At 39.8% G+C, this 268,057-nt stretch overlaps 6 protein-coding genes across 7 annotated transcripts; 4 read left to right on the forward strand and 2 right to left on the reverse strand.

The window, feature by feature from the left end:
- Nucleotides 1-164: 164 nt before the first annotated feature.
- DUSP11 (dual specificity phosphatase 11) lies at nt 165-13,751 on the forward strand (the record flags this gene model as incomplete). The annotated part of the gene is made up of 9 exons (XM_084235893.1): nt 165-265; nt 1,592-1,667; nt 4,367-4,498; nt 5,411-5,534; nt 8,509-8,569; nt 11,319-11,365; nt 11,633-11,708; nt 11,919-12,104; nt 13,556-13,751. 9 exons carry the CDS (start codon nt 165-167, stop codon nt 13,749-13,751), a joined length of 999 nt encoding a protein of 332 aa, XP_084092019.1.
- A 9,141-nt stretch (nt 13,752-22,892) lies between these two features.
- Nucleotides 22,893-26,804, forward strand: TPRKB (TP53RK binding protein; the record flags this gene model as incomplete). Of its 2 annotated transcripts, none has more annotated exons than XM_084234602.1 (4): nt 22,893-23,033; nt 23,959-24,081; nt 25,754-25,930; nt 26,718-26,804. In XM_084234602.1, the coding sequence occupies 4 exons, from the start codon at nt 22,893-22,895 to the stop codon at nt 26,802-26,804; spliced, it is 528 nt and encodes a 175-aa protein (XP_084090728.1). The 2 variants fall into 2 exon arrangements, with proteins under 2 accessions (XP_084090728.1, XP_084090729.1); XM_084234603.1 differs by having other exon boundaries at nt 22,893-22,934.
- Nucleotides 26,805-37,322: 10,518 nt separating this feature from the next.
- On the forward strand, nt 37,323-38,054 carry LOC311171777 (N-acetyltransferase 8-like; the record flags this gene model as incomplete). The annotated part of the gene is made up of 1 exon (XM_084234835.1): nt 37,323-38,054. The coding sequence occupies one exon, from the start codon at nt 37,323-37,325 to the stop codon at nt 38,052-38,054; it is 732 nt and encodes a 243-aa protein (XP_084090961.1).
- A 16,936-nt stretch (nt 38,055-54,990) lies between these two features.
- Nucleotides 54,991-60,684, forward strand: LOC311171778 (N-acetyltransferase family 8 member 2-like; the record flags this gene model as incomplete). The annotated part of the gene is given in 6 exon segments (XM_084234836.1): nt 54,991-55,455; nt 55,457-55,676; nt 55,680-55,827; nt 57,523-57,662; nt 58,660-58,765; nt 60,272-60,684. Coding segments are annotated over 6 exon segments (1,353 nt in total). The 5' UTR covers nt 54,991-55,129.
- Nucleotides 60,685-70,226: 9,542 nt separating this feature from the next.
- On the reverse strand, nt 70,227-207,907 carry ALMS1 (ALMS1 centrosome and basal body associated protein; the record flags this gene model as incomplete). Its single annotated transcript, XM_084234837.1, is given in 24 exon segments — nt 70,227-70,271; nt 71,237-71,336; nt 73,060-73,123; nt 74,080-74,263; nt 74,947-75,176; nt 75,470-75,673; nt 83,490-83,610; nt 101,736-102,869; nt 108,681-108,862; nt 110,705-110,842; nt 115,444-115,614; nt 119,322-119,447; nt 122,689-122,933; nt 136,089-137,926; nt 152,949-153,088; nt 153,985-161,172; nt 171,811-171,970; nt 174,653-174,799; nt 174,906-176,994; nt 178,095-178,212; nt 182,379-182,574; nt 194,288-194,419; nt 206,760-206,819; nt 207,590-207,907. Coding segments are annotated over 24 exon segments (15,330 nt in total).
- Nucleotides 207,908-259,687: 51,780 nt separating this feature from the next.
- On the reverse strand, nt 259,688-260,580 carry LOC311171682 (ER membrane protein complex subunit 2-like; the record flags this gene model as incomplete). Its single annotated transcript, XM_084234706.1, is given in 2 exon segments — nt 259,688-260,241; nt 260,244-260,580. Coding segments are annotated over 2 exon segments (891 nt in total).
- Between the last annotated feature and the right edge of the window lie 7,477 nt (nt 260,581-268,057).

The following is a 268,057-nucleotide window of genomic DNA, read 5'->3' on the forward strand; positions in this document are numbered from 1 at the left end:
CTCAGGTGGACGGCTCCGCGACGTCATCACTACGGGCGGCGGGGCATGCGCAATAGCAAGGAGCCGGGAGCTGCGTAGTCCTTCCGGGCCGGGATCTTGTTCTGGCCGCAGGGCTGGGGGCTTTGGTACTCTTGGCGTTGGGTGGGCGGCATTTGAGGACACACATGAGCCAGTGGCATTATGCCCGGGACGGCTGGGGTCAGGGACGCGTCTTTTCTGGACGTTCCTCAGCCAAGAAAAAGGGCGGAAACCGCATCCCCGAAAGGTAAATATGCCTTGGCCCTTGGCGTGGCCCTTCCTGCTCCTACCTAGGGGCCTGGGCTTCCACTGTGGTCTCAGCCTCTGTCGCTGTTGCCGCCGCCCGCTTGGCCGGTCTGCCTTTTGCTAGGAGGCTTTGAGCCTTCGCTGCTCCGCCCATGGAGCTGAAGGGAACAGTCGGAGTTCTGATTTCTCGTTTTAAAACTTAAGTGTTCCTCGGGTAAAACACAGGACTGCCTTTTAAGTGGAACCGGACACCCCATAGTTACCAAAATGGAGTCCCTCTCCACTCAAGATGTGTTGATTTGGCACAGAATATGTCAGTTACAAGACCTAGGTTTGAGTGAAAAATCCAGTACCGCCGAACTTTTCACCGAGAGCGTTATATTTTCAGGAATCGTACATACTGTTGCTTCCTAACCAGTCTTGTTTGAAAGAACTTCCTCTGTACGTTCAAATCATCAATTTTGAGACTTTGCTCATATGCAGGGAACCCCTTTTTTACTCCTTGAGGCTTTCCTTTCCTCTCTTACTTCATAAGTCCCCTTCATTTTATGTTCTGAATTTCTGTTGACTCTGTCAGCAGCTCTCCAGCTATATCCTAAAGAATTTGCCTGATCTTTGCAGTTGGGTCCTAACTAATGTGCATATATCTATTCTTGTTTCCTTCCAATACATTGTTCACACAAGAAATCTTTTAATAGGTGAGTTGGAACATTGCTCAAAAATAATGTTTTAAGAATAAAAACAAACTCTTTACCATGCCCTGTAAGATTCTGCATGGTTTGGATCCTCTCTGCTTCTCCAGCCCCACCACTTGTGCCACCTTTGCCCTCACTATCTGCATGTCAGATAAAATGAGTTAATTGTAATCAATTCTAACTCATACTACAGAAGTCAGCTCAAACAGTACTTTTCACTGTAGCTCATCATTATTACGTGAAGTTCACTTCCTTTTCTATCAGACTCTCTTAAAATATGAACTTAAAGTTCCCTCGATTGAATTTGAAGGCATCTGTAGTAAACTGACACTACTAAAAATGTACTGTGAAGTGAAAGGATTTAATTTGAACTACTTCAGTAAACATCTATATATTGATGGAACTTTTGTGTTCAGAGCTAAGTTTTATCAGCTACAGAAGTTCACGACATCTCTGGTTTTAATATGCCTAATTTGTGGAAACCTGTAAGTTAATTAGGTGGGGTTGAATACCTGAAGCAGTAAAATGCAAGGTGGACATGTTGTGTGGGCTGTACTTTGCATTTTAAAGGGCCTTCATTCCATGCTATATTTTATTCTAATGTGAAATTTGAATAACAAATATGTTAATAGGTGGAAAGACTATCTCCCAATTGGTCAGCGGATGTCTGGGACTCGTTTCATTGCTTTCAAAGTTCCTTTGAAAAAGGTAAGGAAAATTCTGAATTCATCATGTAGAACACCTCAGTCTTGTCACATTCCATTTTCCCTGTTTATACCAAATACTTTTAACATTCCCTTTATTATTTTAAAATGAAATTTTTAGTCAATACTTCCATACTCAATTTTAAAGGAAAAAAAATATGTAATACTCTGTTACATAAAGAATAAATAATTCTAATAAAGTAAAATATATTTCAATATGAAATATATGCTATACTAGAAATAGTTATGTAGAACGTGAATGCAAGAACTGCAAAAGCAGACTGAGCTAGTTTGGGTTATATTCACTTAGAGGCAGAAATTTCCATAATAGTAAACAATTCTTACTAGATTTCCAAATACAGTTTTCTCTTGACTGATAAAATGATTACTATCCTGGAAAATTCAGTGTATATTAAAACTGTGTCAAAAAACCCTTTGCGTTTATTTGTGAAATGGAGTTAGGTTCTAAGGCTTTGATAATCATGATTTTTTTTTTTCCACTTATGTGAATATTGACTAGGACATTCAAAAGTCATTCAAGTTGTAAGCTATGTGTAGGCCGATTCTGGGTTAGGCAAGAGGCCTAGAATCTCTGACCTCCACCCCCTGAATGCCAGCAAGACCCGTTCACTCCCATCCTCATAACCAAAAAAATGCCCTGGATCAGTAAAGTGAGGATTTCCACACAGAAACTCTGAATATTGTGTGTTTGTTTGAACTATGAAAGAAACAGGTGGGGGACTCATATGACAGATATAAAAATGGTGATAAGAGAGCCCATGACTCATTAAACTGCCCAGCATAGCATGAATTAGTACCCACTTTGAATGTATTTAAAATTCATTTAATTTGTGACTCATAGATGTCAGAGTTCTCTTTTTACCTGCTATGTCTTCTGCGTCTCTGGACTTAAACACTGCTCATGTCGTAAAGATAAACGTGGTTCTTATTCACATCTACCAGTACCAAGCATTGTGTTTGACATATAATAAACACTTAACAAAATTTTGCTGAATGAATGGACTGTCCACTCACATTTATAGTTACTGTTAATTTTCTCCTAAATTCCTTTCCTTTTCTGCCATTGTCCTAACTCAGGGCTCTACTTTGTGACACTGAAGTGGTTTCAGGAGGTTCTACAGGGTTCCTGCACAGCCTCTTGCCAGAAAGTACATCAGCAAGAGAGAAAACAGGAAGACTTTGGTTTCCTTTCCTCTGTATAACCACATCATTCCTGTATGATGTCATTTTGAAAGGCCTCTTGTGATATTGTGTACTCAAGTTATTAAGTTTTGGGATTGTTTAAGGCACCATAAAGGGGATTACAAAGCTGTGTCATTGTTACCACTGCAGTCCATGTTCATGCATTAAAGTTAGGGAAATGAATTACCTTGGTGTGACAGTGAAATGTGGCATTGGTTTCCTTTGTGTTTCATGGAAGTCACCCAAGAAAAAAAATGCCTCAATATTTGACAGTCGGGCCTCCCTGGTGGCGCAAGGGATTAAGACACAACCTGTGAAGTTGTCCGCAGCCACTGTAGCACGAGTTCAATCCCTGGCCAGGGAGTTACCCACTTGGTGCAGCAGACCTCTCCTGACTCACCTGTGGCTCCCCTCAGCAGTGTATTTCAGTAGATCTGCCTGTTCTGTTCCCCACTCTGTCTCTGGTGAATCCTCTCACCCCCACACCTCTGGCCTGTCCCCCAGTTCTTGTATACATACATAAATCTTTTTAAAAAAATAGTTGACAGTCACTTCTCAAGCACACACTGGAATATAAAATAGAGAAAAGCTGAGTGTCAAATAAATGCCATGGCAAGAAATACCTAGGAATTCAAAAGAAGGGGAAATGATGATAGTTACTTCCTACAGGGAAGTAGACTTCCTACAGGGCTTGTGACTTAGTTATTTAAGGTTAGTGATAGTTCAAATGGCTGGTCTTGATAATTGATCCATCAGGTACACATCTGCAAGAAACTGACTGGAGAGATTTTGTGCCTTGTTGAATTAATGTACTTTTCAAAACTTCTACAGTAGTACCTGTAATGCACAACATATATCTCTCAAAATTCCTAAGTTAATTTATAAATTCAACATCTCCAATGGGAATTTTCCAAGTTAGGCTCATTCTAAAACCCATATAGAAAAACAAACTTAAGGAGCTAGGAAAATTCGGAAAATTTAAACTTAAATATCTAGCCCTACAGATATTAACCCATATTAAAAGAGTTGCTGCGTAGAACAGAGCAAATAAAGAAGCCAAATATAGAAATGAGTATTTAGGAATAAAAGCCATACTTAATATATATATACATACTTGAATATTATTTATAAGTTCCTATTTGTAGGGCCTCCACTTGGAGCTGGAGATCAAGGATGGACAAAATTGATGTGGCCTCTGCCTTCTGTGCCATTAAGTCTGGTTAGGAAACCAGCATGAAACAAACAGATAAATACATGAAATATATTCTGCATTGGAGCTTTTAATGGGAATGGTGTTTACAATCTAAGAGGTAGAGGTGTTATTTAGGCTGCTATATGGAGCTTATTTTTTCTTCTCCAATCTCTCTGGAGGAAAGGATTGTAATATAGCTTGTAAATTCCACAAGAGTGGAAAACTTTCCTTTGAATCTCGTTGTATGTTAACATCACAGGGCTTGCATAATATAAACGTGTATGCTCTTACCTCATTCTCTGTGACAGAGTTTTGAAGAGAAGCTTGCCCCAGAAGAACGTTTTTCCCCCTTGGATCTTTTTAACAAAATCCAAGAACAGAATGAAGAACTTGGACTGATTATTGATTTAACATATACGCATCGCTATTATGAACCAGAGGTAAATAGAACTCTTAGTTGAAAAGTCTTCTTTTTTTCTGATATTGTTATAATTCACAGTAATTCAGTAGTTATATTCTGCTAGATTGAAGCCTGGCTTCTTACGGGTTATTTTTCAAAAACGGAACCAAATGGTTTCCTTAATTATATTTAATTTTTCATTGTTGTTTCAACATCACATTAAAGATATGAATTAAGCTATAATGTTTGATAATAGTCCTTTTGACAAGACCCTAATAATATCTGACACTTTTTTTTGTTGTTGTTGTCATTTGTCTGAGGAAAAAATATTTCACACTCATCTTGTACATTTCCTGTCCCAGAACTGGGAATCAGCCATTTCCTCAAAGAGCTTTTGACGGGAATGATATTTACAATCAGTGCTAGAGGCATTCACTCCTACTTCCTACCATGCTGACATTGTTACTAAGCTTAGAAACTAAGAGCTAGGTACTTATTTTAATATAAAATATGTTATATGTTCATACTGATTCTTTAAATTCGCAATCATAGGATTTTCACTTAATCTCTTCTTTTACTATTATCTTATTTTTCCCACCCACACAGTGCCTGAAATTTGCTATATCTCACAATTCAAATACAAGTTTTTCTGACTATTCACAGTTGCCTTATGGCCTTTGAATTATAGAATACTAATATAACTATATAATTTTTAGTTATATATGCATTCATTCATTCACATGAACTTTGCTTTGATTTTTATGTGTCTGTTGACAATCTGAAGTTTTAATGAAAATCAAGTGATACTTCCTACTTGAAGCAAATAATTCATCTGAATTGCACACCTACTAAGTATAATGATCTCTTGGTTTATATTCTGGCTCCTTTAATGGATTTTTAATTATTTTCCTACAAATGAAATAATATATATTTTCATGGTTTTGTTTTATAGGACTTACCAGAAACTATTACTTATTTAAAAATTTTTACAGTTGGACATCAGGTGCCTGATGATGACACTATTTCAAAATTCAAAAATGCCGTTAATAGGTTTTTGAAAGAAAATAAAGATAACGGTGAGGTGTTTTTTTTTTCCTTATCTGAACTTTGGTATACATTTTGAATGGAGTTAGCAATTTTTAATATTTTAAATATTTTTTAATATTTAATATTTTAATATTTTTAATCTGACATTAGGTCTATGGTATTTGAAAATGTTAATGTATGTATGTCAGATAATCCTAATAGGGTTAGGCATTGTTCCTTTATATGTTTGTAAATAATTTAGTTTGGAAAGTGATTTTAGTGAAAATGCCAATTGAACTAGCGCAGATTTTTTTTTTTTTGAAACTTGAATGAAAAATAAATAATAAAAAAGTTACTTTGTCCTATTATTATTAGTTACTAAGAGGCAAGAGATGGAAGTTAAAAATCTCAGGGTCTTAGAGTATATAAAAGAGAACAAAAGGCAAAGGTTAAGAGTGAGACAAGTTCCTAGAAACAAAACAAAATAGAGTGGACCGGTGGAGTTGCATCCTCAAAATATATATTTAAGGTATTTCTGCTTCTTTTCCACTTTGGGTATAAGTAAGGAAGGATGCTACCAGCTCTTACTCTTCAGATAGGAAAAAATTCAAAAGGCTGGTGTTTTCTTATTCCTGCTTTAAAATCTACCTTGGGCCTCCCTGGTGAACCAGCCTCTGCAGCGCGGGTTCAATCCCAGCCGGCCGGCGAGAATCCCACCTGGCGCAGCGGAACTCCCCTATCTTGCCCGCTGCTCCCCTCAGCAGTGTATTTTGTCAGTCTGCCTATTCTGTTCCCCGCTCTGTCTCTGGTGACTCCTCTCACCCTCCCGTGCATCTGTTCTATACCCCGGTTCTTGTATAAAAATAAATTAATCTTTAAAAAAAATAAAAATAAAAAAAATAAAATCTACCTATGTTGAGAATAAATCTTAATAGCTTCTGAATTTTAAGGATCCAGTTAACCTTCTGGTATGCAGATATCAGAAAGAATATGGTATATGCCATATTTTAAGACTAAGGACTGTTTTGTCTTTAGACAGCCACTGACCCACAGGACAAAGGGCTCATTTTGCCTGCTTTCTAAATTTAGCTTGAGGAATGTGTTCTTTACTAAATCTGACAGGTAGCAGATAGTCCATGTATTATATGTGTACATATATACACATATATAGTAATATGTCTGTTAATGTATATTTATATGCATATGTGTATATGTGTAATATATTTTACTACAAAAGGGTTGTGTGAAAAGATATAGAACTTACATGTTCATTTTAAACATTGAGCAATATGTTCATTTATATAACATAAAGTTAAAGGTACTGTTCTAAGAAGTAGGAACAAAATGAAGTTCTTGCCCTTCCATCTTTACATTTTAGTGGGAGAGGGGGAAAAATAAACAAGTATGTGGACTGTCTGGTAGTGATAATTGCTTCAGAGAATAACCAAACAGGATAAAGAAATGAGAGAATGTGGTAGGTCATCAGGGAAGTCCTCTCTATTGAGATGGACCTTATTTGAGCAGAACCTTAGAGGAAGTGAGAGACCAAGCCATTTGGATATGGTGCTACGGGAGAGTGTTCTAGAGCAGCAGGAACAGCAGGTGTAAATTCCCTGAGGTACGACTATGCCCAGCATGTTTGAGGAATAGTAAGGAGGCCATTTTTTTTGGTCTGGGTGAGCAAATTCAGTCACAGTAAGGTAGAAAAAGGAATCAGAGAGGTTGGCAATAGGTCATATCATGGAGATCCTTGTAAATTATAGTTTATTTTATTTTTTTTAAAGATTTGTTTATTTATTTATTTATTATTTATACAAGCATTGGGTACAGTCAGAAGCGGCGCGGGAGGGCGAGAGAATTCACCAGAGCCAGAGCGGGGAGCAGAGCAGGCAGAAGGACCGAAGTACACTGCTGAGGGGAGAAGCGGGCGGCAGGAGAGGTCTGCACGCCATGTGGGACCCTCCTCCGGTGGCCGGGGAGCAGCCGGGGATTGAACCAGCGCTGCAGAGGCTGCGGGCAGCTTTGCAACCCAGCGCTCAACCGCTGCGCCACCGGGGAGGCCCGTAAATTATAGTTTAGATCATTGTGGACTTATAAGTCAGTTGGAAAGACAGATTGATATCTATTTATAGAGTTCTAAATGCTGTGCTTCAAGAGTGGACTTAATTCTATGCTAACTGAAGATTTTTAAGCCAGAGAACAACCCAGCCTAGTTTAAGATAACGTCTTCCATATGGAGGATCAACTGAAATAGAAGAGATTAACAATAGGGAGGTAGTAATCAAGGCAAGAGATGGGGTATGTCTTCTTACCAGACACCCATTAGTTACAGGTAGATTTTGTGGAGATCAAATACATGTTTTTTAAAAGTTCCTCATACAGTTTTTTAAAAATGAACTGACAAATTCTATGGCATAGTTAGAAATATGTTAGACTTGATTTGTCTTTGTTCTATTTACCTGCTGTGTAGCTTGGGCTTACATCTCCAAATCTTGCTTTTTTATTGTAAGATACACTGTTATTTACCCAGGCACTTCACAGGACACATGAGAGACTGGAAGCACTCTGGGAACTTAGGAGTATTATAGAAATTAATTCTTTTTAATACTCAGTTTTAAAAGTGTAGGCTTTCCATTTGTTTCATTAGGAAACAAATTTCATAGTTTTTATAGCCGGTTTCCTTTAACTCCCTTTTTCTATATTTAAATCTATTAAATGTATTAATGGGCATTCTATGTTAAGACAAGTCAGTTTCTCTCAATGCAATTTTAGCTGTTAGTTCCTGGTCCCGCTTCTCTGCTTTACACTATTGGGTCTTATGGGGAGTTATACAAAATTTTCCAGAGATAATGAAATTTTATTTTATATTAAATAATTCTGTATATATGTTATTTTAAAAAACAGCTCTCTTAGAGTTATTTTCAGGGTAGTGGTAGTATAGTAACTAGTGTTACTCTTCAGAAAATTGTATAGCTTTTAGTGTTTCTACTTCATTTACTTAACTCTATGTTCCCTGTTTTATAGACAAACTTATTGGTGTCCATTGTACCCATGGTTTAAACAGGACTGGCTACCTCATCTGCAGGTGAGTTGCCAACCCTAAGCGACAGACCTTATTTAAATTGTTTTGCCTTTTTACAATAGTAATGTAAATTAGTTGCAAAATGCAATCAATATAGAAAAGTATGAAGTAGGAAGCAAATCTCTTCATACTACCCACTCAGAGATTACCACCATTAATAATTTAGTGTCTACTTTTTCAGACTTTAAAAATGTAGACACAAGCATGATATATAGAGATATATAGATATATATATAATTTAATGGTAGACATTCTATTTTATAACTTAATATATAGTGGACTTCTTTCAAACAAAGAATGTTTGTTTCATTCTTTTTTAAAAGTTGCATTGTTCCTTTGCTTATTAATAAGTATAAAAGTTAGAAGGTTTGATCTTGAAAGACAGTGAAGTAATGAACTTTATTGTATGACCATGTTTGAATACATACTTGGCAGTCTCAGAGAGAATTTCACTCAGAATGGAATTTCTGAATCAAAGGGTATATATTCTTACGATTTTTTTTTAAAAAAGAGTTATTTTTATACAGGAACTGGGGTACAGGCCAGAGCCACCGGAGGGTGAGAGGATTCACCAGAGACGGAGCAGAACAGGCAGATTGACGAAATACACTGCTGAGGGGAGCACTGGGCGAGACAGGAGAGGTCTGCCACGCATGTGGGACCCTTGCTGGCCGGCTGAGATTGAACCCGTGCTGCAGAGGCTGCGGACAGCTTCACAGTACGGCGCTCAACCACCTGTGCCACCAGGGAGGCCCCATATTTTTATGATTTTTATGGATTTTCTACACGGTACTGATTCATATTTATTCATTCAGAAAATATTTATTGAGCATCTGTTATGTGTTAGCACTATATTGGGTGCTAGCAGACAGACTTGTGAATACTATCAGTCAAGAAAGGAAATAGAGTGCCTCCCTGGTGGCGCGAGGGGTTAAGATACAACCTAAGAAGCAGTCCGCAGCCTCTGCAGCACCAGTTCGATCCCTGGCCGGCCAGGGAGCAACCCACATGGCGCAGCAGACCTCTCCTGACTCGCTCCCTGCTCCCCTTAGCAGTATACATCAGCCAATCTGCCTGTTCTGTCCCCACCCTGTCTCTGGCGAATCCTCTCACCTCCCACACTTCTGGCCTGTACCCCAGCTCTTGTATGCATAAATAAATCTTTTAAAAAAAAGAGAAAGAGAAATAGATAAAATTTAAGAATTACACAAATGCATTTAGAATTACAACTCTGAGAAATCCCAAGAAAGAAAGAGCCAGTAGTATGTGTGTAAATTAATAGACAGGCTTTGACCTCATTGTGGAAATTAGAGGTTTCTGTGGGGTTATTTGAGCTGATATTAACTAGTTATATACATTGAGGGGCTGGGGGTGGGGGGGCTTGGAATTCTGGACATTAGGGAGAGCCAAGACCTTATAGTAGGAAAGCATATGTTATACTGGAGGACCTTGCCAGGGAGCCTGGACCATGGTGAGAATATGGCATTAAAATGGAGCTAGAGGGCCTCCCCGGTGGCGCAGCTGTTGAGCCCTGGGCTGCGAAGCTGCCCGCAGCCTCTGCAGCGCCAGTTCGATCCCCGGCTGCCGGGCGAGGGTCCCACATGGCGCGCAGACCTCTCCTGCCTCCCGCTGCTCCCCTCAGCAGTGTACTTCATCACTCTGCCTGTTCTACTCTCCACTCTGGCTCTGGTGAATTCTCTCACCCTCCCACGCTTCTGACTGTACCCAGTGCTTGTATAAATAAATAAATAAATCTTTAAAAAAAAAATGGAGCTAGAAGTATGGGTAGGAGTAATATCATGCTGGCCTATGTTTAAGGTCTTAGACTTTATCTTAATGGTGCAACAGAGCACCATTAAGCTTTTTTGTTTAGTGTGAGTGTGTAGAAAATAATCAAATTTGCATTTTCAACCTATTGTTTTGGAGAGTACATTGTAGGGGGAAAGAGTAGAGAGGTAAGTTAAGAGACTTGTAAAAATTGAGGCATAATGGTGGCTTGGACCAGGCTGTGATGGTTATTTTGGTGGAATGATTGGAACATATTCTAGATTATTTAGGTAATATCATTGTTAGGATAATGGTGATGGGTTGAAGATGAGAGTAAGGAAGAAATGGCCAACAGTAGTAATATATTAGTATTTTTCCAATTTTCCTTTGCTATTTGTTGGTTCCTGATAAATATTCTGCTATATTAAATGTCCTGTTTTAGTGTACAAAGCACTTTGATCAGAAATGAATGTTGTATCTTATCTGATACCTTTTTAACATCTATCAATTTGGTTCTGTATTTTCTTTTTCACATGTTAATTGAATTATATTAATATAAATAATTACATTGGGCCTCCCCGGTGGCGCAGTGGTTGAGCGCTGGGTTGCGAAGCTGCCCGCAGCCTCTGCGGCGCCAGTTTGATCCCTGGCTGCTCCCCGGCCACCGGAGGAGGGTCCCACATGGCGCGCAGACCTCTCCTGCCGCCCGCTGCGCCCCTCAGCAGTGTACTTCGGTCCTTCTGCCTGCTCTGCTCCCCGCTCTGGCTCTGGCGGATTCTCTCACCCTCCCACACTTCTGACTGTACCCAGTGCATGTATAAACAAAACAAACAAACAAATAAATTAAAAAAAAAATTGTTGGAGTAGATGTTCTGATATTTTCTGAGGATTTTTAAATCTGTATTTGCAAGTAAGATTGGATCTTTTTGAAAAAACTTGATTTATAGGATATGTATAAATGACTCAAATTATGTTGTTTCATTAGATATTTGATTGATGTAGAAGGCATGAGGCCAGATGATGCAATTGAATGTAAGTATGAGAGTTTGTCAATATTTTTCCCTTTTATCAAAGTTGAAGGTGGAATTATAAATAAATTTCTCAAATTTTGAAAAAAAGCTTGTTTTTACTTTTTTGAATATAAAATAATCTTTTGCCAGAAGTTTGTAAAAGTACATATATGAAAATAGTGAGCTATCACAGCCTGAATAATTAGTCCAATGGTTTTTAGCTTTGATCTGCTTTCTCTAGGAAAGGTTTGCTTTTTGCAGTATTTCTAATAGTTCATCCACTCCTCAGTATTCAATAGGTGCCGGGGACATTGCTTAGAAAGACAAAACTACATTGAAGACCTTCAAAATGGTCCTATCAGAAAGTAAGTTGCATTGTAGATGTGAGATTTGTGGTTAGGGGGAATCTTTTTTATATATTTAAGTTGAATATATCTATTCTTGTAACTTGTTTAATTGCTGGGGATGCCTAAATGGAATATGGAGAGAATGAGATTGTTACTTTCATGGACTAAATGTAGTCACTAAATTGTTAAATTTGGAAACCAATAATATGTGGAAACATTCTCTTTGAGGAATCGCAATTCCAGAAGATCCAAATCAAGTGGCTTTGAAGACTCAACACATATGATAGAAACAGTCCACACCAGTCATAAGTCTGGTAAACGAGGATCTAGGAATCACCTGCATCGGAACCATGGTTACACAGTAACTCCTCAGCATTTCCACACCCATACCCAAAGTTTGCAGCAGTCAGTAAGGTATCTCTTCTTTTTTCTAGAATAGAAACAGAAATTAATACTATAAATTAATATTATAAAATAAATGTAACAAACTAATATACATATAATACACATAAATACAGCTTTATAAGTTAGTGCAAAATACATGATGATAATTATGAGGTCATCACATTTTCTTGGTGATCAACATCAACTAAGAAGTATCATCTGCTCTGTATTTTGCATTTAGGGCTGAAAAATCAAATATAGGATGGGAAATATGTGACTTTTCAAAGGCAATTGGGAACAGATTTAGAAAAATTTGATTCTAAACTCATTTTAAGCCAATAATTTGATAAGACTACCAAAAAGCATTTTGCATTCTTAAGCTACAGTTTTCAGAATAAGAAAGGTTGCCATATTCAGCTATGTAGTAAAGGGTTTGAGAAATATGTCAAATGATTGACTGAATATAGTGCTTTCTATATTTTGAAGTATTTCCTTAGTCTTCACATGAAATTAATAAGTATGTGCATTTATATGGACAATTAAAGTTGTGTTCCAAAAGGTCTATACCAATTTTAAGTGCCACTGTCTACACAAGCAATTTCTTTGAAATATGTGCATTTTTGAAAAATGGCAGCATGTTTTTGAAAGTGTTTAAAATAATGCTAATGTATTTTAGTAACTCATGTAATGGTCATAAACAGTCCTCAGAAGTACTACCATTAACATTTCCATCTGACTGTTGAAAAACAGAAATTTAGAAAGCTGAGTATCTTACCTAAGAGCACACAGCAAAGAATGGCAGAGCCAGGCTGCAAATCTGGGTCCAGTCTGACAACCACTGTACTAGACTGCCTTATCAAAAACTAGTTGCTAAATAGGCAAAGAATTGTTATTTTTACTGTACTGAGGTTGTTCCCATTTCTAAATGAAAATATTTTGTGATATATCTCTTAAAATTTTGCGCAAATTTCTTTAATGGGATATACTGTTCCCTATAATTTGTATTTATTTCTACAACAACCCATGAAACTGGAAGGTATTATTAGCTCCATTTTTTTTAAAGATTTATTTATTTATACAAGAACTGGGGTACAGGTCAGAGGCACAGGAGAGTGAGAGAATTCACCAAAGACAGAGCAGGGAACAGAACAGGCAGATGGACTGAAAACACAGCTGAGGGGAGCAGCGGGCGAGTCAGGAGAGGTCTGCCATGCCATGTGGGCATCTCCCAGCTGGGAATCGAACCTGCGCTGCAGAGGCTGTGGACAGCTTCACAGTGCTGCGTTCAACTCACTGCACCACCGGGGAGGGCCCCTTTTAGCTCCATTTTTAGAAAGAACTAAGAAATCCAAAGATTAAGCAGTTTATTTGCTAAGGTCACATAGATAGAAAACAGTAGCATGAGAATATCTAATATTTTATGAAGCTTATATTATCTATTTTCTTATGATTAATAATAGTTTATTTTTGTTTTGTTTAAGACAATTTCCATGGAATCAGAACGTTTACCAGAGTGGCTATGTTCCTCCTCCTCCTGGTCCCCCTGGAGAGGACTTCTCACATAACAGATACTCTTGGAATGTAAAGCCAAATACCAGTCAAGCAGTCCAGAATACAAGTTGCCCTTACAGTTACTATAGACTACCCTATCCAGCCTATTATGGATGGACTGAGTGACAGTCTTGGAAATCTGTCTGGAACTGAACAGGACTGAAGACAGTTGGAGTGACTTTTTGTAAGATCAGGTTTATAATCTGTAATTGTTCCCTTATGTGTTAAAGCTTAAATAAAAATTATATTGGTACTTAACTTCTTTGCTGACAAATTTACAGTAGTTGCAACAGTGAAGGAGATGTCTACTATTGTAGTCTTAAATTTTTTTAAAGGAAGATGATATTTTAGAACTGATAGTTATAAAGAACTTCCCTTGTAAATTATTTTTCAGAGTTCTATCTTCCTTTTCTATATATCGCCTTCTGAATAGACTTGTGACATGAATGAGTGTATATATAGAAATTTGTATTGTTTTTGTCATATTTTGTTGTTTACCCAATCATTAACAGTATCTTTTCCCTCAACTATTTAAAATTTTTATTAAAATCTTCCTAGGAGACAATATCTTTAAAGCCTAATCGCTTTTTGTTTTTTTGTGATATTTCTTTCCTTTATCAATCAGTCTATTGTGGGATTTGACCAACTTCTTTTAACTGAATTGCCAGATAGGCAATTTAACACATGGATAATGAATAAACTTTTAAGACTTGATTGTCAACTGGACAAGAGAGACAGACTAATAAACCAGAACACTGGATGATAATTACCTGAAAAGGTAATTAGCTGCTGGGTAGAATTATTTAGTAAAACTTGAAAACTTTTATATACAATAAAGGTTGCTTGTTAAACAGCACATTTAAAGCCTGGGATATTTGGAAAGACTTCTGGGCTCCTATGTTACTGCTTCTCTGTTGAATGTAACCTGCTGAAATATTTCCCTTCTTGCATCTCATAGTAGAGTGGTGCCTTGATTTTGACTTTTTCTCAATTTTCCCTTCTGCAGGTATACCTTGAACACGTATGTTTCAGTATGCTAGAACTTGGGAAATGTTTGTTACATTTCATTGCAGAAGTCAGAAACCTTTGTTTGCTCAAAGAGGTTTGCTACCATCTTGACACATTGATAGATATTTGTGGAATACTTGAGCAGCTTGGCTTCATTTTCTAAAGCCTATAATTTTGAGGATTTCTATCTCAGAATGTCTGTTAATACATGTGATATTTATTTTCTCTTTTGTATATGAACAACATGTGGAATCTGACCCAAGGAAGTACTCTTAACTCAGTCACTCCCTGGTTTGTATCTAGCTCACTCATGCTGCAACCCTTCATCCAAGTGATGACTCATGATATCTTTCCCTGCCTGCTAAAGGCAGTCTTGTGGAATTGTTCCCTGGGATATATCACAGGTTCACTTGGAAAGAAATTGGGCAAGACAACTGATGCAGCAACAAAGAACAAGCAGAGGTAGGACGGGGATCCTGCTGTCCAATGGTTTCTAAGGAATTCCTTGGCAAGCAGTTTCTAAGGAAGATACCACCAGCAGAAGTGCCATCATAGAAGCACTGCCATCTTGAAAACGTCTTTGAAGCATTCTTTTCATTTATTGTTGAAATTCCTGATGTTTATGGAGACAAAATTTAGGTTTAGGTATCTTTTCATAACATTTTCCACATTATAGAACTTTTTCCAGGACTCACTGAGCTCATTTTAAATATAGGCTGAGCCTTCAGCTCAGAAAACTACTTATTTTATATGTCTGAATGATTCTAACTGTTGTAGTCTTTGGCTCAGAAACATCAAATATGCATATATTAAAACTCCAAATCTGTCCCATCTACTGCTTCCTGCTCATCAGTTTCATGTCTCTTCATTTTGTCATGTTTTGTTAGGCTCCTCAACTGTTTTCTGACCACTCATTTAAAATTCTGCAATATCTGTTCCGTTCTTTTATGACTTCGAATGTAGCTTTAAATTCCACTATTACACTTTAATTTTCTTAAATTACTATACTTTATTTGGTTTTCTTTACTGCAATAAATCTTTTCAAAACCAGCTCTTTTCCTGGATATTGGATACTATGTCCCTCTATTTTGACCTGTAAAATATTTTCACAGACTCCCCCATTGGGTGTTTTCTGTTTACATATCCTTGAGAGAGGAATGGTCTCTCCCAACCCGTTTTTACCTAAATAGAATGGGAGTATTCTCCTTGCATCTCATAGTCCAGCTGCTTACTCTTAGAAATCTCTTAAATGAAGCTGGAAAAATTTTATTTTTATTTAACTTTATTGTACCAGTTCACTGAAACAGCAAATACATGCCATGGGTTGCTCCTTCATTCCAAGCAGCAGAAATCATTGTGAGAGCAGTAGACTTACTGTCTGTCCTTACTATTATAATCTATTTGCGTCATCAACTATGTTCTCTCTCCTCTCATCCTGTTTGTTGATGCGTGTCTCTTAGGTTGGAGGTGCTGTTGAAATATCCAAAGATATTTGTCCATCTTTCCATACTTAAGATTGAAGCACTCAAAGCTAATGAAAGCTCTGGTCATGCCACGGTGTTCTTATAAAAAGGTTGCTTTTTGTTTACTTTCCCCCATTTAGGTTTCATTTCTCCTTTCTGACCATTACCATCTTCGAAATCTTTAATACTATCTGTTATATACCAATTGTTATCTCTCCCATTCTCATTAGTTTTTAACCTTTAAAAATTCCTTTACTGTCAATTTTGGTGGGTTTTGTGTGGAGTAGAGATGCAGGCCTGAGTTCTGTACAGCCAATGTAACAATACTCTACTTGCCAGTAAAATTGGATTTGGGGTTTATCTTCAGTTCAGTAAACTTTATTTTTAATGCATCATGTCCCAGGAATGTAGGCCATCAAATACCCTAAGTCATAATTTGATCCTCCATTGTCAACCACAACACCTACACTATGAAAAGAGATCCTACCCAGGATCCTCTCTGAACCACCTTTCTGATCTAACAACTGCCCTAGAATTACGTCCTGAAAACAAACTCATTGGAGTTATTCCCCTCTTGGAAATCTTAAATGGCTTATGACTTTCAAATCCATTTCTGGCTCTTTGTCAAAGCCTTCTGCCTTCTATGATCTGAGTCCCCTGAAGCACACTTCATTCCTCAGTGTGCCAGCCATTTGCTGAGTATATGGTGGTGTGCATTATTATGCCTGCCACTGTGACTTTCAGGTTGCTCCCTTGGCTGTAATGGTTCTCTTGCAGTCTCTGTGAGCAAATAATTTTCATTCTTATAGCGCCATCACAGTAAACCCCTCAATCCCCACTGAATTAGTCCTTTTCCTACAGGATACCTTGTTTCACTATTTAGCATTTATTTCATTTACATCTACAGTAATATAAAACAGATTCTAAACAAGTCTCAGCCCCCTTTTGTGAAAGCACCATCTTCCCCTGGACCACATTCCCCCTTTTTGCCTTGCCAGCAAACCTCACTGCATTCCCTAGGCTATTTGGAGCTCAGGTTAAACTCTGGGTCTGCCTGGCCCTTATGCCCAAGCCCTCTCTCTTCTCAGCCATCCCTCCACTTTAGAATTGATGGAAGAGTGACACTACAGGCATGGGTTCTGGCTTTCTGAGCTGGCCATTGACGGGTAAGATGATCAGACCTATGGAGGAATCTGTTTCCATGGGAGGAGTCTCAATGAATGGAATACAGAAGACAGGAGGTAGCCAGGCAGATGTATTTCCCTCCTTTCTCCCTGATGTGAATTATTCTCAGGAGTGATTTTTTTCCTTTCAAGCCTTCAGAAGTCCATCCTGCTGAGTGAACTCATGCCAGACATCCTGTGTGTCTTTCAGGCTCATTGTGAAGCCTGCCAGTGAGGTCACCCATTACTCAGGTGGCTCTGCATCTTTTATTGCTGTACTTTCCTGTTTCTTCACCTAGTGTTTCTACTCATTGCTAATAAAATGCCAGCACTTTAATCCTTACCCCAGGCTCTGCTTTCTAGAGGACTTAGGCTGAGACACTTAAGTATTTGTTAACCAAATCTAATAGTCACAGCTTTTAATTCATTCAGGTAGGCAGAGGAGAATGGACTTAGCAGAGGTCTTCCAACTCTTTTCACTTTTTTTTTTTTAAATAGAGGCATGTTTTTATTTATTTTATTTGTTTGTTTATACATGCACTGGGTACAGTCAGAAGCGTGGGAGGGTGAGAGAATTCACCAGCTCCAGAGCGGGGAGCAGAGCAGGCAGAAGGACCGAAGCACACTGCTGAGGGGAGCAGCGGACGGCAGGAGAGGTCTGTGCGCCATGCGGGACCCTCCTCCGGTGGCAGGGGAGCAGCCAGGGATCGAACCGGCGCCGCAGAGGCCGCGGGCAGCTTTGCAACCCAGTGCTCAACCGCTGCGCCACCGGGGAGGCCCAACAACTCTTTTCACTTTGAGAGCCTATAAAAATGTATAACTTTTAAGGAATACAGCAATCATTTACATCTAAGCTAACAATTTATTAAGTATGGGTCTCATTTTCATATACGTGGAATAGATTTTGAAGTTTGGGTGTCTCCCATGACCCATTTATTCAGATAACACTTCTGAAGCTAGAGTCACTTTAACAGGTGGTAGCAGTTATGTGTATTTATGTGAGTCTACATATTGCTGAGAACAAGCCTGATGTTATTATAAAACTTCTTATTTAGCTTTTATAATCTCAGATCTCTTGAATTGGTGCATAATGATCTCCCTCTGCAGCTGTAGGTACAAGGATCATCTTTACTTCTGAGATGACTTTTTTTTTTAAATTAATTTATTTATTTATACAAGCACTGGGTACAGTCAGAAGCGCGGGAGGGTGAGAGAATTCACCAGAGCCAGAACGGGGAGCAGAGCAGGCAGAAGGACTGAAGTACACTGCTGAGGGGAGCAGCGGGGGGCAGGAGAGGTCTGCCATGTGGGACCCTCCTCTGGTGGCCGGGGAGCAGCCAGGGAACGAACTGGCGCTGCAGAGGCCGCGGGCAGCTTTGCAACCCAGTGCTCAACCGCTGTGCCACTGGGGAGGCCCTCTGAGATGACTTTTTAAGAAACAGTAAAATTAATCCTTAGTGTACAATTCTATCCGTTTTGACAAGCATATTCAGCTTTAATGACCATCAAATTGAGAGCAGTTTCGTTCCCCTGCCTACCCAATTTTCTTGACATTCTGTGGTAATGTTTCAATAGTGTTTACATGTGTACAGTAAGTAAAGTTTAATTTTTAAGAAACTGCCAAACTCTTTTCCAAAGTGGCTGTACTATTTATATACAGACCAGCAATGACCATTCCAGTTAGTCCACATTTGACAATACTTGATAGTCTTTTAAATTTCAGTCATATGGGTGTGTAGTAGTAGCTCGTTTCATTTGCATTTCCCTGATGACTAATGTTGAGATTCTTTTCATAGGTTTTTTGGCCTTTCATAAATCTCTGAAATGTTTGTTGAAATGTGTCACCTATTAATAAATACATTGTTTCTCATTGAGTTGTAGTTCTTTAAAATCTGGATACGAGTCCTGTTAGAATATGTAAAAATTGTTTTCATATATATTCCGTGTTCAAGCCACACATTTTTCTGTTTATTTTTTGCTCTTCCTTAACTAGGCTAAGGTTTCTCTCGGGACCTTTGTACTCTTTGTTGCCTGGAATGCTCGCTCTCCAGTTACCCATAGCGCTTGCTTTCTACAACTCTTCCAGTCACTGTTTAAATGCACCTCCCTCCCCACCCTCCCGCCTCTTTTTTAAAGATTTATACAAGAACTGGGATACAGGGCAGAGGTGTGGGAGGGTGACAGGATTCACCAGAAACAGCAGGGAGCAGAACAGGCAGACGACCAAAAACACTGCTGAGGGGAGCAGTGGGTGAGACAGGAGAGGTCTGCCCTGCCATGTGGGTCTCACTGGTCAGCCAGGAATCGAACCCGCGCTGCAGAGGCTGTGGACAGCTTCACAGCGCTGCTCTCAACCCCCTGCGCCACCAGGGACTCCCTAAATGGCCCCTTTTGATGAGATCTTTCTTGACCATCCTATTTAAAACAGGATGTCCACCACTTGGCATTCCCCCCTTTTCTATTTATTTTTTCTCCATAGCACATATATACCCAAAGGCTGTATTTGTATTGTTTTTGTAAAGAAAAGTATTGACCATGGTGAGTCCTAACTGTAAAAAATGCAGAAAATAATTCTGTAGCCTATTTAGGGGATTACCTCCTCTTTTGGAGGCTGATACATTCAGGCATGACCCAAGTTAGGGTTAAGTTAGGGCAAGTTAGGGTTAAGATGCAGCTTCAGGGACAGTGCAGGTTGGGACTTTGTGAAAGTTAGAGGCTTCTGACATAAGGGCAGAGAAATCCAGGGGGCTGATGACAGTAAATTCTAAGAGACGCTAACCGAAACATACTCCAGAGATGACGTCACAAAGTTTAGGAGCACTAAATAAGTATAGCAAGACCTGAGAGAGTAAGACCTTGGAGAGGGGAGGTAAAAGGAGAAACTGATCTGGGAGGAGTAGAGCAACTAAAAGAAAGAGCCAATCAAAGTAGGATGATGAGCTTTTGGATTAGAGGAAAAAAGATTTAAACATCCCCTAGAAATGGGCCCATAACGGCTTCTTTGCCCCTCCCAGGTACAGCACACCTGGGAGTCCTTGCTTTCTTCCTTTAAACTGTTTTTTACTTTCTTGAATAAAGTTTGCTTCTCTCTGCTTATCTGAAATTCTGCGAATTTCTTTTTACGGCTTCCCGGGACAAGAACCTGTGGCGGCCTAAGGGCTAAATTAACGGCGCACACCAGCTTCATGAAGATGAAGAAAGGGTTGACAAAGCACGGTCACCTACCAAGTGCCCGCGGGAAAACGCCGCGTGCCAGGAGATCCCAAGGACCGCACTGAGAGCGAGAAGGGAAGTGTCTCATCTTTGCCGGAAAGGAACTGTTGAATCTCAAGCATTGGAGAGATATATAGGGCTCATCTCGGTCACACTTAGGGCTGCACAGAAGACGCAAAGCGGGACAAGGAGACAGTCAGCACGCGCGCCAGCCCTCAGCTCCCGCCCCCGGCCCACGGCTCCTTTTCACATCCACCGCCGGAAGTGACGGCGGGGAGGTCCTGCTCCCCTTCCCGCCCGCTGACCTGACTCCTGCTGAGAGAAATAAACAGCTGAGGGGCGGGCCGGACCGCAGCCCGGAGTTTACGTCCTGAGGAGATTGAAAAAGACTCCGCGACCCCAAGCCCGCCTAGCTGGAAACAGGCTCCGGGCGGTGAAGCCCCTACCGCCGAGCTTCCGGAAGTTGAGGGGTTTGTTTCCGAGGGGAAGCTCTTCAGAGACGGACCGGCGACGCGACGGTGCGGGCTCCCGGCTCGCGAGCTGGCTGGGCGGGGCGGGGCTGGGCCGCGTGGTGCTGAGCGGGGAGAGCTGCAGGTGAGGGGTCGGGAGGCCAGCCCCTGGCGATGTCTGTGGTTCCCTCCGTCCTTGTTCCCCAGCGCCTACGGAAGCCGGGTTCTGGAAGTAGACCAGGGAAATGAGTCTGTTCTACGTGTATTGTAAGGTTTAGTAGGGTACCTGACACCGAGGAGCGCCGGACTCGCCAGTGTTGTGGCGAGGCTTACGAGGGACCTAGTGCAGGGCCTCTGCGCTTGTCAGCAGAAGAGGCAAGCAAGCCCCACATCATGGAGTGGAGCGCCTTAACGTAAAGCTGTGACTTAGAAAAGCAGCGAAAGGACAAGATCAGATTTACATTTTGAAAGGTTCCTTTGCCGATGAATTATCGGAGGCAGGAATTGTAAGGAGACCACGTTTAAGAGCCTCTGTTGCAGATGAGAGGTTGTGGCACTGGGTAGGGAGAGAAGTGGTCAGTCAAAATGATATTTAGGAGGTGAAGTTCATAAGAATTTATGGGTTAGATATGGGATTTACGTAAGAGATTGATATCCAACTATGAGTTTCTGGCGAAATTATATAAAAACATTTTTTACTTTTGTTAAAGGTCTTTTCTCCCATTGTAAGAACCAAAACCGCAAAGTTTTTTTCTTCCCTGGTTGTGTACTCATATTTTGTGTACTCAGTACACACTCAAAAATATTTTGTGCAAAGGACAGTAAAAACTACCTATAATTCTACCCCAAATGGCCATATTTTGGTATATATCCTTAATGTTTTCTGTATCTTTTTATATAATTAAGAACCTATTCATTATCTTTCTGTGTCCTTTTTTCCCCTCATTGGACACTATCAGGACAATGAAGATTGACCTGCTGTGTGCCAGGACATTGCTCATTTATTTCCCCTGATTATAACAGAGCAATTTAGGTGTGATTCTCCCCAGTCAGAGATGACTAGCTTTTTGGTGTATATTCCTTTCAGTATCTGTGCGCTTTTTAAAAACCCGACGATTTGACCACATTTTATGTTTTCCTTTTCAATTAGATGTTTTTACCTAACGTTATTTATTGCTATTTTCATACATCCTTACCTACTTTTCAAGACTACAGTTTTTAATGGTTTTTTAGTCACAACCAATACTGGCTAGATAGGTGGTTTTCAACATTTTACTGTTAGAGTGGGACAGGGACATCTTATTGTATTATAAGTTCTTGGAATTCCAATAATCTTTAGAAAGTCCTACAAGTAGAACCAGCCACCTAAATGGATAAAATGAGCCTATCATATTGCCTCACCTAAATATCTTAGGTCTTTGTATTCTGTCCTTGTCAAACTTTCATATAAGAAAGGGCCAATATTAATTGGTTATTTATTGTGTCGTCTCTGTTTAAATGCCATGTGTGAATGAATATCTGAGTCAAAGGTCATACTTTCTTCTATAAAACTCTTTTCTTCTGTAATACTTGTGTCTAGGTCCTGCTAAAATATAAATAAAATGTGGAGCTTGGAAAGCTTAAAAGCCTAAATTGGAGTGAGGTTTCATTATTACTGTAAGTAAGCCATGGTCTAAAAAATTCCAGAAATCCCACTCCTAGTTCTCTGTTGGGGAAGCTCTCTGTCAACCATGCATCAGAGCCTGCACACAAGCAGGGGACCAGGCACCAGCCTTGATCCTTTCCTAGGAGTGGCAAAGAAAGCAGCCACTTGGGATGAGGTTTTCTGGTTTGACACTTCTGCCATTTTATTATTAGTTATTTTAATTTTTTGTTAGCGAGCATATTTGTTAATGAATTATAGCATTAACTTTGAATCAAAATAAGTCTGTCTTTCTGGTTTTGTGCAGTAGAATCCTGCTTATCTATGAAATGCAGTTAACTCATCAGCTGGACCTATTTCCCGGATGCAGGGTGACCCTTCTGTTATTTAAAGATGTGAAAAATGCTGGCGATTTGAGAAAAAGGGCCATGGAAGGTGCCATTGATGGTTCATTAATAAACCCTACAATGGTAAGTACAAAGGGAGGATGAATAAGCTATAGGGGGCATTTAAGAATGTTAATTTTTCATAATATTATTGGTTAGCCTAAAATTGCCATCAGATAATTCGTTCTTGTCTATAAACAGTGGAATGAAGTCAGATTTGTTCAACCTTGAATTTAACAGTGAATAGAAATGAAAGTACCTAGCCCTCCCTGAGGAAATATGAGAGGTTGTGGTCTGACTCTGACATAATGGCATATGCCTACATCTCCACCTTTTGATCTGAACTAGAAAATCCTTGCAGAGAAGGTGTAAGAGCACCCACTGGGATCACATTCCAGGACATAGTCCTAGCTCTGCTACTTATGTCTTTGTGCCAGTGGTAGCCAACTTTCATAGACAGTGCCTAGAACTGTTATAAATGCCTTACATATTCTAACTCAATCTTCACAACAACCCTGTAAAAAGTGCTATGATTATCTGCATCTAACAGATAAAATCCTAAATAATTTGCCCAAGTAAGTTCGGTGGTGAGTAGCAGGGCTGAGACTCAAACCAAGATATTATTTGCATTAGTTTCGTCATCCATTACATGTGAATAATTAAACCAAGTTCATATGGTAGATTTGAGAATTAAATAATAAAGGTAAAATGTTTAGATCATGGCCTTTTCCATAATATTAGACCTTGATAAACATTATTTAAATTTTTTTTTACCATTAAATTTCTTGCAACTTTAAAATTCTGTGATTTTTCTGAATACCCAGGCCTTTGAGATAGTATTTTGGGGGGTGGGGGGGAGAAAGAGGGAGAGAGAGTAATTTTGAAAATGTAGACCATAGAATTATGGTGGAGTAAAACAGTCTTACACTGGAATTACCATGAGGTAGGACATGCATCTTCAGAATGCTCCACATTTCCTATGTGTAATTCTTTTTGTTCTCTTTGGTAGATTGTCGATCCATTTCAGATACTTGTGGCAGCAAATAAAGCAGTTCACCTCTACAAACTGGGAAAAATGAAAACAAGAACTCTTTCTACTGAAATTATTTTCAACCTTTCCCCAAATAACAATGTAATTGATACAGAATTACTTACTTTATTTCTATTGATCTTGTCATGGTAGCATGTGTGTTCCTGTGTTGGGTTGGAGGCCAAATTCTTGTAAGTTTGTTATTGGTGACAAACCAAAATCGTGAAGAAAGCTCTAGGTAGAGTTGAGGTTTTTAGCACTGCCTTTTACTAGGCAAACAAATAAGCTTTGGAGTCAGTTTACAATATGAATAAACAAAAATACAGCCAGGTTAAGTGAGGATAATTAAATGATGTGTCTTTCTTGTCATATAGAATGAAGAAGGCATTCTTTGCTTCAATGATATTTTAGCCTAATGATATCTAAGTATCTTAAGTAATAAAGAATTAGGCATAGGTATTTGTGTGTTATCATGTGCATTTTTCACTTTCCTATAAACTCCTTGAGGATAGATTTCATGTCTTTTCCATATACCAGAATTCTGCCTGGTACCTAGAACAGCCCTTAACACATGGCTCACTCACATTCCCTGTGAATAGGAAGAGTTTGTTGTTTGTAGTTTGATAACTTTGATAGTAATATCAAAGTTGAGCTAATGATATTCTATATGTGGCACATAAGAAAAAAATAACTGGGGCCTCCCTGGTGGCGCAAGGGGTTGAGTCTCAGCACTATGAAGCTATCCACAGGCACTGCAGCACGATATCCAGCCAAGGAGCTGGCCCACATGGCGCTGCTACCACTCCTGTCTCGCCTGCTGCTCCCCTCAGCAGTGTATTTCAGTAGCTCCACCTGTTCTGCTCCCCACTCTGTCTCTGGTGAATCCTCTCACCCCCTATCCCCCGCACCTCTGGCCTACACCCCAGCTCTTGTATGCATAAATAAATAAATCTTTAAAAAAAAAAAGAAAAAAATTTTTTCTGATGGTTTTACTGTTACTATTACTATCAATTACTGTTACTGAAACTATTACTATCAATTACTGTTAATGACACTACCAAGTACTAGTGTCAAGAGAAAAATTAGGTGTTCATAAAGTTTATAAAATGCACAGTAATAGAATTTAGTACCTGAAAAAATTTTACCAGATAATTATTATTCCTCTGAGATCATTTGAAATAATTCAAGAAACAATCTTGAGCTTTTCCAACTTCCCATTATAGTTTGAAGAACAGAAAAAACAAGTATGTTCTTGAGGAAGACAGATGAACAAGACAGAAGTTCAAATGCCCTAAACTAAATGAGATAATAGGAATAATGAAACCTAATGAAACAGTGAAAAAATTCATTCTGTGGGAATTGAGGGTACAGTGGGGCATGACATTTGAACTGAACTTGAAGGATGAAGGCAGTAAAGGCAGAGGACAAAGTATGAGCACAGGCCAAAAAAGTGTCACATGTGACAGGATGGGCACACAGTCCCTACTGGCTGGGATGGCGGGAGCATGTGACTTGGTCACTTGGGGCCTGTGGGAATGGGTGTTAGTGTGCCATGTCAACAAATCTCATCCTTAGGATTTTGGTACAGCTTTGAGCAGGAAGTATTCTAGAGTCAGAACTGGTAGATGTTAAGAGGGAATGGTTGAAAAGAAAAGTCGTAGGCTGAGAGAACTGTTTGGATGTGAGAAATAAGATCCTGACCAGGGAAGAAAGCAAATGGAGAGATGTTTCAGAAACAAGAACTACCAATTCATTGTCTTTATTTTCCCCTTAGATTTCAGAGGCTTTGAAAAAATTTGGTATCTCAGCAAATGATACTTCAATTCTAATCGTTTATGTTGAAGAGGGAGAAAAGCAGATAAATCAAGAATACCTTATCTCTCAGGTAGAAGGTCATCAAGTTTCTCTGAACAGTCTTCCTGAAATAACAAATATTACAGACGTCAAAAAGGTTTGTAAATCACTATTTTTAGAAAGTGTGATAGATGAGGACAGTCAATGTTTTGTTTTGATCACCAGTGCTCCTTTTTAAACTTTATAAAAGGTTAACATAATTTAAAGAAAAGTATAGATCCAAGTTTATGTGAAAATAATTATAAACTTAGTTAATAAAAGCATTCGTCACTTTAATGAAGAATAGATACCTTTAAATGTGAAACTTTAAAAGTACATTTAAAATGTAAAATAAGGGCCTCCTCTGGTGGCACAGCAGTTGAGCGCTGGACTGTGAAGCTGCCCACAGTCTGCAGCACCGGTAGGATCCCTGGCCACCGCCGAGGATCCCACATGGCGTGACAGATCTCTTCCTGCCGCGCCCGCTGCTCCCCTCAGCAGTGTATTTCGTCGGTCTGCCTGTTCTGTTCCCCACTCTGGCTCTGGTGAATTCTCTCACCCTTCCATGCTTCTGACTGTACCCAGTGCTTGTATAAATAAATAAATAAATGTTTAAAAAATAATAATAAAGTAAAATATAAAATAAATATAGTATGAAGTTAATGTCTAGATATGTGTTAAAAACACATTTGGTTTCTATGGTTAGAGTTGTCACCATAACTGCAATTTAAAGGGAACTTTTGACATATGTGATGAATTCCCATCCACTCTGTATATTTTAATCACAGTTGTAATTTTATACCATTTTGCCAGTAATTGGATGATAAATGATTATACTTATACACGTTTGCATAAAGAAGTTAGTAATTTGTATATACTAACATGTCATAATTTGTCTTTTACAGATATATAAATTATCTTCACAAGAAGAAAGTATCGGGACATTACTGGATGGTATCATTTGTAGAATGTCAACAAAAGATGTTTTATGAAATAACAGAAATGTCAACAAAAATTTTCAGCATAAAAAATTTGATTTCCCTTTCCTGATTATAAAGTTAATACAGACATCTCTGTTATAAAGATATCATCATAAATGAGTAGAAAGTTGAAGCTTCCCTGTGATCGGTGTTCAGACTCAGATCTGTGCTCGTAATGGCTCTATCACACTGTCTTTCTGTGCCATTACTATAATATGTTCTTTTCATCAGTGTGTAACATTGCTTATGCTTTTAATTGCTTTAAAATGTTCAGTTTTGCAAATTTGTACATTTCCACTTCTTGAGGATAGCCTCCGTAGCGTAGAATTATTAGGGAAGAGGTTATGAACTTAAAGGATTTTAATATTGGGAGTCTTTGCACATGCCACGCTTGGCAGCATTGCTTTTATTTTTTATTTATTTGTTTTTAAAGATTTATTTATTTATTTATTTATACAAGCACTGGGTACAGTCAGAAGCGTGGGAGGGTGAGAGAATTCACCAGAGCCAGAGCGGGGATCAGAACAGCCAGACTGATGAAATACACTGCCAAGGGGAGCAGCAGGTGGCAGGAGAGGTCTGCGCACTTTGTGGGACCCTCGTCGGTGGCCGGGTTTCGAGCCGGCACTGCAGAGGCTGCAGGCAGCTTCGCAACCCAGCGCTCAACCACTGCGCCACTAGGGAGGCCCAACAGCAGTATTGCTTTTAACAGACATTGCCGTTTTGAGAAGTTGGACTGTATGTTAGAAAAAGTGGTTTTAAAGGTGTTATTTCTCTAACTGTATTTGTTTTCAACTCCTTTGACCCTTTGGGTCAAGAAGAAATAAAAGACAAAGTAATACCATTTCTTAGGAAAGAAAAATTAGCAGAAGTTCTACAAGACTTATGAAACTCTTTTTGAGCCAATTTGGAATAATGTTCTTTTTTTTTAATTTTTTTAATTAATTAGTTTTTGTTTACATCATTGTTCATTTTTAAACAATATTTGCTTCCCCCCACCCCCTCAGGTGTAGTCCTCATAGAGTTGCCTTCACCAATGCACCCGTGCATCATCACCTCAGTCCCCTGTGCTCCTCCTTCCCTCCCTTGCATCCCTCTCCCTCCTCCTCCCCTGCAGTATGTCTCTGATTTATAATTGTCTGTTTTTGCTTTGTTGTGTTTTGTACTGTTAATATTTTTTTACATTGAGTCTTATTTGGTTCCCCTATATTCCTGCTATAAGTGAAACCATTGATATTTTTCTTTTTCCTTCTGGCTTATTTCACTGAGCATAATTCCTTCCAGCTCCATCCACGTTGCTGTGAATGGCATGAGTTTATCTCTTTTGATTGCTGAATAATATTCCATTGTGTATATACACCACATCTTCTTGATCCAGTCATCTATTTTGGGGCATTTGGGTTTCCAGGTTTTGCCTATTGTAAATAGTGCTGCAATAAACATAGGTGTACAGATGCTCTTTTGAATCAATGTTTTGTGTCCTTTGGGTAGATCCCTAGGAGTGTAATTGCCAGGTCATATGGTAGTTCCATTTTTAGTAGACTGAGGAACCTCCAGACAGCTTTCCATAGTGGTTGGACCAGTTTGCACTCCCACCAGCAATGTAGGAGAGTTCCTTTTTCACCACATCCTCCCCAACATTTGTTGTTGCTTGTTTTTTTTTTTTTTGGTATGTCCCAGTCTTACTGGTGTAAGGTGATATCTCAATGTGGTTTTGATTTGCATTTCCCTGATGATAAGGGATGTTGAACATTTTTTCATGTGCCTGTTGGCCATTTGTATTTCCTCTTTGGAGAAATGTCTTTTAAGTTCTTCTGCCCATTTTTTGACTGGATTGTTTGTTTTTGTTGAGTCATGTGAGTTCTTTGTAAATCTTTGTTATCAGTCCCTTATCAGTTGAATGGAGTTCAAAGATTTTTTCCCAATCAGTGGGGTGTCTTTCTGTTTTGGTTAATGTACAGAAGCTTTTCAGTTTGATGTAATCCCAGGTGTTTATCTTTTCCTTGACTATCTTTGCTTTGGGTGATGAATTGTTAAAGATGTTATTGCGATGTATGTCTTGTAGTGTTTTACCTATATTTTCTTCTATATATTTTATGGTTTCAGGTCTTATGTCCAGTTCTCATCCATTTTGAGTTGATTTTTGTGCATGGTAAGAGGTAGTGGTCTAGTTTCATTTTTTTGCATGTGGTGGTCCAGTTTTCCCAGCACCATTTATTGAACAAACTGTCTGTGTTCCATTGCATATTCTTTGCTCCTTTGTCAAAGATTAGTTGTCCATGTAAGTGTGGCTTTATTTCTGAGCTCTCTATTCAGTTCCATTGGTCTGTGTGTCTGTTTTTGTTCCAATACCAAACTGTTTTAATTATTATGGCTTTATAGTATAGCTTGAAGTTTGGAAGTGTGATACTGTAACAGGGTGGTCCCAGGAAAGGGGGAGGTTCCCTGCCCCACCCAAGGGAGGGTGGAGCTGAGCAGGAAGAGGAGAAGCTGCAGAAGAGACTGAGGAAGGAGGCAGGATGGAGCCTAGAGACACGTGAAGAAACTGCGCTTGTCTTTTGGTCGTGGACGGGGTGACACAGATGTGGGTGAGACCCATGGGGAGGTGACAATGGCAGCTTTTATTTTGATGTTGATTTTGCTCTTTTCCTTCCGGGCTTGTCTGGTAGTTTCTGACCCTTTTCTGTGGGTCCCCACTGGAAGATGCTTTGGACTTGTGGCAGGCTTTGGGGCCTTGCTCTGGGCCAATCCCATATGGATGGACTTTTACCCACGAGGGGACGGGTAACTGGATGCTTCATTTAGAAACTAGATTCTTTGCCTTACCTGTATTGTTTCCTAGTTTTATTAAAGTTCCTTCCCATTAAAGTCTCCTATGTTTTGTGTTGATGCGGCGGATGGCAGAACCCATTTAGAATAGGCAGGTTTGCGGGGTTTGGACTGCCCCTCTCCCTGTCCTATAACAATACCTCCTTTCTCCTTTGTTTTCTTCAATTGGGCTTTGGCTATTTGTGGCTTGGAATAATGTTCTTTACCTAAACCAGATCGCTCCATGGCCTAAATAACCCCCCAGCAAAAGCAGCCCATATTAGAGGTTTTGTGGTGCTAGCAGAAAAGGGGATGTGGTCTTGGTAAGCCCCATGAATTTGACTCTTTAATCAAGGGTACAGATTAAAGCAAAATGCCAGCTCTCTCCTGATTTACCCTGTGGTAACATTGAGGAAGGCTCTATTGCCCAGGTGATCTTTATTGTTCCCTACCTCCCCAGCCTTGGGAGCGATCATGGTTTTAAGTAATTATAGCAGAAGAGTCTTTAACAACCCTTCATTCCATTATCCCCCACATACACTCAAAAGTACAGGACAACTCGTAAGTCCTGAGCTGTATTTTAGGTGCCCCGTGACCCATAGCCTTTGTTTTGGGGCTTTGCAGCTGTCTGCTGTCTGCTTTCTGCTTTTCCCTTCCTATGATCCTGGCTCAGTTTTACTAACTATAGTACCTCTCTGCACTCACATTACTATTTTTTTTTAAAAAGATTTATTTATTAATGCATAGAAGAGCTGGGACATAAGCCAGAGGTGAGGGAGGTGAGAGGATTCACCAGAGACAGAGTGGGAAACAGAACAGGCAGATTGACTAAAGTACACTGCTGAGGGGAGCATTGGGCGAGTCCGGAGAGGTCTCCTGCGCCATGTGGGTAGCTCCCTGGCTGGGGATCGAACTCATGCTGCAGTGGCTATGGACAGCTTCATAGGTTGCATATTAACCCCTGGTGCCACCAGGGAGGCCCTCACATCACTATTGAGTAAAGCATAACCTGCTTTGGTCTCAGAATGAGTACAGTTTGTATTCATATTTGCACTTTCTTGATGTTTTCATAATCTCTTCCAATTTTCCTCTCCAAATCACTGTCCCCCTACTCTTCTCTCCATTCTGGGGGTTAACCTATATGTGCACAGCAAGTGGTTTCCCTTCTCCTTGGCTTCTGCTGGTATTTAGCCAGTGTGTGAGGAAGGGGTAGCTAGCAAGAGGTTGATGGGAGAAGAGTGAGACCAGAGTATTTACTGTTCCAGTTCCCTGGACCCCTCAGAACAGCCCACTCTGCTCAACCCCTGGCTCTGGTTCCACTCACCTTCCTCCTGCCTTGTTTCAGGCCTCTGGGCAATAATGCCATTCCTTGCTCCCCTTTACCCAGCTACACTTTCATAATTATTGTCTCTATAATGTCTACTTGAGTTACTCTAATTGAGTGTTGGGACCAGATCCTTTCTTCCTCAGAATTTGTTAAAAGTTTGCTAAGGAATATTTCTCTAGGGCCTTCCTGGTGGCGCAAGGAGTTAAGCGCCGTGCTATGAAGCAGTCCACAGCCTCTGCAGCACGAGTTTGATCCCTGGCCAGCCGGAGAGCTACCCACATGGCAAGGCAGGACTCTCCTGTCTCACCCACTGCTCTCCTCAGCAGTGTGTTTCGGTCAATCTGTCTGTTCTGCTCCCCACTCTGTCTCTGGTGGGTCTTCTCACCCCCTGCATCTCTGGCCTGTGCCCCAGCTCTTGTATGCATGGATAAATAAATATTAAAAAAAAATATTTCTCTAGAGCAGGCCAATTACCCTAGACTTTCCGAACATCTTACCAAGGATGACCTATCTTTCTACATTATTTCTGTTGCCATTGTTTCTTAGTTCTCAGTGGAAGTCCAGGGCACTGACATGAAATTGGGTTACTGGGAACCCTGAGGAGAAGTCAGGGAATATGACCCCTTAAGTTATTCCAGAAACTTAAGTTAAACGTCCTGAATTATTTTTCTTACTGAGATTTCCAAAACATAATGCCTGTATACCTTCTATCTCATTGGTCCTTCCTGGACTGGGCTGGTCCTTAGGCGAGTGGTCTTCATAGATGGTAAGCATTTGTCTACATGTGCTCTCAAGTCCCACAACTCTTGGAACAATGATTCCAAACATATAACCTATTATAGTCAGTTTCCTATGGGTAATAGAAAGTTGAGTAAAATCACAGTACTTGACACTGTTAATATCTAGTTTAATTAACAATTACTTGTTAAGCAAATAACAGCAATAAGTACTTAGAAGTGCGATGCTTTATGGGGTGGGGGGACATACAAGGTCCATCTGGTTGGGAGAGGTCAGAAATCTTGGTGGTGAAGGTAGCACTAAATTGGATCTTGAAAAATGAACAGTCTTAGTCACATAGTGGAACTCGGCCAAGTATGGCCTGACCATTGGCAATAAGATGGATGATGGGGTTTAAGGAATGAATCTTAGCCCATCAGACAGAGCTGGTTCTCCGCAAATGGTGCTTTACACTAATTTATAATGCACCAAATACTTGTCAGACAACTGTCCACGGAGTCAGCAGGTGATACTGAAAAAAGCAAAAACATGCAGGCCTAGGAGTCAGAACTGCTTGCACTTGAGTTCTCACTCAACTACACCCTGAGAGGCCTTGGGTAAGCTATCTCAGCTTTTCTGGGCTTTAGTTTTCTGATCGTGAATGGGGATACTAATATCAACCTTGTAGTTTGGGCTATTGTGAATATAAAATAGTACAGCATAGGAAAATCTCGCTATCACAGTGCCAAACATTTCATTTCTCTGAATGATTCTGGTGGAGCTAGCCCCTATATATGCCAGGCAACAGTGCTAAGGCAGATAAAGGAAAATAGACTCACTGCTGGTGGGAAAGTGAAACGGTAAAGTCATTGGACAACAGTTTGGCAGCTCTCAAAAATGTAAAACAATTGCCATGTGACCCAGCAATTCCTCTTTCAGGAATATACCTCAAAGAAATGAAAACAGTGTTAAAACTGCTTGTACAGGAATGTTCAAACAGCAATATTCACAATAGCCACTAGGTGGCGCATCCCACATGCCTGTTGCGTGTTGGTAAGTGTGTAGGCACACAATGGAATATCAATCAGCCACAAAAAGCAACATGCTACAACATGGGTGAACTTTGACATGTTATGTGACAATATAAAGTGAAAGAAGCAGAACCTGAAAGCACACATACTGCATGACTCCATTTAAATGAGACATTCAGGGGCCTCCCTGGTGGTACAAGGGGTTAACATGCAACCTATGAAGCTATCCACAGCCACTGCAGCACAAGTTTGATCCCTGGCCAGGGAGCTACCCACATGGCACAGCAGACCTCTCCTGGCTTGCCCGCTGCTCCCCTCAGCAGTGTATTTCGGTCAATCTACCTTTTCTGTTCCCCACTCTGGTGAATCCTCTCATCACCACCTCTCCCCACACCTCTGGCCTGTACCCCAGTTCTTGTATGCATAAATAAATAAATCTTAAAAAAAATAAATGAGACATTAAGGATAGACAAAACCATGGAAAGCAATCAGTGGTTGCCAGGAGCTGGGGGTAGGAGGGGAAATGGAGTTATGGTTTAATGTGTAAGGAGTTTCCTTTTGGGATGATGAAAAGTGCCACTGGGTTGCACACATTAAAATTGTTAACTGAAAGACTAGAATAGAATAACACACCTGCTTGACCTTTAGGAGTTCATAGGCATTACTGGGTCCCTGTAGACCCACAGTCACCTGGAGCAGAGCCAGGAGCTTCCCAAGCCACAGTTTCATCATCTGAAAGCAGGGCCAAGAGCTTGGAGTGGGCTAAGTCCTCCAGACTTCATCTTTTACATAGAGAATCACTGATAATTCCACTATTTAGAACATGCTGCCAACATTTTGTGAAACCACTCAGAACTTTTACCTCTGCATTGCTTGTGTATGTGTACATTATGTTAAATTATGTTTTCTAAAAAAGAATGAAGCCGTATGTATCAAATTACCTTTTTGGTACTATATGTTGGCAATTTTTAAATATCAATAAATACTTATAATCATTATTCATGACAGTGTGGAAGGATGAATAAAGGTTGACTGTAAACTGAGGCCACAGAGTTTTGAGGAAGCCACAGAAGTCCATTGAGAATACAGAGGAAAGGGTAGGACAGAGCACAGAGCTCTTCTTATGCTTCACCTGGACTATTAGATTTCTGACTGGTTAATATTAGACTCTTTAGGACACTCCACTGAACTTTGGAGCCCTCTGTTCTTTTTTGATTCCTAGTTTAAATTCCAAAACAGGGCCTTCTTGGTGGCCTAGGGGCTAATTCCAAAACAGGGCCTCTCAGTGCTATCCCCACTACAGCCTAAATTTAACCCCCAACCAGGAGCTAACCCACATGGCGCAGCAGACCTCTCCTGACTCGTCCGCTGCTCCCCTTAGCAGTGTATTTCTGTAAATTCACCTGTTCTGCTTCCACTTTGTCTCAGGTGAATCCTCTCCCCATCCCCCTACTTCTGGCCACCCCAGTTCTACACACACACACACACACACACACACACACACAGAAAGTTAAGGTTTAAAAAACAAATTTTTCAAAACATTGTAGTGTTTAAAGGAAATATTAAAATGTCCTGAAAATAATGTAACAAATACCCATGGATTCACTACACAGTCTTCATGTTAGATAGAAACCGTCCTGGTGGTGTAGTTTGGTTGTATGCAAAAGATCCAGGATCTGCGCAGTCCCCATCCACCATCCACCATTCTGTCTGGTTTCAGATTAGGAAGACTGCAGGATGGCACCATGATTGGGGGTACTCATGATTGACACCTCGAGTCTGGTCTCCCTAGGTCTTAATAGATACTCATACCAAAAATCTGACCATCATCTGGGACCCCTTTCTTGTCCTCATTCTAAATGTGACTAGCTGCTGCCATATCTGCTCTCCATCACACCTGCACCTGGGCCAGGTCTCACCATTTCATCAGACATTCAATCCAAACTACCACTTTCTCCCGTGGGAACTCTCCTAGCCCAGGTGGCTCATTTCTCAATAGAACAAAGCAGAAGCTTTGATCACAGATGCCACCATAGGATGCACAGACTAGTGGGCAGCACTGCCTGGAACAAATAGGAAGTAGGTGACTTTTCTTTGGTCAGATTAAACTGTTTACCAGGACTCACATTTTACGATTGAATAAAGTTAGATTTTAGTACACACTAGCTCCTTGCACAGCTGAGCATTACAGTGAGCACTCTGTGTATGTGACTTAGAGGTCCCACTTTTGCTATACTAGCTTCTGAGGGTGTAGGGATATCCACTTCCATTCCTGTCCTCCTGTCCATTCTCTAAATGTACCCAGAGTAATATACACCCAAGCTGACAAACACACATTCGAAACACCATCAAAAACACCTCCAACCTTAACTATTCCTCCCATCGAACAGCATATTGAAGGCCAGCTGTGGTTCTAGGAATAGAGTCCAAACTCCTTGGTCTGGACCACAGGCCCTGTGTGCCAGGGTTCTGCTACCCTCACCACGCCTCCCTCCGCAGACAAGTTACCATCAATCCTGAAAGCCTTGTCCTTGTCCTGCCTCAGGGAATTCAGTCCTCTGGTCCCTCAGCCTGAAATCCTACCCCTTACTCTGCCTAGCTCAGGCTGCCTCCCCTCTAGTCTCTGCCTCACATCCCCCCAGAGGCTCACATCACACTCACTTGGATGCAGGCGTTTACATGGCACCTGGCCCCAAACAAGCACAAAAATGTCACACACATGAGCTGGATTCTGATGGTCATACTTGCCTCAAAGGACTATGAGAAAATAGAGCTAGGGCCTGAGATGGTCTGGGGGAGGACATGTGGGGAGGGGTTCAAGGAAATTTCTGGAAGGTGCCCCTTCTTAACATATCAATTCCAGGAGAAGGGACTTGTCTGTTTCTTCTGCACTTGTCTGTCTTACTGCTGCTACATCTCAGTAAAAAAATTTTCACACTTGCTCAGGCACAGGTGTGACAAAGGCCAGAACCCACAGTTCAGGCACAGTCCAGGCACCCATGGCTGAGCATCAGTGGAGCTTGTCCTGAAAGTGACCCCTGTACAAGAGCTGCATCCTACTGTGGTGGGAGGGTGGATGGATGGATGGATGTGTGGGGGGAATGGTTGGACAGCATGGTGAGGTAAGTGCAGGGAGTAAAAATGATCAGGGCCTTCCTCGGTGGCACAGGCGGTTGAGTGCAGTGCTGTTAAGCTGTCCCCAGCCTCTGCAGCACTGGTTTGATTCCGGCTAGCCAGTGAGGGTCCCACATGGCGCGGCAGACCTCCCCTGTCTCGCCGCTGCTCCCCTCAGCAGTGTATTTCGTCAGTCTGCCTGTTCTGTTCCTCGCTCTGTCTCTGGTGAATCCTCTCACACTCTGCGCATCTGGCCTGTACCCCAGTTCTTGTATGTATGTATGTATGTATGTATAAATAAATAGATAGATAGATAGATAGATAAATAAATAAATAAATAAATCTTAAAAAAAAAAGATCAAATGGCTTAGACCAGGTCCAGCCAAGGCAGAAGCCCAGCTGTGAAGTCCTCATGTGCCAGGCAGAGTCATGGACTCTGACCTCAAATGGCAGAGCACAGGGTGAGCGAGGCATTCCAGCAGCGTGTGGAGAAGCTGAGGTGGAAAGCAGGGGCACAGGGGTAGGTGGGACATGCTTCAAGGGGTGAACTCCCATGGGAGCAGGGGTGAGGGCTGTCCACAAGGGCCAGGCCCCTGAGCTGTTCCAGACCCTGTCTTTTCCCCTCCAGACAACTCCCTGGTGACCACAGAGGAGAATGGAGTGTGGGCTCTCTGCTCTGCCTAACCCAGCTCCTTGACCCTGGGGTTTATGATTATCAAATATCTGAGTCAGCCAATGAGGCTGTGCTCAGAGCCTGGTCCCCAGAGGTGGAGCTGGCCTTAAACAGTCTCTGCTGTATACCGGTTGGAGGTTTTAAAGGGAAGAGGTCAGAATCTAGGCTGAGGCCACCCTGGACAGACAAGTCTTCGCGGTAGCAGGTGAGAAGACATGGGTAGAGGGACAGTGCTAGGAGGTGGCAAGACCCAGCACCTTCTCATCAAGTCTGGGTCATTTCAGGTGTTGGGCTATTAAACCAGTTTGGCAGTCTCAAAATTTGCATTCAAGGACAAGAGACCTTTGCTGAAACTTGTGCTTGGAAACACAGGATTCTTGAAATGGATGAGGAAGAGGGATTAGAGGGAGGGCACAACTGGTCCGGCTGAGCCCAATGGACATTAAGCCAGAGCCAATGAAAGGGGAGAGAAGATGGGTGGGAGGGCACTTGACAGACTGCAGCTTAGGTATCTGATTAACTTCTTAGCACTAGCCACGATGGCAAGTATTTATTATACCCTGTTGTTTAGGTGAAGAAACAGAGCACAGAGAGGTTAATTCACTTGTCCAAGGTCACACAGCCAGAAAGGGACAGAGCCAGGATGAAATAACTGTCTTCTGGCCCAACACCTCCAGGCTCTGTGGCCTACTTCTTCCTGGGCAACAAAGAGAGAAAATCTTAAGTGGGGATCTCTCTTGTTCTGGTAGGTGGGAGTGAAGGGGGCACTCACCCAGCTTCCTCTCTTTCCCAGGGCCGTTGGGCTGGTGTGAAAGGACTCCAAGAAGCTCTCGTGGACTCAGATTCATATATAAGCCATCATGACACTTTTTCCTCCTTATAACATCCGCAAATACCAGGACAGGGATCGAAAGTGGGTCCTAAGATTGTACAATGTATCTGTAGCAGAGTATCCCCCCAGAACCTTCTGCCACATGCTGAAGCTTCCCCGAATAGTCCTGCTCCTGCTTGGGGTGCCTTTTGTTGTATTCCTGGTCACCGGCACCTGGCTCCTGGCCCTCCTGGCCAACGTTTCTCTCCTTGCTGCCCTGCGGTTCTTTGCCAAATACCCCTGGACTGAATTTGAAGTCATGTCTTTGCGCACAGACATGTCTGATATCACCAAATCCTATTTCAGTGAGCATGGTTCCTGCTTCTGGGTGGCTGAATGTGAGGGGCAGGTGGTGGGCATGGTGGGTGCTCTGCCCGTGAAGGACCCTGCCCTGAGGAAGGAGCAGCTGGAGTTGCTTCACCTTTGTGTGGCCTTGGGGCACCGAGGCCGCGGGATAGCCAAAGCCCTGGTCAGGACTGTCCTCCAGTTTGGGCAGGACCAGGGCTACAGTGCAGTCATCCTCAGCACCAGCTCGCTGCAGTACTCTGCTCTGGCCCTCTACCAGCGCATGGGCTTCCAGAAGACACACCACTACTTCTTCTCCTTGTGCTGGAGGATAGTTGCTGTACATTTCATTCAATTCATCTACCACCTTCCCTGTGCTCAGGTCTCCAAGGAGATGAAGCAAGGTGGGGCCTGTGACCCGCTCATAGTGGATTAGTCAGGAGAGGATCAGCTCTGCTGCAGTAACAAGCAAGCTTGAAATTGCGTGGCTCACAATAAAAGCTGATTGCTGGTTCATGTCAGAGCCCTAAGTCATGCTGGTGTCTGCTTCACTGGGTCCTTGTGGGTTAACAGTGTTTTGTGTATCTAGTGCTACAACATATTACATACAACAGCAGCCACATAATAAGAGGAACTTTTCATTTTCTTGTGAGGCTGTGGTCAACAATCTAGTGTGCACAAACAAACATGGCTGCACAGCTCTTTTGGTCTGACTGGCCTTGTTCACATGTTGTGGAATGGTTTGGGGGGCAGGGAGATGGGGCTTATGTTCCAGCAGGCTAGGTCAGGCTTGCTTTGAAGGTAGTTGCAGAAGAACAAAAGTGAAGAAGAAACAAGATGAAGCTTTTCCATTCTCTGTAGGTGACATACCTGCTAACATCCATGAGATGGATGGGAGTGGAGAGAGGGGACCCTGCCTTTAGAGAGGGTCACATGACAAAAGGAGCATGAGGAGTGTGAGAAAGACCGGGGACAATGAGGCCATCAATCTGCTCTGGGACCAAGGTGTCTGCTGCAGGGGAAGAAGGAACCCAGGGACAGAGTGGAGATACACTGGGCTAGACCTACAGAGGCACAGGCACATCCCACTGGCCAGATGTCAGTGCCTGGACCCCAACATGCCTAAAGTGAGACTGGGAGTGTGGGCATCCAGGAAGAGGAAATGGGATTGGCCAGTTTCCCTGACCTGCCAGAGCTGGGACCAGTCTCTGTCCCCAAATGCTTCTGGACTCCAGATGTTCAGGAGACTCTGGCCTGACCACGTCATCCCTCAAGGCTCTGATACAAACGCAGATGGGGTTGGTAGCTGTGTCGTGTATGCCTCATTGTGAGCCCTTCCCTACCTGCTAGCACTGGAACTGGGTGTGCCCCCATAAGGCCTGGAGCCTTTACTGGGTCCCCCAGCCACAGGCTTGGTCCGAGGATGAACTGAGCCCTCTCTGCGCCAGCATGCTCCATCCCTTTGAGGGACCAAGGAAGTCCTGGGTCCCTCTCAGCCTGGCTCACGTGACCCTGCAGTTTTGCCACCCTTTCTACTCTGGCAGTGTCCTCTGCTCACAGATGAACTCGTCTGAAGGGTCAGCAGGTCACAGGCCCAACCCTGTCCTGCCAAATGGATTTGTACAGGCGTGTTGCACCTCGGTGGAGACCTGTCAGTCTTATCGACGGGACTCAGCTCTCTCTTTCCTCCATTTCAGCCTCTTTTCTCCCTGCTGCTGTCACTCACAGTGCCTTTTGCCTAGCCACCAACATATCCGGGCCCGCTGCCTTTTCCCCTTCAGCTGTGCCCTCAGAAAACTCAGCCATGCACAAGACCTCTTCAACTGACCTAATCTGCCATTTCATCAAGCCCAGCCTCCTGAGTTGTGACTGCAGTTTCCTTTTCTTTTTTTTTTAAAGAGGCATGTATTTTATTCATTCATTTATTTATTTGTTTGTTTCTTTGTTTATACATGCACTGGGTACAGTCAGAAGCGCGGGAGGGTGAGAGAACTCACCAGAGCCGGAGCGGGGAGCAGAGCAGGCAGAAGGACCGAAGTACACTGCTGAGGGAAGCAGCGGGCGGCAGGAGAGGTCTGCGCGCCATGTGGGACCCTCCTCCGGTGGCCGGGGAGCAGCCGGGGATTGAACTGGTGTCGCAGAGGCCGAGGGCAGCTTCGCAATCCAGCGCTCAACCGCTGCGCCACCGGGGAGGCCCTGCTGTTTCCTTTTGAATGGTGGAGTTCGGCTGCCTCCCCAGTGTGCTCCTGCCTCTCTTGCTGCCCCTCTGGTTTTCCTGGGCCCTGTCAGCTGGCCCCCAGGAGGAGATCCCAACAGGCACTGGCCTGCGCCTGCACCATGGGACACCTACAGAGGTTAATTGAGAGGACGCTTTGAGAGGTTAATTGAACAACAGTTACAACGTGGTGTTTTTAATTCTAGAGAAACCTGGCCCATGCCCACCAGGGCTGTACATGCCAGAGAACTGCTTTCTTCCTCCTGATCTCAGTGATCTTTGCAACCCCGTGTCCCACCTCAGCTGGAAAGTAGAGGAGCTGACAAACACCGGAGGGGTGGCAGAGGTAGGAGGAGAAAACTGAAGGCAGAGGGAGAGCAGGGACTAAGGCTGAGGCAGAAAGAGCCTTGTTTGATAGAAAGAAGCAAAAAAGGGCCCAGGGTTGGGGCTTGAGTGCAGGGCATTGGAGCAGGTGATGGACAAGGCCGAGGCTGGTTCTGAATGTTCAGGAGCAGTAGCCTTGCTCTCTGGGATGCCTCCAGCTTGAGTGGGTGCTGCTCCAATGCCCAGCATGACCCTACTGGGCACAGGTGTTAGCCTGTCCACACAGCCCCTCCTGAGGTTAAGGAGCACTGATGTTTGACACTTCCTGGTGACTCTTAAGTCAAACTGATGCCAATGAGCCTGGACTTTGGCTGAGAGAGGATGTTGATGGCTGTGTGTGTGTGTGTGTGTGTGTGTGCATGCGTACCTGTGTGAGAACGTGGGGAAAGCGTTGGGAAATGAGTGGACTGAAAAAATACTTTTTCTGTACTGGTGTGTGTGCTGTGGCCCCTCCAGGCCCGTGGTAATGAAGACAGAAGTGAGAAGGGCCTCCAGGAGCTATGCACACATCCACATTTCTGGTTTGTATAGGACCCTTTGGGCAGAGTAGGGTACTGACAGTTTCAGTAAGTAGGAAGGAGGGAGGACGTGGTCCAGCTATTTCAGAGGTCAGTGCTTGGACCCAGAAAAAACACCTAGAATGCTGACTCTTAGCTGGCCTGCTCCTCTCTTCAGTTAATAAGTGATTTGTTACATTTGAAGCATGAGGTCTCATTTTGAATTGGTAAAAATTTAAAGTCATTAAGTTGCACTGGTTCAAGCAGTGAATTTGTTATTCTGTTGTTTATCTGTGAGCACACCTGTGCTGCACACACGGCAGGGCACTTGTGGGCCTGTGGGTGCACACCAGGGCCTGTGACTCCTCCCTCTGCTGCTTCCTCTTCCTCCTGTTCTTATTTTCACAAATTAAAATGTATACAACTTGAGATTAGCCATATAAGTATTTTTAAGAGTACAGTTCAGCAGCACTAACTACATTCACAGTGTGTAACCATCGCCTCTAACTACTTCCATAACAGGCCAAATTGAAACTCTCTACCCATTAAGCAGTACCTCCCAATCCCCCCTCTCCTCTGCCTGCAGACTTCACTCCACTGCCTTCTCCGTGACTTGCCTATTCCAGGTCCCTCAAATGAGTGGAGCCATGTGACACCTGTCCTGCTGTTTTTAATCCTTTTTCACCTTTAACTTTCCATTACTGTCCTTAAATTCTTACCACATCTGATTTTTATCTATTCTATTTACATTTGTCTAATTAAAGATGGCTTTTATGATTGATTTGTTCTACTAATCTTAGCGCCTCTGAACCCCATAATTTCCTTAGCTGGTGTCCTAGCTTTGGCATGTATCCTGCCAGGCCCCTCCTGGGATGCTTCCTCTATTCCTGTTACTTGCTATGACTTTGCCTGTCCCAGAAGCTTGATCAGGATTAGAAACCTTTGACTTCGAGTATCATCACTTTATGGAAACCCTTGCCGTCCCTTCCACAACTTTGGACACCACTCAGACACCAGCGCTGACCTGGATCAAATCTGAATATACTAACTTCCTGGGGGTAAACATTACACATTAGACTGTTTATTATGGAACTCAGCTCTCTGGATAATTTGTTTAGCTGTTTTCCTTACTATCAGAGCCTTCCTGGTACAGCAACTGAGCCCATCTGAGGAGCAACAACAAACATGTGGCTTTTCTCCTGGAGCCCCTCCGCTGTATTCATGAGATCCCCTGTGGTAGTAGGGAGTGATGGTTCACTCCTTGTGAGAGGCCCTTTACCTGCCCTCTAGTCTCTTTGAGGTTCTTGGGACCCTCCAATAGATCTGACTTCTTCAAGGTTTTTTTTCTTTCTTTTTTTTTTTAATGAAAAAATATCTTGCATGACGGGAGACAGAGATTCAAAACCCCTTAGGCATTTAGAGCACCCTTGCTTTGGCTGGACATAGCCTCCTGACACAGGCGGATTCTGGGTCTCGTCTCTCCTCTTTCACTGGCAGCATTTCTCTAATCCACAGTCAACTGGAAGTTTTCCTCCTGCAGTTTCTCCCACAAATGTCCTTGTGGCTACCAGCTTCTTCTCAGGCTTCCCTTAGGGAACTGTGGAATAGTGCTGTCACCTGACAGACCACCCCTTCCCCCCAATAAATTGGAATTAAACAATGGATTTTTTTAAGATTTATTTATTTATGCATACAAGAATTGGAGAATGGGCCAGAGGTGTGTGGGGTGAGAAGATTCACCAGAGACAGAGGGGGGAGCAGAACAGGCAGATTTACTGAAATACACTGCTGAGGGGAGCAGAGGGTGAGACAGGAGAGGTCTGCTGTGCTATGTGGGTAGTTCCTTGGCTGGCAGGGGACTGAATTTGTGCTGCAGTGGCTGACTATAGCTTGGTAGTGCTGTTTTTAACTCCTGCATCAACAGGGAGGCCCAATTATGGATTTTTTAAAATGTATGTCTCAAATGTAGCATGGGACAGACTTACACTAAAAAATTGTTCAGTAGATCTGCCTTTTCTACTCCCCACTCTGTCTCTGGTCAATCCTCTCACCACCCCCCACCCCCATGCCATACCTCTGGCCTGTACTTCAGTTCTTGCATGCATGAATAAACAAAATCTTTTAAAAAATTGTTCATTTGAAATTCAAACGCACCTGTTAGTCCTGTATGTTTATTTGCTACATCTGGTAGCCCTACTGTGCATACTACTCAGAATACCAAAGTTGGGTCTGGTTCATAGGCTGCCACCTTCTCCTCAGAGTCTGGAAGGGAGGAGTATGGACCAGGTTCTTTCTCTCCCTTTTCCTCTGGGCTCTGCTGATAAACACCAGGCTGGGTTGTCTTGTTCATTTACTTACCATTGGCAAGGTCACTCAAAAAGGAATTACGAGGGAGGCGATGTAACTGTGATCTAGGCAGACCTCAGCACTTGCACGCTGACTGAACTCCCTGCAGTTGGAGAGGTTCAGTGGGCTGGGGTTGGCGCATGTCAGAGATTTCTACAAGGTGAGTATGAGTTCTAGCTTGTCAAAGCCTTGGGGTTGGCCTAGTTTGCCGGGACAAAGCATGTGCAGGTGTTTGTGAGACACATGCACACATGAGGCCTGCATGGAGCTGTTTTCAACCATTCCCAAGAAGATAAGCCTTGGTGGAGTGACTACTAGTGCTGGAGACCCCTAAAGCATAAAGTGCTGAGACAAGGAAAACATCAGGGTCATGGCTGGAAGACTGGGCATGGCTGGAAGACTGGTCAGCACAGGTCAGAAGACTAGAGCATGGACTGATCAGGATCTTCTTTCTTGTGTCAGCAAAACTATGACTGGGGGACAAACTAGATTAGAAAAGAAACAGAATAACCTGATAATGCAGAACCTTGGAGGTGAATGTGTACCCGGACAAGGCTAAATGCTAAGAGAATGATTCATTGTCTACTAAATAGGAGGGGATGGGGGCTGTTGGTATCAATAAAAATGAGTTGCTTGAACATGGAATGAGAGGCCTTGTGTCCCCTGGGTCCCACTTCTCTTAAACTCTACTTTGTGCCTATCATTTCTTTATTCCTCGCTTCATTCAGATTCCTCTCTCAACCCTGTTCACTGGAGCTGGACTCCTGTAAGGAGCACCCAAATAGGGACCTGAGGTAGGATAAGATCTGCCCACCTGAGTGGGGGAAACATGTGGGGAAAAGAAAAAAGAAATGCAGCCAATTGAACAGCCAAAGGGGAGCCTTCCCTGGAGTAAGGGAAGTCTTCAGAACTGTCAGGGTAACAATGGGACAAAATGAGAATGTCTAACAGCCTGGTAAAAGGCCTGCAGACCTGGTCTGTAATGTTTTCACTTCAGTCTTTCCTATCTTCTTTTTTCCTTCTTTATCAGCTTGGTAAAAGGCCCAGAGTCTGTGAAATTTTCAGTTGAACCTGTCTATTTTCTCTTAAAAACCTGATTAATAATCTCACTCCCCCTCCTGAGCTGCCACCACAGTATGGGTATGGCTGAGACCCAAAAGCGAGACTACTGTCTCCAGTAGATCTTGAGCCACTCATAGAAAAATGTTTCATGAAAAACAATTGGAGGGAGAAATGTTTCTAGCTTCTCCTGTTAATCATTTGAGGAGGAAGCATTTGTTCTTTTTAAGAAAATTAAATAAGATATTTCTAAAAATGTTATTCAAAGTTCATTTACAACTGTTAAAGTTGTAGGAAATGGATATAATATGACCATATGAGATGAAAAGGTTTTTATTAAAACAGTATCAATCCACTGTGGCAGGCTGGTGGGGGCTGCCCCTGGTCTCAGTGAGCAGCTGCCTGGACTTTTTCTCCAGTGGGAGATCATTGGGATCATTGGGATGCCTCTATTGCCTTCCTGCTGTGGGGGACTGGACTCTCCTTTTGTCCACCTTGAGATACTATTCTGGCCTGTTCTATAGGTTAAAAAATTCTATTTCCCTCTGTCTCCTACAAAATGCTTATTGGTTGAATAAAAACTTAAATTTGCTTATTGGGCCTGTGAAAGTTCGAGTTTCTTGTTAAAACTAATTAGCCTAATAAAAATATAAAGTGAAAATACAACTTTCTTGAGCTAAATTCTAAACCTCAGATTTTGATGAAAGTCTAAAAATGGTAAACTGTAAAAATCTACCTCTTCTCCTGTCCTCCAAAAATAGCGTTCCTTTTTGTCTTAAAAATATGCTTGTTCAGTGAGATAAAACAGTAACAATTTAAAGCCAAAGGATCATTTCTTAAAAATATGAACTCAAAAATATGTTCTTATCCTCAAAAGTTAATAAAAATTGCTTGACTTTATAGTTGATGTGGTCGTGAGCCCTAGGTTTTTAGTAATAATTAAAATTAGACACTTGAGCCTCCCCCATGGTGCACTGGGTTGAGTGCCACGCTGTGAAGCTGTCTGCAGTCTCTGCAGTGTGGGTTCGATCCTGGCTGGCCAGCAAGAATCCCACATGGCGAGGCAGACCTCTCCTGTCACGCCTACTGCTCCCCTCAGCAGTGTATTTTGGTCCTCTGCCTGTTCTGCTCCCCACTCTGTCTCTGGTGAATCCACTCATCCTCCCGCGCCTGTGGCCTGTACCCCAGCTTGTATAAAAATAAATTAATAAATCTTTAAAAAAAAGATTAGACACTTATTCTATGTAAAGATTTTAGCTTCTATCTCAGTAAGAGCCTTCTTAATATGAAAGTGTATTAGAAAACTTGGTAAATGAGAGTATCAAATTTAAAGTAAAATCTAAGGTATTTCAAAAACTAGGTTGTTTGAGGTGTTTTATGGAGCCTCTTTTACAATTTAAAAGGAAATTTTTTCTGGTCTTAAAAAACTAATGGGGCCTCCCCGGTGGCGCAGCGGTTGAACGCTGGGTTGCAAAGCTGCCCGCAGCCTCTGCTGCGCCGGTTCGATCCCGGCTGCTCCCCGGCCACCAGAGGGGGGTCCCACATGGCGCGCAGACCTCTCCTGCCGCCCGCTGCTCCCCTCAGCAGTGTACTTCGGTCCTTCTGCCTGCTCTATTCCCCGCTCTGGCTCTGGTGAATTCTCTCACCCTCCCGCGCTTCTGATTGTACCCAGTGCTTGTATGTATGTATGTATAAATCAATCAATAAATCTTAAAAAAAAAAACTAATGTAAATTTTCTGTGTGCAACTTCTTTATTTATTTTTTTTAAAAAAGATGTATTTATTTATTTTATTTATACAAGCACTGGGTACAGTCAGAAGCGTGGGAGGGTGAGAGAATTCACCAGAGCCAGAGCGGGGAGCAGAGCAGGCAGAAGGACCGAAGCACACTGCTGAGGGGAGCAAGGGGCGGCAGGAGAGGTCTGTGTGCCATGTAGGACCCTCCTCCGGTGGCCGGGGAGCAGCCGGGGATTGAACCGGCGCTGCAGAGGTTGCGGGCAGCTTCGCAACCCAGCGCTCAACCGCTGCGCCACCGGGGAGGCCCTGTGCAACTTCTTTAAAGCCAAAGAGTCACTCTTAAAAATACAAATTTAGGATATGGTTGATCTAAAGGAGTTGTTAAAGAACTGAAATTAAATCAATAACAGATTTCTCAGTGTCTTCACAAATATTAATAAAATAACTATCCCTTAAAATTAGTACACATGGCCAAAATTTTAAATGACTCTCGAGATCTCTGTGTCCTTTTTTTTTTCTTTTAACCTCTGGAGGACTAATTATAAATGGTGCCTACATATATTCTAACAAAAATAAAATTTTGAGATTGTGATACAGGATTTTTGGTAAAAAAGAACTAGTTCAAATGTAATGATACAATTCAAAGCATGCATGGCTTAAAGTTATAATGTTGAGTATTAATACTTCACTGTTTAAATGTGTTTATTTCAAAAGAAATTTCTCGTATAAAAGGTACTTTTGTCTTTCCTACTGAGTCATGTGTATATGGAAAATTTTCATAGAATTAATATGTCTCTCTGATTTTTCTTTTTCTTTTTAAGATTTATTTATGTATACAAGAACTGGGGTACAGGCCAAAGGTGTGGGGGGTGAGAAGATTCACCAGAGACAGAGTGGGGCACAGGACAGGCAGATTGACTGAAGTACACTGCCAAGGGGAGCAGCGGGAGAGTCAGGAGAGGTCTGCTGTGCCATGTGGTTATCTCCCTGGCCGGGGATGGAACTGGTGCTGCAGTGGCTGTGGATAGCTTCATATGTTGTGTCTTAACCCCTTCTGCCACCAGGAAGGCCCTCTCTGATTTTTCTTGTTTTTATTAATCTGCCTAATGCTTCTTTGATTATTAGCCATCCTAGAAAAACCTTGGTATTTGCCACTGCTTCATTAACAACCCTGCATATTAAAATTCCAGTCCTAACAGAAACTAAAGCTACAACTAAACTTTCAGGTTTACTTTTTACTCCTTTTAATAAAAAAGTCAAAATTTTAATGTCATATTACCTAGTGTGTTTATGTTTGTCATCTAGTCCAAAGAAATGATAGTATAACAGTATTATAATGTCTTACTGCAAACAAAAATTGTAATAATCCTAAATAAAAGTAAAATGAGCTGTGTCTAAAAAGAAACAATGTATTACTAAAAACAAAAGATGTGATAATCCTAAATAGATTTGTAAAGTGAGATGTTTTGTTAAAAAAAAAGGTATTAAAAATAAATATTTTAAAGGTCCTAAAAGTAAAGTAAAAAGTGTTAAAGCAAATGTTAAAAGTTTAAAAGAGAAATTTTAAGAAAGCACAGGAAAGTGTTGAAGGTCTGAAAAAAAATTAAAAAAAAATTTTGTATACTGAAATGATTTGTTACAAAAATTTTTTAGTTACCTTAGTGTTTTGGGAACACATGATGTAAAATAATTTTTGGTTTATAGTAACTAATTTGTAATCTAATGAGTTGTTTTAAAACATGTACTTATAAGGTCGTATTGGGTATAATCTTATCTTTTGTCTGGTTAATGATGTCGGGTAAATAATGTCTTTAAAGTGTCAAAAAATTGGGCCTTCCCGATGGCGCAGCAGTTAAACGCTGGGTTGCAAAGCTGCCCGCAGCCTCTGCAGCGCCATTTTGATCCCCGGCTGCTCACAGACTATGGGAGGAGGGTCCCACATGGCGCGCAGACCTCTCCTGCCGCCCGCTGCTCCCCTCAGCAGTGTACTTCGGTCCTTCTGCCTGTTCTGGTGAACTCTCTCCCCCTCCCGCACTTGTGACTATACCCAGTGCTTGTATAAATAAACAAATAAACAAATAAATAAAAATAGATCTTTAAAAAAATTATTAAGGTTTTTGGAAAAAAAATTAAAGGTTATGGTTTGAGTGTCAACGTTACACTTAGGGCCGGCACTTTTATAGAGATTAAACATGATTGCTGTTGCTGTCTTCTGATTTATGGCAAAGCTTCCCAAAAATCTAAATAAAAGTAAAAATTTGGTAGTCTGTCATTTGGTTAATCAAAGGAAATTTTGTAGAACCTCAGTAGAGACATTTCACACTGAGACACTTCACAATCTTTATCCCTTTCCTTCTGGGAAAGGCATTACATAAATTTGTCCTACTTAGTTTACCTGGTAAAGTAAAACTAAAAGGGAAGCATTTGGTTTTCTAAAACTTATATAAAACCTTTCAGTACCTGATAGATATACAAATTGTCAATTTTGATTGTTTTCTTGCAATATTATAGACTTCAGTGGTTTAATATCTGAAAAAAAATTGTTTCTGAGAAAAAGTTGCTAGGAAAAAACCCTCAACCGATTCCAATTAATGAAACTTTTGACATTGGAAATTTCCTACAAAGGACTGAATAGACTGTTCGTGATAAACCTGATTTTTAATAAGTGTTGTTTAAAATAATACTGGTGATTTTTTTTTTTTGCATCTGTTTTGACTCAAACAAAGTTTTCTTGTTTTGACTAATGAGGATCTTCAGCAGTGTTACATTTTTCAGCAAAGCTGACCTGTGTTTACATTTTTTCCCCCTTGATACCAACATAGTATAAAATAGCGGCAGTAATTTTTACTACTTATGGCAGAGTCTATTTTTACATAAATTTAATAGGAAATTTTGTCTGCTTAAACTAGAGACTTGGAAATGTGTTTCATTTTGTGGCTTTGATTGGAATTCTTTCAGAAAGTTGAATTTGACCTGAACCAAGAAGAGAAAACCTGCTGCTTTGTAGGGTTCCAGAGCCCTCCAAAGACGGTGGGGAAGCTTGCCTCCACACAGAAAAAGAACAACCAGGAATGGACAACCCAGAAAAACAAAAAGTCCTGGTAACCTCGAGAAGAGGAAATCCCAGGTGGAAACCAACTTTGTTCCTGAAAACTACACAGACTAGATGTCAAGAGTTCATTCTGATCCTATATGGAGTATTCCAACAAAGTCAGCTAAAATTGCTGCTTGGTTATCCTGCCTTGCAATTTTATGCAAAAATAGGTAAATTGGTCTGCAAGTAGATTTAGTCTGCAAATATTTTGCTGTACTGTTGTATAAAATTGGGATCAAGGTGGAAAAAACTTATTTTTAGATAAGTGAAACCAGTCATAAGATTTTTTTCTTTTTTCTTCTTTCTTCCTGTAATTTGATATATTTGCTGCTTTGTTTTGGCTAATGCCTCCTGATGCTTTTTTTTTTTTTTCTTTTGGCATGGACTAGCTAATTTCCAGTAATGCAGGACCATCATACTAGACATTCATGGACAATACTGGCAACCGACTGTTATTCTCTAACATATACTAAAACCCTGAGATCAGTGCTTAAAATACAAAAAGGGGGAGTCTAGAGGATAACTGGCTCCCATAGGTATTTATATGCAAAATTTTATTTACTTTTAAATTCTTAAATTGCAATTGTTTTAACCTAAAAACTGTAACGACATCTCATTCCTAATTTTTCTGGCATCATGGCAACAGAACAACATTTTATCCCAGCAGAACCAAGTGTTAGGCCCTTTGTTGTATATCACCATCCATTGTGAGGACCAACTTGGCTGGGATCTTAAAACATTTAACAAGGGGGAGAGGGTATTTTTCTGTTTTATTACTTACAGGACCACTTTGGATTCCAGAAAAAAGAACCAGCCTTATTCCAGGGCTCCAGCCATTAGCGATCCAACCACCACCTGGGATGCCACCTATGCAGGTCAAAAGGAGAAAAGAGCATCCCTTCCCATCGACTGTGCAGTACTCCAGAATGTCAGATTGAGACTTGATGCCCTTGAGGCAGTTGTATGCTGACTTGATGAACATCAACAAGCCCTATGGACACCACCAATTCTATTGTGTTTTGTTGTGATACTGTTCTATGCAACTCCTATTCCAGTGTCATGGACCTTAGGGACAAACTATAACAACGACAGTAAAATGGTTAGATCAGCTAAAAATTGTACAGACCCAATTGTCTTTGCCCTGTGAATGGAATTATACATCAATTTGTGTAACTCTATTTGTATATAATCATACTAATGCTGCATGAAGACATATTAAGCTACATTTACAAGGAAATGTAAATATATCTGAACTAATGTAATGCTTGCAACCTAATATACAGGCTGCATTTGCTAAACACTTATCAGTAATAAGAGGAAAAGATGTTGTAAAATTCAATGATGGGGGATTAGCCAATTTAAATCCATTGAATTATGTAAAACCTTTGGGAATTATCTTAATGTTAATTGTACTAATTCTTATTTTTGCATATATGTTACTTTGTATAGTTTTCAACAAATGGGAGTGAAAACAACTGAATGCTGCCACCATATTCACTGTCAAGGCTGCATTAAAAAACAAAAATGGGGGAAATGTTGGAGACCCCTAGGCATAAAATGCTGAGAAAAGGAAAATACCAGGGTCGTGGCTGGGAGACTGGGCATGGCTAAAGACTGGACATGGCTGGAAGACTGGTCAGCATGGGTCGGAAGACTGGTGTGTGGACTGATCAGGATGTTCTTTCTTGCATCAGCAAAACTATGTCTGGGGGACAAATTAGATTAGAAAAGAAACAGAATAACCTGAAACATGAATCATTTTTGACAAGAAACTATTTCATCCCCAACCCTATGCCCTCAAAAGGTATCCACTCCTCCGAGCCTCCTTCCTTCCTTCCATCAAGTCATGTATCTACCATCCCACCCAACTGCCATCTAGCTAGCTAGCTAGCTGATCTTATAATCATGTCCCTTATAATCATTATAACAATGTTAACTTTGACTTTTAAAAACCTATAAAGATGGTATCATACAATGTATTTTTTCATCTGCTTTTTCTACTCACCATCATTTCTAAGATTCATTCAGCTTTATCTGCATGTCATGAATATCCTTCTGAATATACTCTCATTTCTCTTGTCAAGGGACTTCTGGTTGTTTCCCTTCCTTTACTATCATTTCTTGTGAACCTTCCTGGGTTGATTGCTGGTGTACACTTTTACTCCATGTGTACTTAGATGTGGTGGGTACAGAGAGAATGCCAATCCTCAAACAAATGTGTGAATTCCATTTGATCCACATTCTTGTCAACACTTGGAAGGTCAGACGTAAAAATGTCTGCTAGTCCAGTGAGAGGTAAAAAGGTAATTTTTGTTCTGCTAATAATGTACATTTCCTATTTCACAATAAATCTAGGAAATTCTAATATTTTTACGTCAGTTGTATTTTTTCCATGAAATTGTCTGCGCAAGGATGTCTTCAGCCCATTTTTCTATAGATTATCTTCTCAAAAAATATGACTCCCAGGAGTACTTTATTTTGCCTAAGAATTCCTATGGTACATGTGCTGTAATGATCTCCAGTTTTGTGCCTTGTATTCTGAAATTATGAAAGCAAATTATCACACTTATCAGTTGATAAATGTATTGATCCATTTCTTTTATGATCCAGCTCATTAAGTTCTTAGAGATACTCTTGTGTATTCTAAAAGATTTAATGCTTTGTTTTCATAATTTAAGTCTACCTTTTAAGTTTTTATACCTATCAGAATTATGTATATATGGACCTGTATTAAAGAGGCAGAGTTGGTGGGCCTCCCCGGTGGTGCAGCGGTTGAGCGCTGGGTTGCGAAGCCGCCCGCAGCCTCTGCGTCACCGGTTCGATCCCCGGCTGCTCCCCGGCCACCGGAGGAGGGTCCCGCATGGCGCGCAGACCTCTCCTGTCTTGCCAGCTGCTCTCCTCAGCTGCCGGGGACCAGCCTCCGGCAAAACGTCGTGTCAGGGGTTCCTGAAAGGATGAGACGGCCTAGGCGAAAACGAAAGAACTGAAACTTAAGGGCTGAGGGGAAGGGAATGAGGAGACACCGACACTTGGTGAGGTGTTAGTATCTTCTGCCGAGAGACTCAGCAGGTCTTTATTTATTCATTATTAGTAGTAATAATAAGAAAATACATTCTCATGTGTAAAGCATAAACAATTAGTGTATTATGTTTCCCATAGACTACTGGCTCCTACAGGTCTCAGCTAGACAGCAGCTTTCAAGGTTAATAGATAATAAACCAGACCTAACATTAAAACTACTTATTTTTTTCTTTTTTTCATCTAGACAATTATTTAAAACAGTGAATAACCGCCAGTGCATCCCTATCAGCTAAAGCCTAAGCATCAAAGGACTATTCTATTCACATGGCCTTCAGCCGGAGACCAGCTGCTGTTCAGCTATCAGAACTTTTTTCTACCTAGAAATTCCTTAACTCAAATAGCTTCATATTAAAAACTTTCCCAAGAAACTTCAAGAGAAAACAAAATAGAAGGACCTACTATAATTATTGTATTGTAATGCTTGTCAGGCATGCTCAATAAGTTGTCTTCCATTGTCAAGTAGGCCAAATCGTTTAATAATTAGTTTCTAATTTTCCGTGCCGTTTATTTGCAATATACTGATGCATATAATATAGTGCCTAATGTACTTTTTTGGGAAATTTTTTTTTCTTATTTATGACCAAGAACAAAAAGTGAAGGAAGGTTAGATCTTCAACCTCACGGTGTGAGGCACAAGGAATCTTCAGCCCCACGGTGTGAGGCCCTTTGGGCTTCGCTGCTTGCCAGTGTCTTATTTGGCTGGGGCATCAAAGCTTCCTGCAGCACCCAGCAGTGTATTTTAGTCAGCTTGCCTGTTCTGTTCCCCACTCTGTCTTTGGTGAATCCTCCCATCCTACCACACATCTGGCCTGTACCCTGGTTCTTGTATAAATTTAAAAAAATTAAAAAAAAAAAGAGGCAGAGTTGTTTGGATTTGTGATGTGAAGGAGTAGCCATTATACATTGCCCTGTAAACTAACTTCACCTTTTTACTTGGCCATGGTCTCTCTCTGAACTGTTCAATTTAGACTTGTTGTAAACTAGCCACCAGGAGGAACAGACCTATGCAAGCTTCCCATTCCCCAGCTCCCAAAGTGGCTGGTCAGCACTGGAGGTCCATTAGTAGTGCTGTTTATTTATTTTGCTGTTACACAGCACACACACAGACATATCCCACTGCTGACAAAAATGCTATAAACCATGGTAATGTTCCTCCCCATTTAACAGCATATTGAAGGCCAGCTGCGACTCTTGGAATAGAGTCCAAACTCCTCGATCTGGACCACAGGCCCTGTGTGCCAGGGTTCTGCTACCCTCACCACGCCTCCCTCCGCAGACAAGTTACCATCAGTCCTGAAAGCCTTGTCCTTGTCCTGCCTCAGGGAATTCAGTCCTCTGGTCCCTCAGCCTGAAATCCTACCCCTTACTCTGCCTAGCTCAGGCTGCCTCCCCTCTAGTCTCTGCCTCACATCCCCCCAGAGGCTCACATCACACTCACTTGGATGCAGGCGTTTACATGGTGCCTGGCCCCAAACAAGCACATAAATATCACACACACGAGCTGGATTCTGATAGTGATACTTGCCTCAAAGAACTATAAGAAAACAGAGCTAGGGACTGAGATGGTCTGGGGGAGGACATATAGGGAGGGGTTCAAGGAAATTTCTGGAAGATGCCCCTTCCTAACATATCAATTCCAGGAGAAGGGACTTGTCTGTTTCTTCTGCACTTGTCTGTCTTACTGCTGCTACATCTCAGTAAAAAAATTTTTCACAATTGCTCAGGCACAGGTGTGACAAAGGTCAGAATCCACAGTAGCAGCACACAGTCCAGGCACCTGTGGCTGAACATCAGGGAGATTGTCTTGAAAGGGACCCCTGTACAAGAGCTACATCCTACTGGGTGGAGGGAGGGCTGATGGATGGATGAGGGGTGTAAGAAAGTGCAGGGAATAAAAATGATCAAATGACTTAGACCAAGTCTCATGTGCCCAGGTAGGGTTGTGGACTCTGACCTGGGATGGCGGAGCACAGGGTGAGGGAGACATTTCAGCAGCTGTGTGGAGGTGCTGAGATGGAAAGCAGGGAACACGAGCTAGGTGGGACATGCTCCAGGGCTGAACTCCCATGGGAGCAGGGATGAGGGCTGTCCATACAGGCCACTCCTGAGCTGTTTCAGACCTTGTCTTTTCTCCTCCAGATAACTCTCTGGTGAACACAGGGGGAAATGGCATGGGCTCTCTGCTCTGCCTACCCCAGCTCCTCATTCCTGGGGTTTATCATTAACAAATGTCTGAGTCAGCCAATGAGGTTGCGCTAAGAGCCTGGTACCCAGAGGTGAAGCTGGCCTTGGACAGTCTCTACTGGATGCCGGCTGGAGGCTGAGGGCAGAGTCTAGGCTGAGGCCACCCTGGACAGTCAAGGCTCATGGTAGCAGGTGAGAGAACATGGGTGGAAGGACAGTGCTAGGAGATGGTGGGACCCCACAAATCCCCTGACCCTCAAGTCTGGGCTATTTCAGGTATTTGGCTCTTAAGTCAACTCGGCAGCCTAAAAATTCATCCCAGGGGAATGGACTTTTGCTGAAATGTATGCTTGGGAACACAGGACTCCTGCAATGGATGTTCCCTGGGAGAGGGAGTAGAGGGAGGACACAGCTGGTCTGGCTGTCCCCAATGGAAAATAAGCTGAGAGCTGTAAAAGGGGAGAGAGGATGGGTGGGAGGGCACTTGACAGACTGCAGCTTAGGCAGCTTATTAACTTCTCAGCACTAGCCAAGATGGCAAGTGTTTATATAAGTTTTCATATAAGTTTTCTATAAGTTTTCTGTAAGTTTTTATATAAGTTCTTCACGTGTTGTTCAGGTGAAGAAACAGGAGCTCAGAGAGGTTAATGGACTTGCCTAGAGCACACACCAGAAATGGACAGAGCCAGGATGAAATAACTGTCTTCTGGCCCAACACCTCCAGGCTCTGTGGCCTACTTCCTCTTGGGCAAAAGAGCCAGAGAGTGAAAACCTGAAGTAGGGTCTCACTTGTTCTGGTAAGTGGGAGCGATGTGGGCACTCACCTGGCTTCCTCTTTTTCCCAGGGCTGTTGGGCTGCTACGCCGGGACTCCAAGCATCTCTTGTGGACTCAGATTAATGTACAAAGCCATCCATGGCTCCTTTTCCCCCTTGTAACGTCCGCAAATACCAGGACAGGGATCAAAAGAGGGTCTTGGAGCTGTTCTCCCAGGGGATGCAAGAACATGCCCCAAACAACTTCTGCCACATGCTGAAGCTTCCCCGAATAGTCCTGCTCCTGCTTGGGGTGCCTTTTGTTGTATTCCTGGTCAGCGGCACCTGGCTCCTGGCCCTCCTGGCCAACGTTTCTCTCCTTGCTGCCCTGCGGTTCTTTGCCAAATACCCCTGGACTGAATTTGAAGTCATGTCTTTGCGCACAGACATGTCTGATATCACCAAATCCTACTTCAGTGAGCATGGCTTGCTTCTGGGTGGCTGAATGTGAGGGGCAGGTGGTGGGCATGGTGGGTGCTCTGCCCGTGAAGGACCCTGCCCTGAGGAAGGAGCGGCTGGAGTTGCTTCACCTTTGTGTGGCTTTGGGGCACCGAGGCCGCAGGATAGCCAAAGCCCTGGTCAGGACTGTCCTCCAGTTTGGGCAGGACCAGGGCTACAGTGCAGTCGTCCTCAGCACCAGCTCGCTGTAGTACTCTGCTCTGGCCCCCTACCAGCGCATGGGCTTCCAGAAGACACACCACTACTTCTTCTCCTTGTGCTGGAGGATAATTGCTGTACATTCAATTCAATTCATCTACCACCTTCCCTGTGCTCAGGTCTCCAAGGAGATGAAGCAAGGTGGAGCCTGTGACCCGCTCATAGTGGATTAGTCAGGAGAGGATCAGCTCTGCTGCAGTAACAAGCAAGCTTGAAATTGTGTGACTCACAATAAAAGCTGATTGCTGGTTCATGTCAGAGCCCTAAGTCATGCTGGTGTCTGCTTCACTGGGTCCTTGTGGGTTAACAGTGTTTTGTGTATCTAGTGCTACAACATATTACATACAACAGCAGCCACATAATAAGAGGAACTTTTCATTTTCTTGTGAGGCTGTGGTCAACAATCTAGTGTGCACAAACAAACATGGCTGCACAGCTCTTTTGGTCTGACTGGCCTTGTTCACATGTTGTGGAATGGTTTGGGGGGCAGGGAGATGGGGCTTACTTATGTTCCAGCAGGCTAGGTCAGGCTTGCTTTGAAGGTAGTTGCAGAAGAACAGAAGTGAAGAAGAAACAAGATGAAGCTTTTCCATTCTCTGTAGGTGACATACCTGCTAACATCCATGAGATGGATGGGAGTGGAGAGAGGGGACCCTGCCTTTAGAGAGGGTCACATGACAAAAGGAGCATGAGGAGTGTGAGAAAGACCGGGGACAATGAGGCCATCAATCTGCTCTGGGACCAAGGTGTCTGCTGCAGGGGAAGAAGGAACCCAGGGACAGAGTGGAGATACACTGGGCTAGACCTACAGAGGCACAGGCACATCCCACTGGCCAGATGTCAGTGCCTGGACCCCAACATGCCTAAAGTGAGACTGGGAGTGTGGGCATCCAGGAAGAGGAAATGGGATTGGCCAGTTTCCCTGACCTGCCAGAGCTGGGACCAGCCTCTGTCCCCAAATGCTTCTGGACTCCAGATGTTCAGGAGACTCTGGCCTGACCACATCATCCCTCAAGGCTCTGATACAAATGCAGATGGGGTTTGTTAGCTATGTTGTGTATGCCCCATTGTGAGCCCTTCCCTACCTGCTAGCACTGGAACTGGGTGTGCCCCCATAAGGCCTGGAGCCTTTACTGGGTCCCCCAGCCACAGGCTTGGTCCGAGGATGAACTGAGCCTTCTCTGCGCCAGCATGCTCCATCCCTTTGAGGGACCAAGGAAGTCCTGGGTCCCTCTCAGCCTGGCTCACGTGACCCTGCAGTTTTGCCACCCTTTCTACTCTGGCAGTGTCCTCTGCTCACAGATGAACTCGTCTGAAGGGTCAGCAGGTCACAGGCCCAACCCTGTCCTGCCAAATGGATTTGTACAGGCGTGTTGCACTCGGTGGAGACCTATCAGTCTTGTCCACGGGACTCAGCTCTCTCTTTCCTCCGTTTCAGCCTCTTTTCTCCCTGCCGCTGTCACTCACAGTGCCTTCTGCCTAGCCACCAACATATCCGGGCCCGCTGCCTTTTCCCCTTCAGCTGTGCCCTCAGAAAACTCAGCCATGCACAAGACCTCTTCAACTGACCTAATCTGCCATTTCATCAAGCCCACTGCCTCCTGAGTTGTGACTGCATTTCCTTTTGAATGGTGGAGTTCGGCTGCCTCTCCAGTGTGCTCCTGCCTCTCTTGCTGCCCCTCTGGTTTTCCTGGGCCCTGTCAGCTGGCCCCCAGGAGGAGATCCCAACAGGCACTGGCCTGCGCCTGCACCATGGGACACCTACAGAGGTTAATTGAGAGGACGCTTTGAGAGGTTAATTGAACAACAGTTACAATGTGGTGTTTTTAATTCTAGAGAAACCTGGCCCATGCCCACCAGGGCTGTACATGCCAGAGAACTGCTTTCTTCCTCCTGATCTCAGTGATCTTTGCAACCCCGTGTCCCACCTCAGCTGGAAAGTAGAGGAGCTGACAAACACCGGAGGGGTGGCAGAGGTAGGAGGAGAAAACTGCAGGCAGAGGGAGAGCAGGGACTAAGACTGATGCAGAAAGAGCCTTGCTTGATAGAAAGGAGCAAAAAAGGGCCCAGGGTTGGGGCTTGAGTGCAGGGCATTGGAGCAGGTGATGGACAAGGCTGAGGCTGGTTCTGAATGTTCAGGAGCAGTAGCCTTGCTCTCTGGGATGCCTCCAGCTTGAGTGGGTGCTGCTCCAATGCCCAGCATGACCCTACTGGGCACAGGAGGTAGCCTGTCCACACAGCCCCTCCTGAGGTTAAGGAGCACTGATGTTTGACACTTCCTGGTGACTCTTAAGTCAAACTGATGCCAATGAGCCTGGACTTTGGCTGAGAGAGGATGTTGATGGCTGTGTGTGTGTGTGTGTGTGTGCATGCGTACCTGTGTGAGAATGTGGGGAAAGCCTTGGGAAATGGTGGACTGAAAAAATACTTTTTCTGTACTGGGGTGTGTGCTGTGGCCCCTCCAGGCCCATGGTAATGAAGACAGATGTGAGAAGGGCCTCTCGGAGCTACATAGAGGTCCACATTTCTGGTTTGTATAGGACCCTTTGGGCAGAGTAGGGTACTGACAGTTTCAGTAAGTAGGAAGGAGGGAGGATATGGTCCAGCTATTTCAGAGGTCAGTGCTTGGACCCAGAAAAAGACACCTAGAATGCTGACTCTTAGCTGGCCTGCTCCTCTCTTCAGTTAATAAGTGATTTGTTACATTTGAAGCATGAGGTCTCATTTTAAATTTGGTAAAAATTTAAAGTCATTAAGTTGCTCTGGTTCAAGCAGTGAATTTGTAATTCTGTTGTGGGTGCACGCAGGGGCCTGTGACTCCTCCCTCTGCTCCTTCCTCTTCCTATTTTACAAATTAAAATGTATACAACTTGAGATTAGCCATGTCAGTAATTTTTAAGAGTACAGTTCAGCAGCACTAACTACATCACAGTGTGTAACCATCGCCTCTAACTACTCATACTTTTCCAACAGGCCAAACAGAAACTCTATACCCATTATGACATGTCTGGGTGTCTACCAACTGAGTGTCAACACAAGGAGCTGCATCATACTGGGTTGACGGAAGGGTGGCCAGACGGTTGGGCAGCCTAGATGTAAGTGCAGGGAATGAAAATTGTCTAATGACTAAGACCATTTCGGGCCAGGCAGGGCAGAAGCCCAGTTGTGAAGGCCTCATGTGCCCAGGCTGTGGTCGTGGACTCTGACTGGGATGGCAGAGCACTCCTCCATACCAGCAGCTGTGTGGACGTGCTGAGGTGGAAGGCAGGGAACAAGGGCTAGGTGGGACATGCTCTAGACTCAACACCCATGGGTGCAGGGGTGAGGGCTGTCCTTAAGGGCCAGGCCCCTGTGCTGTTCCAGACCCTGCCTCTCCTCCTCCAGACAACTCCCTAGTGACCACAGAGGGGAATGGAGTCTGGGCTCTCTGCTCTGCCTAACCCAGCTCCTCATTCCTAGGGTTTAGAATGAACAAATAAAACAGCAGCCTGCAAATGAGATTGTGATCAGAGCCTGGTCCCCAGAGGTGGAGCTGGCATTGGACAGTCTCTGCTGGATGTAAGTTGGGGCATAGGGCAGAGGCCAGGCTGAGGCCACCCTAGACACAAGATTCGCTGGTAACAGGTGAGAAGACATGGGTGGAAGGACAGTGCTAGGAGGTGGCTGGACCCCACACAATCTTTGGGCCCTCAAGTCTGGGCTATTTCAGGTATTTAGCTCTTAAGTCAACTCGGCAGCCTAAAAATTCATCCCAGGGGAATGGACTTTTGCTGAAATGTATGCTTGGGAACACAGGACTCCTGCAATGGATGTTCCCTGGGAGAGGGAGTAGAGGGAGGACACAGCTGGTCTGGCTGTTCCCAATGGAAAATAAGCTGAGAGCTGTAAAAGGGGAGAGAGGATGGGTGGGAGGGCACTTGACAGACTGCAGCTTAGGCAGCTTAGTTACTTCTCAGCACTAGCCAAGATGGCAAGTTTTTATATAAGTTCTTCACGTGTTCAGGTGAAGAAACAGGAGCTCAGAGAAGTTAATGGACTTGCCTAAGGGCACACACCAGAAATGGACAGAGCCAGGATGAAATAACTGTCTTCTGGCCCAACACCTCCAGGCTCTGTGGCCTACTTCCTCTTGGGCAAAAGAGCCAGAGAGTGAAAACCTGAAGTAGGGTCTCACTTGTTCTGGTAAGTGGGAGCGATGTGGGCACTCACCTGGCTTCCTCTTTTTCCCAGGGCTGTTGGGCTGCTACGCCGGGACTCCAAGCATCTCTTGTGGACTCAGATTAATGTACAAAGCCATCCATGGCTCCTTTTCCTCCTTATAACATACACAAACACAGGATAAGGATTGAAAAAGGGTCTTGGGCTGTTCTTTCAGGGGATGTGAGAATATGCCCCCACCACCTTCTATCACTTGTGAAGCTTCCCTGAATAGTCCTGCTCCTGCTTGGGGTGCCTTTTGTTGTATTCCTGGTCACCGGCACCTGGCTCCTGGCCCTCCTGGCCAACCTTTCTCTTCCCGGCCCTGTGATTCTTTGCCAAACACCCCTGGACTGAATTTGAAGTCATGTCTTTGCTCCTACTTCAGTGAGCATGGCTTGCTTCTGGGTGGCTGAATGTGAGGGGCAGGTGGTGGGCATGGTGGGTGCTCTGCCCGTGAAGGACCCTGCCCTGAGGAAGGAGCGGCTGGAGTTGCTTCACCTTTGTGTGGCTTTGGGGCACCGAGGCCGCAGGATAGCCAAAGCCCTGGTCAGGACTGTCCTCCAGTTTGGGCAGGACCAGGGCTACAGTGCAGTCGTCCTCAGCACCAGCTCGCTGCAGTACTCTGCTCTGGCCCTCTACCAGCGCATGGGCTTCCAGAAGACACACCACTACTTCTTCTCCTTGTGCTGGAGGATAATTGCTGTACATTCAATTCAATTCATCTACCACCTTCCCTGTGCTCAGGTCTCCAAGGAGATGAAGCAGGGTGGGGCATGTGACCTGCTCATAGTGGATTAGTCAGGAGAGGATCAGCTCTGCTGCAGTAACAAGCAAGCTTGAAATTGTGTGACTCACAATAAAAGCTGATTGCTGGTTCATGTCAGAGCCCTAAGTCGTGCTGGTGTCTGCTTCACTGGGTCCTTGAGTGTTAGCACTATTTTGTGTATCTAGTGTTAACTTACATACAAAAGCAACCAGAAAATAAGAGGAAACATTTCATTTTCTTGTGAGGCTATGGTCAGCAATTTAGTGTGCACAAACATGGCTGTGCAGCTCTTTTGGTCTGACTGGCCTTGTTCACATGTTGTGGCATGGTTTGTGGGGCAGGGAGATGGGGCTTATGTTCCAGCAGGCTAGGTCAGGCTTGCTTTGAAGGTCATTGCAGAGGAACAAAAGTGAAGAAACAAGATAAAGCTTTTCCATTCTCTGTAGGTGTCATATCTGCTGCTAACATTCTAGAGATGGATGGGTGTGGAGAGAGTGGACCCTGCCTTTAGAGAGGGTCACATGGCAAAGAACATGAGGAGTGTGAGAAAGACTGGGACAATGAGGGCCATCAGTCTGCTCTAGCACCAAGGTATCTCCTGCAGGGGAAGAATGAACCCAGGACAGAGTGGAGATACACTGGGAGAGGCAGCAACATCCCACTGGCCAGATGTCAGTGCCTGGACCCCAACATGCCTAAAGTGAGACTGGGAGTTTGGGCATCCAGGAAGAGGAAATGGGATTGGCCAGTTTCCCTGACCTGCCAGAGCTGGGACCAGCCTCTGTCCCCAAATGCTTCTGGACTCCAGATGTTCAGGAGACTCTGGCCTGACCACATCATCCCTCAAGGCTCTGATACAAATGCAGATGGGGTTGGTAGCTGTGTCGTGTATGCCCCATTGTGAGCCCTTCCCTACCTGCTAGCACTGGAACTGGGTGTGCCCCCATAAGGCCTGGAGCCTTTCACTGGGTCCCCTAGCCAGAGGCTCGGTCCTAGGACGAGTGAACCTTCCCAGCACCAGTATGCTGCATCCCTCCGAGGAACCAAGGAAGTCCCGAGTCCCTCTAGCCTGGCTCACGTGATACGGCAGTTTTGGGATAGTCTGTACTCTGGCAGTGTCCTCTGCTCAGATTAACTTGTCAGCAAGTCATAGGCCCTACCATGTCCTGCCAAATGGATTTGTACAGCCGTGTTGTACTTCAGTGGAGACCTGCCAGCCACGTCCACGGGGAGGACACATCCATGTTTTGCTGGGCCTTAACCCTCTCCTTAGTCCATTTGGCCTCCTTCACCTCTGTCCACTGTCACCCACAGTGCCATCTCCTTGGACCACTAATTTCTCCAGGCCTGCTGCCCTTTCACTTGGCCCTCAGAAAACTGAGCCATGCACATCACCTCTTAACTGCCCTATTCTGTGATATCAAGTCTCTTCCTCCTGAGTTGTGACTTTTGTTTTCTTATTAATGGTGCAGTCTCAGCTGCCTTCCCAGCATGGCATGCAGAGGTAGTCTCCAGCCTCTCCTGCAGCCCCACGGCTCCCCTGAGCCCTGTCAGCTGGCCCCTGAGGAGTTCCATAGGGCACTGAGCTGTGGCTGTGCCAAGTGTGGCCCACAGTGGTCGTTATCCTTTGAGAGGTTTATTGAACAATAATTACATGGTGTTATTTTAGACAATTCTGGCTAAATCCTTGAGGGGCGTACATTCGGTGCGGCTGAGAGGCCAAGGAATGCATGTACAGACTCAATGTGACATGTGTCCTGAAGGGTCATACTGGGGCTAGGACCTGAGAAGGGTACCCAAGCTACTCATGGTGGAGGCTTTCTAGAGCAGCAGGACTGCTGTGTCTGAATATTCAGAAGCAGCCTTGGTGCTTGTCCATCATCTGCTCTACTCCAATCCCCAATCACACTGTGCTTTTTCTACTTTCAGTTAACTAAAACTCTCTGCTCTGAGGCCTTAGTTCTTCTCTCCCTCAGTCCACCCATCCTATTTGTTAGCTCCTTTAGTTTTCAGCTGAGGTGGGATCACTGGGTTGCAAAACTTTCTTGTGAGCTGGGAGGAAGCAGTTTATCTCACTTTATATGGCAGTTATTGCTATTTAGTCCCTGCTACTTATTAGTCCCTGCTACTTAACTTAGGATCCATCTTGCAGTCAGGTATTTCCTGGAATTGACCTAAGTAAAGGAAAATACAAGGCTTTTGTGCTCTAAAGGTTATATAAGTATATTAGGATTAATCCTTGAGCATTACCTCTAAATGCAGCACGACAGCAGCCTCTCTCGAGTCTCTGCTCTGCCCCTGGCTGAGAAGTCTACTCTCCAACGTTTGGCATCCACAGTGAGGGTACTGATGAGCTCAGATGCCAAACCCATCTGGCTAGTTACTCCTTTCCTCATCTACCCCATCAAGTTCAAATCACGGCCAACAGAGTTTGAGCAGCTCTTTCCTGAAGGATTCAGAGGCCCAAAGCCACACTAGTGAATGTGTCTGCTTGTGCACTGGAGGGAGGGAGTCTGGATCAAGAAAGGAGCCAGGGGTAACTGGAAGCAAATCTGGGGCTTCAGCTCATCACCAGATAGGATAGGTGACAAATTTTATATGAGATCTAAGACCAAAATGCGAAAAGTCCAAAATAGTTATGAAGACAGTGTAGGATGGCTACAAGAGGTTTTGGGGGAGAAGGAGAAATGGGTGTGATGAGCTAATTAGGTTTTCTTTTGAGGTGATGAAAGTGTTCTGAATTGATATAGGACGTGGTAGCACAACTTTGTAAATGTACTAAATGCCACTGAATAGTAAACTTACAATGGTTTATATTGTATTATCCAAAATTCAACTATATACAAATTAAAAGGGAAAAAAGAGTTTAGATGAGTCAGTAAGGCAAAAGGAGCATAAAAGGTTTAGAGAGCAAAGATGTGAAAAGATTTTTTACTGAGAGCTTCTGTCTTACAATGGGTGTGTTCTTGCCTAGTTAAGGAGGCAAAGAGGTGTCACTTTAACCCCAATTCTAGGAGAGGGCCTCAGGAACCTCTATGCCCCTTCCTGCTGTAAGCAGGAGCACTGATGTTTTTTTTTTTTTTTTTTTATAGAGGCATGCTTTATTTATTTGTTTTGCTGGTTTTGTTTGTTTTGTTTTTGTTTATACATGCACTGGGCACAGTCAGAAGTGCGGGAGGGTGAGAGAATTCACCAGAGCCAGAGCGGGGAGCAGAGCAGGCAGAAGGACCGAAGTACACTGCTGAGGGGAGCAGCGGGCGGCAGGAGAGGTCTGCGCGCCATGTGGGACCCTCCTCTGGTGGCCGGGGAGCAGCCGGGGATCGAACCGGCGCCGCAGAGGCCGCGCGCAGTTTCGCAACCCAGCGCTCAACCGCTGCGCCACCGGGGAGGCCCCAAGCACTGATGTTTTTTGACACCTAAGTCACATTGATGCCCGTGGGCTTGGAACTTTGGCCAATAGGATGTTGATGGCTGTGTGTGGTTGTGTGGTGGCATGTGTGTTAGAGAGATAACCAAGGGGAGGCCAGGGAGGAAAAAGTGCTTTTTCCTGAGTTGGGCATGTGGGTCTGGGTCCTGTGGGTCTGTGGGAATGAAGTACAGTCAGGAAACAAAAGGCAAAGTCCAGATTTTTGATACTTGTGGAATCCCCCCTAGACAAGTTAGGAGAGATTGTTTTTCATAATTCAGAAGACCCTACCTGTGTTAAAGAGTGAGCGTTCTATGGATTCGTGATGTGAAGGAGCAGCCCTTACATATACCCTTCTGCACTCATTTCTACCTTTATACTTTGTGGTTCTCAGTTGTCCAGGCTTAGGCCTATCTGCAGACTAGCCACCAGGAGAGCCATGTCCCTCACGCACCCTTTCCAACCTAGCTTCCAAAGTGGTTAATCATTATTTCAAGTCTATCAGTATTCTGTGATGTTACATAGTAAAATTATGACTCCTTATTCTTCCCTGGTTTTTGTTTGTATTTGCCTTAGAAATGATATTGCTTTTTTCAGGTTGTTTAGTTTTCTTTTCTTTTCTTAAAAATTTATTTATTTATACGAGCACTGGGTACAGTCAGAAGCGCGGGAGGGTGAGAAAATTCACCAGAGCCAGAGCGGGGAGCAGAGCAGGCAGAAGGACCGAAGTACACTGCTGAGGGGAGCAGCGGGCGGCAGGAGACGTCTGCGCGCCATGTGGCACCCTCCTCCGGTGGCTGGGGAGCAGCCGGGGATCAAACCGGCGCTGCAGAGGCTGCGGGCAGCTTCGCAACCCAGCGCTCAACCGCTGCGCCACCGGGGAGGCCCAGGGTTGTTTAGTTTTCTATGTAATTTCTACTTCAACCTAAAATCTATCAGATATTTAAGTGACACCGGGTATGTTGGGTAACATGTAATATCTCCCTGAAGTATTTCCCAGAGTCTGTGGTGTGCAATCTAAACTGATCACTTTGTATGGGCCATTAACAAATTCTTATTGAGTCAAACATTTGACACACATGTCCTAAGCCCTGGCAAAATAAGTGAATAAAATTAGTTATGATCTGCCCTTGTAGAGCTTACTACCTACTGGGAGTTTCAGCAACCATGAGCTTTCTCTTCCTACTTATTTTTTTGGGTCTCAAGTTGACACCTGCCTGTTTGTCATAAGAGTGCCAGGTATGTGTGTGTGTGTTTCCTAAATATGAGAGACCGGCTCCCCAATTTCCTCCCTGTCCAAAGCTGTCAGCCTGTAAGTAAGGGGCAGTGGAACCTTTATAAGCACTTTCCCACCTTTTATTAATTTGTCCCTGTCGTAGGAAATGAAGCTAGAATAGGCATCTTTTTAGTCTAGGCCCACTTGTTTCTTGTGGACTAAGTCCCATCTGGACTTAGATTCTAACATGACATTGCCTTGTGGGGGGAACAATGGTGAGGATGATGTATATCATGATAATAATGGGTCAGGTAATGTAGCGATATGTGAATCTGGCTATGCCTCCTTCAATATAGCTGAACCTCAAGCCCCATGCAGAAGCCTAGAATGCTGGGCTGACCTGTGAAGAGGTCTCTATTTTTTATGAGTCCAGAATGGAGTCTGCAAAAATACTCAAAGTAAAGGCACATGGGGGTAGGAGTGGGAGTTTACTCCATTGCCTAAGGCTGGGCTACTGGGTACTTTTTCCAGGCAAGTAAAGCTCTCTGAAAAACAGGCAGGTGAGAAGCTACAGACAAGAGAGAGAGAGAGAGAGATAGAAGCCCACATCTATGAACTTGTGACTGTTACCTCCTTAAAATGTAGCATAGTCAGACCTGGAAAATGAATCAGCCTTGGGGGTAGTGGTAGAGTTTCCTTAGATCAGGATCTTCATCTTGGGGAGTTGCAAGAGGAAAAGAAAAATACAGATGAGCCAAGAGTGCCTCCTAAAGGCCAATAAAGTCAGTTTTAGATTTTGATTGTATTCTGCCTCAACCTCACACATGAGTAGTGAGAAACTGGGAAAGGGTTATAGGTGAGGGTTCACAGTCAGTAAAAACAAAACTAAATTGTAGGTTAAAATTACTCAACTTCCAAACAGGTAAATATGACGACTATGTCAACAGTTCAACTTGGCCTAACTTTTTTTTTTTTTAAATGTTACTTGTTTTATTTTATTTTAATTTTTAAAAAATATTTTATTTATTTATTTATACCAGCACTAGGTACAGTTAGAGGCAAGGGAAGGTGAGAGAATTCACCAGAGCCAGAGCAGAGAGTAGAACAGCCAGAGTGACGAAGTACACTGCTGAGGGGAGCAGCGGGAGGCAGGAAGGGTCTGTGCGCCATGTGGGACCCTCGCCTGGCAGGTGGGGATCGAACTGGCGCTGCAGAGGCTGCGGACAGCTTCTCAGCCCAGTGCTCAACTGCTGCACCATGGGGAAGGCCCCAGGCCTAACCTCTTAATGACTGGCTATAATAATACATTGTAATTTATAGTTAAAACAGTCTGTCTTCATACACTTCCTCCCCACAAACACCATGTGCTGATGGTCACAGGAGGCCTTTTCTGGGAGTGGCAGAAACAGAAGCTGCCCTCAGGGAAGAAGAGTGGCTAAGGAGGCTAGAGCCAAACCTTCAGGAGAAAAGAGGGTGACAGTTTCTCAGGTTAGCTGTAAACCAAGTATAGGAAAGAAACAATTCAAGTGTGAATATCCAGGACAGATCAAAACCAAGGGGAATGGTTCAGTTTGAGCCTGGGCTTCTTGCACCTGTGCAAGAACCAAAAAACAAAACAAAGTAAGACAAGAGGCTCAAGGTTCAGCCAGGCATAGGGCGAAATCCCTTCTGGAGCAAGGTCTTGCATGGGGGTTGGGGTTTATGTGACTGGAGGGTGGCAGCTGAGCATCTGGATGGACTCAGGAGTGGAGGATGGACTCAGGTAGCAAGGAAGGCTGACTCTTTGGCTTCTGGGAGGTGTTCATCCTGGCTCATCCTGGACTGATGTGGGCAGAATGGAGAACCATCTTGAGTTCTGGGACAAAGTAAGTTCTAGGAGAGGCTAGGTAGGCCCAAGATGGGCTTGATTTTGTACCCTGACCACACCTGGGTTGATTACCTGGGGAAATACTATTATAATGTAAAAATAAGTCTTTTAGGTTTTCTGTTTAAATAAACCTAACAGAGGTGCTAGCACGGTCTTTCCAGGGCATCTGTAGTAGCAGTCCCAAGGAGTGTGTTCAGATTGGGGCTACAAGGCATTTACTCTGCCAATGTGCCTTCTTGGAGATCACATCCATGCTTGATGTTTAGAACACGGTTCCCTCCAAACACTGACAGGCTTTGCAGGGGAAAAATGGGGGCCACTGCCAAATTGTTGGAGCCTGCCTGGTAGGACAATACAAATGCTTAAAAGCTCAGTGTTCATGGAGGTCTCTCAAGAGAGGGTAAAGTAGGTAGCTCCCACATCTGATACTGCCTGGGTCACACTGAGAACGCACTGACCTGGGGGATTTTGAAATCTCCTCACAGTGCTTCTATGATGTGCCAGCTGCCCATTGCAGTTTTCCAGGCCATGAAACTAAATGTCTCGGGAAGGTGTCTGGGTGACACAACCCTCGGCTTAAAGAGAATCACACATTATTTCTAATCAGATTCCATCCTATCCTGATTTCCTTGCAGACCCAGGTTTCTAGACAATTTTATTTAAAAAAAAATTTTTTTTTTAAAAAGTCAAACTACATTTTTTTTTTTTTTTTATAGAGGCATGTTTTATTTATTTATTTATTTGGTTGGTTGGTTGGTTTATACAAGCACTGGGTACAGTCAGAAGTGCGGGAGGGCGAGAGAACTCACCAGAGCCAGAGTGGGGAGCAGAACAGGCAGAAGGACCGAAGTACACTGCTGAGGGGAGCAGCGGGCGGCAGGAGAGGTCTGCGTGCTATGTGGGACCCTCCTCCGGTGGCCGGGGAGCAGCCGGGGATCGAACGGCGCCGCAGAGGCCGCAGGGAGATTCGCAACCCAGAGCTCAACTGCTGCGCCACCGGGGAGGCCCTATTTAAAAAAATTTTTTTTAATTTTTTTTTTTATTTATACAAGAGCCAGGGTATAGGCCAGATGCGTGGGAGGGTGAGAGGATTCACCAGAGACAGAGCAGGGATCAGAATAGGCAGACTGACAAAATACACTGCTGAGGGGAGCAGCGGGCGAGACAGGAGAGGTCAGCTTGCCATGTGGGTTGCTCAGAGGCCGGCGGGGATCGAACTGGCACTGCAGAGGCTGTGGACAGCTTCACAGTGCTGTGCTCAACCACCTGTGCCACCAGGGAGGCCCAGACAATTTTGTTTATATGAGTAATAACTTCCAACAAAACATGTAGACAGCAATATTATTTGAGGCCCTCCCTGGTGGCATAAGGGGTTAAGATGCCGCAGCCTCTGCAGCATGAGTTCAATCCCTGGCCAGGAAGATACCCACACGGTGCAGCAGACCTCACCTGACTCACCCACTGCTTTCCTCAGCAGTGTATTTCAGTCAGTCTGCCTGTTCTGTTCCCCACTCTGTCTCTGGTGAATTTTCTCAACCACCCCCAACCTCTGGCCTGTACCCCAGTTCTTCTATGCATAAATAAATAAATCTTTAAAAAAAAAATTATTTGAGAGCTTAAAGTGGACTTTGAGGTATTAATCCTCTCATTTTACTGGTAAACTGACCTGAAATGGTTAATTACCTTTGCCTAGCAAGAAGGGAAGAACTAAAAGTAGACATCATGGATCATGGTTCTTTTCTCTGAGCCTTCTTAATAGTTGCCTCCTGGATCAGAAAGTTTGCCTCACTGGCACCATTTGAAAGCACTAAGCTGCGCTTGGTGACAAGGCCTGCTCTTTGATATGGCCTTCTGGGGAGGGAACTGGTCCCTCTTACCTTTCTAGGGCTTCCCTGAACTTAAAGTGAGGCTGCTTAGTACTTTCCCCTCCTCAGCTTTGGCCCTCTAGCAGTATTCCAAGTCACGAAAATAAATCCCGTTACAGTCTAATCTGGGCTCTGGATTAAGTACTTTAAGTGCATTATCACATTTACTAATTCATGCTTTTCAGAAAGTCCAGATTATAAACACTACTTCTATGTTTGATATTAAATGACCTGAGGTGTCAAATCCTAAAAACAAGAGAGTGGGTACAAAATCCACCGAAGAAGGCTGGTAGACTTTTCCCTCCACTACAAAGCAAGTCCCTGGAGTAGCTGGAATGAGGTTAAGAGGCAACTCTGGATCCAAGGTATGTGTGGGTCTGCCAGGAGTCTCTGAGCATGCCTGATGTGTACTCTAACTAGACACCCTCTCCACAAAACCCACAATGGGGCTCTCACCATGTCATGCTGTGTTTCTAAAGAAAGGCCACAGTTTATTCTCATAGCCCACTTTCTTTGATAAATGCTTTCAGATAAGGCTCCTGACCAACCATACGGAGAACTGCATAGCTGTCTGCACATCTCCAGGTGGGAAAAGAAATGACCCTCTGCTACTTGCTTTACTACAAACCAATCAGAAGTTATTTATTTTTGGGCCTCCCCTGGTGGTGTAGTGGTTGAGCACTGAGCTGCGAAGCTGCTGCAGCCTCTGCAGCGCCGGTTTGATACCTGGCCCCCAGTGAGGGTCCCACATGGCACGCAGACTTCTCCTGCCACCCGCTGCTCCCCTCAGCAGTGTAAGTTGGTCCTTCTGCCTGTTCTGCTCTCCGCTCTGGTTCTGGTGAATCCTCTCACCCTCCTGCACTTCTGACTGTACCCAGTGCTTATATAAATAAATAAATCTTAAAAAAAAAATAGCTATTTATTTTCTAAAAGTATAAAAACAAATGCAAAAAGGGATGTATTCTTAGTTAGAATTAAGAGATGATATCACTATCATCATAACAAACATACCTGAGGGCGCAGTCACTGTGGAGAAAGTACTGCTCCCAAACCATTGATAATCTTAATTACCACTCTGCCCCACACTGTGCAGAAGATGACTTCTAAATTACACATGGACAAAGATTAAGTTTTATTAAGCCAGATTCATAAAAGTAAGGATTGTGCTTCTCTATGTTGATAAAATATAATTCCAAGGCTCTGAGGAAAATAATCTTAGGTCAGTCCCAGGGAACTTTTCTCCCCAAGAGCTGATTGGTCACTTTCTGTGGAAGAAAACAAAGACAGGAAAGAAGTTAGATACCCTCACCATCACAGTCAGACAGCCTCTCCTGACCCCAGACATGACACTGAAGAGACCAGTGTAGTTCTACCCAATCCTGTTGATTTTCCTCAGCTATAGAAACTATGGTAACTATAGAAAAAATACTTTCTGAATATTTAGGAAGGATGATTTACAATCAATATCTATTATTTCTATAAAGACACAGATACTCTATAATCTCGCTAGACTAAGGCAGCCATCAATACACAAATACACAAGCACAATGAAAGGCCTGGCCTTGTGATGGGAACAAACCACAATGGCCTGAGGTTTGGTTTGGAACAGTTCTCTAATCCCACATCAGTCTGGTATGAACTTGTGTTTTTGGTTTCTAACTTTTTGAGTCCTCTGGGGGCAGAGTGAGAGGGTTGGGAATGAAACAGGAACAATGAAGGATATGGCTCTTCAGTACAGTAGCCAGTCTGGTTTCTTAGAGAATTAATGGGTAGCAAGTCCTATGGCCCATGAAGTTCTAAAGCTTATAGCACCCAGATTCCACTGGGGCAGGAAATAGTGGCAGCTTTGAGACTCTGATTCCCCAAGATCCAAACTCTTATGCCATTCTTGGATATTTTCCAGTTTGCTTTAAAAGTTCTAGAGATACATGATTTACCCATAAAGGGGACATCCCACCATAATACCTAAACTGCCCCCTAAGTATGAAATTTTCTTTCAACCCAACTGTATGCGTTGATGGTGTTTTTTTTAGATTTGCCTTTTTCAAATTTCAGATTTTAAATCTTACATCTGCCGTTATTTTCCAAATTTCAGCAGTGGCGCAATGCATTACAAGCTTAAATTCCCCCCCAAATGTGGTTAATTTAAACAGTTTAGATGTGTTTCTCGCAAATTTCTCCTTCCCCTGATAAAATGATCAGTCTCCTTCTATACTGACGATGGACTGACCTTTTTATATAGCTGGGCTCGTAGTCGGTATGACTTATATTCCGATCTCCTCTTTTCCTCTTCTCTCTTTTTCTGGACTTCTGGAAGCTGCTCATAAATTCTTAGATGCAATCCCAGTGGAAAGACAAAGAAGTGAGGTTAGCAGACTACAGAGGCACCTGGTCTCTTACTACCACTTCCTAGCTCTATTGCTCTCAAGGCTTTCAGACCCTCTCAGACAGGCCCTGGGTTCCAGAGTGGATCACAGCTTCATGGAGAAGAGGGGAGCAGGTAGAAAACAGATGGGGTGAATGTGAGGAGGCTGTGGGAAGGCCTTGCAGCCATGTGAAGACCCTGGGCTCTGTCCTCTCAGGGACTGAGCACCACTGATTTTAAGTAGAGAGGAATATGATCAATTATGCATTTGCTAAATACATTCCAATTTGAAATAATCTAAATTTGCAGCAAAAGAAGAGTGAAACAGATTATGAAATATACTGGAATTATTACAAAGTATAAAAAAGATGATTCCAAGAATTTTTAATAATATGGGAAAATTCTCACAATATAATAAACAAAATAAAATAGGCTATAAACCTATATATATATATATAGTACAAACAACAATTTGGAGAAAATATGTGTTAGTAAAAGTCTCCATAAAAAAAACTCCCACTGTTACCAGAAATAGGACTAGTGGTAGGTATACTTAGATGGAATGATTACGAGTGATATTTTTCTATTTTCCAAAGTTTTCTATACTCTGAAAAAAAAAAATCACTGAAAACAATGGAGAGGTTCTGTGGAAAACAGATTAGAGAAGATAAAGAAAAGAAGTGGGAGGCCAGTTCACATCAAAGCCCTGAGAGGGGCCCCGGGCAATCAAGAAACCAAGTCTCTATTTTATATACAGTGGAGATAATCACTAGTGGAGAAAATACAAAAGTGAAGTCAGACAGGAGACCAAAGATAGATAAACGCGTTTTTTAAGAGTCACTATTGATCAAAACCATAATCAGATAGCACCTCACGCCTGTTAGAATGGCTATTATCAAAATGTTAGGTAATAGGTAGAGAAAGGGAACCACTGAGGACTATTGGTGTGAATATAAATTGTTATAGTCACTATAGAAAACAAGGTTCCTCAAAAAATTAAAAATAGAACTATCATATGATCTAGTAATACCAGTTCTTGGAGATAACTGCACCCCCATACACATTGTTCATACCAACCTGACCTGAAACTGTTAATCAACAGATGAATGGATAAAGAAAATGTCACACACACACTGTTCAGGCATTAAAAAAAAAAAAAAACCAACCAAGAAATTCTGCATTTGCAACAACATAGATGAACCTTGGGGACATAATACTAAGTGAAATAAATCAGATAGAAAGATAAGAGAGTACGATCTCACTTACACATGGAATCTAAAAACATCAAGCTCAGACACACACAGAGCAAATGGGTGTGTGTGTGTGTGTGTGTGTGTGTGTGTAGGTGAAGTGTGGGGTAATGTGGAGACGTTGGTTAAAGGGTACCAACTTTCAGTGGTGAGATGAACAAGTTCCAGGGATTGAATTAATGCTCAACATGGTGACTATAGTTAACAGTATTATATTGTTGGACACTTGAGAGCATGCAAACTAGTGGGGATTCTCTGTGTCATTAGCAGTTTTTTCTTTCCTTTTTTTTTAGTACTATCAGTGAGAAACTTCTTTCACAACTGGTTTTCTCATGTCTTCACTTGAGCATAACGCTTATATTCTAGTGGTAAGTCAGTGTTCCTGACCATTTGGTATGCCTCACACTTTGATAACTACACTTAGGCTTTTGGCCTTACCGTTTAGACCTCTGAATCATTTCCTTCTTTCCAACAGGCCTGTTCTTCTGGGCAGCCAGGAAGCCTAAACATGAAAAAAAAAGGCTTTCAGTGGACAGTGACTTGATAAAGAATGTGTTTCTCAAAAGCTGTAAGAAGGAGCCCTCACCCTAAGCTGACAGTGCTGGGCAGTGAGCAGTGGATAAGGCCAAGGCCGCGGTTAGGCTATGGCAACTGTGACTGCAGCATAAGGTGGAGACACAACACTGTAGCACAGACTGGACAGTCTGAATCAAAACACTGACTAGTTTTTAGTAAGGTTGCTATGAAAGCACTATGTGGAACTTTATACAATTTTCACAGCTTCCATATATTATTGCATTGAGATTTTTTTTTTTTGCATTGAGACATTATACTTAGTATAATTAGTTTAGAACACAGGTTTGGAGTCAGTCTACCTGGCTTCAAATCCCAGATTAGGTGTATAATCTTGGCAAGGTATTTTAGTCTCTTTTTGCTTCACTTTTCATCAATAAAATTGGGATATTAGAAGTATCTACCTTGGTGAGGTGTCATAAGCATTAAATGAGAAAAGGTTATCTGGGATAACACAAGGGCTATGTAAGTGCTGTTATTGCTGTTATTATTATTTATTATGATTATTTACGGCCACCCTGTGAGGTAGGCAAGCTTGGAATCAGCTAATCTTTAAAGAAAAGCACACTATATTTTAGAACTAACTTGTTCACGGGCATAGAGCTGGTTTATAAAAACACCATTCTCACTGTACACTTCCTTTTTTAATAAAAGATGAACTGATAGGACAAGAGTAATGGTCTTGTCTGGATCACAAAATGCTGAAAGCTAAATCTGGCAGGTTCTGCCATCTAAGGTGACCAAAAATCACTTTCTGTTCATGTAACTGGCCTCACTTTGAGCAGTGCTCCATAACATGCAGCAGATCTTGCTCCTTCTTCCCAGTAAGAAGAAAGTGAACAGAGTTACCTCTTTTATTTTTTTTTATTTTTTTTTTAGAGTTACCTCTTTTAGAGAGTGGGTTCATGGGATCCCGGTAGCCTTGCCATTCTCTCACAGTGTTGAACAGTGCCTCCCTCTCACTCTGTAACATGTTTTGCAACTTCCTTTCTTGAACTATTAACTTCAGGCGCTTTATGCGCTCCCCAGAGCGAGAGATGAAATCAGGTCTGTGTAGCCAAAGTGATTCCTGATGAAGAAAAAAGGGCCCCCGGCCTCACATTAAAGATGCAGTCTGTTCTCTCAAGATTTAGAAAAGTATCATCTCAACAGATTTGGAGAACCTGTTTCTAAAGCACAGAAAATATGCAGAGTTGAAGAAGAATCTAAAACTTTTTGTGGGTGAGAGTTCCAGTACGGAAATCAGAGGTACCAAATAAAGGCCTTTAGAATAAGCCAAGAACTAAGATCATGGCAAATAAAACTCTTCCAAATGTTGTTGGGATAGAGCTTGGCCCATAAATTTTCCTTCAAACAAAATATCATTACATAACATTTCTTTTAGCTCCCAAAAGACATACAAAGAAGAAACAGGGTTTACTTTTAAACCCTGCGTTAAGCAAAATGGAGGAAATTTTAAAAAGGTTGACATCATGCTTCCAGAGCATTCCACATCCTAGTAAGCAACAACACACCATCCTTCCTATTCTTGCCTTGTCTCCAGATACTGAGGGTGAGGTGCAATTTAGAATGACTAATAGTAAAGCAGTCTTTGACTAATGATGAGAGTGAGTACAGGCAAGCTGTGGATGTGCTAGAAACAAGGGTTACATTACTACACTTTAGAAGGTCAAGTCACAGACTTAACTTCTTTGTGTATCTCTTTTCTTCCTCCTTAAACACAAGGCTAAATTTAATTCAGTCTCATTGTACCTGTAAGGTTGCTCTCACAAAGGGCGTTGGTAGATCCCTGCCTGGCCCTCCTAGTGGCCTGTGGCTGTCCATGCACTGTTCCTGCCAGTTCTGTTCTCGTAGTGGCTCCCTCCAAGGTTTAGTGCTGGTTATTGGTGCAAACCAGGAGATACCAGGGCCATAAAACTTGGGCAGGTTTTCCTTCTTAGAACCAGATTTCACATTTTCCACAGGAACAAACCAGGAAACCCCTATAGGAAATATTTTTAAAGAAAGAGTAACGATCTTTCAGTTTTCATAATCCAATTAGTTCTCGCCAGAGACATATGCATAATATAGGTTCTCAAGGGACACAGCTATCAGAGGCCACCAGGATGCCCTGGAGTCTGTCTAACCTCAGGTATGACTGTGTAAATGTAGTGCTAGATATTTTAAAATTTGTCAGGGTGGTGCCAAGGGGTAAAATAGAGTCATTTAGAAACCAAGACTCTTAGCATTGTAAGATTCATTTGTTTCACTGTTATAAACGGAATCAGAAACTGACCTTCACAGCACCTCTGCTTGTTCTTCCTTGACTTTCTGTCCCCGAGGTAATTGGTAAGAAACATTTTCTCTTCTATTTTATCTTCTAACCAAGAAGTCACATCACTGTCCTCTTCTACTCTAGCCTCGCTAGAACCTGGAGTTGGGAAGGTCATCCCTACATCTCGAGTGTGTTTTTTGACACCATTTACAATCTCCAAGTTACCTGAGGGAAAGATTGCAGATATCTCTAGGCACAGTCTTAATATTTAGTTGACAAGTACATTCAAATCAATAAATGGATACTTTTAAAAAAAGATTTCTTTTCTTTATTTATGCATACAAGAGCTGGGGTGTAGGCCAGAGATGTTCATGTGTGTGAGTGTGGGGGTGGTGGTGGTGAGAGGATTCACCAGAGACAGAGTGGGGAACAGAAAGGCAGATCTACTGAAATATACTGCTGAGGGGTGCAGTGGGCCACACAGGAGAGGTCTGCTGTGCCATGTGGGTAGCTCCCTAGCCAGGGATCAAATTCACGCCATCGCAGTTGGTGAGCCTTTTAACCCCTGCACCACCGTGGCCCAGTAAATAGTTACTTTTTAAAGACTGCGAAACGTACTCCTGTGAGGGGTGGAGGAAGGGAGAAGGAAAGGAAGGACAGAGAGGAAGAGAGGGATAGAGGGGGGTAAAAGAGGGAGTCTTTATTTCTAAATTGGTTTAAATGTTAGAGGGAAAGAACTACTAATATGGATTCAGTGGATTAAGGATTTCAGTTGTGATCCAAGTAAGAAATGCAATAAATGCTTACGGTCCTAAAGGTGACTACCCAGGTAAGAAAAGGCTGACATACTTGAAGGGAAAAAAATCAAGGGGGCACAGGGTAGAAATTATTTTTGTTTTATAAAATCAGAGTAAGGCATAAAGCAGACAGCCTCTATCTATTCCTGATCTCTATTCACTTAGTTTATAATCCCATGATTCCAGGGAACATTTTTTGCACAGTTAAGCTATTCTCTTTATTTTTCAAATACATGTAATAGCATGTTAGACACCGTTTTGTACCTTGTTTTTTGCATATCTTGGTGATCTTTCTATATTAGTAGAGCAAGATCTCCCTCGTCCTATACAGAAATCCATTATATGAATGTATAAGAATTTAACCATTTTGTTTAGTGAACATCTAAGTTGACTGTAATTTTCTGCTATTATAAACAGTACTTCAGTGGTTAATTCCGTACACTTACCAGTTTGCTCACATGCACAGTAATAGCTAAAGGATAAATTCCTTAAATGAAAATGCTGAATCAACCCCCAAATTGCCTGTCATAGGGACTGTACTTCTAATTTACACCTGCACTAACATGTATTAGAGTATCTATTTCCTTACACACTTACCAACAAACTATCAAAACATAGATTTTTGCCATTTTGAAAGGTGATAAATAGCATTTAAGTATAATTTTCATTTTCATTTCTTTTATCTTGTGAGTGGTTTAGTACCATAAGTGTTCAGAGTCATTTATATTTCAGTGGAAATGTTTAAATCAAGTCATTCAGATTAAAAAAAGTTAATATGGAGGAAAAGCGGCAGGTCCCAGTGAGAACTGGGACACGGAAGATAAACGGAGGACTCCAGCAAACTGCCCGAAGAAGAAAGTGGCCATAAAAGAGGACCAGAAGGGAGGAAAGCGCAGAACCCTGCTCCCCTCCCCCGCCCACAAAGTCGGCACTCTCCGACCGGCAGAGAGGAGGGAAACAACAAACCAAAACGGCCAACAAGAACAAAGGACGCAGCAAGCGGGACTGTGAGTGGAAAGGAACTATTTCAGCCACCACACCCTGTCAACGGGAGCTGTGGAGAATCCTGCAGGATCCGCCGCGGAGGTGAGCTCCAGGCACCATTAAAGAGAGCCCCCCCCCCCCCCGCCAGGAGGAGGCCAGCACCAGCACACAGCCCCTGGCCGCTTGGTAAGCTTGCCCGAAAAGCAGCGCGCTGGAAAAGCAGACGCGGATTGGGATCGGGATTGCACAGAAAAGCAGCGCGGATCGGAATCGGGAGCGCGCTGAAAAGCAGTGCAGTTGAAAAGCAAATGCGGATCCAGATCGGATCGCAGCTGCCCAGGTCCCTGGGCCTGCGACCTAGGCTTGCGGGGAGATGCACGGAGGCCCTCCTTGAGTGAGCAGGAACCAGGCGCCCAGGCACGGGAGCGGGATTCAAAAGGCGCCATTCCCGCGCCACTGATCTGGGCTACAGCCCGCGTCCTGGAACTGAGGGCTTTGGAACTGAGACCCGGGGCACGAAATTAGGGGCGTGGGTTCCCCACGATGGTGGGGCACAAGGCAGACACAGCACCCCAAAGCCGTTGAGGTGTACCCTACCATCCCCGCTCTGCTCCCTGTCCCACGGGGTGGAAAATCAGCTCCCCAAGGGCTCTAGGAGAGATCTCTGGCGCCACCTAGCGACTTGAAGCCAGCAGAGGCTCCTGAAGGAGCCAGTGGCCAGCTGGGGAGTTAGCCCACGCCGGGCCCCTTCCGACCAGTAGTCTGAGCCCACAGGGGGAGCGAGCACCCACAGCCGGGGCAGACCAGGCGCGCAGAAGAGTGTGCCTGAGACCGGACGCGCAGGGAGTGTGTCCCACAACACCATTTTAGAACAGGGACATTTCTTCAGTAAAGACTACCTGCAGAAGGCTTCCTCAGGAGCCAGAGGTGAGCGGGGGAAGTTCGCCCACGCCAGACCCCCTCTGGCCTGCAGTCCAAGCCCAGAGGGGGAGCAGGAACCCACCGCCGGGGCAGACCAGGTGCACAGGGGAGTGTGTCCCCACATCGGCATTTTAGAACAGGGACCTTTCTCCAGTAAAGACTGCTTGAAACTGACAGATGACTCCTGGAGGAACCAGAGGGGAGCAGAGAAGCCCACCCAAGATGCCGGCCAGTCCCAACAACACAGTGTCCCAACGCATACGGCAAATTAGAAAACAGACAGTAGGGAGAAGAACCACACGCAACCTAGCAACTCTCCAGAGAAAAAGCACACCACAAAAAGAAAACCAGCCCCCAGATTGCAACGACAGTAACTTGGAAGAACTTCTGAGCCTTCCAGAAAGAGAATTTAAAATTGCTGTGATTAAAAAACTGACAAGTCATAAAGGAAAACAATGATAAGGGAAAAATAATCAACGATCAGAAGAATGAAATTGAGTCCCTAAAGAGGGAAGTAAAAGAAATGCAGGAGATCAAAGAATTAATGGAAGAACTAAAGAATTCTGGGAAAAGCAATGAAAGCAGAATTGATGAAATGGAAGAACGAATAAGTACTCTTGAAGACACAGAAATAAAAAGAACCAAAACAGAAAAGGAAAGAGAAGTACGAAGGAAAAAGAATGAAGAAAGACTTTGGGAACTATCTGACTCCATGAGGAAAGGAAATATAAGAGTTATAGGAATACCAGAAGGAGAGGAGAGAGAAGTAGGAACAGAGAAAATATTCAAAGAGATAATTGAAGAGAACTTCCCAAATGTGAAGAAGGAGCTGAAAATTGATATACAAGAAGCAAGAAGAACACCAAACTTCCACGACGAAAGGAAAAATACAGCAAGACACATAATAGTAAAGCTCCCAAGAATCCAGGACAAGGAAAAAATAATGAAGCTGGCAAGAGGGAAGAAACAGATAACATTCAAAGGAAAGCCAATCAGGCTGACATCAGACTTCTCCGAAGAAACGCTACGGGCAAGGAGAGAGTGGAGGGACATAGTCAACAGACTCCAAGAAAACAGATGCCAACCAAGAATACTCTATCCCGCAAAGCTCTCCTTTCTCTTTGAAGAAAGAATATGGACCTTCCCAGACAAACAGAAACTCCAGAATTTCATTACAACTAAACCCCCACTCCAAAAAATACTACAAGGAGTCCTAAAGCCAGAACCTCAGAGGGACGAATAACAATGAAAGAAGGCCAAAAAAAAAAAAGTTATTAAAAGAATAAATAAATAAAATCAAAGGAAAGACAAACACAATGGCAAATACAGATGTTAACATATCAATATTAACTCTAAATGTAAATGGACTAAACTCTTCAATAAAAAGACACAGAGTTGCAGCCTGGATTAAGAAACAAAACCCAACCTTTTGCTGTCTCCAGGAAACACATTTAGCTACAAAAGATAAAAATAGGCTCAAAGTTTAAGGATGGAAAACAATCCTACAAGCAAATGGACCAAAAAAGAAAGCAGGAACAGCTATACTTATATCAGATAAAACAGATTTCAAACTCAAAAAGATAAAAAGAGACCGCAATGGTCACTACATTATGATCAAGGGGACAATACTTCAAGAAGAAATAACACTCATTAACATATACTCACCAAACGAAGGAGCACCAAAATATATCAGACAACTGTTGTCCTTTCTGAAAACAGACATCAGAGAAAACACATACGTAGTGGGAGACTTCAACACACCACTATCAACAATGGATAGATCAACGAGACAAAAAATAAGTAAAGAAACCAAAGCTCTAAATAAGGACCTAGAGCAATTGGGCTTAACAGACATCTATAGAACACTAAACCCCCAAAAAACGGAGTACACATTTTTCTCAAGCGCACACGGATCATTCTCCAGGATCGATCACACACTGGGGCACAAGACAAACATCAACAGATACACCAAGATTGAAATCATATCAACCATCTTTTCTGACCATGAAGGCATCAAACTAGAAATAAACCATAAAAAGAAGGCAAGGAACTTTCCTACCTCATGGAGATTAAAAACCACACTACTGGAAGACCACTGGACTAATGAGGAGATCAAAGAAGAAATTAAAAAATTTTTTGAATTGAACGACAAGGAGGATACCAATATCCTAAATGTATGGGATGCAGCAAAAGCAGTAATAAGAGGAAAATATATAGCAATAGAAGCTCACATCAAGAAACAAGAAAGAACTCAAAGAAACAACCTAATCTCGAAGCTCAAAGATCTAGAAAAAGAACAACAAAAAAACCCCAAAACCAGTAGAAGAAAAGAAATAATAAAAACCAAAGCAGAAATAAATGAAATTGAAACTAAAAAAACAATCCAAAAGATCAATGAAACCAAGAGCTGGTTCTTTGAAAAAATCAATAAAATAGACAAACCCCTAGCCAGGCTCACAAAGGAAAAAAGGGAGAAAGCACAAATAAACAGGATCATCAATGAAAGAGGAGAAATCACAACGGACACAGCAGAAATCAAAAGAATAATCAGTAACTACTATGAACAGTTATATGGAAACAAGTTTAACAATCTAGAGGAGATGGACAAATTCCTACAACTCTACAATCACCCAAAGCTAGATAAAGAAGAAATAGAACACCTAAACAGACCAATTACAATTAGCGAAATTGAAATGGTAATCAAAAACCTCCCCAAAAACAAAAGCCCAGGACCTGATGGATTTACAAATGAATTCTACCAAACATTCAGAGACGAATTAGTGCCTATCCTTCACAAACTCTTCCAAAAAATTGAGAAGGAAGGGACAATACCAAACACGTTCTATGAAGCCAACATTACACTAATACCAAAACCGAACAAGGACAACACAAAAAAGGAAAACTACAGGCCAATCTCCCTAATGAACACTGATGCAAAAATCCTCAATAAAATTTTAGCTATCAGAATCCAACAATGTATCCATAAGATAATTCACCACGACCAAGTAGGATTCATTCCAGGGACACAAGGATGGTTTAACATCTGAAAATCAATCAACGTTATCCAACATATCAACAAAAAGAAATATAAAAACCATATGATAATATCAATACATGCTGAGAAAGCTTTCGACAAAGTGCAACACCCATTCACGATAAAAGCCCTTGAAATTCTTGGGATACAAGGAACATACCTCAACATCATAAAGGCCATCTATGACAAGCCAACAGCCAGTATCATTCTCAATGGTGAAAAGCTGAAAGCAATTCCATTAAGATCTGGAACAAGACAAGGATGTCCACTCTCACCACTGCTTTTCAATATAATACTGGAAGTCCTAGCCAGGGCAATAAGACAAGAGAAAGACATCCAAGGAATCCAAATAGGAAAAGAAGAAGTCAAACTATCACTATTTGCAGACGATATGATATTATACATAGAGAACCCCAAAAACTCCACAGAAAAACTAATTCAACTCATCAGTTCAGTAAAGTGGCAGGATACAAAATCAACACGCAAAAGTCAGTAGCCTTCCTATACACAAACAATAAATCTGAAGAAGAAGAAATCAAAAAAACCATCCCTTTTGTTATTGAAACAAAAAAAATCAAATATTTGGGAATAAATCTAACAAAAGAGGTAAAGGACCTATACAAAGAAAACTATAAAACACTGTTAAAAGAAATAGAAGACACAAAGAAATGGAAAGACATCCCCTGCTCATGGATTGGAAGAATAAACATTATTAAAATGGCCATCCTTCCAAAAGCAATATACACATTCAATGTTATTCCAATCAAAATTTCAATGTCATTCTTCAAAGAAACAGAACAATTATTGATGAAATTCATATGGAATCACAAAAAACCCCGAATAGCCAAAGCTCTCCTGAAAAAAAAAGAAGGGAATGGAGGCATCACACTCCCAGACTTCAAACTATACTACAAAGCCATAATCATCAAAACTGCATGGTATTGGAACAAGAACAGACATACAGACCAATGGAATCGAATAGAAAATCCAGAGATAAACCCACAGATTTATGGTCAATTAATCTTCGACAAAGGAGCAAAGAATATGCATTGGAGCAAAGAAAGTTTGTTCAATAAATGGTGCTGGGAAAACTGGGTTGCTACATGCAAAAGAATGAAGCTTGACTGCTGCCTCACACCATACACAAAAACCAACTCAAAATGGATTAAAGAACTAGACATAAGACCAGAAACCATAAAATACATAGAAGGGAATATAGGCGAAACACTACGTGATATTCACATCAAAGACATCTTTACAGACACATCACCCAAAGCAGTGATAGTGAAGGCAAAGATAAACAGCTGGGACTACATCAAATTAAAGAGCTTCTGCACAGCAAAAGAGACAATAACAAAAACAAAGAGAAACCCCACCGACTGGGAGAACATTTTTGCACACAACACTAATGATAAAGGACTGATCACAAAAATCTGCAAAGAGCTGATGAGACTCAACAACAACAAAGAAAATAATCCAGTCAAAAAATGGGCAGAAGAGCTAAAAAGAAACTTCTCTGAAGAGGAAATGCAAATGGCCAACAGGCATATGAAAAAATGTTCAACATCACTTGTCATCAGGGAAATGCAAATCAAAACTACCATGAGATACCATCTTACACCAGTGAGAATGGCACATATTAAAAAAACTAGCAACAACAAATGTTGGCGAGGGTGTGGAGAAAAAGGAACTCTTCTGCACTGTTGGTGGGAGTGCAAACTGGTCCAACCACTGTGGAAAGCTGTGTGGAGATTTCTGGACCTACTAAACATAGAGCTTCCATATGATCCAGCAATTCCACTCCTAGGTATTTACCCAAAGGACACAGAAACATCAATTCCAAAGAACACCTGCACCCCTATGTTTATAGCAGCACTGTTTACAATAGCTATGATTTGGAAACAACCCAAATGCCCAAAAATAGATGACTGGATCAAGAAGATGTGGTACATATATACCATGGAATATTACTCAGCATTCAAAAAAGATAAACACATGCAATTTGCAGCAACATGGATGGCGCTGGAAGGGATCATGCTCAGCGAAATAAGCCAAAAAGAAAAAGAAAAATACCGGATGGTCTCACTCATAGCAGGAATCTAGAAAACTTAAATAAGGGACCAGGAAAATGAATAACTATAAGAAAGTGAAAATCAAAATCAACAAAAAACTATGAACCAGAGACACTTTTAGGGGGGCGGGGGCGGGAGGGGAGGGATTGGGGTCAGAATGGGGGGGCTGCAATTGTATGGGGAATATAACAATAAAATTTATTATCTAAAAAAAAAAAAATCAAGTCATTCACCTGCTTGTACTCCTTTGTTTAACATTTGTACATTTTTCTTGTTGCAAAAAGTAGAGCTCAAGCTCCAGAAACTACTGGTAGGAGATGAAATAGAGTCAGAAGAAATCACATGGTTAGAGACCTGAAAAACAAAAGAGAAAACCCTGTTATCATTACCTGCAATCAATGACATAGTTACTTACAGGATAAGAAAACATACAAGTCACCAAGAGTCCTTTCTAATCCAAATGAGATTAAGTTGCCAAGAAACTTGTGACAAGCATATCAGCATGCTACCACATAATTTGTGATAGAAGGGATAAAGGTCTGAGCTCTTTCAAGAAGGTAAGACAAAAAGTGCCGCGGACCAGCACAGCAGTAGACAACGAGGCCGTCTCAGGGTTGAGAGAAGTGTGCAGGGTGGTCAGGGCGTCGGCGAAAGAAATGACAAACAGACACACTTCAAGAGAGTGAAAATCTGAGTGTAATTTTCTTTGAGTTGGTGACCAGTATATATATGTTTTTCTAAAGGCATAGGAATGGCGAACATCAGTGAAGAAATCAGCTTGCTTATAGGTTTAGCTTATCATTGACAGGGCACTGATTTACATCTGGACCCAGGCGCATTCCTAAGTAGTTAGGCTATTCATTTTTCTTTTTATTTTATGTGATTACTTTTTTGTTTTAATTACTCACTACCACTAAATTACTATTAATTAGCACGGATGAGTTTTACTATTCACAATGTTTTTATCATTAAGATTAATGCTAACAAGGCTAAGCATATAACAGAGAAATTATTAAGCTAACAGTTCTATTAATACACAAAGTTTAGTAATGTTTCATTTGAATTAGCCTAGTTATTAGATTTCGTATGTTCTTTTTTAATTAGCAACCAATGACCTTTTTAGACAGAGAAAGAGAAAAGATTTTAGAAAGAGAAAAGATTTTAGAGAGACAGTTGTAGTAAAATAAAGTTTGTGGGCTTTGAGAAGGCGAGATAAGGTTCCATGCGGTCAGCATTTCTGTAGTGGCTCCTGGGGGTCGTTATCTTTCAACAGGCGTTAGTCTTATCTATGTTTTCAGGGGGTTTTGCTGTTCTCCCCCTGCACGCTGGTTCCTTGCCCAGCCGGACCTAAGGACCATGGCGAAAGCCATTAGCCCTAAAGGTCACTGCAGGGGGAGGTGCAGCAAAAAAGGCTGGGTATATTCATAAAACCTGAAAAAATCTGAAGAGGATGCTAGCCTATGATTAGCCTGGTGGGTATTTAGAATAAATGCTGATTTAACATCTACATACATTTTTGAAGGGAGAGAAAGAGGGCTGGGTTAACTAAACAGTGATGGGTTGCAGAGTGCTCTCCAATAAGGTCAGACTCAGTTACTTATACAAAAAATACCATGAGAAGTCCTATCTGTAGAGTATTGCAAAAAAGCATTAAAGACCCCCAAAAGGACTTTTAAATTATAGACAGATCCAAGTAGAAGAATGAAAGGCAAGTTCATGGATTGAAGTTGATATTGGAACATTAGTGTATAACAAAAAAGGTTATCAAAATATAGTTGAATAAAATACAAAACAGTATTTCTTTTTTTTTTTCCCTGTTTGCTATCCTTTATTGAAGGATCCCACACCCTCATGGGACCCTGGCCACACCAGAAACCAGAAAGGTCCCCCAAATATAGTAGGAGGAGTGAAGGGGAGGGGAATGACTCACAATCCCACCACACTGTAAACAGAAACCCACTATAGACAGACAGACAGACAGACAGGGGTGGGGAGGAGAACTTGCCTCACTCTTGGTTCTTTCCCCTTTGCCTCCACTTCAAAAGAAAGTCAAACACTGGCTACGTAGCACCCCCCCCCCCACATCCATAGCAGGGTTTTTGGGACCCCCTCTGCAAGGGGTGGCCCTGTAAAACAGTATTTCTTAAACTTTTTTTTTTTGAGGCATTTTATTTATTTGTTTGTTTGTTTTGTTTATGCATGCACTGGGTACAGTTAGAAGCGCAGGAGGGTGAGAGAATTCACCAGAGCCAGAGCAGGGAGCAGAGCAGGCAGAAGGACCAAAGTACACTGCTGAGGGGAGCAGCAGGTGGCAGGAGAGGTCTGCGCGCGCCATGTGGGACCCTCCTCCGGTGGCCGGGGAGCAGCTGGGGATCGAACCGGCACTGCAGAGGCGGCGGGCAGCTTTGCAACCCAGCGCTCAACCACTGCGCCACAGGGGAGGCCCTCTTAAACTTGTTAATCATAAAAATATCATGGGGGAGAAGCCCTGACCCAGAACAATGAATTAGAATCTCTTGGGAAGGAGTCTAAGCACCTATATTTTGAATAAATGCCAGGTGATTTTATCTATTTAAGCAAGTTGATAGAAGTGAATTGAAGCCCAAATCAAGAAAGGAAATTGAGAGTATCTGCTCCCCTGAACTATTAATAAGTAACCTATATTCCAGGGCCTTTAGGAAACTTGCAGCAGAATCCTGGAGGAGAGGAGCCATATTAGGGGGGTTGAGTCAGGAAATGTTTTAATTTTCAAAAAGATAACTGTGGATTTGCAAACTAGTAGGCTTAACAGTGATCCCTAAAATTCTGGAATGGATAATTTGTAAGCATTTGGAGGTCAAAGAAATGATTATTAAACTTCAGCCAGAGCTCAGTAAGGCAGGCAGAACAAGCCTTGCCAAGATATAGTAGCATTTACTATGCACCAACTGCCTGCCAGTCACTTGGTTTGCTATGGCTATTCCTTCACTTTTTATATAGCAATTTCTTAAAGATATGGAAAGCAGGAGATTGCCCATACAATGCACACCTGGGCCCAACTGGCTGTCAAACAATAACAGGAATAATGCGACAAATCAAAGGACAACTGTAAAGCCCTGCATATTAGGCAGAAGAAATGGTAGTAACTTTGATGCAACAGAAAATGCTCGGTATATAAGGCGGCAGAAAATACAATGAGATACCACTTCACAAACACTATAATAAAAAGATGGACAACATTAGGTGTTGACAAGGAGGCAGAGAAACTGGAACCTTACCTTATTTCTAGTGGGAATTAAAACACTTTGGAAAACAGTCATTTTTAAAAGAAATTAAACACAAACTTATGACTCAGTAATTCCACTTCTAGGCATATAACCAGAGAAAGGAAAAAAAAGTCGACATGAAGATGTTGACACAAATGTTCAAAACCTGGTAAATGGATTAACAAAATGTTGTATGTCCACACAGTAGACTACTAATCAGCAGCAAAAAGAAACTGATACATATATATTACTATATGCATGAAACTGGAAAATATCACATTAAGCAAGAGAAGTCAGATACAAAATACTACCTATCATCCTATTTATATGTAGAAAACAAATTGAGGTTGTCAGGGGCTGGAACTATAGATTGATTGCAAACAGGTAAATGGGACATTTTGGGGTTAGCAGTAATGTTCTAAACTGAATTATGGGGATTAGACAACTCTAAGTTTACTGAAAATAACTGAGTTGTCACTTTGGAGGAGTTTTTTTTTTTTTTTTTTTTGTGGGACCCTCGCCGGAGGTCGGGGGAAATGAACCAGTGCTGCAGAGGCACCAGGGGTGGCTCTGGAGGAATTTTTTGTTATGTAAATTACACTTCAGTAAAGCCATTTGAACATCTATATAAAGATATGTAAGAACTACTAACAATGAATGACTCTGCAAGGAGAGATGGGTGCCTTGGTAACAGGAATGGGAAGGACAGTCTTTATCAAATATTCTTTTATACATTTAAAATTTTATACCATCTGATTACATTACCAGTTTAAGAGGTAAGAATAAACAAAACAAAAATTGGAGGGAATGGTCTTGATGAAGTTTATTTTATAATCACAAGCATTTTCTTGGTCACAGTGGTCAAGACTCCAACTCAGATTTGTTTTAAAATAAAATGTTGGAGGGGCATTACTTGAGGTATCCTAGGGGGTTTCTGGAGTCAAATAAGGAGCTAAATATGCAGACTTTGGGAGGCTGTGTATCAGGACTCTGGGAGAAAAAAATACAAGGAAGAGTGTGGCAAACAAAGTTTAATGGCTCTGGTGAGTTCTGCAGGAGTAAAACATGTTAGGCTATAAATAGTTTAACCACAAAAGGGCACGTGACAAATCTGTTGTCAACATGCTCTCACCATCTGAAGCACAACTTGCTTAAAGGGCATATTTAAAATCAGGATACTGACAAATTAAATAGACTCAGGAAAGCTGCTAACTTGGGAAAGGAGAGTAGAAAGCAAGACTTGTGAGGAATGACCTGTATGGAAAGGTTCATATTGAAAACGCGAGAGAAAATATTTCAGAGAAATAGGGAGTCAAGAGGTAGAAGACAAGCCCTATTTTCTGTGCCTTCAGAGAGCAGAACTGGAACAGTCAGGACAATGGAACAGTTGGGAGTGAAAACCTTTGCTAATTGTAGTCTTGAACAGTAAGCTGACCAGGAGCAGATGTGGTGGGACTGCTGTAGCAGGGGCTGGACCACCTGGTGGCACAAATGTAGTATTGGTTCCTTCCAAGCCCAAGGCTGTGCACCATCTGCATTTCCAAGTACACAAACAGTGAGTGTATGCACTGCTGGGTGTGAAAAACTACATGTTTACATCTGGTTATAGGAAGAGTTTTGTGTTCTCATTTCTAGCTCAAATCTTTTTTTTTTTTTTAATAGAGGCATGTTTTTATTTGTTTTTGTTTATACATGCACTGGGTACAGTCAGAAGCGCGGGAGGGTGAGAGAATTCACCAGAGCCAGAGCGGGGAGCAGAGCAGGCAGAAGGACCTAAGTACACTGCTGAGGGGAGCAGTGGGCGGCAGGAGAGGTCTGTGCGCCATGTGGGACCCTCCTCCGGTGGCTGGGGAGCAGCCGGGGATCGAACCGGCGCTGCAGAGGCCGCGGGCAGCTTCGCAACCCAGCGCTCAACCGCTGCGCCACCGGGGAGGCCCTCTAGTTCAAATCTTTTTGATTAATTCCTGCCTATAAAAAGCTAACCATTTAAAAAAAAAATCAAAGTCTAAAAGTAAATTCCTTTATAGTTAACTCTCTAGAAGGTTAAAATCAAAAAAGACAGTCAAAAATGTATTTTTTAGGATGTGGAAATTGGAACCCTCATATACTGTTGGTGTGAATGCAAAATGAATACTTTGGAAAACAGTTGATCAGTTTCTCAAATAGTCAAACACAGAGTTACCATATGATCCACCACTATACGCTTCTAGGTAAATACACAAAAGAAATGAAAACATGTCCACACAAAAACTTGTATATATTCACATCATTGCTGGTAATAGCCAAAAAGTGGCAGAAAATTCAAATGTTCATTACCTGACAAACAGAAAAATGTGGTATTCATACAATGGATTATTATTTGGCCATAGAAAATAATGAACAAATGAACTGCATCAGAACAAAGTCAATAACCCCTGAAATATGAACAGACAATTACAGTATATGACAGCAGCAACTATCCAGCAGAAATGGGTAGGGAAACTTTAACTGAACTGTGTTTGCAATGTAACTCACAAGAGTTAAGGGCACCTGCCACAAGAAGCCCCTCTTACAGTTGTTGATCCAGGGGCACATAGTCACACTGGGTAGTCTGGAGACCTGGGACAGCACTAGAGAAGGGGGTGCACAGAGCTGGTGTTCAGGACAGAGGATGCACTATTCAAGAACTACAGGAGCTGGGGTGCAGAGTGGTGATTACTGGTTTGAGCCTGAGGCTCCTGTTATAGAACAGCTGGAGCGAGTTAGGTCAGATCACATGTGACTCCTCATAGATGAGACTATTATTTGTAGCCTAAAGGTGATATAGCCTGAAGGCTGGGAGCCTGCTACTCCAGCACCAGGGCCATAACTGAGACAACGGAATGCTTTCACTACTCATTTTAGAACCTGGATCTTAACAACACAAGCAAGCACACAAGGGTAAGGATGTGTACTGGAAAGCAAAGAGAACAACTCTGGCCAGTGGCCCTGTCTCAATACAATCCATACCTACTTGCATCTAGTGCTCAAATAGCCTACAGGTGGAGGCTGGTATGTGACTATTCAAGACACTTAGGCTGAGGAGCTGGCCTTAATGGATCCCAACTGACTACTGACTATAGTACCTTCAGAACAGTAACAAGTTTGATACCTGACACTTGCTGGAGGTGACCTTTCAATGCCTACTGTCCAGGTCCCTTTCTACATATTACCTCCTGCTAGTGCCAGTTGTTGGCCACCTGAATAGGTGCAAAGGTAGCAATTTGAAAGTTCATCCCTATTATAACCTATAAAAATTAAAATTAAGAGACAGAAGAACATATGAATGAAAAAAACAAAACAAAAAACCAAACAAAAAACCCTCAGGTCTCAATCCAGAAGAATTGTAGTATATGTCTGAAGAGGTATTAAAGGTAACAGAACAATGCTTGCTAAAATAAAATAAAAGGATGACAGAGAACTGGAAAAGGACCCCAAAAATATGAACTAATGGATCTAAAAAGTACTAAATGGAATTAAGAAATACAGTGGAGGGCCTCCCCTGGTGGCACAGCGGTTGAGCGCTGGGCTGCGAGGCTGCCCACAGCCTCTGCAGCGCAGGTTCGTTCCCCGGCCGCCAGTGAGGGTCCCACAAAAAAAAAAAAAAAAAAAAAAAATTAAAAAAAAATAATAAAATACAGTGGAGGGCCTCAATAGCAGATAAATGTAAGTAACAGAGAGGACTAGTGAGTTCAAAGGCACAATTTTGGAAAACACAAGTAGTAGAGCTCTTTGGGGTAAGCCAAAGAGAAATAACATCTGTATCATGAGGATCCTGAAAGGGAAAGAAAAAGAGACAGTCACAGAAAATGCACTGGATGAATAACTGCCTTCTGATCCAAAAGGGCCAAAGAGTTCCAAGCAAAACAATGACAGACTCGCTCCAAGATGTTATAAAAAGCTACTGAACGTCAATGACAAGGACAGCACATTAAAAGCATAGAGGGAAAGGACAATAACCTATAAGGGTTTTAGACTTGCCTGTGGCTCTTTCAATAGAAATCCTACTGGCAATAAGGGAATGTGAGTAGATATTTAAAGTACTTAAAGATTTCCAGCCTACAATATTTTACATTGTAAGACTGACATTCAAGACAGAAGGAAAGGTAAGAAACTTCCCTGAAATGCAAAATCTGAAAGATTTATCAATACCAATCCACACATGAAAGAGGTGCCAAAGGGATTGTTATGAAGCAACAGCACAATAGATACAGAGAATGTAGGAGCTAGTGAATAACAAAGTGGCCCATCAAAGCAAGTCTGCAATCAGATCATACAATGGGCCACATAAACGGTCCATCATATGCCAAGCTCTGGAGAACCTTCAAACAAAAATCAATAGAACACATAAAAACAACAGAAATGGAATCCAAACAAAACAAAAAAGATGAAAACCTAAAACAATGACAACAACAAAATGGCAATGAGTATTAATGTTTTGATAATCACCTGAGTTCACCAGTTAAGAGCAGCTAAATGGATTTCAAAACAGTCTAGTCCGCTAAGACTGTGTTATAGGAAATCCATCTTACCAAAAACACAAGCACAGACTTAAAGGCTGGAAGAAAATCCTACAAAATAGATTTCCAATTTAAAAAATATGTTAAGAGCTAGAACAAGCATTACATTATAATTAAAGATCTAATACAACAAGAAGTTAACACTCAAATATATATATATATGCACCAAATGATGAAGCACCAAGATACATAAGATAATTAACAGGGAAAGAAACTAACAGAACTAAAGAGAGATATTGACAACACCACAATACTAGGGGATTTTAACACTCCACTAAGAACTATGAACAGATTAACGAGACAGATTAACAAGGAAACAATAGCCTTAAAATGAGAAGGTAAAATAAGGTCAACAGATCTATTGAACAATCTACTCAAAAATCATTGCATACACATTTTCCCCCCAAGTGCACAGGGCACAAAACTACAAAAATTAAAATCATACTAAGTACTTTCTGCCCATAATGCCATAAAGCTAGAAATCAACTACAAAAAAAGAAAAATTGAACACAAGATCAAATAAAATGCTGCTTAACAAATGATGGCTAAAACAGGAAATTAAAACAGAAATAAAAAAAAAAAACCCTTGATACTAATGAAAACAAGAACACAAGCAACCAGAATCTACGGAACACAGCACCTGCAATCTTTTTTTTTTTTTTTTAAGATTTATTTTTATTTATGCATACAAGAACTGGGCTGTAGGCTAGAGGTGCAGGGTGTGGGGCGGTGAGATAATTTACCAGCAACAGAGTGGGAAGCAGAACAGGCACATCTACTGAAATACACTGCTGAAGGGAGCAGCAGGTGAACAGCAGGTTAGACAGGAGAGGTCTGCTGCGCTGTGTAGATTAGCTTCCTGGCTGGGGATCAAACTCACGCATGGTGCTGGCAATAGCTTGACAGCACTGACACTTTAACCCTGCACCACCAGGAAGGCCAGCATATGCAATCTTTAGAAAAAAGGTAATTGCCATATGGCTCACATGAAGAGAACATTTAGATGGCAGATGAGAAAGTAAAATGCTTATAAAATAATACTTCTTTATAAATGTGAGGTTTTTGAGGTTAAGAAGGGTCATGAGGATATAAAGTAGGGCTATTGGGAAAAATGGGAAGTAAGGTTCAGGCAGGGGCTGGGGAGCAGCAGCATGATTGAAGGGGAAAGCAAAGGAGGAGGGAGGGAGCAGAGAGGAGGAAGAAAAAATAACAAAATGAGAAGGAAAACTGAAATGTGGAAATGGTTGCATACTCTGAATATACTAAAAATAACTAAACTTTTTAATTTAAGTAAATTTTGTGGTATATGAAAGATCTTGAGTTGTAAAAATGTGTTTATTTACATATGCAAACTGAAATACATGTGGAATATAAAGACTAATTTGGAGAAAAAAGTTGCTTTATGCCCTGTAATTCTGCATCTACTGTATCACCAAATCACAGAGGTAAGAATTGTAGGTGACCTGCAGGTAACCAATGGCATCATTTTCATATAAATAAACAGCAGTCCTAACAACAACGTGGGCACTGGATGCTGTAGGTAAAATAAGGCACTACACACACTCTATAGCTAGAACCAAATGTACACTGCCAGAATCACACACTTACGCCACAACAATAATCATAATGTACAGGCCTGCACTTTGTCTGACAAATTGTTATGAAGTTCTGTCGACATGGGACAGAACATCATTTTGCTAAATACATTGACAGATGCCATTGGGTAAACAACACAACTTTCTTAGTCCACAGGAGCCTCAGACATCTCTAAAGATCTCATCCATTCCTCAGGGCCGAGGCTCAGGACCAAACAGTTCTTTGCATTGGGTCTTACACATAAAGATTTATGTGACAAGTCAACTGACACTATCATCTACCATGGTTTTTCTGTTGCACAGTCTAAAAAAGGATACATATTGTCTGGCTACTTCTGCTTTAATTTCTATTATTATGACAGCAAACTTACCATTTGCTGATACTTTATTTCACACTGAGAAAAGAGTGCTTCCATTTCAAAAGTGTTTCAATTTTTTTTGCAATCTTTTTTACTTTAAAATCTAGGTGATTTTATTTTGAGAGAAACTATCAGATAAATTCAGAAAAAAAATTTCAAATACTTTTCAGGTAGAAACTGAGCGTAGAAAAGCATATCCAACCTAGGAAAACAGCCATGTTTCTTACATGACCATATAGTTATTCTTCATATAGGAAGAATGCTGTTGGTGATCTTCTTCCAGCCATGTGTCTTGCTGGGAGATGTTTTTCTTTCAGAAAAAGGGGTTTATACTAATTCATTTATAGTATAAATGTCTGGCTCAATGTCCCATGTCTGGCTCAAGTTTAGGGCCAGACATACACATCAACAGAGTCAAAATTAGAAATTTAGTTTGTGGCACCAAAGGTCAGTCTTTTCTTGTAAAAAGCTTTTAGATATGTGCAGATCAAACTGGCAACTGCAGTTTCAATTAAAAAAAAAAACTTATTAGTAAAAGGTGACACAATCACAGTGTTAAAAAATAACAATTTAATACAAATTTTACTCCTAGAAACAAGATTAAAGCATACTAAAGCAGGAACTTAATCTGGTCATTTATTTCTGCAAATATGGTAGATTAGAACCATGGAAAAATCCCCCCCAGCAAATGAAAATGCATTGTGTTTACCTATGTTTCTTCAGGAAACTTCTTTTGGTACCTGAATAAATATAGCTTGCAGAGATGAAACAATTCTGGATGATAACAAAGGTCAATGTATGACCATGACACTGGATAGGTAAAATGTAAATTCTGGTCACTAGAAGTGAGGTCAAGAAACTTTAGGGGATAGTAAAGTTTCCCAGGTGATTGCAGGGTTTGGGTTAGAAAAAAAGAAAATGAACTTAAGAATTGAAGTCACCAATTAACATATGGGAAAAACCAGGAGCTTAATAAATGATCATGAAAGCCTTGTAGAGGGTGGTAGAGCTAGAAGAGCAAATTCCCAAAGAATTTTTTATCAGGCTTGAAAAACTATGGTTTGGAAGTGGCCTTCTAATTTTTTTTCTTTGCATTTTCTTAAATGTTTTTCCTTTTGGCTTTAATGAGGATTATGATCACCTTTATATAGGATGCTTCTAAAAACTTTAATGCACTCGCCATACACTTTGTTGATTAGATGTATCTATGTCTATCGAGATATTTTCACTTGGGGTTTTAATTTCAAGTTTAACAAACGCAACTACTTCATAATTTGGGCAGAATGTTTCTTCTTTAGCTCTCTCCACATGATAGTGTTTTCACATATTATTTCATTTGTTTTGGATAGACATTTCAAAAGATACTTGGGCTTTTACCAAGTCCATTTGATTGGAGTCCACCTTAACAAAATATTGAATTTTTCGAATAATTTATGAGTATTACTTATTTTAAAATCTCTATTGATGGTCAGCTAAACACTTGGATGTAAAATTATATCTACACACAATGATAATCCCTGACACCTAATATTTAAAAAAAAATGCAATTTAAAACTATGAGTTTTTCCACAAAGTAGCAAATATTAAAAAGACTGATACTACACATAGTTAGGAAGGGAATGAAGAAACACATACTTTTTGGTGGCAACACATATTTGTCCAAAATTCTGGAGGGTACTTTATTAAAATCTTCTATATCTTATCTATGTCAAAATTTGAGAAAATTAAAGTACCCCACTCTTCTGTTTTGTTATATTCTGTAATGTAATCATATCTGGACAAATAAGTAACAAATGCATTCTGGCTGAAAGCTCAGCAGTAATTTTCTGAGTCTCAAGGTTCTCCTTCCTTGTAACTTTCAGAGTGGGATGAGGGTAGATTCTCAAGACAAGTAACATTTAACTAAAAAAGAAAACCCTACTTTCCCATGGTATAGAAATGTGTATTTCTAATCTTCTGGCAAAAATCAGAACTTATTGGTAGAGAAATGCAGGAATTTTCATACAATGCAGGTAGGAATATTGACTTGAAAGCAATTTGGTTCTAGTATAGGAAATTACATATATATGTATCATCTAGGACCCAAGAGTTCCATTTCTGGAGATAAATGCCAAATAGAGTATAATGTAGCACTTAAGGTTATATGAACAAGGAATTAAGTGCACTGCCACATTTTGTGGTACTGGAGAGTTTACAGCAATTTGGAAGTCTATTGTAGGGAAAGTATGTAAGTAAAATGGTAGATGTATTCAAGGAATAGCATGCAGTAACTAGAAACATGAATTAGAAGTATAGTAGTATAGATGGAGCACATTTAATTCAATGCTCACATTTAAAAGAAAATTTTACTTAGAGTGAAATATTTTAAATCCACACCTCTCCCCCTTTTTCCACATTGTGAATTTCAACCTAGCAATTACTACAAATGTAGTTGAAGGCACAAATACGTTTTAGCAATTTTGAAGTTGAATTGCACACAAATGAAATAAAATTATCATAAAAAAATGAAAAAAATTGGGCCTCCCCTGGTGTCGCAGCGGTTGAGCACTGGGCTGCGGTTGAGCACTGGGCTGCGAAGCTGCCCGCAGCTTCTGTAGCACCGGTTCGATCCCCGGCCCCCGGAGAGGGTCCCACATGGTGAGCAGACCTCTCCTGCCGCGCCCACTGCTCCCCTCAGCAGTGTATTTCGTCCGTCCGCCTGTTCTGTTCCCCACTCTGGCTCTGGTGAATTCTCTCACCCTCCTGCACTTCCGACTGTACCCACTGCTTGTATAAATAAATAAATATTAAAAAAAAATCTTTAAAAAGAAAAAATTTATTTTGGCATAGAAACTGTATAACACTTCTCTAATTCTATTTTTTCACTCTACTGTCAGTGATGACTAAATTGGAAGTTCACAATGGTACTCTGGCAGAAATGAAAATGAGAAGCTTGAGAATTCTTTTCCATCTTCTGTGTTTCATCTGTTTGACTTACCTCCTTTCCAAATAAATGTTAAACAAAAAGAACTACTATGGTATCTAATTTGATAATACATGCCTCAAAAAATTAAACATAAGAAAATTAAAAAAAATCTATAATCTTCTAATTTTAAAATAATTTGTTAAAATAATTTGTTCATTATATACACTTGGACTTATTATATATATATTTTATATATGTATTTCTACCTTGCTTTCAATCTCTTAAATATAATAATAAAGTTTATCCTTTTGGTTCCAAGACACATGCTCTTGATTATTGTTTCTCTTTTATGTGAGTGTGACAGTAAAACCTATTTTATAAAGAGATAGGGAACACTGGTAAACATTTTAACTGAACATTACTAAAGCCCCATTTTATTCCCACGATTATGGAGGTTTCTTTGGTAGTCTGTACTTACCATTAGCCCAATTCCTGAAAACAAGTGCAACAGGAAATAATGAGAGGTCCAAACTACAGAGAAATCATTCACCTTTTCTCCCTCCATAAACCAAAACTAATAAACTTGACTTTTCTTCTTTTGTACTGATGTTTAGTATAAACTCTTCCCACCTCTGACCCCAAAACACAACCAAAGAAAAATGTTGGGGAAGGGAAGGAGAAAGAAAGGGTTGTTGGGGGGGAGGGGCAGGCAGAAACAAAAATAGCAAGGACATGAGAGAAAGGGAGAAGGGGAGAAGTAAACACAAAGCAGAGAAGGGGAGCCAAGATCCAGAGTCTAGGTTGAGTATGGAGAGAGCACAAATGCAGAGTGAGTAGGCGGGTGCAGCAAGAAAGAGAGAAGAGAGAAGACAGAATGCAAAGCTAGAGAGACAGAAATATGAATTACATAGATGGAGAGGACTACATAGACACAGCAGTAGAGGCACAGAAAGAATGAGTCAAAAAAGAGTAAGAATCATCACAGAAAGGCGGGGGGAGACAAGCAGGTAGCTGCAGTTATTCCCTTATATTGACTTTTTAAATCTTCAAATGTACAAAGATTGTAAAAAAAAAAAAAAAAAGTCTAAATCATACATATTCAGAGAAGAAAAGCATTAACAAATCTAAGGAAACCTAGGCTAAAGATAAGACATGCAGGGCCTCCCTGGTGGCGCAGCAGTTGAGCGCTGGGTTGCAAAGCTGCCCGCCGCCTCTGCGGCGCCGGTTCGATCCCAGCTGCTCCCCGGCCACCGGAGGAGGGTCCCACATGGTGCGTGGACCTCTCCTGCCGCCCACTGCTCCCCTCAGCAGTGTACTTCGGTCCTTCTGCCTGCTCTGCTCCCCGCTCTGGCTCTGGTGAATTCTCTCACCCTCCCGCACTTCTGACTGTACCCAGTGCTTGTATAAATGAATAAATAAATCTTTAAAAAATAAATAAAGATAAGACATGCAGTTCAAAGAGAAGAACTATAAACATAAGTCAATAAACACAAAAGTAAAGAAAGCATATGTGGTTAAAGGAATGTGAATCAGAAAAGATAATCATATTTCTGGCCTAGCTGACAGGCAAGTAATAACAAGAATTCTATTGGTAGGTACTGGTCAAACCATTATTATATGTCACTCACGAATAAGGAGAGCAACTTAACAGTGTGGATTAAACATTTTTAACATGCACACCTGGCAACCCAGAAATTCCATATTAAGAAATGTACCTCAAGGAAATAGAAAGCTTACTCATTAAAGTGCAAATTATGATAAAGTAAAACTCAATTTTATCATCTGTCATTAGGGAACTAATTGATAAATTCTGTACTTATATAATAGAACCCATAAAGCTATTAAAAACTACATAAATTCGTATTCATTGACAGATGCCAATGACATATTAAATGTAGTTTAAAACATATATATATAGTATGATTTCACTGTTTTTGACTATCATTTCTCCTCTTCATATGAGTGTGATGGTAAAGACTGATAAAATCAGTCTGTTTTATTAAAATGTAAGAAATACCGGTAAACATTTACTTGACCATTAATAAAGCTCTCATTTTATTCTCTCATGGAGGTCTCTTTGTTATATAGCTACATTAGAATAGGGACCTAATGAAACAGTTCATTCCCAAATAAACAGTATGTGTGTGAATCACAAATATGGAAGATCTCCAAGGTTTCTATATTTTCTGATTTTTTAATATTTTTACCTTTGCTCAGTTAAAAAATGTATTTTCTGATAAAACATTTGGTAATAAAGAGAAGGGTAAACTATAAAATGGTAAGACCCATCAACAAAGGCTATCCTGACAGGTAAGTCTTCCACAACCTGTAATAAGCAAAAACAAGCATGGTTCCAAAAAGGGAGTGGGGTGGGGGGGTTGGGGGGACAGGGAGGTATAAGCAGGTAGCTGCAGTTATTCTTTTAGAAATCAAATATTCCCAAATAATCAAATCAGTTATTCCCAAGAAATCAAATATAAAAGAGAAAGAAAAAACACTAAGAAAATAGTATGGATTTTCAAAAACATGATATCCCAGAGACAGGCTTAGTGAATCTTTTTTTCCCCATAACTGATACAAACAAATAGGAACAAAAAGTAAAGAGAATATTTAAGAATGCAAGTCCTGAGGGGAAAGAGAAATACAAGCCATACAATTAGACTTCATGTTCAAGTTCTGGGAAGGAGATTCAACCAATTCTTCTAAACAACCAATAACACAGCCATGGATTGTTCAAGCAAGTTAGTTGTGGGCAAATAAGTAGTTTTCACAGAACTGTTCAGAAATAAGGACAGGTAATCTGAAAACAGAAAAGGATTTACATATTTTTATTTCGTGGAAGAAAGGAAAGAAGAAGGGAAGGAGAATTCACTTGAGAATATTTACCCATTTTGGCCAATAAATAACTGTACTTTAACTCTAGAGAAAATAAAAAAGAGCAGACTTAGATCCACAATAAGCTAAGAAAACAGAATTTAGAAGGCAACTGCCAAAACTGACACAATTCATGGAAAAATTAATGAAAATCTGCTGTTTTTAGGGAACCAAGGACAAGCACCAAAGAAGAAAACTGAGAACAAAAATAATTGCATTATACCACTTCAAAATTAATTTATGTAACAGAAAACAGAAATCTCACCAAAAAATAAAGAAAACTACATCAAAAACAATGGTTACAAATTTAAAAGTCTTCTGATATGCAAAGAAAAAGATGCAGAAAATGAAAATAAATGCTAGGAGAGGAAAACATAGAATAGAGATGTAATATTTGGTTAAGTGGTGCTGTCCTCATCTCTCACTCCCAAGATAAAAGGTTGAAAGGAAAAGAAAAACAAATATTCCTGGATATAATTAAAGCAAATTTTTGCTGAAATGGAAATAAATTAGAATATGCTTGGTATCAGAAAACACAAAACCCGCATGCAGCAAAACTGAAAGGAATGATGGGGAAAACAGACAATCAATAGTAGTAGTTGAAGACAGCTACACGACTCTTTCAAAACAGCTGCAGCAACTAGACAATAAGTAAACAGAAGGCCTGAGGAAGACTACAAACCAACGATACCTAACAAATTTAAATATATATATATATATATATAAAACTCCAACTGACAACAAAAGAATAAACATTATTCTCAAGCACACATGTTCTTCAGGAAAGACCATATGTTAGGTTATAGAAGTCACAACACTCTCATAAGGACTGAAAGCATACAAAGTATATTCTCTGACCACAGTGGAATAAAATTGTAAATCAACAACAGAAGGAAAACTGGAAATTTTTTTAAAAGTGGAAACTAAGCAATACATTGGAATCTAAAACGATCCCAGTGGGAATGTAAGACCGTGCAGTCATTTTGGAAAACACTGGCAGTTATTCAAAAGGTAAAGAAAAGAGTTGCGGCGCCTCCCTGGTGGCGCAGCGGTTGAGCGCTGGGTTGCAAAGCTGCCCGCAGCTTCTGCAGCGCCAGTTCGATCCCTGGCTGCTCCCCGGCCATAGGAGGAGGGTCCCACATGGCGCGCAGACCTCTCCTGCCGCCCGCTGCTCCCCTCAGCAGTGTACCTCGGGTCTTCTGCCTGCTCTGCTCCCCGCTCTGGCTCTGGTGAATTCTCTCACCCTCCCGCGCTTCTGACTGTACCCAGTGCATGTATAAACAAAACAAACGAACAAACAAATAAATAAAACATGCCTCTATTAAAAAAAAAAGTATGCTAAAGAGAAAGAAGGCTGACATGAAGATCAAATATTGTATGATTTCATGAAATAACCAGAAAAGGCAAATTCGTGGAGACAGAAAGTAGATTAATGGTTGTTAGTGGGAAGGTGAAATAGTGATGCAAATGGGTATGAGCTTTCTACTGGGATGATGAGAAAAAGGTCTAGAACTAGAATGGTGGTAACAGTTACAAAATATTTGACTGTACTCAGTACCACTGAATTGTGTACTTTTAAATGATTAAAATTGTAAACTTTACCCTTTTATGTCTTACTATGCATATGCAACAACCTCGGCCAGGTTCCTTTTCCCCAGGGTTCCCTATGGAACAAAAATCTTAATCTGGGTATTCCTAATTCTTCAGTTATTTTTAAAATAAGTCATATCATACTATCTATATATGTAATCACTGTCATTTAATATCTAAAACAAATTCTGAGAAATATTTATGGTAAATTGTCTCCTTCCCTTTAGACTAAAAATCTTCAGGTATTCCTTGATCACGCAGTCCTACTGACAAAGTACTTTTCAGTACAAATTATCAAAGTAGGTATTTATTTGTAAAGCATATATTACTACTGTACTCATAAAAAGCATATGCAAAAACAAACTTTTTAAGAGGCTGAGAAAAAATGAATTCTAATAATTTTCTATACTACAATAAATCATCCTGTAAACACCTCTTTTTGGAGAGCACTTTGTAGCTACCCTAAATTTTGTTTTTGGGTTAAAGTAATAGTCTACATTTGTTGACCCCTTGAGATCTGTCTTTACTGAACCCCCTAAAATTAAACCATATTAACCTTACAGGTGTTACTGAACCTCTCTTAAAGATGTTATTGAGGCCTTTGTTACATTATGGTGCCTTCTCTATAAGAACAGATGAAATTTTTAAGACTTAGTACCAGAAATATTTATGATGCTTCTGAAAAAAAAAAAAACAAAAAACAAAAAACCCCGAAACTTTTCTATATTCTACACTCATGCAATTAATCTCAACATTCTAGCAAGACTAACTCCTAGAAAAAGGGAATCTTGTAGCTTACTTTTAGCAACTATATCCACAGGTATATTTCTCTCTCCTCTAGTTTCTACTTATTTTACCCTCACAATTCTTCACTTAAACTTATTTTTTAAAATCATGTTGTAGCTCACCACTTTCTGACTTCAATTTAATTTTTTATCATCCCAGTTCTTCCTTTACTTAAACAAATTATATCATTTGTGCGTGTGTGTGTTTGTGTCTATGTCTAAAAGCACCATAAAATTTCTTGAAAGACAGGGAGGAATAAACAAGAACAAAAGAACCCATGCAATATTGTTCAGAATGGAGGTCATTCTAAACTTGCAGCTCCCCTGTGCCGCGGTTAGACTTTGCAGATTATGAAGCATTCAGCAGCAAAGCCCTTCATCCAAAGGATAATGCGCAAATGAGTGTTGATGAAAAGAATGACAACTCACAATAGCAATGTACTACACTTTCTCACTCTTTTCCAGTTGGTAAGAAATGTTATAGTGAGGGAAGGGCAATTGGCTTTTTTTTCACCTGTGGGCAAAGCTTAACTAAAAAGTCCATGAAAAAGGCAGTCACATTGCCAGATGGAATTTGTAGCCATGTACCTGGATGTGTTTCCTTCTGGTGTGCTCAGAGGTCATCTGGGGATGACCTATATTCAATGCTCTCTTGTTCCTGCTCCGCTTCTCAAGGTATCTCCTCTGATGGTCAGTAATGCTGCTGTATAATTTAATTTGCCTGGGTGACAGACAAACTCTTTCATGGCCAAAAGCTTGAATCAATCGGGCAGTGTCAATGGTGGAAATAGAGCTGCTCCTTTCATATGTCACTTCTTTATCTGTTTGAGTCAATATATCTGAATCCACAGAAGTGGTAGGGGAAAGGATGTTGGTGGGAGTATCTGTAAGCAAATCACTCTCCTCTGAAGGCCTAGAATCTGAAGAAGTGTTGTTTATATAATGACACCCTGGCTGTTTTCTCAGAATATATTTATCAAATTTTATTTGCTCAATTTTAATCTGATTAGATCTCCCCATTTGATGAGCAGGAAACACTTTGTTTTTTTTAAGATCGCCTGTATTTTTATGGCATTTCTCTATGCTTTTATACCGCTTTTTTTTCTGAAGCTTGTTTTTCTGCTGTTGCTGTTTACCACTCCATTCCTTAACATCTTGTTCCCCTTTGCTATCATCCTGTGTGCTTTCTACGGCCTGAAGAGAGTGGGTAATGGGATTCTGAAGAAGTTTAGCCAAACGATCAAGTCGCTCCACCAAGGATAATTCTTTCTTGTCAGTGAACTCAGAAGGCTTCTGTTGCCTCTGTCGCTCCTGATACTTGTTCCAGAGTTCATTCAAGCTTGCAGTGTGTTGAGTTGTTTGCTCTGGGGTGACCTTATGATACCTTTTTGGATCATTAATTTTCTGGTCAACTTTTGGATATTCTCTAGTCTGGTCATTTACTGCTTCTTTGTTTTCCAAGTTCACATTGATACTGAGGCTCTCTATTTTGGGATAATCTGCCTTACTCTTTTCTGCATTTTGAAAAGGGGGAGGAGGATAAGTGTGTTCTTGGTATTTGTCTGGATGATGTTGAAAGAAATCTTTCCAAGAATGTTTCATGAAAACACTCCTTCCTAAAGACTCATGAAAAAAATCTTGATCATTGGACAGGTGTACTGGATGATGAAAGTAAAATTTGGCTGACCTGAAGACAGAATGGGTAGTGTTTTCAAATCCAGATCCTAAAAAGGAAGGGAAAGAGAGACTGTGAAATACTTTAAAATATTTTCATTCCCTTTGGAAATACTATTCATCCTTAATTATATAAATGGAGACCAAAGACTAATAGAAAGAACAGTATATCTAAAGCATCAGAAAATTCACTGCCTGACCAGAAGATGCCATGGCTTGTGCTTAGTGGCTATAGTACATGGTAAGTTTAAGAGACGTGATCAAAAGACCTAGATTCAGGCTGGGCTCTGTGTGACCTCAAGGAAGGCACTTTAATTCTCTGGCTTGTGAGGTTTAGGGAATGATGGTTATGTGCTGTACATCTGGTTTTTGTTTCCTGTTAATTTAATCTGGTTGGTTGAAAAACTGAGAGATAGGTATTGCCAACCCAAGACTACATTTTCTTTATTGATAACTGGGTGGGATTAAAAAAAAATCTTTACATGTTTCAGAGACCATAAAATTCCTTTCTGTGAGCCACCTTTATATTCCTCCCATTTAAAAAACTGTGATAGAGCCTCCCCTGGTGGCGCAGTGGTTGAGCGCTGGACTGCGAAGCTGCCCGTAGCCTCTGCAGCGCCGGTTCAATCCCCGGCTGCCGGGCGAGAGTCCCACATGGCGCGCAGACCTCTCCTGTTGCCCACTGCTCCCCTCAGCAGTGTATTTCTCAGTCTGCCTGTTCTGTTCCCCGCTCTGGCTCTGGTGAATTCTCTCACCCTCCTGAGCTTCTGACTGTACACAGTGCTTGTATAAATAAATAAATAAATCTTAAAAAAAAAAAAAACTGTGATAAAATACATCAACATAAAACTTATCATTTTTTTCTTTTGACAGTCATTCTATATCAAGAAGCATTTTTCAATGTAATGTCTGAAAATCCTAAATCCTAATTGTAAACACTAATATGGAATCAATACACATATTTGAAGTTGTTAGTCATGGGTAGAAACAAAGATACACATGCCAGAAAAGTAACACTTGTAACTATGGAATCATTTTCACCCATGCTATAAACTGGCAACCAGTTATCTGCGTTTGAATTTCTAAGGTGATTTACCTAGGATATAGTAGGATATACAGAATCTGCTTTTAGTATAAAAAGATACTCAAACTTCCCAAAGAAAAGTACTTAATTTCAACTTATCCCATTATTGGTGATACTGACTTAGATTACTTGGTTAAGATGATGGCCAGAGTTCTCCACTGTAAAGATTAACTTTACCCTTTGATAATTGATGAGTAATGTGGGAAGATAATTTTGAGGCTGTGTAAATCTCCTGCCCCCCAATAAATTTTTGCTCAATGGTTTTATCATCATTCACTGATGATTCTTGTTTAAATCTATTATTTCTATGATGCTTTATATGAAGGCTGTCTATTTTTCCTTTGATGTTTAATTAGCATAGTATTGTAAAGAGCAATCTCCTTTTCTTATATCTATCTATGTAACTATCTATCCATCCATCTATCTATACCTAATCTCACTCTTTCCTATCTACTTTAATGTCAGTATATGACTGCATGAATTTTAAAAATTTTTTATAGTATCTCATATTTACAGAAAAACTGTGAAGATAGTAGTTTTCCTATAGTCCATATCCAGTTTCCTACATTATTAATACTTTACATAAATAAGGTACAGTTATGACATTTAATAAACCAATAAAGATACATTATTAACCAAAGTACATACTTCATCAGATTTCCTTTATTTTTATCTCCTTTTTCTGTTCCAGAATTCCATTTAGCATACTACATTACATTTAGTTGTCATTTCTCCTTAGGTTAGTCTGGACCATAACAGTTTCCCAGAAGTTTTGAGAAGTACTAGTCAGATGTTTTGTAGAATCTTTCTCATTTAAGTTTTTCTGATGCTTTTCTCATGATTAGAATAAGGTTATAGATTTCAGAGAGGAAGACTTTAAAGTGCCATTCTCATCATATATTGAGGGCATAAGTCATTAAACATAATTTGTCATGTTGATGTTGACCTAACTATAGGGTTGAGGTAGTGTTTATCAAGGTTCTTCACGCTAAAGTTACTCATTTTCTTCTTCCTACTATGTAGTCTTTGGAAGGAAATCACTATGCATAATCCACTATTAAAAGTAGGAATTAAACTCTGTCTCCTTAAGAATAGAGTATTTATACACAATATTTGGAATTCCATACAAAAAGGTGTTTATTTACTTATTAGCTTTTTTTTTTAAATATCAGTATGGACTCTTAGATATTTATACTTCAGTTTTAATTCAACACTACTATATTACTCAAATTGCTTCAATTTCCAATTTTAGTCATTTCTACTTAGCTCTTGTGTCCCTTTGACATACTCCCCATTCAATGTTTTTCCTCCCTTACTTTCTAGCACTGTAAGATGCTCTAGGTTGGCAGAGGATTGAGGGTGCTTTGGTGGTAGGTGTGGTGACACAAATCTGAATGGGTATGATCCTATGCTTCTGAATCACATACAGAGTCATAACCAATTTAGCTCAATAATAACAATTTGACAAAGATGCTCTATATTCATGTTCTATATTTCATGCTCTGATCCTAGAATCAGTCTGGTTTTTGATATTGAGTATTTTGGACCAATTTTTCCTGTATTCTCATGTTTTATTTTCTGAGATTTTTCTCATGTTTATATTCTAATCCTTAAAAAAAAATAAAAAAATATATTCGAATCCTTGACTGATATTTTTATTTCTGATATATTTTAAGGGCTCACTTAGCTACCATACACAGGTCACTATTTAATTTCCCCAGACAGGCATTGTCCCTTCTATTCTTAATCCTCTCACAGTGAAATTATTGCATAGCTTCCTAAGGAAGCTCTTCCTTAGGATTTGGAAGTAGACGCACAGTAGACTTCCATAAAAGGCGGGAGCTTATAAAACTGTGTCAGTGAACAGAGCCTGACTTTATTTCGAACACACCATCCATACTAAATGCAGCCTGGGGATGAGATATCTGGTGAGTTCTTTGTGCAGAAGTCTATTGAAGTTACCTTAGTCTATCAGTTTATTCCCTATGCTGATGATTACATGTATTTGTGAACAGGGCAAAAGAATAATTGAATTATACACTTTAAAAAAGGGTGACGTATATGCTACGTGCATTATATATCAACAATGCTGTCTGAAAAAAAAATCTATGGGCATTTGGAAAGATATTTTTTAAAGGGTTTTTTTTTTTGTTGTTTTTTGTTTTTTTTAACTGAACTACATTGCTAAAGGGTACCAGGAGTGGGCAAGACAAGAGAGGTCTGCTGTGCCATCTATGAGTTAGCTCCCTTGTAACATGTATTTCTTGATTTATCAGTTTTAAAGATGAAATTTGCCTACTTACACTTCCTTTAACTTCCCTTCTCTGTCGCCTTACTAGTTTTTTCCCTTTTCTTCTTGCTTTTTCTGTGTAGGTACCTGTAGAATTTGTCCTTTTTCACCACCGTATGTTTTGGTGTTGATTATTACATAGAAATTCCCCTAGGACTTGGTGTCCCTTTAAATTACACATTGTTTTCCTTACATATTATTGTAAGGAAATTACAATACATACAATTACATACACCAACATATATGCTAGTGTTGGATTTTTACTATCAGTCCTTAGTTTTTTTTTCTAGTTGTTTTTATCTCCACCTCGTAGTTGATACAAGTTTCCCCTTCTCTTGTTTCTGGGATCCCCTAAGTCTTTCTTTACACCTTATTACCTCACCTTTATTTTCAATACATTTAAAGTCTTCTATTATTGTTCAGAAGTATAAAATATTTAGAAAAATTTTCAAGAATATGCTTTCACTGATTATATTTCCATCTCCCCCTAACTATGTCTCCTATACTAAACAAAGCAACTGTATTTTTAATTTTACAATCTTTTTGTATGTAAGAAATTACATATTTTATGTGTCCAGTTTTTTTTAAATAATTTTTTAAAATGTACAGTTCAGTAGCATTTAGTGTATTCATAATGGTATGCAAAAGATACTATGGTGTACACAGTATATGTCTTTTTATGATTGGCATACCTTACTAAGAACAATGTCTTTGAGGTTCACCTATGTTGCATGTGATGTATTTCTTTTTTTAATATTTTATTATTTGTATATAACAAATGTTTTTATCCATTCTTCTACTGATGGACATTTGGGTTATTTCCATATTGTGGCTATTGTGAATAATGCTGCAATGAACATGAACATGCAGATATGAGATCCAGCTCTACATTTTTTTGGATATATAGACAGAAGTGGGATTACTGGATTACATAGTAATTCTATTTTTTAATTTTTGAGGACCTTCCTTATTTTTCATATGACTATCCTACTTGGTACAAATTGGTATGTCATGATTTTGGTTTGTATTTTTAATGATAAGTGATCTTGAACATCTCTTCATATGCTTATTGGCCATTTATATATCTTCTTTGGAGAACTGTCTTTTCAAGTCCTTTGCCTCCATTTTAACTGAGTTTCTTTGTTGTTGTCAAGTTACAGAATTTTCAGATATAATCTGAATATTAACTATCAGTTCAATTTTCAAGTATTTTCCCCATCCCATAGGTTTCTTTTTCACTCTGTTGATGAAAAATGAAAAGTTTAATGAAAAGTTTTAAATTTCGATGTAGTAAAATTAATTTTTGCTTATGTTGTTTGGTGTCAAATCCAGTGTCATGAAGCATTACACTGTTTTCTTCTAAGAGTTTTATAATTTTAGTAGCTCTTATATGTTTGGATACGTGATCTATTTGAGCTAATTTTTGTATTGGCAAAAGGTAAGAATCCAACTTCATTCTTTTAAATGTGTATATCCAGTTTTCCAACACTAATTGTTGAAGAGTCCCCACTGTGTAATCTAGGTGTCCTTGTGGAAAAGCATTTATCTTAAAATTTCTTGATATGATCAACTGCACCTAAACTATGTATTTTCAAAATACATATATGGATGGATTAAGCTCCTTGACTCCTTTCTCTCTATCTGGTTACTATTCTATTTTTCTCTAAGAGGTAGAGTTTGACAGGTAGATAGTAATGGCTTGTTTCTTAAATGCTCTTCTTTTATGTTAATAAAAGGAGGCAATAATAAACATAAATAGATTAGAGGGTAGGCTTTTTAAAAAAGTTTTACTGGGGATTTTCTGTCTTTCTCAGAGTATTCTGGAATGCCTACAGTTTCAGATTCTCCTATTTCAGTACTAAGACATGATGCTCATTTCTAATACTATCAGCTTTAGGTATATATTTTTAATCCTGTTTCTTAGTTTTCCTAAAAGCAGCATATTTATGTTAGGAGTTGATGCCTCAACTCCGTCCGGGGTTCCCAAAGGCCACACGGAGCCAGAGATGCAAAAGCAAAAAGGCTTTATTGCTAGCTTAAGCTAGGGCCCAACTCTGCCTGGAGTACTGACACAGCAGTCTCACCAGGTTGAGAGAGGGACCCCCTTCCAGAGCAACCAGCTATTTTTGTACTTTGTTGACAGGATTCGGGGACTTTTCACACCTGGGACAGGGTCAACCTTGATGGGATAGCTCTCATGGTGCCAGCTAGGTTTCGTTTACCCTTGGCTTGTGGTTTTTGCCCCGAAACGAAACTAGCTGTGCCCTTTTGAGATGGCAGTTATTTCTCAAAATGGCTGCAGTCTTGCTCATCTTACATTTACAAGTTAGTTTGTATATCCATAAAGTAACACTGAAGTTATTTGCATAAGAAACATACCAAAATTGATTTTTATCTAAATCATTAGGCTATAGTCTCATCAGAATGAAATGGCAACACACAGAATCAGGCCTGCATGTGGGCTCTCTCTCAAAACACACACACACACTCCATTACCTGCAATATCTATCTGCAAGGATTCTTTATTTTCTGACCAGGCTTCCTTCGTAACTGGCCTCTTACTCTGGACCTCCTCTATTTGTTTAATTTCTTCAGTGTCTGGTAAATTTTCGATTTTTGTGTCTGGTAGTTGAGCTGAGCTCCCTGTAGCAGCAGCATCACTGGAACCTAAAAAAGGGAAATTAACACAGTATCCAGAAAGGAAGTTGACAAAAATATTTAAAATAACTCTTAAGCATCTATTATGTGTAAGGTATTGTTACAGATGTTAAAGAAAATAAAAAGATCAATCAGAAATGTGTTCAGAAATTATAGATCTAAAGTGGAGTTAAAAAACAAACAACAACAAAAAAAGGGACCTCCCTGGTGGCACAAGAGGTTAAGCACCACACTATGAAGCAATCCGCAGCCTCTGCAGCATGAGTTCGATCCCCGTTCGGCGAGGGAGCTACACGTAAGGAGAGGCAGTGCTCTCCTGACTCGCCCACTGCTCCCCTCAGCAGTGTATTTCAGTCAATCTGCCTGTTCTGTTCCTGCATCTCTGGCCTGTACCCAAGCTCTTGTATGCATAAATAAATAAAATCTTTTTTTAAAAAATGTGCAAAAACATATTTCATGCAAGGTAAAAACAATTACAAGAAAAAGAGCTAAAAAAGTTTAAGTTCTCAGAGCAAGAGAAAGTACTTCCAGCTGGGAGAATCAATGGAGAACTCTGAATTAAGTACAGCTGATAGGAGTATTTAAAGATATCTGAGGTGGGTTCCACACTGAGATGGAAAGAGAAAGACATTTTAACAAAGGTCACGACATAAAATAAGACTGGAGTCAGGAAAGCAACTGAACATCTATGACATGAGGCCTGTATATGGTTTATTTGATTATTGAATCTGTAAGGAATAAAAGTGAAAAGTAAAATTTTAAGTTTCAGGGTCAATTCTGTTCTAAAAGACTATGCTAAAAGAGTTTAGATCTTATTTTTAAGGATAACGAAAACATTTTGAATATAAGGCTAACACAATCACAATTGTTTCTGGAATATTCATTTAGAAATAGCAAAAAGGAAGGGTAAAATTTTGAAGTGTTGTCCAAGACACAATATGACATGAAAACAAAGAGAAGTCTCTAATTATGCTTTCAAAATATTTCCAATTATAATTGTGAGAGAGACTGCCTGCTAGCTTTTGAAATCCATTTTCCTTTTCTTCTAAAACACACTGACTTATTAGCAAGGCATAAGGTTCCTAGAGTAAAGATTATATTTTCTAACCTCCCCAGCAATGTAGACTGGAGTAACCATGTAAGTTTGCCCAATTGGATGGAAGGAGAATGGTACATGAAACTTCCAAGAATAACTTAAAAGAAAGGATATGATTTTCTTTCCCCTTTCTTCCTTTCTGCTGGCTGGAATATGGACCTGAGGCTACAGCATGAGAATGGAAGCTGAAAATGCTGGAACAGTAGGAGAGAATGAGCTTTGTTCTTTGATACTCTGTGATACCACATCAACACTGGATGTCTACCTCTGGATTTTTACAAGGAAGAGAAATAAATTCCTGTTTTTAAAGGCAATGTTATTTTGTTTACATCTCTTAGAGCCAAAACTAACCCTAATTTAAATCCACCATTAGAGACATTAATCAGCACAGTTCCACTGAAGTAACTGGATGGGTAATTAAGAAGGAAATAAGCTGAATTCCTAATGAACAACAAGTATTAGAGTCAGCATCTTAATACACTGAGATTTTTTATCAGTAGTTTTTTTAAGTTTATAATGTGAATTTTTGACAATGAGGTTAATTTGTGTACTATATTCACAAAGTTCTCCAGAAATATATCATAGGGCTTTAAAGATACTAATTTTACATGACAATATATACCACAAAATGCAGCTAATATACCATTTGAAACACGAGCAAGCTAAAGAGTTTAAAGAAAGTAAGAGGATACTTTTCTGTTGATACTAATTAGATGGCTACAAGAAAATAACAATAGATAATCTAGCTTAGTTACCTGCAGTGTCTTTCTGCAAGGATTCTTTCTCTTCAGAACGTGCACCCACAGTCACTGCCCAATTACTGTGAATTTCCTCTTCACCATTTTTATCTAAGAGCCTCTCATCCTTAGTGAAGATAACTTGAACTTCAGCATCTGTAACAATGACATCATTTGCTCCCACAGAGAAGGAGAAGATAACAAACACAATCACGAAGAAACCCCTACCCATTCCCCAAACCTTTTTATATATTATGAAATAAGTTCCTCTTAGGTCCCACTATATGAAAGCTGTGACAGTTGTGGTGGGTTTACAACACAAATTGGAAAGTTCTGCATATTGCTCTTCATATGACAATGGTTTAAATAAAATGCCACTTTAAATAATATCTGGTTTTTGATGGTATTATGCAAGAGTTTTTTAAAAAGTCTAAGAACAAGTGTCTTTTTTCAAAGTAAAAAGGTAAATTTAAACTCTTTCAAGTTCTTTGGCACTAAAGTTTTTGTGACTTATTATGAACCCAATTTTGTTACTTCATATAATAATCCTAGAGACACACCTGTATCATCTAGATTTTATACATAGCAATCAGAATATTAAAAATCTTCTGAAGTTATATCCTCTTAAACTTGTCTAATTTTTCTATTTTCTTTGGTCTGGAATTCTACTTTGTCAATACTTACATTGCTCACTAGTATTCATTTAGTTAGTATTTGTTAAATATATATAACTTTCTAAAATCTTACTTTTTGGAGGAAAGGACAAATTATAATTTAATCAAAGTCTCATACACATATGTAAAACTTTTTTGTAAGTCAAATAATTTCATGAGGATTATTACAAAAGTCAGCAGTTCCCTTATCTACTTCCTTCCAACTACCCATTTTCTAAAGGCCACCAACTCATTTAGCCACTCCTTCCAGTGTCAACAGAAGCAGCTCATATCTTCTAGTATTAACTGGTATAATAATATACTTTATTATACTGCTGTATTCTTTTTAGTTCCAGAAAAAAACTGATTTTCTTCTTATCAATATAGATCACTGTTTTTACAAAAACCTTCCAATCAAAGACAAATCCTCTCATCCTATCTTCTGAGCAGTGTCAGCTATTAATGTTCAATGTTGATATATTATTATGTAAATAGCAGCCATAGTGATTAAATCAATATACAGTTAAAGTTCAGTATTTAATATGATTGTTATTTAATTACTATTCAGTTAAGTCAATTAATATCCTACAATCACATGTATTTTCTTTTATAAATTTCTGAATTTCCTGAAGAGTTTATGATGGCCTTGTTTAATTTTTGTTAAGTTTCTATATACCAATCCCTACTTCTTCCTTATAAATAGAACTGAAAATCTCTTTTAAATATAGTCAACTAGGGCCTCCCCGGTGGCGCAGCCGGGGGAGGGTCCCACATGGCGCGCAGACCTCTCCTGCCGCCCGCTGCTCTCCTCAGCAGTGTACTTCAGTCCTTCTGCTTGCTCTGCTGCAGGCTCTGGCTCTGGCGAGTTCTCTCACCCTCCCGCGCTTCTGACTGTACCCAGTGCTTGTATAAATAAATAAATAATAAAAAAATAAATAAATCTTTTAAAAAAAATAAAAAAATAAAAAATAAATATAGTCAACTATATGAGGCAGGTTAACAATTTGACATTTTTCTTACAGTTCTCAGTCTGAACTTCTAGATCTCTGTACCAATGCCTCAATGGGAATTCCTTTCCCTTCTTCTCCTTTGCTAGCCATTTCCTCCATCTTATGTTTTCCTTAAAAAAAAAAAAAAATTAAATCTACTCCCTTGTTTTATTTTTTCATTTTTTTTTTAAATTTAACTTGTGATTTTTTTTTTTAAAGATTTATTTATTTATACAAGCACTAGGTACAGTCAGAAGCACGGGAGGGTGAGAGAATTCACCAGAGCCAGAGCGGAGAGCAGAGCAGGCAGACTGACGAAGTACACTGCTGAGGGGAGCAGCGGGCATGGCAGGAGAGGTCTGCGCGCCATGTGGGACCCTTGCCTAGCGGCCGGGGATTGAACCGGATGGGCAGAGGCTGCAGGCAGCTTCGCAGCTCAGGGCTCAACCGCTGCGCTACCAGGGGAGGCCCTACTCCCTTGTTTTAGTGAAATAATTTTCCCTCAAAATTTTAAGGCATTAATATTTTGGTTTCTAGCTCCATCTATTGCTTTTGAAAAATCTGATGATAAAACTGATTTTCACTTATTTATATGTGACTTGTGTTTTCTATTTGGAAGATTTTAGAATCTTTTGTTCCAAGGTTTTGAAATTTCAAGATCATGTGACTCAGTGTGGATTTTCCATATATGTGATCATTCCTTGTAATAAGAAAATTCATATCCTTCAATTTTGGGATATGTTCCATAGTAATCCTTTGATTCCTTAATTTTTATCTTTTCTATTGTCTTGATACAACACCTGTTTTTTGATGTTGAACAAAATTTGGAGCAATTTTTCCTGTATTCTCATGTTTTATTTTTTAAGATTTTCTTATCTTACATTCTAATCCTAAATATTTTTATTTCTTATATATTTTAAGGGCTCTTAGATATTAAAACACAGGTTACTATTTAATTTCCCCAGACAGGAATTCTCCCTTCTATTCTTTTTTCTTTTTTAAAGATTTATTTATTTATTTATACAAGCACTGGGTATAGTCAGAAGCAAAGGAGGGTGAGAGAATTCACCAGAGCCAGAGCGGGGAACAGAACAGGCAGACTGACGAAAAACACTGCTCAGGGGAGCAGCGGGCGCATCAGGAGAGGTCTGTGTGCCATGTGGGACCCTCACCAGCTGGCCAAGAATAGAACTGGAACTGCAGAGGCTGTGGGCAGCTTCCCAGACCAGAGTTCAACTGCTGCGCCACCGGGGAGTCCCTCCCTTCTATTCTTAATCCTCTCACAGTGAAATTATTGCAGAGTCATAAAATAAGCCAAGAGGAAGCTCTTCTTTAGGATTTGGAAGTAGACGCACAGTAACAGTGGACCTCCATAATAGGAGGGAGGTTATGAAACTGTGTCAATTAACAAAGCCCAACTTTATTTCAAACACACCACCCATACCAAATGCAGCCTGGGGAGGAGATATCTGGTGAGTTCTTTGTGCAGACTTCTATTGAAGTTACCTTAGTCTATCAGTTTGTTCCCTTCCCATTTTTCCATATTAACTTCCTTCTCAAGTGTCTGACAGAGAGTTCACCTATGTCATCAAATTGTCACTAGTATACAGCAAGTAACAAGCTGTAAGGGATTCCCTAGCACATGGGGGTTTTCCCTATGTGAAGTACATTTTGTAAAAAATCTTCATTCATATTTACTTGGCAACCTTAGCATTAGCTGATAAATGTGCTTCTTTTTGCTCATTGCAAAATTTATTTACAAGCAGATTTCAAAAAACTTTTGAGTGCAACAAAGTTATTTAGAAGATAACTTTTAGTTAGTAGTCTTTAATTAGTCTTAACTTCGTAGTCTTTCGTAGTCATTTTCCTCCTGAAGATATTACTGTCATCACATGAAATTAGTGACACAATGCAGAAACTGGCACATAGAGGTAACAGTTTGAAAACTGCCCTAGGATTAGTAGCACCTATTTGACTAATACCTAGTTACAGAAATAAAAAACAACTGTAAATGCAACAAAATGAAACAGGCAATTACGCATATAGAATTTTCTATGGAATTTTCACATCATAAATACTATCATATATAAAAATGTCAGTGATACAAAGGAAAACATCAAATGAATACCAAAAGACTAAAAATTTTTATAAAAAAAGGGGTCATATATGGGATAAGGTTAAAATGTAAATATACATAATGATCAGAGAGATAAGGTAGATGAATGGACAAATTTGTTTTGAGAATTTCAGAGACTGAAACAAACAGAATATATGCCTTCCTTATAAAGGACAATCACACATCAGGGGCAGTTGATTACTGTCATGGGGAAATAAATGCTAACTGAGTACAACCAGATAGTCTGATTTTTCCAGAGCCCAAAGTCTTATTTTTTTTTTTCTTTTATAGAGGCATGTTTTATTTATTTATTTGTTTGTTTGTTCATTTGTTTCGTTTATACATGCACTGGGTACAGTCAGAAGCGCGGGAGGGTGAGAGAATTCACCAGAGCCAGAGCAGGGAGCAGAGCAGGCAGAAGGACCGAGGTACACTGCTGAGGGGAGCAGTGGGCGGCAGGAGAGGTCTGCGCGCCATGTGGGATCCTCCTCCGGTGGCCGGGGAGCAGCCGGGGATCGAACCGGCGCCGCAGTGGCTGCGGGCAGCTTCGCAACCCAGCGCTCAACTGCTGCGCCACCAGGGAGGCCCAAAGTCTTATTTTTAAATGTTGACAGCAAAGAAATAAATAAACACAATGAGTTATATGCTTTCCTGCAGAATCTAACCTATGAGATATTCGTTTGCAGTATGACAGATAAATTCATAAAGCAATTAATCAAGATTTTCTATGGACTTTAGTCTTCAAAACACACTTGAATGTATATTATTTCCTTTTAAAAAGTTGCAACCTATTTCATTTCCATAGTGAAATATTTTTTAATTTTTTAAAATTTCGTGGTACAATTTAAAAGATTTTATAAATATTTTAACTTCTTGTATATACCCAATAGGTGAGAGAAAAACTTGGATAACAAAGCAGAAAAATGATAAAGACTAGGCAATATTCTCATTTAGGATCAACAGGAAAGTCACAAAATACACAAAGTCAAAACAGTTTACCTGTATTATCTTTCTGAAAGGGTTTTTTCCTCACTGATAAGGCTGCCTTGCTCACTGCCCGCTTGCTATAGATCCCCTCTTTATGTTTAATGTTAACAGTGACTGCCAGGTCATCATCCCGTGTGCCTAGCACCTGAGCAGGAAAGTCTGGAGCAACGGCATCATTGGATCCTACAGAAAAATGGGGAATTGGTACAATGAACAGAAATATACATGTAAAATCGAACAACAGCAAAACTTTACCTCTATCTGTTGTAGGGTTATCAGAAGATGTCCATCAAAACTGAAACTTGATGTGTACAATAAATTGCAACAAAACAAAATAAGCAGATGACATGAGAGATGACATAGGAAGATAAACTTCTAACTCAGGAAGGTTGTCAGAGGAAGGAGAAAACAGATTGTACCCTTGGAAAATTCAGACAGGAAGAAACATACTGTAGGCAGAAGTAACAGCAAAGTAAAGGAGGTAGGAAAACAAAGAGTATATGAGAATAGACACTGTCATGGTCAGGCTGGATTATAGAATATATTCAAGAGAGTGGTAAGAGATAGTGCTAAGTAACTATCAGAGACAAAATTTAGCAAGGAATGCAATTCCAAGTTAAAGAGTATAAATTTTATTGTACATTAAGTCAAGATCATTAAAGATTTTTTAATAGAGGGAAAATAGAGCCTCCCTGGTGGCGCAGGTGGTTGAGCACAGCACTGTGAAGCTGTCCGCAGCCTCTGCAATGCCAGTTTGATCTCCACCGGCCGCGGAGCAACCCACATGGTGCGGCAGACCTCTCCTGCCTCGCCCGCTGCTCCCCTCAAGAGTGTATTTCAGTTAGTCTGCCTGTTCTGTTCCCCGCTCTGTCTCTGGTGAATCCTCTCACCCTCCTGCATACCTGGCCTGTACCCCGGTACTTGTATAAATAAATAAATCTTTAAAAAAAAATAAAAATAAAGGGAAAATATAATCAGCTAAATTTTAGGAAGATCAATCTGAAGATAATTCAAGGAGGAAAAGAACAGAAAAATGACATAACGAATTATTAATGATCCAATGAAAAAATTTTATTTTCTTTAAAAAACATTCTAATATTACTACAGACACTAGTTTGCTACAGACCCTACAAATAGTAATTTGTCCATCTCACTTACAAGAGGCAAAAGAACATCTCTGGACATATGGGTTTGTCATAACTGTAGAATTATCTTTCTTCTTCTAGTCTAGGATTCTGTACTTTACGCATTTTCTAAGTACCTAAAATGTACATGGCAGTAAGAAATGGCTTTATCCCAGTCTTTTTTAAAGATTTATTTATACAAGAACTGGAGTATAGGCCAGATGCATAGGAAGGTGAGAGGGTTCACTAGAGACAGAGTGGAGAACAGAACAGGCAGACTGACGAAATACACTCCTGAGGGGAGCAGCGGGCACGACAGAAGAGGTCTGCCATGCCATGTGGGACCCTTGCCGGCCAGCCGGGATTGAACCGGCGCTGCAGAGACTGCGGACAGCTTCACAGCGCTGCACTCAACCACCTGCGCCAGCAGGGGAGGCCTGGGATTATCCTAGTCTTATCAGTACTATGTAAATATAAGTCATGAAGGGTTTTTCTGTACAGACTGCAAGGATTCTACTAAGCCTCTAGGTCAAATATACATATTATATTGGACTCTTCTCAGCTTCTGTGGCATAAATTTCTCTTATTTGCTTACTACTTTCTGGTAAATGTTTAATATTCTTTCTTCCAGCAATTCTCTCAATGCTGGAGTTACTCAAGGGGATAGAAAGAACTGGATTCTCTTCTTAGGTAAACTTATCAATTACCAATGTATGGAACGGGCAAATGCTAATGAATCAATAAACATGTATCTCTTGCTCGGGCGTGTGAGCTTCAGATTCCGGCATTCAGGATGGTTAGCCTTAAATATGTTTTTTGGTGGAAATTAGAAGAAGACACCCTTTGCTATATGAGCTAAGAAAAGATAGTTTTCTATTCTCAACTCCCTCACTCTCAGATTATTAATAAATGGAGGATGTGACTAACTACAATTTCAAATATACATAGCTACCATATTTATTCTTTTATTGATGCCTTTGGTATATTATTTACAGAGAAAATACTTCTCAGAATAAAGTGCAGCACCATGAGTCACTTTCTCCTTCCAACACCCATCATTGTCTGATTCTTCTCGAAGAAGAGAATTAGTCTCCAACTAGAATGACGACTAAGGGATGTGAGTGGTTAACAGGACACTTAAAGACACCTGACCTGATTTCTATTGATACAAACATTCTGTCTTCAGAATTAAGAGACGTGAAAGTGAGAGAGGTATCAAGATTTTCCTATCTACAGTTAAGTGAGATTGCTTTATTTCTGGTAGACTAAGCACGTTTTTAAAATCATATCCTTGCAGGTAGTAAAAATGTCTTCGTAGTTTCTGAGTATAGGTTTAACAATAAATCCTAACATTTGATATTATGAGCATTTTTTGTGGTACTTTTTCAATAAGAAATTAGGAGTAGTTATACCAAGGGCTTTATACTCAGTTACCACTAGATACTAGCTTGGTCCTCTTAATAGTATCAAAAAAAATTTTGCCTAAGAGACAACTTCTTTCTGTGCAATTTCTATACAAACAAAGGTATCTATTGACAAATCATGAAAAAGGAAAAAGGTGCATCTAAACTGAACCATGGCATCTCCTCAATTCAAAATGTCATCTTATCAGTCAAATACCATACCCTATAAACTCGGTATTTTTACTGAATCCCCACAGGAAACATTTACTGATTTCTTCCAGAGGGCGTTATTTGTTTTCAAAATCTGCAATTTATCTACGGTGATCTCACTAGAGTACTATAGGATATTAAAAAATTCTAGGGAAACAACTGTGATAATTGATAACTGGTATATCCTATATAAAACTACTAGAGCTAAGGTAGTTTAAAGTTTCAAAGAGATTGCTATACTCTTTTCAACACTGGTTTTTCTTTGCAAAGCTTGATTTTTGACAGTTTCTCTGTAGGAGTGGGAAATGAACAGTAGCTGTATCCAATTTCATGTCAATGTTGGAGAAACTGTTTCAACTTTGCATAGCTCAGTAATAAGTGGTTATTTGTGAACAAAGTAAAGTATTTCCTTTAAAAATCAAAACCAAAAAGACCTAACGTTTTTATTAACTTGTTAGCTCAAAACAATTAAGTATTCATCATAATAACTTGTATATTTATATGCATTTCACACAATGATGAAGGGGGAAAATCACTGAGACACTGAAGACAGTGTGAACAGAGAAAATCTAGAGACATTTGTGTTAGATGGAGTCTACTAACCCAGATAAACAGTAACTGTCCAATAGAATTTTCTTTTCTTTTTTTTTTAAAGGAAAGATTTTGTTTTTAAAGATTTATTTATTCATGCACACAAGAACCAGGGTACAGGCCAGATGCGCAGGAAGGTGAGAGGATTCACCAGAGACAGAGTAGGGAACAGAACAGGCAGAATGACTGAAATACACTGCTGAGGGGAGCAGGTGGCGAGACAGGAGAGGTCTGCCTTGCCATGTGGGATTCCCCCGGCCAGGATCGAACCGGCGGTGCAGAGGCTGCGGACAGCTTCACAGCACTATGCTCAACTGCCTGTGCCAACAGGGAAGGCCCCCAATAGAATTTTCTTTATCAAATATTTAGTAAATGCCTAAATGTGTGTCATAATCTGACCAAGTAACTCATGTATCCAAACCAGAGATTGAAGCATGAAAAGCGTATTTCACTGCAAGATAAAATAGCATTGAGCTTTCCAATGTCATCCCAGAATTAACCAGCCAATGCACAGGTAAAATTGAAAAAGAAAAATTTTTTAAATAATTTTTCTGCATAATACCTGAGTGGGAGCTCTCAATGGTGGTGTCTGATTTGGAATCCAGAGATGGAGGAATCTGGCTTAATTGGGGAACATAGTACATCTTTGTATCCCCAGAAGGTTTATATGGCAACAGTGACGGCTGGGCTAAGGAGATAAAGATGAGAACAACTGATAAGAAATCACTTATTAATTCATCAAACAAACATTGAATACCTTCAATATTACCACGCAATGTTCAAAATTCTTAGAATACATCAGTGAACTAAACAGAAAAGTACCTATGCTTTCAAGAAAAAACTATTGTAGCATTCTAGGGGAGAAGCATTCTAGGGGAGAAACATAAATTATCTAGTATTCTAATAAATCAGGGATATGAAAGAAACAATGTGAAATTGCTAAGGGAAATTATGAGTATTGGGGAAATTGAGACAGTATGATGTTTAAATGGGGTGGTTTGGGTAGGTTTCACTATTTTTAGCAATCTAAAATTGCATATAGATTACTCTAAAAGTATAAGCATATTATGTTATATTGAATCCAAACTCGGTCATTGTTGATCCCCACTACTGGGTCTAGCCAGGGAGAAGTTGGCTTATGTCAAGAGAACAAAACAATGTTTGGAGGAGAGAATAATTTAAACAACAGAAAAGAGTGCCATAGTCTCCACTTCTATTTGGTCATTGCTGTAGTCATTATTGCTAAAATACTGATTTATTAATTTTCTTCCTCCATTAGTGTATATAAAGCTTGATAGTAATGGTTAAATTTACCATTTAGTTTAAAAGTTGCAGAAAATGAACAACTGGGCAGAATTACAAAGGACCTAGAGAAGAATGGCTATCATTTAGAGATGGAGAATTCGAGACAGTAGTGACTTTTTGAATCATCAGTTACTTTATGTTTGGATACAACAGTCCTAAGGTTACTTTGGTCAGCCTGCCTTTGGGGGAAGAAGCAACAAAGTAATAAATAATGGTTACTTCTGGAAAAGATACTAAGCATAGGAAAGGGTTAAAGAAGAAAGTTCAACTATAAAATTTGCTTCTCCAAAAATATTGCAACATATTACTGATAAGGGATAAATATTCAAGATATGTTCATTATCATTTCTAATAAGAGAGATGCTGATTAAATCTGTAATAAGAGGCCATATGGTGAGAAAGGGACATATTAGAAAGATCGCAACAAGTATGGGTAAGGATGAAGAGAAAAAGGAACCCTATTAGACTGTTGAGAATGTGAATTGGTGCAAATTTTATGGAGAGCTATCTAGGTTTACCTTAAAAAACTAAAAATGGCAATACATATTGACTGGCAATCCCATTCTTGGGCATATACCCACAGAATTTGAAACCATCAACAAACAACCCAAATATTTCACAGTGTTCACAACAGCATTATTTACAACAGCTTAAGATATGGAGCAGCCCAAAAGTCCATTGACAGATGGCTGGATCTAGAAGATGTGGTATATACACAACATGGAGGAATATATAGCCACAAGAAAGTATGAAATGCAGCTATTTTAAACAAAATGGAGGGAAGTAAGAGAATCATGTGCAGCAAAGTTAAGTCAGAAAGATAAAAACAAGTACTGGACATTTACAAATTCAATAACATAAAACACTTTCAAACTCCAGTGGACATCAATAAACATCCTAAAGGTAAGGGCTGGAGAGGAAAAAGAATAAGGGGATACAAAAGATGGAGGTAGGGGAAAAAAATGTTAAAAGATATTAGTAAAAATATTTTCTTCAAATTGAATATATAAGCATATAGCATTACAATGAATTTTAATTCAGAGTAGTGGGAAAATAGTCATATGTGTAACATTATTTTTTTGTACTTTAAAACATTTTCATATGAAAAAAATTGCACTTTTGAATCCACAATATTAATAATGTATTATTAAGCAAATAATTAATCCTTTAAAAGGAATCCTTTTCCTCAAGTACCTATAAGCAAAGGTAAAACCTTTACTAACATAAATTACGGCCTTTTATAGATTGATCCATTTGATGTGAGTGGAGATTTCAGATACACCTTCACAGTTATGTTTCCCTAATTGTGCTTCTGCCAGAACAACAACATATCCCAGGGTAGCTACTGTACCATTAACCTGGGTCTCAGATTGCATCATATGGAATAAATCCAAGCCATTTCCGCAGACTGGAACAAGCTAGGCAAACTCTAATTGACCCACAAGCTTTCAGTGAGAAAAGCAAGTATTTTCAGTTATAAAATACTGAGATTTTTTTAGGTTATTAATTATATGATAACACTGTAGTAAAAGATTACTGATAAAGGTGCTCTTTGTGATATTAAACTATAATTTGGGGGGCATACTCTTATTTCACAATAAAGATGTATAAGAAGTATAACCATATTAATATATATACTTATGCAAATTAAATTCAGTGCTATTTAAATACCAAACCATACAATTTTCCTTATCATTTAGGCAAATCCCATCTATATCTACATGTTAATAGTTTTTGCATAAGTAAAATATTAAATATATTTTGAATAGATTTATACAACCATTAAATACTTAAAAATTAGCAATTTAAAGTTTTCACCTTCATTTGGCAGAAAAAGGAAACTTAATCATTAACTATGCTGTTATTGGTCTGAAAAAGAAAATAACTTACTCTAATTTTAAAGGTTACACAAGCACTATTGAAATATCACTGTCTCTATAGTATACACACTCTAATATAGTTATGGCAGAGACTTAGAGCTGTTTATCAAAATCCATTTCTTCTATATCCTGGAAAACACAGGTAAACTATGTCTAATCAATGATTTTCAGACACTTCCAGGCCTAGCCCATAAAAACCTCCCACATATACTCCTCCATTGCTTTTTGTTCCTACCAGTTAACTGTGCCAATGAATACAAGGTAAGGTCATCATGAGTTCCATGTTTTAAAGACAGCAGGTCATTGTCAACCTGGGTCCCTGGTCATTGTCATAAACAATAAATAAACTGATATTGTGTTTGTACTATTATGAATTTTGCTATTTAGTTATACTTACTATAACACAAGATGCCAATAGTTTACCTACCACCTAAAATTGGAATTGTCATTTTTAAGCTTTTATGATCTACTTGCATTCATATAACAAGTATCACGACATGAAAGTATGCCAATTCCAAGCAGAATGAGTTCCATATATGGTGTTCACTCCACTAGAAATTAAGATTAAAACAAATAATATTCTCTTCATAGTTATGTAAATAATGTGTGTATGTGTGTATAATCACATGTATCTTAATACTTAAAAATTAGAATTCTGACAAGGAAGATACAAGTGACAATTTTCTAAGATAATTACACCAAAAAGTTGGTAATACGACCTAAAATGCAATGACATTTTCTTACCATCTGGGCCACGAGAAACAGAAATCTGTTGGATTGAAGATGAGGAAGCAAGTTTGATGGGAACTTTGCTGAGCATCTTCTGGGTTTTAGGCTCTGGAATTGCATGTGCAAGATCTGTATCATTAATAAATATCTCAGAGGAAAGCAAAGTTTTATCTGGACTTTCTGTTGTTATCTGAGTGACTGCATCAGACGATAATTTTCCAGAAAAGGTTGAAAACGGTGTCTTAATCTCCTCTGAAGGTCTAAACAAAATAGACAAAAGGAAATAGCAGGTCATATCCCTGACTTATCAAATATCATAGTCTTTTTCCAAAATATTCAAGGAATATTTAAGTAATTTCAAGGAGTATTTTGTGTAGACACATCAATCTCAAATGGTTCTTTCTGTTAAACTTCATTTTCTTATATACTTTTTATTTGTGATTATGCATGAGCTTACTTTTATTTTAAAAGCTTTTAATTTCAATTCAGAATGCTATTAAGGAATTTAGCTGTATAAAAGATACTCTTCAGTTGATGTGAAATATGTGCATTTCTTCTTAAAAATTTGCTAGAAGTTCACTATAAATTAGAGTATACAAACATAAACAAAACCCAACACCTTCCTTCAAGGAGTTTCTGTTTTGGGGCAGGGGCAACAGTTTTTTAAGGTTGCAGTTAAATATTAAGATTATAAAACATTCATATCAAAACAGAATGGAATAAACAAATGATTGAATAAATAATAGGAAGAGAGACAAATCCTGCCTACTGAGGAATTTCAAAAAATATGTGTATGTTCTGTAACCTTAGGATGTAAAGTTTAAATTCTCCCACCCCACTTGAGTATGGGCAGGACTTAGGGGCTGCATTCCAAACAGCAGAGAAAAAGGAGAAATAGGAAGAGTAACTTTGCAATGGAGAAACCTGGCAAACACAAACATGACAATCCCAGTGACGCTGATTCCCTTCATCAGTGATACGATACATATATTGCATAATCTCTGCTGTGATGTGAGAAGATACTTTGCTTCTGTGATATTCTTTACTAAAATCCACAACTCCAGTCTAATCATGAAAAAAAAAAAAAAAAAAAAAAACATCAGCCAAAACAAGACTGAGGGATCTTCTACAGAATACCTAACCAGAACTTCTCAACATTGCTAAAATCATGAAAAACAAGGAAGGAATGAAGAATTGTCTAATCCAGAGAAGACTAGTAACTAACTGACATGATAGCTCATTAAAAGGAATGTGATACATTGGACTGGGTCCTGAAACAAAATGGTCATTAATGGAAAAAATAGTGAAATCCACATAATAGCTAACAGTAATGTCAAATGTTGATTTCTCAATTTTTGACAAATGTACCATGGTAATGTAAAATGTAGAAAGTAGGGAAAACTGGGAGAGGAGTATAATATGTTTGCATCTTTTCTGTAAATCTAAAATTGTTCAAGAAATGTTATTTTTTTTTAAATGGAGTAATTCAGGATTTTATTATATTGTATTAATATTGATATAACAAAAACAGAAGAACTTCTAGATTATGCCCTATCTGTTATTCACTAACTGAAAATGGCAATTATGAGAAAGAAAATAGGCCATTTTCTCTTAGGAATACAGGGGCAAAAATCCTAAACAAAATATTGGAAACCAAATGTTATATGGGCACAAGAGTATTCTGTGGGCTTCCTTGCTTTATAACAAATACACACAAGTAATGTTTGTGTGAATCCTACCAAGATCATTTATTCCAGAAATACAGGTAAGCATTCAAAAATCAATGTGCTTCACCACATAAATAAAATAAAGGCACATGACCATGTCAATATAATCAGATGATGCATCTGATAAAATTCAGTAATTATGAGTAAAAACTCATAACAAAGGGAAAACTACCATATTTATAGTGAAATATGGAGAATGCTCACTGTAAGATTAGGTACAAAATAAGAATGCCAACTCTTACCATGCCTATTTTTTATGGCACTAGCAGGAGGGCAGGAAAATGAGTCATAAGGATAATAAAGGAAGAAATAATTCTGTCATTTTTTATATTTGATATTAGGCACATAGACAACCCAAAACAATCTGATAGCTTACTAGATTATAATTAAGTTTTTAGAAAAGTTGCTAGATGATATCAAATTTCTAAAAATCCACATTTTTCAGTGTCAGAAAAGTGGTAAAATTAAAAGTAAAAAGATATGCCATACACAGTCATCGAGTATCTAGTCATAAGTATACAAAAGACGTAAGAACTCTAAGTGGAAAACTATTAATAGAGAGAACATACAGGTAATTTCTCTCACAGATATAAATTATCCATAGAAAGAAACTAAAGATGACTTCCACTTCCAGGCAGGATGTAATAGATTGCCACAAGCCACCATACCTATTGCAACAAGCAAACAAAATGGGATACATTACAAAACCATAGTTAACAGTATCAACTAAGATACTAGAGAGGGGCATTTTGGAGCTTCTGGGAGGGGCCTGTTATAAGCACACATACAACACTGCAAAAGAAAAATCATTGGATCTTTGATGAACCCATGGGTTGGTATGATGGAAAGAAATCTAGCAGAATGCCGAGTTCACTTCTCCCAGAGGATATTTCCCAGTGTTAGGTTGGTATGGGAGGGTGGGGAATTGAGTCAGAAAAGCAAAGTGAAATCTCCATCATAATTATGGCACTAATAAACGACCAAGTCCCTAGACAGAGGGATCTCTGACAAACAAACAATTAGGTCTTCTCCGCAAGGTATCTGTCAGATTTTGAACTTGCATAAGGCTGGAGGCTAAACAACTAACGTCTGAGGGAGAGAATTTTCAATGGTAAGGAATTAGAGACTTATCAGACTCCCAATACAAAAACAGAAGTGCCACCTTCTAGGAGGTAGAACGGAGAAACAGTAATGTCATTTGCAATTTTTGAGTGCGTCTGAGATAATTTTTCACTGAGAAAGTTTAAAATAACAAATGGGTAGCTGCTCTTCCCTTACATTTGCCATATTACAAATCTGTGCAGAATGAGAGTCTGTAGAGGTGAACTCGAACATCTCAAAGAGTGAACTATGTTACCATATTTAATACCAAAGAATCAAAGACCTGTCAGGCATAAAACAAAACTCCAGAGAGGTCACACATCAGGAAAAATCATAAGTAGACTGAGTCAACCAAAGCGCTAACCGAGATCTGACTCAGTAAAATACCTGAAATGAATGAAGTAATTAACCACTCTATCTGATTAATAGAGAAACAGGCAAATCCTCTCTGGCTAATGGTAATAACATGCTCACTCTCTGTGATTTTTGTATTTACAATGTCCAGCACACAATCAGTAAAACTTGTAAGGCAGAAAAAAAGTAACTAAAAATCGAGAGAAAACAGATAGAAATGGATTTATAAAGGATTCTATACATTCTATTTATATGGGATACTAGAATTAGCAAAGGACTTTAAAATGACTGTTACTTTAATAGGAATAAAAGATGGGGGCAGTAGATTAAAATGTAGAGAATCAAATACAGGCAAATAAAATATAAGAGAACTGATCATCAACAGACCTGAGGAAATACTAAGAGAAATTTTAGTAAAATAATCCAACATAGCACAGTCCTAATCCAAAATAATAGAGCACTTAAAGTGAGTGTGTAATAAATACATACATATATAAACATGTCTTTTTTATACACATATGCTTATGTGTTATACAGTTATATAGTATTATATAGTTATATAGTGTTATAGTGTTATATGTGTTATATAGTTCATATATACACATATACGAAGTAGAATAAATCAACAATTTCTGGTGGACATTTTATGAATATGTAGGACATTTATGAATATGTATGACAATAAAAGCATAAACATCAGTAGCAGGTAAATGGAGTTAAACTGTTGTGAAACTCTACCACGTTCAAAAAGTGGGAAGAATACTAATTGTAGAGATGAGGAAGTATATTATAATCTTTAGCATAAATACTGAAAGTGATAGAAAAAATGTAGTATCAAATATGATATCCAATTTTTTACCCAATATTAATTTCCTCCAATATTATAATATCCGATACAGGAGGCAAATCAACAGAGCCAATAATATGAATAAAAAGTAAATGATTAAAATAATGAAGGACAAACATGATAAACAGGAATAAGCAAAATGGCAGAATTAAAAATTAAATAAAACATAATAAAGGTAAATAGCAAAAATAAAACAAAAATTTTAAAGTTTAAAAAGTTAAAACCAACCATCTCAAAGATTATATAAAATGAGCTTAATATCCCAATTGAAAGATAAAAAATAAGACCCACCTATATGCTATTCACAAGAGATGGTTTAAATAAGGTCACTGAAAGCACAAGAACTAAAAAAATGACATACCAATCAAACATTAATCAAAGATAGGCTATTACGACTCTTTCCCCTCCTCTTGCCTTTTAATTCTTCTCTCTTTTTTTTTAAAGATTTATTTTTTTTATTTATTTATACAAGCACTGGGTACAGTCAGAAGCACGGGAGGGTGAGAGAATTCGCCAGAGCCAGAGCGGGGAGCAGAACAGGCAGGAGGACCGAAGTACACTGCTGAGGGGATCAGCAGGCGCGGCAGGAGAGGTCTGCGTGCCATGTGGGACACTCGTCGGTGGCCGGGGATCAAACCAGCGCTGCAGAGGCTGCGGGCAGCTTGGCAACCCAGCATTCAACCGCTGCACCACCGGGGAGGCCCTAATTCTTCTCTTTCTTTTATCTTTCCCTCGTGAACAATCAAATCTTAAAACAGAACACAAGCTGGGCATCTATAGGGGGTGACCCAGAATAAGATAAAGCCAAAGTGAAGCGGGTACCACCCATGTAAAAGAGTAGCCTAATGAGGGCTATCGGAATCCAAGAAGGGCAAGCAAGAGAATGTCTGTGGAGGTGTGGCCTGGTGTGCAATATCAGAACCTGATCAGGAGTAGCAGATTCAGCTTGGCATGTGAAATTAAAGAGCCCAAATAGATGAGGAAGGTGTCTCTATAGTCGGGTAGCCTGACATGGATCGGCAGAGCAGAAGGAAAGTACAGGAAATATCTTCATAGACAGGCAATCTGGGTTGGGAAGTCAGATCTCCTGTGGGAGGAGGAGAGGGTCATCCAAGAGCTAGGGGGTGATCATTTTGGTGGGTGTACCCAGAGAAAACACAGGGTGGGAAGGACATCTACCACACAGTCTGAAGGGAAGCAGTCTTACCTGAGATGTCAGAGTCAAGGAAAAGAGAGTGTCCATATAGAATAGTCTGGCATCTTGAGTCAGATCCTGAATATGATAAAGGCACCCAAGGAGATGGGAGGCCCAATTGTGAGGTAGCAAAAGCCTAAGCAGGATGAGGAAGATGACCACACAGGAAAGTAATCTAGTGTGGAGCATCAGAGCCTAAGTGGGGTAGCAAAGATGTCCACATGAATGGGATGAGCATTCTGATAGGGAGAGATAAGAAAACAAGTTGGGGAGAGGTTATATATGCCGAGGGGTAATCCAGCATGGAGTATCGAGCTTAAGCAGGGTGAGTAGGGCATCTACATGAAAGGTAATCTGAATGGAGACTCATAATCCAAGTAGTGAGAGCCATCCTAGCTAGAATCAGGATGATAGGAGAGATAGGAGATTAGTTACACAAAGGGTGATTGATCAAATAAGTAAATATATAAAGCATAGTGGAAATAAGGTACTTATACATACAAAAAAAGAGGAAAATGTAGAATGAAACTCAATTAGAAATGCAAATATTGGTATAAGCTTATGATTTTTTATATGGAAAGATGCAGAAATAAACATAAATGAGTATGTGTTTATGCATGTACATATATCCACTGAGAGGGCTGAGAAGAGTATAATGTGTACACCTAGTGCTAAAATCTTGGTTTCTAAATATCACCTCCCACTGAAAGAAACCAGCCTCCTGGGAAAAATGGGGGAGAAAATGTCTAAGATGACCCTGGGAAATCTTATGACAAAAAGCAAAGAAATGCTCAAAAGGTATAATAGGGACATGTAAAAAGGATATAGAAGCTAGCTTGAAGGGGATGTCATTGGCCACCAAATCAGTGACATTTTTGAGCATGAAAACAAATTACAGCACTAACATTATGTACAATATATTTAGCACCCAAACCAAGAATCACACTTCTAGGCATTTATCATAGAACAGAGTTTCTCAGCCTTGGCATTAGTGATATTTTTTTTTTAAATAATTCTTTTGTGGACTGTCCCATGTATTCTAGGATATTCAGCAGCAACCTGATGCCAACAGCAAACTCTTCACTACTTAATCAAAAACGTTTTCAGATACTGTTAAAATGCCCTTGAGGGACCAAAGCCACTCCTGGTTGAGACCCACAACCCTAGGTTGATAAAAACCTTATGTTCATGTAAAAATAAGCACATGATTGTTCACATCTGCTTTATTAGTAATAGCCGAAAGCTAGAAATAACCCAAATATCCTTCAAAAGGCAAATGATAAACAAACTGAAATATCCATTCAACGGAATACTACTTAACAATAAAAAGAAATAACTGCTTACACATAGAACAACATAAACATATCTCTAGGTCACTGCACTGAGGTAAAAGAGCTAATCTCAAAGGCTATGTGCTGTACGATTCCATTAATACAAAGCCTCAAAGTAACAAAACCATACAGTAGGATAGCTTAACACTGGTTTCCGGGGCTTAAAAATGGGTAGGGGGAGGTGTATGAACAAAGGACATTCTTTGTAATTCTCTATCTTGATTATGGTGATAGGTGAATCTATAAAGTGATTAAACATCATGAAGAATTTATATTCAAAGAAACTGGGTACATGAAGAAACTGATAAAATCTGATTAAGGTCTGTTAACTGTTTTATGCCAATGTCAATTTGCTGGTTTTGATAACATATTACAGCTATGTAAGATATTACTAATAGGTAAGCTGGAATTCTCTGTACTGTTCTTGTAACCTCTTGTGAGTCAATGCATCTTTAAATGCAAAGTTTAAAAAAAAAAGTGACAAATCATAACCTAGTGTATGATATAAGAAAGTATGATATTGGGCCTCCCCGGTGGCGCAGCGGTTGAGCGCTGGGTTGCGAAGCTGCCCGCGCGCGGCCTCTGCGGCGCCGGTTCGATCCCCGGCTGCTCCCCAGCCACCGGAAGAGGGTCCCACATGGCGCGCAGACCTCTCCTGCCACCCGCTGCTCCCCTCAGCAGTGTACTTCGGTCCTTCTGCCTGCTCTGCTCCCCGCTCTGGCTCTGGTGAATTCTCTCACCCTCCTGCGCTTCTGACTGTACCCAGTGCATGTATAAACAAACAAATAAATAAATAAAAAGTAAATGGTCTTTAAGCTTGGTCATGAAAGTCAAGGAAAAGAGTGCAGAACTGTTACAAACTGAAGAAAATGAAAGAATCAGGACAACTAAACGTAACAAGTGATTTTGAACTGCTTCTTTTTGTTATTAAAAAAAAAAACTTATTGGAACAACTGGAAAAAAAACATGAAGTTTCTGGAATGGACTGATATTAATTTCCTTATTTTCATGGCTTTATTGTGGTTATGAAAGAGTATGTTCTTTTTTTTTAACTTAAAAATAACATCTTTATTGAAGTATAAGTCAACCCAATGTGACCTGTCTTAAGTGTGTAAATAAATGCATACAGTTGTGTAACCACCACTGAAATCATGATTTAGAACATATCTATGACTCCCCAGAATCCTTCATGCACGCTTGCATTTAAGCTCCTGACCACTTCAACACCCTGACAATGACTGATATTTTTTTTTCTTTTTTTGGGAATAGGTCATTTTATTACAAGTTTGCTTTTATGCCTTGATGGTTTTTTTTAATGTTTTATTTCATATAATTCTTACATCATTTTTCATTTTTGCACCATGTATGCATTTTCATTTTGGTTATATTCCCCATACACTTGCACCCCCCCTTATTTTGACCCTAATCCTTCCTCTCCTGGTGGGCCCCCCCACGCAGTGTGTCTCTGGTTTATAGTTGCTTGTTGATTTTGAATTTTACTTTGTATTAATTAGTCTTTATGAAAGAATATGTTCTTTTTATAGAAAATGATATAGTGAAGGAACAACAGGTCAACAACTTACAAATAAATGACTAAGGAAAAACAGGAGAAAGTCTCAGATGTTGATTAAATAAGCACATGAATTCAATAAAAATGAAGAAATCAAAGTAATTCTTAACCAACTAAACCAGATATATACAGACTATTAGTACTCAGCAACTGCAGAACACACACTCCTTTCACTCGCATTATGTCAAGATAAAGATGTACCAGATCACCAAGCAATTCTATAATACTTTAATATACTGAAATCATTTAGAAAATAATCTCCAATGACCACAGTGGAATTAACAATCACAAAGTTCCCATCTAATTAGAAATTAGGAAACACATCTTTATATAGCCAATGGAACAAAGAAGCAAATATAACATGAATGAGAAAATATTTTTCACAAAAATGAAAAACTACATAAAAATCTGGTAAAAGTATCTATTTTCAGAAAAAATTTAAAAAGACCATCAAATTAAAATCTAAAAAGAAGAAATAAAACTGACAAAATATAAACCACACGCTAGAGGTTCAACAAAACCACAATTATTAAAACCTTAGAAATATGAATAAATAATAAGAGAAAATACAAATTACCAATATCAGATATTAAAAAAAAAAAGTCATTGGAGATACAGAACTGGAAAGGATAACAGAATAACTTATTTTTTTAAAGATTTATTTATACATACAAGAACTGGGGTGTAGACCAGACATACAGGGGGTGAGAGGATTCACCAAGGACAGAGTGGGGAGCAAAATAGGTGGATCCATTGAAATATACTGCTGAGGGGAGCAGCCGTGAGACAGGAGAGGTCTGTTGCACCATGAGGGTCAGCTCCCTGGCGAGGACTTGAACTCAGGCCACAGTGGCTGGCAATAGCTTGCTAGTGCTGAGGCTTTAACCCCTGTGCCACTAGGGAGGCCCCTGCCTATATTTTGACAACTCAAAACAAATTCACAAAATTTCTTGAAAAATACTGCCAAAACTAACATCAAAAAAAAGGGGGAAGAAAATCTGCAGTCACATCAAATAAAGAAACTAAATATATAAGAAAACCCAGACCAGATGGCCTCATTGATGAACTATGCCAAACATCTAATAAAGAATACCAATCTTACACAAAATTTGCTTATACCAAAATTGGACATAACTTTCACAAACAAAATTACAGATGAGTTACCCCATATATAAAAAAAGAAAAATCCTAAAGAAAATATTACATATATTTATCTAGCAATAAAGGATAATATACAAGTTAAGAAATGCATATAGTAAATTCTACAACCACCACTGTAATAGACACCCAAACTCATATTTTTATGTTTTACTACAGACTTCTTTTAAAACAACCTCACTTTTGGTGTCACATCTAAATAGGCTGATAACAAAATCTGAATATGAATGCCTCCTTTTCTGGCACCCACACAAGGGATCTTTTCTCTGGTTCTACTTTTAAAACACTAAGTCCAAACCACTCCCCCTCTGCTTTGCCCAAGCCAGCCTGGACCTGCCTTTGCTCAACTTGCTCTTCCTAGAAGTCCTGTGTGTTAGCAATAAATTTCATCTCAAATTCTCTTGTTTCAACATAGGAACCAAATTTTGAGTTGGGATCCCATCCCACTTCTGTTTAGAAAAATGGAAGAAGAAAACAAATTTGATTTTTAGGCAAAGTGAATGAATAAGAAATTAACTTGTTAGCATTTGCAAGTTGGCTTGGCAACAATATCTCTCTATATAAGGAAACAATATATCTATATATACCATAATATCACTAAACAAAAAATACTTAGGAATAAATTTGACAAAATTTACCATGACTTGCACACACTGAAAATAAAAACATGCTAGTGAGAAACATTAAATATGAGGAAAAAATGTTCATGCATGTGAAGACTCCACATAATTAAGAAATCAATCAGTCTCAGGATGAATTTATGGACTCAATACTGAAAAAAAGTCCCAGGAGGCTTTTTGGGAAGAAATTTAGAAGCTTATTGTAAAATTTTATGGAAATGCAGATGAGTTAAAATAGGTAAAATAATGTTGAAAAGAACACAAAATATTAGCAAATCAAAGTCAACAACACATTAAAGAAGTCATGCACCTTGATTTAGTGGGATTTATATGTGTAATACAAAGATGGTTCAACATGTGCAAATCAGTTAGTGAGATACATAATATTAGTAGAATGAAAGATTAAAAAAATCTCAAAAGATGCAGAAAAAAATACAAAAACCTTTTATAATAAAAACTCAAAAAATTGGTTATAGAATGACTATAATTCAGCCTAATCAGGCCATGTATAACAACGCCTCAGAAGATGAATAATTTCTGGGGCTCTGAAGAATAGCGTTATGGTAATAGTTTATGAGCTTCAATTCCTAAATATTCTCACCATAAAAAAAATAATGGTAATTATATGACATGATGGCGGTGTTAGCTAATGTTATGATAGTAATTATTTTGCAATATAAAGGTGCATCAAAACTTCACTTTGTAAATCTGAAATTTATATAACATATCAATTATCTCAAAAAAGCTAAAAATTTTTTTTTAAGGAAACGAAAGTACTTTGGAGAAATGGTTATTTACAGGGCTGAGGCAGGGCACAGGAGCCAAAAGCACCTGTTTTCAATAGCTAAAACTGAAACAATTTAAGTAGCCTATGTGTATATGTAGTTTTCATTGCTTATTAGTTTGTTTACAAACTAAAGCAACAGAACAACAAATGTAGAGGCAACAGAAACCTCAATCACTTAATGAAAGGAGGAGGGAGTGGAAAGTAACAATGTGGCCCATCAGAACAGTTAACAGACCATATCACGCAAATAGCCCCTCATGTACCAACCTCAGTAACCCTCAAATAAAAATTATTAGAAATAACATATAAGACAATGGAAATGAAACGTAAACAAAACATAAAAAGTCCTCAAAAATTAAAAAGAAAAGACAAACCTAAGAAAACAAAAACATTAAAAAATAGCAGTTAGCACTTATGTCTCAATAATCACTTTAAACTTCACCAATCAAAAGATGTAGAAAGACTGAAGATTTCAAAACAAACTTCTGCCTTCTGCTGTTTACAAGAAACATCTTACCAAAGACAAGAGTTAAAAAGAGGCTGGAAGATAGTTATATACAAAGCAAATGGCAGTGAGAGAGGAGAAAAGAGGAGAGGGAAAGGGAAGGGTGAGGTGGGAGGGGAGGGGGAGGGAAGTGGAAGGGTGGGGGAGGGAAGGGTGAAGTGGGAGAAGAGGAAAAGGAGGGAGAGGAGGAGGGTTGAGGGAAAGAAGAAGAAAGGGAAGAGAAGGCTATACTTCAATCTGATAAAAACAGACCTTCAATTAAGAAAGTTAGAGAGGCAGATACTATATTATGATTACAGGTTTAAGACAACAAGAGAAAATAACACATAAACACATTATGCATGAGACGATGGAGCACTGAGACACATAAGACAATAACAACTAAAGAGGTATTGACAACAATACAATAATACCAGGGAAATTTAATACACTATGTACAACAGTAGACAGATCAACAAGACAAAGTATAAAGAAGACTTTATCACTCTTTCAATTTCCATGCTTGTGATTTTCTTTTTCAAGTCATCTGTTTCTTCCTTAAAAAATGAAATCACAAGCATGGAAAGTGAAAGGGTAATAAATTCTTCTGAAAAACAAAAGCCCAAGTGTCCAGATAACCTTACAAATGAATTTTATCAAACCTTTAAGAAAGAATTAAGGCCCATCTTGCTCAAATTGTTTTTAAAAATACAACACTTAGTGGTCATGTGATTTGGAGCAAAATGTTTAATTTCCCCAAATCTTAGGTTTTATAAATCTGTAACTCTAATAAGTATATTGAGTATAAAATGACATAGGCATCCACTACAATGTCTGGTACATTCTAAACAAATGGCATTACCATTAATTCATATTTATTTCTTCTCATTCAAGGAATTTAGCCCCAAAACTTGGCATTTTATGACTGGGAAATTAAGTATTGTATATAAACTTGTCAATTCTAACATTAAAAAAAAAGTATTTTTTGTATCAATACCCCCTATTGGTAACACTAAAACCAGATTGGTCTTCTGTTTTTCCCCCAATGCAATTCTCAATAACTTCTAAAGCTATGTGGAATCTTTCAGCATTCCAACTATTTTTCTTCTACCTTCTCACAGCATCTCCCACGTGAGTGTCAAAGATATAAAAAGGCTTGCCCAAGATGACAGTTTGTAGAAGAGCTGGAAACAAGCTTCAAGATTTGAGGATACAGTGGTACATGGTGAACAAACTTTGATCTGATTAAATAGACTACATTTGAATGTCCATTCTGCTGCTTATAAAAAGAACTACTTGAGACAAGAAGCACTATCAGTGTCTCACTTTACCAGAGAGTTTGAAAGGATACCACCCACTTACCTTGTGTTGTTAACATGAATATTAAATGACATAACATAGGAAAGTGCCTCACATCATGACTACCACATGTGCACGTTGAATAAACATTTTTCCCTTCCTCCTTTCCAAGCCCAGTGTTCTCTACTGGGAAGAGGTACAAACATTAAGGTAGAAACATTAAATACACAGGGTAATCATGTTTAGCCATATTGTAGAGACTTGCATTTAATATAATATGAAATTGACAAAATCTTGAAATTGGATTTAATAGTAAAAAGCTAATGCATCTATCCCTGAGCTGGATTTCCTTTGCTACAATACACTATAAAATGGAGCATCACATTGGAGTACGACAGTAATGTTGATACGAATTACTGGTAATGTTAATCTTGATAAATTGGCTTAAGAGATGTCTGCTGGAATCCTCTACTAGGAAGCAATTTTTTTTATTGTTGCAGAAATCATAAAATAAAGAGGGAGAGAGTGAGAGTGGGGGGGGGCAGGGAAAGAAAGCAAGGGCGAAGACAGAGTGAGAATGAGAGAAAGGACTAGAACAAGAGCATGCGTGCATCCCTACTCAAAGCCTGGTCTTCAGCGCAGATATCTCCAACATAGCAAATAAGGAATTAGTAAATTGTACCACTGGAAGATCAAAAATTCTTTTAAAAGTAGCTCAACATTTTAAAATACTGCAGTCAGGTCTTGTCAAAAGCTCTTTGAAAGACTATACCACTTTCACATGTTCTCTCTTACTTAGGTATTTATATATCCCTTGATTAGTCAGATACAACCTCCCCTAAGAAAAAAATATATTGCCTTTCCCCCAAAACTTACATTTGCTTAAAAAAAACCCTTTATCACAAATCCCATCAGCTTGCTTGTTAGCACAATGAGACTTACTGATCTGCAGATACTGGAGTCCCTTCTGGATTGGAATATCTTTCCAAGTCTGAATTGTTCACTTGTGTTTGCCTTGAGGTTACTAACTGGCTATTCTCAGAAGGTATGATTTTCAAATCCTGAATGTAATTATCTGGAAGAGGAGACTGTACAACTTCCAAGTCCGGTGAAGATTTAGGTCCTAGAAATTCTTGATCCTGTGCTATCGGTTTACTGGTCAATAATTTGGAGGTTGGTTCCAATGATCTTGAAGATATAGTTTGCAGGTCAGAGTTAAACTCACTATTCATCCTTGTTTTAGAAGCAGGATCCAATGACTGAAATGTCTTATCTAAGGTTCCACTATCCAACTTGGAAGGAGCCTTGGGACCAAGAGTTATACGAACACAAGAAATTGCTTTTCTATTTGAAGGTGGAGTAGATGTAGATGTTACTACCGTATACTGATTTGAGGTTGGCTGGGAGACCACATTATTGGAGCTGGGTTCAACATTTATCATATTACTAATGTGTGATTTATGTTTATGTTGATTCTTCTTTTCTACTACACAATCCTCATCTTGAGGAAGGGAGGAAGGGTGTTTTCTTATGTGGTAATCTTTATTTGGGGCTTTGCTTTGTTCAAAGAGCTTACGTTGCTCAAGAAAAATGGAACAAGGAGTTCCTGAAGCTATACTATCCTGACCTTGAGGGATTGGTGATTCATTTTCTCTCATCTGATGCTCTACATGTGGGGCTTGTTCAAAGAAGTCTCGTTTTTCAAGAAAAATGTGACAAGGAAGGTTTGGAGCTAAATAATCCTGATGCTGAGGAGGGGGAGAATGTTTTCCCACATGATGATCTGTAGGTGGGAATTTGCATTGTTCAAAGAGCTCCCGCTGTTCAAGGAAAATGTGCGAAGGTAAATCTGGAGTTATAGTTATATTCTTCTCTTTTATGGAGGGTGTGGAACTTGGCCTGTCCAAATTAATGGGGGTATTGTTATCAGAAAAATGAACTTCCTTAAAATTGTGAGAATCTGCATGGGTACTGGGCTCAAAATGACTGCCTTTGAAATGTGATCTTTCTAAGAGTTTTTCTTCTTGGTGAGAAAGTTCAACAGGTAATTTTTGGTTTTGCCTACTACTTTCTGCTAAAATAGTCACAGTTTTATCTGGTGAATGACCCAAAATTTTAAACGATGAAGGAGAACAGGTTCTCTGTTTTAGATCTCTAGGAATATTTTGCTCTTCAGTGAAATGAGAATTAAATACCCCCATAGATGCTCCAGTACATTGGCTACCTTCAGTAACACCAACCTTAAAAACAGAGGAATCTGAAATGCATTTAGAATGTCGGTGAGATGAGAAAGTGATGGAGGTAGTAAACTTTTTCATGGATTCTGGGGGCGGCATTTGTGATGAAGAACGTGATGGAAAATGACACTCCATTTCTTCAGATGGCAGCACACAAGCAGGATCTACTAATTCTGACAGCCAAGGGTCCATCTTCTCATGGAAAGGCATCTGAAGACCCTTGCTAATGTTGAAGTCATCAGCTGTAAAGTTTTCAAATGGGGAATGACTTTGAAACTGCAAGGAATTCCACACTTTGAAATGGGGGTTGTTCTGGTCTAGTGATTTGCAAAGATTTATGTGCCTGCTTCTCCATGATGATGGGCTCCGTTGTCCTCTGATCATTTCTGAGGGTTCAGCAGATCTGAAAACACAAGGGTGAGTATCCAACTGTGGTTGTTCAGCAGTTAGAGTCCTGAAACATCCTTTCTCATGGCTCTCAATTATAATGTGACTACACACAGCTCCTGGTTTGCATCCTATTCCCTGTGGACTCCGTAAACCCTAAAAGATAAAAATAAATTCTTTTTACAGTACTACAAATAATTATGTAACAGTTTTATAACCAGGCTACGATTTGACCATGAAAGTCATGTTGATCTTTTACAACAAAAAAAGTAAAAAAAAATAATAAAAAGTCAGGTAAAGAACAGACATTTATATATAGAATAAAATGGCTCATAATTAAGACCATAAAGTTAACTTCTCCTAAAAATTTTTCACTTAAGTAATGAAAGCAAAAACTACTGTTGTCTCCCAGCATACCTTTGTTATTTTATTTTAGTAATGCAGATCCCTTTCTCACATGACCAACAAACTGGAGACATTTGCAGTTACTTTTGCAGCTACTGTGATTGTATGATGAGGCTTACAGCAATAGGACATGTGCAAAAGTAGTTAAGTACAATTTCTGCTTTCTTTATTTAAAATACCAAGATGACCTCAAAAAGCAGAGTTCCCTTTCCTATCCTGGACTATCACATGAAAGAAAAGCAAAATCCTATTTTACTTAAGACATTGTGTTTTGTGGTCTCTTTGTTACATAAGCTTAGCATATACCTTAATACTTTACAACTAAGAATAGGAGAAAGAACTAGTACTTCTTCCTGGTATACAGAAGGATCAGTGCCTAAAACCAACATAAATATAAAATTTGAGATTTGTTTTACAATTAAAGTCATAATTTGGCATTCTCTTTAATCTAGCCACATTTGATTCCCTATATAAGTATTTTAAATTATGCTGCCACTTCCCATACAATGAAGTAGATTTACTTTTCCATGTTCCACCTGCTACATAAAACTAAAAATCCTGAACATTATTTATAAAACAAACATTTTGATGTAGAACAGGTAGACTGGTTAAGCATCTTGGGACCTGAGAAATGACATGGTGTGAGATTCCTGGATTTTCTTTTTACTTCATACATTTCACAGTTGGAGCTAAAGAAGCCAGCCGCCGAGGAACAAAGACACAGACAAAAGTTCTAACAAAAACCTTATGTCATTACCTAAAAAAAGCTAATGTGAAGTCTAGTAAAACAGAAAACTTTTAGACAATAACTGTTCAATTCAAGTCAAACCACATAAAAAACCTATGGCCTCACCCACCCACACCCACCAGTGAGGGTAAAGTTAGGAGCCTAGACTTCCACTGTTAATAAGGCATCCTCAATATTTAAGCCAAGGTGCTGCACAGATAGCCAAGCAGGAGTCCAGGACTTATTTTCTTCCCTGCACGGCTACCCTTGTGAAGTCAGTAGTGACCACCTGGGGAAACTGGATTTTCATACCCTCTCTGCAGTAATGAAATATTCCTTTCTTTCCCAATTATAAACTGGAAGAAAAGACTTACAAATGTCATATACAGTAAAAGGACTGTATAGACATATATAAAGAACACTAAAACCAATAGTAAAAAAAAAAAAAAAAATCCACTCAGAAAAGTCACCATAAAACATAAGACATTTCACTAAAATAGGACAGAAACGGGAAATAAGTGCATGAGAAGATGTTCAACATTAACTATTAAAGATTCAAATTAAAACCACAGGGCCTCCCCAGTGGCACAGTGGGTTGAATGCAGTGCTGTGAAACTGTCCTCAGCCTCTGCAGCGTGGGTTTAAGTCCCGGCCAGCCAGGGAGATACCCACATGGCGCAACAGACCTCTTCTGCCTTGCCTGCTGCTCCCCTCAGCAGTGTCTTCGGTCCATCTGCCTGTTCTGCTCCCTGCTCTGTCTCTGGTGAATTCTCTCACCCTCCTGCACCTCTGGCCTATACCCCAGTTCTTGTATAAATAAAATAAATCTTAAAAAAAGAAAAACAAAAACAAATTAAAGCCACAATGATTATCGCATTACATACCTATTAGACGGTCAAAATAAAAAATACTTAAGGAGTAGCAAGGGCCCTACAAGGAGTGCTCCAGGATGGGCCCACGAGGCCATGGCCAAATTCCCAGCCTGAGCATCTGGCCTGAATCAAGATCGCACACCACAGTGAATATTACCGTCACAGGAAGTGGGAGCCCCACCCGCTAGCGTCAGGGGCCGCGAAAGTGCTGGAGGAACGAACGTCAGGCTAAAGTGACCGCGGTAAAGACTACTTGAATTTGGATCCTTCATTTCTATAACGAGTTAGAAACTACGTCCTGGTTCCTAAAAAGCTCTTATAATGCCATGAAAAAATCCAAAGGGCCTGCATTTTATCACTGGCAGAAAGAATCATTCTGATGCGTAAGCTTCCGTGTGAAGCCCCTACTTAGCACTTCAGTGCCCGACCAGATTACCTAAATCAGTCATCACGTCTCAGACTCTGGTAACAAAAGTTGTATTGATTGACAAAAGCTAAATTGTTCAAAAAAAGTACACCTAGACAAGATACTCTGTCTGAGAGCACATGGTCGTGCCCTGAGATGAAGACTGGGATAAAGATTTGTGGGAACAGACCAGCATCCCGCTTGTCTGGGGCACTGCCAACTACTATGCCATCATGAGCTTGCAGGCAAAGTATTTATGGAACCTAAGAGTAACTTGGCTTCAGCATGCACATCCCCATGTCTCTACTGTTATATTATGCCATGGGGGTAGGGAGGGAGAGAATGTTTTTATTTTTTTTTTAAGTGAGGACACCACAGGCTGGTCAGGATGTGCAATTAACAGAATCACTTATAATTCTCTGGTACAATAACCCTGGGAAATAATGTGGCAATCTCTCAGTAATCTAAATATATACAATTACCATATCACCCAGTAATTGCACTTTTGGGCATTTATCCACAGAAAGACATGAAAAACCCCAAACATGAATATGTAAAGCAGCTTTATTTGTAATAGCCAAAAACTGGAAAACAATCAACATGTCACACAATAAGAAATATTTTAGCAAACTGTGGTACATCTATACTATGGAATACTACATAGCAATAAAAACAAGCTATTGCTATAACAACCTGGATATTCTCCAGAGAATTATGTGAATGAAAAAAAAAAATCAATACCAGAAGTTTGCATATGTATGACTTCATTTATGTGACAATAAAATTATTTATTTTAAATAATAAAAAATATAAAAATGAAGAGATTTGTCAGTTTAATGGTTGCCAGGGATTAAGAAAGGCGAGAGTTCCAGAAATAAGTGGATATAAGTTATGAAAGAAGTGGATATAACTATTATAGGACAACATGAGAGATCCCTGTGATATAAGTATTAAGTGTTCCGACTGCATCTATGTCAATATCCTGATGGTGACATATTTTTACATTTCTGCAAGAGGTTACCATTGAGGTAAATTGGGCAAAGAGTGTAAGCTATCTTTCTGTATTATTTCCTACTACTACATGTGAATCAATAATTATTCAAATTAAAATGCTGAATATTTTCCAAAGCCCCAAATTAATTAGAGGCCATTGGGCAAAACTAACATTTTTTCAAATGCCACTTTTATTACATAGCTTCTTATTGTCCATACCACCTAACCTAGCACTGGTAAATAAAAACCCCAAATGTGATAAACAAACAATCCAGACTCTTAGAATTGGGTATGATTAGATTTACACTCATCCCTAAAAATACTTCTTCCTCATTTCCAACAATGTATATCTTACAAATTTTTTGAATACCACAAGTCCTACCTACACCCATCACCTCTTTCAAACACTAATAATTATAAGCATCTTTCATAATAACCTTTCCATTTTGAAATTTTTTATAACAACAGTATTTGGCAAATACAGATTTAAATACTTTTTGTCATCTAACCTTTTCTAGATAAGCTATAAAACTTGTTACATCCCTAGGGCCTCTCCAGTAGCATAGCGGGTTGAGCACAGCGCTGGAAGTTATCCGCAACCTTTGCAGCGTGGGTTCAATCCTGGCGTGCCAGCGAGAATCCCACATGGCGCGGCAGACCTCTCCTGTCTCGCCCGCTGCTCCCCTCAGCAGTGTATTTCGTCAGTCTGCCTGTTCTGTTCCCCACTCTGTCTCTGGTGAATCCTCTTACCCTCCCATGCATCTGGCCTGTACCCTGGTCCTTGGGTAAATGAGCAAATAAATCTTTAAAAAAAAAAAAAACTCAAAAAAAAAAATCCAAAAAAATAGCCCAAAACTTGTTACATCCCAACAAACTATGTAAGAAGCTCTTAAAAGCTACTGTTTAGCTCAACAAAATGCACTTTTATGATAAAACCACTTTGCACTATAACAGGACAAAAGATGCATTGTAAGCTAAATGGTGAAAGAAGAGATACTTATTTCCTAGGAAAACACAAAGCAAGTGTGTTTCTTTTCCCTCTTACTACTAGCCAGGGCAATCAGGAAAGCAATTAAAGTAATCCAGATGGGAAAGGATGATGTAAGTCTATATCTAAGAGCAGATGGCAGGATCTCTGAAACAGAAAATCCCAAGGAAACCAACAAGAACTAACAAACAGGTTCAGCAAAGTTGCAGGATGCCAGCTCAGGATACAAAAATTAAGTATATATCAATACACAGTGAACAATTCCATTTACAATGGCACACAAAAAAAGAATAAAATATTTAGTATTTGTAACAAAATTAAGACAATATAAAACACCATTGAAAAAAATTTACAGAAGGTTGAAATAAATTGAAAACCCTAAAGGACTGGAAGATTTAAATATTGTTAAGATAGCAATGTTTCCCATAATGATCTACAGATTGAATAAAATTCCTATCAAAATCCCAGCTGACTTTTTTTTTTTAATTTTTGCAAAAATTGACAAACATCTTAAAATTCATGTGAAAATTCAAGGGACACAAAGTAGCCAAAACAATCTTGAAAATGATGAACAAAGTTGGAGAAATCACTCTCTGGTTTCAAAACTTACTAGACAGCCTCATTAATTGAGGTAAGAATGATACTGCACAGGGACAGATATATAGATCAAGAAATGACAGTAGAGAAATAAACACCAACATTTATGGTGAACTAATCTTTGACAAAGGAGCCAAGAAAATTCATGAAAAAGGAAATCTTTTTAAGAAAAAGTGTTGGGACAACTGACTATCCATTCGTAAAAAGTGAATTTGCACTGCAAACATAAAAGTTATTTCTGAAGGACATACAACAAAAGTAAATTATATAATCTATACTATATCAAATTAAAACTTCTGTATATTAAAGTACACAACAGAGGAAAAAGGCAACCTACAGAACAGGAGAAAATATTTGTAAATCATATCTGATAAGGGGTTATTATCTAGAACACATAAAGAACTCTTACTACTCAAAAACAAACAAAAAAAATTGACTTAAAAATAGATAAAGAGAGAGGTGAGCCGGGAAGTTCACCCATGCCAAGCCCCTTCTGGCCTACAGTCCGAGCCCAGAGAGGGAGCGGGAACCCACTGCCGGGGCAGACCAGGCGCGCAGGGAGTGCGTCCCCGAACTGCCACTTTAGAACAGGGACATTTCTTCAGTAAAGACTGCTTGAAACTGGCAGAAGGTTCCCGGAGGAGCCAGAGGTGAGCTGGGAAGTTCGCCCACGCCAGGCCCCTTCTGGCCTGCAGTCCAAGCCCAGAGGGGGAGCGGGAACCCACTGCCGGGGCAGACCGGGCGCGCAGGGAGTGCATCCCCACATCGCCACTTTAGAACAGGGACATTTCTTCAGTAAAGACTGCTTAAAACCTTCAGAAGGCTCCCGGAGGAGCCAGAGGAGAGCTGGGAAGTTTGCCCACACCAGGCCCCTTCTGGCCTGTAGTCCAAGCCCAGAGGGGGAGCAGGCTCCCAAGACTGGGGCAGACCGGGCACGCAGAGGAGTGCAAACCCGCATTGCCTTTTTAGAACAGGGACCTTTCTTCAGTAAAGCCTGACTGAAACCGGCAGATGGCTCCTGGAGGCTCCTTGGGCGAGCTGGGAAGTTCGCCCAAGATGCCGGCCAGTACCAGTAACACAGTGTCCCAATACATACGGCAAATTAGAAAACAGACAGTAGGGAGCAGAAAAACCACATGCAAACCAGCAGCTCCTCAGGAAAAAAAGCACACCACAAAAAGAAAACCACCCCCCAGATTGCAACGACAGTAACTTGGAAGAACTTCTGAGCCTTCCAGAAAAAGAATTTAAAATTGCCATGATTAAAAAACTGACAGAAGTCATAAAAGAAAACAATGATAAGGGAAAAATAATCAATGATCAGAAGAATGAAATTGAGTCCCTAAAGAGGGAAGTAAAAGAAATGCAGGAGATCAAAGAATTAATGGAGACGCTAAAGAACTCTGGGAAAAGCAATGAAAGCAGAATAGATGAAATGGAAGAACGAATAAGTACTCTTGAAGACACAGAAATAAAAAGAACCAAAACAGAAAAGGAAAGAGAAGTATGAAGGAAAAAGACCAAAGAAAGACTTCGGGAACTATCTGACTCAATGAGGAAAGGAAATATAAGAGTTATAGGAATCCCAGAAAGGGAGGAGAGAGATGTAGGAACAGAGAAAATATTCAAGTAGATAATTGAAGATAACTTCCCAAACGTGAAGAAGGAGCTAAAAATTGATATACAAGAAGCAAGAAGAACACCAAACTTCCACAACAAAAGGAAAAATACAGCAAGACACATAATAGTAACGCTCCCAAGAATCCAGGACAAGGAAAAAATAATGAAGCTGACAAGAGGGAAGAAACAGATAACATTCAAAGGAAAATCAATCAGACTGACATCAGACTATTCTTCAAAGAAATAGAACAATTATTCATGAAATTCATATGGAATCACCAAAAACCCCGAATAGTCAAAGCTCTCCTGAAAAAAAAAATGAAGGGAATGGAGGCATCACACTCCCAGACTTCAAACTATACTACAAAGCCATAATCATCAAAACTGCATGGTATTGGAACAAGAACAGACACACAGATCCATGGAATTGAACAGAAAATCCAGAAATAAACCCACAGATTTATGGTCAATTAATCTTCGACAAAGGAGCAAAGAATATGCATTGGAGCAAAGAAAGTTTGTTCAATAAATGGTGCTGGGAAAACTGGGTTGCTACATGCAAAAGAATGAAGCTTGACTGCTGCCTCACACCATACACAAAAACCAACTCAAAATGGATTAAAGAACTAGACGTAAGACCAGAAACCATAAAATACATAGAAGGGAATATAGGCGAAACACTACGTGATATTCACATCAAAGACATCTTTACAGACACATCACCCAAAGCAGTGATAGTGAAGGCAAAGATAAACAGCTGGGACTACATCAAATTAAAGAGCTTCTGCACAGCAAAAGAGACAATAACAAAAACAAAGAGAAACCCCACCGACTGGGAGAACATTTTTGCACACAACACTAATGATAAAGGACTGATCACAAAAATCTGCAAAGAGCTGATGAGACTCAACAACAACAAAGAAAATAATCCAGTCAAAAAATGGGCAGAAGAGCTAAAAAGAAACTTCTCTGAAGAGGAAATGCAAATGGCCAACAGGCATATGAAAAAATGTTCAACATCACTTGTCATCAGGGAAATGCAAATCAAAACTACCATGAGATACCATCTTACACCAGTGAGAATGGCACATATTAAAAAAACTAGCAACAACAAATGTTGGCGAGGGTGTGGAGAAAAAGGAACTCTTCTGCACTGTTGGTGGGAGTGCAAACTGGTCCAACCACAATGGAGAGCTGTGTGGAGATTTCTGGACCTACTAAACATAGAGCTTCCATATGATCCAGCAATTTCCACTCCTAGGTATTTACCCAAAGGACACAGAAACATCAATTCCAAAGAGCACCTGCACCCCTATGTTTATAGCAGCACTGTTTACAATAGCTAAGCTTTGGAAACAGCCCAAATGCCCAAAAATAGATGACTGGATCAAGAAGATGTGGTACATATATACCATGGAATATTATTCAGCATTCAAAAAAGAAAACACATGCAATTTGCAGCAACATGGATGGCGCTGAAAGGGATCATGCTCAGCAAAATAAGCCAGAAAGAAAAAGAAAAATACCGGATGGTCTCACTCATAGCAGGAATCTAGAAAACTTAAATAAGGGACCAGGAAAATGAATCACTATAAGAAAGCGAAAATCAAAATCAACAAAAAACTATGAACCAGAGACACTCTTTGGGGGGTGGGGGACGGGAGGGGAGGTATTGCGGTCAGAATGAGGAGGTTGCAATTATATGGGGAATACAAAAATAAAATTTATTATTATTAAAAAAAAAAGACTCAATGACACAAACCAAAAAATAAAAAAAAAGGCTATTAGAAAATGAGCTATAATAGATCTGAACAGAAACCGCACTAAAAGAGATATATGGCTCTTTATATGACAAAGCATATAAAAAGGAAAAAGATGTTGCACATCAGAGAAATGCAAATTAAAATGAGGTACCACTACACATCTATTAGAACTGTCAAAATCCAGGGCACTGACAATACCAAATGCGACAAGGAGGCACAGCAGCAGGTACTCATATTCATTGTTGGTAGGAATACAAAATGGTACAGCCACTTTGTAAGGCAGTTTGGCAGTTTCTTACAAAACTAACTCTTAACATACACTCTAGCATTCATATTCCTTAGTATTTACCCAAAGGAGTAAAAAACTCATGTGCACATAAAAACCTACATAGTGATGTCTATTGCACCTTTATTCATAATTGCCAAAATTTGCTTATTTTTATTTCTACTTTGGTTTTACATTTTTGCTCCTCCATATGTGCACATTCCATTTACCCTCCACCAAACAACCCATGACAATATGCCAACCACTTCCCTTCTCCCCTCCCTTTATTCTGTTCCCTCTGGTACACCTTAAATTTTTTCTTCTAAATCCAACTTACTCCTGTTGTATTATGCCTGTGTATGATTTTTGGTTATTTATGTTCCACAGATAAGTGAAACCAATCAATATCCATCTTTCACTTTCTAACTTCTTTCATGTAACATAATCAACTTGAGGTCCATCTATTTTATCTCAAAAGTCACTATTTCATCTTTTCTTAACAGCAGTGTAGCATTCTGTTGAGTATGTCTCTCAACTTCTTTATCCATTTATCTCTTGAAGGGCACTTAGGTTGGTTCCATTGTGGATAGTGCTTTTATGTACACAGGCATACATAAATCTCTTCAAATACCTAAGAATAGCGGTGTTGTTTTATGTATAAAAATAGAATTTCGATTTTATTTTTCTTAAATCTTCATACCATTTTCCAAAGAGGCAACACTAAATTTCATTTCTACCAACAGTGGATGAGAGTTCGTTTTTCACCACATCCTCACCAACATTTGTTGTTTTCATACCATACTTACAGAGGTGAGGTGGCCTTTGATTTGCATTTCCCTTATAAAAAGCAATGTTGAGAAACATTTTCACGTCTTTAGGTCATCTGAATGTCTTCTTCACAAAAGTGCCTATTTAGATCTTTCTCCCATTTTTTTTTCATCAGGTTACCTGTTTTTTCTTGTTGGATTATATAAAAAAATTGTATATTTTGAGATCAGTCCCTTTTCACATATATGACATGCAAATATTTTTCCCATTCTGTAGGGTGCCTTTTTGGTTTTGTGATAGTTTCTTTTGAGGTACAAAAGCCTTTTAGTTTGAGGTAGTGCCATTTGTTTTTCATTTTTGTTTCCCTTGCCACTGCGGTTGAGTCTCCAAATACCTTTCCAGTAGATGTCCTATAGTGTGCCCCCTATGTTTCATTTCAAGTTTTTTATGGTTTTTATTTCTAGATCTCTAATTCATTTTTTTTACTTCTTTTTTTTTAAAGATTTATTTTATTTATACAAGAACTGGGTACAGGTCAGATGTGCGGTAGGATGAGAGGATTCACCAGAGACAGAGAGAGGAACAGAACAGGCAGACTGATGAAATACACTGCTGAGCGGAGCAGTGGGCGAGACAGGAGAGGTCTGCCTCGCCATGTGGGTTGTTCCGAGGCCGGCAGGGATCAAACCGGCACTGCAGAGGCTGCGGACAGCTTCAAAGTGCTGCGCTCAACCGCCTGTGCCACCAGGGAGGCCCCCTTATTCACTTTTTTTTTTTTAAAGATTTATTTACTTTTTTATACAAGCACTGGGTACAGTCAGAAGCACAGGAGGGTGAGAGAATTCATCAGAGCCAGAGCAGGGAACAGAACAGACAGACTGATGAAATACACTGCTGCCCACTAATTCACTTTTAATTAATTTTTGTGTATCAAGGTAAGTATGGATCTAGTTTTTCTTTTCTTTTCTTTTTTTTTTTTTGCTTGTTGCTATCCATTGTTTCCCAATATTATTTGTTAACGTTTTCCTTTCTGCATTGTATGGCTGCGACTCCACTGTCAAAGATTAACTGCCTAATTTTGAGTGTTAATATATGGGCTTTCTATTCTATTCCACTGGTCTGAGTTTGTTTTGCTTTTATTCCAATATCATACTACTTTGATTACTTTTGCTATGTAAAATAGTTGCAGGCAGCAAGTGTGATACCTCTATTTTTCTCTCTTCTGTCAGGGTTGCTTTAGCTATTCAGGGTCTTTTGTTAAAATTTACACTTAAATTTTAAAAATGATTACTTCCCTTGAAAATAAATAATTGGGATTTGATAGGTATTGCATTGGATTTGTAAAATGTTTTAGGTACCATGCACACCTTTTAATGATGTTCATTCTTCTAAACTATGAGCATGGGCTAGCTTTCCATTTCTTTGTGTCATCTTTTATTTCCTTTAACAGAGTTTTATAGCTTTCAATATATACATCATTTACCTCCTTCATTAAGTTTACTCCCAGGTCTTTCATACACTTTGGTGTGATTGGAAATGGGGTTTTCTTATTTCACTTTCTTCTGATATATTGGCTGCATCCTGAAATATAACTGATTTTTGTGTACTGACTTTGCAACCTGCTACTTTACTGTATTTGTTTATTATTTCTAGTAGTTTTTTTGGTACTCTATGCATATTATCATCTCATCTACAAGCAATGACAGACTCACAACTTCTTTTCCAAATCAGATTCCTTTTAAGTCTTTTTCTTACCTAACTGCTTGAGCTAGAACTTTCAGTACTATGCTGAATAATAGTGGTGACAGTCTTACCTCTGGAGACTCCTGATCTTGGTAAAAAAGCTTTCAGCTTTTCATCATTGAGTATGATCTTGACTGTGGATATGTCACATATGTCCTTTAGAACGTTTAGATTAGTTCCATTTATTTCCATTTTATTCAGTGTTTTTATCATAAATGGATGTTGAATATTGTTGAATGTTTTTAGCATCTATTGAGATGATCATGTAATTTTTATCTTCCTTTTTGTTGATTTGTTGAAAGATGTTTATTAACATGTGTATGTTGACCCATCCTTGCATCCCTGTAATGCTTACTTGAGCATCGTGGATGAGTCTCTTAATGTTGCTATATTTGGTTTGCTAGGATTTTATTGAGAATTTTTGTATATGTTCATCAGGGATAAGTCAATAGCTTTCTTTTTTTGTACTGGTTTTGGTATCATAAATGCTGGCTCATACAATGCATCAGGGAGTTTTCCACTCCAATTTTTTCTGAAGAATTTGAGGACAGGTATTAGGTTCTCTTTGAAGGTTTGGTAGAATTCACTGCAGAAGCTACCTAGTCCTGGATTTTTGTTCTTAGACTTTTTATTATACTTTCAAGTTCAGAAACTTGGGGTTGAACTATTAAAGCTATCTCATCTTCATTCAGTCTTGGGAGGTTGTATGAATCTAAAAACTTGTACATTTCTTCCAGGTTGTCTAGTTTGTTTGCATAGATGTTCATGGTAGGCTTTTATATTCTATGAATTTTTGCACCATCCATCGTAAGTAATTTCACCTCTTTAATTTCTACTGGGTTTCCTCTCTTCTTTGTAAGCCTAAGGGCTTCTCAATTTTATTTTTTCAAAGAACTAGCTCTTGGTTTCACTTAACTTTTGGACTTTTTTGTTTCCTATTTCATTTATTTCTGTCCTAACTTTTATAATTTGTTTCCTTCTGCTGATTTGTGGATACTTTTGTTCTTTTTCTAGTTCCTTCAGCTGCATAGTTTGATTGTTTGAGGTATTTGTCTTTTTTTTTTTTTTTTTTAATGTGGGCCTATATTGTTATGAACTTTCCATGTGGTACTGCTTTTGCAACATCCTTTAAGGCCTGGCAGTTTATCACTCCAATTTTATTAGTCTCAATATACTTTCTGATTTCTTCTTTGAATCACTGTTGTTTAGAAGAGTTTTGTTTAGTTTCCATGTTTGGTTTGTTTTGGGATTCTTTTTGAAGTTAATTTCTAGCTTCATACCACTGTGATCTCTGAAGATGTCTGATATAATTTCTATTTTCAGAGACATGTTTTGTGTTCTAGTTAGTATATGGGTCTATTCTTGAGGATGTTCCATGTGTCCTAGAGAAAAAAGCGTACTCATTTCTTTTGGGATGGAACACTCTATAAATGTCCATTAAATCCATCTGGCCCAAAAATTCAAGTAAAGCCTTAATTTCTTTGCTAATTTTCTGTCTGGATGATCTATCCCTTTGTGTCAGTGGTGTATTAAAGTCTCTGACAAAAAGTGTATTTTTGACAACATGTTGTTTTAGCTCTTTTAATGGTTGCTTTATATAACTAGGTACCCCTTTGTTAGGTGCATAAATGTTAAAAAACTATGTCTTCTTGCTGAATTGTCCCCTTGCTGATTATATAGTGGTTATCTTTGTCCCTGATTACCTGTTTTAGATAAAAGTCTGGATGATCCATTATGAGAATATCAGTTCCTCCCTTTCGATTTGGATTATTTGCAGGTACAATCTTGTTCCAATCTTTTACTTTTAGTTTGTTTTCATTTTAAATGGCTCCCTCACTGAGCATAATCTTCAAAAGGAAGGAATTTCTATCTATTTTGTGCAGTGATATGTTCTCAGCAGACCAGTGACCAGCAAATTACACATTCAGTAAGCATTTGTGGAATGAATGAATAAATGTCTAACCATAAAGGGACGATTAAATTGTTATTGTTATACAACAGACTATTGTATAATATAAAAGTATGCATTTAGAGAAATTTTAAAAGGAAATGATCTACGTAAATTAAAAAAAGCATCCCAAAAATATAAAGACATGGCCATTATGAGTTTACTAAGAACAAGACACATGACACTAAAGTTCACAGGGATGGAGTGTTGAAGGATTAATGCTAAGTGAAATAAGTAAAAAGGAGAAAGACAAATACCAGATGTTGTCACTAATATATGGACTATAAAGTAACTAAATTAATAGTCTGATAAAGACAGCTGAAAAAGTAACCCTTGATAGCTGACTACAGAACTGAAGCACCAAAAGTTGTGGAGGTGTTGGAAGAGGGGAGAAAGCACAATGGTCTATGGCAGTAGAATATGGGTGAGTTGGTGGTGGCTGCACTATGGTGGTGCCCCAATTCACCTGAGTTAAAAATAATTATAAAGGAAAAAAATAAACTACAGTTCACAATCACTCAGCAAGTTCTAAAAAGTATGGTGAACTACAAGTAGGATGGTGAGGTACCATGGTGAGGTACTTTACCCAGTTGTTAGAAAAATTTTAATTCATCAAGTTTGAGACTTTTCCCCCATAACCCTGTTTTAGCAAACATTTTAATAATCTAGACAAAAGTAGTTACTAAATACATAAATGGGCAGCAATTCATATTTTATTTTTTTTTAATATGCTACAGTATGATGCGACTATTGAAATTGCAGAACACATTGGCATAAAGAAAATTACCACCTACATTTCATGGTGATCAGATCATACCATGAAAAAAATTTCATGCTTAATCTAATTAAAGACACTGTATTTTAAAGGAATACAAACTGGAGTCTACCCCCAAACAAGGCAATTTGATTGATGAGGGATATGAAAATACTAACGCAAGAAGATTAAAGAAAGGAAATGTAGATCATGGGGGGGGAAATGTATTTTTAAACAAAGGATGCTAGGACAACGGCCATTCTATTATTTACTAATTTTGTTTTTCACATATGTAATCCCCAAATCCAATCTAATTTATACTTTTAAAAACTTCACCAAAATTGAGATAAGCAGAAAAATCACGTTGTACCATTGATGAATAATTTTCTAATAAACTGCAGTGCAGGCCATAAAAATCTGTGCATATGATGACTATACCAATTTATATAGGATTAATAACAATGGTAATAGCTGCCAATTATTAAGCATTACCAGATATCACACATTCTATTGAGTATTTTATAGGCATTCTCTCATGTAAGCCATCCCAAAACCCTGCAAGGTAGGTATTACTACACTGTTACTGTTTCTAATAGCAGAGTAAGTGCCTTATCCTCAAGGGAATGGATAAACTATGACATATTCATATACAGGAATATCTACAGCGATAAAAAAGAATAAACTGTAACTATGTACATCTATATAAAAGAATCTCAAAAACCTAAGGTTATGAAAAACACAATTCTCGGAAGAGTATTTATCATGCTGATTCTATGTACTACAGAGTTAAAAACCATACTAAATGTCAAGAAAAACTACACATGTGAGGGGAAGGAGACAGACACAACTTCAATGGTATTTGAATTAATTCTATATCTCCAGCTGGAGGGCCAAAATGCAAAAAATATTTTTACTTTTCTTTATTTTTTATAAATGCTTCACATATTCTTTTTTATAAATGAAAGTTAACAGTGGAAGGAATATAAATATTATTTAAATGAATGTCAAATATATGTAAACTGTTACAGCTCTGTGTTCTTAAGCAGGAGAGAATAGCTAGACTTCACCTACATCTCAAGCTATCACCCTCAAGGGAAAACAAGAGGAACACCAACATATTGATAAGACAAATGAATTCATTATTATTTTCCTAAAGAGTTATTTTTTTTAGTAGAAAATTTAGAATAATAATCTAATCTTTGAAGAATTAAGGTTTCTAGCACTTGAGACAAAGACTAGCAATGACTCAGCTAGAATCATCAACGATGCAAATTTCACTACATTTCTTTCACTATTTCTCTTTTTTCAACATCTAGATTTATTTCCTACCTTGGACAAAGCAGTTGTTCTCTCATGAGCAAACAATTTTGCTTTGATCTCTTCTACTTTTCTCCGGTCATCTTCATTTAATTCTGAAATTGAGTAGCCACACTCATATTCACGAGCCAAGTTAAACTTCAGATTCCAGGCTGGAGAGAAAGCATAAAGCACTTGAGATAACACACAGATCATCAGTACAGCCAAATTAATATCTATCACAGTACTTAATTGTGTGTACTCTCAATCATATATATTATTAAAAGTTTTGAGAGATCATTTCACTGAAATAACTGATTTTTAAATCATACTCTATATAGATATTTCTTCAAAGAGGTGGCTGTAAATACAGTATTCAATCACTGTTATTTTAATCATGCGTCTAATCAAGACAGTTCCTTTGCCTCCCCTATTAGTTCCTGCTTCACTTTCTGCCAATTTGATGAAAGCTGAAATAATAAAGATTCCCATGCAGGCCTGAATTGTTTATATGCAAAATATGCTTCCCATATTGTCTTAAATATTTTTTAAGCAGAATTCTATTAGAGATCATTCGGATCAGTAAATAATCCTTTAAACCTTTAACCCAATTTTAGTGTGAAATAGCTTGATTAGTTTTTTCTAATGTCTAAGATCAGCCTCAAGAATTTTATTAGAAAAGGGAATGAGAAAGACACACAGTGATACAGAGCAGAGCAAATTGGGTTTTCTTGGTTTGCTGTTTTGTTTTTGCCTTTGTACAAAGTAAGGATAACTATAATAGGAGGATTAGGAAAACATAAGACTTTAGTTTGGGAGTCCAGGGTACCACCATACTCTCTTTCAGCCATCAAAACCTACTTCCCCCAAGACTCCAAACAAACTAGCTCTATTAATACAACTTAGCTGCATTATTGGTTAAATGAACTTTGGATTGTTTAAAAAAAAAAAAAAAAGAACTTTGGATCACAGAAAAATAAATTTAGAACTCCAAACATTGAACTTCAAATATATTATTAAGCAGTTTATAAACTTCTGCCTGCCTTTATAACAAATGATCAGTTCCTACCTCGTGCTCGCACCCGACATTCTTCTTCCTCTGCATTTTTGAGTATTTGTTTAGCATGATTCAATGAGGATTCACATTTTAGTAGGTTTTTCACATGTGCAGCCAGTGAATCTACACTGCTGGCAGCATCATCACTCTCTGACACACCCTCTTCCTCTCTGCTATCTGTCACGCTTGTCTTTGGTGACGCATATGGAAAGAAGTTTAGAAGAACATCAGAAACTGATTCCAAGGAATTACTGTCCCATGAGCAGGAACTTGCATCACTGCTTGAATCACTTTTTATGATAGTCATCATGGGGATTACAATTTTATTCCCAATGGTTCTACTATACCCTTCAGGTTCAGATCTCATTACAGATCTGGCTGCTTTATATTGCCTAAGGGTTTCATCTAATGTCACTCTGGCTTTACTTTCTGCTTCCTCTAGAGGACTTCTAACTGTAGTTGAACTAATAAACTCCCAATTTTCAATGCCTCTCTGGCATTTCATATTCGTCTGTGTGCTAATATCCTTCTGTATGTACTGGTTGGCTGGGTTTTCCTCTGTGAATGACTGTTTGTGAGGCAAATCACCATGAGAGTTATCAGTTGTTGGGGGTTCTTTAAAGCAAACCACCTTCTTAGATTGTATATATGAAATATCATTAACATCTCGGAAAGGCACAAGGGGAGAAGGAAAATTACAGCGTTTCAGTGCTATATTTTCTGCCTCCATTAAAAGTGTCCGAATCTCTTTAAGAGTTTTGGAACCACTGCCTGTATCCCGGATATCCTTAGAGCCAACATCTTCAAAACCTGATGATTCTGGCTTATTTATTACAATTCTACTATCAGCCTGAGAATTTAAAGGCATACTGTTTGAAGTAAGACTAGAATTAGAAGAATCCAAATTATCTATTAGCCTCTGGACATGGTCTGAAACAAGTTTGTGTTTTTCACTACGTGAATAAGTATCAGGGGAAACTGTTGAGAACCTAGTAATCTTTTCATCTTGCCCAAGACCACTTGAGAGCATCAGAGCACCTTCGACTAGGTGTCTATTTGGCAAATCCTTTTGATAGGATATATCTGGTTTCTCTCTGGGTGAAAAGGAACTAGGAAGAGTTGTTGGTAACAGAGTTTTCTGGTTAGCTTGTCCAGGGATAACTGAAACCTTTAGCGCATTTTCAGTTAGATGTTTATCTGGCAATTCCTGTGAATAGAAAATATTCGATTTCTCTCTATGTGAAAAGGAACTAGGAAGAGGTAGTGGAATCCCAGAATCCACCTCAGTGGGTTCAGGAACAGTTGAAATCTTCAGAATAGCTTTACTTTTATGTTTATCTGTCAACTGCTGTTGAAAGAAAATACTGGGTTTTACTCTCTGAGAATAAGAATCATGAACAACTGCCAATGATGGAGTCTTCTGGTCTTCCGGTCCAATCACAGGTGAATCTTTAGGCTTCTCTCTTTGTAAATAAGGGCTAGGGGAAATTGTTGATGACTCAGTCTTCTGTTCAGCTGATCCAGGAAGAGCAAAAACTTTTAAAGTTTCTTTAGTAAGATTTGGCACCTCCTGTGGAAAAGAAACACCAGCCTTCCCTCTATATGAAGAGGAACTGGAGGGGATTACTTGTATCCCAGTCTTCTGGTCATCTGGTTCAGGAACAACTGCAAATTTCAAAGTTTCTTCACTAATACCTGGCAAGTCCTTCTGATAAGAAAATATAGGTCCCTCTCTAAGGGAAACTGAGGATACAATTCTTTTACCAGTCTTCTGTTCAGCTGGTCCAGGAACAGCTGAAACTTTCAGAGTTTCTTCAGTAACATCTGGCAAATCCTTCTGATAAGAAAAGACAGGGAGCTCTCTAAGAAAAGTAGTGGGTACAATTTGTACACCAGTTTTCTGGTCAACTGATACAGGAAGCCCTAGGAGTCTGAACACATCATCATTAGTATCTATTAACTCTTGCTGGTAAGAGACAATGGGCTTCTCTCTATGTGAGTAAGAAGAGGTTACTGCTGATATCCCAGTCTTCTGATCAACTGCTCCAGGACCCCCTATAATTTTTAAAGCCTCTTCAGTAATATCTGGCAACTCCTGCTGGTAAAAAATGGCAGGCTCCTCTTCGTATGAATAGGAACTAGACAGTGCTGTAGGTATTACAGTCTTCTGGTCAGTTGATTCAGAAACACTTGAAATTTTCAGAGCCTCTTCAGTTAGATGACTATCTGACAACTCCTGTTGGTAAGAAATAATAGGCTTCTCTCTGTGTGAGTAAGAAACAGAAGTTTCTACTGGTATTCTGGTTCTCTGGTCACCTATTCCAGGAACAGGTGAAACTTTCTGAGCCTCTTCAGTTAGAGGACTATCTGGCAAGGCCTGTTGGTAGAAAATAATAGACTTCTCTCTATGTGAGTAAGGAATAGAGGTTGCTGCTGATTCCCCACTCCTCTGGTCAGCTGACTCAGAAGCAGCTGAAACTTTTGGAGCCTCTTCTGTGAGATGTCTATTTGGTAAGGCCTGTGGATAGAAAATAATGGGTTTCCCTTCTAGTGAGGAGGAACTTGATACTGTTGATATCCCAGTCCTCTGGCCAGCTGATTCAGGAGCAGCTGAAGCTATAGGAGCCTCTTCTGTGAGATGTCTATTTGGTAAGGCCTGTGGATAGAAAATAATGGGTTTCCCTTCCAGTGAGGAGGAACTTGATACTGTTGATATCCCAGTCCCCTGGCTAGCTGATCTAGGAGCAGCTAAAACTTTCTGAGCCTGTTCAATTAGAGAACTGTCTGGAAATTCCTGTTCATAAAAAACAATGGGCTTATCTCTCTGTGAGTAGGAAGCTAAAGGTTCTGATGGCAACCCAGTCTTCTGGTCTGTTGGCCCAGGAACAGCAGAAGTGTTTTCAGCCTCTTCAGTTAGATGACTCTCTGGCAACTTTTGTTGGTAAAAAATAAATGGCTGCTCTTTATGTGCATAAGGAATAGAGGTTACTGTTGATATCCCAGTCCTCTGGTCAGCTGACCCAGGAGCAGCTGAAACTTCTGGAGCCTCTTCCGTGAGATGCCGATCTGTTAAGGCCTGTGGATAGAAAATAATGTGTTTCCCTTCCAGTGAGGAGGAACTTGAAGATACTGGTGATATCCCAGTCCTCTGGCCAGCCAATCCAGGAGAAGCTAAAACTTTCTGAGCCTGTTCCGTTAGAGAACTGTCTGGAAATTCTTGTTCATAAAAAACAATGGGCTTATCTCTGTGTGAGTAGGAAGTAAAAGGTTCTGATGGCAACCCAGTCTTCTGGTCTGTTGGTCCAGGAACAACAGAAGTGTTTTGAGCCTCTTCAGTTAGGTGACTCTCTGGCAATTTCTGTTGGTGAAAATTAAAGGGCTGTTCTTTATGTATGTAAGGACTAGAGGTTACTGTTGATATCCCAGTCCTCTGCTCAGCTGATCCAGGAGCAGCTGAAACTTTCTGAGCCTGTTCAGTTAGAAGACTCTCCTGTAACTCCTGTTGGTAAAATATAAAGGGCTGTTCTCTATGTGCATAAGGAATAGGGGTTACTGTTGATAACCCAGTTCTCTGGCCAGCTGATCCTGGAGCAACTGAAACTTTCTGAGCCTGTTCAGTTAGAGGACTGTCTGGAAATTGTTTGTAAAAAACAACAGGCTTATCTCTGTGTGAGTAGGAAGTTAAAGGTTCTGATGGCAACCCAGTCTTCTGGTCTGTTGGCCCAGGAACAAGAGAAGTCTTTTGAGCCTCTTCAGTTAGATGACTCTCTGGCAACTTTTGTTGGTAAAAAATAAAGGGCTGCTCTTTATGTGCATAAGGAATAGAGGTTACTGTTGATATCCCAGTCCTCTGGCCAGCTGATCCAGGAGCAGTTGAAACTTTCTGACCCTCTTCAGGTAGAGGACTCTCTTGCAACTCCTGTTGGTAAAATATAAATGGCTGCTCTCTATGTACGTAAGGAATAGAGGTTACTGTTGATATCCCAGTCCTCTGGTCAGCTGATCCAGGAGCAGCTGAAACTTTCTGAACCTGTTCAGGTAGAGGACTCTCTTGCAACTCCTTTTGGTAAAATATAAAGGGCTGCTCTCTATGTGCGTAAGGAATAGAAGTTACTGTTGATTTCCCATTCCTTTGGTCAGCTGATCCAGAAGCAGCTGAAACTCTTGGAGCCTCTTCTGTGAGATGTCTATTTGGTAAGGCCTGTGGATAGAAAATAATGGGTTTCTCTTCCAGTGAGGTGGAACTTGAAGATACTGTTGAAATCCCAGTCCTCTGGTCAGCTGACCCAGAAGCAGCTAAAACTTTCTGAGCCTGTTCAGGAAGAAGATTATCTGGCAACTCCTGTTGGTAAAAAACAATAGGCTTATCTCTGTGTGAGTAGAAAGTAAAAGCTTCTGATGGCAACCCAGTCTTCTGGTCTGTTGGCCCAGGAACAGCAGAAGTGTTTTGAGCCTCTTCAGTTAGATGACTCTCTGGCAACTTCTGTTGGTAAAAAATAAAGGGCTGCTCTTCATGTGCATAAGGACTAGAGGTTACTGTTGATATCCCAGTCCTCTGGCCAGCTGACCCAGGAGCAGCTGAAACTTTCTGAGCCTGTTCAGGAAGAAGATTATCTGGCAACTCCTGTTGGTAAAAAACAATAGGCTTATCTCTGTGTGAGTAGAAAGTAAAAGCTTCTGATGGCAACCCAGTCTTCTGGTCTGTTGGCCCAGGAACAGCAGAAGTGTTTTGAGCCTCTTCAGTTAGATGACTCTCTGGCAACTTCTGTTGGTAAAAAATAAAGGGCTGCTCTTCATGTGCATAAGGACTAGAGGTTACTGTTGATATCCCAGTCCTCTGGCCAGCTGACCCAGGAGCAGCTGAAACTTTCTGAGCCTGTTCAGTTAGAGGACTCTCCTGTAACTCCTGATGGTAAAATAAAGAGGGCTGATCTCTACGTGCATAAGGTATAGAGGTTACTGTTAATAACGCAGTCCTCTGGTCAGCTGACCCAGAAGCAGCTGAAACTTTCTGAGCCTGCTCAGTTAGAAGATTATCTGGCAATGCCTGTTGGTAAAAAATAACAGGCTTATCTGTGTGTGAGTAGAAAGTAAAAGCTTCTGATGGCAACCCAGTCTTCTGGTCAGTAGGTCCAGGTACAGCTGAAACTTTCTGAGCCTGTTCAGTTAGAGAAGTCTCTGGGAACTCCTGTTGGTAAAAAGTAACAGGCTTTGCCGTATGTGAAAAGGAAGCGTAAGGCTCTGATGGCAACCCAGTCTTCTGGTCTGCTGTTCCTAGAACAGCAGAAACCTTTTGAGCCTCTTCAGTTAGATGATCCTCTGGCAACTTCTGCTGGTAAAAAATAAATGGCTGCTCTTTATGTGCATAAGGACTAGAGGCTAGTTTTGATATCCCAGTCCTCTGGTCAGCTAATCCAGGAACAGCTGAAACTTTCTGAGCCTGTTCAGTTGGAAGACTGTCTGGAAACTCTTGTTGGTAAAAAGTACCAGGTTTATCTCTATATGAATGGGAAGTAAAAGGTTCTGATAGCAACCCAGTCTTTTTTTCAGCTGATCCAAGAGCAACTGAAATTTTCTGAGCCTCTTCAGGTAGGTGACTGCCTGGTAAAGTCTGCTGGTAGGAAATATTGGGCTTCTCTTCAAATAAGTAGGACCTAGCAGACCCTGTTCGTATCTCAGCTCTGTGGTCCACAGGTCCAGGGACAGCTGAACCTCTCAGAGCCTCTTCTGTGAGATTATTGTCTGTCAACTTCTGTTGGTAAAAAATAAAGGGTTGATCTCTATGTGAGTAAGGAGCAGAAGTTACTGCTGATACTCCAGTCCTCTGGCCAGCTGACCCAGGGGCAGCTGAAACTCTCTCAGCCTGTTCAGTTAGAGAACTGTCTAGAAACTCCTGTTGGTAAAAAACAACAGGCTTATCTCTGTGTGAATAGGAAGTAAAAGGTTCTGATGGCAACCCAGTCTTCTGGTCTATCGATCCAGGAGCTGCAGAAACTTTCAGAGCCTCTTCAGTTAAATGAGAATTTGGCAACTCATGCTGATAGAAATTACCGTGTACCCCTCTATTTGAGTAAGAAGTAGGGGATGCTAATGGTATCTCAGATTTCTGGTGAGCTGTTCCAGGAATAGTATGAGCCTCTTTAATTAGCTGACTTTCTGGTAGCTCCTGTTGGTGGAAAAAGTTGGACTTCTCTCTGTGTGAGTAAGAGGGAGAGGTTACTGCTGATATCCCAGTCCTCTGGTCAGTGAATCCAGGAGCAGCTGAAACTTTCTGAGCCTGCTCACTTAGATGACTCTCTGGCAGGGCCTGAGGATAGAAAATGTGGGTTTTTTCTCCATGTGAATGAGAAGTAGAGGGCCCTGTAGGTATCCCAGTTTTCTGGTCAGCTGATCCAAAAGAAGCTGAAACTTTCAGACCCTCTTCAGGTAAATGACTGACTGGCAACTGTTGCTGTGAGAAAATAATGTGCTTCTCCCTATATGGATCCGAACTAAAAGTTACTGTTGTTTTTCCGCTCTTCTGGTCACCTGGTCCAGAAACAGCTAAAACTTTCAGAGTCTCTTCAGTAGGATGACTGCCTGGCAATGTCTGTTGGTAGAAAATATTGTGCTTCTCTCCAACTGAGTAGGAAGTTGGAGGAACTTCAGGTATGCCAGCCTTCTGGGCAGCAGGTCCAGAAGCAGCTGAAACTTTTAGAGTCTCTTCAGGAAGATGACTAACTGGCAACTCTTGTCTGTAAAAAATATTGGGCTGCTCTCTATGTGAGTAAGTAGTAGAGGTTACTGCTGGTATCCCAGTCTTTTGCTCAGAGAATCCAGGAGCAGCTGAAATATTCTGAGCCTGTTCAGTTAGATGACTGCCTGAGAGGGCCTGTGGGTAGAATATATGGGGTTTTCCTCTTTGTGAGTAGGAACTAGTGGGTACTGTTGATATCCCAGTCTTCTGGTCAGCTAGTTCACGAACAGCTGAAACTTTCAGAGTCTCTTCAGTTAGATGACTATCTGCCAATGCCTGTTGATTGATACTATCAGTATGTTGGTCAATAATGTTATCCTGAGGAGACCTTACAGCCAAGTGAGAAAATTCATCAGGGGACAAGGATAAATGAGATTCAATGTCTGAAACTCCAGGAGTGGTAGTGATGTCTGGTCTCAAGTTAGAATGTGTAATATCAGTTATGCCTCCTTTAGAAGTAACTCCTAAAGAAAAAGAGATTTGTTAATATTGTTAATATTCTCAATGATTATATAATTAAAATAAATTATTTTTTATGCACTGAAATAAATAAAAGCAAGTTTTCCCTCCTTGGGTCTTCATGCTTTTAGAAAGGAATCCTAAGGAAATGTCAAAGGAGAGAAATATTTACGCACAAAAGTATTAATTACAAAATCATTCTAAGAACAAACTAATGTAGACACTCAACAAGAGCAATGGTTTTAAAATAGCAGTATATTCATTTGAAAAAATATTGAGCGACTTAAAATTTGGAGTTTTAAAAATTTTTCATTCTAATGGGAAAATGTTGTCTACTCTGGAATTTTACTTCACTCTACTTATAAAGTAATAAGTTAGCCTGCTGTAATGTCAGTGTATGCTGGCAAATGAGACTACTCAATCAGAAATAAAATCATTTATTCCATGACACAGCAAAAGATCATCAGCTTACTTTCATGTATATCCCCTTCTCCTAAGTCCTATGAAGGTAGTGCAATAAGGCCCAGATAAATGTTAGACATGCAGTGAGTCTAACTCACTCTCCTAATAAATGCACCCCAAATAAAATACTTGTTTTTAAGTGTAGGAAATCTACACTTTCATTTCATGTCTAAGGGTTACACAAAGAAGTCTGAACTCAGTTCATTATATGGCATGGAGAGTTGTTGACAGATTTGATCAGAACTGCACTGCAGGAACATAGATCCAAGATGGATAGGAATGGAATGTGAGAATATAAGCTTCATTATTTAACAGAATTTCATGCAAGGGAAATGTTCTATCATCCAATACAAAAATTCTAAATGATCTCAAGAAAGGTGGAAAATAGATGATGCAACAGAAATGCAATCATTCCCCCCCCCCAAAAAAAAAAAAGCTTACATCCTTTTTAGGATGTAAAGCTTACATCCTTTTAAGAGGAAGCAGAAAATAAATTGGTAAGAATATAAGTAGAGAAAGAATAGTCTCTCCAACAAATGGTGTGGGAAAACTATATATATATAGCAACATGCAAAAAACTGAAACTGGACCATAATCACACATCACACACATTTTAAAAATAAATTCACTTCAATCTAATACCTAAAAATCTCAAAATTCTTAGAAGAAATCACAGGTGGATAACCTCCTTGACATTGATCTTGGAAATGTTTTTTGGATTTGACCAGAAAAGCACAAGCAACAAAAAGCAAAAAATAAGTGAGACTACATTAAACTAAAAGGCTTGTGAACAGCAAAAGAAACCATCAACAAAACGAAAATGTAACCTACCAGACAGAAGAAAATACTTGCAAATTATTTATCAGGTAAGAGGTTAATGCCCAAAGTATAAAAAGAACGGGGCCTCCCTGGTGGCGCAGGGGTTAAAGACGGTGCTATCAAGCTATCACCAGCCACTGCAGCATGAGTTCAATTCCCCATGTGGCCAGGGAGCTACCTACATGGCACAGCAGACCTCTCCTGCCTCGCCCACTGCTCCCCTCAGTAGTGTATTTCAGTAAATCTGCCTGTTCTATTCCCCACTCTCTCTGGTGAATCCTCTCACCTCCCATACCTCTGGCTTCACCCCAGTTCTTGTAAACATAAATAAATAAATCCTTTAAAAAAAAAGTATAAAAAGAACTTAACCAAGATAAAAAAAAAAATAACCTAACTTAAAAATGGGCATGGGCTGGATAAATTGGAACAAAGAGGATAATGGTACGGTAAAGGATAGAATTGGACTTTTAGCAATGCACTTAATGCAGTATATATATATACATGCTGATTCTCAATGATGCATGCCTGAAACTTAGATAATCTTATAATGAAGTATAACTTTAATTAAAAATAAATGGACAGATGATCTGAACACTTTTTTTTCCAAAAACATGCAAAGAGCTAATAGTTACATGAAAAGGGGTTCAACATGACTAATCATGAGAGAAATACAAATCAAGACCACAACGACAAATCATTTCACACCTGAATGGCCAGCATCAGAAAACACAAGAAACAACAAGTGTTGGTGAGAATGTGGAGAAAAGGGAACCCTTGTTTCCTGTTGGTGAGAATGTAAATTTGTACAGCCACCATAGAAAACAGTATGGAAGTTCCTCAAAAAGTTAGAAATAGAACTTTCATCTGATCCAGTAAGTCCACATTTGGATGTTCATTCAAAAAAATCAAAACACTATATTTAAAGATATAAGCACCATGTTCAATGCAGCATTATTTCCAATAGCCAAGATATAGATGCAACCATATCAAGCGTCCAACAATAGATGAATGGAATAAAAAAATGTAGTATACAGTCACATATCACTTTATCAACAGACAGCATATGTGACGGTGGTTGCAGTATGCTATACCATAAAGCCTGATATGTAGCAGGTTATAACAACTAGATCTGTATGGTAAGTATCTATGATGTTCACACAACGATGAAATCAGAACATGCCCCCGTCACTCAGACTCATGACTGAACACATATGGTACAATGGATTATTCTGCTGTTAAAAAAAAAAAAAAGGGACAAAAACTTGTTATTTTCAATAGGATGTATAAACCTTGAGAGCATTACGCTATACAAAATCTTACTTGCATGTACAACCTTAAAAAAAAAAAACACTAAGTTCAAAATTAAACAAAACTTAGTTCATAGATATAGAGAACAGACAGTACTTGCTAAAGATGCGGTGACAGGTGGGCAAAATGTGTGAAGGGATTGAAAGTTTCACAATTCCAGTTAGAAAATAAGTAAGTATGGAGATGTAACTGCAGTATGGTGACTATAGTTAATAACAGTATGTTGCATATTTCAAAGTTACTAAGAGTAAATCTAAAAAGGTCTCATCACAGACACACAAAAATTGTAACTATATGGTAAGAATGATAACTAGATGTTAAGTTGTGATCATTTCAGAATATATACAAATATCAAATCATTATGTTATATACCTGTAACTAATATATGCCAAATTTACATCAATTAAAAAAAAAGAAAAAATATTAACCCAAAAAAGCTTTGTTTTCTAAGTAATTCTTAAATTTTCAAAATTTTTTTTTGTTTTTTTTTTTTTAATAGAGGCATGTTTTATTTATTTATTTGTTTGTTTGTTTTGTTTGTTTATACAAGCACTGGGTACAGTCAGAAGCATGGGAGGGTGAGAGAATTCAGCAGAGCCAGAGCGGGGAGCAGAGCAGGCAGAAGGACCGAAGTACACTGCTGAGGGGAGCAGCGGGCGGCAGGAGAGGTCTGCGCGCCATGTGGGACCCTCCTCCGGTGGCCGGGGAGCAGCCGGGGATCGAACCGGCGCTGCAGAGGCCGCGGGCAGCTTCGCAGCCCAGCGCTCAACCGCTGCGCCACCGGGGAGGCCCAATTTTCAAAATTTTTGTTTGCTTTTGGATCATTACAAAGTGAGTGATATCCAGAAGGGGACAAATGTGTTAAAATATACAATACAGATCTTGAGAGATGCAGAGATTTGTTTTTTGTTAAAGATTTATTCATTTATGCATACAAGAGCTGAGGTACAGGCCAGAGGTACGGGGGTTGAGAGGATTCACCAGAGACACAGCGGGGAACAGAACAGGCAGACTGACCAAAGCACACTGCTGAAGGCAAGCCAGGAGAGGGCTGCTGTGCCATGTGGGCTGCGCCCTGGCCAGCCGGGAATCGAACTTGTGCTTCAGTGGCTGCGGATTGCCCCATAGGCTGGGTCCTAATCCTTGAGCCACCAGGGAGGCCCAGAGATGCAGAGGTTTATACAAGATAATAAGACCTTACTTAGGAAGATCTCAGCAAGAAGGAAAACATTTGTAAAGAAAACTGAAATAACAAGTGCAAGTTAAGCTGCTTAAAGTACAGGAGGAAACTTGTGATCTAAATCTAAACAAGCAATTTCTGACAGTTTCATATAAGTTTAAGGACATATATTTCAAACTGGTAGAAGTTATAATGACCATAAATCCATGGTCATTTCTGAAATATGTTTGTGTAAGTAAAGAATATATGATGATGATGGCACAATTTTAGAGTGCTTACTCTCAGCCCTGGCAAAGGATAATAAATACACAATGTGAGTGTTATATTATTACCATATGCCTACTGAATCTTTGAGCATTCATTTTCAGAACCAGGGGGTAGGCCTGAAGATAAAAGATTTGACCATGAAACGGAAGAAAGTTGCCCAGAAAAAAGCTATCAAAATTGTGTATCAGTACCTTTTAAAGAGGAGACTTGGTTAGGATTGGTTGAAGAACTCCTTTCTTTTAAGAGTCAAGTGCTTATTAATATAAAGGGTTTCCTTAGGAGACAAAGATAGCATGGTTTTATTTCCCAAAGTATAATCTAAAAATCCTCTATGGGGCATCCCTGGTGGCATAGGGGTTAAAGACAGCACTAGCAAGCTATCACCAGCCACTGCAGCATGAGTGGGTCCCAGCTGGCCAGGGAGCTACCCACATAGTGCAGCAGATCTCTCTTGCCTCGCCCTCTGCTCCCCTCAGCGGTGTATTTCAGTAGATCTGTCTGTTTTGCTCCCCCCTCTCTCTGGGGAATCCTCTCACACCACCCCTTCCCCCGGCTTATACCCCAGTTCTTGCATGCATAAATAAATAAATCTTTTTTTTTTATTTTTAAAAGATTTATTTATTCATTTACACAAGAACCGGGGTACAGATGCGCAGAAGGGTGATAGGATTCACCAGAGACAAAGTGGGGAACAGAACAGGCAGACTGACGAAATACACTGCTGAAGGGAGCAGCTGGCGAGATAGGAGAGGTCTGCTGCTCCATGTGGGACCCTCACCGGCAGGCCAGGGATCGAACCAGCGCTGCAGAGGCTGCGGACAGCTTCACAGCATGGCGTTTAACTGGCTGCACCACCAGGGGAGGCCCAAATAAATAAATCTTTAAAAAAAAATCCTCTATGACCTGAATAAGAAAAGCAATCAAGTCCTTTATTTTTCATAGACAAAATGAGCTGCAATTTCAATTCAATTTTATATATGACAAGGGCTTCTACATTAAGCACACAATACTAGCACACAAAACCAAATCAGCGTATTTCTGGATCTTGAGAATTCAAACTCTACTAAGGTCTGGCTGTCCTGAGAAGTTCCTATCCTATATACACAAGTAGAATGAAATTCCCACAGTTTCCAAAAGGACATTAGTAATAGATTAAGTTAGTATTTGTTTTCATTGCAGTTATTCTTACTTACTAATTATGAATTACTGTAAGTTTATTGTTTTTACGATTCCCTAGTTATTAATTATCGACAACTATATAATTATTACAATTTTGCTGTGGCTTATTTAATTTTTGAGCAAATGACAGCTATCTGCATCAACATTATTTTAAATCTAAATTTTCTCAAAACTAGATTATAATAATGTATTACCGTTCAAATAGCAATTCTTGATACCTTTATTAACGAAGCAGATGTAAATGTAATACCTCTACTTGCCTTGTTAAAAACATATATACCATTTAAATAACTTTCAACACAATATAAAGTTATTTTGCTGAGTTTTAAAAGCTTATAGGGTACTGTTTGATAACAAAATCATATATATATATAAAAATCATATATACAATGTCAAACTACAACCTAATTTTTTTTGTTGTTGCTATACTACAAGTGAACTGGTAAGGCACTCTTACCAAAGGCACCTCTTCTGCATTCCTACGATGACAGTGACTTCAAAAAGCTAATAAACTGCTCCTGTTGTTCATGAACTGTCACTGAGCCATAGGTTCAAATCTAAAATACACATCTTTCTAATGCTGTCGTAAAGATTATATGACATAACATACCTAAAGCACGTGGCAAATAGTAAGTACACCCCAACTCACAGAAAGGGGACAGGAAGAAGATGGAATTTCATGTCTTGTTTTCAAGTCCCTAATCCTTAAAGAACCCTCCCAAAGACCTACCCCAATCAAAGTCTTCACTTTGAGCTACAGCCAGTTAGCAACTCGAAGGGAGAGAGCAACCAAATAAATAGCAACCTAAAGTACTAAGGCTAACCTAAAGAACAGGCTTCAATCATTAAGTAAAGCAAGAACACTAAACAAAAGCACACAAGTTACACAAGTCATAGAGTTGGCGCCATATGATGAGCTCAATAAAAATCTTAAAATAATGCAAGAAGCAAATCCATGGGTCTTTATAATAACAACTGAAATAGAGTAATTTAGCCTGATATAAATTTTACTTTCATTTGTTGCACATTCTTGAGAACTTATACCCCCCCAAAGCACAAAGTCTAGGTCCTTATTATTTCACCCATCTCTACTGAGTCTACCTAGACATTTAATTCACTTAATATTCAAAAATTGGTAAGCTATTCCTCATGAGGGGCTCAAAAATAATGTAAAATGCCAGATGCAAGCAAAACATTAACAAAGTCCCAGTCCAATCCTCAGAACACTTAAACTATTAAATTTTAATTACATGAAGTACTGAAGTCTTCCAAATTTAATTTCCCATTTCCAGTTTTTTTCAACTGACTTTGAGGACACTCCAATCTAAAAAATCTTCTAAATATTAAATTCATTATGTTCAAAACTAAATTCACTTCCCCACTTGCTAATAGTGTCATCAATTCTCTATAATACAGACTAAAGTTTGTCAAGTTATATCCAACCTCTTCTGTATTCTGAACTCCTCAAATCTTACTACGTGGGTTATTTAACCACGATTTGCAAATTATGTTGATTCATACTTTGGACCCTGGTAGGTCCAAAATGACTCAGCAGTTACTTTCTGCCCATCATGACATGGAATCCAGGAGATATGCCAATGAAAAATAAGGAATCAGGGCAATTTGTATCAAGGGCCCATTTCAATATAATACGATATTTAGTAAAAACAAACAAAAACAATTTTTTTATTCACCTCCTCTTCACAGGGAAACAATACCTGTATGAGTGTTATAGGGATGTTCAAACACTGGACAGATGAGACTGACAGCAATTTAATAACCATATTACTCACATCCAGTAGAGTGGAGCACTGGACCATGCAAGGTTACATATGGTCATGCTTGCATTTAAGGACAGGATGAACAAGCAGGAGGCAGGCTTTGTAGTAGAAAAAGGACAGGGTAACCCTTGGTTCCCAGAGAAGGATGTAACTGGCTACTTTGATTAACTTCACAAGCTGGCAGGGGAATGAAACGCATCAGATTGACAGGTAGAATGCAATTGGTCTGATTAATAGGGGGACTAGACAAGTAGGGAGCCTTTCCCACTGAATGAAAGATCTCCTATCTTCAGATGTCACAGCAGTATATATTGCGGAATCTTAATTTTAGGCTTTTATACACAAAAAGGGAGAATAATTATATAGGATTAACTTCTCTGCATCACACTAGAATTAAGACAGCAAAAATCAGCAATATACTTTGATAAGTCAAAGTAAATTTTGTAAGCCCTAGTCACTAATATAACTTAAAAATTAGCTAGAAAATCATTACAGAAATTAAAATATCACAACAGAAACTATCTATTTAATGCAATAAAGTATGGAATGAATAGGACAACAAAGACATGAGACATATGGAAAATAAACCAGCAAATTTAAATTCAATCATATCGACAACAGTAAATGTAAATGGATTAAACTATCACATCAAAAGGCAAAGATTGCCAGTCTGGATTAAAACAAAAACAAGACCCAATTATATGCTGTCTACCAGAGAAACATGTTTGATTAACAAGTTGACAGGGAAGGGATGAAAAATGATAACCCATACTGTGTACCTGGAGCAGCAATTTAATACTGATAAAAGGCAAAAATACCTTAAAAACAAACAAAAAAATATGCTTGACAATTTATAACAACAAAAATGTTAATTCAACAGAAATAAACAACAATTATAAATATGAGTGAACCTAATATCATAGTCTCAAAATACATCAAGCACTCTGACACAAAAGAAGGGAAAAACAGACAATTAGGCAATAATAGAGACGTTGATACCCTACTTTCAAAGATGAAGATAACAACTAGGCAGAAGATGGACAAGGATACAGAAGACTTGAACACAATAAACCCAATGGAACTAAGAGACATCTATAGAACACACCACTTGACAACAGCAGAATGCATATTCTTCTCTAGCATAAACTGTACAGTCTAAAGAATAAACTATTTATTAGGTCATAAAGCAAGTCTTGTAAAATTTAAAAGAACTGAAAACATACAAAGTGTATGTATGATTCCAACAAAAATGCAATCAAATGCGGTATGAGTGAGAAAAGGAAATTTATGAATATGTGGATATTAAACAACACTATAATACAGGATCAATGAAAAAGTATTAGAGAGGAAATGTTTTAGACTACTAAAACAAAAACACAACAAACCAAACTTTAAGGCATGCAGGTAAATAATGCTTAGCAGTTTATTGATTTTTAGAAAATTAATAAAGTGTAATCACCTATATTAAAAAATCTCAAATAATTAACTTAATCTTTCACCTTAAGAAACACAAAGAGTATGGCACAGCAGACCTCTCCTGTCTCGCCCGCTGCTCCCCTCAGCAGTGTATTTCGTCAGTCTGCCTGTTCTGTTCCCCACTCTGTCTCTGGTGAATCCTCTTACCCTCCTACACATCCGGCCTGTACCCCAGTTCTTGTATAAATAAGTAAATCTTTAAAAAAAAAAAAAAAAGAAAAGAAACACAAAAAGTAGAAACTAAAACCAAAGCAAATGAAAGGAAATAATAAAGATTAAAATAAATGAAGTAAAGATATAAAAATTGAGAAAAACAATTAAAAATGTAAAGAAACCAAAGTTTATTTCTTTGAAGCAAAATTGATAAAATATACTTAGGTACAAGATGGAAAGAAAACTCAAAATACTAAAATCAGAGCATTACTACCAACCCTGTAAAAGGAATAGTGAGGAGCAACCTCTGAGCCAGTGGGTGGCGCTCACAGTAAACTCAATGGCAGAAAGCGGAGTTTTACAAATCCCACATCCTGATATCCTGGGAAGGGTAGACCTGGGGTTTGAGATATCCAGGGAGGGTGGCGGGACATAGGAAAACAAGTAGTGCTTTGGTAGTTAAATCACTGGGGTAGTTAAAAATTGAGGGCTCCTGGACAGTTAAAACTGCTATGAAGTAAGGGTGTCATCACGAAGCACCAGCTTGCCACATATACTGTAGGACTGGACCTTAGTTTCTACTGAGCAATTGCTATCGGGTAGGATAGATGGCAACTGGGCACATTCTGGTCAATAATCTCTATTTCTCTCTTTCTGCTCTCCCTTTCTCACTCCCTTTATAATAAATCCAATTATTATTGTTTCTACCCATGTGTGTATTTTTGATTCTCATGCTGTACTGATAAGTACACAGGCAAGGACCCACCAACTGGATCACCCAAGTTTGTCCCATTTCAACTTTACAAAATAAAAAGGATTATAAGAGAATACCATGGTTAGTCACCTGCCAACAAATTAACTTGGAATGAACTATTCCATGAAAAACACAAATTATTAAAATTATAAAATCTAAATAGACCTAAAGTATGTAAAGAACTAGAATTTGTGGGGCCTCCCTGGTGGCGCAAGGGGTTAAGACACAGCACTATGAAGCTATCTGCCAACCACTGCAGCATGAGTTCGATCCCCAGCCAGGGAGGTGACTCACATGGCGCAGCAGACCTCTTCTGTCTCACCCGCTGCTCCCCTCAGCAGTATATTTCAGTAGATCCGCCTGTTCTGTTCTCCACTTTGTCTCTGGTGACTCCTCTCACTCCCCACACACCTCTAACCCTGTACCCCAGTTCTCGTATGCATAAATAAAAATCTGAAAAAAACAATAACTGGAATTTGTAATAATTGAACTTAAAAAAAAAAAAAAAAACAGCCCAGGAGCTTTATAGTGAGTTCTACCAAAGAAAAACTAATACTAATTCTTTACAAACTTCTAAAAACTAGGAGCATAGGCTTCCCAACTCAAATTAGCATTACCCTTGTACCAAAATCCAACAACAAAAAAATCATAAAACACCTTCACACACCAGTATCTATTAAAAATATATAATTCCTCAAAAAAAAAAAAAATACTAGCAAGCCAAATCTACAGATATACAGGCTGACATTATAAACCTGTCTTGTATCTCAGCTAACTTTTCAAAACAACCTGCCAATTCTTTTTGCTTGTCCTTGTTTTGTTCCATCTTCTATTCACTTCAACAAAAATTCTGAGCCTTCACCAAACACTTCTCAAATCCATAACCCACCTGTACTACCCCCTACACATCCCTTAGTAGATAATCTTACTTTCTACCTCAAGAATTCTCTCTCCATTTCCTCTTTACAAATATCTTTGTGTCCACTTTTTTCCTCTTGTGATCAACTAATTTCTTTTCCCCTTCAAAACAAAGAAAGGAATATAGAACCAAACTGACTCTAATATCAGACTCCTTTATGTAATTCAGTTCTAAACATAAAATACAATGAAAAATCAAATGGTTTATCATATGAAAGAACCAGGGGTTTATAAATACACCTACCCCAAAGTATTATTGCAGCAGTTCATAACAAAAAATTAGCCACAGCAAGATAAATTTTAGAGGTTATCAATAAAAATATTTAACATCTCATTTTCTATGTACCTGTTAAATGCTTGGGAGTCTTTGGCACAGTGTCAGGAGATACTCTTAACATTCTGAGATCTGCAGGATGGTAATTCAATTCTCGGACTGACTCATGAGGAACAAATGAAGGCAATATAGATGGAAACGGTTGTTTAATGTCCACATTAGAGTGATCAACCTATGAAAAGAGATTTTAAAATGAGAAAATATTCAGATTTTACCTGCTTTAAAAAAAAAAAAAAAAACCTCATGATAAACAGTTATAGCAATTCCTTAAGACCATGTTCTCAAACCTCCTGAATACATATATAAGTCAGATTTTGTTTGGTCAATTCCAGAAAGGTTCTACAAATTATTCTGAAGGTCTGGAAGTCTATCTGTACAGAATGTTCCAGATAAAAGGCCTAGAAGAGTTCTATTACTCAGAAGAAGTTTGTTGCTTATAATAGTTTGATCAGTGCAGGATTTGAACTATGGTTCAAATGGCAAGCTCTTGGCAAGCTCAAAGATTTTTAAGAAGGAGAGGTATGAGGAAAGAGAGAACAGGAATTTTTCAAGAAATCTATAAATGGTAAGAAAGAAATAAAAGCATCAAAGAATTTATCGATCAACTACCAAAAAACATATGTCCTCAAATTTCTGGAAACAAAAGCAGTGGGAAATATAAACTGATAGTGAAGTAAAATCAAGTATTAAAAAAGTTTCATTACATCCCAAGTCCCAGGTAGAAAAGAAAGCAGAATCTACTATTAATGATGTTAGTATATTAATATATATTGCTTTTCACCAGATTCACAGTATATCCTCATTAAAATATATACACATACTACTTTCATGTTTATTTTTCTTAAAAAGAACAATCCAGCCTTGCCCTGTGCAGGCTGGGGAGAGAACCTAAAAATGTACATAAGCATGAATCTCTATCCTCTTTTATTATTTTTTTTAATGAGTAATAATGAACATCCTGAAGAAGTTAGCATGGTATGTAAATGAATATATTATTTCTACTGTCTGTAATGGTTTCTCTAGACAGTATTTCTCAACTGGGGGAGATTTTGCACCCACCAACCTTTCCCCCGCCAAGGCACATTTGGTGATATCTAGAGACATTTTTCACTGTCAGAAGTTTTGGGGGAGAGGACAAATGCAACTGGCACTCAGAGCAGAAAACAAATATGCTGATAAACATCAATGCAAAAATGCACGGAACGTCCCCCCAGGACAAAGAACTATCCAATACAAAGTGACAATCATGCACAAAAATCTTGCTTTATCTAAATATTTCACAAGAAATTTTTTCGAAGTGCAATTCATCAACATATATATAACATATGTAATTTGTCCAAGGCACAGACAGTAACCGAACAAGGTTTTGATTCCAAATCTCTATGCTCTTTGCATAGGCCCAAGCTACATGATACATTAACAGACAACCAAATAATTATCTAGAGATAATGAGTAGGTATCAAAGTGAGGCAAACGAGAACGAACAATACATCTGAAACACAGATGAGAATAAAGAACAAAGTATAGACAAGTTCCCGAACAGCAAGTTGAGATACACAGAAAGATACTGACATATTGGGCTCCCTAGTTCCCTAATATCAGCATTATTTAACTCCAGACTAGAAAACAGAGCTAAGAGTTAAGGACAATAAAAGGAACAGCATCCTCCCTAGACTGAAAAAATATACTTAAGGCTACAGTAAGAGAAAATTAAAATTGGGACTATGATCAGTTAAAATCAGCCTATCACTTAACTAAATATATACTTTCATTTCTTTAAACATAAAAAGTTGACATAGTAATACTAACAAGAAAATTAGAAACTCAGTGTCCTTTTTTTTTTAAAGAAAGGAGAACTCAGATTGGAGCTGAAAGATAAAAGATGTACAATGGGACCTAGGGCCAAAAAGACACATTAAAGTCAAAGCATCCAGGCAAATGAACCCCTGTATAAAAGGTTGACACACGATTTTTATAATATCCCAAGATTACCACTTTCTGGACACCTACATGATAATGAAATAAAAAGAGAGAAAGGGAATGTGTATATGTCAGTTCCTCTGGGAATAATGAGAACTTTGGACATTAAGCACCTCAGTATCCTTCGTAGGGAAACAATGGCTCTTATAATTTCAAGATACAGGCATCTCTGAAGTTAAATCTTTTAGGAGCTTCTAAAAAGAAATACTTGAATATTTCAGAGTCTTTCCAAGGCTGTATATTGAAGGCCAGAGGAAAAAAAGCACAAGTGAATGTCTCTCCATGTATCTTTTTCCTAAAGATTTATTTATGCATACAAGAGGTGGGGTGTAGGCCAGAGATGCTGTGGGCAAGGGCGGGGGGGTGGTGAGGATTCACCAGAGACAGTGGGGAGCAGAACAGGCAGACAGACTGAAATACACTGCTGAGGGGAGCAGCAGGCAAAACAGGAGAGGTCTGCTGGGCCATGTAGGTCACCTCCCTTGGCAGGGATTGAATTTGTTCAGCAGTAGCTATGGATTGCTTCACAGTACTGACGCTTAACCCCTTGCGCCTATTCTTAACACTGTCCTAATGGTTCTTGCTGGCACAACTTGGAAGAATAAGGATGCCTCAAGAAATGAGCCTGGTAGTTTCAAAGGATGGTCTTTTCTAAAACACTAAGAGAACTCACTAAGTCTTTCAAGACTGAAACATAAACATTTCTTCTGTGCTAATCTCTAACAAATTAATGGAGCATATTTGTGGATATCAGATGAAGACCAGTTTACAAATCATAAGATTACATCAGATAACATAAATGGAGACCTTTATTCTTTTATTTCCATAAAATATTTCTCTCCCTATCCCGTAAGTGTCAAAAAGAAAAACTTACAGGTTCTTCAAAACTGCCCTCTTCCTTAGATGGCAGTTTTAAAGGAGATTTCCAGTGTAGGGAGCTTCTGCCAATGTCTTGATCAAGCACATTTTCTAAACCTGCTAGTTCAATGCACTCACTAGTCAAGTCACCTTGGTCACATATCTAGGAAGTAGTAGAAAGTAAAATAAAAGCAAGTAACAATACCATTTCATGAAATAATACTGGAAAAGATTAAGCTTCCCCAAACTATCATTTTATTGTGCCTCACCTCTCTTTGTAGTTCAGCAACTCTTTCACTGCATACAACAGCGTTTTCATCTAGGCTACAGGATTCAATATCATCATCCAGAGTACAGATGTCAGACTCAGCCTTCCCCTGCAGGCCCTCTATAAAATAGGAGTCATTTTGCATAATAGTATGTATAGTAAAACTGCACTTGGCTCCCATAGGCTGAGGAATTTCACCTTGGCCTATGTCAGCTTTCAGCAATATCTCTTGGCCAACTGCAATTAGTGATGCATCACTGGTCAATGGTAAAGCACCTTGTGACTCCATATCACATGACACCAAGTTTGCTGAAAAGCTGCTTCCTATAGCTGAAGGTGGCCCTTCAGTGATGTTATTAGAGTTTACATTCTTACCCAAAGTACAGTTTGAGAAATCTGTAAGTTCTTTAAAATCTTGTGAAACCAAAGAATCTGAAGTTGATACTTTCACTGGAAAAAAAATATTTGAAGAACCTACCTTCACTGCAAGATCAAGAGCAGAAACAGACTTTATCTTCCCAATGGGAAGAAAAGGTTCATTGTTTGTATCACACTGAAATAAAGGTGATTGCATTTTGCCAAGACCAAGAGCTTTTTCACTTAAAGATGACTTAAGTTCTGGAGTAACAGAAAATGGGTTAATAAATATTTCCTGAGAATTAATGGGGGGTGATTTTAAATTAGGATGCCAGTACAGGGAGCTGTCATCACCATCTTTTTTATGCAACAATGGTCTTGAGGCAGCTTGTTCAAAAACCCCAGGAGTTGACTGATAACATGGGTGGCTATCAAAGAAAAAGTTTTCATCATAACTTAAGGGGGAAAGATCTGAAATTTCTGGTTCACTTTCTTGGCTGTCATTTGTTAAAGACTTAGTGATATCAGTCTGGATTTCGTTTCTCACACGCTCTTTCTTGGAAGGCTCAATAGAGGCAATAATTGCCTCAAAGGCTATATTTTCAGAAGCATCAACATTTCCCCCACCAAAAGCAAAAGTTGCCTTTTGGTTTCTTTCCTCTTGAAAATACAGTTGTTCTGATGTTTCATCCAAGTTGGATTTAACAGTCTGAAGAGGGCCACCTGAAGTCTCTATGTTAAAGGTATCATGCACTTTTGAAACTTTTACAGAGTTATCAGGAACTATATTCTCAATATATTGTATTTTTGAAGATCTGGGATGTACCTCTGAAAATTCTAAAGTATTTCTATCCTCCTTTAGATCAAAATATTGAGGTAATTCTTTCCCCAGACCTTCTTCATTTCTTTCACAACCCTCCAATGAATCCATTTTTTGTTTCACCTTATTCTCAGCTGAAGCCCCTAAATAAACACTCTCAAAACAATGACTACCAGACATTAAGGGAAACTCTTTTCCTCTTCTTCCCAACAAACAATGCAAGAAAGAACATGAAATTTCATTCTTAAAATGAGGAGCAACTTCATGTGGAAAAGAAACATAGTCCATACTAATTGGACATATTTTTGGATAATGTGAAGCTCCCTGCTTGCTGCATGGCATATATGAAAATGGGGCACTAAAACTGTCATTTCCCTTAGGAATTTTATTTTTATCAATTGTGTCAGATGAATCTGAAAAAGAATCATGGTCCTTTCTGGTTAAATATTTTTCTGACTGCTGTAAAGTTTTCCGATTCCAATATTGCACATATGAACAAGAAGCACCAAAATGCTCACTTCCTTTAGGAGTTATATACTCATCACTTACATCAGTTGAAGTTGAAATAGAGACTTGATCTTTATCAGCTAAATTGGTTTCTGGCTCCTGTATAACTTCTTGTGTCTTCCATGACATATATGAACAAAGAGCATCATAACTATCAGAGTCTTTGGGGGTTTTCAGTTCATCAACTGTTTCAGATGAAATAGTCTCTTCTTTAGAGCCTTGTTCAGGAGGTAAAAAAGAGCGCTGAGACCCAACAGTTGTACTACCTGTATGTGGGTGCTGAGATACACTAAAGCAATTGTTAACTAAGTCTGAAGCTACTTTTGAGGCTGCCTGGAATAGTGCTTCACTAACTTCCGATGGTCGAGAAAACCATTCAGTGTCTTCAGACTTACCAGGAATTCTCCTGAAAATATACAATTAAAAATAAAAATAATGTATTAAAAACTTTTTTTTAGTCCAACATAAAAAAAAAAAGCTGGTATATCACTGAAATCAGATATTTAAAAACTGTATTGAAAACCAAAGTTCTAATTTCAAATTCCTTTAAGACGGCTAATGACTAAACAAAGCAAATTTTTGTTGACCAGAAGCTAATAAAGACCTTGATATTTACTCAGGATCGTCCTGAGACAGTATTTTTTAAAAAATGAGTATTTTCATATTGCCCAAAAATCTTTAATGGAAAATTTTGAACCTTACTACTTAAAATGTTACCATGATTTAATATTCACTGATTTGCATTAATTCTTCTACCAGTCATATATTATGCTCTGAAAAAGCACTTCATTAGTGATCTACTCTCAAAAATACAACAGTAATCTAATCATAGGCTGACTAATGTGTACAGAGCACCTTGCATAAAAGTAATTTCAAAGTAATACCCAGCAGAAAGGTGGAAGATTTTACTCTCTAAATATCCACAGCTTTTAATATAACACTTGGGGTTTTTTGTTGCTGTTGGTTTATTATTTTTAGCTCTAAAAGAGGAAAACAAATTCTTGGAAAATTTCATATATGTTTTAAAGAATTCCAGACTTTTCACCTATTATGACTATTCTAAGGGGCATTAATTTAGAGAAACTGTTAGTTTGGATATGAATGTTACTTCACATTCACACCTAAGGAGAGATAATGTAACTCAGTTCATGCAGTAACAGCTGTACCAAACAAGTGAGTGACCACAAAATGAATGTTTTTTCATAGAATGGTGGTGGACTGATGGTACAGCAAAAGGGGAGATTTCAAAGAAGGAAAATACAGTGTGCCTTCTAAATTAAACCATGACTGAGATACCAGATTACAGTAGATACAAGTCATTTCTACCACACGTTACTATAACCATATTAATATGCATTATGCTTTGTTACCTCTGGATATTGCTGAGAATATCTAACCCCCACAGCAAAGTCTAACCTTAGCTTGAAGTCATTAATACTACTAACAATATAGAAGGAAAAAAAAGAGTAGAAAGATTCCTTACAAGTAAAAAAGAAATCATCCTACCTCAGAGGTGCAAAATCTACTTCACTTTGCTGAAATAAGGAATCAGGCCCAAACTCTAGATCTCGTGTCACACATGTCAGCAAAGGCAAATCAGGAGAAGCAAAGTTGTCTTGTATGACTGCAAGGTTTCAAATATAAAAATGCTGACAATGCTAAAAATTATTTAGCTTACTCTCATAATGCTTTAGAAAGCCTAAATATACTGACATCTGAAACTTTCTGCAAGCACAAGAATGATAATGTAACAAGAGCAGCAGTAACTACCATTTATTGATCCCCCCTGACAAAGTCCAAACATTTGACAGGATTTCACTTAATTCTCATGACAATCTTCAAAGGATAGGAATTATATCCATCTTCAGTTTTATATGATTACAAGACTTCAAAAATATTAGTTTGTCTACATTCAAATAGTTCATGTTCCAGAGTAAGATCTGAATCTAAGCATTATAACTTTTTATAGTAAGTGTTCTCAACTGTTATGTGTCTTTCCAACTTACATCAAAGTAAGGTCTATGTGCAATAGTAACAACCAAAACATTTCAAGATTTGAATAGGAATGGGTGCCCCATTAAGAAGAATAAAAGGATACATCCTTTGGGAAGGAACTGCTAAAACTTTGATATGGAATAGCCTAAATAAAAATCAGGCATAAATCAAGAGTAAGGAGGAAGATTAAAAGGAATTCTGCTTTATGCAATTTAATTCTATGGAAAACATGGCTGTTGGAATAAGTGAAGCTAAAAATTCTCCTGAATCCCAGAATTCAAACAATATATGTAAATATATAATTCAGCTACCACTTGGTCTAAATGGTCTTGTCGGGCTAAGCCTGGGAATTGTTACCATTTTTACTCTTTTCTACAGAGAAAGTATTTTCCAATTTATGTATCAACTCAATTAACTTTTAAAATACAACCCATTTTTATGTTGGAGCTATATGTGCAGCCATTTTATTTACAGTTGTATATAAAATGTTTTTACTGTAAAATTGAGTTAATGTATAAAATAATGCTTTATGCCATAATAAAGATATTAGTACTTACAAAAAAAAAAAAAAAAAAGTAAGGTCTATGTGCTCCAAAGCATCCCTAAGACACTCTCAGGAGGTACTTAAAAGTCAAGTTTATATCCAAAACAATATTAAGTTATCATTTGCCTTCTTCATTCTCATTCCTTCACAAAGATTCAGGGAAATTTTCCAGAAGCTATACCATATATGACATAGCAACACAACAAATGCAGAAGCTGATATCAGAATCTACCTTTTATTAAGTCAGAGATTATGGAGGGGTTTTTTGAAGCAAAACAATGCTACTTTTTAAATATTTCTGTTTTGGAAATGGAAAGCTTATTTTTTCTATAAAACTGTAATTTATGTTAATATGCAATGAGGTTATTCCTTAATGAGTCAATAAATAAATATATTTTAATTTCTCCATATTAATTTCTACTATGAGAAAATACCAGTAACTCACATAAACAAAAGCTCTTTGGAATACTCAGTAATTTTAAAGTATGTAAGGAAGTCCTATGACAGAAAGTTTGAGAATTGATGACTTAAAAGAAAAAAATTCTTGTGGATTCCTGAATGCTGACTTAAATAATTCTTATTCTAATGTCCTTAAATATGTACAAATTAGATATAAAGTCCTTATTTCTTATAGTATGTATGCAACTACAAAACAAAAAAATTAAATATTAATAAGAAACAAAACTATAAAACCAACAGCATTCTATTTATCATTAAAGTGGATTGGCGAGTGATATTTTACTAAAAATAAATTTTGCTTTCAATGTGACTATTTCCATGATAATGTAATAACAGCAGCAGAAATACCATTGAATTGTACTTTCAATGTGCTTTCACTGTTGGTATAGTGTACTTTCTTGATTTCAGAATACCTATAATGCTGCATACATTCCTTTTCATAACTATCACTCTGTTGTCTTTGGTTAAGTTTCCCACTAAACTGTCAATTTCATGTCTGCTTTATTCACAGTTGTATCCTCAATACTTAGCAAAGCACCTTTCTAGGCATTCAAAAGAAAATTATTTATTTACTAAATTAATTAAAAGTGAAAAACTAAAAGATAATAATACCTTTATCACCAAAGACCACCTGGTATGCTCTTCTTTGGCCCTGACTTGGAGACTCAGTTTTAAACCACTGTAACAAAAGTCCTTTAGACCTCTTTAAATCATGGCCTTTTTTTTTAAAGAGTAAGAATTTTAATTTATTTATTAGGAAACATTCATTTTCTTTGTTTTTTTTTTTTGTTTGTTTATTTTGTTTTTGAGTGGTTTTCAACAACATTTGAATTTTTCTTTTTCTTGTTAATATAATTCTTATGTGTTGTGTTGCCAGCCATCACGTTCAGCCTCCCATCTAAGCTGCTTGAGATCTAGCCATGGTGTTCAAGGTTTTTTTTAAACGAAGTCCTCACATTTCCTCAGCCTTGGACAGCTGTTGGTGGCTTAGATCACTATGAGAACAAAAGTGAGATACCTAACCACTGTGGCACCACATATTGTCATGAAAATTGCCAATGGTGAGACTAATACAAACTACAATCACTGTTTCATGCATTACAAAACAACAATAATGAAATTTCCACTGGCCATCAGATCCAGGAATTGCTGTACTAAATAAAAATATTCTACTTTATCTATAGTAAATGAGAAGCTGGAGTTATAAAACTCATTAGAAAATATTTTAGAAGCCACAATCTCATCTCCAATGCTGAAATTCTATTATAGGATTTTGCCTGAAATTTTGCAATGATATAAAACTCACTTGCTAGCTTTTTTATATAGGCTTTTTCCACTGTTAAATGGCTCTATTAGAGAATTCTTTCTTTTATCAAGTTGAAAAACAGCCATCTTATGTTATATAGTCTCATTTTACCCTCTACACTGGTAATTAGCAAACTTTTTAATAAAAGTCCAGCTAGTAAATGATTACAACTTTGTTGGTCACATATGGTCATATTCTTTTATTGGTTTCTATATACCTTTTAAAAATATAAAATCCAGGGCCTCCCTGATGGTGCAGGGGTTAAAGACAGCACTATCAAGCTATCACCAGTCATTGCAGCACCGAGTTCAATCCCCAGCAGGCCAGGGAACAACCCACATGGCGCAGCAGATCTCTCCTGTCTTGCCCTCTGCTCCCCTCAGCAGTGTATTTCAGTGCATCTGCCTGTTCTGCTCCCCACTCTCTCTGGTGACTCCTCTTAACAGAACAGCCCCCCCTACCCCCTGGCACCTCTAGCTTACAACCCAGTTCTTATATGCATAAATAAATAAATCTTTAAAAATAAATAATTAAAAATACAAAATCCACTCTTAGCTCGTGTAAAGTACAAAATCAGGCTTGGCCTATGGCCTGTAGTCATAGTCATCTATTTCCACTATAAAATCTGGTGCTATCAACATGTTTATGATATTATGAAACTAAAACTGACTTTGCTGATCCACATCAGAGAATACATTGGCATTAATACATCATTAGCTTAAATTTGAAAAGAACTTACTGAGTTAACTCCTATTCCTACTCTTCTACAAAACTCTGACAAGACAACTTGGATTGAATCCCATCCCCCTGACAAGAACTAATTCTAAAATATGTAGTTGCTGCATTTTTTAATTTCATAGTTCAGGTATAAAACAATTTAAATTAACCTATTGCTTAAGGACTCATATATATCCACAGTATAATTCTATCTCCTACTTTTGTGATTTGAAAGGTATTTAGAGTTTACCTTTTGTGAAGAACTACTAAATTAGTTTTACTGAACAGAGAAAGCAGTAAAATCTACCTGATCTAAGACATTTAAGCTCTTTATCTAATTTTTGGGTCTGAAAACTTGAAAATAATAACATATGCCTTAGTTAATTGTAAGTATCTAATGAGGTAAATATAAATATTTGGGGTTTTTTGTTGTTGTTTGTTTAAGAGTCATGGTGTCACCATTGCTGAGAGAAACAGTCAAAGGATGACATGACATTTCTTAGTTTACCCTAAGGAAAATCTGCAAATTCAGGACTAAGGGGGCACATCCCACTAGAGAGGCAGTCATGTTTCTGTCTTCTATGACAAGAGGGCATAACAACTACACATTTAATATATCTAGACCTTCTGGCTAGTGTGGATAACCAAAAAACACCTTTCTCAGCTCTACAGAACTCCTCAAGAAAGGATGTTGTTGCAGGGCTTGCTGTTGCCCAAAATATTTTACAAATGTGAGGTATTATTACTAGTTAAAATAAAGAGGCATTACCAAGCAAAGGAGAACACAGGAGATCTCTGTTGGGTTCCTTTACATGATTTTCTGATTGGGTCAATACACCTTCCTCCAGAGAGGGGAAATCTGTCACTTTGGTCTCTTCCTCTCTCACATTAAACCTGGTCTTAGGTGTAGTCAAAGTTTGGGAAGAGTCCATTTCTTGAGGAAGACAATCCCAAGATTCTGTTCTCTAAAACAATAGTTTCAAAAGAAAGCATGCTAAGTCATTATTGAGTTAAGATACATATTAATATTTAGGCTAGAATGTCCATTCACAAAGCATATCGTTTCTAATTTGATGACATTCAAATGAAGTCAAATCAAAATGGTTTGGAAAAAGGAAAGGTATTTTTTTCCATTTTTCGTAATATTAAGTACCTGTTAAATCTCTTCCCTGTACTACCTACCTTTTAAAATCACTGTCATACTTTAAGAATTAGTTCTGGTCATTAAAACAACAAATTTGATTGTGCATGATTAAATTTTATGACTTGATTACATTAAGAGAGAAAAAATATTTTCCAAACCTAAAGCTACAATATTCTCATTTTACCAAATTCTTACTATGCTAGTTTCTAATGGACTCTTAGCTCCTTTTAGTATATTTTTTCCCAATATTTAGAAGCTTTATTGTTGAATTTCAGTCCCCACTATCCCAAAAAATGAATACAGATGATCCCAGTAAATAACATGGAATCTTATCTAGTGTATTTCTATGCTGTTACAATATCTCTGTGCCCTTTTTAGTAATACATTGTGAAGCAGATTTGCATTTAAGAACAGAAAAAGAAAAAAATTAGAAAAAAGAAATTTTAAAGATATATATATGCAAAACACAGGCCCAAAATCTGATTTCTAATTCTGCAAAACATAACATTACCATGAAACGCCTCTCAATTTTTGTACTTGTCTTTTGATAAACCAGTAACAAATAATTCATGGACTGGCAACAATACACAGACCACACTATGTAGCAGGTTGAATTAAATACTAATGATAACCAGTTTTATAGGCATTTTCCTTATAAATTTGGTATTAATAGTTGAGTTCTTCCTATTATGCCATAAAAGTGTCTTTTATTTGCATATTTAACTAACCTGATTAAGAATAAAGCATAAATTTGATTGTTATAAAATTTTTCCCAATTAAATCCAATAAGGTATATCAATAAATTTCTTTATATCTCACACTCTTATAAGGTAGTTTAGGTTTTTAATCATATTTGCTAGTATTATCCTTAACATTTTCACAATAGTCATAAGATTAATCAAGATTTTAGACAGCTTTGCCTTGTTTTCTAACCTTGCTCCATAACTTGGTTCTATATTTATTATTTACAAGGAAATTGAATTTTCCTTAAAAATATGAAAGAGTTCATCAATGAATCCATTAAGGCCAGAAACCTTTTTGATAGCTGGTACTATTCTAACATTCTCAATTTCCTCCCCAGTAGCATTAGTCTACCTCTATACTTCTATATGTTTGCATGAAAATCTTTCATTAAAGCTTTTTTTTTTGACTAGATTAGAAATGTAACCACTTTTTCTTCTTGAATTTACTATATTTTCTAAGAATTATTTCCATTTTTTCTTTACTATACTTCCAATGTGCAGTTTTTTATGTATCTGAAATTTTCATTAAATAATAAATTCATTTGGTTGCACATTTACTTATTTAAATATAAAGATGAGAAGATGACATATTCATAGTAACCTATGCTTAGATGTAAATGTATTGATTTTCATTGTTTTTAGTCTATTACTAAACTTTTCTTTGATCCACTTGAATATTTTTAAGAGAACATGTATTTTTTTATTCCTAAATGACCCAAATTCCATACAAGGATGTATTACAATTTAGAAAGATTTTCACAAATATTTTAAAAAAAGACTTTTTTCTCTTGAGTCATTGTCACTATCTAAAATTCATTAATCAACTGCTTTTTCAGAAGTTTAAAAACAAAAATACACAACTATTCATTACCTAGTACCAGTTATTTAAACATACAAATGCAAACAGAAAAAAAATTTTGAGAGAAACATCCTAAAACTTAGCACTACTCATTTATGGCTTGTGAGATTATAGAACAATAGAATTTTGATATTAAAAAATGTTTCGACACTACGTGATTTGCACATCAAAAACATCTTTACAGATACATCACCCAAAGCAGTGAGAGTGAAGGCAAAAATAAACAGCTGGGACTACATCAAATTAAAGAGCTTCTGCACAGCAAAAGAGACAATAACAAAAACAAAGAGAAACCCCACCAACTGGGAGAACATTTTTGCACACAACACTAATGATAAAGGACTGATCACAAAAATCTGCAAAGAGCTGATGAGACTCAACAACAACAAAGAAAATAACCCAGTCAAAAAATGGGCAGAAGAGCTAAAAAGAAACTTCTCTGAAGAGGAAATGCAAATGGCCAACAGGCATATGAAAAAATGTTCAACATCACTTGCAATCAGGGAAATGCAAATCAAAACTACCATGAGATACCATCTTACACCAGTGAGAATGGCACATATTAAAAAACTAGCAACAACAAATGTTGGTGAGGGTGTAGAGAAAAAGGAACTCTCCTGCACTGTTGGTGGGAGTGCAAACTGGTCCAACCACTATGGAGAGCTGTATGGAGATTTCTTGACCTACTAAACATAGAGCTTCCATATGATCCAGCAATTCCACTCCTAGGTATTTACCCAAAGGACACAGAAACATCAATTCCAAAGAACACCTGCACCCCTATGTTTATAGAAGCACTGTTTACAATAGCTAAGCTTTGGAAACAGCCCAAATGCCCAAAAATAGATGACTGGATCAAGAAGATGTGGTACATATATACCATGGAATATTACTCAGCATTCAAAAAAGATAAACACATGCAATTTGCAGCAACATGGATGGCACTGGAAGGGATCATGCTCAGCGAAATAAGCCAAAAAGAAAGAGAAAAATACCGGATGGTTTCACTCATAGCAGGAATCTAGAAAACTTAAATAAGGGACCAGGAAAATGAATAACTATAAGAAAGTGAAAATCACAATCAACAAAAAACTATGAACCAGAGACACTTTTTGGGGGGCGGGGGGCGGGAGGGGAGGGATTGGGGTCAGAATGGGGGGGTTGCAATTGTATGGGGAATATAAAAATAAAATTTATTATACAAAAAAAGTTTTGATCTTTTCTACAGTTAATAAATAAGTCAAATTTATATCATCAATTTGCTATTAGAAACATGTTTTGAGTTGATTTTTGTGTATGGTGTGAGGTAGTAGTCAAGCTTCATTCTTTTGCATGTCGCAACCCAGTTTTCCCAGCACCATTTCTTGAACAAACTTTCTTTGCTCCAATGCATATTCTTTGCTCCTTTTGTCAATTAGTTGACCATAAATCTGTGGGTTTACTTCTGGATTTTCTATTTGATTCCATTGGTCTGTGTGTCTGTTCTTGTTCCAATACCATGCAGTTTTGATGATTATGGCTTTGTAGTATAGTTTGAAGTCTGGGAGTGTGATGCCTCCATTCCCTTCTTTTATTTTTTTCAGGAGGGCTTTGGCTATTCGGGGTTTTTGGTGATTCCATATGAATTTCATCAATAATTGCTCTATTTCTTTGAAGAATGACATTGAAATTTTTATTGGAATAGCATTGAATCTGTATATTGCTTTTGGTAGGATGGCCATTTTAATAATGCCTATTCTTCCAATCCATGAGTAGGGGATGTCTTTCCATTTCTTTGTGTCTTCTTCTATTTCTTTTAACAGTGTTTTATAGTTTTCTTTGTATAGGTCCATAATTTACCTTTTGTTAGATTTATTCCCAAGTATTTGATTTTTTTTTTTGTTTCGATAATAAAAGGGATGGTTTTCTTGATTTCTTCTTCTTCAGATTTATTGTTTGTGCATAGGAAGGCTACTGACTTTTGCATGTTGATTTTGTATCCTGCCACTTTACTGAACTGATTGATGGAGTTGAATTAGTTTTTCTGTGGAGTTTTTGGGGTTCTCTATGTATATTATCATATCATCTGCAAATAGTGATAGTTTGACTTCTTCTTTTCCTATTTGGATTCCTTGTATGTCTTTCTCTTGTCTTATTGCTCTGGCTAGGACTTCCAGTATTATATTGAAAAGCAGTGGTGAGAGTGGACATCCTTGTCTTGTTCCAGATCTTCATGGAAATGCTTTCAGCTTTTCACCATTGAGAATGATACTGGCTGTTGGCTTGTCATATAAGGCCTTTATGATGTTGAGGTATGTTCCTTGTATCCCAAGAATTTCAAGGGCTTTTATCATGAATGGTTGTTGCACTTTGTCGAAAGCTTTCTCAGCATCTATTGATATTATCATATAGTTTTTATCTTTCTTTTTGTTGATGTGTTGGATAACGTTGCTTGATTTTCAGATGTTGAACCATCCTTGTGTCCCTGGAATGAATCCTACTTGGTCGTGGTGAATTATCTTATGGATACATTGTTGGATTCGGATGGCTAAAATTTTATTGAGGATTTTTGCATCAGTGTTCATTAGGGAGATTGGCCTGTAGTTTTCCTTTTTTGTGTTGGCCTTGTTCGGTTTTGGTATTAGTGTAATGTTGGCTTCATAGAACGTGTTTGGTATTGTCCCTTCCTTCTCAATTTTTTGGAAGAGTTTGTGAAGGATAGGCACTAATTCATCTCTGAATATTTGGTAGAATTCATTTGTAAATCCATCAGGTCCTGGGCTTTTGTTTTTGGGGAGGTGTTTTTTTTTTTTTTTTTTTATAGAGGCATGTTTTATTTATTTATTTGTTTGTTTTGTTTATACATGCACTGGGTACAGTCAGAAGCGCGGGAGGGTGAGAGAATTCACCAGAGCCAGAGCAGGGAGCAGAGCAGGCAGAAGGACCGAAGTACACTGCTGAGGGGAGCAGCGGGTGGCAGGAGAGGTCAGCGCGCCATGTGGGACCCTCCTCTGGTGGCCGGGGAGCAGCTGGGGATGGAACCGGTGCCGCAGAGGCTGCAGGCAGCTTCGCAACCCAGTGCTCAACCGCTGCGCCACCAGGGAGGCCCTGTTTTTGGGGAGGTTTTTGATTACCATTTCAATTTCGCTGCTTGTAATTGGTCTGTTTAGGTGTTCTATTTCTTCTTTATCTAGCTTTGGGTGACACCATACACAAAAACCAACTCAAAATGGATTAAAGAACTAGACATAAGACCTGAAACCATAAAATACATAGAAGGAAATATAGGCGAAACACTACATGATATGCACATCAAAGACAACTTTACAGACACATCACCCAAAGCAGTGATAGTGAAGGCAAAGATAAACAGCTGGGACTACATCAAATTAAAAAGCTTCTGCACAGCAAAAGAGACAATAACAAAAACAAAGAGTAACCCCACCGACTGGGAGAACATTTTTGCACACAACACTAATGATAAAGGACTGATCACAAAAAACTACAAAGAGCTGATGAGACTCAACAACAACAAAGAAAATAATCCTGTCAAAAAATGGGCAGAAGAACTAAAAAGAAACTTCTCTGAAGAGGAAATGCAAATGGCCAACAGGCATATGAAAAAATGTTCAACATCACTTGCAATCAGGGAAATGCAAATCAAAACTACCATGAGATACCATCTTACACCAGTGAGAATGGCACATATTAAAAAAAACTAGCAACAACAAATGTTGGCGAGGGTGTGGAGAAAAAGGAACTCTTCTGCACTGTTGGTGGGAGTGCAAACTGGTCCAACCACTATGGAGAGCTGTGTGGAGATTTCTTGGCCTACTAAACATAGAGCTTCCATATGATCCAGCAATTCCACTCCTAGGTATTTACCCAAAGGACACAGAAACATCAATTCCAAAGAACACCTGCACCCCTATGTTTATAGCAGCACTGTTTACAATAGCTAAGCTTTGGAAACAACCCAAATGCCCAAAAATAGATGACTGGATCAAGAAGATGTGGTATATATACACCATGGAATATTACTCAGCATTCACAAAAGATAAACACATGCAATTTGCAGCAACATGGATGGCGCTGGAAGGGATCATGCTCAGCGAAATAAGCCAGAAAGAAAAAGAAAAATACCGGATGGTCTCACTCATAGCAGGAATCTAGAAAAATTAAATAAGGGACCAGGAAAATGAATCACTATAAGAAAGTGAAAATCAAAATCAACAAAAAAACTATGAACCAGAGACACCCTATGGGGGGTGGGGTTCGGGGAGGGGAGGAATTGGGGTCAAAATAAGGGGGTTGCAATTGTATGGGGAATATAAAAATAAAATTTATTTGAAAAAAAAAGAAAAAGAAACATGTTTTGTACATTTTTGATATTAGAAATAAAATAAGAAAACTATGAAATTTCAATTTCTTCTTTTGAGAGTACTTCATTCCATAGAGGAGAGTGGGCTATGAAGTATTTTAAAGCCAGAGAATCCAGGGCCTCCCCGGTGGTGCAGCGGTTGAGCGCTGGGTTGCGAAGCTGCCCGCGGCCTCTGCAGCGCCGGTTCGATCCCCGGCTGCTCCCCGGCCACCGGAGGAGGGTCCCACATGGCGCGCGGACCTCTCCTGCCGCCCGCTGCTCCCCTCAGCAGTGTACTTCGGTCCTTCTGCCTGCTCTGCTCCCCGCTCTGGCTCTGGTGAATTCTCTCACTCTCCCGTGCTTCTGACTGTACCCAGTGCTTGTATAAATAAATAAAAATAAATCTTTAAAAAAAAAAAATAAATAAAGCCAGAGAATCCAATCCTTCTGTGATTCTACAGTAAAACCTTAGTCCCTGACTCATCTTACAATCCCTCTGATTTGACCAAGATTTGAATCTGGCCCATAATTTATTCTTCACCACTGGTAAGGACCTATCCATTTGTTCTCCTGGTCATCCTCTGACTTCCACAGACCACTTACTCTACTGTAACTTCTCAACCGCAATCATTCTTTAACTTTATGAAGACAACTATCCTATCACATTTATACCTTCCATCATTCCTTTCTTTGCTGTATTTCCCTCTTTACCTATCTGAGAGTTCATAGCTACCTATATAATCAATGGTTTACAAACATCTTTAACTTTCTTGCTAGTTCATTTCTGGCTGAACATTTTCCTTCTCTGAATTCCATTTATATCTAAGCATACAGCAGCACATTTCAGAAAGAAGCACGCATTCAGACTTTTTTTTTTTAAAGATTTTATTTATTCATTTATATAAGCACTGGGTACAGTCAGAAGCTTGGGAGGGTGAGAGAATTCACCAGAGCCAGAGCGAGGAACAGAACAGGCAGACTGACGAAATACACTGCTGAGGGGAGCAGTGGGTGGCAGTAGAGGTCTGGGCGCCATGTGGGACCCTCGCCGGTGGCTGGGGATGGAACTGGTGCTGCAGAGGCTGCGAGCAGCTTCGCAGCCCAGCACTCAACCTCTGTGCCACCAGGGGAGACCCCAGACTGTTTTTTTCTTTAAACTGATGACTGAAACTCAAGTGCACTCAGTTGTGCCTGGAAATTATACTACATATTCTTGGTGATCTCACTACTAAAACTCTGAACTCCCTCTGGACTACTGAACTCTCTCATTTTCAACTGATAATATCATCTCCTACTTCAGTAAGTGAATATAAGGAGATGAAACTAGCTTATCATCCTACCAACAGATCCAGAATCCATTATCTACCTTGATTTTTATCTTATTACCAAAAAAACCTCAACCTATCAAAAGTTTTCCCATCTAATTCCATTCCCCCCATTGGTTTGTCTTCCTATATGTAACTCTTCTACTTTCCTTCAACCATTTTTCCCTCTATGGAATTATTCTTCTCCCCATGGAAACATTGTCTTATAACTCCCCATCATAAAATAAATTTTAGAAAACACCTCTTTTCTTTCTGCATGTTTTGTTAAGTTTCTATCACACAATGTCTCTTTGTATTACAATACCCTTCTAAATCAAGATTAAAAAAGCCCTCAAATTGGGCCTCCCCAGTGGTGCAGCGGGTTGAGCACAGCGCTGTGAAGCTGTCCATAGCCTCTGTAGTGCAGGTTCGATTCCCCGGCCAGCCAGGTAGATACCTACATGGCATGACAGACCTCTCCTGCCTCGCCTGCTGCTACGCCTCAGCAGTGCCTTTGGTCTGTCTGCCTGTTCTGTTCCCCACTTTGTCTCTGGTGAAACCTCTCACCCTCTCATGCCTCTGGCCTATTCCCCAGTTCTTGCAAAAATAAAAATAAATATTAAAAAAAAAAAGCCCTCAAATTTCTGAATATTTTTGACAGATGTCAGCAGGGATAACAAATAAAGCGACTAAATAAAAACAAATTTTGAGGGCAAATCAATTAAACCTCACCAAAAAAGTTATGCAGTAATTAACAGTGTCAAGTGCTATTTATTGCACGCCAGGATGAAGACAGAAAAGTGTTCACTGTATTTAGCTAATAAATGCTGTTGGCGACATCTGCTTTCAGAATTGAAGTCAGAACACAAAATAAACCACAATAAACCAAAAAAAACGCTGTCTGTGGATTACAGGAACTCAATATTGTTAAGATGTTGATTCTCTCTAAACTGATTTATAGACTCAAGACAATCTTAATCAAAATTGGGCAGACTTCTCAAATAGAAACTGAAAGAAATTCAAAAAATCTAGCATAAACAAAGCCATTTCTAAAGACGGAAAAGTGGGATAACTCAGACTATCTGATGTCAAAACCGTAGAGTAATGCAAAAAGTTATGTCGAAATGATACACATATAAGTCAATAGAATAGAGAATACAAAAAAAGATGTCAAGGAATCCACTAGAGAAAAAGACTATTTTCAGCAAAAGAGATAACAATAAATATTCTTATATAAAGGGAAAAAAAAAGAAACTGGACCCTTATTTCATAACATATACAAAAGTCAACTCAAAATAGATCATAGACACACACACCACAAACACCCCAGTCATGAAACATTTGGTAATGTTTGGAGACATTTTAGATGGTTACAATTGTGAGAATATTACTGATTTAAAAAAAAAAAACCCACAGGATGAAAAAATGAGAACATGATAGATAATATACCCAGAATGAGTTAAAATTACAAAAAAAAAAAAAAAAAAAACCACCTGACAATAATAAGAGCTGCCAAGGATTCAAAGCAACCAGAACTCACATACATACTGGAGAATACAAAATGCTAGTCACTTTGGAAAATAGTTTGGCACTTTCTTATCTTACAAATATTATTACCAGATCAGTCAGCAATCCTATTCCTAGGTATTTACTCAAGTGAAAACCATATTGTCTATTAAAAACCTGGGCCTCCCCGGTGGCGCAGCGGTTGAGCGCTGGGTTGCGAAGCTGCCCATGGCCTCCGCGGTGCCGGTTCAATCCCCGGCTGCTCCCCGGCCACCGGAGGAGGGTCCCACATGGTGCGCAGACCTCTCCTGCCGCCCGCTGCTCCCCTCAGCAGTGTACTTCGGTCCTTCTGCCTGCTCTGCTCCCCGCTCTGGATCTGGTGAATTCTCTCACCCTCCCGCACTTCTGACTGTGCCCAGTGCATGTATAAACAAAAAACAAACAAACAAATAAATAAATAAATAAAACATGCCTCTATTAAAAAAAAAATAAATAAAAAATAAAAATAAAAACCTGTATATGAATGGAATGCTACTCCATAATAAAAAATTTAAAAGAACAAACTATTGGTTCATACAAACACATGAATCTCAAAAGCATGTGCCAAGTAAAAGAAGTCAGATTCAAAAGTCTAAAAAAACTATAGGGACAGAAATCAGATCATTGGTTCCCAAGGTCTAGCAATAAGAAAGATAACTGACTACACAAACGGGTAAAAGAACTTCGTTGGGGTGATAGCAACCTTGTATATAACAAATCAAATGTGGTATAAAGCTCATCACACAGTACACCAAAAATGAAGTTTGCTACATTTAAAGTATACCTCAATAAATCATTATTTTTAATGAGTAAGGTATCAGGAAATAGACAAATTTTTGAAAATGTTCTTAATAGGGTAGCAGAATATTAAAAATGGAGTAGTAATTGAAGGGAAGGAGAGGATGAGACATTGGTATCAAGCTGCTACAGATGAGAAGGTCTAGACTGTGAACATGCATTGAGAGGGAATAGAAGAAAGTTGAGAGGGCAAATATAAGAAAAGACACCTACGGGTTGGATCAAATATCTAAGAATTTCATGCATAAGATAAGACAAAATAGGCTGACGTGAAAGAAACTAAGAGAAGATACTATAGCAAGGGCTGTAGCTTTCAGTGAATAAAAAGGTAATTCAGATAACAGAAACAAGGATGAATGAGCAGAATAACCAGAAGGTGAAAAGAATTATAAAGTGGCATAAATTTCTAAGGAATTATGAGGAATCCAGAAGAAAGGCAGAAATGAAAATATACAGAATCCACCCAAGGCTTGTATTTTATAAGACAAGAACAAAAGAAAGACATCTATTTTCAGACTTTGCTCTACCATAAACATGCCCTCAAAGAATATTAAATAACTCAGGGAGGCCTCCTGGTGCTTACCACAGTCTGTTTTTTATACTGACTGTATAGAGAGAGGAGGCAAAGTAAACCTACCCTATATAAACTCCAGCCAGGCCCTTTGGCTGGCCTGTATTATGAATGGGGGTACATGTTTGTTTGGTTAAACATTATTCTGGGTATGCCTGGCTGAGATTAACTTTAGACCCATAGACAGAGTAAAGCAGACTGCCCTTTCCAATGTGGGTAGGTCTTATGTAATCCATTAAAGGATTGAACAGCAAAACAGACAATGCAAGAATCTACTCTCTGCATGCTTGTCTTCAAGCTGAGATACCAGTCTTCTCTTGCCTCCAGACCCAGAGGAAGAGTTAAACTTATACATCAGCTGTTCTGTTCCTGGGCATTCAAATTTGGACTACAACTTACACCACAGGTATTCCTGGTCCTAGGCCTTCAGAGTCACACTGGAACTATATTATCAGCTTTACTAGCCTCCAAGTTGCAGATACTGTGAACTCTCAATCTCTATAATCATATGAGCCAATTCCTTTTAATATATATATACATACAGATGTATTGACATAGGTATGTATGTATATGTCTTCTACTGGCTCAATTTTTCTGGAGAACCTTTCTAAAATACCAACTGTTTCTGACATTAAAATATATGCAAAAAATAGGGGCCTCCCCGGTGGCGCAGCGGTTGAGCGCTGGGTTGCGAAGCGGCCCGCGGCCTCTGCGGCGCCGGTTCGATCCCCGGCTGCTCCCCGGCCACCTGAGGAGGGTCCCACATGGCGCGCAGACCTCTCCTGCCGCCCGCTGCTCCCCTCAGCAGTGTACTTCGGTCCTTCAGCCTGCTCTGCTCCCCGCTCTGGCTCTGGTGAATTCTCTCACCCTCTCGTGCTTCTGACTGTACCCAGTGCATGTATAAACCAAACAAACAAACAAATAATAAATAAATAAATAAATAAATAATATATGCAAAAAATATAAAAAACAATGCCACTCATCCAAATAGTATTTTTTATTTTGGAAAACAGTCATTTTTCACTTTAAAATATATTATTTATGTTACTTGTAATGAATTATTTTAAAATAAATTTTATATGATTTTAAAATTATAATATTTTAATGTTTTAATTTCTAATAAGCAAAATATTGATGTAGATATAGATATTGATATAGTCTATCAAAGTATCAAATGATTTTGAAGAATATACAGGAGTCCTACAGGACGGTAGGGAGGGGTATAGAAAATGAACTAGTATATAAATAAGGTTGTTAAAGATCTATCAGAAAAACAGATTACAGTAATTCGTAATTCATCTTTCCATTCTTTACAGCTGAATCAGAATTTCTCATGCTGTTTATCAACGGAGTTTGCCAGTTAAACAAGACATACCTGATCACCCCTATAGCCCCACTGAGCTTTTTTTTCCAAACGGACCACATTAGTATCAAAAATCTGCATTCCACTATTGTCTTGACAGACACTATTGTCTTGTTGCCATACATGATGGGTCAATGGTACAACCTGAAAATCAAAAGCAGATTTAAATAGAGTAGCAACACAATCACTGTGATTATACAATAAAACCTAACAACTTATAAAATATTTTGACATTTATAATAACCTTTTGACTTCAAAAACACTGTCCAAGTTATTACCTTCCCTTTAAAAAAAAGGGACTGAGGTTATCAGTTAGGAACTCATCATACTTTCCAATAAACCACAGCAATCTCTTTAATTTCCTATACCCCAGAGGTAAAAGAAACAAACATAAAAGAGCAAGTTATTTGTTTTAAAAACTTAGTCAGGCTTGTTTTGTGAAGTCAGGGGTTGAAGCAAGACTCTCCATTATGTGAAAGGAGACAATACTTATGACTGCTGCCCAAGGCTGAAACAATGCAAATGGAAACGATCACAGGCAATCAAACAAAAATTATCTAAATCAACTCACCCACTAGATTCTGGGAATAATTCCTGAGAGTTTCAACAATAGTCCTGGAGAACAGTAACCCAAATATTCTAATATAAGACCTCCTTCTAAAGAAGCAGCCACAAGGGACATGGCAGAGACAACCCCAAAAGTACCAGGTAGAGTAGGTGCAATGAAAGACAAAACAAAATAGCACTCTGCTAAAAATGAGATTACAAACTACAGTTTCAAAAGACTTTAAAATAAGAACATCTCAGATCCTTAAAGAGATAAAGACAGTGCCCATAAAAACTCATCTTCCCAACCCCCTACATGTGCCTGAGCTTCAAGGAAAATCTGCAGAATTTAGAGTTGGATTCAGCCAAAGGATTAGTTGATAGCTGGGACTTCTGGGAGAGCATCACTGGAAAAGTCTATCTTGACCCACCTTGATCAGATGGCGATTACAGATCACTATTTCCACTGGAGCAGCTACAGCACTGAAGGAGGCACATATGTATAGCAATCTGCAACACCAGCATCCACAGCACACACAGGGAAGGCAGGACTCTCAGGAAGCCCCCATCCCATCCTACACCAAGATGATTCATGACCCAGTCACTCTAACTAGAGACACAGATTCAGCCAACACCAGAAAGCACAGTATTCAAGGCCAAGACCATAAGAAATACCCTATGAACTATAATTCTGACTCAACACAGTTGCAGTAGGAATGGAAAAGAAAGCTTTCTAGCTTATAACATAAAAATAATCACAGACTACCAAACAGAATGTAGAGGGAGAGGAATTCATGCCAACCATTAGATCAAGACAAAACTGGGGGGGGGGGGGGGGGATTCTATTTCAAAAGTTCTAACTAAATTTCCAGAAAAATAATTCAAAGCAATAGTCTTAGGATGCTTAGTGAAATTAAGAGAACAGTGAATGAGCAACATGAGAGATAAAACAAGGGCAGAGAAAATAAGAAAAATAGAAGTCAGAGAGATAGAAAATGAAATAGTTGAAATTAAAAAAAAAAAAATACAGCAGTAGAGCTCACCAGCAAAATCATTGAGGCTGAGGAACAAATCTGTGAGAAGACAGGGTAGTGGAAATCAATCAAAAAGATAAGCAGAAAGAAAAAAGATATAAGAAAAATTAAGACGGGCCTCCCCTGTGGTGCAGCAGGTTGAGCACAGCGCTGTGAAGCTGTCTGTAGTATCTGTAGTGGCGGTTCGATTCCTGGCCAGCCAGAGAGATACCCACATGGCACAGCAGACTTCTCCTGTCTCGCCCGCTGCTCCCCTCAGCCGAGTTTTCAGTCCATCTGCCTGTTCTGCTCCCCGCTCTGTCTCTGGTGAATCCTCTCACCCTCCCGCGCCTCTGGCCTGTACCCCAGCCCAGCTCTTGTATAAATAAATAAATCTTAAAAAAAAAAAAAATGAAGACAACATAAGAGACCAATGAGACAGCATCAAGAGGAACAACATACATATTATAAGAATTACAGACGAAGAGAGAAAAAAGAGCAGAAATCCTATTTGAAGAATAGTCAAGAACTTACCCAAGCTAGGGAAGGAAACAGACATTCAAATACAGGAAGTTCAAAGTATCCCATACACAATAAACCCAAACAGACCACAACAAGACAAGACAAATAATAATTTACAAGGAAAAAATTAAAAGAGAGAACCTAAAAGCAGCTATAGAAAAGTGGAGTCACCCTCATGAGGACACTCATCAGACTGTCAGAGGATTTCTCAACAGACACTTTGTAGCTCAGAAGGAAGTGGCAAGAAGTACTCAAAGCTTTAAATGAAAAAACTCAACCCATGAATTCTCTATCCAGCTTGGCTAACATTCAAAATTGAAGGAGTGATAAAGAACTTTACAAACAAACAGTGGAAGGACTATATCTCCTCTAAAGAGGTTTTGCAAAAAATATAAAAGGATCTATTTTAAAACAAAAACAAATCTCACTAGAAGCATTAAGTGCCCCAAAACAACAGAGAGGAAGTGAGTAAGAATGGAGTCTGATTGAATAAATCTAGGATTACCTTGCTTTCAATTTAAGGTAGCTTCTAAATATACAACCCTATGTATAAGCCTTATGGTAACCCTGGAGAAAAAAATAAAATAAAATGGGAGGCAACACTATACAAATGGGAGCTTTCAAAATATAAGAACAAGAGAAGAACAAACAGCAAAAAATCCAGACAATAACTAGTAAAATGACAAAACATGTATCAATAATTACCCTAAATGTCAATGCCTTGAATTCACAATTAAAAGCACAGAGTGCTACTGGATCAGAAAAACAAAATGTAACCTTCCATTGGCTCCAGGAGACAATCTGAACTCCAGAAATCAAACACAGACTCAAAGTAAAAGATTGGAAAATATTTCTACAAGTAAATAGAACCCTAAAAAGGGCAGATACAATCATACTTGTATCAGATAAATAGACTTCCAGCTAAAAAAAGGTGACAAGAGACAGGTATGGACGTGAAAATGGGTTCATCAGAAAGACATAACTTTCATGAACATGTACGCACCAAATGAAAGAGCACCAAAATACACATGGCAACAACTAAAAGACCTAAAAAGAGACACTGACAGCACAATAAAAGTGAGGAACTTCAACATCCCACTTACACCGGTGGACAGAAAATCAACATGGAAAGAACAGCCCTAAATGAGAAATTAGATCAGATGGATTTACTAGATATTCATAGAGTACTCTAACACCAAAAAAGTTGAGTAAAAAAATCATATAAGTTGCACATGGAACATTCTCAGGGATAGACCACACACTGGACTGCAGAACAATTGTCAGTAAATTTATGAAGACTGAAATCATTTTAAGTATCTTCTTTGATAACAATGGCATGAAACTAGAAATCAACCACAGAAAACAAGAAACAGCTCAAATATGTGGAAACTAAACAAAATGGTACTGAATGGGCTAATAAAAAAAAAATCAATAAATAAATTAAAAAATACCTGGAAACAAACAATGAAGACATAAAATGTCAAAAACTACGGGGTACTGGGCCTCCCCGGTGGCACAGCGGTTAAGCGCTGGGTTGCAAAGCTGCCCGCAGCCTCTGCGGCACCTGTTCGATCCCCAGCTGCTCCCCGGCCACCAGAGGAGGGTCCCACATGGCGCGCAGACCTCTCCTGCTGCCCGCTGCTCCCCTCAGCAGTGTGTTTCCTCAATCTGCCTGCTCTGCTACCCGCTCTGGCTCTGGTGAATTCTCTCACCCTCCTGCGCTTCTGACTGTACCCAGTGCATGTATAAACAGAACAAACAAACAAACAAATAAATAAATAAATAATATGCCTCTATTTAAAAAAAAAAAAAAGAAAAGAAAAACTACGGGGTACTTAAAGGCAGTGCTAACAGTGCTAACAGTTCATTATGGCAATGCAGGCCCACATGAACAAGAAAGAGCTCAAATAAATAAACTAACTTTGATATTAAGGTTCTAGGAAAACAAATGAAAATGAAAGTCACTAGAACAAAGGAAATAATAAAAATTACAGGGGAAGTAAATGAAAAATCAAGAAAACAAGCACAAAAGATCAATGAAACCAAAAGGAGTTCTCTGAAAAAATAAAATAGACAAACCTCTACAGAGGCTAAGAAAAATGAAAGAAAACTCCAATAAATAAAATCATAAATGAAAGAAGAACCACAGCTAACATGATACTTAATGGTGAAAAACTGCCAAAGTCTTTCTTGTAAGATGAGGTATAAGGAAAGTACGTACACTTTTCACCACTACTATTCAACACAGTTTTGGAAGTTCTAGTTAGAGGCTTTAGGCAAGAAAGACAAAAGGAATACAAATTGGTAAATAAGTAAAAGTATTTGCAAATGACATAACAGATACAGAAAACCCTGAAGACTGCACTAAAAAAAACTATTAGAAACAATAAGTCAGTACAGAAAAGTGGCAAGTTACAAAGTCAATATAAGAAAATCTGTAACATCCCTATATAAAACAACAAACTAAAAAAGAAATCAAGAAAACAATACCATTTTCAAATACATCAAAAAGAATTAAATACCTAAGAAGAAACTTAACAGAGAAGGTGAAAGACTATAAGGAAAATTATAAAATGTTATTAAAAGAGAAGACACAAAGAAATGTAAAGATACATTGTCAAATGGCCATCTTACCTAAAGCAATATAAAGATTCAAAGCAATTGCTATCAAAGTTTCAATGTCATTCACGAAAGGTATAGAGGAAACACTTCTGTAATCCATATGGAACCACAAAAGAGCTGAATAGTCAAAACAATGTGTGACTCAAAAAAAAAAAGAAGACTGGTGGCATCAAACACCTAGATTTCAAATTACACTACAAAGCTATAGTAATCAAACAGTAGAATATTGACATAAAGAGACACACTGACCAATGGAATAGAATTGAGAGTCCAGAAAGAAATCCACAATTACATGGACAGTTAATTTACCACAAAGGAGACACACATATAATACAGAGAAAAGAAAATCTCTTCAAAGAATGAAAAGACCACAATCTCAAAACATAAACAAAAATCAACTCAAAATGGATTAAAGACTTAGAGGTAAGACCTGAAATCACAAAATACATAGAAGGAAACAGACAAAAAACTCCATGACATTGATTTCAGTGATACCTTTGGGGACTTGACTCCATTGGCAAGTGACACAAAAGCAAAAATTAAAAAATGAATGACATCAAACTAAATTGTTTCTGCACAGCAAAGAAACCACAAAAAAAAAAGAAAAGAAAAGATACTAATGAGTGGTAGAATATACTACATCTTATACATCCACAAAGGCAGTAGCACACCCAGGAATTACAAAGAATTCATACACTCAACAGAAAGAAAGCAAATACCCCAATTTAAAAAATGGGTGGAAGAATTAAAGACACTTTTCCAAATGAGACATACAGAAAGCCAACAGGTACATGAAAATAGCTCAAAATTACTGGTCATCAGGAAAATGCAAATCAAAACAACAGTGAGGTACTACCTCACAGCTATAAGAATGGCCCATTACAAAAAGGACAGAAACAAGTGTTGGTGAATGAGAGCGATCAGACCATCCAATAGGTCACATATACCAACTTCAGCAGAACCTTTAAACAAAAATTAACTGAAGTAACTTATAAGACAATGGAATGGAATCTAAACAAAACATAAAAGGAAGCCATCAAAAAACAAAAAGAGGGGCCTCCCTGGAGGCCTAGGTGTTACATCTCAGTGCTGTTACTGTGACAGCCAGAGTTCAATCCCGGGCCAGGAAACTAATCCACATATGGTGCAGCAAACCTCTCCTGTCTCTCCTGCTGTGCTCCTTAGCAGTGTATTTCAGTAAATCTACCTGTCTCTGGTGAATCCTCTCACCCCCATACCTCTGGCCTACAACAAAATACTAGCAAATCAAATTCAACATTATATAGAAAGGATCATACACCATGATCAAGTGTGATTTATCTCAGAAAGCAAGGATAGTTTAATATATGTAAATCAATATAATACCTCATATAAACAAAAGCAAACATAAAAGTCATACGTAATGTTAATACACGCTGAGAAAGCATCTCATAAGATTCAACGCCCATTTCATAAAAACTCTAAACAAGATAGGAACAGAAGGAACCTACCTTAATATAATAAAGGCCATTTATCATAAGCCAAGTCAATACTATACCTATGGTGAAAAACTGAAACTTCCCCCTTAATATCAGGATCAAGACTAGAATACCTATTATTGCCACTCTGTTTAACTCAGTATTAGAAGTTTGGGCTAGAGCTATCAGACAGAATGAGAAAATATAGTGAATCTAAGTGTAAAAGAAGTGAAACTACCACTATTCACAGATGATATATACAGAAAATCCTAAAGACTCCATCAAAAAGTTATTAGAAACAATAGACAAATACAGCAAAATGGCAGGTTATAAAATCAACATACAAAAATCCATATCCTTTTTATATATAATGAAGAAAAAATTAAGAAAATAACTCCATTTATAATTGATTCAAAAAGAATTAAATACCTCAGAATCAACCTTACAAAGGAAGTAAAAGACCTATACAATGAGAACAAGACCTATACCTATACTAAAGGACATAGGTAACCAAAGGAGATGGAAGGATATCCCATACTCATGGATGAGGAGAAGCAATATAATCAAAATGACATCTTGCCTGAAGTGATATATAAATTTAATGCAATCTCCCATCAAAATACCAACAATATTTTTCAAAGAAACTGAACAAAAGCTATTGAAATTTATATGCAACAACAAAAGGCCTGAAACTGCAAAAGCAGTCCTTAAAAAATGGATAACCAGTTACCTGATTTCAAACATTAACGCAACAGTACTAAAAACAATATGGAGGGGGCCTCTTTAGTGGCGCAAGGGGTTAGGATGCAACCTATGAAGCTATCAGCAGCCACTGCAGCACGAGTTTAAACTCCGGCCAGGGAGCTACCCACATGGTGCAGCACACCTTTCCTGACTTGCCTGCTGCTCCCCTCAGCAGCGTATTTCAGTCCATCTGCCTGTTCTGTTCCCCACTGTCTCTGGTGAATCCTTTCATCTCCCACACCTCTGGCCTGTACCCCCAGTTCTTGTATGCATAAATAAATAAATCTTTAAAAAAATAATAAAAAATAAAAACAATATGGAATTGGTACAAAAATAGATACATGGATCAATGGACTAAAACTGAAAGCCCAGAAATAAATCCACGGATGTATCAATACCTAATCTATGATAACATAGTTATGACCATACAATGTGAAAAAGGCAGTCTCTTTAATAAATGGTGGGCACAAAAAACTGAAAAGTCACATATAAAATAATGAAATTGGATCACTCACTAACCACACACATAAAAATAAACTCTAAATGGATTAGAGATTTAGCTATAAGATCTACAACACTCTGAAGAGGAAATGCAAATGGCCAACAGGCATATGAAAAAATGTTCAACATCACTTGTCATCAGGAAAATGCAAATCAAAACTACCATGAGATACCATCTTACACCAGTGAGAATGGCACATATTAAAAAAACTAGCAACAACAAATGTTGGCGAGGGTGTGGAGAAAAAGGAACTCTTCTGCACTGTTGGTGGGAGTGCAAACTGGTCCAACCACTATGGAGAGCTGTGTGGAGATTTCTGGACCTACTAAACATAGAGCTTCCATATGATCCAGCAATTCCACTCCTAGGTATTTACCCAAAGGACACAGAAACATCAATTCCAAAGAACACCTGCACCCCTATGTTTATAGCAGCACTGTTTACAATAGCTAAGCTTTGGAAACAACCCAAATGCCCAAAAATAGATGACTGGATCAAGAAGATGTGGTACATATATACCATGGAATATTACTCAGCATTCAAAAAAGATAAACACATGCAATTTGCAGCAACATGGATGGCGCTGAAAGGGATCATGCTCAGCGAAATAAGCCAAAAGAAAAAGAAAAATACCGGATGGTTTCACTCATAGCAGGAATCTAGAAAACTTAAATAAGGGACCAGGAAAATGAATAACTATAAGAAAGTGAAAATCACAATCAACAAAAAACTATGAACCAGAGACACTTTTTGGGGGGCGGGGGGGGCGGGAGGGGAGGGATTGGGGTCAGAATGGGGGGGCTGCAATTGTATGGGGAATATAAAAATAAAATTTATTATTTAAAAAAAATCTACAACAATAAAATACACAGAAGAAAACACTGATAATACATTCCACGACATCAACAATAAAGATGTTTTTGGTAACTCAATCCCTATGACAACGGAAATAAAAAAAAATTAAAATTTGGGATTACCTCAAGCTAAAAAGATTTTCTATAGAAAAATAAATGATTGAAAAGACACCCTATTAGATGAGAGAAAATATTCACATAATACATAACTGATAAGGGATTAATATCCAAGATACAGCTAAAAATACAATTCAATAACAAAAAAATAAACCACCAAATTAATAAGCAGGCAGTCAATATGACAGTTCACCAAAGAGGATATTCAGAGGGCTAATAAACATATGGAAAAAATGTTCATCATCACTTCCAATGAGAGATGCAGGTAAAAACACAATGCCATCTCACAACTGAGAGAATGGCACATATTAAAAATAGCTCCAACAAGAAGTGCTAACAAGGATGCAGAAAAAAGGGGAATACTACTACACTGTTAGTTGGAGTGTAAACTGGCACAACCAATATGAAAAGCAAACCTGATTTACCTTAAAAAAAACCATGTGGGTTGCTTCCTAAGGGGGCCAGGGATCCAACTTGTGCTGCAGAGGCTGCAGATAGCATCACAGTGCTGTGCTGTGCTTAGCCCCTTGCACCACCAGGGAGGCCCTAGGACTATTTTCCTTTCTATGAAATGGTAACCTGTTGATGGGAATATACTGGACATTGAATGAGGACTAGAGGATTAAGAATGAAGATGTGGAAGAAGTTACCAGAGGAAACAAAGATTTCCAATCATTGTTGATAACCCGGTTAAAAGTTAGACCAAGAATTTCTAGTGATTCCAAACCACCATGCTGAACTAGTCTCAATAGAACTCAGAAATTTAGGTTTAGGAATTATGAGGAGAGGTGTTTGAAATGATCCATGTTGAAAGGTCTGGAACCAGCATAAGACAACACAGCAAAGGTTCTTGATCTCTTCCCTGACCCTTAAAGATTTATAAGGCCTATCACATTCCACTGGATTTAAACAGCTTCATGTCTTAGTTCAATCTCACTAACAAGACTTATAAGCTTAATCAATATCTTATACATCATCGTGGAGAGTATTTCTTCCTATATAGTGAGTTACATGAGAAAGTGAATCCAACATTGGTTGTCATTTGAGACTAGACTGAATAAAATTAACTAGTTCATAAATTTCTAGCAGGAAACAGATTAAAGTTTCCTTCAACAACTTAGAAAGCTTTTAGTATGTGAGTGAAGTTAAAAAAAAAAAAGCTTTAATATTCATTATATCACCTTAAAACTAGCTTTAATACAACATACCATTTATAAGTTCATGTATTCTGATTTTTTTTAAAGATTTATTTATTTATACATACAAGAGCTGGGGTACAGGTCAGAGGTGTGGGGGTGTGAGAGGATTCACCAGAGACAGAGCAGGGAACAGAACAGGCAGATGGACAGAAGAATGCTGCTGAGAGGAGCAACAGGCAAGTCAGAAGAGATCTGCTGCGCCATGTGGGTAGCTCTCTGGCAGGCCGGGGATCGAACTCGCCCTGCAGCAGCGGAGAGCTTCATGGGTTGTGTCTTAACCCCTTGTGCCACCAGGGAAGTGCCTATTCTGATTTCTTTAAAAAAAAAAAAAAAAAACACCTCTGGGGCCTCCCCTGGTGGCGCAGTGGTTGAAAGCTGGGCAGCGAAGCTGCCTGGAGCCTCTGCAGCACCGGTTTGCGGCAAGGGTCCCACATGGCGCGCAGAACTCTCCTGCCACGCCCGCTGCTGCCCTCAGCAGTGTATTTTGTCAGTCTGCCTATTCTGTTCCCCGCTCTGGCTCTGGTGAATTCTCTCACCCTCCCACGCTTCTGACTGTACCCAGTGCTTGTATAAATAAATAAATCTTAAAAAAAAAAAACAAAAAACCCTCTGAGGAAAAACCACTCAGGTTACAGCCCTTGCTGTAAAATGGAAGATTTTCTATTACACATAGCTCACTGTTAAATAATTTCTTTCACAATGGCAGTTATAAGAGTTAAAGTGGTCTAATAAACCATTCCTCCTCTAGACTTGAAGACAGAAATGTAAATATTAATAGCTGTATGCAATAAAAAGTCACTAACAAAATGAAAGTTAAGAGACTTCATCAACATGTGTGGTTCGAATTATGGTCTATACGTAGATGCCTTACAAGTTGCAATCCTCTGATCTCTGAAATCAAGCCCATAATCTTAACAACCATCCCAAGCAACCCCATCATCCTCCTACAACCCCCACACCCTCCAAAAACCTGCCATATCTCAGTATTTGGCACAACCTTTCCAGTAACCTGACACCTGAAAACTCCTTCTTGCCTCAAGGGCCTCTGCAACGATGGGATATGATATTTCATCTAATCCATATTAATGCAACAATAAGGTAAAATGAGTGTAGACATGTAGTTAGTTTATCTATTAATTTTGTTTTTAGAATTAATCCACTTTTCAGTATCCACTTAAAAATTTCCCTGTTCCAGGGCCTCCCCAGTGGTGCAGCGGTTGAGCGCTGGGTTGCGAAGCTGCCCGCGGCCTCTGCAGCGCCGGTTTGATGTAGCGCCAGTTCGATCCCAGGCCACCAGAGGAAGGTCCCACATGGCGTGCAGACCTCTCCTACCGCCCGCTGCTCCCCTCAGCAGTGTACCTCGGTCCTTCTGCCTGCTCTGCTCCCCGCTCTGGCTCTGATGAATTCTCTCACCCTCCCGCGCTTCTGACTGTACCCAGTGCTTGTATAAATAAATAAATAAACATTAAAAAAAAAAATTTCCCTGTTCCAAAACATCATCTTTTCCCTGGTGGTATTGCAGTGGCCTCCTAACTAGCACTCCTAACCTATTGTTGCAGGCTTCCCCTCTGCCCCAACCATCAAAACTGTTTTCCACTATGCTTTTGTAGCAAAGTGATCTTTCTGAAACACAAATTTTACCATAAACCCACTTATTTAAAATCTTTTCATTGACTTAATCAAAGCTCCAGGGATAAAGCCTCCCACAGAGCCTTGACTCTCTCTCTAACCAACAGTACCTTTCCATGTGCTTTTCCCTCAACAAAGGTTCTTTCCCCTACCCTTTGCCTAATCAATCTGTTGTCAGGTCTCAGCTGTCATGACTTCTTCAAGAAGGCTTTCCCCAGCTTCACTGACAAGGTCAGATTCTCTTAAACTATGCTTTCCAAACATATTAGCATATATCAGCTTTTCATTTATTTATGTGACCATTTAAATGGTCTGCCTACTGGGGCCTCCCTGGTGGCACAAGGGTTGGGACACAACCTATGAAGCAACCCGTAGCCACGAGTTCAATTCCCAGCCAGCCAGGGAGCTACCCACATGGGGCAGCAGACCTCTCCTCACTCGCCTGTTGCTTCCCTCAGCAGTATACTTCGGTCTATCTGCCTGTTCTGTTCCCCCCTCTGTCTCTGGTGAATACTCTCACCCTCCCCCACACACACCTTTGGCCTGTACCCCCAGCTGTTGTATGCATGAATAAATAAATCTTTAAAATAACATAAGAAAACAAAAATGGTCTGCCTCCTACTCTAGACTGCAAATACTAGAAAGTCAGACAAAAATATGTTGGGGTTTACCGAGGTTCCTTGGCATCCAGAACAATGTATGGCCCATGGTGAATGTGCAATAACATAATGTTCAATGAATTAAGTCCTCGCTGGAATATATACCAGGCAAAACAACAACTATTGCTCTCTGATGATCAAGTGTCTATAATATCATTGTCTAAAAGAACTTTCTGTAATGATGGGATTATTTTGTGTCTACATTGTCCAAAAGGGTGTTGCTAATGAGCACCTGAAAAGTGTTGGTACAACAGAGACACTGAATTTTAACTTCGACTAAGATGCAAAGACCACATGGGGGCTGACAACTACTGTAGTGAACAGCACAGGTGTACAGTCTTGTCTCAGTCTTTTCAATTTCTGTACTTTGCTTCACTTCTCATAGTTTACATCATGTCTCAAAAAGCAATAAAATCTAGTTTTCTTTTTGTCCCCACAATGTACCTTGCAAAGAATGGAAAACTTAATGAACGTCTGATCACTTGATATCTGAGTAGAGCACACCTCTTTTCGCCCTGAATTTTTTTTTTTTTTTTTTTTGAAAAGCGATAAACTAGAAGCGGTTCTTTTCAAATTGGTTTTCAGGAGAGCCAACCCTAAAATCAGCTCTTTCTCCTTACGCTTTCTAGTTTTCCACAGTTTGGAACTGCAGCGTGAGCCTTCTGCATTCCTAGACCTTCCTACCGGCGAAAAAACCTTTTAACGTTACACATGAGTTCAGGGAAGCACAAACGGCGAGAAGCCGCAGGAGATTAATCACGCAGTGTATACAAAGCACGCAGTTTCCCTCAAGGGGCGCCCAGCACTTCAGGCAAACTAATCTCTTAATTGTCTCGCCAACCAAATCGCCCAGGGCAACCACACTCTCCCGGCCTAAGCTACCCGTCCCCCTCCGTCAGCGCACGGTAAGCTCCACCTCCTCCCCAAAGCGGTTTACTACGGGTACTGAACTCTTGATGCAATTCAAAAGACCCGAGAAGTGAGAGAGAGTAAAGGGAAGTCTTTGAAATAAGAAAAAGAGAGTAAGACTGGAAGCAGACAGGCAGGCCAAGAGTCGGGACCCAGGAAGCCAGATGGCTCCGGCCAGCCCTTAAAAGTGCAATTACGGGCCTCCCTGGTGGCGCGAGGGGTTGAGCACAGCATTGTGAAGCTGTCCGCAGCCTCTGCAGCACGAGTTCGATCCCCGGCCGGCCAGGGAGCAACCCACATGGCGCGGCAGACCTCTCCTGTCTCGCCCGCTGCTCCCCTCAGCAATGTATTTCAGTTAGTCTGCCTCTTCTGTTCCCCGCTCTGTCTCTGGTGAATCCTCTCACCCCCCGCATCTCTGGCCTGTACCCCAGTTCGCGCAATTACTAGCCCGGGGCCGCGACAGGCGGCGCGCGAGAAGCGGGGCTGCGCGGGCGGGCGCTCAGGGGCTCCACGCACCCCCGACCCCTCCCGCCGGGCTCACCCTCTCCGGGCCGGGCCGCTCGCCCGCGAGGTAGCGATGCCTCGGAAGCGTCGGTGCAGTCAGAGTCCCGCTGGGCTGCGCCTCCAGCCAGGCCTTGGCCTCCTCGTCGTCCTCGTCGTCCGTACACTCCCGCGGCGGGGCTTCGCAGCCGCAGTCGGCGCCCAGCTCCAGGCCCTGCTCCTCCACGTCCTCCACCGTCACCACCTCGTCCTCGCCCAAGCTCCCCGCCTCCGGCTCCTCCTCCGCCTCCTCGACCTCCTCCACCTCCTCCTCCTCCTCCTCCAGCTCGCTGGGCCACGGCAGGTCCTCAGGCTCCATGTTGGTGTCTCGTTCTAGGAGGCTGAGGAGGAGGCGAGGGGAGGGGGAGGGAGGGGAGAGCGCCGGCCGGCGGTTGCTCCCGCGCGCAAGCGCAAAGGCTGCCGCTGCCTGGCGCGGGGCGCCGGACGGCGCGGCGGGCGGGGCTGGGAGTGAGCCCGCGCGTTGCTAAGGACGCCCCGCTGGGGTGGGCGGGAAGGCTGGAGATGGGGGGGGGGGGTTGGCGACGGACGACGCCACCACTTTGCCCCCGTCACCGGGTGGGATCTTACTCACAGTACTATAAGCTCACAATAAACCCGGGCTGGGCTCCTCTGGAGGAGGGGGGAATTTAGCCCTCGGCTGGGTTGAGCCAAAACTGAATTTTGCCCTTGCACTGAGGAAAGATCAGATCCCAGAACAAACCCATGCCAATTGAATTTGCAAATTATAATGTTTTTAAGATCAAGTACCTTCTATGTGACATAATGTAGACCCTAAGAGTGGAAAAGTCTCAGGGACAGAGGGGCCAGGTAAGAACTGAGGTCTGGTATCAGAAAGATGGAGGTTGAATGTATCGCTACACACTGTGTTGTGACTGAGCGTCTGTAAAATATAGACCATCTCATAGGAGATTGTGATAATTAAAGGATATGGCCAAAGTGAAGGATTTCATGTAGGTATTATTCGTTGATTATTGCTACAGTAACTCATAAAATGCTTACAGTTCTGTGAGCAAGTATTATTACCATTTAATATTTGAAGAGCCAAAGGCTCAGAAAAATAACGTGCCCCGAGGCTTTTACCTAGTTAAGTGACTGGCTGAGTCAATATCCTCCGAGATCTTCTGTAAGTGCAGTAATTTCCCTGACCCAGACCTATCAGCTAATAAAGGATAAAAGAGCAAAAATCTGCCAATAAAAGATATTTATACTGATAGTGCCTATGTTTGGGGGCTGGTTAGTGACTGTGAAATGCTTTAGAAATAGATTTCCTGGGCCTCCCCTGGTGGCGCAGTAGTTGAGCGCTGGGTTGCGAGGCTGCCCACAGTCTCCGAAGCGCCAGTTCGATCCCCCGCCACCAGCGAGGGTTCCCCCCCCCAAAAAAAAAAATAGATTTCCTGACCCCTTCACAAGCCCCTGGAAAATGAATGACAACTTAAAGAATCTTGATATGCTTTGTTATTACTTAAGGAAATAGCCATAATTAAAGTGGAGTTGAGCAAAAATTTCTCATGGTATTACCCACAATAGAAGAGATACATTGGCAATGATGTTGAACCAACATTGGTAGAATTTTAGGGGTATTGCCCAGGATATATATCCTATCTGCAAGTGACTCAACTCTGGCAAGACTAGCAAGGCAAAACATGAACTGTAGCCCAAAACCTCAGGTCTCCTTTGAACACCTCTAAATGGACTGGGAATACACTCAAGTACAACTCTCTTTAAAGTAGGTTGAGGCTTTTCCCACTAGAGAGGGCCTACTGTCATGGGGGTGGGGAGGTTGCTCATTTTGCACTTTTGACTTAAGAAGTCCCAGTGAATCCCTGCAGTAATAAGCACACACATTTCATTGATACCATTGTTAGGTAATTCTATAAAGCTTTACTATTTACTAAGAAACCCCAATATCTTTATCATCCACAAACTTTCAGGAAAAAGAAGAGAACTAATATAATTATAAAACTATCAAAACTCTCAGAAACGTGAACTTTCAAGGCTCAAAATACTTCCATCTGCCTTGATAGCAATAAAATCCCTTCTAAGGGTCCGACCCACAAGTTATCTCCTGAGTTGATAATGGGATATCATGTATTTAGGAACTACTTCCAGTGCTAGAGTCTTCCGCAGTACAAACTGATGACTAATTGTTGCAGGGGATCCATACAAAAAGTCCTATAAGGTATGTAGAACCTGCATTCCAAAGCACTCACTTAAACAACCTCTCCCTGCTCTGAAATCCAAAAATTTGGTCTTCTGACAAAATAGCTTTAAGAATTTTCATTTGTGGGCCTCCCTGGTGGCGCGAGGGGTTAAGACACAACCTATGAAGCTATCTGCAGCCTCTGCAGCATTAGTTCGATCCCCGGCCAGGGAGCTACCCACATGGTGCAGCAGACCTCTCCTGTCTCACCGCTGCTCCCTTCAGCAGTGTATTTCAGTCTGCCTGTTTACTCCCCACTTTGTCTCTGGTGAATCCTCTACCCCCTACACATATACCTCTGGCCTGTACCCCAGTTATTGTATGCATAAATAAATATTTTTTAAAAATTTCACTTGCACCTCAATGGAAAAGACCTTATCAGGCACTGTTAACAATTGGCCCAAAAGTAAAATTCCAAGGCATTGGGCAGCTTTTGCCCAAATCAAAGTTCAGACATACTTAGAGAGCTGACATTCATCTGATGTGCTGGGATAAAATCATACCTGTAGGGCCTGTGGAGAAAAAAAAAATAGAGTTTTCTCAGAGTTTCTCACGGTTTTTTTTTTGCCAAGGCCTTACAGCACAGGTGGCCTAATAGACAACATGTAGCCTTGAGATGTAGTCTGCATGTACAGAAAGTAGTAAATAGTATGTAACCTTGATGTGTAGTTCTCATGTGCATAAACACAGTAGGCTTAAACTTGGCCCTGTCCTGGCTTTGTCTATAAATCATATAAAAGTAAATAGAGCTCCTGGGTGGGTCACCCGCTGATGGGCTAGGGGCCACTGCTGCAAAGGGAGCCCAGGGGGCTGCCCCTGTTGGATGGGGCCACTGTTGCTACTGCTATTTCTGTTGCTGCCTTTGCTGCTGCTGCTACTGCTGCTGCTGCCAGGGATGAGGTGCCGTGGGAGCCCAAGGAGGATAAAGGGGGGGTCCACAGGGCCTGAGTGGCCTATCACCACCAAGAGCTGTCACTAGGCTGCTGTCGCTGTAGCCACTGGGTTGAACTGCTCTCACTGGAGAGATGATGCTGTTGCTACCTGTGTATCTCCTGCTGCCTTGTAAGAAAGACTTGTTCCTGCTCCCCACATAATGGCTTTGTGACCTGCTTTTTTGTCTGCCGCCATCAAGAACCTGGCAAACTTATAGCTAAGGCCCTATATATGGCAACGAGAATGGGTGCCACACAGACAAGTATGAGGGCCAACAAAACCACTTGTGAAAATGTTGAGATGCTTCTATATATTCATTGGTAGCTAACCAAAGCTCCAAGCACATTTCCCCTTTTACCTTCTGCTGCCTCAACCTGCCGCCAGAGGATCCAAAACCAAAGGGTTAATGCCTGCTTCAGTTTGAGCCTCTAATTTGCTTAGGTTATGCCCTTGTTTTTAAATATTTTCATATCACCATGGCCTGGGAATAAAGGGGAGATGAGGCACTATTTGAAGAAAGGGTCAGAACAAATGAATTGGGAAATTACTGTTAACTTGGATTTACTTGAAACCAGAGCTGATGAAGTTCTCAGTTTGTAAATCTGTTGGAGCTGTCCTAAGGGAAACCCAGGGAAAGAACAGAGCTCTGGTGAACCTTGAGCCAGAACATTCTAAGTGCGTGGGCCAGCATGGCAGAAGCAGGAGCCATCAAAGTAAGACCCCTGCCTGCAAAAGTCAACACAGGGGGTGGGGGAGGGGGGCCTTGGAACAGCAGGGTCAGCTGGGCTTCTCCCTCCAAAATATCCTTCTTTCAAATCCAGGACTTTAAAAGTCTAGGGCCTCCCCCTGGTGGTGCAGCGGTTGAGCCCTGGGCTGCAAAGCTGCCCGCAGCCTCTGCAGCGCCGGTTTGATCCCTGGCTGCTGGTGAGGGTCCCACATGGCAAGCAGACCTCTCCTGCCGCGCCCACTGCTCCCCTCAGTAGTGTATTTCATCAGTCTGCCTGTTCTGTTTCCCGCTCTGTCTCTGGTGAATCCTCTCACCCTCCCGCGCTTCTGACTATACCCAGTGCTTGTATAAATAAATAAATAAAATCTAAAAATAAAATAAAATAAAAGTCCAGGTCTTTATTTTAGATAGGAAAAGGGAGTATACATAGACAAATAACCTCAGATAGTCAGATTACAACATAGTGAATCAAATTATATCCCTCTTTTAGAACCTTTCGCCTCTGAATAAAATCCAAGGACTTAATCATGGCCCACACATGATCTGGTTCTTATTCAGATATGTCTAGATCTAAACTACTGCCATCCTTCTTGCTTGTCTCACTCATGTCACACTATCCTCCTGACTATCTTCAACATACAAAACCACTCCCACTTCAGGGCCCGTACACCTGCTGTTCCACCATCTAGAACCCATTTTCAGAGTCACTGCTTACTTTATCACTTTATCTCCCTCATAACCCAATACACCTACACACTTACCCATGCTTTATTACTCTTTTTTAGAACCAACATTTATTTGTTTAATTTCTGTCTCCTCCCAACAGGATGCAAGCTCCGCGAGAAAAGGGATTTTTGTCTGTTTTGCATACCACTGTATGCCAGGTATCTGACTTAAGAAGGTGTTTGGTCAACATTGTTGAATGAAATGGATGGAGATTGACTGGTCAAAAAATCCTGATTAGAACTTCAGGATAAATTTGGTTACACTGGTGCTAATAAAGGTGTCTATCTACTGAGGAACATTTAAATTCCTTTCCCAGATGACTTCTGGGGGTATTAGGTGGGAAGAAAGTGAAGTACATCACCAGGTGTTTGAGTGGGTGAATGGGGAGCTGATTATAACCTGCAGTTGACTCCTAGTGGCAAACTCTCCCTTCGGATGAGTCATTTCCACTGATGACTAAAATAATCCATTAATAGTTTAATTTTTATAATAATTTTATAGCAACCAGAAAAAATTATGAAATACAATATGTGACACATGGACAGAGAATTTTTGTTTTATATATGTATTGTCTGTATATATGATAAATTTAGTACATGATAAATCGCTAAGGACAACATGGAATATGCAATAAGTTTCTATTCCTATGAGTATAAAATTACTATCTCAACTCACTGATACCTTGATGGTTGCTACCATATTACTGGTTAACAGCTAGATGTTATTGTCAGTAACTAGGTCAAACTTATTTAAAGAAAGTCCTTACTGTTGAACTCACATATTGTATCCATCCCTGCAACGAGGTGCCCATTTAGGCACAGAACTTCACAGTTACTCCACTAGGTTCAATGAATCATTACATTTCTCTCCCCGATTATTAATTAGATTCTTACTTTTGCTCTATCTTGGGCTGATAATCAATTCCAAATATCCCATATTTATTCAAAGGTTTTTTGCTTGGGATACTCTCAGGTACCACATTCTGTTTCTTTTCTTTTCTTTTTTTAAGATTTATGTATTTTTTTAAATATATACTCAGCTATTTATTTTTTTTAGATTTATTTATTTATGCGTACAAGAACTGGGGTACAGGCCAGAGGTGTGGGGTGTGAGAGGACTCACCAGAGACAAAGTGGAGAACAGAACAGGCAGATTGACTGAAATACACTGCTGAGGGGAGCAGCGGGAGAGACAGGAGAAATCTGCTGCGCCATGTGGGTAGCTCCCTGGCCGGGGATCAAACTTGTGCTGCAGAGGCTGCAGACAGCTTCATAGGTTGCGTCTTAACCCCTTGTGCTACCAGGAGGGGCCCAAGATTTATGGATTTATGTATACAAGAACTGGGGTACAGGCCAGAGGTGCAGGGAATGAGAGGATTCACCAGAGACAGAGTGGGGAACAGAACTGGCAGTTTACTGAAATACACTGCTGAGGGGAGCAGCAGGTGAGACAGGAGAGGTCTGCTGGCCATGTGGGTCACCTCCTTGGCTGAGGATTGAACTCGTACTGCAGTGGATGCGGATAGCTTCATAATGCTGAGACTTAACCCCTTGCGTCACCAGGGAGGCCCTGTTTCACATAGTATTCTTTGGTTACATGCAACACAAATGACTCTAGTCAACTTAATTTAAAAATAAAGTTATTGGAAAGATATAATCTAGCTTACATATCATGGAGGATAACCTGCTACCTCTTGTTCTCCAATCCTGTTAAAATGATTGTCATCAATGTATGAAATCAAAGTCCATAAAGACAAAATTATGACCATGCTTTTTCTTTTATTTTTTCCTTTAAAATATGACCCAATGCTAAACCAAAGTAGCCTTGAGTTAAAAGAACAGTTTTACAAATGATCTTCCACTTGAAAGCAATTGTCTTTTCTGTGCATTGTTTATTGGGAGAGAGAAAAAAATGAAATTTCAAGATCAATAGCAGCAGCATACCAGTTACTAAGAGCTGGGTTGATTTTTATCTAGTAAGTTATTACATTTGAATCAGCAACTGCAATTCAACTTACTACATGATGATCCAATGAAATTTTCCAAGACACACACTAACCAGGTGAGTGACATGGTGATAAGAATCATCACTTAAAAATATTTCCAGTTTTTGATGGTGCCAAAAGAGGAATCACCAAGAAGTTTCGTTGGGTCTTTTCTACCATAACAGACATGATTTCATAGGTCAGAAAGCAATGTATATTTTTCAGCCTATAACTGAATGTCTGTACTCCAACTTTAAATTCAAGAATTGGGAAAATAAATTCAGGATGGATTTGAAGATCCGTTGGACAACAGTGAGAATAGTAACCAAAATTTCATCACCTAGCTCTCATATTTATATACATTTGGCTAAATTTGACTCAGTCAGTAACTAATAATTCCAGAGTATTCTGGGTGTTTCTCTTTCCTGGGGCTTAGTTACCATGGTAACTCCCCTCTGGAGAAGTCTAGGAATAGGAATTACTGTATGTATCTAAATTACCTGAGTCCTCATTCTAAGGTTCCTGATTTCTCCTTTACTTGCGGGGTTTGTGGACATTGAACTGACTCAGAAATGGAAAAAATTAAGAGGCAATGGCTCTTAATTGTGATGGCTTGAGTCATGACTCTTTTTGTAAGCCTTAAGTTTCCTCCCTTGAATTATACAGTGTAGTAGAACCTTAATGGACCATCTATTTTAACAGTGAGTGGGGTCAGATTGGGGTCAGAATGGGGCATGTGCAGTTGTATGGGGGAATATAAAAATAAAATTTATTATTAAAAAAAAAAAAGTTTCTTATGGTCCGAATTAGTCTCATTACCTCTCTGGCCCTGCTGGTTATTGTGATAGCCATGCTTACCTTTCTTCTTTGGTTAAGTGCTACTCTGTGGCCTCTGTTACTCTGGGATATGATGTTCTCCATTGAAATCAAGGAATATATTTCAATAGAAATTCTCACCTCATCCCCAGCCTACAGAGAACAGCTACTATGGTTCCCTTTAAAGATACAGGGTTTTGGGCCTCCCTGGTGGTGCAGGGATTAAAGAAACAGCGCTGTCAAGTTACTGCCAGCCACGGCAATATGAGTTTGATCCCTGGCGAGGGAGCGAACCCACATGGCGCAGCAGACCTCTCCTGTCTCACCCGCTGCTCCCCTCAGCAGTGTATTTCAGTCAGTCTGCCGTTCTGCTCCCCACTCTGTCTCTGGTGAATCCTCTCACCCCATCCCCCATACCTCTGGCCCAGTTCTTCTATGCATAAATAAATAAATCTTTAAAAAAGAAAAAGATACAGGGTCTTTCTCATCAGCGTATTTTTCTGTGTTATAATCAAGCCTTCCTAGAGCCTTCTAATCTCTGAGACATCATAAGTTATTTAATTAGGGAGGATGAGTGATAAATCCACATTTAATAAATTCACTCCAAAATACCAAAGTCTGCTGACCACACCTTAGGGAAGAACTTCTATAATGTCAAAAAAATTAACAGGGATGTAAAATAATCATACTTAATTTAAAATAATACCTAATTCTTTGGATTTCTCTGTATCATATCAAAGAGTTTTGGTTATCCCAACTCCATGTAGCACAAGTCACGTAAGATTTCAATCAACTAAGCAAGCAGTTCAACTCTCTAAAATTAAATAAATTTAGGCCAATGTAAAACTCTGTTTTTAATCTCTTGAACTCCATATCCACATATATTACTCATGTCTTGTTGAAATAAATTAGCAAGACCTTGCAATTCTTTTGCCAAACAACAATTAACTTCGTAATTGATCCCCTGGGACATGAGACAAATGACTTTATTTATAAGTCTGGATATAATGACAGAGGACAGGAAGGCCATTAGGGTCATTGATATCTAGTAGGAAGAAACAATCTCCATAATGTTACGTGAAGGCCTTTAAGCATATCAGGAATAGGCAAATTAGATGAAGGTAGGCAGGGGGACTTCTTCTGCTATTAAAATAGACTCAGTGGGAATTCAGGTATTTGATATCAAGCAGATCCTCCCAAATTTCCCCATTCCAGTTCACATGGAAACTCCTTTTCCCAGTCAATTCCCTAACTTTTAGATCAGACAAGATTACGGGCTCAATTTATATTAATCCAGCAACCAAGTTAACCTCAGTTATATGGGACTGCATCAAAAGATGCTTTTTTAAAAAACATTTATTTATAAGAACTGGGGTACAGGTCAGAGTTGTGGGGGGGTGAGAGGATTCACCAGAGAGTGAGGAACCGAACAGGCAGCCTGACTGAAATTCACTGCTGAGGGGAGCAGAGGGCGCGGCAGGAGAGGTCTGCTGTGCCATGTGGGTAGCTCCCTCGCTGGCCAGGGGTCAGCACTGCAGACTGCTGATATTTTCACAGTGCTGCGCTTAACCCATTGAGCCACCAGGGCGGCCCCTCAAAAGATGCCTTAAAGGTTATCACAGGAACTCCCCAGTTTTCTAACTACAACTTGAAACAATTTGAAACCCTAAGAATTTCATTTTCTTACTTGAGACATAGCCTTTATAGTCCTTGCAATCCTCACAGCTCTATTTCAGCAGTCATTTTGATCATTAAGACATAACCTTCAATATGTACTTCACTCCAGGTAACCACAGGTGATAGATGAAGTAATTGTTCATTACTGTGCACCAGCCATCATGAACCATGCCAGCAACCCATTCTTTGATGTCAAACAGATCATCAGAGCTTTCAACTGTGACCAGATCAGATAACTAATCCCATTTTCTCATTTAATTGCTATACTATTGTCTATAATCACAACAAGCATTGGTCAGAGTTACTTGCTTTAAGCAACAGGAACTGTATTGTTTGCTTTAATAGAGAAAAAATTGGGCCCCCTGGTGGCGCAGGGGGTTAAGCACAGTACTGTGAAAGCTATCTGCAGCCTCTGCAGCACAAGTTTGATCCCCTGCCCGCCAGGAAATAACACATATGGCGCAGCAGACCTCTATTGTCTTGCCCACTGCTCCCCTCAGAAGTGTATTTCAGTAAGTCTGTTCCCTACTCTGTCTCTAGTGAATCCTGTCATCCTCCACACCTCTGGCCTGTATCCCAAACAAACAACAACAACAAAAAACCAAAACCAACAACCAAAAAAAAAAAAAAAAAAAAAAAAGGAGGAAAAATTATTACAGAATATTGTCTTAAGAATTCCCAGGAAATCTGGCATGATAATGCAGTTAAACCTCACAACGGAAGGTCCCAATGAAAATCCCCACTGCTACCACTACCTTTTATGGACATGTAGAGGTTAGGAATAAAACAGTAGGAAGGAAGTCCCCCCCAAAATCAAATGTTTCCACCAAGTGATATGTACCTAACCCCTTTTAGCTTCTAACCCTGAATATGTGTATTTACTTGAATTAACAATTCAAAGTCTGGTATGTTGTTTTAGCTCTCCATTCTCTGTTCTATCAGAAAGCATGTGAAAAGGCAGATGCAATGGATATTGAATGACCCAATTTTCATTTCTGCAGAAATCAGAAACATTTTTTTTTCCTAATGGAAACAAAAATACTCACATGTAAGGATCTACATGAAGATTTTTGTTTATTACTAATCATTTGTAGCAGCAAAAATCCATAAACAAAGTAAAGGCCAAGCTCAAAATACATGATTGAATTAATTATAGTCCATATACATCTTTGAGTGCTGTTACTAAAATGAAGGAAATGGAGAGATTTTTTTTCAGGATATTACTGACTGAGAAAACCAAGATGAAAAAATGTGTACTATGAGATCTTGTTTTGTTTAAAAATTAAAGAAAGCCATGTATAATGCATATGTGTATATGATTTTCTGAATGTAATAAAAATTGAAAAATACAACTAGGTTTAGAATGCGGGTTATCAAAGGAGATAGAGAGAGATGTGTGAGGGAAGGAAGGTCTATGCCAAGGAGGGAAGAAAAAGAGAAAGAAGTTTCAAATGTATTTGAAAACTGCATAATGGATTCTGGGAAGGTGGCAATGGTAGCATCAGCACAGTTTTTCAATCTTCACAAACCTTCACGTAAAAACAGCAAGACAACTAAGATAGCAAAACCAAAGCACATGGAAAATGATTACAACTAGGGTTGTCCAATTTAGCAAATATAATTACAGGATGTCCAGTTAAATTTTAATTTCAGAGAACAATGAATAATTTTTAATATAGTTATGTAACAAATATTGAACGGAACTAGAAAGGCTAGACCTAAATAAGGGAGGGGAACTATGCCAAAAAATCCCAGAAAGCAAACGACCGTGTTGTTGAACACTACGCAAAATCAACAGAAGAGGGAGCTCTATGAAATTAGAAAAGCTTCCCTGAACTCGATCTTATTTTAAGCCCAGGAAAACTAATTTCACACATAAAAAATAGAAGAGTATCAAAATCAAATGCCACACAAAATTATTATAAGAAACAAAGGTAATAAGGAGCAGAATAATATCCCAAAGGATACCAAAAGTAGAGGAATTCGCTGAACTGCACCAGGTATTCAAGTAACAAAATGCAGATGGTGGAAAACTATGTAACAAAAGGCCTGTAAGCAAAAGAAAGGCTGCAAGGGAAACCTACAGACCTAAAGATACTCGCAAGATATTATTTTTAAATGGGCAAGCGTAAACTACAATATCTAGGAATGCACATTTAGGTGATAAAACTAAAAGAAAAAGGTCAAGGAGTGGTCACTAAAAAAGTCAGGATGGTGGGTACTTATGCAAGAAGGGACTGACTTGTGGTTGGGATGAAAGACATGGAATGGGACTTGTGGCATGGCTGGAAAAGTCGTATTTTTTTAATCTGGATGGTGCTCACCTTAAAATTCATTACATCATATATGTTATTTTTTAAAAGATTTATTTATTTATGCATACAAGAACTAGGGTACAGGCCAGAGGTGGGGGGGGGGACTGGTGTGTGCGTGTGAGAGGGTTCAGTAGCGACAGAGGGTAACTGAACGGGCAGATTGACTGAATTACACTGCTCAGGGGAGCAGCAGGAGAGACAGGAGAGTTCTGCTGTGCCATGTGGGTTGCTCTCCGGCTGGGGATCGAACCATGCTGCAGTGGCTGCGGAGAGCTTATTAGGTTGCGTCTTAACCCATTGCGCCACTAGGGAGGCCCCCATATATGTTATTTGTATGATGCTCTGTGATGGTATTTTACAACAAAAATTTTTTAAATTCCGATGCTTCAGTCATATCCCAGACCTATTAAACTGAGGTCTCTGCCCTCATGACCTAATCCTAATACCACTACATTGAGAGTTAGGATTTCAATGTATGAATTTTGGGTGAACACAAACATTCAGATTATACACACATATAACTGACTAAGTTGTCTAGATTATAGAAGGAACTCTTAGAATGAAAAATATGACAGGGCCTCCCCTGGTGGCGCAGGCAATTGAGCACAGCGCTGTGAAGCTGTCCGCAGCCTCTGCAGCGCGGGTTTGATCCCCGCCGGCTGGCAGGGTCCCACATGGTAAGCAGACCTCTCCTGTCTTGCCCACTGCTCCCCTCAGCAGTGTACCTCGGTCAATCTGCCTGTTCTGTTCCCCACTCTGTCTCTAGTGAATTGTCTCACTCTCTCGCATATCTGGTCTGTACCCTGGTTCTTGTATAAATAAATAAATAGATAGATAGATAAATAAATCTTTGGGGGAAAAAAATGATTATTTTAAAAAAATGAAAAACATGACAACCCAAAGGAAAAATTATCAAGAAACTTCAATAGACACTTACAAAGAGAATATCCAAATAGTCAATAAACATTAAAAAGGCACATTCTCATGTAAAATAAGACAGTGAGATACCATCTCACCACTACTTAGCATGTACAAAATTTAAATTACTGACAATATAGAGTTGAAGAGAATGATGAGCAATGAAAATTCTCACACAAATAAATTGATACAATCCCTTTGAAAGTAAAAATAAATTATACTATGACTTCGCAGTTCTACTCCTAGATTCCAGAAATGTATACACATGTGTTTCACAAGATATGTATAAGTATGTACACAATATTATTTTTCTTAATAGTCAAGAACAGAAGCAAATGTCCATCAACAATAAAATCAGTCAAAAAGCTATGGTATACTCATACACAAAATAATTTATAGCAATGAATATGAATAAACCAATGCTATGACATAAATCAGTCTCATACTTCCAATGGTTAGCAAAAGAAGTCATATACAAAATAATTAATATTGTTGGATTCCATGCATATAACATTAAAAAACAGGCAATAATAGGGCATCCCTGTTGGCACAGGGGTTAAGTCTCAGCACTATGAAGGCAGTCACTGCAGCAGGAATTCATCTCTGGCCAGGGAACTAACCCATGTAGTGCAGCAGGCCTCACCTGTCTTGCCCACTGCTCCCCTCAACAGTGTGTTTTAGCCAATCTGCCTGTTCTGTTCCCCACTCTGTCTCTGGTGAATCCTCTCATCCCCCTCCCCCTACACCTCTAGCCTACACCCCAGCTCTTATATGCATAAATAAAGTAAATCTTTTTAAAAAAACAAGCAATAATAATCTAATGGTACTAGAACTTAGAGTAGTGATTAAGTTTAGGGAAGAGAGCAAGACTAGGACCTCCCTGGTGGTGCAAGGGGTTAAGCACAGCACTATGAAGCAATCTGCAGCCTCTGCAGCATGAGTTCCATCCCTGGCCAGCCAGGGAACAACACTTATGGCACAGCAGACCCCTCCTGTCTCACCCGCTGCTCCCCTCAGCGGTGTATTTCAGTCAGTCTGCCTGTTCTGCTCCCCACTCTGTTTCTAGAGAATTCTCTCTCTCACACACACACACACACACACACACACACACACACACACGCATCTCTGGCCTGTACCCTAGCTCTGTATGCATAAATAAATCTTAAAAAAATAAAGAGGGCAAGACTAGATACTGGGAAGAACATAAGGGACTTCTGGGATGCTGGCATTGTTTTATTTCTTTTTTTTTTAAAGATTTATTTATTCATGCATACAAGAACCGGGGTACAGGCCAGGTGTGCAGGAGGGTGAGAGGATTCACCAGAAACAAAGCGGGAAACAGAACAAGCATACTGACTGAAATACCCTGCTGAGGGGAGCAGTGGGAGAGACCACTGTGTCTCTGCTGTGCCATGTGGGGATTTCGCTGGCTGGTCGGGATGGAATCAGTGCTGCAGAGACTGCACAGCACTGCACTCAACTGCCTGCGCCACCAAGGAGCCCCCTTGTTCTGTTTCTTGAGTTGGGAAGTATTTCCTGGGTATATACATTTTGTGTGACTTATCAAGTTACATGTTTATCACTTTTGCTTTTTGTATGTGTCTTATACCTCAATTACAATTTTATTGATGAAAAATATGTACATAAAAAATGAAATGCTTTGTTCTCATTCAACACAATGTCTATGGAAAACTTTCAGAACATTTTGCCAAGTGACAAAAGCAGGATATAAAATAGTATATTCAGTCCAAGTCCATTTGTTCAAAAACGTGTTTGTGGGATGTATTTCTGGTGTTTGTGTATGTACATGTGTGTGTTCAAATAAATTAACTGTGAAGATTCACTCATCGGTAATGATTGTTTCTCTGTGGTATGATTAGAGGGCTTTTTATTTTTTGCCTGTCTGAAGTCTTTTTCTATCATAAATATGTTCTACTATGTATTAAAAATTTTTTTAAAAAGAGAAAATCCATTCAGAACTTTCCCTTTATTTAATATAATGGAATTTCATTAAAAACTCTTTTATATATTTCCCAATTCTATCAAAGTAGTCTTTTATTCTCCCCATGGCATCTGAATCAGGCAGACTGGAAAAACCAATCTGTTATGTAAAACATTAAGCTAAAAAATCAGAAATGACTTCAGTTCCCAGCTTTCCTGTTGTGTAATCTTGTTCCTCCCATCTGATCTCTTGCAAACTAATATTCCCTTCCCAGTGTCCTGTTGGAACTTGGATTTAAAATCATTCTGTCTCTCTACACATCTTCTCAGGGTATGGGTTCCTTTTATCCGTGTACAAGAGACACAGTTACAAAATCTCCAGACATAAACCAGGGTATATGGTTTATTTATTTATTTATTTATTTATTTTTTAATAGAGGCATGTTTTTATTTATTTATTTGTTTGTTTGTTTTGTTTATACATGCACTGGGTACAGTCAGAAGCGCGGGAGGGTGAGAGAATTCACCAGAGCCAGAGCGGGGAGCAGAGCAGGCAGAAGGACCGAAGTACACTGCTGAGGGGAGCAGCGGGCGGCAGGAGAGGTCTGCGCGCCATGTGGGACCCTCCTCCAGTGGCCAGGGAGCAGCCGGGGATTGAACCGGTGCCGCAGAGGCCACGGGCAGCTTCGCAACCCAGCGCTCAATCGCTGCGCCACCGGGGAGGCCCTGGTTTATTTTTTTTAATGACAGTAATTACGTAGATTTCATGTATGAAGTGCCTCTTATTTGTCAGAGTGCTAAATGCTTAATGTTAATTAACCCTTACTGTCCTAAAAAGTAGGTGTCTGCATCTATTTTACAGATGAAGAAACTGAAGCTCAAGTAGGTTACGCAACTTAGCCAAGGTCACCTGAAAAGTGAGGGCAAAGCCAAGATTAATAGCAGGGATGGGGGGGCCTCCCTGGTGGTGCAGGGGTTAAAGACAGCTATCACCAGTCACTGTAGCATGAGTTTGATCCCTGGCCAGGGAGCAACCCACATGACACAGCAGACCTCTCCTGAGTCACCCGCTGCTCCCCTCAGCTGTGTACTTCAGTCAATCTGCCTGTTCTGTTCCCCACTCTCTCTCTTGTGAATCCTCTCACCTCCCACACCTCTGTCCTGTACCCCAGTTCTTCTATGTAAAGATAAATAAAATCTTAAAAGAAAAAAAAGAAAAGAAAAATGAGGGAAGGGCCATGGAAGAGGGTGGACCTGTAAAACTGCCCAGAAGAGAGACTCAAGTCCATACCACCTACAAACTAAGCCCACATCTTCAGCACCGATGTATCCCTCTCTAAGGAAATTCCATTAGGGACAAAGAGTGAAAATGTTTGCAATGAATCCTCAGGAGAATCTGGCAATCTTGGGAGTTGGTTGTCTTTGACAGAGAGTCCCCCTCCATTATCAAATGCCTCCTTTTTGGTAGTGTGTCCACCTCTTGACTGGGCAGAATAAGACTCTGGAAACTCTACCTTGAACTACTATCCCCCTGCTTCCCCTAGTTGGTCCAGAGGAAGTACTTAACAGGATGTGTGGTTGCCTGGACACACATCAGCTGAGATGTCGGTTTCAATGAATGAATCAAGCTATCATCCAAAGTATCATGGGACATTCAAGATACTAACCATTAAGTGTCAGAAAATGTCCAAAAGTCTGCCTAATGCTTAAGTGCCATGGCAAAGCCAAAATGGCCAAGGTTATCTTCCAGTCATTTTTTTCCCATCTTCTAGTTATAAGTACCCCCAGAGTTGTAGTCACACAAATAAAGATCTTTTAACTGGAGGTTGAGAACTAGGAATCAAAGATCTAAGGTAGTGTGATTCTTAAACATAAGCTGGTGTTAGAAGCACCCGGAAGGCTTTTTAAAAACAGTTTGCTCTTTAGCTTAGGCCATTCTTAAGCCCTTTGTCACTAAAAAAAAAAAAAGAAAGAGAGAAAACAAAAAACAACAACAAACAAAAACACTGTTTGCTGGATTCCATCCCCAGAGTTTCTGATTTGTTTGACCATCATGGTCCGAATGAGGAGGTGGAATTTTAAGGGTACTAAGCTAATTCAAACAGAGTGGAGGAAAACTAGGAGAGTATGGTATCAGGCACAGGTGGGTAAGAGGATTCACCAGAGACAGAGCAGGGAACAGAACAGGCAGATAGACCAAAGTATACTGCTGAGGGGAGGAGCAGGGGAGACAAGAGAGGTCTGCCTCGCCATGTGAGTTTCTTCCTGGCCGGCCTGGAATCGAACCTGCGCTGCAGAGGCTGTGTGGGTTGTTCCCTGGCAAGCCTGGAAGGGACTCATGCTTCAGAGGCTGCAGACAGCTTCACAGCGCTGCGCTCAACCCACTGCGCCACCGGGGAGGCCATAGGACAGTATGGTATCATAGAAACCAAGTAACTAGAGAATTTCAAGGAAGAGTAAAGTGAGAAGTCATATTAAGATAAGGAAAGGCAATCGTCCATTGTATTTGGCATCTGGGAAGTGATTGGTCGTCTCTGGGAAAAGAGTTCACCGGAGTGATGAGAACAGGGGTGTGGCTGCAGACAGTTTTGAGTGAAGTAATTGGAAACTCTTTCAAATAGCCTATGAAATATATTGAGAGTTATGGAATAGTTACCAGAAAGGATTTGATTTGACTTTGAGCAAGTGCTGAAGGAAAAGCACCATGAGTGATGAAGAGGTTGAAGACAAAGGGAGAGTGGGTGAGAAGTTTAAAGAGTTCTTGTCCGATTGCCTAATTTTCCAAGTGGAATTGTTACAGGGCAGGGTGAGGGGTGCCCCGGAACCCCCAAATCTGCCTGCCCCAAATAGGTTCTGCTATCAACCTCATCAAAAAAAAAACAAAAACAAAAACAAACTTTACTGCGTAAGACCTTCAATGGAAAGGAACATTAATACAATTAGTGTGCAATAAAGAGAAGGGAAAGAATTTAGTTTCTAAATCAAGCACCCAGAGTTACCCATCCCCTTCAAGGTAAATGTCCAGCTAAACAGGGTTGGCCCAAAGCAGGGCCACTGAGGCCCCAAAACCCGCCACGAATCTAAGATACCTCCTGGTGGGGACCCATAGGAAAGGAGCAGAAGAGGGGCCCAGCATGTCTGGGACAGAAGGAACAAAATTAAAAACAAGATAAAAGCTGCCATTGTTAACCTCCCCACGGATCTCTCACCCACATCCGTTGCAACCAGTCCAAGACCAAGAAGCAAGTGCAGTTTCTTCACATGTCTCTCTGCTCATGTCTCCATGGGCCTCCTCCAGGTCTCCTTCTGGCGCTCCAAACTTCTTCCTTCCTTCTCCAGTCTCCTCTCCAGCTTCTCCTCCTCCCTGTTCAGCTCTACCCTTCCTTGGGTGGGGCAGGCAACGTGGAACCTCCCCTTTCCCTGGGGACCTCCCCATTACTGAATCACAAGTAATTTAGCCAAGAGGGAGATAATGGGTGAAGGGATTTGAGAAAAGACCAAAGAGATTAGATTAACTGCTGGGGAGCTGGGAAAGGGTTTAGCTTTTGATACATAGTGGGGATTAATGAACAAGTATGAAAGTGCAATTGAAGACTGATTGGGAATCACTCCTGTGTGCATTTTGAAGGCAGCACTAAGTTTAGTGATTAAATGCTAGGATTAACTGAGGCTCGAGGTTCTATAGGTCAAGTACTCTAGCAGGACAAAGGGCAAGGAGATCTAGAGAAATGGAAAGGATAAAGGGAAGGATTCTGGGTACTAATTCAATAGGAAATAAGTGATGGCCTGAAGAAGATAATTTTACTGGGAGAAAATGAAGTGAACAAGAGGTCCAGAGTCAGATTGTGACCAAGATGGGAACAGAGGGGAGCCCCATCACAGGAGGCCTGGATTCTAAGTCAACACTAGGGGCACAAATTTCATGAGGTTAAATTTACCCTTGAAAACGCTCCATATCACTCTTAAAATATAGCTTACACTGACATCCTGACATGTTTTTCAGTTAGAATTACATAGCCAGCATTAGCCTAGAACTCTGTGTTTGGCTGATCTGCATATGAAGTAGTTAGCATGGATTAGGAGGCCATATTGACAAAAAGAAGCTATGCTCTTTAAACACTAGAATCAGAGCAAAGGCAACAAGATGCTCCTAATAAAAGGTACAAGGAAACTAAGGTCAATCCATAAAACAGCAGAGCCCTGATCCCCTTCTCATCCCCACTCCTCAGCAGTGAAGCACCTGTGCTATTTAAATTATTCTTTCTTTCCTTTTTTCATCCCCCCCCACCACCACAGCTGTAGAACAAAACTAAAGTTAAAAACATGAATGATGTGATTCCACTATTTTGGGAATAAGAGAAAAAGTGAACTTGAATAATTGGAAGCTGTGGTCTGTATGAATCATGGGAGCTTAAATTTTGAGGGTTCTGATGGTTGATAAAGCCAAAGGACGGGCATCCAAATAGCTCTCACTATCAGTCATTGTGCTGCCTCCTAAAGGTCTCAATTTCAAGAATCTCTCCCCATCACCACCCATCCTGTTAGTTTGCCAAATCTAGCACTCCACCCCCCATATGTGAAGATTCTTGGATTTAGTGAGGCCTCCAAATCAGTGACTCTGCCTCTCATGCTCGACCTTTGCCTTCTCTTTACTCTCCACTGGACCCAAAATCCTTCCAAAGACCCTTCAAAACACAGGCCTATTTGGAAGTAACCTCAATTCCCTGCTCTTCTAGTCAATTCTCTGCCTACTTAAATACCTTAGGAGCCAAACACTATTGTTCATCCTATTTCTCTCCAGTCTTTCTTGTCTTGCTATATGGACTGGTTTCACTTTAAATTCATGATTGCAAATCTAAAGTGGGATTGCAAATCACATTGCCTGGCAATTCTACATTTTCTACTGAGATGGGTGTGCTTCTAAAGAAGTCTGTTTTAAGCTGCTTCTGTCTCCTCAAACCTCCACCCCCTTTCTCAGCTGAAGACCTAACATCAACTGTCACTAATCACTGTGGCAGTCAGACTGGAACATTCTTGCTTTTCTACCACCAGATCTGCTGCCTTCTATCTATAGCCATACACTGTCACCCTTGCTGTCACCATGGATAGACCCCCAAGACCTATGTAAGTTCAATGCTGCTGTTAATGCTTTGAATCCCATTACCTTTAATCTTAAGATCTTGTTCCTACAACTGTTTTTCTGTTCTCTTCCATCATTACCTTCTCCTTCTCTACTAAATTATTCCCATAGATTTAGCAGCATGTCATGGGGTCTCCCTTTGTTGTCACTCTTTCTCCAGTTATTGTCTCATTTCTCTGTCTCTCTTCACAGAGAAACTTTTCAACTTACCTGTATTCCCCCCTCACCAGTCCCTTACCTCCTATTCCTCCTTTATGGCTCCTATATTTGACTCTTATTTCATTTCTCCATTTACTGAAACTGATTTTATCAAGGTCACCAATGATTTCCATGTGGCCCAATCCAAAGGCCTTCTCTTATTCAACCTATTAGCAACAGTCAACAGACATTATCCTTATCTTATTCAACCTGTTAGTAACATTCAACTCATATAATCATTTCTGCAGTCTCTTGATTTCCTGTCAATCTGCATGACTACCTTCTCTCTCTCATGATTGCTCCTCCTCCTCTGTCCAGCAACAAGCATTGATACACAGGTTTCCCCTGCTATCTGAAAGTAGAATATTCCAACTTGAAAGGTTATTTTTAGGGTTGGAGACTTCTAAAAAAATGTTTCATATAAATTAATGGTGATAGCATTTCCAGACCAAAAAAATACTCTGCCAAGTCATGCCAAATAGGAATGTTTTACTTTAGGGTAGCAGGAGCCCTGTACACCTGTGCTTAATCCAGACCCTATTTCTTCTCTCTTTAAATTCTCCTTAGAGAGCTGTCCAGTTTCGTAATTTTAAATGTCATTTTCTGATAACTCCCAAAACTATATTGTGACTCTGCTGTCTTTTAAGCTCTGGGCTTATAGATCTAATTGCCTGCTTGACATCTCACTGGGATATCTAACAGGAAGCTAAACTGTAATGTGATTAACAGAATTTTCTATTCCATACTATGTCTCCAATCTGTTTCACCACAGTATAGTCTATATTCAAAAACGCTACCACTACCAGTTTTCTATTGCTACATAATTTATTTATTTTTTATAGAGGCATGTTTTCTTTGTTTGTTTGTTTGTTTGTTTATACATGCACTGGGTACAGTCAGAAGTGCAGGAGGGTGAGAGAATTCACCAGAGCCAGAGCGGGGAGCAGAGCAGGCAGAAGGACCGAAGTACACAGCTGAGGGGAGCAGCGGGCGGCAGGAGAGGTCTGCGCGCCATGCGGGACCCTCCTCCGGTGGCCGGGAAGCAGCCGGGGATCGAACCGGCGCCGCAGAGGCCGCGGGCAGCTTCGCAACCCAGCGCTCAACCGCTGCGCCACCGGGGAGGCCCAGCTACATAATTTATTACCACAAATTGAGGGCCTTCCTGGTGGTGCAAGGCATTAAGTCTCAGCACTATGAAACTATCTGCAGCCATTGTAGCATGAGTTTGATCCCCGGCCAGGGAGGTGACCCACATGGCACAGCAGATCTCGCCTGTCTCTTCCGCTGCTACCCTCGGCAGTGTATTTCAGTCAATCCGCTTGTTCTACTCCCCACACTATCTCTGATGAATTCTCTCACACCCCCAACACACCTCTGGCCTACACCCCAGCTCTTTGATGCATAAATAAATAAAATAAATCTTTATATATATATATATATATATATTACCACGAACTTAGTGCTTGAAACAACTGACATTTATTACCACATAGTTTTTGTAGCTCAGAAGTTTGGCCACAACTAAGTGGATTCTGTAGGTCAGGGTCTTATCACATTGTTAGAATACAGGTATTAGCTGAGGCTGTGGTCTCATTAGAGGCCTGACTGGGGAAGGATCCACTGTCAATTACCCTTAAGTTATTGGAGGAATTCATTTCCTTGCATAACTAAGGGCATCAGTTTCTTGCTGATGGTTACTCTCAGCTCTAAGAGGTTACCTGTAACTCCTTGTCATGTGAGCCTTTCCAATACAATCACTTATCTCACGGCAGCCCGTGTCTCTAAAGTCAGTGAGGGTCTCCTTGTGCGAGTCAGATAATGAGATGGAATTGTATATAATAGCATGTGAGCATGAGAGTAGTGCCCCATTATCTCTGCTATGTTCTGTTAGTTAAAAACAAATCAAAGGTCTGACACAACCCCAAGGGGAGAGAGTTACTAAAAGCATAGGTTCCAAGGGTAGGAATTCATGGGAATTTCCAAGTCTCTTCAACACGTGCAGTGAGTAGTAGCTATTGTTTTTTTCATCCTGGTGCCCACCCCCCACCCCGCCACACATAATCACATATATTTCCCAAGGGCAATTACTAATTTCTTGGACATAGCACAATCTAAATTTATATTGCAGAATAAAAAATCTTTGCTAGAGACACATAAATCTGATGACAGCCCCTAGTCACAAGGGAGAGAGTCTCTGACGTTATATAAAACTGTGTGAGTTCTTCTTACTCATCTTACTCCCTCAACCTTTCTTCATTCCCTTTAAACCTCTAGTGCACTGGGTTTAATATCAGGAACCATTATTAAACTGCCTGCTGCTTAATAATTACTGCTTAGCAACATGGGATTGTCCTTTCTCTTAACCTACAGCCAAATTAAATTATAGCCAAGGCCTATCTTCCCCCAACTCTCTGACAGTGAAAGGAAGGATGAGAAATAGTAGTTCCTCTTCCAATTACATAAAAAATACTCTCTTGATTTCAAATAATTTTTATTTCCTTTTCTAAATCTGTACTGTCATAAGTTTGCTATTTCAATCCATCTTAAACTGATTTTGGAAGTAGGTGAACTATAAAGGAATCAACTAGAAATAAATAAACATCTTGATTCATAACTTCCCTGAGCCTGATGTATGTGCTCAGCCTGGAGTAAGAAGTGAAGTGAGATCACGAAGGGGTCCATCAAAGATTCCCACACGGTGCGCAGACCTCTCCTGTCATACCCGCTGCTCCCCTCAGCAGTGTATTTCAGTCAGTCTGCCTGTTCTGCTCCCTACTCTGTCTCTGGTGAATCCTCTCACCCTCCCATGCTTCTGGCCTGCACCCCAGCTATTGTATAAATAAAAAAAATAAATCTTTAAGAAAAATGAAAAATCAAAGGATTTAGGTATCAGGGTAATTAAGAATTTCTGGGATGAATTACTAGAACAAGTGTACTGTAAGGCTAAGAGATGCTTAAAATCAAGATATTGGAGGCAACGTGCAGGAAATAATGGGAACAGATATTTAGATATTTGTCCTTCAACCTGACATGAGTTATTAACTGTTCTCTTTCCCGTGGTAACAGAGGTTTTCCAAAGTCTGCTCAGTTCACCTTTGGTTTTACTGATTATCTTCATCTTGTTGCTGATACTCTGGTGATGAAGGCACGTTTTCTCTGAGAAAATGATGTCTTCAAAGACTGTTTAGGGGCGGGATCTGGGGTCTTCTCAGCTAACCTTTCTCAGAGGGAAGAACTGGGATGCAAGCCGTTAGGTCATGCAGTTACTTTTTTGCTTAGCACCATGTGACTTCCCACTTCCCACACATCATCTCCGTAGTAGAGCTGGCACTGGAAATGTTTAGAGCCATTATCATGGTTTTATAAGCACCTCTCATTGGGTCCATTGGACAATTCAGGAAAAAGTGCCAGGGGGAAAATTAGAGCTCTAATTATGGGTTAGCCTGCTGAGATAATGTTTGCAGGCACATTTTTCTGTGATTAAACCAAAGGTACACCATGGAAAGCAGATATTTCTGTTCTTGCTTCTTTGAAGGTCCCTTTTCTGTCAGTAAATTATCTGTCCCAACACATCCTCTTTGGATTCAGTAAAGTTGTTCCCTAAGTTTTTTTCTTTGAAAATTAGTCAGCTATGGAGAATGTAAAAACGAAGTTATGTTACTAATTGTAATCATGCTAATGAAGTTTGCATTTCTGCAAAGCACAGCAGATAACAGGCACTGGAAAAAAGATTTTCTCTCCAAAATGTACTCTTCTTGCCAATGAATAATCCCTCTCCTTCCTTTAGTTCAGAGACCTTGACTGTTTGGATTCACTTGCCTCAAACTTCCTTGAAAACAATGACTTACTTTTTATAAAAATGAATTAATGTTACTAATTTTTAAAGCAACAAAATGCTCAAAATTGCACATATTTGGAGAATATCATTCTATATACATCTCTATGCATATGTACAGGTTTTTAATAACAATGGTAAATTTATAGGCTATATAATCCATCCTTTAAAAGTGTACATATTGGGCCTCCCCGGTGGCGCAGCGGTTGAGCGCTGGGTTGCGAAGCTGCCCGCAGCCTCCCCAGCGCTGGTTTGACCCCTGGCTGCCAGGCAAGGGTCCCACATGGCGCACAGACCTCTCCTGCCGCCCGCTGCTCCCCTCAGCAGTGTATTTCGTCAGTCTTCCTATTCTGCTCTCCGCTCTGGCTCTGGTGAATTCTCTCACCCTCCCGCACTTCTGACTGTACCCAGTGTTTGTATGAATAAATAAAATAAATCTTTAAAAAATAAAAATAAAAAAAATAAAAGTGTACATATTCAGGTGCTTTTAGTATTTTCACAGTTGTGTAACCATTCTCTAATTTTTTAAAAAGATTTATTTATTTATTTATGCATACAAGAACTGGGTACAGAGGTGTGGGGAGAGGATTCATTAGAGACAGAGTGGGGAGGAGACCAGGTAGATTGACTGAAATGCACTGCTGAGGGGAACAGTGGGCGAGATAGGAGAGGTCTGCTGCTCCATGTGGGTCACCTCCTTGGCCAAGGATGGAACTTGTGCTGCTGTAGTTTTGGATAGCTTCACAGTGCTGAGACTTAACACCTTGCGCCACCAGGGAGGCCCAGTTCTTCATTTCTGAATATATGGATTTCTGTCTGGTAACATTCCTTTCAACCTGAACAACTTTCTTTAGCATTTCTTGTGGATGTGGAAATGAATTATTTCAGTTTCCCCGAGACATCTGAAAATGTCTTTATTTCTCCTTTTTTCCTAAAGAAAACTTCTCCTGGCTATGTAATTCTAGATTGATGGGTCCATTGTGTGCATGCATCTACAATTTCAAGTGAAAAATCTGTAAACATTCAAATCAGTGTTTCCTGTATATAATGTGTTGTTTTCTCTAACTGGTTTCAAAGCTTTTCTGGAATTTTTGCTTTTGAACATTTTTATTTTAAAAAAAGATTTATTTATGCATACAAGACTGGGGTACAGGCCAGAGGCACCATGGTGGGGGGGGAGGGATGGTGGTGAGAAGATTCACCAGAGACAGATTGGGGAACAGAACAGGAAGACTGACTGAAATACACTGCTGAGGGGAGCAGTGGGCGAGTCAGGAGAGGTCTGCTGCACCATGTGGGTAGCTCCCCGGCTAGGCAGGGATCGAACTCATTTCTTAGAGGCTGTGGATAGCTTCGTAGTGCTGTGCTTAACCACTTGCACCACCAGGGAGGCCCTCTGCTTTTGAATATTTTTATTATGAAGTTTCTAAATGTGATTTTCACTAAGTCTATCCTGTTTAGATGGATTGCTAAGCTTCTTGAATTTGTAAATTTATATGTTTCACCAAATTTAGGGTATTTGTGTAATTAGTTCTTTAAATATGCTTTTACTGCACCAATCTTCTTCTCTTTATGGAATTCCAATGACACATATATTAAATCTTTTGATTTTTTTCACAGATCCCTGAAGCTTTGTTCACTTTTTTCAGTATCATGTTTTTCTCTACTTTTTTGGGCAATTTCCACTGATCTGTGTTCAATTTCATTCATTTTCTTTGTTATATATTTTTGTTTTTAGCCCATCCAAATGAATTTCTCATTTGAGATTGTGTTTTTTCACTGTAAAATTCTCATTTGGATCTTTTTTACAGTTTTTATTTCTGAGAATTCCTCTTATATGATTCATTTAAAGTATGTTTTGCTTTACCTCAATTATAAAATAGTTATTATGTATACACTTTAAAAATTATAATTATATGTATGACATATGTATTATTTATGATAATATTATAATAGCTGTTTTGAAAAATCTGCCTTGTAATTTCATCATGTGGGTTATCTTGAGGTTGATATCTACTGACTATATTTTCTCTTAAGAATTATTTCCTAATTCTTTTTTTATGTTGATTAACTTTGTATTGTATCTTGAATATTGTGAATGTTGTATTGAATAGACTCTGGATCTTGTTCAAATTCCCTGGAGAATGTTTATGTTGTTGTGTTAGCAGGCAACCAACTTCCTTAATTTCATACTGTAACATCTACCTTCCCTTCGGTGGTAGTTTAAATCTCAGTTTGGTTCTCTAAGCCTTTGTTATGCTGCCTTGGGGTTGTCCTGTTCATGTGCATTTTGGAAGTTATTCTGAAAGTTGATCTGGTAGTTCAAACCCTGCTTTAGTACCCCAAGCCTCTGCCACCTTTATTCAGGAATATTCTGCACATGTGTTCTTCACTCTAATCTGGCTACATGGTTCAAATCTTTGCATCTGTTCATGCATTCATAGATCAGAGCCTGTGTTGAGGTAGATCTTGGTCTATATACAGTGTTAATAGACTTCTTTCTCTGGCTCTCTCCCCCAGAGATTTCTATCCCCCACACTCAGGCATATATAGAAGCCCTTTTCCTGTTTTGTTTGTTTTTGCCATAAATACTGGGTTTTTGTTTAGCCTAAGTGCCTCTGTATTTCTACACCCCAAGGCCAAGCTGTGGAACAAGATCAAAAGATGAAAGAGGAGCGACAAAGGGGAGCTTGACTCCAATTAGTCGCCTCCTCAATTTCTGATCCTCCTCAAAGATCTGCATCATTTTTTTAATCTTTGAATTTTTGTTTTTCAGAGTCCTTGTGTAGTTTTAAAAAAAAATTTGTGTAGGGCCTCCCCTGGTGGCGCGGCGGTTGAGCGCTGGGCTGCGAGGCTGCCCGTAGTCTCTGCAGCGCTAGTTTGTTCCACCTGTGAGGGCCCCACAAATAAATAAATAAATAAATAAATAAATAAATAAATAGATAGATAGATAAATAAATAAATAAATAATTGTGTAACGATTTTTGTTGCGAAAGAAGAGATGGGCTGTGGTGGGCTTACACCACCAGCTGGAATTCTAACTCTGCCATGATCTTTCAAATATAAACTATTGATATATAGTGCTCGTATTTATCCAATTTGGATCCTAACAGTTCCATTTACGAGCTGTGAGACCTTGGAAAAACTCCTTGATTTATATGAACATATGTTCATTGACTCCTATTAGTTTATTTAATTCATCTACATATTACCCTTCAAATAAGCAATAACTTTAATATGCTTTCATGATCATGACCATTTTGATATCATATAGAAAATTACTTCCAGGGCCTCCCTGGTGGTGCAAGGGGTTAAGTCTCAGCACTATGAAGCTATCAGTAGCCACTGCAGCATTACTTTGATCCCCAGTAAGGGAGCTACCCACATGGCATAGCAGACCTCTCCTGTCTCACCTGCTACTCCCCTCAGCAGTATATTTCAGTAGAGCCACTTGTTCTGTTCCCTACCCTGTCTCTGGTGAATCCTCTCACCCACCGCACCTCTGGCCTGTACCCTAGTTCTTGTATGCATAAATAAATTAATCTTTAAAAAAAAAAGAAAATTGCTTCCAGATTTTTTTAAAAACAGCTTCAAACATGAAAGAATTATGAGAATTCATATGAATTCAAGTGGAGGAGTCTGTTAAAAGATAAACTTAGGTCTATGAAGAGATGACTGGGAAAGCTGCAACAAATGGCAGAGAGCATTAGACTTACCTATATATAGTCCAGGACAAAACACATGGAGTTACTATAATGGAAGAACAAATTAGAAATTATCAAGGAATGATATAAAATTCAAAAATTCAAAAGGGAAGGGAAAGCAGAGGAGGGATATGTTATAAACAAATTGCAGTATAAATGTTTTTCTTCATCTTTAATAGTTTGGGCTACAAAGTTGCAAATAAAGTGAGAAAGGTATATTTAACAAGGTAAGATTTAACTCCAAGAAAATTAAAATTAGGTGGGGGAAGAGGAGACTCAAAGGAATAGAGAAGGAAGTAGAAAAATTCTAATTTCATCATTGGTCATAGTAGAAAATCAATAGACTCTATCTAAAGAACTAGAAGATTGGAAGCCAAACTTAAAAATGGAATCCAGAGGGAGAGAGGGGGAGACAGCAAGGTGAGGAGGAACAGAATGGACTAAGGCAGTGGACCACAGGTGCTTTGGTGTTGGGTACAGTATGGCAATAACACTTGAAGAGGGAGCAGGTTCTACACTCCCAAAATACAAACAATGATGTAAGCCAACATTACCTCAATTAAATACATATATAAAGAAAAATTAATTCTGAATGAAATATTTATTAATAAAAGGTAGGAATCACACCAAAAAGAAAAAGAAGATTGACCGTAACATTAAAATCACAAAGCTAAAAACTAGAAGAAAAATAGAACATTTAAAAATTATTAGAAGAAACATACACTCAAAGCAAACAATATGGGAAATCTGAATAAGATTGGTGGTTGATTCAGTGACAGTGTCCTGGCTATAATATTATACTAGGTTTTACAACATTACTATCTGAGAACCTGGGTAAAGGGTGCTTCAGATTTCTCTATATTGTTTCTTACAAGTCAAAGGGAATGTACAACTATCTCAATAAAAATTTCAATGAAAAGAAATGCAAACACAGCAAAACATTTCAAAGATTTTGCTTTTATTTTATTAAGATTTTTTTAAAGATTTATTTTTTATTTATACAAAAGCTGGGGTACAGGTCAGAGGCGCGGGAGGGTGAGCCAATTCACCAGAGACAGAACCGGGAACAGAACAGTCAGACTGATTGAAATACACTGCTGAAAGGAGAAGCAGGTGAGACAAAAGAGGTCTGCTGTGCCATGTGGGATTTTTGCTGGCCGACCAGGCACTATAGAGGCTGTGGAGAGCCCCACAGTGCTATGTTCAACCACCTGCGCCACCAGGGAGGCCCTATTTTTATTTTATTTATGCATACAAGAACTGGGGTGTAGGCCATGGGTGCAGGGGGTGAGAGGATTCACCAGAGACAGAGTGGGGAACAGAACAGGCAGACTGACTGAAATACACTGCAGAGGGGAGGTCTGCTGTACCAAGTGGGTTAACTCCCTGGCTGGGAATGGAACTCATGCTGAAGTGGCTGGCTATAGCTTGACACTGCTAAGATTTAACCCCTGCACCACCAAGGAGGCCCACAAGCAAAATATTTTAAAGTTAAAAAGCAGACTGAATAAAACAAAATACTGCAGTAATAAAAGCAAACACATTACTGAATGTAAGTGAGAAAAATTTAGGCATTAAGACAAAAAAGCTTTTAGATTGGTTTACAAAGCAAACCCCAACTTTATTGTGATATTCTGGAGACATCCTAAAACAAATTAGCACTCAGACGTCTTCCGATTCCCTGACTTTTAGTACATGTTATTTTATTTATCATTTTTTGTCAACATTGAAAACATCCATTTCATTCTATAACCTTAGTTTCTTTAGTGTTTATTCCTCGCTATGTTTTGTTTGTTTTTCATTGAAGTACATTGGTTGACAACACTGTAAGTGATAAGAGACCTCAGTATCATACACCCTCAGTTGTTGGCACCACACCATAGACATCACCAAAGCACTCACGATCCTCCACTGGAGTCCATCCTGTCCCTTCCCCACTCTGCTCATCCACTTCCACCCTCCCTCTTATAAACTTGTTTCTGCAGTCATGCTTTAGAGTTATTTTATTGGTTCTGTTTTGTCTGACCCTTTGTTTTGTTTCTCTACATCTGCACGTGTAAGTGTAAGTAACACTTCCAAACATCATTTCTTGTTCCTTATTTTCTCTTTTTGATTCTATGTCTATCATTAGCATATTATTTCTAAGAAAGGCTTATATAATAGCAGCAGCAACTACAAGAATAATAGCTGTGCAAAAACATTTGACATTGATTCAGCCTGTGTTATGTGCTGAGAACGGTGCCCAAATACTTTAAATTATCTCATTTAGCCCTCAAGACAATCCTTTGTCTTGAGATGATTTTTATTTCTATGTTATAGTTACTTGTTCCTTAAACACAGTAATTTTGCGCGCCTAGCTTCTTTTAAAATTGCCTATCCTCTCTCTCTCTCCTCCTTTCTCTCTCTCTGTCTCTCTCTGTGTCTCTTTCTCTTTCTCTCTCTCACTCTCTCACACACTTGCGCGCATACACACACACACACACACACACACACACACACACACACAATTTAAATTCTATCCACAGGTATGTAGAAGGATATTCTCCTGAGGATGATGACTTTATTTGGACTTAACAAATAGGAAATATTACTATCTTAGAAACTGGGGTGGTGGGGGGCTGTTTAAAAATAACAGCAAATTTTTGTTTTACAGCATTTGGGAGTTCTGCAAAATAAGTCCTGAAGATTTTTTTAAAGATTTATTTATTTATGTATATAAGAACTGGGGTCCAGGCCAGAGGTGGTGGGGGTGAGAGGATTCATCAGAGAAAGAGTGGGGAACAGAGCAGGCAGATTGACTGAAATACATTGCTGAGGGGAGCACGGGAGAGACTGGAGAGGTCTGCTGTGCCATATGCGTAGCTCTCTGGCTGGGGATCGAACTCTTTCTGCAGTGGCTGCGGATAGCCTCATAGGTTGTGTCTTAACCCCTTGCACCACCAGGGAGGCCCAGTCCTGAAAATTTGACTGCAAGGGCCCTCCATTTACTGAAAAGCGAAAGGAGCTGAGAAGGCAGCTCAGGGCTGAAAGTATGGTCACTCTTACATGGGTAAGACATAAGTGAAACTAAAGGAAGACTCACACCATTATTTTATTTTTTTTATTTTTTTATTTAAATTTTATTTTTCTATCCCCCATACAATTACAACCCCCTTATTTTGACCGCAAGCCCTCCTTTCCCCGCCCCCCATTCCCCATAGAGTGTCTCTGGTTCATAGTTGTTTGTTAATTTTGATATTTTCTTTCTTATAGTTATTCTTTTTTCTGGTCCCTTATTTAAGTTTTCTAGATTCCTGCTATGAGTGAGGCCATCCGGTATTTTTCTTTTTCTTTCTGGCTTATTTCACTAAGCATGATCCCTTCCAGCTCCATCCATGTTGCTGCAAATTGCATGTGTTTATCTTTTTTGAATGCTGAGTAATATTCCATGGTGTATATGGACCACATCTTCTTGATCCAGTCATCTATTTTTGGGCATTTGGGCTGTTTCCAAAGCTTAGCTATTGTAAATAGTGCTGCTATAAACATAGGGATGCAGGTGCTCTTTGGAATTAATGTTTTTGTGTCCTTTGGGTAAATACCTAGGAGTGGAATTGCTGGATCATATGGAAGCTCTATGTTTAGTAGGCCAAGAAATCTCCACACAGCTCTCCATAGTGGTTGGACCAGTTTGCACTCCCACCAACAGTGCAGGAGAGTTCCATTTTCTCCACAACCTCGCCAACATTTGTTGTTGCTAGATTTTTTAATATGTGCCATTCTCACTGGTGTGAGATGGTATCTCATGGTAGTTTTGATTTGCATTTCCCTGATGACAAGTGATGTTGAACATTTTCTCATATGTCTGTTAGCCATTTGCATTTCCTCTTCAGAGAAGTTTCTTTTTAGCTCTTCTGCCCATTTTTGACTGGATTATTTTCTTTGTTGTTATTAAGAGCTGATGAGTCAGCTCTTTGCAGACTTGTGATGAGTCCTTTATCATTAGTGTTGTGTGCAAAAATGTTCTCCCAGTCGGTGGGGTTTCTCTTTGTTTTTGTCTCTTTTGCTGTGCAGAAGCTCTTTAATTTGATGTAGTCCCAGCTGTTTATCTTTGCTTTCACTATCACTGCTTTCGGTGATGTGTCTGTAAAGATGTCTTTGATGTGCATATCATGTAGTGTTTCACCTATATTTCCTTCTATGTATTTTATGGTTTCAGGTCTTATGTCTAGTTCTTCAATCCATTTTGAGTTGATTTTTGTGTATGGTGTTGGGTAGTAGTCAAGCTTCATTCTTTTGCATGTAGCGACCCAGTTTTCCCAGCACCATTTATTGAACAAACTTTCTTTGCTCCAATGCATATTCTTTGCTCCTTTGTCAAAGATTATTTGATCATAAATCTGTGGGTTTATTTCTGGATTTTCTATTCGATTCCATTGGTCTGTGTCACACCATTACTTTAAAGTATGAAAGGCTATGTGAAAAATGAAAAAGAGGAAATGCTTTATCTGTTTCATAATTCTTAAGAAAAATGCTGGAAAATGTTGTTTTGAAAATTATCGGTTATTGGAATTACCCTCAAATCCTGGAGGTAATATACTTCCCCATCTGTGGCAGTGAAGAAAAAGGGACAAAATTCATATGTTTTGGATTACCATATTCTTCATTAATTACATATTTCTGCACTGCTTCTAGAATGTTTGAAGATTGAATAATTAACTTCCCCCATTCCTTTCCTTTCCTTTCCTTTAGAATACTACTTATAGAAAATTCTTCCTCTTTCTCACTCCCACCTCTCACTATTGTAAGCGGGTGCGTAGGTGGTAGTTAAGTTTATCATTCATCCAGAGGTCAAAGAATACTGGAATTATGATAAACTAGATGAGGGATAGGCATCACCTGGAAATTGCAATCACCAAGAAGAGCTAGTGCTGCTGAAAATGAAAGCATGAAAGCGTGGTGGTTAAGAACAATGGGCTTGGGAGCCACTTGGCAGGGGTTCAAAAGTTGGCTCTGCCCTGTAACCCGAGTGCCCTTGTGAGGATTATACAAGTTAATACATACAAACTACTTAGAAAAATGCCTGGCACACAACACATGCTCAAGAAAAAAATTTAGTGGCCCCACACTGTCATCTCAAATTGTTAACATCTTATTGGTTCCCAGGGACCATTTTGTGTTCTTCAATTAGTGTATGGAGCAGATCACTTAAAAATATTATTATGCTGCCTCAAAAATTCAAGGTTGTCTTTGAAACATAGGTCTTCTTAGTGGTGATGCACATGATGCCTTTCATTTTGGAAGGAATACTCCAAAATACCTCAAATTTCTGCACACTCAATCCACCTAAACACGTCTCTAAAATGGAAGAGTACTGTGTTTTCACAGGATGTATCCCTTTACTCCCTTCATACAAATCTTAACAAAATACCCAGTGTACTTGTGACTTTTAGTTCTCCAGAGTCTTTAGCATGATTCTTGCAAAGCAGCAAGCTGTCCTTTGGAATATAGATGGAGTCAGGGACACTGCAGATTTCCAGAGTCCCATTTGGTTGTGGGGGTTCCTGGGTTCTGTTCCTGAGTCATCAGCCACTTGAATTATCAGTCTCCGGTTTAGTTTTTCTGTTTGTGAAGTTGAGCAAAGTTGGTATATGGAGGGAAGTGGTGTCAAGAAAAAAAGAGGAGGAACGACCTGGAATGGGTGGAGATTCATAACCATACAATATATCCAGTGGTGGCCAAGAATGACAAAATCTTGGATGACAGCTGCAGCACAAAGTCCATGTTGTACTAAAAAATTGGCATTTCCTGCAGATTGACTTGCGTTTTATAAAGTGGCAGTGGGGGTGGGGGTAGTAAGGAACAACCAAATAGACTAAAAAAGAAACCATCTTATTCCCTTTTTTATGCAGCATCTGGAACCCACTCAAGAGGCAAGACATCCTATTCTAGATAGGAGAAATGGTTTTCATTACTTAGCCATAAACTGGATTAGCAATTTATTAGCATCTATTTCAATATCCCAGACATCACATGTAATGACAGCACAGCTGATCAACATTTATGGAGAAACATTTAAGGATTTCCATAAATTTGTGCTTCCTGTACAAAGCACTGAAAATCCAGAGATGTAACGATGATTTTGAAATCTGGGTATAGGAATTCCTTTGAAATCAGTCCAGGCTTATCAGTGTCTTTGAAAAACATATGGCTAAAGGCAACAATGATAATAAAAACCCAAGGAAGCACAGCTCAATCACTCAGTTGCTTCCCCCATACCCTTGCTGCCTTTGCTATCAGTCTATTATATGCTCTCCAGGCCATTGGCAGCAAATTTATAAATGTCAATGTGAGGAGATTCTGCATTATTATAGCAGGCAACATTGTTACTTTTATTTTCCTTTGAAAAATATTTTGGCAAGGTACCTGAGACTCTGGAGTGGGTAGCCAAATTTCAGTAGGATTCCAGATGGTTGAGATTCCGGCTCCTGATGCCCTCATGTCTCCTCCTCCCTCCTCTCTTAGATATTTTCATTTGTGTTCTCCTTGGAGGTAAATATTTTTATGTCAACTAGTTGAGTAAGGGTCATTATCGAATATTTCCGAATTAACCTGGAGGTGAATGAGCTCAGTCATATATACTTGCGCAGTACAATCTTCACATCACCCCTCCCCACTCCCTTCTTGCACATCTCAGCCTCCTCCCTCCCTCTCCCACTGAGATGTCCTGTGCAGACCTGACCTACTAATGCTCCCACTTTCTCCCCGCATTTAACTGACTGGTCCTCAATAGATGCTCAAGCAATTACAAAATAATGTGAGAGCTTCTCTGTGATCCTCCCCTGGCCTCTGTAATCTGGGGACTGCCCTTCTCTGGGCTCCTGGAACACTCCGTGTTGTTCTGTACTGTAGGAATATAATGTGGTGGTTGTCCATGGAGACTTTAGTTAGAAATCTTGGCACAACTCCTCTCTCTCTGCCTCTTGCTATCTATGTGATAAACCTGTATATACCTGTACATTGTAATTGTTTAATGAGCATTTATTTATCATCATTATTATGATGATGGAACTTTATTTAAAGATTGTAAGCTCCTTGAGAACAGGGACTACATCTTTTTCATCTCTGATTTCCAAATCTAACACAGTAGAGCTCAATATATTCTGCACCCAGGGTACTTGTATGTTTAAATGGGGCCACTGGAAAGATTATCTTCTAACTAAAAAGTATCAGTATAATAGGGGAAACTTCAGTTATATATAAGGCAGGGATATTTCTGCTACTTTACTTCTGAAGTCCACTCATTTGCCCCTAAGGGAGCAAATACATATATATTATAAGAGCTTTCTAAGGGAGGTACAATTGTTAAAGGCCAGTACAACTCTGAGTCATGTGTTACTAACAGGCTGTATTTAAATAGGAGGTGAGAGTTTGAGTTGCATTCTTTTTCTCACTCCTTGCTGCCATGTACTGAGCAGAGGAAATTGGACCATCCTTGTGGTCAACTCACCAGTTCTATCTTCTCTGTTTAAACTTTGAGAGGACAGGGTGTGAGCAGGCTCTGCAGGCTCAATTACCCTCCATTCGGAGTAGGAAACCCCTCCAGGCTTTCAAATCTAAGTCATGTGCTCCAGATCAATGAGACCTGTTTCTGGCAGGGGCCATCAACTTACGCGTTATTAATAACAACGCTGCGTCTCCCACTTTCCTGAGCAGGTGAGGGGGGTCCAAAACAGATGAAGGGCATATGCTATAATCCAGACACAAAATTCTCACCCTAAATTGAAAGAGGGACTATGTGGAGAGACCTCTCTATTCTCACGGCATTGTTACAGTACATGACCCATACCAAGGAGCACAGAAAGAATGGCAACACTGATCCAGGTGCTCCTGAGATATTCTGAGAGGGTGATTGAGAAGGACCAGAGCAGACAAAATGTTCACATTACTCTACCTTTTTGTTCCAATTAAATCATTAATGATGAGCTCTTTTGGCTTCTTATAGTAAAAAGACTAGTTGAAAGAAAACAGACATGTCAGTCTGGTTTAATAGTGAGGAAGAACTAGGGAAGGAAATCGCCTCTTCCTCCCGTTCCCTTTGAGATGTACTTCCACTCTCCTTCCACATTCTTCTTCCCCTCCCCCCAACACTGAGTCACAGTATCTTCTCCCAGTTGCTCTCCATTTTTTAAAATATTATTATTATTTATTTTTTACATCATTGTTCATTTTTAAACAATATTTGCTTTCCCCCGACCCCCTCAGGTGTAGTCCCCTAAAGTTTCCTTCACCAAAGCACCTGTGCACCATCACCTCAGTCCCCTGTGCTCCTCCCTCCCTCCCTCTAATCCCTCTCCCTCCTCCTCCCCTGCAGGATGTCTCTGATTCATAGTTGTCCGTTTTTTGCTTTGTTGTGTTTTGTACTGTTACTGTTTTTTTACGCTGATGTCTTATTGGGTTCCCCAATATTCCTGCTATAAGTGAAACCATCTGATATTTTTCTTTTTCCTTCTGGCTTATCTCACTGATAATAATTCCTTCTAGTTCCATCCACATTGCTGCAAATTGTATGAGTTTATCTTTATTGCAGCACTATTTACAATAGGTAAAACCTGGAAACAACCCAAATGCCCAAAAACAGATGACTGGATCAAGAAGATGTGCATATATACACAATGGAATATTATTCAGCAATCAGAAAAGATAAACTCATGCTCTCCATTTGTAAGTAAATAGTCCTTGACTGGAAGTAAGGTGACCTGGATTCTTGCCCAGCTTGCCCCTAACTCACCCACTTTGGAAACTTGAGTCCTTCTCCAAGAGGAAATTTCTCATGTGGAAAATGGCGTAAATACTGAGCTCTTAGGAGACTGTCAGGTTTTGATTAGAATGCATATAATTTCTTTCCAAAGTACACAATGCTACACAAAGGGTGAAGCTGAGGGTCAAAAGAGTGAAGCAGATCATATGTTCTGTGGGAGTTAAAGAAAGAGAGGAAGTAATGAAGGTTGGAAGTTTCCTGGAAGCTGTTGGACATAGGAAGCAGGGATTGAAGATTATGTCTTCAGAAGTAGAAAAATTAACAGCAACCAGCTAGTTCTTCTGACTAATCTAACCTGCTATTGGAGGTGCTTCCACACAGATCTCCATCACCTCTTACAGAGAACTAGGGAATAAAGCCCAGCAGGTAGGTGTTATCCTGCCCATTTTACAGTGAGGCATGTGAAGCTTCAAGTGGTCGTCAACTTCCCAGAGATTCGCTACAAGTAAAAGGGCAGAGTCATAACGGAAACCCATGTGGTGCAACTATAATTTCACATCTATTTTCTTGTCTCTGCATGTGGAATGACTACCTAGCTTCTGTGAAAATAGCATCTGAAACCAGCACAGAATATCAGAGCTGAGACCCCCCACTACATATCTAGAATGCCTTGGACCTGGATTTGGCTTGAAGAGCATGAAGCTCCGGAGCAATGATAGAACTGAAAATTTTGCTTACTTCATAAAATATGCAATAAAATTACTAATAAAATATGCAAAATGAAATCTAAAAACGCATACACATGAGATATAATGGCATTTTGAGCTGTGTAGATACTAACTGACATTCCTGGAAATATTATGAATATAGTCACTCAAAACAGCCACACAGGGTATCTTCCAGGTAGGAAGATATGGAACAACCCTGTCTCAGCAGTTCCTTGGGGAAAAGAGAAGAAAAGAGGTAGGAACCTACAAGTCTGTGCTTATAAGCCCCCCAGGTGATTCTAACCACAGTTGAGTTTGAGAACCACTGCTCTGTAGAAATCATTCTCTTACAGACAAAACCTCTATCCGCTACAGTCACATTAAGGGCTAAATACCTTACAGGCAGCTGAAGGACTATCACCTGGATCATAGAATTAAAAACCAACTACAGAGCCTCCCCGGTGGTGCAGCAGTTGAGCGCTGGGTTGCGAAGCTGCCCACAGCCTCTGCAGCGCCGGTTCGATCCCCGGCTGCTCCCCGGCCACCAGAGGAGGGTCCCGCATGGCGCGCAGACCTCTCCTGCCGCCCGCTGCTCCCCTCAGCAGTGTACTTCGGTCCTTCTGCCTGCTCTGCTCCCCGCTCTGGCTCTGGTGAATTCTCTCACCGCCCCCCCCTCGCTTCTGACTGTACCCAGTGCTTGTATAAATAAAATAAATAAATAAATCTTTTAAAAAAATCAACTACAGAAAATGTCCTTTCTCCCTAATAAAACACCACGCTACATAAGACAACAAGCCACACATCTTGGCCTCTCAAAAGTTTTCCTATATGAAGGCCTCCCTGGTGGCACAGGCGGTTGAGCACAGCCACTGTGAAGCTGTCTGCAGCCTCTGCAGCGCAGATTTGATGCTGCCCAGCTGCGGAGCTACCCACATGGCGCGGCAGACCTCCCCTGTCTCATCCGCTGCTCCCCTCAGCAGTGTATTTCAGTCAGTCTGCCTGTTCTGTACCCCACTGTCTCTGGTGAATCCTCTCACCCTCCCACACATCTGGCCTATATCCCAGTTCTTATATGCATGAATAAATAAATCTTTTTTTTTTAACAGTGTGATTTAATCTTTTTTTTTAGATGTATTTATTTATTTATGCAAGTACTGAGGGGAGCAGCGGGCGGCAGGAGAGGTCTGTGCGCCATGTGGGACCCTCCTCCAGTGGCCGGGGAGCAGCCGGGGATCGAACTGGCGCTGCAAAGGCTGCGGGCAACCTTGCAACCCAGCGCTCAACTGCTGCGCCACCGGGAGGCCCTAAATAAATCTTTTTTTAAAAAAAATTTTTCCTATATGATTATTTTGTTCCTTCACATCCACTCTTGGGGTTTTATTTATTAATGTTTCTGACCATTGTACCAGGTGCCTAAGTTTCTGAGGCTGCACTTTCCCAAACTGAAGAGGCAAGTGTCCTTCCCATATAAAACTTGTGTGATGTGTGAGAGCACTGAAGCACTGTCTTTCTGCAGACAGCTGACTCCCAAGAGAAAACAAAACAAACCAGGAAAAACAAGTACACTCAGATTATTTTATTTATCTTCACTGAGCAGAGAAATAATTTCATTTTTCTTGGAGAAAATATAGGAATTACACTAATGGATATACCTGCTCATGGAAGGAAAAAAAGCAGGGGTGAAAAAAATCCCTAAAAACTAAGGCTGATGGAGGATAAAAGGAGACTGTATCATTTGTCATTTATGGCATCATATAGCTGCCACACCAGCCCCAACACCGCCTGCTTCCAGACTTCTTGATATGTAAACATTTGTTATGAGTTGACTTGTGTACCCAAGAAAAAGATATGTTGTAGTTTTATATGGGAAGGGAACTTGCCCCTTGGGTGGGTCTTCAGTTTGAAGGTCTAACTCCCAGTACCTATGATGGCAATGTTCTTTGGGTCTTTACTGGGGTAATCAAATTAAAATGAGGTCATCATGATGACCCTTAATCCAGCATGACTGTTGGAAGGAAAGAGACAGAGAGAGAAAGACAGGCACCCAGGAACACAATATGAAGAGACAAAGGGAGAAGACAGCTTTCTATAAACCAGGCCTGTCTGAAGCCATCAGAAGGAGAAGGAAGTGAACCGATCCTTGCCTAGTTCTTTCAGAGGGACTATGGCCTTGGGACAACTTGACTTCAGCCTCCAGAATTGTGAGACAATAAATTTCTGTTACTCTGAACCACTGTGTTTGTGATGCTTTGCTATGGCAGTCCTCAGAAATTAATCCAGCATTAATTGTCCTCAAGATTAAAACTGTAGAAGATATGGAGAAAAAGGATATCTACTGCACTGCTGGTGGGAGTGCAAACTGGTCCAACCACTATGGGAAGCTGTGTGGACAATCCTCAACATGCTAAAGATGGAGCTTCCATATGATCCAGCAATTCCACTCCTAGATATTTACCCAGAGGACACAGAATCATTAATTCAAAAGGGCACTTGCACCCCTGTGTTTATAGCAGCACTATTTACAATGACTAAGCTATGGAAACAACCCAAATGCCCAAAAATAGATGACTGGATCAAGAAGATGAGGTACATATACACCATGGAATATTACTCAGCAATCAAAAAAGATAAACTCGTGCAATTTGCAGCAACATGGATGGAGCTGGAAGGGATCATGCTCAGCGAAATAAGCCAGAAAGAAAAAGAAAAATACAGGATGGTCTCACTCATAGCAGGAATTTAGAAAACCTAAATAAGAGACCAGGAATAAGACTAATTATAATAAAGTAAACCAGAAACACACTATGTGTGGAGGTGGGGGGTGGAGGGGGCGGCAGGGCGGCGGGGAGAGAAGAGGAAGGATTAGGGTCAAAATAAGAGAGGGTAGGAATTGTATAGGGAATATAACTGGGATGAAAATGCATACATTGTGCAAAAATGAAAAATGATGTAAAAATATATATAAAATAAAAAAGTTGTTTATAATCTTATTTCACTATCACTGTAAACTACTTTGCAAAACATTATTTTTAAAATTTAGTTGCTGCTAAATGAGTTTCTATATATCAGCTATACTTCTTGACACATAATGATCCAATAAAATGTCTTTCATTATTAACCAAAAAAAAAAAAAAAAAAGATTTAAGACTGCGGTCAGATTACTTGTTGCCAAAAAAATTCTTAATTGACACATCTCCAATGTACACGAATTTCTTTGCTAATTATTTATTACTGTATGTCAAGTCATCCCAAAACTTAGCAACTTAAAACAACACAAAACATTTTTTATTTCACATATTTTCTGTCACATATTTTTCTATCACATATTTTATTGTATGGCTCAGGAATTCAGGAGCAGCTTGAGTGGGTGGTTCCAGCTCCAATAAATGTCTCATGAGGTTAAAGTCGAGATGTGGGCCTGAAAGTCTGACTAGGCTGGAGGACCCCTCTTCCTTCTGAAAAGTCACCATTGATGTGATTCCACTGTAGGGACTCCCAATCTGTGTGTTTCTCCATTCCATATTCCAGGCCTTCCCAGAAGATAGAATATTTCTGCAACAATCACCTGCTTCAGGAAAGATTTAAAGAATACAGATCTGGTTGCCGGGAGCCTGGTCCTATGAACTGGGAGCGGCTCTCCGGCATGGAGCACTTGTTGGCTCCTTGAGACCTCCTGAGCACAGGACCCATCATAAGTCATACCCTTTGGGGCACAATTTTTTTTTCTTTTTCTTTTTTTTTGAAGATTTATTTATTCATGCATACAAGAACCAGGGTATAGGCCAGATGTGTGGGAGGGTGAGAGGTTTCACCAGAGACAGAGCGGGGAACAGAACAGGCAGACTGACTGAAATACACTGCTGAGGGGAGCAGGGGGAAAGACAGGAGAGGTCTGCCGTGCCATGTGGGATTCTCGGCTGCCGGCTGGCCAGAACCGAACCTGTGCTGCAGAGGCTGCGGACAGCTTCACAGCGCTACGCTCAACTGCCTGCTCCACCAGGGGAGCCCCCCCCAACTTTGGGCACAATTTCAATAGACTTTGTACCACAAGAGGTCAACCCAAACCTTTGCTCACGCATGGATCTATCTCATGTTACCTGTTCTTATGCCTGGCAATGTACAGTGACCAGTCGTGATGAAACTGACCTCCAGAGGATGATGCTAACATAACCTTACTTTGGGCTTAATATAGCTCTTTGGTGCAGAATCAATCAGCCTAGGTGGGAAGTCATAAGACCCTTCCTCCCCTGGCTCCCTTTCTCATCTCATTTCTATTCCTCTGTCCCCACCTGCCCCATCCCAGGCTTTGGATTCCAGGTTCCATTCTGACAGAGTGCCTTGAGGTCAGTATCTTAGGGATCACATTCATTTGATGGCAGATGGAACCTCCTTACAGCACTTTAAATCTATGTAACAAAGTTCTGCAGATTCATCTCCACCAAATATCTGTAAGACAAAGAAATAGGTCTTTATCCTGCTGATCACTGAACTCATTTTTATTCTAAGAGACCCTCTCCCCAAAAAGGGCTATGGTGTATTAAGGTGGTTCCACAACATGAATTATTCATTTAATCTCCTCTTCAAGTCTGGATGAGTATTCTTATGACTCCTACTTGCTGTCTGTAACTGTGAGACACAAACTCCATGCTGGAGGTGTGATTAGTGGCAGCGTGTGTCACTCTAGGCAGCAGCCTTTGAATTATGAAGCTAGAAGAAGGATGTCACTCAGCAGCCTTTATGTCCCAGGGCAGAAGCTGAGGGAAAAACACTAATCAGTACTGGAGAGGAGGTGGGCAGGGAGTGTGGGGTGGGACTCTCTTAGTCAGCTGCCCTGGTCCTAACCTAGAAGAAAGAATTTCTGGAATACGACAAAGGAAGTCATATCCAAATTGGTGGGCGATGGCTTTGAGATGAATAATATCTATATTTAAGTTCCTCTTAAACACAGAAAATTATGCTACAAGAAGCAGCATTTAATCTGATCTTTATTCTCTGCCAAGTGAGGCCATTTAAGGATTTTTTAAATGTTAAGCTTGCCAAAGCAGATTTGTCCTATTGGTGACAAAGGGAACAGATGAGAAGGTGATATATCAAGGCAGTCCAAACCTTACTTGAAATTTAGCATAGAAAGTGATCTTGGATGAGGGGAGGAGAAGGTATGGGACCTGGTACCCCAGAGTTAGAGGTGAGTTACTGCCAAGGACCTAGTTTTGTTATTAGCAGTGTTAATAGTAGTTTGTATTTTTATTACAATACTAAAATTAACTATATAAAAGAAAGTTATAAATGAGGATGAACGGTAGGATGGAAGAGTCACCAAACCCTCAGAAATTCCAAGTTCCCTATATCTTAAATGGGATTTAAAAAATGTTTAGAAATGTTATCTTCATGAAAGAGTGAATACCTCTACAATTTTATCATATTTCAGATGTGGAAGGTTTAACTCTCTCTCCTGTCACCCCTGCAACTCCAGGAGGTGACCTCGTTAGGTTTGGAGAGGGCACCGATTAATGTAAAATAAAATAGGGAGATATGCCTCCTCAGAGCTCTCAATCAGAGTAAAAAAATCCCTGTAAATATCTTCCTAAAAGTTTACACACAAATACTTGTGGCAATGTGGGTCTAAGTGATGATCAAACTCCGGTGAACAGACCAAGATGCCGGCACTCCCTCAAACTTACAATTAGGAATGATTAGGAAAGACTGGATCATTGGTTGTTAAATAAAAGTAAAAAAAAAAAAAAGTCACTTTCATTTGGTTCAAGAAAAGAAAGAAAAGAAAAGACCACTGAATGGGTGGTGAATGAACTGAGGGGACAGGAATAATCTGCCACCCTCTGGCCAGTGATCTGGACAAGGGCACATTGTGCCTAACCTGTACCAAACACAGCTGGGTGCTGAAGGGCTGCAGAGAGGAAGAAGGAACAGTGTGTGTCCTCAAGGGGTTTAGGGAGTTAGGTATCTACACAGGTAGCTGTTTTATACAATACCACAGAATTTGATCAAGACTTAAAAAGGAGTGGGGGGTGGCTTCATAAATGAACAGTGAGAAAGGGAAAGACTAGTTAGAGAATTTCAATCATCTTGTGCTGGGGTCTGAAGAAAAGCCAAGAAGACCCTCATTGGAGAAGTCTGTGAGTTTGGAAAGAGGTACTTGGAGGCTTTGAAAGGTTGATTGAGAAGCAGCGAGGACAAGGGGCATGAGGGGCAACCACTAAACCGGAATCACACTCCCAGGCTGTCCAGAAGGCCCAAGAGTCCCTAAGGACGAGGCTAATGTGACCAAAGTGATAGGAGTGCTGGGCACAGGTGCTGGGACAGCTTCAGGGAAAGATGAGGGGGCTGCCACACAGGGGGCTTATCTTTGGAAGGGCAGGTCTGGGGTAGAGTAGGAGGCTTCCTGCCTCGACAGTCCGACCAAGGGCTGGGTCGGGATATCGGTAGGAAGGTGCAGGGTAGGATGGGAGAGAGCATAGACAGCAGAGCGCAATGGTGAGGGACAGGGGTCTGCAACCCACCTTCAGCATTCATCCCAGCTCTCCCACTACCTCACTCCTTAGTCTTGGATTGAAACATAAACTCTCTTCCTTAAATTCCTCATCTGTCAAATGTGGACAATAAAATCACTTACCTGTTAGATCTGTGATGAGCAGGAAATGAGTTGGCAAATTATAAAGTACTAGCATGTAGCAGTCATTGATGTTAGCTAAGATTATTCTACAGTAATTTGACCTGAGTGCCTATTCTACCTCTATCTCCACCAATTTTTTTTTCAAAAATCCATTCGATTTTGTTTTATTTATTGAAGTAACATTGGTTTACAAAGCCGTATGTGGTCTAGCGAATTCGCTCGATTTTAATCCACGGCTAATTCATTCAGTTGGTCAAAACATGCACTACTGAGGCCTGTGGTTTGGGCTCATGTGTGTAAATGAATGCATTAAATGTGCTTGGTTCGACATCAAAGATGGAACACATTCCAGCACAGTCAACCCTGGTGGGTGGGCAGTCACTGGAAAGCAGGTGCCCTGGGTTATGAGCTGGTCCTGAAGGAAAGCAGGGGTGGGCAGAAGTCCACCCCCTAGTGAATGATCAATCAATACCCCACCACACCCACCATTCTTTAATTTTCTAAAATAAGGAGAGAGGTTAAATATTTTCAATCACAGGCTTCAACCTCTCTTCTTCCCACCCACCCTCCCATTTCCTCCACCCCCTTCCACAAAGCTAACAGCCCAAAGAAGAGAGTCTTGACACTCCTGCTGTTCTGGAGAAAAGCTCAGCTTCAGATAACATAAGAGACATGAGGCTCTTGAAGGCAGCAGAACTGCCAGGCAGCTTGGGAGCAGGGAGACAAAGGTGCTGGCAGCAGGCAGCCCACAGCCTATATATGGAGTTGCCAGAAAAGTGGCTGTTTCCAGGGTGAGCTGCCACAGCCATTCAGGAAACTCAGCAACTCAGAACTTAGCAACGTAATTGAAGCCTGCCATGCTCACCTCTCACACCTCCACCCCCAGCCCAGCTCTTGCTCAGTGCAGAGGATTTACTGCTGGCACCCAACAGCTGGGTGAATTCTGCTCAAATGTGTTTCCCAAACAGCCCTGAGGAAAATCCAGGCCTTCCATAGTAGTAGGGGTTTAGGGCTTAACAATAGGGCTCCTGTGGTGGAAATAATAGCACCCTAGGGAACAGAACCCTAAGGAAGGACTAAAGTCAAAGGAGATGGCACAAAGGTGCTGTCCAGGGAACTGAATCTGTCCAGACTCCCCCACTTGGAAATGGACAGAGTTTGCTTGATGACTAATTGTTCTCTTAATCACTATCATTAAAACAAACAAAACAACCATAAGGGCAATAGCAGATTAAACAAGAAAAAGTAAGAAATCCAAGTATTGACAGGCTGCATTGATGAAGCTATAGCAGGTTCCTGGGTCCTGGCAACCACTTGCCCTCACCGATTCCCAGACCACTTTAACCTGCATGTGGCAGATGGGCTGCTCAGGAAATAGTGCAATAAGATTCTGTTGTCCAACCCACTTGTGTGGTCACAAACACCAGGAAAGACTGTGGATTTAAGCAGCAAAGTCCAAGGAGAATGGCTTTGGCAAAAGCCTGAAGTTAGCATGGATAAGAAATGGTTAAGGGTGGGGGGAGAGGAAGTAGGGGGGAGGGAGCGAGGGAGTGGGGAGAGAGAGAGAAAGGGAAAGGGAAAGAAAGAAAAGGTGCAGGAGGGAGAGACCGCCAGGGAGGAAGGGGGGCGGGGAGAGAGAGGCTATTCAAAAAGACAGAACCTCCAAACAAGCCAGGTCACCAACAGCAGCCCTGGTAGGTAACCATAACCATCAGGGTCTTTGAGAGGAACTCCTACTGTGTAGGACCAGAATTTACTTCAAGTTGATCTGTCACTTTTTTTTCTTATTTTAACAAATATGCATTTGGAAAAAAAAACAAATATGCATTTGATTTAATAGATTTTTGTCTTGGTATTTTTGAACATATTTTGTACTTTTTTTTTAAATTTTTTTTTAATCTTTTTTTTTTTTTAAATAGAGGCATGCTTTATTTATTTATTTGTTTGTTTGTTTTATACATGCACTGGGTACAGTCAGAAGCACGGGAGGGTGAGAGAATTCACCAGAGCCAGAGCGGGGAGCAGAGCAGGCAGAAGGACCGAAGTACACTGCTGAGGGGAGCAGCGGGCGGCAGGAGAGGTCTGCGCGCCATGTGGGATCCTTCTCTGGTGGCCGGGGAGCAGCCGGGGATCGAACCGGCTCCTCGGGCACGGGCAGCTTCGCAACCCAGCGCTCAACCGCTGCGCCACCGGGGAGACCCACTTTTTTTTTTTAATTTTTAAAAAAGATTTATTTATTTATTTATACAAGCACTGGGTACAGTCAGAAGCGCGGGAGGGTGAGAGAATTCACCAGAGCCAGAGCGGGGAGCAGAGCAGGCAGAAGGACTGAAGTACACTGCTGAGGTGGCCGGAGCAGCCAGGGATCCAACTGGTGCTGCAGAGGCATCGAACTCGTGCTGCAGAGGCTGCGGGCAGCTTCGCAACCCTGTGCTCAACCACTGCGCCACTGGGGAGGCCCTATTTTGTACTCTTTATATAGGCTGTTTTAGTTGTTTTTATTTTATCCTTATCCTTATTTTATTATTTCTGTCCCTAATTTTTAGGCTTCTAGTTCTGTCTTTTTCTATTAGTTTCCCTACTGTCACATCTTAAGGATTAAACTTCACACTTTTAAAAATTATTTGTTTCCATAGTTTAGCCTTTCTATTTAATTTTTTAAATATTGTAAAAATCTGCCTTCTCTTACATATTCCTGTATATTCCTTTAAATATAACTTGTTTAGGTACTTAAAGATTTAATATTCTCTATCGTATTTAGTTTTAGCTCAACTGTCTTGTTATTAACTGTATCAGGCATGTTTCAGAGCAGGAATGTGGCAGATTGTACTTCCTAAAAATGGCCACAATATTTCCATCCCACATGCTCTTCTAGCACTTTGTCATTCTTCCCTCAAGAGGTGGTGTCTAAGTGCCCTCCCCTTGAAAATGGATGAGCCTTTTTGACTGTTGTGACTACTAGAGTAGGGTGGAAGTGATGTTACAGAAAGTGAAGATAAGTAATAAAAATGATCATACGTGCATGCAAGCACACATGCGCACACACACACGCCCCTTTGAAATTGCCATTGCACTCTGAGGCGACGCCCATAGACAGAAACCAAGACACCAGCCCTAGTTTGCCTCTGTATGCAAGTCCTTCCAGAAGGAGACCATCCAGCCTTCAGGAGAGCCCCTCCAACTTAAATGGTGTGGAACAAAGAAGAGCCCTCGCTGCAAGCCCTGTCCAAATGGCAGATTTGTGAGCAAAGTAAATGAGTTGCTATTTTAAATCACTAACTTTGGGGTGATTAGTTATACAGCAATAAGGAAATAGACAAGGATCTAGAAACTATATTAGGCATTTTGAAGAGAACAGGTTTATTACAGAATATCGAGTATTTATAAAATATTTGAAAGGGCTGGAATGAATCTCAGAATGTTAAATTTGCTAAGGATAAAAAACACACTGCAGTAGGTATAAACCAGGAATAAGGAAGACCCTACTGGCTGACACAAGTACTTTTCAATACCTAAGAAGCAAAGGAGCAGATGGCGGTGCTCTGGAGTTGTGGGGTGGGGAGACCTCATGTCTCCTTGACATGTCTTAACAGAGGAAAAACAACCAAAAGAGGCAGGAAGAGGACTTCTATTTTTTTTTTAAGATTTATTTATTTATTTATGCATATAAGAGCTGGGGTGTAGGCCAGAGGTGGGGCTGGAGAGGGGGACTCAGTGTGTGTCAATCTGAAATAGGCTGCTGCTGGGCGAGACAGGAGAGGTCTGCTGTGCCATGTAGGTTACTTCCCTGGCTGGGGATAGAACTCGTGCTGCAGTGGCTGCAGATTGCTTCATAGTGCTGAGACTTAACCCCCTTGCGACACCTTGGAGACCCAGGAAGGTGACTTCTGAGCCATGCCCGCCTTGCAAATTTCACACAACATTTCTACCTGGGATTGCCTGATTTGCAATCAGAATTCTAGCTGCAAAGGAGCTGAGAATTGTACTTTTGTTTCCTGGTCTCTGCCATAAATAAAGGCTCTTAGTAACAAAGTGAAATAGAGATTAAGCAAGTCAGCAAAACTATCAACATCTGCCTTCTGCCTCATTGATTACATCAAATTTTCTCTTTTCAAACTCTGTTTATGTACCATTTTCATCTCTATTTCTTCTTTGCGCCACCTTTATTCTCTTGTTTTTCATTATTTGTTTATATACTGGTCAGTGGAATTAATGGCTGTAATAATGCTCACACTGAGGAGAGCAGGGAGTTTGAAACCTTTAGCCCCCCAGCACCTGCAGCACCTTTGGGCCTCTCCTAATAGATGTCCAACCCTCAGGGCAGCTTCCCAATTGTGTCTGTAGCACACAAGTAGCTCCAGTCCCACTGTCCATAGGTTATCGCTGTTAATAGTCTGATGTGTATCTGTACCTTTCCCACCATTTTCCTATACATGAATAATTTTTACTCAGAGAAACTTGGACTCTAAATATTTACTGATCTGCACATAGTTTTTCTGTTACAAAATATCAAAACACCTTCCTGGCAGTGTATATAGATGTAGCTCATTTTTAATAGCTACTAGCCTTTAATGGCATGAATTGCTTTTTTGATCAATCCTTGATGGATAGGTAGTTTGGTTCTGATGTTTTTCTATTTCAATCAATATTACAATCAATAAGGACTCTTCATGCACATCTGCAACTGCCATGATTTTTTTGTTGTTGTTTGGAACCGATTTCCAGAAGTGTAGCTGTTGGAACAATGGGAATTCATACTGTTTTTCTTCATTTTTTTTTAATTTTATTTTTTATATTTCCCCATACAATAACAACCCCCTTATTTTGACCCCAAGCCCTCCTTTCCCCGCCCCCCACCCACCATAGAGCGTCTCTGGTTCATAGTTGTTTGTCGATTTTGATTTTTTTCTTTCTTATAGTTATTCTTTTACCTGGCCCCTTATTTAAGTTTTCTAGATTCCTGCTATGAGTGAGACCATCCGGTATTTTTCTTTTTCTTTCTGGCTTATTTTGCTGAGCATGATCCCTTCCAGCGCCATTCATGTTGCTGCAAATTGCATGTGTTTATCTTTTTTGAATGCTGAGTAATATTCCATGGTGTTTATGTATTTTCTTCATTTTTAAATATGTTCTTATTGTTAAAAAGCTCAATCAGGGGCCTCCCCAGTGGCGCAGCGGGTTGAGCACAGCCCTGTGAAGCTGTCCGCAGCCTCTGCAGCACCGGTTCAATCTGGGTCAGCCTGCTAGAATCCCACATGGCGCAGCAGACCTCTCCTGTCTCTCCTGCTGCTCCCCTCAACAGTGTATTTCAGTCAGGCTGCACGTTCTGTTCCCTGCTCTGTCTGTGGTGACTCCTCTCACCCTCCCAAGCCTCTGACCTGTACCCCAGTTCTTGAATAAAAATAAATAAATCTTTAAAAAAAAAAAAAGTTCAGGGCCTCCCCGGTGGCGCAGCGGTTGAGCGCTGGGATGCGAAGCTGCCCGCAGCCTCTGTAACGCCGGTTCGATCCCCAGTCACCAGGGGAGGATCCCACATGGCACACAGACCTCTCCTGCCGCCCGCTGCTCCTCTCAGCAGTGTACTTAGTCACTCTGCCTGTTCTTCTCTCCGCTCTGGCTCTGGCGAATTCTCTCACCCTCCCGCGCCTCTGACTGTACCCAGTGCTTGTATAAATAAACAAAGCTTTTTTTAAAAAAAAGTTCAAACAAGGAGTTATAGAAGGTGAAATGTAAAAACTCTGCTGCATACACGTTCCCAGAATTGAACTCTTGATAGAGAGTATGTATGTCCTTCAAGGCTTTTTTCTACACACATGCAAACACACATACATACACACATATACACAGAGAGAAACAACTACATATAAATATAATTGTTTTTCAAAAAGTGGGATCATATGCATATTGTTCTATTGTTTTTAAACTTGATATAATGAAATAAAATTTATAGGCATTATTGTAAATAGCACTTTAGGTTTAAATATACTTTATTCTTTTTTAATGTCAATGCTGAATATTACTAATCTTTTATTTTTGTAATTTTTAAAAAAGATTTATTTATTTATTTATGCATTCAAGAGCTGGTGTGTAGGCCAGAGGTGTGGGGTGAGAAGACTCAGAGACAGAGTGGGGAGCAGAACAGGCAGATCTACTGAAATCTACTGCTGAGGGGAGCAGCTGGCAAGACAGGAGAGGTCTGCTGCACCATGTGGATCAGTTCCCTGGCTGGGGATTGAACTCATGGTGCAATGGCTGCCCATAGCTTCATAGTGCTGAGACTTAACCCCTTGCACCACTAGGGAGGCCCTATTACTACATTAAAAATTTTTTTTCTGAATTAAATGAGATCTTTTATTCATTTACATTTTATTTATACATTTACATTTTATTTATACATTTTAAAGCTATGGGGCAGGTCATAGGGTTTATAACTGTTATATCATTGCATTGTCACTCGTTCCTAAATAATTTTCTTTTAGGCCTCCTCTGAGCAAAAAGAAAAAAAAAAACATAAAAGCAAACGACAATAACTAAGGCTTACTTTCATCAGAAGAGGACGGATAAGCAAACTGGTGTATTCAAACAATGAAACAGTAATCCATAATTTTTTAAAAATGCAAAACATGGAGTGGTTAAATATTACTATGTGTTGAGCAAAAGAATTCAGACATCATACAGTATATGCTAAATTATCCCATGTATATGGTATTCAAGACCAAGCAAAATTAACCTATATTAGAAGTGAAAAAAAATGGTTACCTCAAAGAGGGGGTATCCATTGATTGGCAAGGAGCACAAAAGGAACTTTCTCAGGGCACAAATGTCTGTATCTTGATTTGGCTAAAAAGTCATGAAGCTGTACAAAAGGTTTGCTCTTTTCATCATGTGTAAATTATAGCTCTGCAAATGGAACACAGTATGTCCATTATGGACAAGCTCCTAAGTGGCTATTGATTCTGAAAGCTTCACCTTCCTGTGCCACCCTGCGGCTCAGGCGTCACAGTCTTCTCTCACCTGAACCACACACAGTGCCTCCTGCCCATCTCCCCATCTCCCCTTCAAGTCACCTTCCATACAGCAGTCAGACTGGTTTTTCTAAAACAAAAATCAGAATCTCTTCTCTCCCCCACATGGCTCTTTTTCTCATCTTCTGGCTCTTGCACAAGTTGTCCCTTTGCGTAGACATTCTTGCCCACTCAAACTCTCCTTTTTTGGGGGATAACCTATTTTTCACTCAGGATAACCTATTTTTTTACTCAACCTAACAGGGTTTTTTCTCAACCTACCACTCTCAATGGGAATATCACTTCCTTGGGAGGAGTCTTCCCTGAATTTCTTAACTAACTACCTCCTGTTCCTTCTATGATCCCAGCCTTTCCCTGCTGCCATATGTGTCACACTTTTCTGTAAAACTGTGTTGAAAGGGTTGATAGGCTAAATCCTCAATAACTATTTAGATAAATGAATGAATAATAGAGGATGAAAGTAAAAAAGGCGGTCATAAAATTAAGGTCATGGTGACAGTTGTTACACTTCAACAATCTAATTTGTTCATTCTAACTCTTAATCTAGAGGCAGGTAGAGCAAATAACATACTCCCATTTCACAGATGAGAAAACACACGCACAGAAAAGATTAATAATTGCTTAAGCTCATTGAGCAAGCTAATGGCAGAGCTGTGTTAAAATCAGTTCCCCTGACTCCCAGGCTGGAGATCCGTGGCCTCATGCTCTGTGTTCCCAGTAGTCTTGTACAAGTGTAAAATCCATAGAAAGGGGAGAGTCCAGGTTCCCTGCCCCACCCACAAGGTGGAGCTGAGCAAGGAGGAGAAGCTAAAGAAGACTGGGGAGAAGTCTTCAGATCTAAGGTCAGCAAGGAAGGGAGATGGGTGAAAACAAGAGAGGGTCGAGCACACGGGCCGTGGTGATGGATCACACGGACTTTGGTGGTGGGAGAATTAAGGGAACTACACCTGAAGGGAGAAGTCAACTACCGTACAAAAAACAACTACACTCTAAGAAAATAACTAATAAAAATATTTCTAGAAACTGTGAAAAAAATAGAGAGAAAGATTTGGGAAAGAAGGAAAAAAAGAAAGGAGGAAGGAGAAGACCTGGGAAAACACATGGACCAGAGACATGTGAAGAAGCCTTACTTGCTTCTGGGCCTTGGACTTATAGCAGGAACTGCAGGGACATGGAAGGAGACACTCGAAAGAGATAAAGATGTGGGTAAGAGATCCCTGGGAAGGCTGATAATGACAGACTGTATCTTGATTTTTTTTTTTTCCCCTTTTCCTTCCAGACTTGCCTGATCCTTCTAGCCATTTCCTATGTTTTCCCACCAGAAGGTACCTTAGACTTGTGGCAAGTTTTCAGGCCTCGAAGGCCCTGCTTTGGGCCAATGTTGCTTCGCTGGGCATTTACCTACAAGGAGATGGGTAACTGGGTGTTTAATTGGAAATATTTTAACTATATTCTTTCTCTTGTCTCTATTGCACACTATTGCATACTAATTCTCTACTGCACACTAATTGCATTTAAGTTCTTTTCTTTTTCTTTTTTTGCAAGTTTAATAAATCATCATGGTTTATTTAACAAGGTTAATTCTACATCAGATTGTGGTTTAAAAGCAGTTATATATGTGTGATGTGAAGAGAATTACATACAAACAATAAGAGGCTTCTTAAACTTTTCTTCCACAGATTTTCCCCACTTTATTGCTTATTGGTAAAAAGCATTTTAGGTTTATATAAACACATTTATTACAACTGCCTTCTTAACAGAAAATTAGTATAGAAATAGCTGGACATTTAGTAAATAAGTCAAAGGCCAATTAAGTTCAAGTTCACAGCCCAGAAATGTAGGTGAAAGAATTTATGAAACCTTAAGACTGGGTGATCTGCAGTGTTTCCAACATGTCTTCAACTGCCTTAAGAAAGTATTTAGATTCCTTCTTACTCCGACCTGCAAACTGATAAGCTCTGTTTATTTGACTAGCTGCCCAACTAGCATATTTCATGTTGTCCTTTTTCATTTTTGCTCTTGCTTTCGGATTAAAAGCAATATGACTTGCTGCCATGTAAAGCCCAAACAAAGCTCTCATATTTCTGTTGTTCAATTTCAATGCCTGTGCAAAATACTTTCTTGAAAGTTTGAGGTTTTCAAGTCCACCTTGGGTATATTTAACTTCAGCATATTGCTGACAGTATAAGTGGTTGTGTGGATTTGTCATCGTAAGCTCCTCTAAACAAAAGGCTGCTTTAGCAGAGCCATGTTCATTGATGTAAAGTTCTGCAAGTTCATGCCAGGCTTCTTGGTCTCCAACAAATTGTTCCAGATACTCATTCAGTTCCCGGATGGCCTCCACATTTTTCCCCTGGGCTTTTCGAATGGCAATCTTACGCTTTCTTGCAGCAGTGTTTGTTGGATCTTCTTGAAAATTCGATCATATAGCTGTATAGCATCATCATATCTTTCCATGGCTTCATATCTCATGCCAGTTAGTCGCTTGACTCTGTGACTGCCAGGGAACTGTCTTCTCAACTCCTGAAGACAAAACAATGCCAAGTCATCCCGACCATAGTTGAGGGCGGCAATAATAACTTGTTCATATATGATCCAAGTGTCGTCTCCAAGCTTAGAAGCATATTCATTAATTAATTCCTCTCCAACTTCCACAATTTGCTCACTATTTCGCGAGTTTTCTTCTCTCCATTTTCTTATTTTATCTCGCATTTCTTCCCAAGTGACATCGTAAAGCTCTGAGACCTTCGCCATCTTCTCAAACCTAAAGGCAGCGGGGTCTTAAGTTCTTTTCTATTGAAGGCTTTGTATGTGCTAGAGTATGCTTTGTCTTTATGATGTGCATGGCAGAACCCATTTAGAGCATGCAGGTTTGGGGGTCCTGGGGTGCCCCTCATTCTGTCTGCTAACATTGTGTCCCTAGTTTGGCTTTTATAGGAACTGGTGCTTAGAAGTTCTGTTGAATTTTCTTTCATTCTCAACCTACCTTATAACAGAAACCTGTTGTTAAATCATTGATAAAGCCAGTTCTGTTCTGGACCCCTGCTTGCTGCTGCCTGGGCAGGGGGTCTCCGGGGTCCTCCCTGTTAAGCCCTAACCAAGTAAAGGTTCCCGCTGGAGTCTTCACATGGCACATTGTATGAATGTAGGGGGGCCCACTGGTTGCCAAGCTGAATAGGGCTTCAAATTATTCTAGGAAACAAATACATTGTTTTGCTCTAGATTGCAGGAATTGCTAATTAAGAATTTTTATTTTGGGCAGTGTTCCTTGGAGCTGGCAGACAGATGGAGGAGGCGACTTGCTCCAGGGACACTGTTAAGCAGAGGGAACTATCCAGAATCCATGCTGGAGAACATGCCAGAGCCCATTCTGCCCAGCTCTTGCCTAGGGCAGGAGTCAGAGGCCTCTTGGGTGGCTTCCCGGTTCCCAGTAGTTTTCTCTTTTCTGGGAATGGTTCTCAAAACTCAAGATCAACTTTCTAATGCTTTTATCAGCTATATGTCACCCTGTCCACCAGCTAGGTAACTGTCCTGAGAGGACAGCAGAGGTCTTTCCTGAGATTTCCTACCTGGAACTGAGAACAAGAATCCATTTATCACAGCAGGCTGACATGGAGAACACAGAGTCAGGTTTTTAGTCTTCAGTGAGAAAAGAGAGAAAGAGTCCTGAGCATTGGAGAACTCTTAACCCTTTGTTCCACCAGTTCCTGATACCTAACTATGTGCCACCTCATTGCATGTTGGTAGGTTAATACTCCTTTAAATCCTGTGAGCTGATAAACTCCTTTGTGGGGGGGGGGGGAGGAGGTGGGGGCGGGAGTCTAAACTTACTCACTTGCAACCAGAAGCTTAGATCAGTGGTGGTGGACAGATTCAGGGACATACAGAGGACTTAGGTTATGGGTCACAGACCCAGCTGTGGATAAACTGGATATTTTGGAGCTAGGTTGTCAAATCCCAGCATATTGACCAAAAAGCCTTTTAAGGAAAACTATTGTAATATGGGAAAAGAGAGAGAGAGAACTCATCAGTGAGAAGAGCTTGAGTGGAGGCCAGGAAGAAGGAAGATGCCAGGTAGGTTTGGCAGACTTGTTTCTGATTCCAGGTCTGTTTTAGAGATACAGACCACAAAGTCTGCTCTCTCAGCCTCTTTTTCACCTTCTTAACACATGAACTGAAAATCAGTGTTCTGAACACTATTAGGTGATCAAATAAAAACATATATCAAAATTCAAATCCCTAGTTGTCCACAAAAGGACAACCAGGCTTAGGTACAAAGGATTGGTGGGAGGCTGATTCTAAATCCCAGGGCAGGTAGCAGCATGGAAAAAAAAAATCATTTTGTCCATTCCTGTGCCTCCTAGAATGCATCCAGTCACACCTCTCCTCTCATCATTTACCTCTCAGCTCTGCCTGATATTGAATGGAAGAGAAGAAAAAGATAATGTCCTTTCTCCTTAGAAAATGCCTTGGAAGGATCCAAGAAGTTTTTCCTAAATGACTTGCAGCCACCTTGTTCTTCTCCTCCTTTGCATCTAGCATGACACAAAGTAGGGTGCAGAAGCCCCTATATACTATAGCCCACCCTGCCATACCAGATCAGCCTAAGCTCCTTGCCCACTCTGGTGTTAAAATTTATAGAGCAAAAAAGCAAAAATATCTTTCCCAATTCTGTACCCAATTTGGTGCTCTCGTGAGGAGTACGAGAAAGGCTTCCACTCAGATATCTTTGGGTGAAGCATTAGACCCATAGATCATGTCAAAGGAAATACCAAGGCCTTGTGAAAAGATTCTTGCCCTTAAGGATACTTTCTGCAATACACCTTTACATATCACTGAGATACCTCTCTCTGCTTACCAGTTGACTGTCAACTTTATCAACCTTGCTATCTGGCCTCAAAATTAGAACAATATTTTTAAAGGAAGACTTGACAGTATATATTACAATTTATGTGTCTGTGCCTTTGACCTAGTAATTCATTTTTTAGAATCTAGTACACAATTGTACTTTAGACTCAAATCCTGGCATCATCACTTACCTAGTAAGCTCGGGCAAGTTTCTTACTCTATTCTTGCCTCAATTTCTCCACCTGTGAAATAAAGATAAGTAATAGTACTCATCAGTGTAAGTGGTATACAAACGCTAGTATAGTGGTTTTTTTTTTAAGATTTATTTATTTATTTATACAAGCACTGGGTACAGTCAGAAGCGCGGGAGGGTGAGAGAATTCACCAGAGCCAGAGCGGGGAAAAAAACAGGTAGATTGACGAAATACACTACTGAGGGGAGCAGCGGGTGGCAGGAGAGGTCTGCGTGCCATGCGGGACCCTCACCGGCTGCCGGGTATCGAACCGGCGCTGCAGAGGCTGCGGGCAGCTTCGCAACCCGCGCTCAACCGCTGCGCTACCGGGGAGGCCCTATAGTGTATTTTTAATACCCACATAAGTGCAACTGGTACAGTTAAGAGGCATTGCACAGATTCTATATAACAGTGAAAACCAGAAAGTATGAAGTTAAAAAAATCATGCACATCTACATGATGGAATACTCTGGAGCAGTTGTTAACCACACTATAGATTAGTCTGTACTGTGATGGGGAGAAAGCATTAAAGGTACAAAGTTAAGTTAGTTACAAGAGTATGTATAGTGTGGTAGCACTGGTGTAAATAATGATGATGACCATGCTACAGCTGAATAGAAGAATATTGAGTAAATATGCATGGAAAAGTCTATAGGAACCAAGCTGCAACTATTTATTTTTAATTTATTTTATTTATTTATGTATAAAAGAACTGGGGTGTAGGCCAGAGGTGTGGGGGATGAGAGTGAGACAGGGCAAGCTAGGGTTATTAGGCAGTTTTAGGGACAGTGCAGGAGGGGACCTCTGAAAAATTTAGGGAGGCTTCAGAGATAAGGACAACCAAAGAAATATAACCAATTCCATTAGGAAAAACAAACATGCCAGGACCAAGGACAACATTGTTAATGCTGGTCCTGGTTTCCTTCAGGTGGTAAAGGGAGGCGGAGATTGGAGAAATGGAGAGTGGTTTAATTTATGGTCACATTAGAAGGGCAGATGTTTAACTTCAATGCAGGGATGCCCATCCAGAAGACTGGGCCATAAATTTAAAGATGCAACTAATGGGAAAAGAGAAAGCTGTTAGATAAGGAATGTGAAGATCCCGCACTCAGTAGCAAATTAAGTGAGACAGCCGAGAACTAACCAATCACAAAGAGACTGGTGAAGTTTTAGAATAATGAGGGAAAAAAAGGTATATATTCCCTAAGACACGACTCTACTTTGGCTTTCTTGCCCCTCCCAGGCCTGGTTCCCTGGCCTGGGAGTCCCACTTTATTTCTGCTCTTTTTCTCCTCAATAAACTTTTTCTTCTAAACAAACCTGCCTCTTCGCGCTTGCTTGCCTGAGCGTCTGCGAAGTTCCTGCTGGCTTCGTGAGACACCAACCCGTGGGGGTCTAGCGGCTGGGGCTCAGCGCTGCCCTGCAGCCTGAAATCCGATCCCGGCTGGGAGACTAGGCCTGACAATTCCGGTATCAAGAGGATTCACCAGCGACACAGTGGGGAACAAAACAGGTGGATCTACTGAAATACACTGCTGAGGGGAGCAATGAGTGAAACTGGAGAGATTTGCTGTGCCATGTGGGTTAGCTCGCTGGCTGGGCATAGAATACAAGCCGCAGTGGCTGGCCATAGCACTGAGACTTAACCACTGTGCTGCCAGGGAGGCCTAGCTGCAAATGTATACATTTGGGTACAGATTTGGGAAAGATATTTTTGGTTTTTGCACTATAAATTTTAACATCTTTGTTTTTCCCCCAATGAACCTATGTTACTTTTGTGGGCATTAAAAAATGGTAAGGACCCAAATCACAAACCAAGGCATTACCATGGGCAGGAAAGAGGAAGGGGACAGAGAAAGACCGTGACAGTAGGTCCTTAGCCTCAGGGATAGATGTCAACTCTCCTTCCTTTGTGATCAGCAAAGCCTAAGGGCACTACACGTTCTTGGGGAGGGCAATTAGGTGATAATGAAGCTGCATCCGGGGGTCAAACTTCATCTCTGCCGCAGTCTCATTGGCCTTGTTCCTTGTCAGTCTAATGACTGGACTTGCTTCTGTCCCTAGTTTTAAATAAATCTTTCAGAAAGAAAAACAGAGTCGGGGAGGGAGAGAGAAGAAAGATTTGGGAGAGGGGGGAGAAGTGAGGCAGAAAGGAAAGGAAAGGAGAAGAGAGGCTGTGTCCCTGCATCTCCATGGCCCCAGGAAGTGGGATGGGGAATTGCTCCTCAGCTCTCTGTCAGGAGTCGCCATGGAGACGGAGTGCTGGCCTCTTCATGATTAATGCTCAGAGCAGCTGTCTTCTTGTAGTCTTTTAAAATATATACACTATTATTTGAACACAGTGATATTTAGAGCCAAGATCAAGGTGAGGGGTGGGAGAGGAGGCAGTAACATTACCAGAAAGATGACAGGGGTTGGGTCCTTGCCAAAAGAGAGAGAAGGGAGGTTGCCTTTATGGCTCCAGACCTGCTCCCTGAAGTCCTCCCTGAATCCAGAGCCTCCAGTTTCATCCACTGTGGCATCAGCATCAGCATCTGAAGGGCCAGAGCAGTGCCTGGAACAAGACTGTGTTCAATGAACATTTGATGAATGAATTTGTTCATTCATTAATTCATTCAGTATTTATTTGTTCAGTGCTTGTCTAGAAAATTCTTCTTCCCCTACCCTTTTCCATGGAAATCAGAAATTTCCTCTCACCCTCAGCAAAGACACACACACACTACCACCATGAGCAACTTCCACTCTGCTCCTACAGACCTTTTATGTGCTCCTCCTCAGCACACATCTGACTCAACCCACGGTGTTTCTATCCATGGTAATCACTCCAGGAAATTCTTGCAGGGATGGACATCTGCCAGATCAAATTTGCACATTTGCCTATTTGAAAAGTTAGAGAGAGATGTTTTATCTGAAGCCATCCTATAGTGAATCTTGTTGTCAAAATGATTGTCTTTTCCTAAATTTTTTCTGGTGCAAACTCTCCGTGCCAACACTTAGTAGAAAGATATATGGCCTTAGGCAAGTCATTTAACCTTCTTGAGTCTGTTTATTCATCCATGAAATGGGTCAATTTCTTAATCCATAGCCCTTTTGTGATGATTAAAATCTTTGTAAAGTGCTTGATGTAGTGATTTCCCTTGTGTAAATTTGTGTTTTTATATTGAAGTGTGAAATAAAGTGATCAAGTGCCTCTTTTTTACTTTTATTCTCAAAGCCTTTATTCTAAATATCTTTGTAAGTTATTAAAAGTTGGAGAGTTATTAAAACTCTGCAGGACACACCTGCAGGACCACTGAAGGTGTGTCCTGAAGAGTTGGGTGTGGGTCAGCCCATATCCAGAGCACAACTGACTGTGTTCCCTTTCTCCCCTCCCACTCACTCCCATCTCCAGGTTTGCCTCCAGGCCTGTCCTCTAAAAAGAGGAAGTTTGGGTGTTTTAACACAGACTTAGCCAATGGCCATTGGCAGAGCGCAGCAATGACCTGGGAACTTGCCAAAGGAGTAGAGGAATTATCCATGACTAAGAAGGAGGAGGAATGCTGTGGCAGAGGGCAGAACAGCAGAAGGGATGGGAAACCTGGGGCTGGCCAATCTGTCCTGACGGGGCAACCTGGGGAGCCCTGGACACAGGCCTAGCCAAAACCCACCACTCCCCTTCCCTCCCAGGCAGCAAGATGCCACAGTGGATCTGAGACATGTGTGTCCCTGTATGTCTGGGGTAGGATCACCTGGTGTTGGCAATGCATTTGGATTAGAATCAAATCCTCAGTCTGAAATAGAGTATAAGGGAATTAGTGCTCTGTGTCTAATCCTTATAGACATGTGCTAGGTTTCTGTGCTTCCTACATGCACAAACAGGTGTGCTGCTTACACAGAACTCATCTGTGGCATTTGTTAGGACAGGTTACACTTGTAGCACTCTGTATGAAAAAGACCTTTGTATAATTTCCAGACATGAAGAGAAGATAGATGCAAGTGTGTCAGCATATGTTTTGCAGGTGATTATGTGATGACATATTCTGTGAACATGTTTGTGGAGCTGTTGGGGGGGTGAGGGAGCAGGCAGCTAGAATGGAGATGGGTCCTAGTAAAATAAATACCAAAATCTACCTTATAGTCTTATTAGGCATTTAAAGAATAGTGAACATTGAGAAACTGAATGAATAAATATTTGGATAATATACTTAAGGTGAAAGGCCTGAGAATTTGGTCGGGTGTGGGTATTCTTGTTGCTCTGTCTTGGAAAGGTGGGTGCAAGAGGCTGAGAGATATACTGCCAGTGATACTGTAGCCCATCACTCTTGAATGGCTTTACTTCTATCTCCAGAAAAATAGAGAAAAGGAAGTCCCAGTCCTGCCCTTCCTACCTCCCAGCACCCAAAGTCCCAGGAACTGATGTTTTTGTAAAGAAAAATATGCTATTTCATCTATTTATTTAATCCCCACATTTGGTTGCAGAAAGCAATTGATCTATAGACACATCAATTTTTTTTTCAAGAGTATGAGAAAGGAGGGAAAATCATAGCAGAAGAAAAGATGAAATCAGGAAAGAAGCCGGTTTCTTTGCTAAAGTCAACTTTAGCCTGATGCAGCAAAGATTCACAGCCTCCTTAAGGCTAGGGAATGGTTTATTGGTTTCTTTCAGTTTTCAAGAAAAAGCCCAATTATTCCAGGTACTTTTGAAAAATATTTCCTGCCGATTATCTGTGTATTTCAGGGTGGTGGTGGGGGAATCCCTTGTGTAAAAGTTATTTATACAAAGGGGAGGGAAGCTAGAGAAACATCTCATACCTGTGGGTAAGGGAAACTGGTATCACATCTCTGAAGGACAAATTGCCCATTGTCTATTAAAATTGCACATACCTTTTGACTCAGAATTACACTCAATGGAATTGATCCCACAGATATATTCACAGTTATATGGTCAAGGACATTGGCTACAATAACCTTGGTGAAAGCAGAAGGTTGGAAACTTCCTACATGTTCATGGATAGGGGACAAATTGCCCTACCTTAGAGTGGAATACCCTACAGCCTTAGAAAAGAATGACCAAGTTAAGCTCTTTATGTCCTTTCAAGAAGCAATCTACCAGCTACTTTAAATGAGGGGGAAAAAAAACAAACCATACTGCAGAACAATGCTATGCTTGC

The sequence above is a fragment of the Talpa europaea genome (assembly GCF_964194135.1).
Source record: "Talpa europaea genome assembly, chromosome: 6".
In the NCBI taxonomy this organism is placed as follows: domain Eukaryota; kingdom Metazoa; phylum Chordata; class Mammalia; order Eulipotyphla; family Talpidae; genus Talpa; species Talpa europaea.